A 288,358-nucleotide genomic window follows, 5' to 3' on the forward strand; every position below is an offset into this window, starting at 1 on the left:
CAATAAGTAATCCCAGCAGGAGAGCTAACAGTCAAGATTTCCTATCTGGTGGTGAAATGGAGAGAGTTAGGGATGTGAATCAGAGATGAAGTTCTGAGCTGAATCACCCCCAGTGAATATAAATGAGGCCTCCATCTGGGATTTTAGAGTATATTATTTCCTTCACTACCATGGGTTTACAGTTTAACTCATATCCAGCCAGATGTATTTAATTCATATCCAACTAGGTGACAGGCTAGTTTTTACTTCTATAATTATTAACAATGATATATACAGCCTAGAATTAATCCAACAGGAAGCTCTGGCATTTGAGTAGAGTTAGTAGTCCATGTGCATTACTGATGTATCCACAAATAATATACTACCATCAGCTTAAGGGCCAGAAAGCATTTTCAACACAAATTGTTATATATGTCTTTAAGAGTCTTTAATGTTTTAATTCTAGAGTGGAACGTAAGCATATTTGCCTATGCATGAATAATCTTCCCATTATAGCCTTTAGATACTGATTCTTCACACACGAAGACACCCCAATAGCCTAAAACAGGCATTCAATATGGAAATGTTTTTTAGCAGAAGTTCTGCCTACCCACCCAATTAATAACCAATTCACCCCAAAGTGAATCAGAAATAGACTTAGGAGGGAAGAATATTTTATCTGCCAAAGCAATGCAATGTGCTTTTGTTTACACCTTTTTGTTGATAGTTACCATGCAACACAAGAGGCCACAGCAGCCCCTGAGGAAATAAGATGAGATTAATCATATGTGATGAAATGCTGACACTATATTACATAATATTTCAGTGCTACCATAGATACACCCATTTTAGCTTCAGATGAATAAAACGTTTTGCTCCATATTTATAATGATAAGTAGTAAGACGTTTTAAAGGGATTCTATAAGAATGGTATCAAGGTTTTATTGGCAAAGGTCATTAAAAATTGTTATATACACAGCCATTCTACTCAACTTTGCTATCTTTGGTACAGATGGACTTCTGTGGTTTTAGGTCTTATTCATTCATTTATTCTTTAAAAAAAATTATTGATCTATGACAATGTAAACATACTTTGCACTGAATAGGATTTTGCCTAAGGTTTATCCTATACTAAGTCTATCTTATGATTACATTAATAAAGTTTCCCAGAGTTGAGGATGTTTCAGTGTTTCCAGGGTAAAAAATTTGGTAACAGGCCGGGTGCGGTGGCTCACACCTGTAATCCCAGCACTTTGGGAGGCAGATGCAGGCAGATCACGAGGTCAGGAGATTGAGACCATCCTGGCTAACACAGTGAAACCCCATCTCTACTAAAAACACAAAAAATTAGCCAGGCGTGGTGGCAGGCACCTGCAGTCCCATCTACTTGGGAGGCTGAGGCAGGAGAACAGCGTGAACCCAGGAGGTGGAGCTTGCAGTGAGCCAAGATCACACCACTGCACTCCATCCTGGGCAACAGAGCAAGACTCCAACTAAAAAAAAAAAAAAAAAAAAAAAAAAATTTGGTAACATATTTAAGGCACCCGTAGACAGAATATTTCATGTCACTGACGTATATTAATAAGTAATTACTTATTACAGAGAAAAATATAAGTTTCTAAAAAAGGTAAAGAAACAAATTATAAATCTATGTAGAAGTACACTGATATGTGATTTTCCTTCTTTAATGAACAAATACTTATTGAGATTCAACCAAATGCAGAGCACTATGTTAGAAGCCATGTGCAGGAGACGGGCAGTGTCAGGGAGGTTGGAGAATATAAATCGCAATCCTCCAAAATTCAAAAGGACTTAAAATCTAGAGGAGGAAAATATTAAAATGGAAGAAAGGTTAGCTCCTAATTTAAGGTAACATTATTTAATAAATAAGAATATGCACTTCAATCTAGGTTTCACCAGTTTAAGATGGTGGCCTACATTTAAATTATTTAAGATGTTTCCTAATCAAAATTAGGATAACAATGGTACCTTTTTCTCATGAGGTTTGAGGATTAAATGAGGAAATAATCTTAGCACAATGCTTGGACTTAGCATTCAGGAAATGTCTATTGTTATTTGATTCCAAATGAGTAATACATACAAGAGGAGAAGAACTTGGAAATGGAGTAGAGGTAGAGGTAGTACACAGCAGAACAAAAGAAACATCAAGCATGGGGAAGGACTTCAATGGGAGCTTGAAAGACAGGATATAAATAGGCAAAGATAAACAGGGTAGTACTACAGTCTGTTGGAGAGGAGTAACAGAGGACAGACACAAATGTCATGTTTGCTGAACCAATCTAAGTAGAATAGAAGGTGTGGGTTGCAGTTTACTAGGATGTAATATTGTAAACAAGAGTGGAGGCCAAATTGAGGCACTTTGAATAAAAAGGCTAAATGATCTGCACTTCACAGGTAATAGGGAGTAAATTGGTTGCTGGTTTTGCATATTAATCAAAAATATTCATGTTCAGAGACTGTCAAAGAAATATAAATAAATAGTCCTACTGATTTATAGAATCTAGTTTTTGGCACCATGCTTTCAAAAATAAAATCTAAGATATTAAGGGAAAGAATTGACCCTTTTAGAAACATGTTTAGATTTTATAAGCCATGCATCATAGTTATATATCTGCATCTTCATGTTCCATTTTCAGATAAATATATAGGCTCTTTGACTTTCAATGCAAAAGTTAATAGCTAATCTATTTTTAACTAGGATAGCAAGCATGCTTGGCCTACTGAGTTCTGTAAGTAGAGAAGAATAACACAACAGTAAACAGAAATTACTTTATGAGTCAACTGTGCATCTAGTCTTGAAGAAAATGTCTTCAGTGTTACATCACTCCAATTAATTCTTCAGATCTCATTAATTAGATAAGCATGCCAAATTAAGTTTCATAATACTTAGGCCGATTTTAGGGCATGCCAAAGATTCTTATGTATGTTATGACTTCTGAAATATTAAAAATTTTTAAATGGAATTTTCTAGATTTAAAATTATAAAATTCTTTAAAGTTTCAAAGTCAACACAGACTTATATGTACTTCATTTCAAATTTTAAAATAGTTTTGTCTGTGATTAAAAATATTTAACTGAAGTCAACCTGATGAATTAAATAGGACTCATAAGATTCAAATGTATGATAATAACATAAACTACACCTTAGGAGGGCATGGGAACTGAGGGATCCATATATTAATAGCGATGCCTACAGACAAACTGCTTTAACTGCTAGGGGAAAAAAATGAATTGCTGACTCTAAGAACCAGAAGAGTATTTGAGGAGAGACACTTTCCAGCAGAGTCCCCTCAAGTCAAATCATTCAGATGACCCAGTCATTCTACCAGTGATGTCAGCCATGCTTAAAGATAAAGAAACTTTTTCTTTCTTTTTTTTCTTTTTTTTTTTTTTTTTTTTTTGAGATGGTGTTTCACTCTGTCACCAGACTGGAGTGCAGTGGCACTATCTCGGCTCACTGCAACCTCTGCCTCCCGGGTTCAAGTGATTCTCCTGCCTCAGCCTCCTAAGTAGCTGGGACTACAGGTGCATGCCACCATGTCCAGCTAATTTTTGTATTTTTAGTACAGATGGGGTTTCTCCATGTTGGCCAGGATGGTCTCGATCTATTGACCTCGTGATCTGCCCATCTCGGCCTCCCAAAGTGCTGGGATTACCTGCGTAAGCCACCGCGCTTGGCCAATAAAGGAACTTTATCCCTATCCCCGATCAGGTATGACATAAAAGACAATCACCAATTAGGTGCTGACTCATGCACCTTAATAAACAGCTGAAAGATGTGTATAGGAAGGACCTCTCTTCCTATTCAGTTCAGTTCTGCAAACATATACTCAAAATCCAAGGGCAGTAAATAAAGCACTCCACGTGGTAGTAGCTGCAGACTTCAGCATGGCTGTCCAAACACAGTGACCTGCTGCAATCAACTGCAGCCTACCATGCCCGAGCCCCCCAACCAATGGGCTCCCTTGCAGCCCGAGCCTCCCCGACGGCCACTGCCCCCTGCTCCCTGGCACCTGGTCCCATCCACCGCCCAAGAGCTGAGGTGTGCAGGCACGTGGCAAGAGACTGGCGGGCAGCTCCGCCGCAGCCCTGGGGCGGGATGCACTAGGCAAAGCCAGCTGGGCTCCTGGTGGGGTGGGGTCTTGGAGAACTTTTCTGTCTACTGGAGGATTGTAAATGCACCAATCAGCACTCTGTCTAGCTCAAGGTTTGTAAATGCACCAATCAGCGCTCTGTGTCTAGGTCAAGATTTGTAAACACACCAATCAGTGCTCTGTGTCTAGCTAATCTAGTGGGGATTTGGAGACCTTTTATGTCTAGCTAGAGGATTGTAAATGCACCAATCAGCACTCTGTGTCTAGCTCAGGGATTGTAAACTCACCAATCAGCAGCCTGTCAAAACAGACCAATCAGCTCTCTGTAAAATGGGCCAATCAGCTCTCTGTAAAATGGGCCAATCAGCTCTCTGTAAAATGGACCAATCGGGAGGATGTGGGTGGGGCCAGATAAGGGAATAAAAGCAGGCTGCCTGAGCCAGGAGAGGCAACCCACTGGGGTCCTGTTCCATACTGTGGCAGATTTATTCTTTCACTTTTTGCATTAAATCTTGCTGTTGCTCACTCTTTGGGTTCGTGCCGCCTTTGTGAGCTGTAACAGTCACCACAAAGGTCTGCAGCTTCACTCCTGAAGCCAGCGAGACCATGAACCCACTGGGAGAGGCAAACGACTCTGGATGGGAGGAATGAACAGCTGCAGACTTGCTGCTTTTAATAGCTGTGACACCGCAAATGCAAAGGTCTGCAGCCTCACTCCTGAAGTCAGTGAGACCAAAAACCCACCAGAAGGAAGAAACTCCAGACACACCATCTTTAAGAACTGTAACACTCACCGTAAAGGTCCGCAGCTTTATTCTTGAAGTCAGTAAGACCAAGAACCCACCCATTCCGGACACACAACCATGAGAAAAGGATGGAGTTATGACTGATAGAAAAGGAATTGCTCATCTCTGCAAAGTAATTTTAGTTCATCTTTGTCTCGATGGTCATAATCTCAATAAATCTCTGGCAGGTATTATGCGTGAATAGATGGCACTACATGACAAAAGTTGAGTACCACTGATTGGCGAAGTAGGAAATACTCCATAATTCTCCTGTGTGCACAGCAACTACTGTTCCCAAAAGTCTCTCCACTGGCCCAGGAGTATGCTCTCTAATTCAGTAGCACAGAAATTTTGCAAGTGGTTTGACTGAATAGCTGTAACCTGGCAGGGGTCACCCCAGTATCCCTAGTCGTATGGTAGTTGAAACCATATAAAATACCGTTTGATTTTTAAATTTCAAGAATGTAATGACAATGTCTTATAATCCATTGTAACATTCAACACAATCTTTAATGTGGAATGTTTACTGAATAAAAAAATGAAAAATGAAAGACTGGGGAAGGTAGGACTTATTGGCAATAGTTAGACTAACTAAATTGTGAATTGTACACTGGGTTGGCATCAGGATCTTTTATGCGACTGAAATCTTCCAAAGTAGCTAATGGGTAAAAAGGAAATGTGCAATTGATTGAAGTTTGGAAGAGAGAGAGAACAGGCACTCCCAGCCCATCTCCTCCCATCTCATTTACTTCTACCAATTGTCCCTTGAGGGATCTCCTAAAACCTTCAGCATTTATCAGAGCACAGGTTAAACAAAACCACGCCAAACCAAATTCTATAACTACAAGAATAAAATTTACTTGGTTTATCACTGTAATTTTTTTTTTTTTTTTTTTTTTTTTTTTTGAGACGGAGTCTCGCTCTGTCACCCAGGCTGGAGTACAGTGGCGTGATCTTGGCTCACTGCAAGCTCCACCTCCCGGATGCACGCCATTCTCCTGCCTCAGCCTCCCAAGTAGCTGGGACTACAGGTGCCCGCCACCACGCCCAGCTAATTTTTTATGTTTTTAGTAGAGATGCGGTTTCACCATGTTCACCAGGATGGTCTCGATCTCCTGACCTCATGATCCGCCCACCTTGGCCTCCCAAAGTGCTGGCATTACAGGTGTGAGCCACTGGGCCCAGCGGTTTATCACTGTAATCTTAACACATAGGTACTAGCTTTTAGTAAGTGCTTAGTAAACATTTACAGAATGAATGAATGCAGGGTTATGACATTTAGAAAAACTATTCAAGGAAAAAGGGGCAAATTTATAGAAAGATTCAATAGTGAACAATTTATTCACCCCAAGATTCATATAAAATTGCCTTTAAAAACTACAAAGATATAAACAAAAATATTCTCAAAACGCATTTGTAGAAATTTTATTTTACTTTAGTAATATGATATTCATTGGGTTGTGAGTCTAAGTACGGAAAATAAATGATTCGTTTTTAGAAGCAGCTATTCTGTTGTGTTCACGTAGACTGAAAATCTGGGATGTATCTGCAAACTCATTTATGCTCATAGCTTGAGATTGAGCATGCATTATTTGTTCTTTTAGAGAGTTTCGTTTCTTTGATGACTGGCTACAGCAGTTTAAATGATTCTTTCCTCAAGTTCCTGATACTGCTTTGTTCCACCTTTACATTTCCCTTGTACTACTCAAAATTAATCTTCATGTTATAGGTTACAGGATGTTTTCCCCAACTCAGGGCATTGTACTTATGTTTCACTTAAATGTAGGTATTCTTGTTTCAAGGTTGCTAAAATGCAGAAACTTCCTAGAAGCTATTCAGTGGCGTTTCTTAATTAGAACAATATATACCGGTTCTTGTGGACAAAGAACTGTATAATGTTTGATGACTTAAATTTTATTGAATATATAAAGCAACTTATCAAAGGAGAAACAGTTTCTCACTGAAGACAGACAAATGTCTTTCACAGTGAGCTACCCAACCAAAAATCCTTTTTCAGCATAGGCTCTTGGATGTTTTCATTTACTTGATAATAGAATTTTATAAATAATGCAAAGTGGTTCCAAAAGTTTAATTGAATTTATGTATACAAAAGTTTACCGTATAGGACCAATATTGTTCATAATTTAACTTTGATAAAGTTTATTGAAAACATTAGGCCAGGTGCAGCAGCTCATGCTTGCAATCTCACTGCTTCATGAGGCTGAGGTAGGAGGATTGCTTGAGGCCAGGATTACAAGACCAGCCTGGGCAACATAGTGAGACTTCTCAGCAGACTATCGCAAGGACAAAGAACCAAACACCGCATGTTCTCACTCATAGGTGGGAATTGAACAATGAGACCACATGGACACGGGAAGGGGAACATCACACACCGGGACCTGTTGTGGGGTGGGGGGAGGGGGGAGGGATAGCATTTGGAGATATACCTAATGTTCAGTGACGGGTTACTGGGTGCAGCACACCTGGGTGCAGCACACCAACATGGCACATGTATACATATGTAACTAACCTGCACGTTGTGCACGTGTACTCTAAAACTTAAAGTATAATAAAAAAAAAAAGAAAAAAAAATTAGCCAGGCTTGGCAGCACATACCTGTAGTCCTAGCTATTTGGGAGGCTGACGTGGAAGATCCCAAGCCCAGGAGTTGGAGGTTATGTTAGCTAGGATTGCACGACTGCATTCCATCCTGGGTAGCAGAGCGAGACCATGTCACCCAAAAAAAAAAAAAGTTTAATACTTTTGAGGCCTAGTGGCAGGTAGAAAGAAATGAGTTCTATTAGAGAATATCTCATTTGTGACTCAAGGTTTCTTTTATAAGTCATATTAACTTTTACTTTGATTTCAGCAATTTCATGCAAGAGAACATGTAAACCATGGACTTAGGTCTATAGTCTGGTCATATGTTCCAAAAACATAAGGATATTCCTAGGATTGATGCACTCATTTCAAAAAGTAAAATTCTAGGAATTTAAAGATTCGTTTTCCTTTCTTCCTTCAAAGATGGGTATCTGAGAATTCAGACAGCTTCTAGTTCAAGAAATATACCTGCAAAACATTGAAGGTAATTGACACTCAAAACTTTCCATCATCTTTGAAACTGTGGCTTTGTTTTCATTGGAAACTGTTGAATTTTTCTAAAATCTTTTGTTCCATTGGAGGTAGAACATTCAAGTGATGAGAGAAAATTCAACTTTCTAGTAGCTCCTAGTCAATCCATACACCTAGTGTCAGCCTGAATACCTGCATTTCTTTGAACAAATTAGTTGTTTTTTTCTCTGTTGCTTAAAGTTCAGTATGCTCAGATCTTTGGTCACATTAATATGAAGTACTATTTAGGAACCACTCATATCCATCAAATTGGCTCTCTCAAAATCCTTTGACAAAAAAAAAGGACTTGATCTGAAAAAGGAGCTTAATGAATATCTTTAATAAGGAGATAAGAACAAAGAGATTTTCACACCTGATCAGTTTCTTCATCCACATTACTAATGTGGCTTGCAATGTTTACTGCATACATTCTGTTAATGCATAAGGCAATGGAAATTATGCACAAAAATAATTGTCCTTAGGTAAATGATTGAAATATTATTTTCTTTTCATTGTGAGTGTTCTATCTTTAGGAAATGAACTCAGTTTTTATTGCTTTCAAGGTGATGATTTTACTCATGGTTACAATGTTAGAAAGTTACATTTATAAAAAGTTTCAGGGCTACATACTTAAGATTTGAAATGTTTATTGTGTGTTAATTATAACTCAGTAAGAAAAAGAATATGTTCAAATCCTACAGCAGCCAGATCTTTGCAAAATTAATATGGGTCTCAGTTTTTACATATATAAAATAGCGATTATAATGCTACATGCATCTCTTGGTTACACAATTTATATAACCATAGGAGGAGATATTTTCTATACAATAAAAATTATGTTAACACTAAAGCAGCTCCATTGTCTGGGTATATACCCTGGGGTTCATTATCATGCGCCAGTAAAATTTAGGACACGGACACACACGAGGAGTTTAGGAGCAGAGGTTTAACAGGCAGAAGAGGAAGAGAAATAGCTCTCTCTATAGAAAGAGGGGTCTCCAAGTGGAAAGGACCAGCAGGTGGTGGATGCACCCGAATTTTATAGTCAGGTTTGAGGAAGTGGTGTCTGATTTACATAGGACTCACAGATTGGTTTGATGAGGTATGACGTTAACATAGCATGAGGAAGGCTGGCCACCCACCCTAATCTTATTATGCAAATGGGCTTTTCAGTTGATCTGCACCATCTTGTCTGCTTCTTACTGTATATGTAGCTGACAAAGAGAAGGGAAGATGGAGCCACCATCTTGAACATGTCTAGTCCTTAGTTTCTGCCTGGCATTCACCTGTGAAAGCTCCCAGCTTGCTTGTCTTGTGTCTGCAGCCCGACTTTACGGGCTGCTCTTTGTTAGAAAATGATTTTGAGCTGCTTTCATTAAAAAGGAAAGCCTTATCGAGGACTCCCATACCCTTACTATCTGCCTAAGTGATTTCTTCTTAACTCCTATATCAACACTAGGTACCACTGAACTTAAGAAAGTTTATATACATTTTTATTATTTTCAATTGCTTGGAAATCTCTGCATAGTTACCATCTTCTTCCTGCTTCCTTTGTCCTGGCTGTGGTAATGCGTATTGCTGCAAACCTCTTCAACACCTATTCAGCTAAGTAGAGCTTGGTCTGGCACCTGTAGTACTCTTGAGACTTGAGGCTGCTCTGCTGTGAGGCTGAGGCCAGAGTCTGAATGCTGGGCAGGCCACCAGGAACCGTTTTGTCTGCCTTTTCAGAAAACAAGCATTGACTTTCTGAGCCCACTTGAATTTCAATATAGACTTGTAATAGAAAACCCTTTTTGCCCAAGGGTTGTGTCCTAAATGGTACCTCAGGTCTTTTCATCTTGTATTCTCAAAAAAGAAAAAGAAGAAAACCTAAGTAAGTTGGAAGGCTCCCCTGGTGACAGAGCTTTAGCTTTCTCTTCTTCCTTTAATTTTGAAACTGGAAACTATTTTGAAAACAAGTTTGTGCTGAATGCTAATGATTATGTTTTACTCTAATATTAAGATTTGTAGTAACATTCTGATGACTAGTATTAATGACTTTCTTTTCTTAAAAAACAAGTCCTAATTCACTCTGCACAATTTAAAACAATGATTTACATGTAGTAGAACAAGTTTTAAAGAGACATATGCAATTATTTCTTCACAGAGTGTTAACATTTTAAACCTAGTCAGTTTGTAAGATAAGCCTCTCTCAAGTACTTTCTTTTGAGCAAGATAAATGCACCTTATAGAAAAACTTCTATAAAGTTTTCTATAAACTTTATAGAAAGCTTCTCCATTGGAAGCTTTAACAATATTTTCCAAATGGTTTTACTAATCATCAGTTTAATTTTATGGACTGGCCATTTATGGGACATTGCCAGACACCGTTAGAGTTTTCAGCAAATTACAGTGATTTCATCTTAAAGCTGAAGTCAGAGAGCCAATAATCTTTTTTCTTTTAATAGACTCTCTCTCTTCTGGAGAAGTTTTAGATGCATAGCAAAATTGAGTAGAAGGTACAGAGATTTCCCATATACACCCTGCCTCCACAGCCTCCCCCATCATTTGTTACAAGTGATGACGTACATTGACACATCATTATCACTCAGAGTCCATAGCTAACATTAGGGTTTATTCTTGGTGTTGTACATTCTATGAGTTTAAATACATGCATAATGACGTGTATCTACCTTTATAGCTTCATACAGAGTATTTTCACTGTCCTAAGAATTATCTGTGCTCTGCCTATTCTTTCCTGCCTCACCCCTAACCCTTAGCAATCACTGATCTTTTCACTGTCTCCATATATTTGCCTTTTCCAGAATGTTATGTTATAGTTGGAATCATACAGTGTGTAGCCTTTTCAGATTAGCTTCCTTCACTTAGTAATATGAATTTAAGTTTTCTCCATGTCTTTTCATGACTTGACAGTTCTTTTCGTTTTAGCACTGAATAATATTCCATTGTCTGGATGTACCATAGCTTATTTATCCATTCACCTACTGAAGGACATCTTGCTTGCTTCCAAGTTTTGGCAATTATGAAAAAAAGTACCATAAACACCCATGTGCAGGTTTTGGTGTGAACATACATTTTCAGCTTTTCTGGGGTAAATACCAAGGAGCACGATTGTGGATTTTATGGTAAGAGTATGTTTAGTTTTTGTAGGAAACTGTCAAACTTGTAATAGAAAATCCTTTTCCAAAGTGACTGTACCATTTTGCATTCCTAACAGCAATGAATAAGAGTTCCTGTTTCTCCACATCCTTGCCAGCATTTGATGTTGTCAGTGTTCTGGATTTCAGCCACTCTAACAGGTATGTAAAGGTATCTCATTGATGTTCTAATTTGAATTCTGTTGACATATGATGTGGAGCATCTTTTCACATGCTTATTTGCCATCTGTATATCTTCTTTGGTGAGGTATCTGTTAAGGTCTTTGGACCATTTGTTAGTTGGGTTGTTTGTTTTCTTATTGTTGAGTTTTAAGGGTTCTCTGTGTTTTGGATAATAGTCCTTTATCAGATATATGTTTTGCAAATATTTTCTCCCAGTCTGTGGCTTGTCTTTTCATTCCCTTGATATTGTCTTTCACAGAGAAGTGATTTTTCATTTTAATGAAGTTCAGCTTTATCAATTCTTTCTTTCATGGATCATGTCTTTGGTGTTGTAAATAAGAAGTCATCGCCATATCCAAGGTCATCTAGATTTTCTCCTACATTGTCTTCTAGGAGTTTATAGTTTTGCATTTTACATTTAGGTCTGTAATCCATTTTGATTTCATGTTTGTGTAAGGTCTGTGTCTAGACTCACTTGTTTAATGTGGCAGTCCAGTTATTTGTGCACCATTTGTTGAAAAGACTATCTTTGCTCCATTGTATTGCCTTTGCTCCTGTGTCAAAGATCAGTTGGCTTTATTTACGTAAGTCTATTTCTGGGATCTCCATTCTGTTGCATTGATCTATTTGCCTATTCTTTTGTCACTATCACACTGTCTTGATTATTGTATCTTTACAGTAAATCTTGAAGTCAGGTAGTGTCAGACTATTGAATGTCTTCTCCCTCAATATTGTGTTGTTATTCTGGGTCTTTTGCCTCTTTAAATAAACTTTAGAATAACTTGCTGGGATTATGATTTAAAGTGAACTGAATTTATGGATCAAAGTTAGGGAGAACTGACATGTTGATGGTATTAAGTCTTCCTATCCAAGAACATGGAATGGTGTTCCATTTATTTAGTTCCTCTTTGATTTTTTTCATCATATTTTTAGTTTTCCTCATATAGATTTTGTGCATTTTTTTGATTTAGCTATATACCTAAGTATTTTTTAGACGCTATTATAAATGATATTGCATTTTTATTTCAACCTCCACTTACTAATTGCTGGTAAGTAGGAAAGCAGTTGACTTTCATATATTAACATTGTATCCCACAATCTTGCTATAATCCCTTGTTAGTTCCACGAGGATTTTTGTTGATTCTTTTGAATTTTCCTCATAGACAATCATATCATCTTCAAACAAATACAGTTTTATATCTTCCTTCCCAGTAAGTATACTTTTATTTCCTTTTCTTACTTAATTTCATTAGTTAGGATTTCTAGTATGATGCTCAAAAGGAGTGTTAAGAGGGGACATCCTTATTTAGTTCCTGGTCTTAGTGGACAACCTTTTAGTTTCTCACTGTTAAGTATGATTTGAGTTGTAGAGTTTTTTGTAAATATTCTTTATGTATCAAATTGAGGAAGCTCCCCTCTATTTCTAATTTAACTGAAAGTTTTTATCATGAAAGGGTGTTGGATTTCATCAAGTGCTTTTTCAGCATCTATTGATATTATTATGCCATTTTTCTTCTTTGGCCTGCTGATGTGATGAATTACATAAATTGATTTTTAAATGTTAAGCCAGTGTTTCATACCTTGAATAAATCCCACTGGGTCATGGTATATAATTCTTTTTATACATTGTTGGATGTGACTTCTAATATTTTGTTGAACCAATGATTTTTCTGCATAAATATATTAGTTTCATCAAAGGGGAACTTTTAAGATAATTTAAATTCACTTATTTCCTAACATACAGCATATTCAAATATCTATTAAAAGCTATTTACATCATTTTTTATTTTCTCTTGGCTATTGATTTTTTGAATAGGAAATAATGAGTTATTCATGAATTAAAAATTAATATTAGTTAATATTTACTGAGTCCTTACTATGCCATGCACTATGCTAAACTAAATCATTTAATCCTTAGAAAAGCACTATAGGTATGCATTACTATCACTAGACCTGTTCTACAGATGAAGAAATTGAGGCTCAAAGAAGTTAAGTAACTCATCCAAGGTTATACAGATCCAGTCATTTGCATCCAGGCAGTATAGCTCCAGAGAGCCTACATTTAACTCTATGATTTACAGTTCAACAAAATCATCCACCACTCATTCACAACTCAGCAAGTTTCCTGACAGATAAATCAAATAACAAATTTGAACGGCACAAAGCATCCATGTGTTGCTTTTCATCTTTTCATCAGCATTTCAAATTATTTCCTGGGTGACCCTCATGTGCCAGGCACTGTTTTAGCAACTGCACAAACAGAGACTCAGACGTCTAAGATCCCTGTCCGAACTTCTTTCTAGTAGGATCAGGAAGTAGAATGGTCAGGAAAGATTTCTTTGAGGAAATAGCATTTGAGCTGAGAAAAAAATTGTCTTTGGAAGACTATTGGAAGAAACTAGCTATACAAAGAGCAGAGAGATTGGGATTTGTGCAAAGAAAATATAGTTATGAAATCCTCGTGACAGGAAAGCACTTAATTTGTACAAAGTACTGAAAGGACAAAAAAAGAAAAAAAGGTGATCTGTATGGCTAAAATCTAGTGAATAGACGTATATGTGGGACATGCTGAAGTTAGCAGGCAGAAAAGCAAGCTCAGACATGGCCATGTGGGCAAAGTACAGATTTTATTCTAAGCATGATGGGAAACCACTGGAGGGCAATAAACAAACAGGGTGACATGGACCACTCTGACCTGTCTGTGGCTTGTAACAGAGCCACAAGTAGAAGCAGAGAGATCAGTTAGGAGTTTATGGTAATCTAAGTGGAGTGGTTTGAGTTATGGTAACATAAGTGAGAATGAAAGGAAGGAACAGTTTTTGAGAAATATTTTGAGTGTATATTGACAGGTCTTTTGGCTAAAGCAACTGAATGAATGGTAGTAACATTTGCCGAAATTGAGGAGCTTCAGAAAGGAACTGGATGGGAGAGGAGGCAGGAAGGTTGGAGGATGGGGAGAACAGATGAAATAGTTCTGTTTGGAATGTGTTGAGTTGGAAACGTTTAATTCACATCCAAATAGAGATTATTTACATCAAGTATTTCTTAGTCTTTGACCTTGAAGACAAGGCCTGGTGCCCACTGCAATGCATGAGCTCAAACTATATTTCTAGCTCTAGTACAGATCAAATGTATACTTTAACACAAGTGGTAAAGTTGATAGAAATTTAGTCTTAGTAGAGCATAGCTGTTTCAAGACTTATAATTATTTGAAAGCTATTTAGATGATGTGGAAGGCTGAAATGTTTACATAAATTAAAAGAACTAATAATCTGTATGTTCTAATCACTACCTGGAGAGGGCCTTTAGAGCTGCCCAGCAACGATACTGTATTTTCCTAATTATTCACTCCCTACTCTCCTAACTGCTTTTCTCTTTTCAAATTTTTTTTTTTTTTTCCGAGACAGAGTCTTGCTCTGTCACCCAGGCTGGAGCACAGTGGTGCAATCTCAGCTCACTACAACCTCTGCCTCCTGGATTCAAGCAATTCTCGTGCCTCAGCCTCCCGAGTAGCTGGGATTACAGGCATGTGCCACCACGCCTGGCTACTTTTTGTATTTTTAGTAGAGATGAGGTTTGACCATGTTGGCCAGGCTGGTCTAGAACTCCTGACATCATGATCTGCCCGCCTCAGCATCCCAAAGTGCTGGGATTAAAGGCGTGAGCCACTGCACCCGCCCTCTTTTCAAATTTCTAACAGCTCTTTCTCACTCTTACTCTTAGATGATGACCTTACTTCCTGTTTCTCTTAAAAGAGAATGTCCCCCACCACAACAATCCACCTAACTCTGTCTGTGCCCATATTTCCTTCTTTCTCTCCAGTTAAAAATCTAGAAATGTCTCTATTCCTAGCAGAACTAAATTAGATCCCCCTCCTCTGTGGCTGCCCAAGGACTTTTCCCAGCATTTCTCCACTTCCTGTCCTCTATCACTGATCCTTCCTTTCATGCTGGATATGTATATCCTATCATACTAGAATTGTAGATCACAACATTAAAAGCATGCTCTCTGGAGCCATACTGCCTGGATGCAAAAACCTTTAAAATGTTTCATCCGCTCACCAATATTGCTATTTTTCACAGCCAAAAACAAAATAAAAAAGTTGCCTGCCCCTTTTACTGCCAGCTACAGCAACAATTCTTTGCTGCTTGTAGCAAACTCCTAAAATATATATTCAACATCTCCAGTTTTTTTTCCTTTTACCTCTCATTGTCCTAAATACACTCCAAATTTTGTCCCTACGACTTCTTTACAGATTCCTCCTTTGGTCCCCAATGTCTTATCCTCAGAATGCTTCTTTTCTACCTGCACTCAATCTCTTAGTGATGGCTTTGATTACTATCCATGTGCTGTCAACTCCCAAATATTTCTCTCTCTCCCAACCTCTTTCTAGACTTATCCAACTGCCTACTCAACCTCCTCATTTGGGTGTCTTACAGACATCTTACATCTAATATAGCCAACACTGAGCACCAACCCCAAACATTGATTCCCAGCCTCAAACCATTACCTCTATGAATGGCAACTTTATCCTTCCAGTTGCTCAAGTCAAAAAGCTGGCATCATTCTTGATATCTGTGTTTGTCTTACACACAACACTCAACCCATTCTTGTCTTCCTCTTATAGCTGAGGCCTAGAGAAGCTAACTGACTTGCCCATGATTCCTCAGCTAGCAAGTTACTGCCAAGATTCATTCCAGTGTTAAACTCCTCTCCAGTGCTAAAGTCTTTGCCAACTAGTGAACAACTCACCTTTAGTCTAGCTTGGACACTAACCTAAAAATGAGTCATCTAGCCAATCATAAAAATAGAAAAGAAATAGGTATAGTGTTTAAATATTCCAAAGAGTCTCTGAAGTGACTGAGTTGTAACTTTAAACTAATATATGGCCTATCATATATTACATTTGCACAGCTGGTAAAAGAAATGTGTTCTGCAATTTGTGAACACACTGACATAGGACAATTTATCAAAGATTTAGCAGGGGCTTCTTTTCCTTCCTGACTTCAGATAAAATTGCCAGGCACAAAGCCTTCTGTATCACATTGTCTAGACTTCAGATGAGCAGATTTCCCAAAGCTCTTACCAGAAGTGACTGTCAAAGATATCCTCTGATCTTTCTTACTCAGCCCGTCTCTTTTCACATGACTCCAAATTTGGCAATTGTCAGCAGATGTATGAAGTTGTGGGAAGACACCAATGACCCATCTCATCTTCCTTCCCTCTGCAATTCTCAAATGCAAGTAATATCAGCTTGTCTCAAAGATGTTATCTGTCCAAATAGTTTTGATTCTTTGCCCTCAGTGTTTTTGTTACACATATTTTACATGATGTCAGAACATAACATTTTCAGAAAAAAAACAGCCTAGGGAATCCACAAAGTTCACTGAGCATAAACATGGTTTACTAGCATCATACTAGGTCAGTTCCTTTAAAAGAGGCTACCTAGAATATTTAGTGGCCTCTCTAAAGTTTTTTTGCAGCATTTTGTTTTAAAATGCCAGGGTTTAGCTTCATGATCCTTTGGGCTTTTAAAGAATAGTTGCCTTCATCTTTTAAGGATGGCAGTGGTATATTGGGAGAATATATTTTGAGAACAGTCATTTTCCTGGCTCAGAATCCTTCTTATGTGGTGTTACAAAGATTGGTGATATTTTTGTTACAATTTTTAATAATTCTAACAATTTCTTCATTCCCTTACTAAAAGAATCTGCCATCTCCATTCCTTCCTCACCATGTTTCAAATTTGCTCATTCACCCTTAGAAACAATACTTCTCTGTTAAAGTCACATTGTGTGACAGTGAGATTTCAAGAGTTCTGGTTAGGCATTTTGTAGAATGGCCTTCATTTTGCATTTGCCTCACATTTTCTTATGATTACACTGAGGTTATGAATTTTTCCAAAGAACCCCACAAGGTGAAGCATTTTTCTCATTGCATCATGTCAGAGGACAGATGATATTAATGTGATTTATCTCTGGTGATTTTAACTTTGATCACTTGGTTAAGACTGTATCTGTCAGGCTTCGTTCTTATGTTTTTCCCATATTAAATAAAAATTGCAATGCTTACCTATGGTAGACAGTGCCTCCTGAGTATATTCTCTTTGATGATTTACATTCAGTTCTTATGAGTGCCTGTCTGTGGCTGTCAATCCTCTCCATGAGCTTGAATGCACGTGCCTCCTCCTCAAAGCTACATGTATGTTACTTCAACATTCCTTTAAGGGGAAAGAAAAAGTGGTTCTTTTACAAAGTCTGTGTGAATTGTCATCAATATTTGACACACATGCCTGCTCAGCAGCCTCAAGCTAGACAGCATGTATGTGGGAAGGAGCATGGCACATAGTTGGAAGTACTTTGTGTTGGCAAGTTACATTGATGCTACTGAAACTAAACATTGAGACCTAGACCAACAAGCCAAGAACCATCCCATGCAACTCCCAGTGCATATAGCTTCTGCATATTAATCAGTTGAGCATTTACAGCACCCCTAATTAGAAAGCTCTATCACTTTTTATAGCTAGTACTTGGCCAGGCGGTGGTGATGCTTAATGTTGTGAGGGATCTTGTAACCAAAGTGAAAAGTCCCAAATCAAGGGAGTCTCCCACTTTGGGCAAACCTTCTCAGAGACTAATGCATAAAGATATAGAAATCAATAAATTTCATGCCCAATGTTTAGGTTACTTAGTTAGCAATGCCTTAGAGGTTATCCTGCCTATCATTTCACCCTGTGAAGAAAATTACTACTCCTTAGTATTTTTTTCCACATAAAGAAGTTGATTTATGGTTTGATTTTTACATGTTGTCTGCAAATTAACATATGATCATGAGGATGGATGTGGTGGCTCATATCTGTAATACCAATACTTTGGGAGGCCAAAGCAGGCCAATCACTTGAGGCCAGGAGTTTGAGACCAGCCTGGCCAATGTGATGAATCCCTGTCTCTGCCAAAAAATACAAAAATTAGCGGGGTGTGGTGGTGTGTGCCTGTAGCCCCAGCTACTTGGGAGACTGAGATGGGAGAATCACTTGAACTTGGGAGGTGGAGCCTGCAGTGAGCTGAGATCGTGCCACTGCACTCCAGCTTGAGCAACAGAGTAAGACTCTATCTCAAAAGAAAAATTATGTATATAATCATAAGAACAGGCACAAAAAATCATATTTATAGATAACAATTATACTTCCATTTGACTTTTCATTTAGGAAATTTATCCTTGTGCTATTAGCATAAATGATAGTTTTTCTAATAAGAAGAAATTAATTTTTGAGGTTTATTATGATTATAAGAGGAATTCTTACCTTTTCTCTGTAGAATTGGAGATTCCAGCTGCTATTATGGAAGCATGGTTGCAGTGGGTTTCCAATGACTTATGGTTCAACACAGAAATGATATTGTTGTAATTGGTTTAGAGTTTCTCTTCTTGCAGAAGGTGCTGTCACTGCCATATGGTGCTGCTGTGAAAACAGGAAGATTAGATGCTGACTTTATTCACTGCAACAGTGATATCTCTTCTGATCAGATGGTAGCTTCTCAGAGTGTACAGGGAAAAGCAAAGTCTCAGCTCCCAGGGTTAGTCTCAGCTGTGTTTGTTCCAAGTCACTGTAGCTGTGGCCTCCCAATGTTACAGCTTTTTATTTTATATTTAAAGTCTCAGTCATTAATCCCAAAGCATGTACACAATGCTATAGTGGCTGAGTCAGACACATACAATGCTTAGAGCCATCCCCGCCCCAGGAGAGGCTGTCACCAGTTCAAACTCCTGAATTCCTCATCTCTCATTTCAGTGAAGAGAGATGTTCTAATGATGTTGAACATCAAAATAAAAAGTAGTTGGGGTCTTAAGCTCTGTGCAAATTTGAACTGACCTTTCTCTAATAGACTTTTTGTCCCACATTCTAAAGGATATGGTGTTGGGATGACTTTTATCAAAGTCTAAACTTTTTGTTACACCATGATATTAATTTAGACTTTCTATTCTATTTTCTAAATTACTTTTCTTTAGGAATTTTCCTTATTTTGCTGTATGTTATAAAATGAAATCTCCATAGTCATCAGTCTATAGATTAAGCAAAACTTTCTCCCCTTTTCTTCATTATCCTTAGACATTATGTTTACCATGTTCAGTTTAAAACACCATAAGCAAAACTACCTTAGTATATAATGGACTGAAGTGAAAAATATACTACAGAGAAATTCTCAAGGACCATCTCAGAAATTTATCTAAGGAAAAATGGAAAAGGAGATTGTAGGGGGAGGGGGATTGGGTTGTCATGTGTTTAAAGGTACAGAACAAAGAAGGTGAGAGGCAGCTAATGGTCCCTATATCGCCTCCAGCAGGGTCACGGAACAATGGCAGTTCTGCTGGAATTGTTCAGAGGAGGTTCTTTGCCTGGCCTTAAGTTTTAGTGTCAGCAGCACATGAAAACAAGCCTCGGCAGAGGAACAAATGACCAAGATGCTTCTAGTAAGGACCTTGATGAGGATGGAAGTGAAGACAAAAGGGAAGCTATGAGACTTGAAATATGATGCACCATTCCACAGTTTTGAATGTGGTCCTGTGGGAGAATAAAGACTGTTGTTTATTTACATTAATTTGACAGTCACAGATTATTTAAGAGTTCTGATTGCCTGCATGCAATCATGCATGCATTTGATAAACACACCCTGAGATATTTGGGCTAAGTCACCTTCTTAATCCAAGTTTGTGGTAAAAGTTTATCCTGTATTTTAGATATCCTTCATAACTGAGAAAGACTGATTATGGCAAGAGGTATTATTCGATGCAACTAATGATCAAGGAATTTAAGAAGAGTGTGCAGATAGAGATTCTTTACATTAACTTGTAGCAGTAGCTTTAAGGAATTCTTTAGCTTTAAAGTGACTTCTTTCACAAATAGGAAAGTAAAGGACAGCAGCCAGAGGTCTAAATGTCATTTGTTCATTTGAGAACAATATACAAAAAGTATCAGAAATCAGTTTCTTTGCATTAAGAAGTATATGTGATAAGGTGAAAGTTTCTTAGATTTGCATATTAAAAGCAATGGCACTCGGTGCCAAAAATGACTATGTATAAGGCAGAATCTTATCAACTACAATAAATAGAACAAAAAAAAAACATGTAAGCATAACTCCAGTTGGCATCAAAATCTACTAGGCTAAGTCTATAAGTGCAAATGTGTATGTTAATTGCTAATATGTCTCACTTAGCTGAATGCGCCAGTATGTTCGGAATCCAAGTCATTCAGCTCTGCACTACTTCAGTGAAGCTGAAGTGGTTGCAGTGGAAGCACACACTTAGGTCTCCCAGGACAACCAAAAACACATGCATTTGCCCATCATCTTGATGTTTTCCTAAAGAAATATAACCCCTATTTAAAACAGCCCTTAGGTCTAATGAAAATCTGTAATATATATATTCAGATATATGTAAGGCTACATTTTCCAGCCCAGCACCTTTTCCCAACATAAATCCCCAAAGATTTTAACTGCATTCCTTTTTCAGCACAGAAGAGTTATGTTCTTAATTACTGGCATTGGAACAGTGATTTTTCAGGAGGGAGTAGGGAGTGAGAAATTGGAAGGTGAAAGAAGGCATATTAGAATTACCAAGGGAGAATTTTCAAACTACCTCACATCCCCACTTCCTGACTTTGGGAGTCTGATGTGTGCCTCAGGAGTCTTGGGACCTAGGGGTGTGGAGAGGGGGATGCAGCTTGTTGGAGCCTCTGTGATCCAGTTCTGTTCCCACACCTTCCCTCATTTAGAAATCCTGAAGTGAAGGAAAACACACTTCTCTGAAATATTTTTTAAAGGTGGACTCCTGAGGGAACAAATAAAACAAAGTAATCAGCAGAACAGTCTCAATGTTCCTGACTGAGATTGAACCAAATGATCCTGAGCATTCTTCTTCACACCTTTGTTATCTTAGAAAAGAACAAGCTGTAACAACTTTCTCACTTGACTGTCACATTCTAGGTAACAATGTCTCAGAATGCTCAATGGTACTGGAGGGTTTATGCTGAATGCCTCTTACTGAGGTCTTCATCAAGTATTAATGCAAATAAAAATTTTAATATTATTATCTAAATATAATGCTCTAAATCTCACCCCCAGGGTTTCTCTTCTTCAGATAATTTTACTTATTCATTGAAATAAATTAAAACATGCCTATGGTACACTTTATAGTATCAACATTTGTCAAAAATATTTAATTAATTGTATTTTATTCAATTGTGTAATTTGACTCCCAAGCCTCAATATTGATTCAGCCTCCAAAATATTTTGAATTATACCTTTCCTCCAGAAACAATAGAGGAAGGAACTTAAGTTTCTATCAACACAGTGGAGAAAATGTGGTACATATACACAGTGGAGCACTATTCAGCCATAATAGCAGAATGAGATCCTGTCATCTGCAACAACATGGATGGAACTGGAGAACAATATGTTAAGTGAAATAAGCCAGGCACTGAAAGACAAAGTTCACATGTTCTCATTCATTTGTGGGAACTCAAAATGAAAACAATTTAACTCATGGAGATAGAGAGTAAAATGATGGTTACCAGAGGCTGGGAATGATAGTGAGGGATGGGGTGGAGGGAAAAAGTGGATGGTTAATGGGACAAAAATGTAGTTAGAGAGAATGAATAAGGTCTACTATTTAAAGGCTGAGCATGGTGGCTCACACTTGTGATTCCAGTGCTTTGGAAGGCCAAGGAGGGAGGATCGATTGAGATCAGGAGTTTGATACTTATGCCTAGGCAACATAGTAAGACACATATCTACAAAAGGAAATTTAAAAGTTAGCCAGGATTAGTGACATGTGCCTGTAGTTCCAGCTACTCAGGAGGCTGGGGCGGGAGGATTTTTTGAGCCCAGGAACTAGAGGCTGCAGTAAGCCATATTCATGCCACTGCACGCTAGCCTGAGTGACAGAGCAAGACCCTGTCTCTGAAAAAAATTAAAAATCAATCAATCAATCAATAAACCTAGTATTTGATAGCACAATACGGTGATTACAGTTGAAAGCAATTTATTGTACATTTTAAAATGCTAAAAGAATAAAACTAGGTTGTTCATAACACAAAAAAAGGATGAATGTTTGAGGTAATGGATACCCCATTAACCCTGATATGATGATTACACATTACATACCGCTATCAAAATAATTCGTGTACTTCATAAATATTTACACCTACTATGTATTCATAAAAATAATAATAATAATTTTTTATAAAGAAACAATAGAGCCCAGGCTGTTGTCTGGAGTGAATCATAGACATAGGATCTAGGGAAAGACCTAACTATAAATAAATAAATACATATACATAAATACTAATCTTTTTAGATATATAAAGAAATATGTAACATATAAATAGAGGCATCAATTTACATAAAATTACAATAGAAATGTTTATATATACAATAGTAGAGGGCTGTATGCCATTGTGTAATGATATTTGGCCATATACGAAAGAAGCAAAGAACACTATTCAATAAATAATGCAGGCACACATGCACACATGCACACACACACACACACACACACACACAAAAGATCTCTACCTTAAACCATACACAAAAGTAAATTCCAGGTAGATTTTAAAACTAAATATAAAAACCATCAAACTCTACAGACTTTAGAAGAAAATATTTAAAAATTCTTCGATAACTTCAAGGTAGAAAATATTTTCTTAAATAAGACCCAAAAATCTACAACTGTAAAATTTTCTTTTACATTCAATTACCTAAAATATCAAAAGTCAATGTTAAAATAATAAAATGATCAGGCTCAGAGTAGAAGAAATAATTTGCAACTCATATAACTGACAAAAACAGTACAGAATATATAAAGAACATCTTTATATGATAAAAATCAATATGAAAAAAGACAACACAAAGGATACAAAGTTTCACTTATGCAGCATGAATAAGTTCTGGAGATTTAATGTATAGTATGGTAACTATAGTTAACAATACTATATTGTGTACTTGAAATTTGCTAAGAAGGTAATCTTGTGTCTTCCTCACAAAAAAGGGAGTAACTCTGAAGTGATAGGTATGTTAATAAGCTTGATTGTGATGATCACTTCATAATGTATACTTAAAACATTAAGTTGTATACCTTAAATATATAGAAATATTTTTATCAATTATACCTAAATGAAGCTTTATAAAAAGACAAACAACAAAATGGAAAAATGAGAAAATGACCAGATCAGTCATACAAACAAAAACCTAAATTGATAATAAATGTATGAAAACATGTTCAACTTTGCTAATATTTATGGAAATAAATATTAAAGCTACAGTAACATACCATTTAAAACCCATAAGGTTAAGGGAAAAATTAAAAAGACTGATAATACGAAGTGCCTGTGAAAATGTAGAGAACTGGGAACTCTAACAAACTACTGATGGGAGCTTAAGTTGACACAAGCACTTTGGAAAAGTTTGGAAGTGTGTGAAAGATGTACTCACCATAATTAGGGGAGTCAGAGATCACCTCTAACCATCTTTAAGCTCTTACATGGGCCCTTCAGCTGAATCTATAAACCAAACTGACACCAGGCAGATTAACAAAACAAAAGCATACACATTTTATTAGTTTTGCATGTACATGGGGACTTCACAAAAGAGTAAAGTCCAAAGAAGTGGCCAAAAAAAGATGCTTCTATACTTTTTAGACAAATAATGATAAATTTTAGAAGAAATGACAGGACAAAGGAAATCTGGCTAGGGACAGTAACTATATTCAGGTTCACTGTAGGCCGCCAGTTCCCAGTCTCTGGCGATAAGGGCTATTTTCTAGCTCTGGTACTGGGAGGGTACTCCTCCCAGAGGAATCTTTATGGCTTGCTGCCTGCAGGAAGAGACAGGTCAGCTAGACCTTTCTGAAACTATCATTTCTCCAATGTTTTCAACTCAACGTAGTCAATATATTAACCCAGCATATTTCGGGATGGTATATCATTCAGTCCTTCACATACAACCACAAAATTCCATTCAATATGTATCTTAGAGCAGTGGTTCTAGGATATATGTGTGGCCTGAAGAACCCTAGAGGCTTCCTAAGACTCTTCTTTCAGGGAATCTACAAGATCAAAACTATTTTCATAATACTAAGATTGTTTTGCTTTTCCACATTCATTGCTTCACAGTGTACAATGAAGTTTTGCAGATGCTACCTGCTGTACACACACACACACACACACAGACACATACATACATGCTAAACACCATCTCTTAAGGGGAAGGAGGTGAAATGGCATCAGAAAGGGCCACATGGAACTGATTGTCTTGTAACCCTGAGTAGATGTAAAATGTTCATCATCAGCTTTACAAATTCTATTTTCTGGATCACATATTAAAGAGATAAAGTCTCCTACTGTGTATTTATATAAATAAACTATATTTACCAGCCTCACATTCTTATATTTAACCAACAATCCTGATAGTAATCATAAATTCTCCTATGATAGCCTTTGGCTTTTTGACGTGAGAAAAATGAAAGGACTTCCTCCACTGAGGAAAGGTACCCCAGTGGAGAGAAAAGCACAAAAGCCATGGATGAAAAGAGTCTAGATTTTTACAACCATGCCTAGTGCTCATCCACTGGCCCAAGCAATTTACATGACATCTGTGAACCTCCTCCATTCCTTATTTGTAAAATGGAGATAATATTTCTTAGATAGCATTATAAGTATGAGGGGTAACTAATGTGAAAGGATTTTTTTTTAATTAAGAAATGGCCTTTGGAGGTAGAAGATTTATTCATCTCTTTGGATTCCATGTTAGTCAACATAACGCTCCTTTCCATTCTCTCGTGACTCCCTTATAGTGGCCCAGGGAGGGTTCATAGTAGGAGTCATCCTTCTCAGGTGAAGGCAATAAAGGGTATATTGCCTAAAGAGAATTTTAAAACAATAATAAAACCAACTAAAAGTCCAAATGCTGTTTATTATTACCACAGGCTGCTGATTGTAAATATTGCCAATGCTGCCACTGCTCTTATACACCTTCTTCACTCTGTAGGACTCAGCAAAAATGCTGGCCTTTTTTTTTTTTTTTTCTTTTTTTGAGACAGTCTCACTCTGTTGCCCAGGCTGCAGGCTGGAATGCAATGGTGTGATCTCGGCTCACTGTGTTCAAGCAAGTCGCCTGCCTCAGCCTCCCGAGTAGCTGGGATTGCAGGTGCCCACCAACATGCCTCGCTCATTTTTGTATTTTTAGTAGAAACAGGGTTTCACCATGTTGACCAGGCTGGTCTCAAACTCCTGACCCCTGGTGATCCACCCACCTTGGCCTCCCAAAGTGCTGGGATTTAGGCGCGAGCCACGGCGCCCAGCCCTGGCCCTATTTAAATACAGCATCTTGCATATTCTGCATCTAACTCAGAAATGAAGAAAACACACAATAAAGCTAAAAATTCCATTGTTACATTCATGACCTCAAATCTTAAATGGACATTCAACACTGGTGGGCATTGCACTACACTTTTCTGGTATATTTGTTCCCCTACTATCCAAATTACTATTTCACACATTTTTCTTCCTTCTCAAATATATGACACTCCTGACTATCCCTCTCAGTATTTGCTAATGACCTCATACCTCATTAAGCAAGGAGAAAGAATGCAATGGGAACGCCCTCATTTTTCTACCATTAAATATATCTTTCCTACTAGTAAATTCTACCTTTCCTCCTCCTCTCCCAATAGATGAGGTATTCCTGCTCATAGATGATTGTCCCCTTGTGCTCTGGATCCCCTATGACTTTTTCAAGGACTTGATGTATATAATTACCGCCTATCTGTCAATTGGATTATTATACCTAATGGAAGAATGGATGGATAAATAGTTGAATGGATGGATGGATGGATGAATGAATGAATGGAGAAAGAGATGTTCCCTTGTTCACACCTCCTTTGCAGCTACAACCTAATTTCTCTGCTTCCTTTCCAAGAGAAACATCCAAAGTGATGTCTAAAGTCATACTCTCCATTTTCTCACTTCCTATTCTCTCCTCAATTTGATCTAACTGGACTTTGTCCCCACCATTCCACAGAAACTGTTCTAAGCAAGATCATCAACAATCTCCATCGTGTCCAATCCAATGTCACTTCTCCGCCCTTAAGCCCTCAGCAGCACACAGCTACTATAATACTCCCTTCCCTTTGAAGAATTTTCTTCTTTTGTAGCATCACATTGTTCTGGTGTTCTTGCCTAACTAATTGCTCTTTGTGAGTTCATTCTTCACATCTTTAGATACAACCTTTATATTCATTCTCAAAAATCTATATTTACAGCTCCAGCCTCTCCCTTGAATTCTCTGTCTAAAAATGGCATTCATTTCTATTTTAATATGTCCAAAACAGAATTGTTGCTTCCCTGCCATATATGTTCTTCCACCATCTTCCCTTCATCAGCAAATGACACAATAGCTTACCCAGTTGCTCAAGCTGGAAACCTAATGGTTACCTTTTTTCTCACACCCCAAATTAATCTCATCAGCAGCCCCAAAATATATCCTAGATCTAACCATTTCTTTCCATTCTTTATCATGGTAGTCTAAGCCATTATCATCTTTACCTTGGGCTGCTGAAATTTCCTTCTGTTTGCCCATCCATCATTCTTTTACCAAAAATTCTATATTCTACACAAAAGCAAGAATCAGTTTGCTTTCGTGTAGAATATAGAACTTCATAAGCAAGCTGACTTGCTTACAAAATGCAAATTAGATCATGTTGCTTCCCTGGTGAACATCCTCCCATTACTTTCCATTATAACTAGAATAAAATCCACAACCTTTACCATTGCCTAGAAGCCCTGCACTATCTGGCTCATCCCCACCTCTGTGATCTCATCTCCTTCTGCTCTAACCATTGCTCAACGCATTTTAGCAATATTGACCTTCTTTTTCTTTCCTGGATATCACCAGGACCCTTTTCCTTAGAGGGAGTTTACATCCCAGTTTCCCTGAGTGGTCCAGGTTTTTGCCTGTTGTTCTGATGTCCTATTCACTTTTGCATTTGCACTTGAGCATTTGTCTCAGACTCATCTTTTGTTTTAAAACTAAGGCTTATTAATTGTTGCATTAAAATAAGCCAAAATGGGTTTGGTAGATCTTCCCTTTGTACTTCCAGTGGCTACCCTGCTGTTGTCTAATAGTGTGTGAAACATGTGCAGCAAACTGAGTTCTCACTCTAACAAATTGACTAAATCTGAAAGGTGACTATCAATAAGCATTCTCTTTTTTCAGATGCTTTCAAAGGAAAAGTAACAATCAAGTTGGACTCTTCCTAAAGTAATGCACTGGGACAGAAGAGGGTAGGAAGAGCCAAGTGTTCCAGGTCTCTGAGGGTGGTCAGAGATGTAGTAAATTTCTTTACCTCTGGTATACTAGCCAGTGGGGCAAGATGTTGGAAAATATCCTGTGGATTACTGGGCTTACCTTGTCTGAATGTTGGAGTCTCCTTTAGCAGTGCTTTTAGGGTGAGATTGTGTTCCTGTTTGTAGAAATCTAGTAAGAAACATCTGGTTCTATCACAGACTGTGGCTAATGACTTTCTACCCTGATGCAGCCCTCTGAGGAACTACTGTGTGGATTGGCCACAGTCTCAGTGAAAGGACATTTGCTCTGGTCTGCCCAGACTCACCTAGGTTTCAGATGTAACACCAAGAGCAGCAACATTTGCAATAGCAACTCAGAATGATGCCATTCAGCCAATTCTCTCAATTTTCTGGAGATAGAAACTTGGGACAGTCTCATTAGACTAAGTAGATAACCCTGGGGGTCCAAAGGGATATCTGGTGATGGGGGAAAAAAGGAAAAAAAACAGGCTGCTGCAGATTGTGAGATAGAGATGGAGTCATATTCATTTTATATAAAATAATATAAGCATTTTTTTCTGAACTCTAGTCTGAGTCATTTCACTGATATTCAGATCTCCAAAACACATAATAAATCTGAACACATTCAATGCTAGTGAGAGAATTTCTACAAAGCACTCGATGCCCAGTAGATGCTGAGTAAACAGTAGCCAATTTCACTGAGTACCTAAGTGGTACCCAGTATAAAGAAAGTCCTAGAAGTTCACAAGAAGTTACAGACCCTGTTTCGTGCACTCTTGAAGTTGACATTCCACTTTGATTGTAACTTAAATACATATACATGTGAATAGCAACAAAAGCTGGAATGTGATTAAGTCTAAAAGTAAATATTCCAATAATAAATGCTGCAGGAATTAGAGAAAAAAAGGCATTATTTTGAGCTGGGTAATACCTTTTTTTATAAAAATTATTGAGCTCGTGATTGCAATAAGCTATACAAATCTCAATCATCAAAAAATTAATGTTAACAACATGTCTAAAAATAAGTATGTAAGCACTAAGAAGTTTAATGTCATCATCTATTCTTCTTTTCCTCTTAAGAATAAATAATTTACTGTTAGAAGTTCAATTAAAGAACATGCTGAGAAAGAGTAGGACCTTAGAAAAAAATAAGATGGCCATTCACTGAGGCCCACATTTATACGTACCTCAGAAAATTGCTCACTATCTGGGGTCGCTGGCACACATACCATGTAGGACCAGAAACTGGATCTCACCAATGTCTCAGAGTGATAAAACTCAGGAATGCTAAGTTATGCAAAACAAACCCATATGAAACGAATGCTAATGGATTACTTCACACAGATAAATGTAATTGTCAGTCGAATAGGGGCATTGGCCTAAATAGTACAGTCTTTTTTTGGACACATGCTTCATGGAAACAAAATTTTCAAAGAAGCTTGGTAAACCTAGGCTCAGAATGGGAAGCAGGTGCAGTTAATTTTATTATTTGGATGTTTGATAATAGCAGGTCTAATGGACTTATGGGTCCATCTCCTTAATAAGGAAGAAGACACGAAATAATGCCATAACTCATGTTGAACTCCTAGAATGTAGTATGGCTCACAGTAAGCATTCAATAAATATTTGTTGAAGGAATGAAAGTTCCCCTGAACACTGCTTGGATAGGTATTGCCAAAGTTTATCTTTTTAAAAAATTCTAATTTCCATTATTCTAATCAGGACATTTTTCATGATATATTAATACCTTCAATCCCTTATAGTCAAGACTCACTAATTTCAAAGCCAGTTGGTCTTTTTAAAGCAAAGTTTCTCAAACTTAGCACTATTGACATTTTCTACTAGATAATTTTTTGTTATGGCAGGCTGTCTTGTGCCTTGTAGAATGTTTAACTGCATCACTGGCCTCTATGCCCCAATGCCAGTAGCACATACATACCCTCTCCTGTGTCTCCTGTTAACATTTACCTTTGAAATGCATGATTGTATTTTGTTTCATGGTTTTGACATAGTTCACTTCAATAAGACTAAATGAAAATAGGATTGGCTTGGGGTGGGGTAGGGTAGAATAGAAGGAGGAATTTGAGAAGGAAAAACGAGTAAGAACATGTAAGTCAATCAAAAATATCTCCAGGCATTGCCTAATATCTTCTAGGGGCAAAATCCGGCTTGTTGAGAACCAGTTCTTTAAAGTGAAATCTCTGCTCTGATCTTTCAAGTACTAATTTCAGAACTTAACCATCAAAGACAAAGTCCATGAGTTACTACAGTCATCACCGTTGTTTCTCCCAAGCTCCACTTTAACCCTTATTGTCAATGTCACCAGACCATTATATAGATGCCATATTACCAGTAGTAGTCTCAAGGGAAAGAGAACATAAAACAATTAGGAAAAAATGTAAGTTCCTCACTTCCACTCACCCCCACTCAAATACCACCAAGAGTCCTTGGAGATACAGTGAAGGCAGGTAGTTATTTTGTGAGTGTGTCTTACCAGCACACTTGGTGAGCTTTCATCCAGTGGATAAGTAGCAGCAAAGGAAAGCAAGCAGAAATCAAATTTCAAAAAGAAGCAACATAAAGAATTTTGACTATATGGCCATTCCTTCATAACAAAGATTGATATGATCAATAAGTTTTCTTTAACACCCATCATGCTTCTCTTACATCACACTGTTCTCCCCCAAACCTCTTTTCCCATTTAGCCTTTTTTTTTTTTTTTGAAACAGAGTTTTGCTCTTTTGCCCAAGCTGGAGTGCAGTGGCCTGAACTCGGCTTACTGTGGCATCTGCTTCCCCATTCAAGCAATTCTTATGCCTCAGCCTCCCGAGTAGCTGGGATTACAGACATGCGTCACCATGCCCAGCTAATTTTTTCTATTTTTAGTAGAGATGGGGTTTCACTACGTTGGTCAGTCTTCTCTTGAACTCCTGACCTCAAGTGATCTGCCCACCTCGGCCTCCCAAAGTGCTAGGCTTCCAGGCGTGAGCCACCATGCCTGGCCCGTTTAGTCTTTTTGGTCTTATTGCAGTGAACTACATTTCTTTTCCTTTAGTCTTATTGCAGTGAACTATGTCAAACCCATGAAACAAAACACAATCATGCATTGCAAAGGTAAATGTTAACAGGAAACACTGTGCATTTTTCATAGAATTGGTCCTTCTGCCTGAGTCTTTGAGCTGCTTTCTAACTGTGAAAGTATTTAGAAACTCTTATCTGACATTGCAACTTTTATGATCATAAATTCATTTATTTCTTATTTTTGTTTTTTATTTTTCCGTAAGTTACTGGGGTACAGATGGTATTTGGTGACATGAGTAAGTTCTCTAGTGGTGATTTGTGAGATTTTGGTGCACCCATCACCCAAGCAGTATACACTGAACCATATATGTTGTCTTTTATCCCTCCCTCCCTCCCACCCTTCTCCCCAAGTCCCCAAAGTCCATCGTATCATTCTTAGGCCTTTGCATCCTCATAATTTAGCTCCCATATATCAGTAAGAACATACAATGTTTGGGTTTCCATTCCTGAGTTACTTCACTTAAAATAATAGTCTCCAATCTCACCCAGGTCGCTGCAAATGCCATTAATTCATTCCTTTTTATTGCTGAATAGTATTCCATCAAATATATATATATATATATATATATATATATATATATATAAACAAGTGGATAAAGAAACTGTGGTGTATATATATATGTGTGTGTATATATATATGTATATGTGTATATATATGTGTGTGTGTATATGTATATATGTGTATATATATACATATGTATATGTGTATATATATACATATGTATATGTGTATATATGTATATACATATATATACACATATATATATCAACAAGTGGATAAACTGTGGTGTGTATATATATGTGTGTGTGTATATATGTGTGTGTGTGTGTGTGTGTGTGTGTGTGTATATATATATACCACAGTTTCTTTATCCACTTGTTGATTGATGGGCATTTGGGTTGGTTCCACAATTTTGCAATTGTAAATTGTGCTGCTATAAACATGCGTGTGCAAGTATCTTTTTCAGAAAATGACTTCTTTTCCTCTGGGTAGATACCCAGTAGTGGGATTGCTAGATCAAACAGCAGTTCTCCTTGTAGGTCTTTAAGGAGTCTCCACACTGTTTTTCATAGTGGTTGTACTAGTTTACATTCCCACCAGCAGTATAGCATTCCCTGATGATCGCATCCACATCAACATCTACTGTTTTTTGATTTTTTGATCATGGCCATTCTTGTAGGAGTTAGGTGGTATCGCATCGTGGTTTTGATTTGCATTTCCCTGATCATTAGAGTTGTTGCGCATTTTTTCATATGTTTCTTGGCCATTTGTATGTCTTCTTTTGAGAATTGTCTATTCATGTCCTTAGCCCACTTTTTGATGGGATTGATTGTTTTTTTCCTTACTGATTTGTTTGCGTTTGTTGGGGATTCTGAATATTAGTCCTTTGTCAGATGTATAGATTGTGCAGATTTTCTCCCACTCTGTGGGCTGTCTGTTTACTCTGCAGGCTGTTCCTTGTGCGGTGCAAAAACTCTTTAGTTTAATTAAGTCCCAGCTATTTATCTTTGTTTTTATTGTATTTGCTTTTGGGTTCTTGGTCATGAAATCCTTGCCTAAGCCAATGTCTAGAAGGGTTTTTCCAACGTTTTCTTCTAGAATTTTTAATAGTTTCAGGTCTTAGCTTTAAGTCCTTAATCCATCTTGAGTTAAGATTTGTATAAGATGAGAGATGAGGATCCAGTTTCATTCTCCTACATGTGGCTAGCCAATTATCCCAGCCCCATTTGTTGAATAGGGTGTCCTTTCCCCACTTTATGTTTTTGTTTGCCTTGTCAAAGATCAGTTGGCTTAAGTATTTGGGCTTATTTCTGGGTTCTCTATTCTGTTCCATTGGTCTATGTGCCTATTTTTATACCAGTACCATGCTGTTTTGGTGACTATGGCTTTATAGTATAGTTTGAAATCCAGTAGTGTGATGCTCCAGATTTGTTCTTTTTGCTTAGTCTTGCTTTGGCTATGTGGACTCTTTTTTGGTTCCATAGGGATTTTAGGATTGTTTTTTCTAATTCTGTGAATAATGATGGTGGTATTTTGATGGGGATTGCATTAAAATGAATTTGTAGATTGCTTTTGGCAGTATAGTCATTTTCACAAGATTGATTCTATCCATCCATGAGCATGGGATATGTTTCTATTTGTTTGTGTCATCTATGATTTCTTTCAGCAGTGTTTTGTAGTTTTTCTTGTAGAGGTCTTTTACCTCCTTGGTTAGGTATATCTCTAAGTATTTTATTTTATTTTATTTTATTTTATTTTATTTTATTTTATTTTATTTTATTTTATTTTATTTTGCAGCTATTGTAAAAGGGGTTGAGTTCTTGATTTGATTCTCTGCTTGGTTGCTGTTGGTGTATAGAAGAGCTACTGGTTCATATACATTAATTTTGTATCTGGAAACTTTGCTGAATTCTTTTATCAGTTCTAGGAGCTTTTGGAGGAGTCTTTAGGGTTTTCTAGTATACAATCATATCATCAGCAAACAGTAACAGTTTGACTTCCTTTTTACTGATTTGGATGCCGTTTATTTCTTTCTCTTGTCTGATTGCTCTGACTAGGACTTGCAGTACAATGTTGAAGAGGAGTGGTGAGAGTAGGCATCCTTGTCTTGTTCCAGTTCTCAGAGGGAATCTTTCAACTTTTCCCCATTCAATATTATGTTGGCTGTGGGTTTGTCATAGATGGCTTTTATTACATTGAGGTATGTCCCTTGTATGCTGATTTTGCTGAGAGTTTTAATCATAAAGCGATGCTGGATTTTGTCAAATGCTTCTTCTGCATCTATTGAGATGATCATGTGAGTCTTGTTTTTAATTCTGTTTATGTGGTGTATCACATTTATTGACTTTCAAATGTTAAGCTATCCCTGCATCCCTGATATAAAACCCACTTGATCATGGTGGATTGTCTTTTTGATATGTTGTTGGATTCACTTAACTAGTATTTTGTTAAGGATTTTGGAATCTAAGTTCATCAAGGATATTGGTCTGTAGTTTTCTATTTTGGTTATGTCTTTCCCTGGTTTTGATATTAGGGTGATGCCGGCTTCATAGAATGAGTTAGGGATGGTTCCTCCTATCTCTATCTTGTGGAATAGTGTCAAAAGGATTGGTACTAATTCTTCTTTGAATGTCTGGTAGAATTCTGCTGTGAATCCATCTAACCCTGGACTTCTTTTGTTGGTAAATTTTAAATTACATTTTAAATTACATTTCAATCTCACTGCTTGTTATTGGTCTGTTCAGGGTATCTAATTCTTCCTGATTTAAGCTAGGAGGGTTGTATTTTTTCAGGAATTTATCCATCTCTTCGAGGTTTACTAGTTTATCTGCATAAACATGTTCATAGTAGCCTTGAATGATCTTTTGTATTTCAGTGGTGCCAGTTGTAATATCTCTTGTTTCATTTCTTAATGAGGTTATTTGAATTTTCTCTCTTCTTTTCTTGGTTAATCTTGCTAAGGGTCTATTAATTTTCTCTTTTCAAAGAACCAGCTTTTTGTTTCATTTCTCTTTTGTATTTTTTTGTTGTTGTTGTTTCCATTTCATTTAGTTCTGCTCTGATCTTGGTTATCTCCTTTATTCTGCTGGGTTTGGGTTTGGTTTGTTGTTTCCCTAGTTCCTTGAGGTGTGACCTTAGAATGTCAGTTTGTGCTCTTTCAGTCTTTTTGATGTAGGTCTTTAGGGCTAACTTTCCTCTTAGCACCACCTTTACTGTATCCTAGAGGTTTTGATACATTGTGTCATTATTGTCGTTCAGTTTGGAGAATTTTTAAATTTCCATCTTGATTTTGTTTTTGACCCAAGGATCATTCAGGAGCAGATTATTTAATGTCCATGTATTTGCATGGTTTTGAAGGTTCTTTTTGGAGTTGGTTGCCAGTTTTATTTCACTGTGGTCTGAGAAAGTGCTTGATATAATTTCAATTTTCTTAAATTTATTGGGGCTCATTTTATGGCCTATCATATGGTCTATCTAGGAGAAAGTTCCATGTGCTGTTGAATAGAATGTGTATTCTGCAGTTGTTGGATGAAATGTTCTGTATATATGTGTAAAGTTCATTCGTTTAAATCCATTGTTTCTTTGTTGGCTTTCAGACTTGACAACCCGTCTAGTGGAGCACTTAGGCTCCAATGTTAGTATTGAGATGTGAGGTACCGTTGCATTCATCGTGCTATCTATTGCCTGTGTACTTTGGTTTTTCTGTATTTTGTTTTTGCTTTTTAACATGTTTTTGTTTTATAGGTCCTGTGTAATTTATGCTTTAAAGAGGTTCTGTATTAATGTGTTTCCAAGATTTGTTTCAAGATTTAGAGCTCCTTACCAGTTCTTATAGTGGTGGCTCGGTAGTGGCAAATTATCTCAGCATTTGTTTGTCTGAAAAAGACTGTATCTTTCCTTCACATATGTTGCTTAGTTTTGCTGGATACAAAATTTTTGGCTAATAATTGTTTTGTTTGAGGAAGCTGAAGATAGAGCCCCAATCCCTTCTAGCTTGGAGGGTTTCTGCTGAGAAATCTGCCGTTAATCTGATAGGTTTTCCTTTATAGGTTGCCTGGTGTTTATGTCTCACAGCTCTGAAGATTCTCTCCTTCATCTTAACTTTAGATAACCTGATGACAATGTGCCTAGGTGATGATCTTTTTGCAATGAATTTCCCAGTTGTTGTTTGTGCTGCTTGTATTTGGATGTCTAGGTCTCTAGCAAGGCTGGGGAAGTTTTATTTGATTATTACCCCAAATATGTTTTCCAAACTTTTAGATTTATCTTCTTCCTCAGAAACACCGATTATTCTTAGGTTTGATCATTTAACATAATCCCAGACTTCTTGGAGGCTTTGTTCATATTTTCTTATTCTTTTTTCTTTGTCTTTGTTGGATTGGGTTAATTCAAAGACCTTGCCTTCAAGCTCTGAATTTATTTCTTCTATTGTTCAAGTCTATTGCTGAGACTTTCCAGGGCATTTTGCATTTCTATAAGTGTGTTCAGTGTATCCTGAAGTTTTGGTTGTTTTATTATTTAACCTATCTATTTCCTTGAATATTTCTTGTATCATATTTTGGATTTCCTTACATTGTGCTTCACCTTTCTCTGGTACCTCCCTGATTAGCTTAATAACTAACCTCCTGAATTATTTTTCAGGTAAATCAGGGATTTCTTCTTGGTTTGGATCCATTGCTGGCGAACTAGTTTGATTTTGTGGGGGTGTGGGGGTGTTAAAGAGCCTTGTTCTATTACCAGAGTTGGTAATAGAACTGGTTCCTTCTCATTTGGGTAGTCTCTGTCAAAGGGAAGGTCTAGGGTTGGAGGCTGTTGTTCAAATTCTTTCATCCCACAAGGTGTTCCCTTGATGTAGTATTCTCCCCCTTTTCCTATGGATGTGGCTTCCTGAGAGCCAAGCTGTAGTGATTGTTATCTCTCTTCTGGGTCTAGCCATCCAGCAAGTCTACGCACTCCAGGCTGGTACTGGGAAGGGATTGTCTGCACAGAGTCCTATGATGTGAACCATCTGTGGGTCTCTCAGCCATGGATACCAGCACCTTCAGTTTCGCCAGTGGGTGTGTGTGTTCAGAAGAGGATCTCCCTTTCCTACTTCCGCAGTTGGGGCATTCACAGTATTTGGGGTGTCTCCCAGGTCCTGCAAGAGCAGTCTGCTTCCTTCAGAGGATGTGTGGGTCCTCTCAGGATTGCTGGTTTGTTCTTGCAGTTGATCTGGAGCTAAAATTCATGATGTGAGCCTCTGCAGGCTGCTCTGTCTGTCCGAGTCAGAGCTGCAATCTCCATACCTTCATTTAAATTCAGAAGCTACACGTCTTCCAACTAGTCTCATCGTGCATAGACTTGACCCGCCCATTGAGTATGTTCCACACTCCGTACCTGGTGTACGAAATGTGTGGCATGTACACACATGGATTTTAGCAGGATACATGGCTAAGAAGCACTGCTAGTCCAGAATGTGAATCCATATGTGTAGTATGAATACAAAGTTAACTGGTAACAGTGAAAAAAAAGAGTTTTGAAAAGACAGGATTTTTGACTAATTGATCCTAAAAACAAATTTATGAAACAACTATAATATGAACAATATATATAACTTTTTGGAATTTAAAAAGGCTATTTATTCATATAATCACATTTTTAAAAAATAAAATATCACATATATTAAATACACGAGAAGACAGAAATTAATATTTATGGAACATCCAGCATATGCCTAGGCACCATCTGCAATAAAGATTATTTTATAGTTGAGGGAACATGGACCCAGACTAATTAAATTATTGCCTCAGATATCAAAGATAGTAAATAATACAATAAGGATGTAAACCTCATGTTTTTTCCCCAACCTTACAGAACCTCTCACTTAAACAAACTGCATGATTTTTTCTTTGATGTCATAAATACTGTTATGCCTAAATTGCTGATATAGCAAATACCGTTTTATTTAAAATATTTAAAAATACAATACAAACCTTAAAGGTAAATATTCTCAGTGTTTTTCAGCTGGTTAAATTACATTTTGTTAAACATAAGATTTTGATGGGCTTAACAAAAAGTAACGTGCAAGAGTGATAAAAGTTGAAAACTTAGCCAGAAATTCTATTTAATCTATGTTAGGATAATTTAGCTATATAAAGTTAAATAAATCAAATATATGACCAAAATTTAATATTTTGATAAAATAATGATAAATGAAATATTATGTATAAGATATTAATACAGTTGAGCCATGTTTAAGTCCTATTCAGTGGAATGACATGTTTTGTTGCATGTGTTTTGCTTGACAAAATGGCTACTTAAATCCCAAGCAAACTCTCTGCCTGTCAATTAGTCTCAGAAAGTCACAAGTAATTTCTGTTTTAAATTCAGACATGATATTTCCACAGCCTTTCTTTATATCTTAGAATTAAGTACAACTGCCTTCAGAGTCATTTTTTTCTTTATCCTCAATCTTTTCTTAATTTGTCCTCAAATGACCAGTCAGGAAAACCAGAAAGTTTAATGTGCCAAGAGTCACAAAAATGTCATTCCGATAAGCACTCATGGCAAGGACATGTATCTAAAAAAAGCCTTGATTTATTTCAGGAGCTTGTTAAAAGGGGTTCATAAGCTAAATTTTTCAGCCAATAAATTCGGTTTCAATATGAAATGGGTAATAGGATAACATTAGTCCAAATTTCAGGAATTTTCCACCTCAAATAATTGCCTATAATAAAACTACGAGTTATAATTATTGCCATAATCAACCATTCTACAGAAACCACTCTTTTCTGAATACATGATGTAAAGAAGAATAAAGAGAATGAGTCAGAAATGCAGAGACTCACATTTTTTTTATTATTGTTCTCTCCGTAGCACCCCACAAAAAAAAGTCCTGGAGCCTGAACTATGATTAAATGTAATATACTGCATGCCAATGATTTTGAGCATAAGATGCAATCAGTGTATGATAAGCTACCGATCACCCCAAGGGTGAGTCTTCTTCAGCTGGTGTTATTTTGTTTTGTTTTTAACTTTTTTAAAATTATTACTATTAAATGCTTAGGAAAAAGTATTATTTTTCCCAATAAGAGCAGTGTAAAAACTGTTCTGACCTATGTGATTTACCATAATTAATAAGCCAATTTTAACTAAGAAAAATTTAAAATAAAACCTATTGCTGAAGCAAGATGAGAAAATCTGACAAAATTCTAACAGCTGCCCTGGATAAAAGACACAACTAATTAGTCTGGGTAAATCCCCTTTTGTTAATTATTTTAATAATTACCTGATGATAAACACATAATTATTCTAATTAATTTCCCAACTGATTTTCCTAATGTGTCTACATTGTTTAATATTCTACAATTTCTTCACTTACAAAATAGATATGATATTGATCTTGCTGATACAGAGAAAAGAATTTAAAGCATGTATTCTGCAACTTTAATATGCAAAATAATTGAAAATTAACTTTCTTAAATAGTATATTAAGCACATGGTTGGTATTTAACAATTATTAGGTATCTTTCTTCTTTTCTTCATTATCGTCTTATTCTCCTTCTTTATTATGGGGAGTGGAAAAAGCACTGAACCAGGAGTTGAGGGAATTATTCCAGTGTTGGACTGTCACTGCTAGACATCAGAACAACCTCAGTATCCTCACCTTAAAAACAGAGTAATGCCATTTCCCTTTTCTACATCATATAGTTTTGTGACCGTGAATGAGAAAATGAATGTAAGAAAATTCTCAAGTCATAATATCCTATATAAAAGTAAGGTGTTATTAGCAGGACTTTAAAGTGAAAGCTAAAGAGATTATTTGGGCCTATTAATAATTTGTCACAGACTTTATCATTTATAAGTTTTAGATGACTTTCAGTTTGTAAGGGCTCCAAGTAGCTATTCATGTTTCTCTAACCCCATGAACATATATCACTCAAAAATCACCAAGAGCCTAATTCTTATTTCGTAAAAAGCCTGGGGACTTGAAAAAGATAAAAGTCTGACCTATGTTAATGCCTACACTCAATCATATAATATTGAACATACCAAAGATTTCTAAAATGTATTTCAGAACAGCAAAACCAGTTTTCAAAATAGCAAAACCAGTTTTCAAGTAGCACAATTAACATAGTCCTTGAGAGTGAGAGACGGACTGTGTGGAACAGTGGGTAGAATAATGATGTCTTCTGTTTATACTCATTCCTGTGAAGTCTTAGTGCCTACGTTCTTATCCCAGTTCTCTCAGTTACCAACAAAGAAGGTAAAGCTATGAGCAAATCTTCTATTTAGATAGCATATTTAAAAAACGTGGAAATTAAATAGGCCATGCCGGGAGCCTGTGTATTATTTGTTCCTTTTTTGAGAAGACATAAAATGAATGCCACAACCAAAGTATCTTTCCAAATGATTAAAGACAATTCCTTGAGAGTAAGTAGCCATGCATTATATAACCTTGCCATTAAACTAGTGGCAACTGATTGAACCAGAGATTTGGGCATTAACTTCAGAAGAGCTACTTGGAGGCTGACAGCAGCACAGGAATGTTCTGGAACCAGAGCTGTGTCAAACAGGGGTACTCTAGGCCAAATAGTAATGATCCAGCCTAAAAGAACCTTTCCTGAAAATTTGAATTTGAGATATAAAAAGGGAATTGATAGGGCATAAGGACAGTTTAACTTAGTATTTAAGAATGTGGTATGTGAAGTCTTAGTGCCTACATTCTAATCCCAGTTCTCTCAGTGACCAACAAAAAACCTTAAAGCAAGTGAGTGAACCTCTCTGGACTTCATTTTCCTCACCTGTAAAATTAGAAAAATAATAGCATAAGAGGTTGTCATTAAAAAAGGGCAATTGATAATTGTTTGGCACCTAAAATAAATCCACTAAAACAGAGTCCAGAAATTTTGAGCAAATGGTCAAAAGTATGATTATGACTTTATCTTAAAAATAAAATTAGAATTATAAAAATAAGTATTTTGAAATATTACTAATATTTAGATTATAGCTTTCAGTATATACCAAGTATTAGAATGAACAAAGTGTCAAGTCATGGAGTTAGGAGGACAAAACAAAATGCTAGGATAATACGGTTCACGTTGCATTTCGCATTTTTAAGAATATATTCCATGACTTCTAAAATTATTCCAAGACTTTACTACTCAAATCTTTCTTTTTTAGCATGTTTATTATGTTGTGATCCACGTCAATTTTATCTTCTCCAATTGTTAACTGGCCACATTCCCAAATTCTCATTTATCAATGGCTTTTCTGTTGACAACTTCATTAAATTCTACATCTTTTGCAAATTTTACTATTATGCTTTGAATTACATTTACATTGTATATGAGTGGTTTGTTAATCACCAAGACTAATAATAAGTGGGGAGGAGTTTTGGGTGGGAAATATATAGTCTTCTGTTCATTCATGAATATTTTCTTATGTGATGGCTTTGGGGCTCCCTGTGCACTCAATTTGGGGACTAAGGTAATGAATAATCAGAAAAGAAAGACACCCTATACCCTGTGAGTGTAAAAATGAGACTTTGTTTGGCACACAGTAAGCCTCTAATGGTTTCTTATTTGTATTTTTTAAAATAACGCAATAAGCAGAAGCCACTGGCAGAAACAAGGAGAGAAGAAAGGCGTAACGAATCAGTGATGGAACAGGAAGGAATCAACTGAGGGAAGCAAAGGGCTGCTGAGTCACAAGCATGACAGGCAACTAGAATCAGCCCGGGCTCCCCAGAGCTGCTGCTCATCCTGAACACTGCGGGCTTGCTCAGAATTTCCTGGCTGTCCTTTCAGACTTCGTGTGCATCGTGACAATACACCACTCTCACCTAACGGAATCTAAGGATGTCGCTACCCTGAAATAGCCAAATATTCCAGTTGAATCTATTTGTTAAAGCTTAGTCAACCAGATTTGTTTCTAAGGAGACACTGACAATAAAAATAAAAATGAAAAACAGAAAAACATTATTTTCCCTGCATAAAAGAGCCCTTTTCTTTTTAGATCTTCCTGAGTCTCAAAACTGTTCTCTTCCTTGAGTTTCAACAAATCCCAAAGGACTCTTTCTTCAACTTTCACATAAAAGAAAACAATTCCTTAATAATATATTAAGTGTATCATTAGCAATTTACAATTCACAAAGCATTGTATATCACATTTACAAACGGAGGGTTTAAATATAACAAACCCTGTAAATGGAATGTAGAAATGTTCATTTTTAATAAGATCCCTAGTTAACTAATCAATCCCTTATTTCACATTTTCCACTACTAAATGAGAATCCACTTCCAGTTTTACCTTTCTAGGAATATTTGTATGTCATCTAAAGTTGTGAGTGTTTGTTTGTTTGTTTGTTTATTTGTTTTGAGACAGGTTCTTGCTCTGTCGCCCAGGCTGAAGTCCTACAGCACTATTGCAGCTCACTGCGGCCTCGACCTCGTAGGCTCAAATGAACCTCCCACCTCAGCCCCCTGAGTAGCTGGGACTACAGGCACACACCACCACTCCTAGCTAATTTTTGTATTTTTGGAGACAGAGGGTTTCTTTATGTTGCCCAGGTTAGTTGTGTTTAAAAACTCTTTAGCCACACATACATGAAGAGTCTCTTGGTTTATTTCATAAATTACTAGTATCATCTATAAGCTTTTCATTCACTAATTCATTATTTTATTCAACAATTGTATATTGAGCAGACACTTACTATGTACCCAGTAATGCATTAGGGACTGGATCTCAGTAGCTTAACTTTCAGAGTCAAACTTTTGGAGACCATCATGACACAGCCAGGATAGCCATGAGGAGACCTGTTGATGGCAAACCAAGAGGAGCTTCCTAAGGAAACACTAAACGCATGTGACTAAATTCTACAGTAGAAAAATTACAGACTTGGAATTCAAATCCCAGCTCTGCCATTGACTTGCTTGCTATTGATTTGGGGCAGTGCCTTTGCCTCTCCAAACACCTATAAAATGGGAACAATAGCACCTATCTCATTGTGGCACCAGGGTAGGACATAATGGTAATATATGTGAAGCGTCTGGTCAGTCAACATCTAATAAGTGTTCAATAACAAACAACTGCTGTTCTTATGAAAGGGGGGTAGCCTTTTTTCTAAGGGAGGTTCTTGGAAACCCCAATATTATGTATTATTAACATTATTATTTTTAGATGGAAAAAACTTAAGCACAGAGAAGTTAAACCATTTATTCATGTAACAATTTTTTTAGCACTATGGGGGGTACTAATCTCTGCAAATACAGGATTCAGAGGACAGAGTTTGAACCCAGCGCATTCACTGTCTCACAGAGGAGACACAGGATAGTGCTAAGTGCCCCAGAAAGGGAAGAACAGGTTTGTGGGAAAACACAGAGAATGAGCTCATTCAGAATGCAGGGTAGAGTGGGTGACAAGGAGGCTCCCCAGAGGGAAAGTCCTAGTTGAGCTGGAAAGGAAGCATCCTGACCAAAGCCTGGCCTTGAAACCAAATCGCTGTCTCCAAGATCAGTGAACTTCCTACTATGCCAAAGCCTCTTTAATTAAATTCAATTAAATGTTTTCTTAGCACCCACTCTATGGAAAAGTCTGTCCTAGATGGAAACAAAGGTGAATCATTATAGTTCTTATCTCATGAAAGCAAAGGCAAATAAGACAGGCATTCAGATAACCAACTCAAAACATAAAGAGGCAAAAGAGAGTTTCATATTAAAAATCAGGTACTGGGCATCCTACTTCGGCTTTCACCTATTCTCAGACTTTCAGTCTAGATGCTACTGATTCCTCACAGCCCACATGATAACAGGTCACTAAATAGCCACAAAGGTGAGTTCCGCCACATCACTATCATCCATGCTAGTCTGGACAAAGCTGAATGGATATTATTCACCACCTTATCTGTGAATTGTAATACAATTTCTTTAATTTATGATTAACAGAAATTGAAAGGAGTTTCTTTTATCACTTGCAGGTGTGAAGAATTTTATATTTCACTGTAAACAATGTTTCTGCTTATTTTACAATGTTTACTGGTGAAATCTATTTGAACATATTTTATTTGAGGTGTCTACAAATTTATCTTTAGTTTTTTCTTTTTTTTTTTTTTTTTTTGAGGCAGGCTCTCACTCTGTCACTCAGGCTGGAGGTCAGTGGTGCAATCTCTGCTCACTGCAACCTCCGCCTCCTGGGTTCAAGTGATTCTCCCACCTCAGCCTTCCAAGTATCTAGGACTACAGGGGCACGCTGCCACGCCCATCTAATTTTTGTATTTTTTGGTAGAGATGGGGTTTCACCATATTGGCCAGGCTGATCTCAAACTCCTGACCACAAGTGATTCTCCTGCCTCAGCCTCCCAAAGTGCTAAGATTATAAGAATGAGGCCACCGTGCCCGGGCCTTTAGTTTTCTTTTGAAATGCTTTATTCCTCAGATTTGGGTATCAGTATTATGCTTGCTTCAAAAAATAATTGGGGAAACTTCCTCTCACTCTGTGCTTTGGAGCAATATAAGAATTATCTGGTTCTTAGAAATCCATTTGATCCAGCAATCCCATTACTAGGTATATACCCAAAGGATTACAAATAATTCTACTATAAAGACACATGCACACGTATGTTTATTGCAGCACTATTTACAATAGCAAAGACTTGGAACCAACGCAAATGTCCATCAATGATAGACTGGATAAAGAAAATATGGCAAATATACACCATGGAATGCTATGCAGCCATAAAAAAGGATGAGTGCCTGTCCTTTGCTGGGACGTGGATGAAGCTGGAAGCCATCATTCTCAGCAAACTAACACAGGAACAGAAAACCAAACACCACCTGTTGTCACTCATAAGTGGGAGTTGAACAGTGAGAACACATGGACACAGGGAAGGGAACAACACACACCAGGGCCTATCAGGGGGTTGGGGGCAAGTGGAGGGAGAGCATTAGGACAAATACCTAATGCACGTGGGGCTTAAAACCTAGATGACGGGTTGATAGGTGCAGCAAACCACCATGGCGCATGTATACCTATGTAACAAACCTACACGTTCTGCACATGTATCCCAGAACTTAAAGCAAAATTTAAAAATAATTTAAAATTTTTAAAAAAATCTGGTTATTAATGGCTTTATACAGTGCATCCAACAAAATCCACTGAACCCTGTTTTCTCTACTCTTTAACAGCCACACTCAGTGGTCAGCACAGACTCATCTTTAGAATCCTTCTTAATGCAGCACTCCTCAAAACCATTAAGTGACAAGCGTGGATTAGCTAATTTATTTTCAATCTTTCTGCTACATTATGAAATTAATTTGACTTGGATTATTTTCTGTATATGTCTTTGAACACATCCCATAGATTTTCATATATGATTATCCCACTTCTAATAATTTCTAAATAGTCTTTGACTTTTATTTTCTCCTCAACCTATTAGTTTTTTATTTAGTACACTATCCATATAAAGTAATATGTAAGGAAACATACGATATAGGTCACTAGTAAAGTTTCTAAAATAATTAAACCCTCACCTCTTGCCCTCAGTACATCCTTGTTTAAACCTCTGTTGCTCCAAAATGAAAACTCTTTCAGGATAAGTTGAGGAAATTACCCACTTACTTACTTCTCAAGAGGCTCCCTACTTACCTGCTATGCAAGTCTGATTAGTTTGGTTTCAGTGTGGTTCCCTGTGTTTCACACACTCCAGAAGTTCTACATTTCTTATATGTCAATGGTATAAAAAGTAGCCTTTTCTCTCTTTTCCAGTAGTCCTACAGCGGTTTTCTTTTTTTTACCATTTTTATTCTTTCAATGGACTGTAAGAGGGGTAGGCAGAGGAGGAGATGTAAGTACATAGGCTCCAGATAAAAACCTAAAAGCAGAAATCCACAATGTGTTTTTCTTTCGGAGTCCTTATCAACTGACTCGACTCTTAAGGTTTTCCTATTTGTTTTCCTCTTCTTGAACTTCGGTACATTGTCTAAACTGATAATTTTGCATGTTATATAACTGCTATAATAGATTTCAGCATTTGAATCCAAATAATGCAATAGTGCATTATTAGAAGTACGGAAATCCAGAGCTTAAGTGTAGTAAAAGTATGAAGAAAGTTGTTTTCTATAATTATGAAAGATTTAAAACCATTAGGGAATGTTCTGTCCTCTAAAATCTGTACTGTGTTAGGCCTCGGTCCATTTGCCTGACAGAAGCTATAAAGAGATAACTAACCTATTATATAATGGTTGAAAATGGAAACTCTTTAAAAGTCTCAGAAATAAGCTACTTTTATATTTGATTTTATTAATTATTAAATTAATTAAGATGTATAGCTTCATTCAAATATATATTACAAAAGATAGAAAAATGAGAATAAATAATAATGTCATCTGATTTTTTAATCCTGTGGAGTATTTTTAAATGTTGTTACTAGAGGAAAGATGAGATCATCCACATTTTAATAATGCTTAAATGAATAGCCTATATATCACTGCCTTGTCAATTTTCCCCTTGATTTGAACCTCTGTTAAGTAAACAAACAAAGTGTTCCATTTACAACAGGTAAGAACCATTCTTTAAAAAAAAAATAAGTTCTGTCTTAAATCTCAAATAGAAAGAAACTAATAAAAAAGAAAATTAACTTGTAAACAATGCAAAATTCAGTGTTAATATGGAAACCTTATAAAATTGCAAACAGAATTTAATTATGAAATCATGAACATATGAACCTCTGAACCAAGTAACACTGATACAGATAGCAGACTCCCTAGAAAAGTAATCATTCATTCATACTTCTGTAACCAAGTATCCTAATTTTTCTAAGAAAAAAAGAAACAGTATTTTTTAATTATTTTCTCTTCTTTCCTCTTTTCTCCATTTCTCCCTATCTCCCACTTTCCACTCAGCCTTTTAGAAATGAAAGGGTAACCTTTTACCTTCCCTTCACCAGATACTCCCTACAGGGCAAGTTGATCTAACGATGTGCTTAGAAGCTCCAGAACAGAACTCTCACCCACCAGTAGGTTGGTAATAGTCGATTTACAACCCAAAGTCCTGCTACAAAACTCTCTCTCACCTGGAGAGTTGGCCACCTTTACAACCTATTTCTGCCCATGAAGACACCAACTCGACTGCCCAGTAGATAAGGCACCAAGCTGGCAATGGAGTCCCCACCTGTTTACTACTACTCCTGTGTGCCATTCATGATAGACTCTCTTTAAAAGCACCCACTGTCACACGTGTCCATGTGAAGAGACCACCAAACAGGCTTTGTGTGAGCAATAAAGCTTTTTAATCACCTGGGCACAGGTGGGCTGAGTCCTAAAAGAAAGTCAGTGAAGGGAGATGGGGTGGGGCCATTTTATAGGATTTGGGTAGGTAGTGGAAAATTACAGTCAAAGGGAGTTGTTCTCTGGCTGGCAGGGGTGGGGGTCACAAGGTCCTCAGTGGGGGAGCTTTTAAGCCAGGATGAGCCAGGAGAAGAAATTTCACAAGGAACAGGTCATTTTCACTTCTTTTGTGATTCGTCAGTTACTTCAGGCCATCTGGATGTATACATGCAGGTCACAGGGGATATGATGGCTTAGCTTGGGCTCAGAGGCCTGACACCCACTTTCTGCTCCAAAGACAAAGCAGTACCCTTAAGGCAGGAAGCCTGTACTTCTTCCCTGAGCTAGCTTTGGAATAAAAAGTCACTTTGTTTATACCAGACCTCCCTCTTGTTAATTGGACTCTGCAAGCAGTGAGCAACTGAACTGAGTTTGTAACACTGTCATCCATCCATTCCCTCAGCAATGGCTGAGTATCCTCTGTGTATGTGCCAACATACAAAAATAAACACAATAACTAACAGTGTAGTCAGAGGTACTGACAAGACACTAGGCAATTGCAATTCATTACGGTAAATAAATTGATAGGTGCTGTGAGAATTGATAGGTGCTGTGAGAACATGTAGGAGAGGCATCTCACTCAGATGTGTTAGTGGAGGGAGGAAAAGTCTCCAGGAGAGAAAGTTTATTTAAGCAATACCTGAAGGAGTATGAATAATATAGAAGTTAGTCAGATGAAGAATGGGATGAATAAGAAAAAGGTCCAAGACAGAGGAACAGGAAGCATGGCATGTAGAAGGAACTAAAACAATTTAATAGGATAATAGCATAGAGATCAAGGCAGAGGCACTAAAAGATAAGGCTGGGAAGGCATTCAGGGGCCAGATATAAAGACTTTTGTAATTCAAATTAAGGAATTTAGAACTTAAGGGCAATGAAAAGCCATTAGTGGTTTTAAGAAGAAAAGGAACAATGATAAGTGTTTTAGTAAAATCATACTGACTGAAAAATACATAATTTAGAAAAAAAAGATGAAGATTAGAAGTCTTGCTTCAATTCATAACAGAGATAAGGACAGAATTAGAAAAGTGAAAATGGAAGTGGAGAGAAGGAGAAGTTCATATTTAAGAGTAAAATTCAGCCTGGACAACATAGTGAGACCCCATCTCTAAAACAATATTTTTTTTAAATTAGCCAGGTGTGGTGGCATGCACCTGAAGTCCCAGCTACTCCACAGGCTAAGGTGGGAGGATGGCTTGAGCCCAGGATTGCAGTGAGCAGTGATTGTGCCACTGCACTCCAGCCTGGGTGACAGAAGGAGACTCTGTCTCAAAAAATATTTTTTTAATTTAAAAAAAAATTGTAAAAAGAAATATAACTTTTTTTTACAAAGTTTTAAATTTGTATAATGGGCAGAAATAAGCAGGATAGATTCAATATGGGATTAGGAGAGGGTAGGATTCAAAGGTGACTACTCTCTCCCTCCCGTTTTTTGTCTCAGGTGTGGTACCATTCACTGAGACACAGAACAAAGGCAAAGAAACAGATTTAGGGGCAAGGATAGGAAATGCTAAATGCTGTGGGGTTTTTCTTTTGAACTGCCTTTTTGTCATCTAAGTGAATCAAGTTAGGACAGTGAGCTGTAAGGGTCTGAGATGAGCAGAGATCAGCACAAGGATTCGTCAGTATACAGATCACACCTGAATTTATGGGAGTGGATAGTAAATCTGCAGAACAAAAAGAGAAGACATCTAAGGAACTTCAACAGTTGAGCGACAAATAAGATTATATCTCAACATGAGATTTGGAGGGCACATCCAAACTATCACACACACCGTCTCATTGACAACAAATTGTAGGAATTTTAAAAATTCCACTTATTTCTACCTTCTTTTTTTTTTTTTTTTTTTTTTTTTTTTTTTTTTTTTTTTTTTTTTTTTTTTGGGGAAGATTGAAGGGAGACAACCTCTTCCCAAATAGAAAGAAATTTCTAGAAACATTTCCTGGCTTAGACATAAGAAACCTATGGAGAAAATTTTCCTGACCACCTTAAACTCACAGCTCTGCTAAGCCTTTAAATTCTCATAACCATCATCACTTATCCTCTTCTCTACCCTCCCCCAAAACACATATACTCACAAACACACTTCCTTATTTTCATGAACCTGTGTTCTTGACTGCTTCTCTCTTTCAAATCAAAGAGCAGTCTATTAAGGAGGTCTATTTATATGCTACATGGCAAAAAGAAACCCTAATATTTATTTTTTTTTAAAAAAGGGGGGATCAGAAGGATAGAAGTCATGTGGGAAAAACAAGTTATTAAAAAATGAAAAAATAAGAAAAAGTAAATAAATTAAAAAGGGGCTTCACAAAGCATAGACAACTTCCTCCAGACACTCTTTATGTTTTATCAGTCATCTGCCAGCCCAGGAAGGAATCATGGTGTTCCCCAAGAGGCAGGACAGCCAGGAGCTGTCCACCTCAGATATGGAAATGAGAAAATAAAAAACAAAATGTCATGTTGGCTGAAATTCTGGAGCTCTTAATTGCTGCTGGTATTTCAGGACAAGACGTAATGGCTTATCAGCTTTTGGCAAGGTAATAGGTTTTGGAAAGACTTGGTCCACCATTCCTTGCTATCTTGACATCAGTGTTGATTTATTCTTTCAGGAAAACTCTACAATCAATAAAAATAAAATAAAACATACTAGAAAAAGTATCTCAGCCCTTCCAAAGATGAAGTATTCACACCAGCTTGAACCCCACTGATTCAGGATATGGATTCTATTCACACATTTCCTCCTCTTTAAAGAAGAAACTGAGGCCTATAGCTATAAAGAGTTCCCTGGAATCCTGCAGTTATTCAGCACTAGGCCTTGCTGCATCAGCATCTTGGACACCTAAGTTGTGGCTTTGCCCATAGGACAGTATGTGCTGTGGAGGGTCACTCCTAACCTGGTCAACAGAGTGCAGTCATTTCAGAATACATGTGTAGCCATCTCTGGGTTGGCGTTTATTGTGATCTCATCTCTGTCAGCTCAAGTATCCCAGCTTTTCTTGACAGTGGCTGCTGAAGTGAGCCATATAAACAGAAGAAATTGGTGACTATATCAGCTCCTGTTCTATATCCTACTTTCAGAAAACCTACAGGCCCCCTGAGGATCATGACTTCATGAAAAGGCAATCAAATGAGACTTTGACATCTCACAGTCAGGGTGAACTTTTGAAAATGTAGATTGGATAACTGCTCCCCAGTGACTCTCTGGTGCATCTGCCGTTACCATGGGCAGAAAAGACCAGGCTTATAACACAGGTTATAAGACAAGGGTAAGAAATATGTGGGCCAGAGCCAAGGCTGGAGCTGCACTTGCCCATATCAGCTGACCTCAGCACACATGAGGGAGCTCAGCCAGACCTGCAGAGCCATACAGCCCAGCCCAGCCTGGCCTTGCCAAAACCAGTGGGCCCCACAAAGAGTTGCAACTTACTTCACCAATTTCACCTTTTAAAATGAAGGAAGAGCTGGGCACAGTGGCTCACATCTGTAATCCCAGCACTTTGGGAGACTGAGGCAGGAGGACCCTTGAGCTCAGGAGTTCAAGACTAGCCTAGGTGACATAGCAAGACCTTGTCTCTACTAAAACTCAAAAAATTTAGCCAGGCGTGGAGGCTTACACCTATGGTCACAGCTGCTCAGGAGGCTGAGGAGGGAGGATCACCTGACCATAGGAAGTTGAGGCTGAAGTGAGCCATGAACGTGCCACTGCACTCCAGCCTGGGTGACAGAGCCAGATGCTGTCTCCAAGAAAAAAAAAAAAAGAAGAAGAAGGTAGAAATAAATGGAATTTTAAAAATTCCTACCAATTTGTTGTCAATGAGATGGTGTGTGTGATATAGCTTGGATGTGCCCTCCAAATCTCCTATTGAAATATAATCCCCAGTGTTGGAGGTAGGGCCTGGTGGAAGGTATTTCGATCATGGGGGCAGATCTCTCATGGCTTGGTGCTGTCCTCACCATAGTGACTTAGTTCTTAGAAGATCCAATCGTTTAAAAATGTGTGGAACCTCCCCTCCCTCCCTCTCCCTCTTGTTCCTGTTTTGACCGCGTGACGTGCAAGCTCCCACTTTGCCTTCTGCTATAAGTAAAAGCTCCCAAGACATCACCATAAGCAGTCGCAGTACTATGCTTCCTGTACGGCCTGCAGAACCATGAGCCAATTAAACCTCTTATAAATTACCCTAGTCTCAGGTAATTATTTATAGCAATGCAAGAATGGCCTGATAAAGTGATTTTTAGAGAAAGGTTCTCACTCTGTTGCCCAGGCTAAAGTGCAGTGACACAATCATAGTTCACTGAGGTCTCAAACCCCTGGGCTCAAGCGATCCTTCCATCTCAGCCTCAGAATAGCTAGTACAATGGGAAAACATCACTGTGCCCAGCTAATTTTCATTTGTTTGTTTGTTTCTTTGTAGAGACAGTGTCTCGCTATGTTGCCCAGCCTGATCTAGAACTCCTGGGCTCAAGCAAGCCTCCCACCTTGGCCTTCCAAAGTACTGGGATTACAGGTGTGAGTTACCAAGCCTGGCCAAGACTGAGTTGTTAAATTCAGCTGAACAAAGCCTGGGTCCCCCACTTCCTAGGGATCAGCCCCTGTGAGGAAAGCTGCATCAGCATCTAATACCCTCAAAGATGATCATTCTGAAAAGAAATATCTTGAAGGGCTTCTGCATCATCAAACATTTCACCACATGCAAAAAGAGTTTGAAAAAATTGAGTTTTCCTGGCTCATAATTGGACAGTACAGTCTGGAGGTGTGAAAACTTTTTAAAATTCCAACTTATTTCTTCCTTTTTTTTTTGTTTGTTTGTTTGTTTGTTTTTTGAGACAGAGTCTCACTCTATTGCCCAGGCTGGAATGCAGTGGTGCGATCTTGGCTCACTGCAACCTCTGCCTCCCACGTTCAAACAATTCTCCTGCCTCAGCCTCCCAAGTAACTGGGTCTACAGGTGCATGCCACTATACCCGGCTAATTTTTTATTTTTAGTAGAGATGGGGTTTGACCATGTTGGCCAGGCTGGTCTTGAACTCTTGACCTCAGATGATCCGCCTGCCTTGTCCTCCCAAAGTGCTGGGATTACAGGCATGAGCCACTGCTCCCGGCCATTTCTTCCTTTGTTTTTAAAGGCATAATTGGTGAAGTAAGTTGAAATCCTTTGTAGGGTCCTCCATAATCTTTTCCCCACTTGTGTTCTGCCCTCTCTGTGAATAGTCAAGGCCAGCCAGACATGAAGAGGCTCTGAGAATAAGAAGTTTTTGGTGCTCTGTGGCTAAAATGATCCAGGGCCACAAAAAGAAAAGTTTATTTAAGAGAAAGAGAAGCCAGGTGCAGGGGTGCAAACCTCCTCCTAGTTACTCAGGAAGCTGAGGTGGGAGGATTGTTTGAGCCCAGTTTGAGGTTGTAGTATGCTATGATGGTACTTGGGAATAGCCATTGCACTCCAGCCTGGGCAACATAGCAAGACCCTGTCCCTAAAAAAAAAAAAAAAAAAAAAAAATAGAAGGAGAAGAATTAGCCAGTAATTTACTGTATTTATTCTTTCTCTCTCACCTCCACTGAAATCTACCAGGCACTGATTTGGTTCCAGGCAGAATACTCTCTGGTGCTCTATGATGGTCCACGAGACCTGACAAACTGAAGTGCCTCACAACAGCCTAGGGGATCACAGAGGGTCTGTTCATAGCCATGATGCTCAGTGTTGCAGTGGTTCTAGGGGACACTGTGCCCACCAGTGGCAGCCCTGCCAGAGGACTTTCAACCAGATCCTGATACCCATGGATTGCTGTGGAAGATGGTGTTACTTATAGTCATGGTCAGATTTTTAATAATTAAAGGCCTATCTTATGCAAGTAAAGACAAAGAACTAGCCACTGATATTTCTGTTCTTCTAGAGAAAATACTTTCAAATTTTTTACACATTTAACCTTATTCAAAAATAACATGAAGGCCTTGAATTAACTTTAATGGAATCCATGCTCAAAAACAAACTATCGGAAATGGAAAAACTGGAAGGCATTAAAAAAGAGCTGAAAATCTCCAACTCTTTGCTTGGACTTAGAATACATTCTTTTAGAAAAGGACTTAGCAAAGAGTGACCTGAACATTTAGAACAAGTTGAACCTGACATTACAAGAAATATCCAGAAGATTTATCAAGCAAAATAATAGACAATGCATTAAAGACACATTGAATTTCAAGTAGCTACAAGCAAACAGCCTTCAAAATATATCAGAAGACTGAAGAACAACTTCAGACAGCACTGAGGAGATGCTTCAGATGAAAATTCCTATATTATGAGAAGTATAAAACTGTCTTCACAAGAAACTAAGGAGGTTTGGAGTGCTCTGACTCTAACAGCAGCATAGGCGGCCCTCTGCCTATGCTTGGCGTTGATGTACATTGTTTCCATAAAAAGAACTGACTGCGTTAGAATGAAAGGAAGCTATCTGTGCAGACCTGTCTTTAGAACCTTTGAAGATAATAAAATAATATTTGATTCTATGGTGATATTCTCTAGATGAAGCTATGGTGAAAAATGTTTTGGAAAGGAAAAAAAAAAAAAAACAGACACCGTAGTAGCAGTTCCCAAAGTGGTGAAATCAGTACTAAGAGCAAGTCTGTAGATTCTAGCCTTGGGGGCCTTTCATAGTCCAGCCCTGCGGCCAGCCTCAATACAGATTCCACCAAGAGCTCAGAATAAAGCAACAATAATTCAAATACGTGTGCAGAATTTCAAATAAAATATGTTGGTGCCATTAAGACACTGAAACTCTCTGAGAGAAGATGTCTTAAAGGGCCACTAGACCTGATAAATTATATAGATGTTGCCCAGCAAGATGAAAAGTTGCCTCTTGTTCCTCTGGAGGAAAAATTTATAATGGGAGTTTCCAAATATAATACAAGTATCAACATCAGATCAGTATGATATTTTGTATAGGCATGTTCTATATTTAATCATCTGGATGGTGTGTTATGATGATGGTCTGGGGTGGAAAAACACTTATTGGCTCTGAAGAACACAGATGCAAGCAGTGATGAATACAGCCTGTGAGTTCATCAGTGCAACCAGCTGGAACAAACATAAGCAATTTGAAAAGTTCTATCTGCCACTTTCTATCTGTATTAACATCTGAGAAATGTTGAATCCTGCAAACCAAGTGAAAGTCAATTTATCTGAAAGTTCAGCTGTGTTCAAAACAGTTTTTTTAATATGCAATGTTGTACTATTATGGAAATATGAAGTGATCCCTTTTCTGGATTTTCTTAAGAAAATGCAATAAATAAAATATTGATCATTTGTTTTTAAAATAAGATGTTTTGTATTAAACAGTGGGAAAAAAAGAAGCTAAAGAGTGGATAGAAAGATGAGCAAACTTAGTAATCAGGAAAATAAAGTTTAAAAAAAGTAGTGCATATGGAATAAGTTTTAAATGATAAAGTCAGATCCACCATTTGCTAAAGATGACAGATCAGCCTGCTGTTGATGAAGAAGAAAACACGAACAGTGGAATCCTGAAATTAGATATAATGGATGCATCAGAGTATGGGTACTTGTAAAAATAAATCCAAAAGAATTCTGAAAAAATATGACTAATGTTGTGTAGTTAAATACAGCTCATCTAGGCTGGGCTAGGCCAAGTGGCTATCCTGGCTTCAGCTGGGCTTGTTTTCAAATTTATTTTAGAAACTCTTAACCAGATGTTCACTGTAAATTAACTGAAGGAGATAAAATAGTTGACGCACTGAAAAATTATAAGTCTCCAAGTAAGAAATCTTCACTACAATCAGAAATGGGGGGAAATGCAGTCAGAGAGGGAGAGACAAAAGCTCCAGTGGCAACTTTAAGTCCTTCCTACAGTGCACTGAGAAAAGAAATGTTTTCACCAAATATCTAACGTGGAGATAATTCACTCTGTAAAGATAGTGAAGAAGCCTACTAAAAAAGATTAAAAGATTAACACGTAAAGAGCTGTACATTTCCAAAACATTTTTGAGGAAGAACATAAATATTTGGGAAAGTAACTTCATTCAGAAAAATAACTCAAAATGGATCACCAGCCTAAATGTAAAATGCAAAACTATAAATTCCTAGAAGAGAATCGCCAAGGAGAAAATCTAGATGACCTTGGATATGAAAATGAATATCACATCAAGATCCAGTCCATGAAAGAAAGAATTGATAAACTGGACTTCATTAAAATTTTTTTTAAAAAATCTCTGTTCTGCAAAAGACAACATCAGTGTAGTGGAAAGAAAAGCCACAGATTGGGAGAAGATACTTGCAAAGGGGGTATCTGATTCTAAAAAACCTGTAATCCAAAATATACAAAGAATTCTTAAAACTCAACAATAAGAAAACAAACAATCCAACTAAAAATACCAGACATCTCACCCAAGATAATACATATGGCAAATAAGCATGTGAAAAGATACTCTACATCATATGTCATTAGAGAAATGCAAAATGAAACAACAATGAGATACCAATACACACCTGTTAAAATGGCCAAAATCCAGAACACTGACTACAGCAAATGCCAAAAAGGATATGCAACAACAGGAATTCCCATTTGTTGCTGGTGGGAATGCAACATGGTACAGTCACTTTGGAAGTGGTTGGTGGTTTCTCATGAAACTAATCATACTCTTAGCTTATGATTGAGCAATTATGCCCTTTAATCTCTGCCCAAAGGAGTTGAAAACTTGTGCCCACACAAAAACCTGCACATGAATGTTTATACCAGCATTATTCATATTTGTCAAAACTTGGAAGCAACCAAGATGTCCTTCAGTAGGTGAGTGGATAAACTGTGGTACATCCAGACAATGGAATATTATTCAGCACTAAAAAGAAATGAGCTATTAAGCCCTGAAAAGACATGGAGGAAACATAAATGCATATTACTAAATGAAAGAAGCCAATCTGAAAAGGCTACATATTGTATGATTCCAACTATAACACTCTGGAAAAGGCAAAACTATGGAGACAGAAAACAGAAAATTGGTGGTTGCTAGGGGTTATAGGGTTATTGGGGAGGGAGGGAGGAATGGGCAGAGCACAGAGAATTTTTAGGGCAGAGTGAAAATACTATGATGTTATAATGGTGGATACATGCCATTATAAATTTGTCTAAACCCACAGAATGTACAACACCAAGAACAAACCCTAATGTCAACTATGGACTCTGGGTGGTAATGATGTGTCAATATAAGTTTATGAGCTGTTGGATATTAGTAATGGGGAGGTTATGTATGTATGGGAGCAGAAGACATATGCGCTACCTCTGTACCTTCCTCTCAAATGTGCTGTAATCTGCTCTACAAAAATACTCTTTAAATTAAAAAGTAACCTTACATTGCTGATGTGCCCAGAGGAGCATTTGGAAGGGCCTGAGAGGACCACCAGGAAACTTCATAAACAAACAGATCCCCCAAAAAGAATGAGGGTCCTGCATAGGAGCAAGACAGAAAAATGGACAAAAGAGTCACCTAGAAGAAACTAGTCATACTACAAAGTTTAGCTCAAGGCCAGTCCTGAGAACTATGTACTATCATCTACCAAGCTGTCCAGGACATTTCCAGTATTGTTTTCTTTTAAATTCCTACAAAGGAAGAGTGCTATAACTACTTGTGCCTGAAAGATAAGTAGCTTAAGCATAAGAAAGCTAAACAATATGCCTGAGTTCTAAGTAAATTAGGGCAGAAACTAGGAACAAAAAGCAAATATCCCAATTATGGACAACCCCTCTAGCCATCCCACTCTCCTAAGGGTACTTCATGAAAAGAACTGCAAAATTATTCTGTCTTTTGAAACTGGGAACTTTTGAGGGGACTAGTGCCACATAGTAATTGTGTCAAGGCCTACAGACATCTCTTAAAAGCATTATTTTTTTTAATTAATTCTGTTGAGATTTTGGAATTTTTGTTTCAAAAATGTGTTTGGGAGAGAAATCCACAAGGTTTTAGGTTATTAGGAAGTAGTCCACGAATAAAAACCTGTGAAAACCAATGTCTAAAATGGATTAATGCTCTCTACACAGGAATAGTCATCAGTATAGTGAAAAAGAAATACTAATGTAAACGGATTCCTTATTTACTAGATGAAAAATGGCTTTCTTCAGACTTTTAAAAAAGACTTTGTGACTATTATCATATAGATATTTAAAATTTTATATTTTGTTAACTTAATATACCCAAATTTCAAAAAAGTAGTCAATAGGACACTTGACACTCCAATGGTTTGGCAAAATTCCAGGGACAGAAATTAAAATCTCAGTCAAAAAAAACACCAAAAAAGAAATTCCTAGCTTTAACTCATAGACAATATGCCAACTATGTAACCTATTTTATAAGAAAGTATTTATATCACCTATTCTCCCCTGGTATTCCATGCACAAAAAGAGTGTAGCAGCAGGAACACACAACAATTCCCTTACTCAGACCTCATACTTACAGTCCTTTACCTTACAGACCTAATAGCTACAACATTCTATCCAAGGTATTTCAATATACATTAGTATTTTTTTAGGAAAAAAAAAAAAAACTTCATGATGCTCCTGTTGTTGCTTTATGAAGGGCATCTAGATGTTTTTGTAAAGAGGGGGCTATTAAATTTAAGCAGGACCTGCCTGCATTGGAAGAATCACATACTCCATATCATATACTTGGCATATACTTGGTACAAATTTAAGACAGAACCATGGAATTACACTAACTGGAATTATCAATACAAGGATTGGTAAAATTATTAACTTAGCTATAATACATGTCAAGTATTAGGTTTAACCTGTGATTCATTTCTGACCAAAACACTCATTTTCTCTCAGCTTCTGGGTATGAAAATTACATTCTCAAAAATTAATCATAATTTTTAAATCTCAGATCATATCAGGGGTTAAGGAGTATAGTACAAAATCTCATGAGGTCATATTTTCATTCTGTTAAAAGAATATTTCACCAACTAAATAGGACAAAAAAATTTTTTAAAGACAGGCATTATACTTCTTTAAATATATTCAACAACTAGGGTAATAAAAGTTTTCATTTTTTCCAATTACTCATCACCATATAGCATGTAACTTCCTGATTTTTTCCTTTTTTTTTTTTAACTAACCCACCTATTTAACATTTCATAAGGTAAACGATAGGTTTACAGCTCTTAGAAATTTGGAAACTAAAATATCTTACTAACTGAAAAAAGCAAAGCACAGAATAATACATAGAATGATACTTTTGTGTTTTTAAAAGCAAGTATCTTGGTTCCTAAATTTCCTATTTTTATTTATTTATTTCTTTATTTTTAATTTATTTTTTTTTTTTAAGAGGCAGGGTCTCCCTCTGTCACCCAGGCTAGAGGGCCGTGGCACCATCATGGCTCACTGTAGCCTCAAAGTCCCTGGGCTCAAGCAATCCTCCCACTTCAACTGACTGAGTAGACGGGGCTACAGGTGCATGCCACCATGCGTAGGTAATTTTTTTTTAATATATTTTTGTACAGACGGGGTCTAGCTATGCTGCCAAAGCTGGTCTTGAACTCCTGGGCCCAAGCAAGCCTCCTTCCTTGGCCTTCCAAACTGCTGTGATTACAAGCGTGAGCCACAGCATCCAATGGCTTTCACATTTCTAAAGCTTAAGTAGGTGAGTTATTTTATATAAATATTTTTAGTTAATAGGAATAGGAATTAATAACTTTTATTAATAATGGTTAGCATAGAGTGGGAGCAGAAGGGAGAAGTATGACAGGGGAAATTTTTACTCTTCATAATTTAAGACACGCAAGATATATAATACAAGAATCTCAGATACATTATGCAAGAAACTTGTATTTTTTCTTTGCCTTCTTCTATAAACTTTTAAAAAAATATAGAAAGTTCATAAATTATCTGGAAAACCTCCACCACTAATCTGTTCAATCAATCTCTCCAGTAGAGGGCATGGTAGGTTCAACACAGAAAATGTATGGTTAGGTTATCAGCCACTCTCAAACTGAGGTTTTGTTGTGCAACTTTTACAACCCACTGCATTGTTTCTTCCTCTACCACAGGATGGAAAATATGTGTCATCTTTATGTGGAGCAATTCTGTTTACCTAAAAGCCAGTTGCAACAACAAAAAGGGAAGTCATCAAAGATTCCAGCTTTTGTTTTACCTATATATACGTAAATATATGTAATGCATATGTAAATATACATGTAATACATATTACATATATGCGTGAAATATATGATGTATATATTCATGTCACATATATTACATGTATATGTAAATATACATATATTGGCCTGTCTTTTAAAAGACATTAACATGGCAAGTTTTTGAGGAAAAGGTTTCTATAGCAGGTACTGCCTTAACTCTTAAAATTACATATAGATACAAAAATTACAAGTTGATTTATATCCAGATTTATTAACCAACCACATAATTTTCAGAGAAAAATTAATTTTCTGCCACCTAACATCAGTCACTGATCTGGAAGGGTTTATGAAAAAAGCAAAGAATTATATTAAACACAAAAACATCAAGAATAATCTATATTTAAACCAGTTGCTTATGCAGGTACATGTATATTCACTTTCATTAATATATTGAGATGATTAAACTTCCTTGGCTTGGAGATATCTGAAAAGTGTAATTAATTATTATTATTATTTTAAGAGACAGGGTCTCACTCTATCACTCAGGTTGGAGTGCAATGGCACAATCATAGCTCACTGTAACTTGAATGCTTGAACCTCGAACTTCTGAGCTCAAGCCTTCCACCTGCCTCAGCCTCCCAAAGTGCTGGGATTTCCAGCATGAACCACAATACCCAGCCTGAAAAGTTTAAATGTTAATCAGTTTCCTTATTTTTCCTACGTATTATCCAGTGAGCATTTATTAAATATCTATAATGAGCTTAATCTTCTACAAATTTGTGTATCTTGTGTATTTGTGTACCTACAAATTGAAACATCTTGATATTTAATAGTACCTACATATTTATAACCTAATTACGTCTGAGTTAATCCTCGTACGATTTTTTCCATCTTGAACAGCTATGATTTGAACATTTCCTTTTGCCACACATATGCAAATCAGTAATAAACTTCCGTACAGTACTTTAGAGCTTAGAAAAGACCTTTCATGTAAGAGTCACATAATATCCTATGAGGCTGGCAAGAAAATACATGTTACTCTTATTACAGATGAGAAACTGGGACTCAAAGAGGTGTGAAGCTAGTGTCCCAACAGTTACTTAGCATTTACTGGATAAGCCCAGGCTCTAACTGGGTCTCCTGACAGAAGTCCAGCTCTCTCTCTCTGCTGCCTCTTTGTCAGAACTCCTGGCCTGCCAGCGAATTTAACTGTCTATGAGTAAATTCTAACATCTAAGGTTCTAAGTATAAAATATATTGAGGTTTACAGTGGTGAGAAAAAGCAAGTGTCTGCGTATTACAGACAGCTGATAAATACGTATTGAGTCATCAGAAAGTGAAAATAGATGTAGGACTATTATGCAAAGCATAGGAGAGGAAGAGCATATGCTTAAGAAAAAATGGCATTCCTAGAGTTAACAAGCATGTTTCAAAGTATCTATTACTGAAATCTACACGATTTTCCTTTCCACAATAAAGTCCACAACTGTTGTCTTAAATAATAACTGCAGGTTTTGCCCTCCAAGTCAAACTTGGAGCTCCAACTACTGGCAGCTCACCGTAAGAATATATTAATTATTTCCAATTTCCTTTTAAGAAGTCGAATACAAAGTAGAGAGAATATCTGCAGCTTGGTTGCAAAGCCGCTTAAACATTTCACTGGCTAGTTCTGGTAATATTATCCGAAATCAACTCATTTTGTGGTTGAGGTAATCTATTTGTCTTTACCAATCAAGTCGTTTTAAAACCTTCAGGAGTAGAGATGATACTTGAAGAATTAACAAATAAAACTTAATCAAGGAAACTGTTAACTCATTCTCCCCCCTACTTTTTGCCAGTTATTAAATGTTCTGGTAAATCCTAACTCAACAAGAATGACTCATGAGGAAATCCTGACTCCTTGAACTCACTGATTCTGGTGCATTACAGCTATGAAATCTCTATGTCTGCAGCTTTCTCTCCCACCATAAGGAAATCTGTGATTTCTATTTTGGCAGGAGATGTGACCAAGGACTCCTGAGGAATGACCCTATAGACAGACCCAGCCACGTGCCTAGTAGTGATCAAAAATGCAAACCCAATTAAAGCACTGTCTTCTGATAAAGTCACTTTCTCTTGTTCAATCCCTAATGTTCATTCTCAAAGTGTTCCAAGACGCCCCAGCAAGCTGCAGAGCAGATCCCACCCTGCCCCTGGGCAATCAACGTTTCAGGTTACTCCTTCCTTAAGTTAAGTGGCAGAGAGAAACGGGCGAGGGTCTCCCCATTGCCTCAGTTCACAGACCAGGGGGTGTCGAATGAGTCCTACAGCAGGACAGCAAACAAGAAATGAGGCGCGGGGTCAGGGAACGCGCTCAAAAAAGGAAGAAAAATCCCACTCTTCATTCGAAATCAGGCCACTGCACTCCGGCCTCGTGGCGGGCGACCTCCTCCTGCCAGGGAATCGCCGCTCTGGCCTCGGGCTGGGGAGCCCGTCAGGGTGGGTGAGGGAGCGCCGGCGCCCCCGCCGGGCCGCCGCCAACTTCGGCTCCCTCCCTCCGTCGCAAAGCCCTCGAGCCCGCCCGGCCGCCACGCTTCAGCAAAAGGTCGTGCGCAGCGGCCCACACTGAAGACTCTCCATCTGCTCCCACACCTGCCCCAGCTGGCCGCTGCTATGTGGCCCGAGTGCGCAAGAAGCCGGGGCCGCAGACGTCAGCAGCGCCCCGGCTTCGAGACCCTTCGGCAGCAGCCGTGACTGCCGCCGGCGGGCGCTGACCCATCCCCGTGCCAGTCTGCAGCCGACCAATCCGCGTCCTCTTGAGGCGGGGCCGGAGCCGCGAGGCCCCGCCCCCAAGCCGAGGCCTCATAAATGCTGCGACGCACGCCCAGCCGCAAACAGCCGGGGCTCCAGCGGGAGAACGATAATGCAAAGTGCTATGTTCTTGGCTGTTCAACACGACTGCAGACCCATGGACAAGAGCGCAGGCAGTGGCCACAAGAGCGAGGAGAAGCGAGAAAAGATGAAACGGACCCTGTGAGTATGGCTTTCTTCCCTCTCCCGCCACCCCCTGCCCCACACTGCAAGCTGCAAACGCGGTACTTTCGGGCTCGCCTTTGACGTTAGGAAACTAGCCTGAGCCTATGCAGGGAAAAAAAATCGAAAAGGTCAATTTGTTAAGTAAGGTTAAATCTGGGTGATGCTCGGGTACAGTTTAAGAACCGAGGGAGACAGTTGATATGAGGGCGGTGGTTGATGCGCTAAGAAATTGCGGGTTGGCTTTTTGTCCTCCTGCATTCAAAATGACATCAGAATCCTGCGGCTGAAGCGCGTCCCCAGCATTCATACGTTGCATGATGAGTTCTCATCAGCTTACACAGCTACTGGAAGGTGATGCTCTTGCTGGTTCTGAATATACTCGTTTAAAATCCATTTTTGTTTTTTAATTATAGAGCAGATCTCACCCAGTCCGAATGTGGAACAAATAATTGTTATGCAGCGTCTGCTTAAAAGAAGTGTCGTAGGTGGGGAAGGAAGAGCGCAGGGGAATCAGTCACCCACCTCTTTGTACAGTCTCTGGCGTGGTCCAGAACCTCCTGCTCTAAAGAGAGAAGCGTGGGCCGGCTCCAGACAGTTCCATGTCTGTCCTTTTCATTAAAGTGCAAAACGTCTCGGAATTGTAATTAACCTTGCAAACAAACTGATGCCCTTTGTGAGCCAGAAATAGTGTCTGCCTTTTGAACTAAATTCATTAACAATTCTTTAAAATACCCTAGTGATTATAGGTAGCCCTGCCCTTAGTTGTAAAACTAGTAGATACGGTCAGATTAATGGACGAAACTGCTCAGTACATGAGGTTTAAATGTTAGGTGGATAAGACTTATTTGAAGAGTTCTTGCTTTGCCTTATGCGGTTTGTCTCTAGTTACTGGGTGACTTTATTTGGTAAAAATGCGTTCAGCTGCAGTAGCATATTCAAGTGTTGCTAGTTAGTAATTATCTTTTTAATTTTTTGTTTTAGTTTAAAAGATTGGAAGACCCGTTTGAGCTACTTCTTACAAAATTCCTCTACTCCTGGGAAGCCCAAAACCGGCAAAAAAAGCAAACAGCAAGCTTTCATCAAGTAAGTTGAGAATCCTGTGCTTGCAAATATCAATAGTTAGCTGCTGAACTGAAAAGGGGAACTCTGATGTGCGTAAGCTAACATACAGAACCTCTCTTGCAGGCCTTCTCCTGAGGAAGCACAGCTGTGGTCAGAAGCATTTGACGAGCTGCTAGCCAGCAAATGTAAGTTAACTCTTGAGCTTGAGCCATTGCTAACATCGCAAAAGCCTGGAAAGGCTGCGTCCACCTAACAAAAGAGCAGCTTGCCTGAGGGGGATTAGACTGCAGTCACTATAGGATAAAGCCTGTTTTTCTTTCCTTTATTTCCCAGGGTTTAACAAATAAATGCATATATTCTCTCCAGGTGGGGAAGAAAATCAGCCTAAACAAATTAAAGTGGCAGTTGCTTATAGTTAAGGTTGAGTCAGTTTTTCCATTGCATACAATGTTTTCAAGAGGCTTAGTTCCCAGAGAATTTATGGCTCCCCTATAAATATTTACTTTGCATTGACAGCAAAGTACTTATATTTTTGCAGCAGAGTGCCAACATAAGCCTTTTGCCTACTGGTATCTTAGTCTTTAAAAAGCTAAATTTTGAGAATTACAGGTTTGAGCGAAATCTAGAAAATTCATTTAGAAATAATTAAAATGTGAGGGATAGGAGAAACATAAGGAATCATTTGGTCTCTCAGTTCTTCACATTCTGCATGCTCTCTTTTCTCCCCCCTTCAGATGGTCTTGCTGCATTCAGGGCTTTTTTAAAGTCGGAATTCTGTGAAGAAAATATTGAATTCTGGCTGGCCTGTGAAGACTTCAAAAAAACCAAATCACCCCAAAAGCTGTCCTCAAAAGCAAGGAAAATATATACTGACTTCATAGAAAAGGAAGCTCCAAAAGAGGTAAGGAAACAAGTTCCTAATTTCAGCACAATCTGGACATCTTTAGCACAAAAGTGAAACAAAGTAATCAAGGACAAAGCGGGCTAGGAGGGGTAAAAAGTCCCTCCACGTTGTAGCTTTCAGTTATGTTAAAGTTCTCCTGTGACTTAGCTAGTAAAGCTAATCACACATAATTTTTATTTTTTGTTTTCAAATACTAAATTTTAATCTTTAACTCTGAATACCAAATAAACAACTTTTTTGTTTTATTTCAGATAAACATAGATTTTCAAACCAAAACTCTGATTGCCCAGAATATACAAGAAGCTACAAGTGGCTGCTTTACAACTGCCCAGAAAAGGGTATACAGCTTGATGGAGAACAACTCTTATCCTCGTTTCTTGGAGTCAGAATTCTACCAGGACTTGTGTAAAAAGCCACAAATCACCACAGAGCCTCATGCTACATGAAATGTAAAAGGGAGCCCAGAAATGGAGGACATTTCATTCTTTTTCCTGAGGGGAAGGACTGTGACCTGCCATAAAGACTGACCTTGAATTCAGCCTGGGTGTTCAGGAAACATCACTCAGAACTATTGATTCAAAGTTGGGTAGTGAATCAGGAAGCCAGTAACTGACTAGGAGAAGCTGGTATCAGAACAGCTTCCCTCACTGTGTACAGAACGCAAGAAGGGAATAGGTGGTCTGAACGTGGTGTCTCACTCTGAAAAGCAGGAATGTAAGATGATGAAAGAGACAATGTAATACTGTTGGTCCAAAAGCATTTAAAATCAATAGATCTGGGATTATGTGGCCTTAGGTAGCTGGTTGTACATCTTTCCCTAAATCGATCCATGTTACCACATAGTAGTTTTAGTTTAGGATTCAGTAACAGTGAAGTGTTTACTATGTGCAACGGTATTGAAGTTCTTATGACCACAGATCATCAGTACTGTTGTCTCATGTAATGCTAAAACTGAAATGGTCCGTGTTTGCATTGTTAAAAATGATGTGTGAAATAGAATGAGTGCTATGGTGTTGAAAACTGCAGTGTCCGTTATGAGTGCCAAAAATCTGTCTTGAAGGCAGCTACACTTTGAAGTGGTCTTTGAATACTTTTAATAAATTTATTTTGATAAATAATATTGAACACTTGGAGTCTAGATGTGATTTTATTTTTGATAACTGGAAATGTGGCAGATAAAGGGAAAACATCTTTATAGTAAAAGACATTTCAGTTTTTGTGCCTGCCCAGTGAGAATTGACAGTCTTCAGAACTGAGAAATGATAGTTGCAGACAGATAATTCTTTTTTTAAAACCTATAAGCATTATGCAGACCTAAGGAAGTCACATCCTTAGAACCACTGCATTTATGCTTTCTAATCTTAAAAAAAAATCAAGCTTGTTAATGAAACACTGATCTAAAGGATTCTGTATCTAAGTACCAGCTAAATATGAGAAGTAAATGTAATGGAGACAAGCACAAAAATTATTCACATAATTAAGCTTCTCAAATGAAGAAAGAAGCCAAATAAGGTCAATGTATGCCTGTCTTTATTTACTTTCCATTGGTTCCAAGCTCCCCCACAAGTACCAGCATGGGCTTCCAAGATACATACCTGAAATTGTTCCCTTCCATAATGTATCAATAGAAAATCTCAGAATTTTCCTGATTTTCATGCCTTCATTTGGCCAACAAAGAATCTGTTACTTTAGGTAATGATAAAGTCAAAAGAAGTGCGCTTTCGTTTCTTAGACTTAAATCCAGAAATGTGCTTTTTTCCACTTGAGAGAGGAAGCCCTTGAATCTGTTTTCAAACTGGCTAATTAAAAAGCACCCCTTCCTCAGCAGGCTGTTTTTTTCAATGTCCTTGATTATGGTCTTAATAAAAAAGGAGGAGGAACCCTGATTTTAGAGTTGGAAGAACTGACGCAAAGTAATCATTTCTCATAGCTTTGTGACCTTGGGTGTCCCCATTGTCTTCTCTGACTCTTCATTTTAGACCTTCCTGCCTTTCTGGTTTTATAAAGTAGTAAGGGACTTTAGAAATCATAAAGCACTAAGAACATTTTTTTTCTGATTTGCCAGAAGAAAAATTGACCTCCAGTAGTTTACTGTTTCCATTGTGATTGCACTAATTTTCACCTTAGCCAGAGTTTCTGGCACCAACAGACACAAGCTCTATTAGAGAGACTGCCTTGTCTACTGTATCACAGCAGCCAGAATAATACATAATAGGTGCTCCATAAATATTGATTGAATAAATGAATCCAAAGAGTCATTGAAACAAATATTTCTTTGGAGAATAAATGTGTCAGGTCTAGCATAATCCTTAATTTGGAAAGATTTTGACCAACAGAGGAACTCAGGAGTCATGCCATATATCATCCTATTTGTCACCAAGTCATTTATTTTACTTCAAACCTCTCTACAGCCTACTCTCTGTTACCACTCTGATCAAAGACACCACCATCTGATGCCTAGATTACTGCAATAGTCTCATCTCCTCTCACCCACTCTTCCCCCTCTCCCACACCAATGTGTTCCTGCCTTTTAACTCTAGGGATCCCTTCAAGACAAATCTGATCTTGTCTCCAGTTGCTTATAAACACCTTGACAGGTTTTGCAAACAATTAGGATAAAGACAGTATCTCTAATATGGCCTAACACCTGCATGGCTTGACCCCTCCTTTTGTTCCAACCTTGACTCTACCACATTTCTCCCAGCTCTTTCTGCTAAGCCACACTGTCCTACTTTCCTAGCAGGTGCCATGCCCACTGGCCTCACAGGACCTTAGCACCTAATAGTTCCTCTGCATGGAATTCAGTTTTAGCTCTTACTCATGCACATATCAATGCAATTGCCACTTCCTTAGGGAAGCTTCCCTGACCTCCTTACCTCGGTCAGATCCCCTTTTAGATGGTCTTATAGCACCAGGTTCTCTAATTTAGAGCACTTAATGGAGTTGTAAGTTCTCATTAATTTGTCTGATTATTTAATAATTCTATATCTTCCTCCACCAAATTGTAGGAACCACAATTTGAGGACCCTTGGCCTTTTTCCGCTCACCACTGAATCCCAACACCTAGCATAGTGCCTGCTGTACAATGGGAGCTGCATAAATAGTTGTTGAATGAATGGATGAGTATTAAAAGATCTTGCAAACAAATTTTGATGAAACAAGGATCTACCAATGCACAAGCAATTAAGGACAAGACTTTTTTTAAACCCCACTGGCTCAAATGTCTGAAAATATCTGTAGAACTTTTTTCTTTGGCAAAAATAAGTAACTACCTCTTAGTTGGCAAAGTCTCTATAACTTTTGACCTTTAATAAAAGAAGAGGCCAGATTATACTAACAAAAAACAGAAGTTTTTATTTTCAGGGCTGCTAAAAGCACAGACTATATTCAGGTAGTATTTTCCAATGTTCTGTAGTGTGGAACAAACTGAAATAGATTTAAGATTAGAAACCACATTCACCCACAAATAAATATTACTTAATGTTCCAGTTTCCCAGAGTTCACACACTTAGGATCCACAGTCCACTCATTTTGATATTTCATTGTTCATATATTTTCAGCCCAATGATATTTTAAAATATATTAATTTCATATGATCTTACTAAAAAAAATAGAAACTTATATGTTATCTGTCATGTGAGCACAGGGAGACAATAAATGAGTTTCAATAAAATTACCTATAGTGGTCACCCAAAATGTCATAGGAAGCAGATCTTTAGTAGATGTGTTTGTGTTGTGTTGTTGTTTAACCACAGTATTTGATCATGTATGGTAGTGATTCTCACCTTGTGGGGTTGGACAGTGAAGGGAAACAGTGATTGTGCATTTCTCTGTGTCTTGAGAGGTGTTATGCAAGGGAGTGCATTGTGTATTTGGACAGTATAGAGACTAGGAAGTGTCTGCCTGTGTCAGCCACTAGACTGTTTCTTTGTTTTCCTATGTTAGCTCAAAATTGCAGCTAAAGGACTTAACCTGACTTTACAGAGAACATCACCACTATTGAATGTAAGTGTTAACATGTATACACGTTCCCTGGGTCTGACTTTGATGCTTTTTGACAACTTTAGGAAGCCATTTTGGCCAATGGCAATAAGCACAAGTGTTTTATCTAATTTCTGACATCTTAGCTAAAGAGCAGCTTGGGGCTGCTTGAGGTAATGATAACACCTCAAAAGAGCTTCTCCTGTGGCCTAAAGGATAGAAAAAGGAATCACCAGGTGATAGCCTTAAATACTAGTGGTTGGGATATTATTCTGCAGGAATGTGACACCAATCTCAAGTAAAATTTATGGAAATGACTTGGGTATCAATATAAGGCTCGATTGGAGACAGGGCGATGAGTTAGCAGGCTGCAATAATAGCTCACATGAGAACCAGCCATGTGTCTGAACCAGGACAGTGTCACCAAATAATTCAGTGTAACTTAATAGTAAATTATACATCACCTACTCCATGCAGAACACTGATCTAAACTACATAGGGAATAAATATAAAGACCCATGAGACACATTCCCTATCCTCCAAGAAGTACCAATTAAGTAGCTGATGAAATAAATATACCAAATTAAAACAGAGTGTGAGCTATGATTGCTGATTAATTATGAAAATAAAAGTGCAGATACCTTTAGCTGGAATAAATCAAGAAACACAGTGAAGTGGCATTTTTGTTGGTATTTAATAAATGTGTTGAATTTCAGAGAGATAAAGGAGAGATTATTCAAGGTGGAGAAACAGTCTAAATCGAAGGAAAGGGGAAAAGTAGGATTACCTGTTGCATTGTGCTGTGATATTTTTGTAGGCAGATATTTTTAATGGGGATGTATATTTGAAAACTAGTCCATTGATTCGTTTTTTAACAAATATTAAAAGTAAATATATAGATAAATACTTATGAAGGACTTCTCTGGGCAAGACATGTCTATAAGAGTAGAAGACTAGAACCTCAAAATGCAACTAAAAGCTGCACTTAATTTTTCTTAAAAGTTGATTTTCATAAGATCATCATCACAGTTATTAAGCTTTATCAAATCTTTCTTCATGATTTCCCAGGCATCTTTCCCTTCCCTTACTACAGCCAAGTGCTTATTCACCGTGGTCATCCTCCTCTCACCTATCTCAATAGGCCTCAGATCCTGTATTCTGCTTCTCATCCCTTCCCTAGAATGCCATTTGAACGCTAACTTTCTCACACTACTCTTATGCTCAGAAAAGTACATAAATTCCCTGGTATCTCCCAAATCAAGGGAAATTCCTATGCCTAAGGCAAAAAAATTTCTACCATTTTTGTAAAATTTTGGCCCATCCAATCTTATTTCCCACTGTTGACATGAGACATTTGATACTGGTTTTTCTTATTGCCTCTGAGATATATTATTCTCCTACTATTAAATCAAAAATTTCCCTTTGCCCAAAACCCTCTCTCTCTTCCCTTAAGTTATACTCATTTTTTAAGGCTCAAAGTTTCACCTCCATAAAATATTTCCATGGGTGCATCAGTCGTATCTCCAATTAAGTGGTCACTAACCGGACCATTCCGACTTACTCCATTTTCAAAGTAACTAATAAAGTTCCATATTATTGATACTCGTTGCTCATTGATGATCTTATTAACTTACTGGTTGGTTGATTGACTCACAAACTCTTCAGTAAAAATCCATGCAGTGATATAAATGATTTCGTTTAAATATGCTAAACTGACTTGTAAAAAATAACAGTTTTTTCAGAAGTCTACATATTTTAATCTTGGCTCTACGTTTTTGCCTTGCAAATTTATAGTAAAACTGAACTATGTGGATCTTGGATGAGATCCTAATGTTAGATTTTCTCAAATCCCAAATTAATCTGATATTTGTATGGTTTTAAAAGTGCACTGACCTATAAGGAAGCTTCCTTTAGGAGTGATTCTGTGTGTTTATTAAGCTGGTGTATATCTTAGACATGTACAGACGTCACACCAAAATCAAAATAATGAAAAAGAAAAGTGGGCCAAAAGGAAGAGTGAGAAGAAACTATTTCCCTGCTGTCTATTTGGAGTGAAGAGGGAGTTGATTTTTTTTTTAATGCGTTTGCAACTTCCAGTCTTATAGGACTATTACCACCTCCAACCCAAATTACTCTCCCAGTCTTTAGCTTCAGAATGCAACCACAGGTAATCTACGAGTGCGTTTGAAACTGCACTGTTGAAAGAACTAAGAAAAGTATGCGGTTTACATGAGCTGTGGTATAGTCTGACAAAGACCAGATATAAAACTTTTGTTTGAAAAGCAGGTGGTACTTAGTAGATCTTTCCCTGCTTGCCGGGAAGCTTACAGTATTAAATCTCCACTTGGCACAAACCAACATATTCTCACATAGGGTAATTTTCTTGCAAAAGTGGCCACTGAGCATTGTGACATAAATGTCAGGACTTAAAGTTCTACTTCTTTCTAATTTCTTCTACTTCTGTTTTTCAGATGCCAGAGTTTGACAACTCCTATAACACTCTATAAAAGTTCTAGTAATATGATTAACATTTTAAGAGCAACGAATAATGCAACTATTTCAGAAATAATTGTAGTCATCACACATTTTCAGAAAAACCAGTTACCACTGAAAATGTTAATACTAATGAAGTGCTTCTGAACTTTGAGAGATTAGTTAGCCATAGAATGTAAAAAATAACTCAGAAAGAATATTGACCACAAAAGCAGTAAAGTAGTACTATACAATAAAAAATAAAGTAATATTTTATAATATTATGATATATTATATTATATATCATCATATATTATGATTAATAATTTATATATCATTTATATATCATCATATATGTGTTATGATGTATATTATAATAATACAATATAAGACTATATGCAGTCCAGTAGGGTGGCTCATGCCTGTAATCCCAGCACTTTGGGAGGCCAAGGTGGGTGGATCACCTGAGGTCAGGAAGTCGAGATCAGCCTGGCCAACATGGTGAAACCTCATCTCTACTAAAAATACAAAACAATTAGCCAGGCATGGTGGCACACGCCTGTGATTCCAGCTACTTGGGAGGTTGAGGCAGGAGAATGGCTTGAACCCAGGAGGCGGAGGTTGCAGTGAGCTGAGATGGCGCCACTGCACTCCAGCCTGGAGGACAGCGTGAGACACTGTCTCAAAAAAAAAAAAAATATATATATATATATATATATATGCCACATATGTAATGTCAAATATTATAATGAAATTTAAATAATTTAAAAGAAATAGGTGAAATTGATTTGAATAATATATTTTATGTAACCCATTATATTTATAATATTATCATTTCAACATGTAATCAATATGATAAATTATGAAAGAGATAGTTTAATTATTTTATTTGGTCTTCAAATTCTGGTGCATATTTTACACTTGCAGCCCATGCAGATCCATGTCAGACACATTTCATACTAAACAAGTTTTAGGCAAGGCAGTCCCCAGTCCTATATCTTTGATTTGATAAGCCCTCAATTATGATTGATATGATTTAAAAACCTAAGGTAGACCTCATGTTGGCATATTATTTTTGTGTTCTAACTACTTAAAATATAATACACATTTCTTTTTTGACTTGTGCAAAGGCAAACTGTTAACCACTTCCTCACTCAAAATGCATTCTAAAAAGTAAATATTCAAGATGGTACTGAATAAAAATATCTTAGGAGTAAGAGTTAAGTATTTTCTCACAGAAAGTTCCATTTTAGAAACAGTATAACTTAGTTTAGTTCTGCCTATTTGTCCTCCAATGATTATCTGTTCTTTCCCCCTACCACTCTGCTACCATTATCTAGGCCTTCTTTGTATCATACCACTATTACTTCATAGTCTTTTCCCTGTTCTCTTGGAATTAGAGTTTCCTCTGTCCAATTCACCCTGCATATGGAGCAAGACTATTTTTCATAAACACCAATTTTACCATATATTGTTTTCCATTCAAAAAGTTTTATTGCCTTCCTATTTCCAAAGTAGCATGCAAAGAGTACCAGATTAAAAGCCAACAGAATGAGATGCTGGTCATAATGCCATTAACTTTCTAGCTAACTTGGGAATCATCACCTCTTAGGACCTCAGCTATTTCACTGTAAGGGAGTTGATTGCATTACTAACGTCTCTTCCAGCTCTAAAATCTTGCTTGGCTTTGGATTATTTTCTGCATTCTATCCCTACCCTGACAATTTTAATTTTTTTTTCCTCAAACAATCTAACATAAAATTACCGCTTTATTCCATCTGCTTTCCTTCCTATTCCCATTAACAAAACTCCTATCATTTCACTCATATTGACTTTCTGTCTGGATAGGCCCCTACTCCATTTATTCTACCCATAACCTAATATTCCCCAAGACCCATCTCAGCTTTCCATGACACAAATTTCATTAATCTCTGCATCCAATCTTGCATTCAACAAATACTTGCTGAGTGCCTACTCTGTGCAAAGCACTGGGACACCATGCCAAATAAAAAAGAGAGGTTGCCTGCACCCGTGGAACTTATGTTCTGCTGGGGTCAATAGATAATGACCAAATGAGCAAATAAACAAATAAGATAATTCTAGAGTATGGCAAACGCTGATGAAGGAAATAAGCTATGCAGTGAGATAGGGAAGACACTGGCTGGTCTAGAAAGGCACATGTTTACCTGTGCAGAGGGTTGTCAAAGGTTGCGTGAGTTTGTGTTCACTGACTGATAAATTAAAGTAAAGCCTTCTTCTGCTTTGCAATAATAAATATTCTTTGAATGGAACAGACATAAAAGTTGTTTTAGCTAAACCATAATTTTCTATTAATTCCAAAATAATTTTATGTATAAAAAGAATAATCTTTTCAGCAACTCATTACACCCAGCATTATTAAAGCCCTAAAATATAAATAATCCTTGAGGAGGTATCTCTCAAATCACCAGGCCTACCAGGTCTACCCAAATATTTTGCTAATGTTATTATAATATACCAGGTTAATGTTTCTAGATAACCTTTATCCTTCTAATTGTTTTTTTAAACAGCGTATTTCCTTAGGTGCCATCTAACATTCTTCTCTTTGGTGCCCTGTCATGTCGCTGATGTCTTCATCCACTCTATCCTTCCAGCTAAAAACCTGCCACTATATAGGGACTTTTTCGAAAGCTGTAAACCTCGGCCATTCAAACTTACTGAGTTACTAAACTCCAGAGGTTCCCCTGAGAATTCCCCTCCATTAAATTAATGTGAAGGCAGTCTACCTATGGGGAGTCCATCACCATCTCTTATCTGGATTCTTTTTTTTTTCTTTAAATAGAAATTACTCTTTTTGAATTACCTGGATTCTTGACTACAACTTTTGCCTGAAACCTCTCCTGCCTCCAAACACCTGAGTCCATTTCATCCCACCAGAAGACTGGAGTGGAAAGAACGTGGAGCTGAAAGGCTGTCAAGACTTCTACTGTCATCTTGATTCCACCAGTTGAATTAGTTGCTCAGCCTTTGATACAATACTGAGCTTCTATCAGGACTGTTTTCTTACTTGTTAATTGAGGACAGAACAGGTTGATTATCCCTTACCCAAAATGCTTAGGACCAGAAGTGTTTTAGATTTTTGTATTTCTTTGGATTTTCAAATATTTGCATATGCATAATGAAATATATTGGGGAGGGGACACAAGTAAAACACGAAATTCATTTATGTTTCATATACACCTTATACTTATAGCCTAACTGTAACTGTATGCAATATTTTAATAAGTTTGCTCATAAAACAAAGTTTGTGTACATGCCATCAGAAAGCAAAGGTTTCACTAACTCAGCCACCCCTGTGGACAATCCATGGTTGTCTGGCATCACTATCATTCCTGACTCTGAATTTATCTGCTAGCAATAAGTAATCATTTTCTAATATTTATTCACACATCACTATGTAATAGTATAAAATATGACATATCATTATTAATGATGCACTCTAGGGAACTAAGTGAAAAATAATGAAAAAATAATGAACTCTAGGGAACTAAGCAGCGCAGTAGCATCACCCAGAATATCTGTATCAGCTGTTAACCGCAGCAACAAACAATGGCAAGCTTTTGGTCTCCACTCATGATGCTATGTTTGTATTAAAAGGTTACTGTGCACTGTATTTTATTTTTCTAGGTGAGAAGAAACATCAGAAGCAGTTGAAGGACCAGGAAGTGGGTCCTCTAGGGATGAGGAGGCACTCTGCGGGATGGCTTTTTAAAATGTTTCCTCCAGAGTCATCTGCTTCACTAACAACAGTTTTTATCTTAGACATCTCTCTTTGCTTTTGTAAACTGACGTGATTTGTTTTTTCTGTCACAAATGCATGCTGCTCTAGTCCTTCAATAAGCCCATCACACATGTTCACCATGTCATCTCTGGGCACTTTTCTGCAGTGTTAACAGCATCATCATTGTTGTGCACACGCATTGTGACAGCAACCCATCACATGAGGCCAGGTGTAGAATTTTTTACTTGTGGCATCATATCAGCACTCATAAGGTTTTGGATTTAGGAGTATTTTTTATTTCAGATTTTCAGATTATGGATCCTCACCCTAGATCACTATCAACCTTATAAACAGTTTTAAGAAATGTAAGAAATATTGCATAAGTTGTACTTAATCACTATGCTGGGCAGTTAGTAGACATCCAAATTTGTCTACTTAAAAATCTCATCAGAACATTTAATTTCTCCATCTAGGAAAACCTGTTCAGCACCACAAATAACGTACACAATCAACTCCAAACCTACTAGCAGGCTCTTCTCATTTTGGCTCTCAACTTCCTTTTCTAGCTTTCTTTCATAGTTTCTTAACGATCCTCCTCACCCTCCACTAACGCACTCTGGCCTGCCACCAAGCAGACATCTCACTATTCCTTGACAGCAACAGCTTCCCAGGCAGCTCCATACCTTTAGCCCTTTGCATGTGCTGTTTTCTTGCCTGAAATGCCCTTTTCTTCTCTGATTGATACTTTTGTTTTTCAAATCCTTGATAAAATTTGACTTCTGCAAAATTTCACAGATGAACCCTAGAGAATGAATACTTTCTTCTTCTGGTTGCCTGCATTGTTTTGTTCATACTTCCATGATAGCATTTTTATTGAAATAACATCTATCTCAAAACATTAGTGTTTTCTGTATTTACTTGTAGAGACATTTCCCTTGTCAATCAAATTGTTCCAGAGGAGGAAAAGGAACTCTATATCTTGGTCAGTGCCCACTTCGTTTGTTTGTTTGGTTGTTTTTTTTTGAGATGGAGTCTCACTCTGTCCCCCAGGTTGGAGTGCAGTGGCACGATCTCGGCTCACTGCAAGCTCTGCCTCCCGGGTTCATGCTATTCTCCTGCCTCAGCCTCCCGAGTAGCTGGGACTACAGGTGCCCGCTACCACGCCCGCCTAAGTTTTTGTATTTTTAGTATAGACGGCGTTTCACCGTGTTAGCCAGGATGGTCTCAATCTCCTGACCTCATGATCTGCCCGCCTCGGCCTCCCAAAGTGCTAGGATTACAGGCGTGAGCCACCGCACCCAGCCTGTTTGTTATTTTTTAACATTTAAAATATAGGCTCTAGGGAAGGAGTTCTGGACCTGTCCATAGACCTTTTAGTGGTCTCTGCCCTTGGATAAGAAAAAAATTACACATTCTTTTTTCTAACCCCTAATTAAATGTAGCATTTTCTTCCTTTGTGAGTCTAAGAAATAAGCCAGGCCAGGTGCAGTGGCTCACGCCTGTAATCCCAGCACTTTGGGAGGCCGAGGCGGGTGCATTACCTGAGGTCCAGAGTTCAAGACCAGCCTGACCAATATGGTGAAACCCCATCTCTAGTAAAACTCCAAAAAACAAAAAATAAAAAATAATTAGCCAGGCGTGGTAGTGCGCACCGGTAAACCCAGCTATTAGGGAGGCTGAGGCACAAGAATCCCTTGAACCCAGGCGGTGGAGGTTGCAGTGAGCCAAGATCACACCACTGCACTCCAGCCTGGGCAACAGAGCGAGACTCTATCTCAATGAAAGAAAGAAAGGAAGGAAGGAAGGAAGAAAAGAAAGGAGAAAAGAAAAGAAGGAAAGAGAGAGTGAGAGAAAGAAGCAGCAGTAGCAGTACATGTGACTACCACAAACAGAATTTTCAGATCTTTTCACATTACAATTGTTAAAGATTGTTATTTCCAACCTTCAATAGTAACTAGATCTGAAAATAAATCTTGTTTAAAGTGTTAATAAAGTACAAACAGTATATTGCTCTATCATAGTTTTTTAATTAAATGTTTTATTTTGAAATAATTGTAGATTCTCAGGCAGTTGCAAAAAAAAAAAAAAAAGATAGATCCTGCGTACTCGCTACTCACTTTTCCCAGGTGATAACATCTTGAAAAACTATAGTAAAATATCAGAACTAGGATCTTAATACTGATATGGTCAAGATATACAGAACATTTTCATCACCACAAGGATCCCATGTGTTGCACTTTTATAGCCTCACATACTTCCCTCCCATCCCATACCATCCTTAAACCCTGGCAACCACTAATCTCCTCTCCATTTCTACAATTTTGTCATTTCTCAGATGTTATTGATATGGAATCCTACAGTATGTAACATTTTGTGATGACCTTTCCACTCAGCACAACTCTCTGGAGATTCATTCAAGATGTTGCATGTATCAGTGGCTTGTTCCTTTTACTGCTGACTAGTATTCCATAGTGTGACTATACTACAGGTTGTTTAACCCATTGAAAAACATCTGGACTGCCTCAGTTTTGGCTATTACAAATTAAACTATTATAAACTTTCATGTACATGTTGCCGTGTCAACATAAGTTTCCACTTCTCTGGAATAACTGCCCGGGAGTACAATGGCTAGGTCATACACTAGTTGCATATTTAGTTTTATGAGAAAACCACCAAACTTTTTCAGAGTGGCTCTGTACCATTTTACATTCTCACCAGCAATGTATTTATGAGTGATCGAGGTTTTGCCCATCCTCAGAGCAGTTTGTGTTAATGGTGATATGTCTGTTCATATCTTTTGTCCATTTTCTAATTGGATTATTTATTTTACTGTTGAGACTTGAGTGTTTTTTATATTTTCTACATACAAGTCCTTCATCAGATATGTGGTTTGCATTTTCTGCCCAACCTATAGCTTGTTTCTTTATCCTTTTAACAGAGCAAAAGTTTTTAATTTCAGTGAACTCCAATTTATTAATTTTTCCTTGTATGAATCATGCTTCTAATGTCAAGCTTAAGAACTCTTTGTCTAGCCCTAGGTCCAAAATATTTTTGGATGTTTTCCTTTGTCTTTAGTTTTAGAAGTGTGATCATGAGGTGTCTTAATGTAGATTTCTGAGTTTATCCTTTTTGAGATTTACTTGCCTCCTTGAATATGTAGGTTTAGCTCTCTTGCCAACTTTGGAAGTTTTCAGCCATTAATTTTTTTGGTTCTTTTCCAGACCCACTCTCTTTTTCCTTTCCTTTCAGAAGTCTAGTGACAAAATTGTTAGGATTTTTTTTGCTGTAGTCTCAGAGGTCTCTGAGGCTTTGTATATTTTTTCAGTCTATTTTCTCTTTTTTTCAGATTGGGTAATTTCTACCTTATCTTCAATGTTACTAACTGCTTCCTCTGTTTCATCTATTCTGATGTTAGGTCCATTCATCAAGTATTTTTATGTAAGTTATTGTATTTTTCAGTTCCCATTTTCCCATTTGGTTGCTTATCTCTTCTACGTCTTTGTTGAGACTTCCTATTTCTTTGCTTACATTTTCTATTTTTTCATTTGTTTTAAGTATGTTTGTATTTGTTTATTAAAGTATTTTTATAATGGCTTCTTTGAAATCTTTGTCATATAATTCTAATATCTTTATCATGTCAGTGTTGGCATCTACTGATTGTCTTGTTTCATTCAACTTGATATTTTCTTTGTTCTTAATATGCCAAGTGATTTTCTATTAAAACTTGAAATTTTTGAGTATTTTATGATGAGACCTTGGATCATATTTAAACTTCTGTTTTAGCTGGCTTCATTTGATGCTACTTCAGCAGAAGGGGGATGCTGCCTTATTTTTTCAGGTGGGATATAAGTCCAGGTTTGTTTGGCCTTTATTGATACCCAATAGGAAGAGATTCTCCTTTTTACTTTTTGACAGGGGTGAGAATTTCAGCTTCCCAGCAGGTTGCCACTGATGGTCATGTGTCTTACAGCTTGACAAAGGTAGAAGATTATACTCCCCACTCAGCCTTTACTGGCTTAGGTGGAGGTGGACATTTATTGTTTAAAAGTATCTGTCTTGCTAGGCTTCCCCTTTCCTAGTTCTTTGGCTGAAGAAAAAAGACTTTTCTTCGGGGACTTTTTTTTCTGTTTTCCTGGGCTATTGTGGATTGCCAGTTTTTTGGCTCCAAGTCTGAGAAATATAAGGCAAAAAGACAGTCTAAGGAACTTACCACCATATCATTCATTGGGACCCAAAGTCTCCAACCAGTCCTTCTACCTCTCTACATTTTCTTGAGTTTTTAATATTTGTTTCATACATAATATGCAGGGTTTTTAGTTGAAATTAGTGGGAGAAATAAGGAAAGATATGTCTATTCCATCTTCCAAAAAGTAGAAGTCTTCTCTATTACCATTTTTAATAGTTTGATTACTATATTTCAGTATAACTGGTTTCCTTTGCAATCCCATAAATTTTGTTTATGCATTTACAAACAATTTTCTGAGAATCACCACATAGCCATCAAGGTCCATGGCATGGAACCACCATGAGCCATTTTAGAGAAAAATATTAAAAGCTTGAGACCAGAAAGAAGCAGCAAAGAATTATATTCCAAGATGAAGCAATGGGCACAACTCCCTTCTTTAGAGCACACGTTGGCTTTCTAACTTCCAGGTACCCTCTCTAACCCCCCGAGGGTCACATGGAGAAGAGTAACTAGAGCTAGATTGATGACTTGGAGAGGAGTAGGGAGCCATCTATTGTCTTATTGTCTTGCAAGGCTGTTGCCTTGGTGGCCCAAGCCTACAAACCATCCTCAAAACTCAGAGATCACCACCTGTCACCCCACTTGAGAAGTAAAGTTAACCATTCATCCATCACTTTGGGTATGGGCTTTCCATTCCCCAGGATAGCCCCTTCTTAATTTCCACTACATTGGAAATCCCCTTTCAATGGCCCAGAATATTCATAGGCATGCCTTCCACTCTGACAGGAGATACAGGTGTTTGTCATCCTGGTGGCAAGTGGTGAAGCAGCAGGGAAAACTCATACACCAGGACATGAGAGGGACTATTCACCCATTTTGCATTTAAATGTGTATCTACTCTTTCATTAGATGGTGAATTCCTCAGAGGAAATGAACTATGTTTCATTTTTTCCTTTTATTTTCAGTGTTTAGCAGAGTATAAAGCACATGGCAGATGCCTAATCAATGTTACTAAATGAACAAATAAGTCTATACTGCAGAAAAATGGTATATTTAGGATTTATCAAATACCTCATGTTTGCGTATTTCTATTTTAATTAAAAAAAGCATTCTTAGATTATTTAAAACAACTATTACTAGTTATTTCTTGGGCTGTAACATTTCTAGTATCTTCTTACTTATCTACTACTACTAATCTGAATTTGGACAACAAAATGTATGCACATTTTCTCTATTTCACAGACCATCTGGCACAGATGTCATGCATGTTGCTACCTCATAGATATGTTAATGAGTGACACAAAGTTTCCAGGTCCAGTCACAAAAATGCCATTTCCCTCCTCCACTTCCTTACCCACATTCAAAAGGCCAAGGTAAACACGTCCTGGGGCAACAGTCTGGAGAGTATAACCCTAGAAATAAAATGGATTCAGATAAATTCCAGAGTGATCTGCCAGTGACTAATGGTAATATCTTTAGTTAGCCAGAGTTCAAAAATACAAAAAGATAAAAATCTTGAGTGCAATCTCATAAATCTTTAACCCATGTAGCCCTACTCCATAGCAAAGTCTTCTTGAAAGCAAATAATGATTTAAAAAATTAACTTCTTATGTTAACTAGCTACCCAGATAAGTTCAAGAAATGGAATGAACATTATCCAGGAATTGAAAGGAAATGACTAAGAGTTAGGAAATGGTACCAGCATCAAGTATGACAACTTGTAAAGAAGGGTGACATTCCACACCTCCTATCTGGGTAGGGTTTACAGGACATCCTATGAACTGTCATAAAAGATAAATCTGGGTTTGTCTTACTAAAGCCAATGACAAAGACAGCTTGGCAGTGAAACTGACAGCTAATACTGTGAGTGAGGCCGCTGACGACAGTAATGAATGAATAACCTGTCCGGAACTCTTCATCAGTGAGATGAGAACCATGGAAGAGTTAATAGATCCAGTCAGGTTTCAGAGGGCACACCTTCTGCACAGCCCAGATAGATAAGAAAAGAGGATTTTTAAGGTAGATGATTTGATTTCTATGCTTAAATAAAAATAGATTTGTGGTTTGAATTACAATAAAACAAAAATGGAAGTAAACAAAGTTTTGATAAAATACAAAACACATTTTAGATATATTATAAGCACAGTGCATACAAAACACAGATATTTATAAAGTTAGTTGTCAATACAAGTCCATATTACTTGTTAAGAGGAAATTCTGTGGCACGTACAGTAAGTGCTGATATCAGGAATGCTTTGATAAAGAAGTTTGGGTATAGGCAGGTCACTCAACATACTTTTCTATAGAAGCTAGGCAGCATTATTTTAGATTTGAGGAGAAAGTATTGCTTTAAAAATTATGTATTAACTTCCAATAGAAAAATCAGTAATTAAGTCAAAGTGGAGTTAGGCATTTAAATAGGCATCAAGGCAAATTAGTATTGATAACTTCTTTTCAATTTTAAATAGAAAAATTATTTTAATTGGCTTTATAAATGTACTTATTTAAATACTGCAGCCAAGAATGCAGTTTTAAATGACCATCTGGCTAGCACTCCTTGAGGCAGTATCTCACGATGCTTCCTAAAGTTTCTGTGAATAATTTTTTTTAAAAAAGCAAAACAGCCACCCGAATCCAGCAGCACATCAAAAACCTATCCACCACAATCAAGTTGGCTTTATCCCTGGGTTGCAAGGCTGGTTCAACATACACAAATCAATAAATGTAATCCATCACATAAACAGAACCAATGACAAAAACCACATGATTATCTCAATAGATGCAGAAAAGGCCTTCGATAAAATTCAACACCACATCATGCTGAAAACTAGGTATTGATGGAATGTATCTCAAAATAATAAGAGCTATTTATGACAAATCCACAGCCAATATCTGAATGGGCAAAAACTGGAAGCATTCCCTTTGAAAACCAGCACAAGACAAGGATGCCCTCTCTCTCCACTCCTATTCAACATAGTATTGCAAGCTCCGGCCAGGTCACTCAGGAAAGAGAAAGAAATAAAGGGTTTTCAAATAGGAAGAAAGGAAGTCAAATTGTCTCTGTTTGCAGATGACATGATTGTATATTTAGAAAACCCCATTGTCTCAGCCCCAAATCTCTTTAAGCTGACAAGCAACTTCAGCAAAATCTCAGGATACAAAATCAGTGTGCAAAAATCACAAGCATTCCTATACACAAATAACAGACAAACAGAGAGCCAAATCATGAGTGAACTCCCATTCACAATTGCTACAAAGAGAATAAAATACCTAGGAATACAACTTACAAGGGATGTGAAGGACCTCTTCAAGGAGAACTACAAACCACTGCTCAAGGAAATAAGACAGGACACAAACAAATGGAAAAATATTCCATGCGCATGGATAGGAAGAATCAATATCATGAAAATGGCCATAATGCCCAAAGTAATGTATAGATTCAATGGTATCCCCATCATGCTACCATTGACTTTCTTCACAGAATTAAAAAAAACTACTTTAAATTTCATATGGAACCAAAAAAGAGCCCATATAGCCAAGACGATCCTAAGCAAAAAGAACAAAGCTGGAGGCATCATGCTACCTGACTTCAAACTACACTACAAGGCTATAGTAACCAAAAACAGCATGGTACTGGTACCAAAACAGATATATAGACCAATGGAACGGAACAGAGGCATCAGAAATAATGCCACACATCTACAACCATCTGATCTTTGACAAACCTGACCAAAACAAGCAATGGGGAAAGGATTCCCTATTTAATAAATAGTGTTGGGAAAACTGGTTAGCCATATGCAGAAAACTGAAACTGGATCCATTCCTTACACCTTATACAAAAATTAACTCAAGATTGATTAAAGACTTAAACGTAAGACCTAAAACCATAAAAACCCTAGAAGAAAACCTAGGCAACATCATTGAGGACATAGGCATGGGCAAAGACTTCATGACTAAAACACCAAAAGAAATGGCAACAATGGCCAAAATAGACAAATGGGATCTAATTAAACTAAAACCCTTCTGCACAGCAAAACAAACTATCATCAGAGTGAACAGGCAACGTATAGAATGGGAAAAAATTTTTGCAATCTACCCATCTGACAAAGGGCTAATATCCAGAATCCACAAGGAACTTAAACAAATTTACAAGAAAAAAACAAACAACCCCATCAAAAAGTGGGCAAAGGATATGAACAGACACTTCTCAAAACAAGACATTTATGTGGCCAACAACCATATGGAAAAAAGCTCATCATCATTGGTCATTAGAGAAATGCAAATCAAAACCACAGTGAGATACCATCTCATGCCAGTTAGAATGGCGATCATTAAAGAGTCAGGAAACAACAGATGCTGGAGAGGATGTGAAGAAATAGAAATGCTTTTACACTGTTGCTGGGAGTGTAAATTCGTTCAACCATTGTGGAAGACAGTGTGGCAATTCCTCAAGGATCTAGAACCAGAAATACCATTTGACCCAGCAATCCCATTACTGGGTATATACCCAAAGGATTTTAAATCATTCTACTATAAAGAAACATGCACATGTATGTTTATTTCAGTACTGTTCACAATAGCAAAGACTTGGAACCAATCCAAATGCCCATCAATAATAGACTGGAAAATGAAAATGTGGCACATATACCCCATGGAATACTATGTGGCCATAAAAAAGGATGAGTTCATGTCCTTTTCAGGGACATGGATGAAACTGGAAACCATCATTCTCAGCAAACTAACACAGGAACAGAAAACCAAACACCACGTGTTCTCACTCATAAGTGGGAGTTGAACAATGAGAATACATGGACACAGGGAGGGGAACATCACACGCTGGGCCTGTTGGGCAGTGGGGAGCTAGGGGAGGGATAGCATTAGGAGAAATACCTAATGTAGATGACAGGTTGATGGGTGCAGCAAACCACCATGGCATGTGTATACCTATGTAACAAACCTGCACGTTCTACACATGTATCCCAGAACTTAAAGTATAATAATAATAATAATAATAATAATGCAAAACACTAAAACCTATGATTGACAGGCAATTTATTACAAGCTTCTGAGAGGAAATTCTGCTATTCTAATGCCCCATGCAGCTGATTTAGGAATCACAGTCTTTTGATGATACATGGTTTATAACCTGAAAAAGAAGAAAACTGCCTGCAGAGAAGTAGAGATTTTCTTTGTGCCTGCCTTTCAGCACGGAAACCAGCGTACTGTTTTCTGAGGTTGCTAGGATACTATTCCCCAGTACTCCCCTCAGTTACCTCTCTCTACAGACACAGGCAGAGACTGCAACCCTTCTCACCCACACTCTTCCTTCTTCATGAAAAATCGAGAAAGAAGAAAAGGAAAGAAAGAGGAAGGAAGGAAGGGAGGGAGGGAAGGAGGGAGGGAGGGAGGGAGGGAGGAAGGGAGGGAGGGACGGAAGGAAGAAAATAATGCACTTGAGGAGCCTGGTAGAGAAGTACTGAGTCCTGGAAGGTAGAGCACATTGGAGGAGAGGGTAAAGGAGGTGGGCCGAGTCCTCACAGCAGGGCTTGGGGAGAATTAACTGCACTTCATGCATTCCACTGCTTCAGAGAGACAGAGGACTATGTAATAAGAATAGACATGGCCCTCCATACAGCAAGCCTGATTGGTATATATCTGAGAAGTAGCCTATATGAAAAACACGTAGGAGTTCAAGTTAGCATAAATTGACAGCTTTTTGTCATCCTCCAAAATCTGATGCAGTATCAGGCTGTGTTAACAGAGACTGGGTATTTAGGATTCAGGAAGTGATAGGCTCACTCTGCTGTGGACCTGTCATGGCTGAAGCATCTCTACAGTTCTGGATACCAGGCTGTGAAAAGATGTGGTCCTTGGGGTTCTTCCCAAAGCCCTCTTCTTTTCTCAGTCTGCCACTCCGCAGGACCATCTCATCCCTGTTGCCACATATCGTTATGAAGGGAGTTTCCTGTATGGAGACACCTGGTCAAGGGGGGAGGGGAGTTATTCACCACTGGAGTCCTAATGCAAGAGCAGGGCCAATCTTAGGGGAAAAAGGGATGTAGGGCAATTTCAAATTATTTGGTCCAGAGGGAGAGTCCTTTTCTAAACATTACAATTAATGTGCTTGCCAGCAGGCAGCCCTGCACCTCACCCACCCCCATGGTGCCAATTACCATTTATGTATTGATGTCCCCCTTGAGACCACACCTACAACCAACTGGACAGGAGAAGGTCGGCAGGAAGCTTCTGGGAAAGTTCTACCTTAATTGTAAAAGAACGACAGGAGATGTCTTTCTCTTTCTGCTAGATGTGAATAAGACAGTGAGTAATCCTGGTTGCTACAACCAGCCTCCTTGTTACCACAAGGAAAACCGACTTACAGATGACGCTGATGCTATGGGTCATGGAGCAGAGGTGAAAAGAACCTTTTTTCTTGATAACATCATTTAGCTGCTGAATCAACCAACCCTGAAGACCACCCTACATCTGAATCTCCTTTAATGTGAGCTAACAAATTTTTTAATTAGTCAAGCCAATTTAAGTTGAATTTTCAGTAACTTGACATCAAAAAACATCCTAACCAAAACATCATGTATTCTCTACCAGGAATCTGATTATGCAACGGCTTTGCACTGAACAATCCACATTTACTAAACAGGCCACTAAAGAGTCAGATTCATCATTTAGTCTTATTAGAAAGGTGTCCTAACTATGGACATAAGACCAGCAGGGTTCTTGTGTCCTAAATACAGACATAAGACCAGTAGGGTTCTTTTGTCCAGTTCAACTTATATATGGTGAATATAGTATAGTGCTAAAGAAGGGGTGTTAGAATCCCAGCTTTACCATTCACTAGCTATGTGACCCCAAGAAAGTGACTTAGGTTCTCTGGGCCTCATTTTCTTCCCCCGTCAATGGAGATCATCATAGTGCTTACCTCAGAGGGTCATTTTCAGGATCACATTAAATGATACACATGGATTAGTTAGGATGTATTTCAGCTATGAGTAGCAAACAAAATAAGTCATCAATATGATTTAAACAAGAGAGAAATTTCCTTTACTTTCACATTCAAGGATCCAAAGATCTTCATTCCAAGACAGGCATGGCCCTTCATATCAGGACCTACCTTACTGACTCATTCCAAAGATTCTCTCTTAGTACACAATGGTTCCTAGAGCTCCAGTTTTTCAGTCCCCATTCCAGGCAGGGGGGCAGAAGCAGAAAAGAAAGGCAAGTTTCTACTCTTTAAGAACATTCCCTGGAAGTCACATACACCACTTCTGCAGCTGTGACCAGATAAAAAATCAAGGGATTAAAAAAAAAAAAGGGCAACCTGCTCAGGTCCCCTTCCACACTGTGGAGGCTTTGTTTTTTCACTCTGCAATAAATCTTGCTGCTGTTCAAAAAAAAAAAAAAAAAATCAAGGGATTTGTTATGGAAGAAGGGGAGAAGGCATCCAACTTCTGCAGCAATCTGTGAAGTATGAGCACCTTGACGTGGAACAAAGCCAGCAGCGTTATCTGGCAGTTATTCTTACAAAAAACCTCCAATTCTCTTCCCCACAACAACAGGTCCTCTCCCCACCACCCAAACTCCCGCCCTCAGCCTCCCTTCCGTCAAAATCCCACCCTGTCTTGCAGGCCCGTGAGGGTCCATTTAAACTAACAGCTATTGCGATGTCACACTGTCCAGGCACAAAACACACAAAAATAAAATTATTTCTACTCTCAAGAATCTCACTGGAAAGTAAGAGACTGCCAAATTACTGCGTGTGAGGCTGTGCCTGGCTCATAAGAAATGCTCAGTGAGGGCCAGGCACAGCGGCTCACACCTGTAATCCCAGCACTTTGGGAGGCCGAGGCGGTCAGATCACAAGGTCAGGAGTTCAAGGCCAGCCTGGACAATATGGTGAAACTTTATCTCTACTAAAAATACAAAAATTAGCCATGGTGGTGCACATCTGTAATCCCAGCTACTCGGAAGGCTGAGGCAGGAGAATCGTTTGAACCTGGGAGGTGGAGGTTGCAGTGAGCCGAGATCGTACCACTGCACTCCAGCCTGGGTGACAGAGCAAGACTCCGTCTCAAAAAAAAAAAAAAAAAAAAAAAAGAAAAGAAAAAGAAATGCTCAATGAGTCTTTGCAATTATTAAATTATTCTTCTTCTGGTTAAGGACCTAGACTATAGGCTAGGAGGACCTGAGCTTAAACTCTTGCTCCATCACTTACTTGCTGTGTGACCTTGGGCTAACAACTAAACCCTTCTGTGCAGTAGCCCTATTTCCATGTCTTTGACAACTGTATTCAGCTCTCATTTAATGTATTATAAAAGAACACTACATCTTCGGATTCTTTTCTAAACTTGATTATTTCAGTCACAAGTCTTGTAGATCACAGCACTCTAAGAAGCTATTGTTTGGCCGGGCTCGGTGGCTCACACCCGTAATCTCAGCACTTTGGGAGGCTGAGGTAGGTGGATCACCTGAGGTCAGGAGTTCAAGACCAGCCTGGCTAACATGGCAAAACCCTGTCTCTACTAAAAATACAAACATTAGCTGGGCTTGGTGGTGTGCATCTGTAGTCCTAGCTACTTATGAGGCTGAGGCAGGAGAATCGCTTGAACCTGGAAGGCAGAGGATGCAGTGAGCCGAGATTGCACCACTGCATTCCAGCCTGGGTGACAGAGTGAGACTCCACCTCAAAAAAAAAAAAAAAAACTAAAAAAGTTATTGTCTGGAGTGTGACTTCTAAATGTCATTATGTAAAAAAATGTTGCTCAGACCTGCTTTTAACTAGTAATACTAAGAACATGTCTTGTCAAGTAGTTGAGGTGCTAATACACAGAAGGATACTGTAATAAAAGAACACACAGTCTAGAAAATAGTTAAAACATGTTTGTCCAAATTATCTTCCAAGGAGAGAAAAGTCAGCTAATATTTATGATCATGTGGCTTGGAAATCTAAAAATAGCTTTTTCATAAAAGGCCAGATGCCTAAAACATGAAATAGAGAAGCCAGTAAGCAGATAATTTAGGTTTGTTATTTTATTCACAGTTATCTGGTAATTTGAGTTAAACATAAATAAATATTTGGCTGGATGAGTTTGCAGTCAATTCATTGGTTTTATCATGAGAAGTTTAAAGAGAGATTGATGTCTCCAGTAAAAATATTCTTTGAGTTCATTATAATGAGAAAGGCAGAAAGAGGAAAAAGGAGAAAGAGAAGAAGGAAAAGGAGGAATGAAAGGGAGGAGAATTTTAACTTGTCTACATTTACAGGAAATATGAGAATTCTGACTCCTCCAGCAGAAAAATAAAAATGCAATGCTTGGTGCTAACAAAGAAACACATAATTCACTCTCATATTTTCTCAGATGCAACTGGCTAGCTAGGAAGACAAGCTCAATTATAGAATATCTGTACTTCCAGAGGGACAGTTTGATCTTAAGTTGTCAGAAAATTTTATCACTCCTTTTTACAACAAATACTTGTCTAAGTTAAAGACTATCATTTAACAATGTATGGAGACGTGGCCTGCTTCAGGAGAGGGAAGTTTACAACACGCCTCGCCAGAAGCTTTCCAATCCTTAATGAAAGCCTAAAAATCTAAAAATATTAGTCAAAAGTATTCACAAAAAAATAGTGTCCTAAAAACTAACGTTTCTAAGGTCACTCCAATTCCTGAGTACAGAACACTGTATTAGGATATCCCTGATCAAAAGAGCACATCTCATTCTCTCCCCTCATCTCTAACATTCTGTTCCTCATTTGTAATCGTGACCTGTCAAATGGAGTCTCACTGTGCTGTGTAAGTAAGAGCAACACTAGAAGACCAACATTTCACAAAGAGCAGCCCAGAGGTGATTAAATTTATAAACCCAGAGTCCATAAGCCAGAGGGATTTTAGGCCCCAAGATGTTAGAAAAAAAAAAATTATGTTGGTTATGATGCTTTTGATTAGAAATAAGAGTAAATCTGATTCAAATTTCTTAAACAAACAAACAAAAAGAAATAAAGGAAAAAATAGATGTACAGAAACAATGTTGACTTCCAGAAGTCCACCATGTCTGTTTCTCCATGTGCTCTCAGCTCCGCCCTCCTTCTGAGTCAGCTTTGTCCTCTTTCTAGCTTCCTTTCCAAAAGAAAGACCTGCAGGAGTTCCAGACCTAACGTCCTCATGCCACATTTTCTGTAAGAAATGAGAAAGTTTCTCCTAGTCACTCTTTCAAAAGAGAACGGGAGTATTTTTCCAAAATCTCTTACTTGACATCTTACCTCATCCAGTTAAGAAGAAAGGGAGGGAGACAGTCACAGGCCCACTCTTAAACCAATTACTATAAGTAAAGAGTAAGGGGCTTTGAAGATGGGCAATGAGGACCCTCCCTGGTCCTGAAGGTGAAGTCAGGCCTAAAATGGGTAAGAATGTTAAAGAAGTTTCCCAAAAGAAATAGCTGGATGCTGGTAGAAGAGGGGAAGGCAGGCGGGTGGAAGTCAAGGGAGAATTCTGAGGAGTAAGCAACAGATGCCCATTGCAAGTTATTTAGGATATTTTTTTTAATTGCAGAAACCATTTCTAATTAGCCTAAGCAGAAAATGGCACTTTATTATAAGGCTTCCCAAAAATCACTTAGGCTTAAGAGTATGAATGCTACCAGAAGGATCTGGAACCAGGGGTACAAAGGTCACCGAAACTTTCTCTCCATCCTTTGTTTCTCCTTCTCCATTGGTATACGGTCTCTTCTGTGTTTGAATTGGTCTCCTTTATCCTTAAATCCACATGGCAGTGTAAGACTTCTAAGGCTCCTGATTAGACAAATGTCCAGTTCTCAGAGAAAATGAATCTCATTCTGTGGGTCTTAGTAGTAGAATTCTATGAAAGAGATTCGAATTGAATTTGGATCTGGTGATTGTCCCTCATCATGAGGTAGAGTTATATTTTACAGAATGACTCCAAAAAGTTCACTTTTGTGACGTATGTATGGTGGGATGGACCATGGGGCAGTTCCCAGAGAAGGGATGGCTAAGAAGACCATGCAGTTTTCTACTCCTTACAACATGTTTTGCATGATATTTGTCACATGAAACATTTATAGCATAAATTTTCTTCTAAAATTGAAAATGTATATAAAAAGGAACAAAATATCAAATCCAGGACTTCAAAGAAAGAAGCAAGAGAAAGATTTCTTCCTCAGCACTTGGCCAAAACCCTCTGAGCATCTTTTTTGCTCCAGAAACACTTTGCCCAAGGCCAGTTAGCACATCTTACTGCATCATCACAGTTATTTCCATGCGTGTTCCCTGAGAGGACACCATTTTTTTTTTTTTTTTGAGACGGAGTCTCAAAAATTAGCTGGGCATGGTGGCCTACGCCTGTAGTCCCAGCTATTTGGGATGCTGAGACAGGAGAATTGCTTGAACCCAGGAGGCAGAGGTTGCAGTGAGCCAAGATCGTGCCACTGCACTCCAGTCTGGGTGACAGAGCAAGGCTCCATCTCAAAAAAAAAAAAAGAATAGAGGCAGACTTCAATAAGTATTTGTTAATGAATGAATGATGTTGACTTTAAGCATACATTACAAAAATGTTTCCCAACATTTTTCACATCATGGCACACTTATAAAATTCTATTATTTGGTCTGGACCATTGGGTGTACCCTGAGGCCATTCCCAATCTGAGGTGATTAGGAATGTGTGGCTCTGACAATCCTTGGAACTGGCTGCAGGTGTCAATATCTAGCACGTTTTTATATGGTAGTTAAGAGGAAGAATGGATAATGTAGGGCCCAAATTTTTCATCCTAAATGTCTCAACTCCTTTTAGACTGTAAGATTGTAGAGGACTTTTCTTTTTTTTTTTTGAGACAGAGTCTCACTCTGTCACACAGGCTGGAGTGCAGTGGTGCAATCTCAGCTCACTGCAACCTCTGCCTCTTGGGTTCACGCCATTCTCCTGCCTCAGCCTCCCGAGTAGCTGGGACTACAGGCGCCCGCTACCACGCCCGGCTAATTTTTTGTATTTTTAGTAGAGACGGGGTTTCACCGTGTTAGCCAGGATGGTCTCGATCTCCTGACCTCGTGATCCACCCGCCTTGGCCTCCCAAAGTGCTGGGATTACAGGCGTGAGCCACCGCGCCCGGCCTGGTATCTGCATTTCTTTGCCCAAGGACACATGTCGTTTGCCTGTGGAGCAAGCCCAAATTGGTCCAAAGGAATACTCCCGGGAGCAACTTCAACCTACGACTAATGGAAGTTCAGGTATAAATATACCCGTTGGATAGAAAACAAGTCTGGGGCTTGTTTTTTATACAGACTCCCCCAAGCCCTCCAGTGGGGTTTGATTCTAGTCATCCATAGTAGCTGGCTTGATAATGTCCTGCATTGTCCACTCTCCCTTTCCCATCTTCCTTAACTACCCTCCTATTGGCATTTCCTTTACTTACCAAAAGCACTACTTGCATTTGAATCTCAGGGTCTGCTTCAGTAGAACCTCAACTAAGACATCTTTTCTGCTATCTTGCCTGTGCACTGTGTATGTAACTTTACGACGTCAGTCATTTAAACTTGTAATTGTCCGTCTTCCAATGCCACTAAATGTCTTAAGATCAGGAATTGTATATAATTCTTCTTTGTTTCCCCACATCTAAAAAAAATGCTTGACAATATTAGGCACTCTACAAATGCCTATGGAATAAATGAGTGAATGTTTAAAGAATGAATTTAAAAAGGGAAGGAGGAGAGTAGAATAATAAAGTTAGATTATGGTAAGTCACCAAATACAAAAGTAATTTATGAGAAATATTTTCATTAAGTATAATTTATAAAAGCAAAATCCTACTTACGTTTCACATAATCCATTGGCATATAAAATATCTCTCATTCAGAAATATTTTTTCATTCTGAGATTAAGACAACCTCCTGTAGTGTTTGAGAATTCTGGTTTCAAAGTCTCATAGCTGTGTGATTTAGGTTAGTGTATCTCTAACTTTAATGTGCGTATGAATACCTAAGAATATTGTTATTTGCATATTCTGATTTTGTGGGTGTGGGGTGTAGGGTGCGGCTTGAGAATCTGCGTTTCTAACAAGTTCCCAGGTGATACGGATGCCGCTGGTTCATGGATAGCTAGGCTCTAGGGCAAAAGACACCTATCTCTGCACCTCTGTTTCCTTAACTTAAAAACAAAAGAATAATAACCATGTTTTGCTGGGTTGAGAAGATAAATGAAATAATACATGAAAAGCACTTTAAACAATATCTACCATCTAGAAAACACTCTTTATGTGTTATCTATTATTATTATAAAACTCATGCTGTATACCAATGCTTTTTATGAATATTAAAGTCCAGGGTTAAAAAATAACTGCAAGTATTTTTATTGTTTATTGAATAATTTGCATATTATTAGTATAATACTTATTGTTATGAGAAAAATACAAAAGTCACTGTTGATTAGAAAAAGGCAAACTCTGTAAAATATTTGAAGAGGTTTATTCTGAGGTATCTGTGAGGACCACAACCTGTGACACAGCCTGAAGAGGTCCTAGGAATATGTACCCAAGGTGGTCGGGTTTCAGGTTGATTTTATACATTTTAGGGAGACAGAAGTTACAGGTAAAGACATAAATTAATACCCCTAAGGTGGTATATATCTGTTTGGCCCAGAAAGGTGGGACATCTCAAAAGGGGGAAGAGAGAGAGGATTCCAGGTCATAAGTAGATTCAAAGATTTTCTGATAGGCAATGGATTAAAAGAGTTAAGCCTTTCCTAAATTGCTGAAGTCAGCAGAAAGAAATGCTTGAGGTTAAGATATGGGGGTTTGTGGAAGCCAAGGTTCTTGTTATGTAAATGAAGCCTCCAGGTAGAAGGCTTCAGAGAGAACAGATGGTAAGTATAGGTTATCAGACCTTAAAACATGTCAGACTCTTAGTTAAATCTCTCCTGGATCAGGGAAAATCCTAGTAAGGAAAGAGGATTCTCTACAGGATGTAAATTTTTCTCATAAAAGACAGCTTTGCAAGCCCACTCCAAAATATGCCAAAGACATATATTTTGTGTTAAAATACTTTGATGTCCTTTAGGGCCTGTTACGTCATGTGATACTAGAGTCAGGTTGGATTTGCTATCTTATTGCTGTAAAGAGTCGGTTCTGTCAGTCTTGGGATCTCTATTTTAATGTTAACGCTAGTCAGTTGTGTCTAAACTACAACAGGGAGAGGGTATAATGAGGCAAGACCTATCTCCTCCCTTTTACTCTCATGACTCGAACTAGTTTTTCAGGTGTTTTGTTTTGTTTTGTTTTGTTTGAGACGGAGTCTCGCTCTGTAGCCCAGGCTGGAGTGCAGTGGTGCGACCTCAGCGCACTGCAACCTCTACCTCCTGGGTCCCTTTTCAGGTTTTTTTTTTGGAATCCTGGAATCCCCTTGGCCAAGAGAGGGGTCCATTCAGTCCGTTGGGGGGCTTAGAAATTTACTTTTGGTTTACACCACCTATGTACAATTCAAATATACAGGTACATATAAATTGAATGTAAACAATAAATGATTTTCAGTAGCATAGGTATAAGTGCCAGTTCATGATTAGCTGTCAGGTGGGAAAAGACAGAAACGATGAGGTCCTGCCCAAGGCTATGGGTTTTGGCACAAGACAGGCTTAGAATCAAGCCCTATCACTCCTTAAGCAAGTCAATTAACCTTTATAAGCCTCGCTTTCTCACCTGTTGAGGAGGGAATACTTTCAGCACTCTGACCTGAAAAGAGACAATATATGTAAGACCTTAACCCAGTGCCTGACACAGAATAAGCATTCAATAAATATCAATTTGGGGCACTACTATTAAGTCAAAGACCCCTAGAATTCATTATATGTCTATCAGGCACAGATTCAAAACTATGGATTAGTTGTAAAAAGCATAGGGTTATAAATACCCCAAGACCTGAGCTGAACTAAATTCTGCATCTGGCTACCTCATGGCATGGAACTGGTAAGACATCAGAAGCAGGGATAATTTGGAAAAGGTTCAATCCAGGAAAATCAGTCCAAGGTAAGCAAGCAAGCAGAGTGAAGGAGAGCTCCCAGGGATGTGTTCCAAGCATGCACTGGGCATTGCTTCAGTACCAGCAGACTTTTAACATGATTTTCATCAGAACAGAACATGTGATACTGAATGTCATACTTTAGAAGTTAAGGGAGTGGGGGAGGGATAGCATTAGGATATACACCTAATGTAAATGACTAGTTAATGGGTGCAAGCACACCAACATGGCACATGTATACATATGTAATAAACCTGCACGTTGTGCACATGTGCCCTAGAACTTAAAGTATAATAAAATAAATTAATTAATTAAATAAATAAATAAAATAAGAAGTTATAGGAAACATTGAGTAGTTGATAATCTAGATTTATTCTGATCAGCAAGAACTATCTCACTGGGGATGTGAAAATTATAAAAATCCTAAGAGAGAAAAACAATACCACTTTAACCTTAAAAGCAAAAGATGGTCAACATGGATACAGTAAACGATGCTCTCCAGATGACATGAAAGTATATTTCAAAATTCCAGAGCAAAGATATACAATTCCCTAAAAGGATCACTAAAGGAGGAAGATGAGGCTCAGGAAAAAAATAAGTTGAGTGTTAATTCATATTAGCAAACATTTACTGAGAGTCCTCAAGATGGAGGTGGAGAAGCCTGTAAGGCACTGTAGAAAAAGCCCAAGATTTGAAATCAGACAGACAAGCATCTTCTTGCTTCTTTTTAAGATAACTTAAGTTTAGCAAATGACTTGACCTCTCTGCCTTGCCTACACCTCAATCTTATAAAAATGGCAATAACAAGAAAGCACAATTCTGAGTACTGCGAAAATATAGAGTATGTAAGACATGCAACTGCCCCTCATGTTGGGCAAATGAATGGGAATAAAATTGCCTGGAATATAGGATAGGATACGAAAATAAAATATTGAGGTTATAGATTGACTTCTATAGGAATATTAGGAAGGAAGATATTAATTCTGACTAAGGAAATCAAGTCTTTAAGAAAGAGATGGCATTTGAGTTTGGCCTTGAATTAGGGGTAGGAGTTCTCCCAGTGGAAGTAAGGGAGAGAGAAAAAGAGCTAGTAAGTTTAGGGCAAATATTCCAGGCAGTTTTAGCAAACACATAGAAGCATCAATATATGAAAGTGTTTAGGGACTAGTGAGAAATAAAAAGCATTTAAATGTTCAGGTAAGGATGCAGCAGCAAGAAGCAGAAAACAAGATTGGAAAGTAGGTCAGGATGAGAACATAAAAGACTTTCAACAGCATGATAGGGGCTTGGCATTCTCTGTATTATCAGCAACTTGCAGTTTTATAGGCCTTCATTTCCACATGCATTATCTTTCCTAACATGCACAAAACTTTGAAGTAGGTAGATGGGTTGCTTTTGTTCTCATTTTAATACAGTTAAGGAAATTGAGTCTGAGTGACTTTCTAAGTTAGCAAACAACAAGTATCAGAGTCGGACTAGAAACTAGACCTGCTGCCTATTTGACAGATGCTCTGTCCACACTGCCATGCTTTCTCCATAAGCACTTTGGAGCTACTAAAGTGCCTTATTACACAGGATTTTGAATGCCAGGCCAAAATGTTTGACTTACCTTGTTTTTTGGGCAGAGGACTTACATAAACAGAATGGAAATATCAAGTCTGGCAGCAGTCCGTAAGGATGCACCGGAAAGAAGAGATGCTAAGACTAAATGTAGAAGACTTAAGAACAATCCTGGCAACATGAAATCCAAAAAAATGTATTTGTAAAACTGTGCAATTGAGTTTCAAAATATGCACTTCACAAGCTCAGGTTGCATAAGAACCAGGTTAATAGTTAATGAGATATGGATCTGTGATTTAATTAAGATTAATGTAAGCATTAGTGTTAGGTAGATGCTAAAAACAAATGTCCTGTTGGCTGTGTTACCAGAAAATTCATGTTCAGAATAAGAAAGGTATGAGATCAACATGTTGCTTATATCACCCCCAGAAGTGTGTTCAGTTCCAGGAGTCAAAAACTTTAAGAAGGACACTCCTGAGAAACTGAAGGAGTATAAAACAAATCTACTAGAATGATGGTTGACAGCCAAAAAAAACTATGTGAGTTTTTGTTGGGGGGAAACTAGAAATTTTAACAGAACAAAAGCGAGTGGGGAGGGAGGTTGATTCAAAGGGCAAAACAGATTTTACAGGGCAGAATACAGACCAATTGTGGGATTGCATAGAATGTGGGACATTTACTGCCAAATTAAGAATCGTCTATAAAACACTAAGCTTGATGCTCCAAATGTATGTGCAATAGCTAAGGGGCTATGTTAAGCCATGTTGCTGTGAATTGCTATGGTGGGAAATAGATTTGCCAAGAGGTTTTTAAGGAGGTTTCTAAAAAATTTTGAGTCTATAATTTTATACACATTCACACAATGGTTATTATAAACTTTCAGCAAATTCAAAAGGAAAGGGTAATATAAATCATAGCCATTAAGAAAATAAAGTTGTAAATAAAGTTGTTGCCTTCTAAATAGCTTATCAGTGTTAAATTATTAAATGTACAGTAATGCAATATCAAAGACTCATTATTCAAAGCTTCTTGTTCCTCATAATTTACATTTGCTTTAAAAAAGAAATAGCCAAGAAATTGGACTTTTTAAAAAAGTTTTTTTGGAAATAAAACATTTTCTCTCACTCTCTGTTTAGTGCTATATTGCCTTTTTTAAAAAGTATAAAAGGGAAAAGTTTCTAGAAGTTGTTAAATTTTAAGTCACCCTGGTATTTTTACCAAAAAACTCTCACAGATCATTTTATTAATATACTTTTTTTAACTTGTTTTCTACTCATTTGCCTAATTTAATTCTCCTGTGATTTACTTCTTGTACTGTGATAAATTTGCCTATATAACAAAAGCTTATATATTAGTCATCAGTTTATGTACATGATAAAATCAATCTAATTTACTGTGCTGTTAATTTGAGCCTTTTATTAGCTAGTACATGTGCATTTACAAAATAAAATAACATCGTTCTCTAGCATCTAGATTAGGCTCTGAGGTATCTATTGAAATATGCTAAAAATAGACTTAGAGTATATTTTACTATGTTCTTATTTTCTGTAAATTGCTAATCCAAGTAGTACATAAATCATACTTTAAGCCCCACATCTCCTTTCTTAATAAAAATGCAAAACACATTTATTAAGCACAGAACACATAAAAATTTCTTTTCTATACATAAGATAAATGCAAAAAAATAAAATTTGTGGAAAGCTTTCAATGAGTTTATGATCTAGTTGAGGAAATAAGGTATTTGTGAAGACATAATTAGGACTACTACAAAATATTTTACCATGACAACTAAATGAATAATTACAACCTAAAAATTATTTTTTATAAAATCAGCTCATATTTTTCCATCTCCTTATGTCACCGATTCCTCTTTTGATCAAATAAATTCAAGAAAACAGTATGTAAATTGTAAATCTATATGTTGGCCAGCTAATACTGTTATAGGAAGTGTCTTGAGTAACAGTAAGAATTTCCATATGATTTCATTGCTTCTATTGTTAAACACCTTATACAATAGAGTAGGAATCCTGCTGAAACATGAAAAGGAATTTTTCGGTTGGCTGTGAATGACTGTGGTCAGTTCAGTTCTGTTGTTGTTGATATTTTATTCATTTATTTTTTGAGACAGGGTCTCACTCTGTTACCCAGGCTGGAGTGCAGTGGTGCAATCACGACTTATTGCAGCCTCGACCTCCTGGGCTAAAGCAATCCTCCTGCCTCAGCCTCCTGAGTAACTGGGACTACAGGTGTGCACCACCATGCCTGGCTAATTTTTCATTTGTTGTAGAGATGGAGTCTCACTATGTTGCCCAGACTGGTCTCAAACTACTGGACTCATGCAGTTCTCCTGCCTCAGCCTCCCAAAGTGCTGGAATTGCAGGCGTCTGGCTGTTCTTGTTGTTATTGTTTTAACAGGCACATTCTGTTCTAGTGTTATTTATATTAGAAGGATTTTGTTTTACTGCAGCTCCTCAAAGATTAATTTTATTTATTTTGTTTCATTTGCCAATAATGCATAGTTTAGAGGAGGATCAGACTCAACTCTTTAAAACAGAATAACTTCTATTGTAACACAATGCCCAATTGAAACAACAGCAATTAATGTATTTCTATATCAAATCTTGACATCTGAAAGATTTTCAAACAAATTTTCCTGCGGAATTAAAGAGCAAAGTAGGGGTTTCTTTTAATGTGATAAAAGTGTAGCTAGAGAAAAAAAATCATAAACTATTGAATATCAAAAAAAGTGGTCAACTTTTAACACTGACAAAGCTTCACACTGACAAGAATTTCTCTCATCCCCCAACTTCTTTCCAACTATTTTTATTTATTGTTAGAGTTGCATATTTTAACTTGTCCCCTTATTATCAGTCACTACCAGAAATTATAAATGCTGGCTCATTTTTTTAATAATAAATGCCACAATTCACATGCCCTAATAGCTGTTAAGAAGCAAGGATACAAACCAAGTAATTAGCTTTTAAAAGCCTTAAGTTTACTTTTTGTAAAAAGTAAATATTACCAATAAATATGAACAAACCACTTTTAGAATATGTTATATATATACCAGAAATTGGAGAAGTGTAAGGATAATAAAAGTCTTCAGCCTGTAGAGTAGATTATCTGCATCATGAAGTTCGGTCCAGAAGGTACCACTTTACAATGTGGTTAGTGATGAGCAAACCATCTGAAAAGTAATCCCTCAAAGGTAGCATGGTCTGGGATCAGTGTGAGGCATATAAAAATAAACGAGACACAGTTCTGTCCTTAGGAAGGTCACAGTCAACTTGGGAAGATAAGATACATGCATAAAAACTTCACTAGCAAAGCAGTGTATGATGTCGAAGTAAAGGGGGAAATCCGTGTAGACTAGGATGAGGGAACAAGGTATAATTTGAGCAGGAATTACAGGAAAAAAAGTGAGAAAATAGGTTAGAAAAAATATGAACTGGGTAAGAATCAAGGATGCACAAATTGGGGAGAATAAGTAGACATTTAGTCTTAAGTGGAGAATTTATTTAAGATTCAGTGGAAGATAAAGTTAGAAAAGTAGGTTAGGGTAAGATTTTAAAAGGCATTGAGTGTAAAGATGTCAAATTCTGCCCTTATCCAACCTTGTAAAACTGTATTTGAGGACAGGAGCTGTATCTTTTTTATTCTTGTAGTTTCCTGCTAGCTTAGCCTACTGCCTTTTCTTATAAGAAAATAGTGAGTAGGCACCCAGTGTGTGTGTGTGTGTGTGTAAAATTGAGTTAGCATCTATTGGAAATGCAAAACAATTAAAGGCTTTTAATAGTGACACAGCATGAGTAAACAATGTCTTAAGAAGATTTATCTACCTACACTAGATGATCAAGATGGGGGAAAGGCTGATGGTAAAGAGACCTCTTATGAATAGGAAAGTTAACCCTACTCTATATTTGTTTTATTAGAAGTATCACCTCTTATGGATTTATTTATTTATTTATTTATTATTTTGAGACGGAGTCTTGCTCTGTTGCCCAGGCTGGAGTGCAGTGGCGGAGTGCAGTGGCGCGATCTTGGCTCACTGCAGCCTCTGTCTCCCGGGTTCAAATGATTCTCCTCCTCAGCCTCCTGAGTAGCTGGATTACAGGTGCACACCACCACACCTGGCTAGTTTTTATATTTTTAGTAGAGATGGGGTTTCACTATGTTGGCCAGGCTGGTCTTGAACTCCTGACCTCAGGTGATCCTCCCACCTTGGCCTCCCAAAGTTCTGGGATTACAGGCATGAGCCACCGCAACTGGCCAATTTTTAAAGGCAATCTGGTAGTTAAGTTGGCATTCACAAAGATGCTCACATACTAATTAGCTCACCACATGACTATGTGGACACAAGTTGTACTAAATAAATGTCGTAATTATGATGTTTGTAATTATTATCAGCAGTAGCATCTAAGTTGCTACCAAACATTTCTAACACATTTAGAAAGTGTTAGGGCATGTATTCACTAGCTCTCAATTATAAGATTTTCCTGGAAGAAGAGAAGCAAAAACACTTTCAAGTTTCCTGTGGAAGACATGTTTTAAATTTTAAATTATTATTATTGATACATCACAAAATACTGAAACTTTTAAATAAGGTTTTGGTGGGAGTTTAGGCTTAATCTAATATGCAATATACATGAAAAACTGAGGGCAAACATGGCACTTCATGTCCAGACAGCTGGTTCATAAAAAGGAAAAATAAAGAAAAAGGAAGAAATGTTTGAAATTTAAGTTGGTTTTATCGTTGTTGATCATCATCACAATTGTACAAATAACTTTCATATATAGGCCCGGCTTTGGAATGAAAGTCACTAGGGAGGTTTTATATTTTATAGTGTTGTTCTGTTCCTAGGAGGATGCTGTGACCCCTCAATGGATATGCTAATCATCACATCAGAAGCACAACTAGCTTCAAATGGAAACCAGATTGCACTTGGTCACTGACGAAGCAGGAGATTAAACAAGCTACACTGTGTCTCTGGGAGAACAAAAAGCCAAAAGGCACATTTATCACCTCTGAATCACAGTAAGTCCTGCCTTCAAACAAGATTTTCTTCCCCATGCCCATTTTAAATAGTCAATTAGTAGGTGACAGGGAGGAGCCGAGAAAGGAGGGCCTGGGAATATTTAAAGTCCTGTAATGAGTCATCCCATAATAATATAAATGCATTGCAATGTGTAGAGTGATTTAAAGTTGAAACAAAATCTACCATAAATAAAGTTGGATTTTGGAAGTAGGTAGAGCTAGTTATATGCATAGAAGAAAGGAACAGTCACCTACTTAGGGGAATTTGAGAGACATCAAAAAATTCAACATTTTTCTATCTATAATACAAATCACTCTACCAAAGGGAGCATTTGTCATTTCTATCAGGTTACTGTTAATAAGCAAAAGCTTAACCTAAGTAGAAAAACTTAGAAGTCAGTAGAACATCAAAATATTTACTAATCCATTTACTGATTTGGCAAATATTTTTAATGCCTACCATTCTAGGGTCAAGGAGTAAAGAGGTGAATAGAATACAGTCCCTATTCTCATGGAATTTACTAGTGACCGTAAACAAATATATCATGTGTCAGTGGGTGATGGGTAAAATGAAGAAAAATAAACAGGTTAAGGATGATAATGATGGTGATGGGGGGAGTACAATTTCATACTGGATGGTTAAAGAAGGCCTCTCAGAAAGGAGACACTGGAGACTTGAAGAAGGTGAGGAATGAGCCATGTAAATATATCTGGCGAAAAAAAGATCCAGGCAGGGAACAACAATGCCAAACCCCTGGAGCAGGGCTACCCTTAGACTGTTCTATATATATAGGAAGCTGGCTGTTGTGATTGGAGTCAAGCAAGGGAAAGGGGTGGGAGAATAGGTTCATAAAGGTGCTGGGGCCAGAGAAGGGCAGAAAGATTCTATAGAACATTCAGGCCTTGTAAGTTATTTAGCTTTTGCTCTCAATGGAAACTGATTTGATGGTTTTGAGGAGAGTAATGAGGTGGCATTTTAAAAGGATTATTCTGGTAGCTGTATGGAAGATAGGAAGGGGAAGCCGGGAGACTAAAGAGACAGCTACTGCAGTAATCACATTCAGAGGTGATCCTGGCTCAGAGAAAGGAAAGTGCCCTTGAGGTGATAAGAAGTAGTTGTATTCATGATCTATTTTTCCAGATAGACCTGAAAGATTTGTTTATGGCCTAAGGCACATAGAATAATCAAAGATGAGCATAAGGTTTTTGGTTCAAGCAACTGAAAAACGATGGAGTCATCATACCAAGATGGGAAAACTGGGGAGGAGGTAAAACTGGGGGAGCAAGAGGAAGCTGGGATCAAGACTATGGATTTGAACATGTTACATTTGAGATGCCTAATAGATACCCAAATGAAAAAACCAAGTAGCCAGTTGTATGTATGGAGTTGCAGAGAGGTTGAAGGTGAAAGTATAAACTTGGGAATCGTCAGCTTTTAGAGGATATTTAAAGCTACGGCATTGGTTGAAGTTATGTAGAAACTAAAATAAAGAAGGTGAGAGTCTAATACTGAGACAAAATTTAGAAGTTGGAAACATGAGGAGGAACCAGCAAAGGCGAAACTAAGAAAAAGTAGGCAGAAGTTACGCACAAGAATAATCAGGAATGAATGGAACAGTGTCCTGAAAACCAAGTAAAAAACTTACCAAAAAAAAAAAAAAAAAAAGAGGAAGTAACTGTCAATGCTGCTGATCTGTCAGGTACATTAAGGATCCAGAATTTAACATTTGATTTGACAATTGTGTAAAGTCATTTACCACCTTGACAAAGGAAGTTTCTGTGGAGAGATATGAAGCTAGTATGATTGGAATAGCTTAAGGGAGAATTAGAGAGGAAAAACCAGAGACAGAGATTATGGACAACTCCTTTAAATAGTTTTATTGTAATAAAAAGAAGAGAAATGTGATGGTAATTGGAGAGAGATAGGATTCAAGGCAAGGATTGCTAAAATAAAATAAAAATTGTTTCAGCCAATTTATTTCTTGGTGGGGATCCAGGAAAGTGAGAGGAAGGAAAATGAAAAAAAGGCAGACAATTGCAGGAGCTTATGTCCTTTATTATGAGGGGTTGGGGCCCCGTGGACAATTTAAAATGATGATTGCTTTAAATAAGAGCCCTGAGAATAGTTCTTAATCATATTAATTGATTGGATCAGCAGCCTTTCTGAGTACTAATGATAATATGGTTTTATTGAGCACTCCCAGTGTACCAGGCACTGTCTTAATCACTTTATATATGCTTTGACTTGTCCTCAAAACAACTGTATGAATTAAATTGAGTCTACAACTTATTCCTTTATTTAATCATTGAACAAATAATTAATAAGAGCCTACTGGGTTCCAAGCATTGGATTGGCTGTTGGGGAATAAAAAGTGAACAGCAAAATTATTAGGTAAGAGTTGTGGAATGTTCATTATGTACCAAACCTTATACAAATAACTCTGTATTTATAGTCCAAATAACTCTGTATTTATAGTCTCATATACTTCTCACACCAACTCTAGGAGGTTTGTTTTATCGTTTTAAAGATTAGAAAACTGAGGTTTAGAAAAGTTAAATAGCTGGGCGCGGTGGCTCACACTTGTAATCTCAGCACTTTGAGAGGCTGAGGTGGGTGGATCACCTGAGGTCAGGAGTTCAAGACCAGCCTGGCCAACATGGTGAAACCCTGTCTCTACTAAAAATACAAAAAATTAGCTGGGCATGGTTGTGCATGCCTATAATCCCAGCTACTTGGGTGGCTGAGGCAGGAGAATTGCTTGAACCTGGGAGGCGGAGGTTGCAGTAACCCAAGATCGTGCCATTGCACTCCAGCCTGGACAACAAGAGTGAAACTTCATCTCAGAAAAAACAAAAAAAGAGAAAGAAAGAAAAGTTAAAAACACCAAGGGGAACACATCGATGATTCAAACTCTGGCTATGTGGTTCCACTCTGTTACTTGCACATTCCCTGCCTTCTACACAAGGTCATCCTTTCCATTTGCATTGTATAGAGAGGCAAAAATCATGTTAACAAAAAAAAGGAAAGAAAGAGAGAGAGAGAAGGAAAGGAATTGCAAAATGTGTCAAGTACAGAAAAATTCCAACTAGATGCAAATGCTGACAAGAATTTAGAGAAAAAAGACAGAGAGCATCTATTGGATTTGGCTACATAGAACTCACTAACAAACACGAAAAAGTTCTTTAGGAAGTAATAGTAGAATATGGATTGGAGAAAATTCTTCTAAATATGGTTTTCCTCCCTCCAGATAATTTCAAAAACAGTATTTTGGTTATTTTAGCTTATGCCCAACATTCACTATCAGGATACTGGCTAATCCTTGGCCATTATCACTCATCTCTCATTTTGCCCTTTCAGTTCCACCCACTCCTCATCATTCTCCTCAGCAATCCTGTCAAAAGTAATAGTAGAATATGGATTGGAGGGGGTGGAAGAGTACATGAGAGGTGGGGAGAGGAAGGATGTGATTATGAAAGGGAGCTGAGAAACGAGGAGAGACGTGTTTGCAAGTGAGGTCTTTTTCAACATAGGAGATATTAAGGCCTGTCTTCATGCTAATAGAAAAGACCCAGTAGAGAGGAGCAGTGTCTGTCGTAGAAAATATTGAAAGAACACTGTGCATTCCTAGAGAAAGCGAGAGAAAATAGGGTCTGTAACTCAAATGCAGAGAATAGCCATTAACACAAGAGGAACACTGCCTCTGTATTGTAAGGCAAAGAAGTAGAAAACAGGTGCACATGTGCATTGGTTTGTAAATTTGATAATGGGAAGGAAGACAAAGAAATTTGCTGATAAAAACAAAGCCAGAGTCTGAAGCCAGGTCTCTCTACAACAAAGCATCATGGCCACTGAATTGACAAAACAGCCTTAAAAACAATTTTCTCAGCCTGGCCAACATGGCGAAACCCCATATCTAGTAAAAATGCGAAAATTAGCAGGGCGTGGTGGCGCCTGCCTGTAATCTCAGCTACTCAGGAGGCTGAGGCAGGAGAATCGCTTGAACCTGGGAAGAGGTGGTTGCAATGAGCCAAGATCACGCCACTGCACTCCAGCCTGGATGACAGAATGAGACTCCATCTCAAACAAAACAAAACACAACTGTTCTCAGCTGCTGAGCAGTCTCTGCAGAAACTCATTATTTTCTGAGAGCAAAAATGGCCATAACTCTGCCTCAGCCTGGCTAGAGACATTTCTGCTTGTTCCTCCCTCTCAACAGGGTCACTGCTCAGATACTTCAGGAAAGAACAGAAAGAAGATAGCTTTCTTTATTCTGAGAAAAAGGGCAAGCAGGCAGATTCCTTCCCCACCATTTGTGGGAGAAGAACCTGTCCCACTTGGTTGAAATATTTGAAATATTTACCCTTACTGGACTTTAAGCTGTCAGTGAATGTTGCTCCTGTCAAATTTAGAAACGGTTTCAGAGAACCATTTATCTGAAATGCCAGTTGTTACAACGCTTTTCTCCTTTCCAGCCTCCCTCCACCTAACTTCCCCTCTTATTTCTCCACCTTATTCCTGACTGGTCCTCCCAGTCTTTACTAAAGCAAGATCAAAGCCTTTCTCTTCCGCCTACTCTCTTTCCTTCTCTTTGCCACCTATATTTTCTAATCTTTCTCTGTCAAGAAGTAGCATTCTTCCCATCCGAATCTTCAGGCTAAAATCCCATATTCCACATGGTAGTATTTGACATATGCCACATTTTGTTTTACAGAATGGTTTCTATGACGATCACAGAAAAGTCTTAAATTTAATTGTTTGAAAATCCATCTACATGTGGTTTTCCTCCCTCCAGACAACTTCAAAAACAGTATTTTGGTTATTTTAGCTTATGCCCAACATTCACTATCAGGATCCTGGCTTATCCTTGGCCATTATCATTCATCTCTCATTTTGCTCAGTCAATTCCACCCACTCCTCATCATTCTCCTCAGTAATCCTGTCAAAAAATCAATTTGCTGCTTCCTCTGCTATTAAAGTGGATTATCCAGTAATTATTTCCTTTTAAGGAAGAGAAATGAGGGTGGAAATAAGCTTGCCTCTGTTGATCCCTAACATAGGCATGACTGAATTTCTAGTGCAGGTACTGTACCACTTTAGATAATTTGCAGAGACTGCTGCACTTTAGTCAAGCCTTATTAAAATGGAAATCCTTGTTATAATTCAAGGGCACTTGCTGAATGGTACATTAACGTGTTCACTGAAAGCATTTGCTTTCAGGTAATATGTAATTACTAACATGACTATAATAAATGCTATTGAAGGGGAAGTCCTGTGTATGCCCAAGGCTAGGCCAGGGACAAAGAAATCCAGTAATCAGTAAGGATTATTAGCCCATAGGGAACTCAAAATTTTAAATAATAAAGCAATTTAGTTAGGGCTGTGGCTGCCATGGATTTAGTCCACCTAGGAGAAGAGAGGGTAAAGATATTATCAATATTTGGAAGTTATACCCTAAAACTTGAAATTCAGGACTGCCTCCTGAAAAAAATTAAACTGAAAATAACTCTGAGAGGTGGAAGTTGTTCCTAAAAATATCAGGCACTGTCCTGGGCAATGACTTGTAAATAGGAAGCTGAAATTGTCCTTGAATCAGAGTGCAGCTCTGGTTGGGATCTCTCAGTATTTAAACCTGTGGCATTGACAACCATATTAAGATATCTAAGGAAGAGAACAAAAAGAAAAGGAATAATACAGCTACCTGATCCTCATGCATTCTGTCACACTGTAACTCCAGAGATTGACCCAAAGGACTTCAAGAGTTCCATTTCTGGGTGTAAGTTCTTTGTAGAGAGCATTGATTCACACTAGTGACTGTTTTCACAGTTACATTTTGATAAAATTTCCAACTGACAGAAAAGCTGCAAGAATAGTACAAAGAATTCCTGTTTACTCTTAACCCAAATGTTAATGTTAATATTTTACATTTGCTTTATCATCTTTCTTTCTCAGTATATGTGTATAATTTTGTTTAACTATTTGATCGTAAGTTGAGACGTAATGCCCTTTTACTTCTAAATACTTCAGAGTATATTTCTTATCTAGCCATGTCACAATTATCAAAATCAAAAAATTAACATTGGTTCAATACTGTCACCTTTTTTCCACAGACTTTATTCAGATTTCACTAATGTCCCATTAATGTCCTTTATAATAATAACACAAATCCCAGCTCAAGCATTGATTCCATTGTCATGTCTCTTTAGCTTCCTTTTATCTGAAACTGTTCCTCAGTCCTTCATGGCAGTGACATTTAAATCATACACATCACTTGTTTTATGAATGACCCACAATTTGGATTTGTCAGATGTTTGTGATTAGGTTACCTTTAAGCATGTTTTGAAGAATATCGCAGAGTGATGTTCCTATCTTTCTAGTGCATCATATCAGGAGCTACTCATGTTGATTTGCCCTATTATTGGTGATGTCAACTTTAATCACTGTGTTAAGGTATTTTCTGCCAGGTTTCTCCACTGTAAAATTACTATTTTCTCCTTTGTAATTAATACAAATTTGATGGGGAGCTAATTTGATAATATGGAACTATCCTATTATTTCTCAAACTTTTACACATTAATGGTAGCATTTATCAGTGATTTCTGCCTGAGTTAATCACTATTATCATGGCTGCCAAATGGTCATTTCCCCCATTCCACTGTCATTTGTTGTCAGCTTTCTACTATAAGGAAAACCTTTCCCTCCTCTCCTTTGATTTTATTTACTTACATATCAGTATCAATTCATTCTATTGATCATAATTCATACATATAAATACAATGGATTATAATTTTGCTATCATTATTTATTTCAATGCTCAAATTTGAAACAGATTTAGCCATAACGCAGTGATTTTTTTGAAATTCAGATTTCCGACTTTTATTGAAAAGTCAGTGCTCTGGCAAAACTGGGGCAATAATGCTTTGGATCAGAGTGACTGAGAGAACCTCAAAGAGGCCTGACTTCTCCAGTTTCCAAATTCCCCTCCGGGTTGAATTTACCCATTTACATTACCTAAGCTAGATTGATGCCTCTTATTCTATATGACAGAGATACCCTTCATAAATTGATGGAAATTATTTTTATTTTGGCTTTAATCTCACCAAAGGAAATTTCTAATTATGATTCCTGTATAGATAACTACACGAAGAACATGAGCTGACTATGAAGGTTGTTAGCTTCTCCCTTCTCCTGCTGTTTTCTTACAGTAAATTATTAAATTGGTATTTTGATATCTACTTAAGTTTTGTTTGGATTTTAGCTATTGCTACTTAGTCTCTCAAGACCCTTTTAGACATGGACATCAACTAGAGTATGTCGTGGGCCTTCAAAGGAAAGGCCAAGTTCCATAGCAGCTAGTCAAGATACTACCTGGCCTTCTCTGCTTTAGTCAGAATCTTGTTAGACCACTGGCACACTTTTATCCTCAAATGTTTACAGAGACTGAAGAGTAAATTACAAAGCAAGAGTAGTTGTTTGAGGAGGGAGGATGTTTATATGGTGGGTTAACATTGATAGAAAAGATGGTACAAATGGAAGCTGGTGACTTGTTACCTTAAGCAAACAACTTGCTTAGGAAAGAGAAGAGAAAACAAGGACATTAGAGAAGAGAATCACAGAAGACTGACTAGAAACAGTGAAATGATCAGAAAGGTCTGATCAAAAAAGTGGAAGAGGAAAAAAAAAAAACACCTAAGGAGAGGGTAAGGTAAGTCCCAAGCAAACCACCTAGGTTTCTTATTGTGGTATAAGTTGTATCTAAATGGCTTATGGTTCAATGTTGTCTTTTCTTAATAGTCCAGTTTAGGGTAAGGAGGCTCTGAACTAATGATTAATGGGGATCTCCAGTAGAAAGTGTCATAATATAACATGTTGTTATAATTCTGGTGTGATTTAGTAGTTAATCTATTGAATCAAATTGTCTTTTTGGAAGTGTAAATGAATACAATTACAATTAAATCTATAATTTTTTTTTTTTTTTAGATGGAGTCTCACTCTGTCACCCAGGCTGCAGTGCAGTGGTGCCATCTGGGCTCACTGCAACCTCCGCCTCCCGGGTTCAAGCGATTCTCCCACCTCAACCTCCCCAGTAGCTGGGATTACAGGCGTGCGCCACCACGCCCGGCTAATTTTTGTATTTTAGTAGAGACGGGGTTTCACCATGTTGGCCAGGATGGTTTCTAACTCCCAAGCTCAAGTGATCCACCTGCCTCAGCCTCCCAAAGTGCTGGGATTACAGGCATGAGCAACCGCAACCAGCCTAAATCTATAATTTAATGCATACATAATGTCAAACTATTTTTCAAGATCATGGAAAATGTTGAAGATTTTTTTTTTTTTTTTTTTTTTTTTGAGACAGAGTGTTGCTCTGTGGCCCAGGCTGGAGTGCTATGGCACTATCTTGGCTCACTGCACCCTCTGCCTCCCAGGTTCAAGCAGTTCTCCTGTCTCAGCCTCTCCAGTAGCTAGGACTACAGGTGCATACCACCACACCTGGCTAATTTTTGTATTTTTAGTAGAGACGGGATTTCACCACATTGGTCTGGCTGGTCTCGAACTCCTGACCCCACGTGATCCACCCGCCTTGGCCTCCCAAAGTGCTGGGATTACAGGCGTGAGCCACCACTCCTGGCCAATAATTTTAAACTTTAAACTTAAATAATCTTTTATTGTTAAAGAAATAAGAAAGATTATAAACCTATGGAGCTATTAACTAGGATGTTAAAATTGACTTCTATATGTCTTGACCCTAAGATAATATTATTAATGTGGAATTTGTAGCTTGCATGAAATATTACTAACTCATAGCTTTCCTCCATACACATTTTACAGTTATGGTTGCTCTAAGTAGTCAAAGTTGTCATTCATAGGGTGGAATAGCATAGCAAAAAAGAGAAAACAGAAAAACTCAAATTAGAGTAACAAAATTTTTTAAAATTATGAAATGACACACCTAAACCTTCACTAATATCCTAAAGTGAATAGACTAAATTGACTTTAAAGAGAAACAATAATTACTCTTCAAAGGAATCAGTTGTGAAAAAGAGTAAAATGTGGAGGAGAAGCCCCAAAAACACTGTGAAAAGGCACTGCTATAAGAGTTTGGAGCTCAGAGTTGCTATCCCCAGTTCTACACATTGAAATCACCTGGGAACTCTCCCTCTCCCTCTCCCTCTCCCTCCCCCTCCCCCTCCCCCTCCCCCTCTCCCCACGGTCTCCCTCTCCCTCTCCCCACGGTCTCCCTCTGATGCCGAGCTGAAGCTGGACGGTACTGCTGCCTGATTCTCCTGCCTCAGCCTGCCGACTGCCTGCGATTGCAGGCGCGCCGCCACGCCTGACTGGTTTTCGTATTTTTTTGGTGGAGACGGGGTTTCGCTGTGTTGGCTGGGCTGGTCTCCAGCTCCTAACCGCGAGTGATCCGCCAGCCTCGGCATCCTGAGGTGCCGGGATTGCAGACGGAGTCTCATTCACTCCGTGCTCAATGGTGCCCAGGCTGGAGTGCAGTGGCGTGATCTCGGCTCGCTACAACCTTCACCTCCCAGCAGCCTGCCTTGGCCTCCCAAAGTGCCGAGATTGCAGCCTCTGCCCGGCCGCCACCCCATCTGGGAAGTGAGGAGCGTCTCTGCCCGGCCGCCCATCATCTGGGATGTGAGGAACCCCTCTGCCTGGCTGCCCAGTCTGGAAAGTGAGGAGCGTCTCTGCCCGGCCGCCATCCCATCTAGGAAGTGAGGAGCGCCTCTTCCCAGCCGCCATCCCATCTGGGAAGTGAGGAGCGTCTCTGCCCGGCCGCCCATCGTCTGAGATGTGGGGAGCACCTCTGCCCTGCCGCCCCGTCCGGGATGTGAGGAGCGTCTCTGCCCAGCCACCCCGTCTGAGAAGTGAGGAGACCCTCTGCCTGGCAACCGCCCCGTCTGAGAAGTGAGGAGCCCCTCCGCCCGGCAACCGCCCCGTCTGAGAAGTGAGGAGCCCCTCCGCCCAGCAGCCACCCCGTCTGGGAAGTGAGGAGCGTCTCTGCCCAGCAGCCACCTCGTCCGGCAGGGAGGTGGGGGGGTCAGCCCCCTGCCCGGCCAGCCACCCCGTCCGGGAGGGAGGTGGGGGGGTCAGCCCCCCGCCCGGCCAGCCACCCCGTCCGGGAGGGAGGTGGGGGGGTCAGCCCTCCGCCCGGCCAGCCACCCCGTCCGGGAGGGAGGTGGGGGGGTCAGCCCCCCGCCCGGCCAGCCTCCCAGTCCGGGAGGGAGGTGGGGGGATCAGCCCCCCGCCCGGCCAGCCGCCCCGTCCGGGAGGTGAGGGGCGCCTCTGCCCGGCCGCCCCTACTGGGAAGTGAGGAGCCCCTCTGCCCGGCCAGCCGCTCCGTCCAGGAGGGAGGTGGGGGGGTCAGCCCCCCGCCCGGCCAGCCGCCCCGTCCGGGAGGGAGGTGGGAGGGTCAGCCCCCCACCTGGCCAGCCGCCCCGTCCGCGAGGTGAGGGGCGCCTCTGCCCGGCCGCCCCTACTGGGAAGTGAGGAGCCCCTCTGCCCGGCCAGCCGCCCCATTCGGGAGGGAGGTGGGGGATCAGCCCCCCGCCCGGCCAGCCGCTCCGTCCGGGAGGGAGGTGGGGGGGTCAGCCCCCCGTCCGGCCAGCCGCCCGGTCCGGGAGGTGAGGGGAGCCTCTGCCCGGCCGCCCCTACTGGGAAGTGGGGAGCCCCTCTGCCCGGCCACCACCCCGTCTGGGAGGTGTACCCAACAGCTCATTGAGAACGGGCCATGATGACAATGGCGGTTTTGTGGAATGGAAAGGGGGGAAAGGTGGGGAAAGGATTGAGAGATTGGATGGTTGCCGTGTCTGTGTAGAGAGAGGTAGACGTGGGAGACTTTTCATTTTGTTCTGTACTAAGAAAAATTCTTCTGCCTTGGGATCCTGTTGATCTGTGACCTTACCCCCAACCCTGTGCTATCTGAAACATGCCCTGTATCCACTCAGGGTTGAATGGATTAAGGGCGGTGCAAGATGTGCTTTGTTAAACAGATGCTTGAAGGCAGCATGCTCCTTAAGAGTCATCACCACTCCCTAATCTCAAGTACCCAGGGACACAAACACTGCGGAAGGCCGCAGGGTCCTCTGCCTAGGAAAACCAGAGACCTTTGTTCACTTGTTTATCTGCTGACCTTCCCTCCACTATTGTCCTGTGACCCTGCCAAATCCCCCTCTGCGAGAAACACCCAAGAATGATCAATTAAAAAAAAAAAAAAAAGAAATCACCTGGGAACTTAAAAAAAAAAAAAAATTCCATGGCCTAGATTCCACCTCTGGGGAATCTAATCCAATCAATCTGGGGTGTGGTTGGGCCTCAGGCCTTTAAAAATCTCTTTGAAAGTCAAAGTCACTTAAACTCTTACTTTTAAAAGATTAAGAATATGAGGAAATTTCAGGTTGAACAACTGGTCACCAGGTTTGGTTTATTTATAAAATGAAGTTGTTGGACAAGATTAGTAAAGGAACTGAAAGAAAAATGTCTAAGCACTGAGCATTTTCTGGTTTTAACTTGTGGTTTTTCTCTTGAACTATTTTCCGTTATCATATTAGGGCATAGAAAAATGTATCATTAGTTATGATTTTCTAACATGGTAATTATTTTTCTGAATATTTTGTCAGTAAAGACAGTGAGGCAGAATCCAATCATTTATCAATGATCCAAGTGATCTTTAAACATTCATAAGCCACTCAAACATGTTCAATATTGCCTTGTATATATACTAAGTGATAAAATAACAAAGGTATCTGTAAACATTGAACTATGTCATTTCGTATCATAATTCCCTAGAGCCTGATACTAAATGTATTTTAAGCCTTTAAGCAATGTGACCCAAGACTGACAAGCAGTATGTACTTAATACATTTTTAATAAATGAATAAATAAAATAACAAATACTCTTAAAATTCAAAATTTTAAATGAATTTAGGACAAAAGTATAGTAGTACATTAAAAATGTTCCAAGTTGGCCGGGTGCAGTGGCTCACGCCTGTAATCCCAGCACTTTGGGATGCTGAAGCAGGCGGATCACTTGAGCTCAGAAGTTTGATACCAGCCTGGGCAATGTGGCAAAACCCTGTCTCTGCCAAAAATACAAAAAGAAAAAAAAAAGAAAAAAAATCAGCTGGGTGTGGTGGAATGTGCCTGTGGTCTCAGTTACTTGGGAGGCTGAGATGGGAGGATGGCTTGAGCCTGAGAGGTGGAAGTTGCAGTGAGCCAAGATTGTGCCACTGCACTCCAGCCTAGGTAACACAGTAAGACCCTATCTCGAAAAAAAAAAAAAAAAAGTTCCAAGTGGGTAGTATAATATCAAATAAATAATCCTGAAAATGATATACAGTTTATCTATTTAAAATATATAGAATAAAGATACAGTTAGAGTAAGATTATCCCTTTACCTGATTTTTATCAATTGTTGGTTATATAATTTACATTTTATTTTATTACATTCTTTCGGTACTTAAAAATAAAACATCCATCTGGTATTCTAACAGACTTTAAAACAAAGTACTATCTATTGCGTTATTGTTGAGGTGGAAAAATTAGGAATCAAAAACTGATTAATAGGTAATTTAAATCAGTGTATCAAGAAGTTGGGCTGCCTGCTAGAAATAAGAAACTGACATCTGTTTTTCAAGATATAAAGCAGAGAAGTAGCATTGTACATGTAATAGAATATGATTGATTAAGCACTGTTTTCTTCTTTAGAAAGTGAGTCTACAATCAACAAGGTAAAACAATTCATCAACACCTGCCAAAAGTAACAACTATGCCAACAACATGCTAACTGGAATTCCTTATCTTTACTTTTACTCATTAATTACATATATTTGGAGCTCTACTAGATAAGAAGCTGTACTTCAGCAAGCAGAACTATGATCCATTTACAGGGAGTGGTGTTGTGAGGAGAGCTGGACATTTAGGATCAAATATGAGAAATTAAACAGAAATGATGTGAAAGAAATCTCACCATATAGACTAGCTAAACTTTTTCAAATATAGAACTTAGCTTAGTATTAAATACATTGAAAAACTAGTAATGATCCTAGCTAGGGGCTTTGAAACTTTTCATCCAATCATTTCCCCAAGATTTCCCTTAGTCTTCCCAAGTCTCCAGTTTGCCACATAATACAAGTTTGGTGTTTGAATTCTCAGTGCCATAACTAAGCCGCTTCATGGAGAGGGTTCAAAAGTCAAATCTCCCCTTTCATAAAGCTCACAATGCTAGCCTGCTACTACTAAACTCTTTAAAAAAAAGAAAAACAAAAACAAAAACAAAAAACAAACTTTCCTGTAATAAATAATATTTATTATTATAAATATTTTTTAAAATAGGCAAAGGACCCAGGTTTTCCCCTTTCTCTGAACTCCCTGCATCCATCACTTCTCCTTGCCCTTGTAGCCTACAGGGTAAGAGAGATGATGGCTTCACCAGTTGCTCTTTAAAAAAACCTGATGCCTGTTACCTAAGAGGCCCTATGAGGTAGGAGACAGAATGGCTGGCTTTGGAACATGGAGATTAGGCTTGACTCTGACCTCTGCCTCTTGCTATCTTGCAGCTCATCCTCTTCATGTTTCTCTTCCTCCCAGGCAAAAAAAAAGTAGTATCATCCTTTCTACCAGGGTGCCATAGAGATTAAATAAGATAATATAAGCAGAGCACTTTAAATAAGATGCTCAATAAGTGGTAGTGATGATGAGTTATTTTAACTATTTAAACCTATGTTAATCTGTGTAAATACATTGCGGGAGAAAGGAAAGTGAAAGATGACACCATCCAAAACCCCAAAGGTAGGCCTGCTCAAAGAGCTCTGATTGCAGTTCATCTCCACCCAGTTAGGGTGGAGGCTATGTCTGTTTCCTCCCTACAATCTGAAACATGTCCAGCATATAACTGTTGAATTCATTAATTTGAAAACCAATGACCTAATGAAAAAGTAAAAAGTATCTTACAGAGAAACTATAAAAATTAAAGTCCCGGCCGGGCGCAGTGGCCCACGCCTGTAATCCCAGCACTTTGGAAGGCCAAGGTGGGCGGATCAGCTGAAGTCAGGAGTCTGGGATCAGCTGAAGTCAGGGGTCCAAGACCAGCTTGGCCAACATGGTGAAAACCCGTCTCTACTAAAAATACAAAAATTAGCCAGGCATGGTGGCAGACGCCTGTAATCTCAGCTAGTCAGGAGGCTGAGGCAGGAGAATCTCTTGAACCCGGGAGGCGGAGGTTGCAGTGAGCCGAGATGGCGCCATTACACTCCAGCCTGGGGAACAAGAGTGAGACTTCGTCTCAAAAAAAAAAAAAAAATTAAAGTCCCAGTCAGAAGTCTTATTGATATTTAAGCAAGTTATTTAGCTTCATTTGTCTTAGTTTATCTGCTAGCTGGAATTAATAATGTTTGCATCTGCTTATCTGAGAGAACAGTCAGGAGAAGAAATGCAAGCATACCTGCCATAATACAAATGGAAACTGACAAATTATAACGTATCTTACTTTCTTTCGATAGGGATATTATAAAGTAAAGTAGGTATAGTAATACTCACCTTTTATAGAGTTGCTTTGAGAATTAGAAATAATGCATGTAAAACCTTTGCACAATGACTGACATAAAATAGGAGACCAAGAAATTATAGGTATTATTTTTATCATTATTATTACTGAGAGACTTTGGAGTAATTTCTGTCTTCTGTAAAAGCGATATGACAGAACAGCTGTGCAAATAATGTACAAGTTCCTTGAAACTGATAGAAAACGTTCACGTCTCAAGCTTCAGGAGTCCACTGTGTTCTTGTTTGCTAAGTGAGAACACCGTGTACAATGGAAGTGAGTCAGTTCTGTCCAACCTTCCTTAGGATGTTATAAAATTTGGCATAATTTTAATTAGTAGTAGTCATTGCTCTTTAAGCTCACAACAATGTATTTCATCAGAACTGCATGACAAAATAAATAGGATGTTTATTTTTATCACCACACCTGTAGTCATCAATGATATAGCAGTCAGCCTAAGAAACTAAGAAACTCCCAAAGCAAACAATATAAATATGTCTTTATAGGCTTATCATTTGGCCAGTCTAAACATGTTACAAGTTTAAATGATCTTTTTAAAAGTTCCCTAGCTTTGCTATAGACATAAAGCATATTACACCTGTCTAACATGTTTTTATCATCATTAGTCTATTTTATCTTCATACTGACCATATGAGAGATTTAAGTAGATATTATGATCTCTATTCTACAAGCTGAAAAACTGAGATGCTATAACGTTAAGCAACTTCTGCAGGATCAGTGATTAAGACAGAACTATAATCCAGGTTTCTGGGTGTGGCTTCCTTCTACTGCATTTGGCTATTTTCAGGTATCTCCAATGCTCCAGGAAAATAAAATGCCTCTAAACAATCCACCATTTTTCAAAAGTGACTACAAATAATACATCCAGACAGATATAATACAAATTATTCTAGAGAATTGATCTAATCTTGCTATTAACAATATATAAAATGAGGCTGGGCATGGTGGCTCACGCCTGTAATCCCAGAACTTTGGGAGTCCGAGGCGAGTGTATCACCTGAGCTCATGAGTTCAAGACCAGCCTGGGCAACATGACAAATCCCTGTCTTTACAAAAAGTACAAAAAATTAGCCAGGTGTAATGGTGTGTGCCTGTAGTCCCAGCTGCTTAGGAGGCTGAAGCAGGAGAATCACTTGAGGCCAGAAGGCAGAGGTTGCAGTGAGCCAAGATCATGCCATTGCACTCCAGCCTGGGTGATAGAGTGAGACCCTGTCTCAAAAAAAAAAAAAAAAAAAAAAAAATATATATATATATATATATAGAGAGAGAGAGAGAGAGAGAGAGAGAGAGAGAGAGAGAAAATATATATAATATACATATTATATATATATATAAAATAACTTGACATCTCAGAAGAGAAACTTCATAAATGCTAAAGATAAGAACTAACCCATGGGAAAACTGACCCCATGTAAGTGTGAAGGCAACAGGAAGAGCTTCAGGCCAGAAATCTGGAAATCTGGATTCCAGGCTAATTCTGGCTCTAATTGTGTGTATGACTTTGGATAAATTCCTTATCTCTGTAGTGTTCCAGTTTTATCATCTATAAAAGAGTTGGTCTAAATGTAGAATTTAATTGGCAGAATGTTGAAATTCTCAAATCTGCAAATCAATAGTTGACTCCATGGTGGTATTCACTCCTTTAGTAATGATTTACTACCATAAACACTGATATGCATAAATATTAGCTAAAGCTAATAAAGTTTACAGTAGTGTTCTATATAGAAAAATATGTAAACTATTCTTGTGAATAAGCTGCAATAAAACATAGGGTTGCACCAGCAAGCATTTTAGAGCCTTCTGAAGGTTAGAATTAAAGAAATCTATTTATTGGGCTAACCAAAGTGTCCTTGTCACTGCAATTTTCTAATTTTAAGAATAAATAGGTTTTTTGTTTGTTTGTTTGTTTGTTTGTTTTTGAGACGGAGTCTCACTCTGTAGCCCAGGCTGGGAGTGCAGTGGTGCGATCTCGGCTCACTGCATGCTCTGCCTCCCAGGTTCACGCCATTCTCCTGCCTCAGCCTCCCGAGTAGCTGGAACTACAGGTGCCCGCCACCACGCCCTGCTAATTTTTTGTATTTTTAGTAGAGACGGGGTTTCACCGTGTTAGCCAGGATGGTCTCGATCTCGTGACCTCGTGATCCGCCCCCTCGGCCTCCCAAAGTGCTGGGATTACAGGCGTGGGCCACCGCGTCCGGCCGATTTTCATTTTCATGTTCAGTTCATCCTTTCGTTTCCAGACACTGAGGAGACGAAGACAAGCCAAGATCATCCTATGCCTGGAAGAGATCTCAGTTGTATGGAAATAATCAGCCAATATGACCACCCACTTCTGGAAGAGCATCTCTAAGACAGAGGGGGTACTGTGTCTCTTCACTTTCCATACATAGTTCTCAATGTGTATTTTTTTAATTGATTACTTTTTCCCCTTGAAGGATTTCCTAAAATCTATTTAATTTTACCTGACCTATGTCCCAGAAATTGTCTTTTTTCCTACTGTAATTGCCATTTAAAGTAATAAAAAATACTTGGGGAAAAAAGTTCATCTTTCTATAGCTTTATAAATATGGAGCAAATATATCTGTTCATTTGATGAATGTCCATTTAAACCAGCATTGAGAGAAATGAATTATCATATTCCACAAAAGATCATTGAAAAAAGACCATTAAATGAATAATAGTGGATCCTTAATGTTGCCCTAGAGGAAGAAGAATAATTTCAGATGGCAGGAAAATAACTTTTATCTTTTGTTAAACATTCAAACAATTATTTTACCAACACATACCATTGCAGATAACCTCAAAAAGAGTAAAACAAATTTTCAGAATGCTATACTCCTATACTAAGGAGTGTTCCAGAGGCAACTGTGGTGTCTTTTAATTCAAAATTGTTCAGAGTATAGGTTAGCCTCTCATATGGTGAGTATATAACCTAGGTTTTCTATGACCAGCCTAATATAAACACTTCTGTCCCATTCTATAAATAAGTGAACTTCGGCTTGTCAGACCATGATTTGGATATAATGTCATGATACCCACTGACCATATGGAAAATGCCTTCCCTTAGAAATACTCTAACCTCCTAGTACAGTAGCATAAAGAACTTATACCAAAATATTATACTAATAATTCTTAATGATATTTCAACTTTTTTAGGACTATGAAAATCAGAAATGGTATTTTTAATTTGCGCAGTTGTCTTCCTTTTGATGTTGGTTTGCTAGTCTCAAATGGCTTACAAATACGAAGTGAAGGTATCTCTATGCTATAGAATTTTACCAGGTGACTTTATACACTCCCCTGGTCTAAGCTACATCTCTGTGCAGATGACTCTTTAATCTATACTTTGTAGTCTACTTTTTCTTTGACCTGTCTTATGAACTCCAGACTTTTGTTTTCTCTTGCCTAACTCCAGACCTATATTTTCAGTTGACTTATCCAACTGACATCCTAAATTCAACAAAATCATATTCTAATCATCAGACATAGATCCTTCTGAGTTATTTCCTTCCATACACTGAGTAGTCCATTGGTCACCAAATTAAGAAAAATGTTCATAACCTTCACAGCCCTTCAAACCAAATTGTTATGCAGTCACCACAGGAAAGTGGTTCAACACATGGATTTTGATGTCAGACAGAGCTGGGCTTTAATCACCATTTTGCCACTGCTGGTGTGAGAGTAGACTCGTTATTCAGTCTCTCTAAATCTAAGTTTTGGACAGATAATGGGGATAAGAAAACTATCATTTAGGGCTGTGTGAGAATTTATTTATTATTATCATTATTATTATTATTATTATTATTTTGAGATGGAGTCTCGCTCTGTCACCTAGGCTGGAGTGCAGTGGCACAATCTCAGCTCACTGCAGCCTCTGCTTCCCAAGTTCAAGAGATTCTCCAGCTTCAGTCTCCCAATTAGCTGGGATTACAGGCATGCGCCATCATGCCTGGCTACTTTTTGTATTTTTAGTGGAGACAGTTTCACCATGTTGGCCAGGCTGGTCTCGAACTCCTGACCTCAAGTGCCTCGGCCTCCCAAAGTGCTGAGATTACAGGCATGAACCACTGCACCCGGCCCTGTTTGAGAATTTTTTTTTTTTTTTTTTTTTGAGATGAAGTCTCGCTCTTGTCCCCCAGACTGGAGTGCGATGGCACAATCTCAGCTCACTGCAACGTCTGCCTCCCGGGTGCAAGTGATTCTCCTGCCTCGGCCCCTGAGTAGCTGGGATTATAGGCGCCTGCCACCACCCCCAGCTAATTTTTGTATTGTTAGTAGAGACGGGGTTTTACCATGTTGGCCAGGCTGGTCTAGAACTCCTGACCTCAGGTGATCCACCCACCTCGGCCTCCCAAAGTGCTGGGATTACAGGCCTGAGCCACCGCACCCAGCCCTATATGAGAATTTAAAAAGGTAATCCATGCTGAGAAATTAGCATAGTACCCAGGGTGCTCAGAGTAAGATCATCATCATCTCTCTCTTGTAGACAACTATAGTAAATAACTTTGATAGTCTCACTGCTTTCTCTTTTCTTCTCTTAGTCCCTCCTACAATCCACACTATTCCACAGTGAAGATCTAACTACAGTACTCTCTTAATTAAAAGCTTCCTGGTTGCCAAGGGAAAATTATAACTGTGTACTGGGGGAATGAGGCTGCTCTCACTGCAATCCAATGATCAGCCCTGGCACCACTAATCATGGTGAAATCTTACATGTCTTATCTCTTGAAGTGAAAAACAGGAAGTACCCAATATTGCATGTGTTATATTAAAGAAAAAAATGTTTTACTAGAATCTACTCAGGCTTATAGGTCTAATTCACACTTGATATGAAATACAAAGAATGAAGTAAGAAGCTAAACAATACAAACAAACCAGAGAACCCAGAAGGTAAAACACGGGTATCTGCACTGGTCTATTTATAAAGTTAGTGACTGCCAAAAAATAAGCGGGAGGGAAGGAGCTAATCTAAGTTAAAACGGGTTCAAGGACCATAACAACAAATATAATAGTGGTCCTGGATTCGATCCTGATTTTGACAAAGCAACTATAAAGACATTTTGGGGACCGCTGAGATATTTTTAACATAGACTGAACAATAGACAATGTTAAAGAGTTGTCTATATTTAACAATTTGATAGTGTTATTTGTTTATATAGAAAAATGGTTTTTTTTAGAGATACAAACTAAATCATGGTAGGTAAAATTATGATATTGGCAACTTTAAAGTACTACAGAATTAAAAACAAAAAGTAAATTTTAAAAGCCTACAATTTGAGTACATTATCATCGTCCATAAAACAATGCCACTAAAATGGAAATATAATGTGAGCCATATATGCGATTTAAATGTTCTAGCAACCACATTTTAAAAAAATAAAAAATCTGAAATTAATTTAATAATGTATTTTCTTTAGCATATCTAAAATATGGGCATTTTAACATATAATCAATATAAAACATTATTAGTGAGATGGTCGACATTCTTTTCTTTCTACTAAATCTTTAAAATTCAATGTGTATTTTATACATACAGCACTTCTCAATTTAAAGTAGCCATATGTAGTTAGTGTCTTTGGCACTGGGCTGTAACCTGACCTCAGAGCATGTTTCCAACCCTATCTCTGGCTCTACACACTGCTTCAGCCATTCCCTGACTTGACCAGTTTATCCACACCCACGTGCTTTGACATAAACCACATCCCTCAGATAGATTTAGCCCTCTGCTTTTCTCAATCTGAAGAACTTCAACTCACCTGGCACTAAAGATGCTCCTTTTATTGCATCTCATCACGGCACCTGCCATTTTTCAAGTATTTGTTGCCTTCCGACTCTGGCTAAATAGTGAGTTCTGTAATAGAGAGACTGTCATAATCATCTCTGTACTCCTAGCCATTTTTGAGGAATAAACTAGTGAATGAATCAATAAACAAATGAAGCATGCTACTAAAACACAGATGTAAAAACGTAACATTTTAGGTTTTCCCTTTTTCTCCCTATCTGAGGTTCTTTGTTCCTTCCAGTTCTTCATAGTTTTATTCCTATCTTATATAACCAGAGAAACATAGAATACAAGTATGTTTTGAATTAGAAATACCAAAATTAAGACATCAAATTAAAAGCATTGGCTATAACAATGATCACTTACCGATGCTGAGGTGATTAAAGTGGCCACAAGAGTAAATAGTTTCTTGGAAAAAACGATATTTTTTCTCTTTTAATTTTGTTTTTACGTTTTAGAATACAAGAATAACTAGCAATTGGAGGTTTGAGAACCTGAGCAAGTGAATTAACTTAGGCCTTGGTATACTGAGGAGACCGTAGTGAACTAAAGAGGTTGAATTAAGGAATCATTACAATTTAGTTTAGCTTTAAATTTTTAAGGTTTCAGGATTTGTTTGTTTGTAACATATCCCCAAAGTAAACTGATTTATAACCATTTTGTGAGGATAGATACTTGTTTCAGGATGTGGTAAAATGCTAGTTTTTTTCCAAAGGAAAAGAATATAGAATTGGTTCATTTAGAAAAATAATTTACAAATTTAACTTCATGGTTTTACTAATTCTGTAAGCTTATAATGTTTTTTGACATTCTGGAGTTAACCCAGCAAAGTAGCTTTTCTTATGACTCTTCAAAGAAGATCTGGTGACTATTTGTGTTTAAATTTTAGATAACTAAACGTTGGCATTTCATTTTTTTTTTTTTGAAAGGAGTCTTGGTCTGTCGCCCAGGCTGGAGTGCACTGGTGTAATCTCAGATCACTGCAACCTCCACCTCCCGGGTTCAAGTGATTCTCGTGCCTCAGCCTCACAAGTAGCTGGGATTACAGGCGCCCACCATGACACCTGGCTGATTTTTGTATTTTTAATAGAGATGGGTTTTCATCATGTTGGCCAGGCTGGTCTCGAACTCCTGACCTCAGGTGATCCACCTGCCTCACCTCCCAAAGTGCTGGGATTACAGGCGTGAGCCACTGCTCCCCACCAAATGTTGGCATTTCTATACACATATGTAAAATATTTATGATTGCACTAAAAATTAATCATCATAATACTTTGCGGGCAGAGAGTGCAGGGACTGAGTGAAAACAATGTTGCTTTCAGGGCCAAAAGAAAGGCTTTCAATTAAGCCAGGTGGGCTTGGGCTTGGCTGTAGAACCCTCCCACACCAAACAACATTCTAGAATTATCTCTGCCTTTAAAAATATGCAACATTCTAGGTTGTCATCATCCCTTTCTCTGTCTAAGCCCACTCCCATTTTTTGGTTAAGACTTGCCACCCGCTATATCATGAAACACTTCTGTGGAGTAAGCATGGCACCATTCCTCTCCAAGATACATAGCTAAAGTCCAACATTGGGCTTCTAAGACAAGACAGCAAAGACTCCTCACATTTTTCCATTAGGCCTTTAAGAAACCAGGTATCCAGTAAACAATGAATTAACATATTCTTATGAAAGATAGGCAATTAAAGGAAACTGTAAAATAAGTATTCTGTTTGTTTTTAAAGATTTTGTTACAGCTTCTTCATTTTGATCATTCTTCTCAAAAGCAGCTGTTAGTTCCACAGCTTCTCTGCTCTGGTAAGGTGAGAAGGGTTCAGATAAAATCTTATTAACACTGGTATGACAGGCCTGCAGCACATTACAGTCTGTTCCGATAATATATGATATCTGTATTCATTAAGAATCTCTTGCGAAAAAAATCATATATATTTATTTTTTGAAAAGGCAGCTAGAGTCTGGAACAGTGTTTCTCAATGTGTGGTTTGAGGTCCACTTGCATAAGATTATTTGAGGAACTCAGTAAAAAGGCAGATTCCTAAACTCTATCCCAGACCTATTGTATCCAAATCCTTAGGATGGAGCCTGAGAATCCTGGTTTTTATCAATTTTTTAAAAAAATAAATTGCATACTCAAAGCTGACAAAAACAAATCAAAATAATTTCACATTTGTCCTTTGATTCAAATACTCATGCTGGGCCGTTGGCCCTGACCTTGACTTATTACTTGTAGTACAGTCACAACTGTCATCAGTAAACAGAAAAACAAAAGCGCTAACAAGATACCAGCTACTAAATAAAAAGATCTCATTTCCATGCTTTTATACATCAGCATTTAACTTTTTTTTCATCCTTGGGAGGTGTTGTTGCTAATAATCTTATAACAACCAGTTATGATCATTATAATGAAACATCTGAATTATTTTATTATGATGAATCCAGTTCCCGTAATGAATAAGCATGCTATAAAAGAAATGTTTGTATTTTATCCAGTTTCTATCAATAGACCACCAAATATCTGTATGTAACAACATAAATGTATTCATACATTTCTAGATATTTAGATATGTCTAATATTACACAAATGGCTGAAATGTGTGGATTCCTACAAAAAAGGTCCACTTTTATTATTTATTTGAATTTTTTCTTTGTAGTGACAGTCTTGTTTTGCTGCCCAGGCTGGTCTCAAACTCCTGGGCTCAAGGGATCCTTCTGCCTTGGCCTCCCAAAGTGCTGGGATTACAGGTGTGAGCCACTGCACCCACCTACTTTTCTTAATCGTTTTTTTAAGCCCTCTTACTATCAAAAAATATATCCAGAAAAATTTTTGTTGTATACAATCTATTATAGAACTGAGCTGTACAGATAATAAAATTAAATAGTTGTTTGCCTAAATTTGCTCTTATGAATAAAACTATTATTAAACAATTGGGAAATTATTATCTAAAAGGTTATTGTATTATTGTATTGTAATAATCTAAAATGTTATTGTAACAATTGGGAAATTATTATCTAAAAGGTTATGTTGATGTTCTTTCCAAAGAATTCTACCTTGGAACAATCTAGAGAAGGGATCTTTGTTGATATAATGTATCCTAACGCTTCTTTGAGTAGAAACTTTGTGACAGCGTAATTTTCTTTTAATTTAAGGACATTAAGCTTAAAATGATTCATGATACCCTTTGAAATAACTATATCAATCACAAATTTAAGATTTGCAATAAGTGAGTCTGAGAAGATCAAAATCGGTCTTCTTTTCTTTTATTAAATTATGTAATTTTTTTCCACAAGCAGTTATTGAGCACTTTCTCAATGATATATATGGCATGATGGAGGGGAGGTGATAGACAAAATTCCTGTGCTTAGGTGGTTCACATTCTCAGTGGAGATGAAAGACAATACAGATGATGGTAGCTATTAGAAACTAGAAAAACATACAAAAACTGTGCCCATCACTTCTCAGCCTTTCAGCTAAGATCAAGTGTAAAAACTGTGCCCAGCTTTAATCATTAATTGTAATTAATTTCATAACATCTTTTGGAAACTAAGGTGTTACACCTTCCCAATAATATTTACATTTTAATTCGCTTTGCTACATTATTATTAACTTTTTTGTTATTAGAGCATGCGTTGGCCAGATGTGGTGGCTTACTGTTGTAATTCCAGCACTTTGGGAGGCCAAGGCAGGAGGATTGCTTGAGCCCAGTTTGAGACCAGCCTGGGCAATGTAGTGAGGCCCCATCTCTACAAGAAATTTAAAAAGAAAAAGAAAAAATCTAGCCAGGTGTGGTGGTGCATATCTGTAGTCCTAGCTACTCAGAAGGCTAAGGTGGGAAGATCGCTTCAGTCTGGGAACTTGAGGCTGAAGTGAGCTTTGATTATGCCACTGCATTCCAGCCTGGGCAACAGAGTGAGACTTCATCCCAAAAGACAGAAGAAAAAAAAAAAAAAAAGAGAGAGAGTGTCTTAATTTGTATTATCTTAGAACCTTACCCTAAGACAAGATTAAAGTGCAAATAGTAATTTTGGAGATGATATGGTCTGGCTCTGTGTCCCCACCAAATCTCATGTTGAATTGTAATCCCCATTGTTGGAAGTGGGGCCTGGTGGGAGGTGATTGAATCATGGGGGTGGTTTAGCACCATCCCTCTAGTGCTGTCTCAGTACAGAGTTCTCATGAGATCTGATTATTTGAAAGTGTGTAGCATCTCCCTCTTTGCTCTCTTTCTGTCTCCTGCCAGCCATGTGAAGATGTGCCTACTTCTCCTTCACCTTCTGCCATGCTTATAAGTTGCCCGAGGTCTCCCCAGAAGCAGAAACCTATACAGCCCACAGAACCATAAGCCAATTAAACTGCTTTTCTTTATAAATTAGCCCGTCTCAGGTATGTTTTCATAGCAGTGGAGAACAAGCTAATACAGGAGGTAATACCAGAAATTGTAGAGCAGTGGAAGAGTGAGGGGTAGAGAAGTGATAGCAAATAAAGTGTGAATTATCAGACAATTCCCCACTGTGTGTAAATAGTGCATAATCCCTCTGAGGAACATGGGCACCAGTAGATGACACACCTCAAAATAAAGCAGGAGCTGGGGTATTTATTTATACACCAACTACCACCTACATGCTGCTCCTGAAGAAACATTCATTCTCTGACACTTTCAGCCTACCACACATTTCACATTGACTCAGATGACCAGACAATGCCTCAGACAAAGAAATACAGGAGCTGACAGTTGCAAGTTGGGCCGTTGTGCCCTGAAGTGAAGGATGAAAAATGAGCAGCAGCATTTCCTACAGAGAGTGAGCACAATTTTAAAACCGTTCGAAAGAGATATTTGTTTTAGTCATTCATCATCTTCCTTCAGACTACCCTTATATAACTTTTTGCATATAACCATCCTCATGTATTTTTTACAAACTTTAAGTCAAAATGTGTATACTATTTTATATTTTATGTGTCACATAATAATCTATCACCTATTTTTATATTTTCACTTTGAAGATCACACAGTATTCTTTACAGATCTACTTAGTATTCATTTCTTCTGATACTTATTGAGTGCCCAGGCTCTTATTGAGAGCTGTGCACAGGTGCTGAGAATGGGTATAGAAAGGAATTTGAAAATTTTGAAGAATCGATTGACCTATATACACATGTGTACCAAGTTCAATGCTAGAGATGTGTTCGGTTGAAAGAGATGAAAACCCAGAAGATGGTGGTTAACTGAAGGCCATCAGAGAAGGTCCCAAATAGGGGGACAGATGGACAAATATGAAGCAGTGAGGACATGCCAAGCCAGAGGAACACCCTGTGTGAAGGACGGAGGTGTGATGGTTCATTATTGTTAGTGTATTACAAACAAAGAGCATAAATCATTCATTTCACCATTCTCCTCATATTGGCTACTTTTTATTATTTTCCTCTCTTTGTTATTAGAGATAATATTTCAGTGAGCACCACTGTGCTTCTAGCTTTTTATTTCTCTTAGATTATTTTTAAAATGTGAACTTCAGAAACTGGAATTACCTGGTCAAAGGAAAGACTCTTTTGTCAGGATCTTACTTTATGTCTTAACTCTGCAGAATGAATAATGTGGGAATTTCAAGCACAGTGATCCACTGGGCTAAAGGTAGCAACTCCAGTGCAAGACAGAGCCTGCAGAGAATTTTCTTTCTTGCTTGCTCTTCTGCTTCAGTTCTTGGCCTTTTCCTTACAACTTTCTACAGTGAAGTTCAGCTGTAGGCTCACGTGCTTCCTGACTCTATTTGGGTGAAAGGTAGTAAATGGAAGAGAACAGCAGAGTTAAGATGACAAATCAACTTGAATTATAATAGGGCTGTATTTTAAATTGCTTCTTTTTCAAAGAAGAAAAAATTTTGTATCATCTGAATTGAAATAGCAACCAAAAAGCAAGTTGTTGCCTTATATAAAAGAAAACAATTTTAATAACTTTTAAGATTATTTCAATGATTTATATTTTCTATTTCTGAAGAATTTTAACAAATATTTTTATAAAACAAATTTCATGGTTTCTGTCTACTCATCACATCTTCAAATTAAAAGAAAAGTGACAAGAGAAAGAAAAAAGCCTTCTAAACACTTTTTCTATAGTTTTTACATAAATAATAGAAAACAGCATAGAGCAAATTACTTTTAAAATTATACAATAAGTCAGATAAAAATTTTTGTCAATATATAGAGATGTATATGAATTTGAAACAATATTCACCAAAATCATAGTGTAAATCTATCACTAAATTTTTTTTATGTCATTAAATTTTAACCAAGTCAAAAGCTAAAAAAAATGCGCTGCATTTATATATATACTTGTTTTGCTTCATTTTTTTTCAGAATTCAAGATGCAATGCTTGATTTGGTTTATTAGTCACATCAAAAAATAAAATTAAGTAAGTGATCCTGTTTCACACAATTCCTGGCTCTTATACTCAGTAGTTTTGCTATTTTCCTGTTTTCAACTTTTCTTGATGAGTTACATACTGGAAGTAATTATTGCTTCAGATGAAATTGCTTCAGACCATTTCCAAAATGACTTATGTAACATTCCTCACTTCTTTTGATTGAAAAAAAATCATTGTTTTCAAGGGTGTATAAGAAAAATGTAGCAGAAAATCTCTCCACATCAGTTTACCTAGTCTAGCATCCACCCAGGGTTGAAATTCAAATTGTCTTTTGGGTCATTCAGTCTCCACTCTAGCAAACTTATTTTTGAGAAGCCGTAGGAGATTTTAACTCATCTCTTCCTTGCTTGCTTCATTTAAACAAAATTTTTGAGACAGGGAATCTCCGTACCCACTCCTGGCTACTCAGAGCCACCCTGGCTGCAGCTTGTATCTTGTGCATCCCAAATCCATCAAAATGACTCAGTATGTGGTCCTCATAATTGGTGCCACCATCGGATAACTAGTCTTTGCTCAGAAATTAAAGGTTGGTAACGGCTCATTGTAATCAGGCAGCATATTAGAAAGAGCTGTGTGTCTGGAATCAGAAAATAGTTTCATAATCTTGCACCACCACTAGCCAAGTTATCCTGGCAAGTTATTTCAAGCCTTTCTGAACCTCCATTTTAACAGTGTAGCTCAACGTTATTGAGCACCTATCATGAGACACTAATCTAGGTACTTGGGATACAAAAGTAATTGAAAATGCCCTGGTCAATGCGCTTGAGTAGTTTATCAATATTGGATGAAACAGAAAAGTATTACAATATGATTTGTAAAGATATTTTTTGCAGGGAGAGAATGAAAATACAATTGTCTTCCAGAGTTCTTTGTTTCTCTCAAAAATATTAAGCTTTGGTAGCACCTCTCAGAAAAGGCAAGTTCCCCTCTTACTGGAACTTGAAAGTCTTTTGACTTTTTCTCATTAATTCTTCTTAGTCCTAGTTTAAAGATATTGTATGAAGTAGTTAGAAAAAAACATGCACATTAAGCATCCTTTAGGGATTTTGCTGCTGGTTTAGGAAAGATTTGCAAGCCCTATATTAAGTCCCTGCTGTGTTGGGTGTAGGTCAAAAGTTAAGTGGATAAGAATATCTAACCTAAGTATTGAAAGCGAATGAGGAATCATCTGACCCCCTCACTTATTTACAGGTAAGGAAATGGAGGTTGGAGAGGTCAAATGGCTCACCCAAAGCCACACAGCCAGTGAGTGGCTGAGTAGATGCAAAGCTGGATACTGACTTTTCCTCATTCTCTCATTCATTCCTTTAATGAACACTCATAGAGTATCTAATGCATACAAATTGTGCAAAACACTTCAGGGAATTTCTTCATGTATGAGACAGGCTCTCTGCTCTTCTCCTTCAATCTAATGCTGAATGTTAGCAGCTCTTTATGTCAGAGATGAAGAGATAGTTGGAAGATTGTCTATCTGAAGAGATGAGTTGAACAAAATTAAAAAGTCTGGATTAATGTGAAGTACACAAGGTGACATGAGTCCTCAGGGTAATACGATTAACGAGCCATCGCATATTGGTAGAATCTAATGAATATTCACGCTCTAATCAAAATAGTAGCTCGGTTGAGTGAGGATAAGTGACCTGAACTGTGCCTTTGATCTTAATCTTAGGGAAAAAGAAGACAGAAAAGCAGCAGCAGGGAAATAGCTTTCTAAACAAAGGATTAAGGAAAAGGCTTAGAAAATTAGCTGCTGTCAATTGACAAAAAATGGGAAGGAGGCTTATCTTGTGGGTCCTGTATTTCCTTGAGAGGTTATTTGGAGGTTCTAGCAGGGGAGTGCAGTTACTTGTATATCCTTGACCAAAGACCAGTCCTCTCTTGGAAATGGTCCTCCCCTTTGACCAAGCATGCAGCTTCAGAAGGGATGCACATGGAGCAACGAGGAAGGAAGGGGAGACTCACCTAGGTAGCCAGAGCAGCCAAATCAACCCTGACAATCAATGGCATGAAAGATTGTTGCAGCCAGATCGCCCTCACATGCAAGGTCCTCTATTTCCTTTACAGACCTTGACTGTAATGGAATTGTATTAGAATTCCAATTAAAATCAGCTCTCCTTTAGGGAAAAAAAGAGGTAGATGAGAAGAAAAAAATAATAATCTCTGTGAATACTTTATTATGGTGCATATTGAACTATTCCTGGATGTGTTTCAGTAGATTCCACTGTCAAGTACAGCCAGTGGGAGGGTCAGTAACAACTCACTTTTCAACACTAAGCAACTGGATTCCAACCAGAAATCCTAACTGAAAGATGTGTCCGTTGCTCCATGGATCTTTGACTATTAGAATCTCTTTAAGAACTTTCCCTCTGGTTGCAGGAGACAAAGAAGAGATAATCACAGCTATCCATTTCAGTACAAGACTGCTTGAGATGCTGTCATTTTCTTCAAATCCCAGAAACTGTCAATTTGTGAGTTGCTATTTTTCTACCTAAATCTTACTTTGAAACTAGGATTGGTCACTTCACGCTACATACTGCCCAGTTTCTTTATTTTTTAAAAATTTTATCTTTGATTCTTTTGTTTTTATTTTCTTATTGTGTGCCTTCAAGCAGATATAACCAGGACACACTGCCTGATTTCCTTATGATAAATGGTCACAATGAAAAGAACAAAGCACCCTGGCAAGAGTCTTGGTGAATACCAACCAGTGTGTTGGTTGTCCATACACCATGTCAAGTGGCTGCAGAATTCCCACAGTGTGTTCAGAGGGCTTGAAGGCAAGTACTCTGGGTACTGAGACTCTCCCAGGCCCTGGACAATTTTGCTGCTGAAAACTCATAGTGGACCATGAGTTGCAGAGAACTCATGTGGCATTTTCCCAGCCCTTGAAATAGGTTGGTTGCTCTCCAGCTGTGATGTCTCCGAACAGCTCATGGAACTAAACCAGACTTAAAGTCTGTTGTATACCATCTGTCACATGATAAAATAACCTAATGTAGAAGTAAGGGCCATAAGTGTGTTTTATCTTATATGAATTCCTGCTTTTCCAGTCACTGCCAGGCAGGATATTAATATACCTGTCTTCTTTTCTAAGGAAATTTGTACTTGAAGGGAAGAAATATGCACAATTTGGTTTCATATAAATATTCAAAGTTAATCCTTCCATAATGCAAATAGAAAGAGTGTGACAATATTAATCCCATTTCTAAAAAATTACCTTTGATGAATGCCTTTGAACCACTAGGGTTGTTTTGAGTCTCTTTGGGGAGAAAAAAAAAGTATGCCTAGAATAAAGCACATCAGGCTTCTTAGCTGCAACAAAATCATCCACAGTTGTAGGAATCTGTTGAGGTAGTTCAAGCCCAGGAACAGGTTTTCAGAAATGAGATGCAGGGTTTATAGTGTAGCCTATAAATTTCCAGTGCAGTTCTTGAAGATACACCAAATTCAGTGACTATATTTCGGCTCTAAATCATATAGAAACAGGCAGTGGCATGATTTCCACCTTATCTTCATCCAGATCTCCAATGAAAACAAGAATTGCAAGAGTACATATTATTTATTTGTTTTTTCGGGGGGTTGGAAGATCTTTGCTATTTCATTTTTTTATTTAAACTGGAGCTTGGGGAACCTCCTAGGAGTTCAGCTACCAGTCAAGCTTTGGGCTGAAGCAAGCTGAACTGAGCCCTCTTTCCTAATATGTTTAGTTCCTCAGACTAGACACATTCTGTGCACAAACAAACCATGAGAAAAGGGCACTAGTGGTTTACCACAAAGCAGATTGGGCCAATTACCATAATGCAAGTTTACTAGGCAAAGACCACAGAGGTGACTGACTCCTGCTTCTGTATGTGGCCCTTCTCACTACTTTATGACAAGATAACTATAAAGAATTTAGACTATTTTAGGGGCAGTCAGGCTAGTCTCATTGCCTTCTTCACTGTTCTAAACAATTCCAATGTGTGGATGAGACAGGAGCTTTCCTAGTCACCCAGTCTACTACAGGTATTCCTCATAGTAACTTCATTGTTTAATTCAACCTGGATCATGGAGGTAACATAATGCACTGGAGTCAGACAGTCTGAATTCAAATTCTGAACTCAACTCCTTACTCGCTGTGCAACTTTGATCAATATACTTAAAATTCTCAGAGCTTTCTCTTTTTCATCTGCAGTTCAATTCTGTTAAATCCAGTGCATTTTGAATCAGTAAGTACTTATGAGATACACAAACTGTGCTGGACAAAAAGCTACAAAGCTACAGAATCAGTATGGTCCAGGCTTGATGAGTTGGGGAGAGCCGCAGAAGCCATGTCAGGTGGCTCCAGAATTCCCATAGCATATTCAGAGGGCTCAAAAGCAAGCACTCTGGGTACTGGGACTCTTCAGGGCCCAGGACAGTTTTGCTGCTGAAAATCCACAGTGGACCATGAGTTGCAGAGAATTCACATGGCATTTTCCCAGTCCTTGAGAGAGCCCAGTTGCTCTCCAGCTGTGATGTCCCAGAACAGCCCACGGAACTAAACCAGACAGCCCAAGAGGAAACTTGCCAAGAGCTTCTGCCAAGTTTGGAAAAGCTCAGACCTAGACTCTCCTCTAGAAACCACAATGTCTTTCTCTTTTGAGAAGAAGAAATTAGTAAGGGGGCCTAAGGACAAGGGAACTTGGCAAGGAAGCAAAGGGCATCCATAGGAGGATCTCCCCTTTGGATGTACAGAAAATCCTCCTCCCAGGGGAAAAGAGAAGCACATCATACTGACAGGCAAGAGCCCTGGGATTGATTTCTCTGCCACTGGCCACTGTGGGAACCTCAGTCACTGTTTTCTCATTGGTCCAAAAGTAGGGTTAAACCAGATTACTGTTCAGGTTCCCGACATACCCTAAACTATGCTATGCCCAGCTTCCATCAACTCCCAGCAAATAATCATTCTAACACGTGTTCCTTCCAAATGAACATTGAGCAGGCCCCATATGTAGACTTGCTGAAGAGAAGATCATTGACAGCAGAATCATCATGAAGCCTGCCAGAAATGAACCCAGCTACACTCTAACACAAGAAAATCCAAAATTTTCTCCTCTGCTATGTTGTCTTGCTAAAACAGAACAAGAAATTCCATGGTCCAAATCTCTGGCAAGAGAAAAATGCCTTCCTTGAAATTAGCCCCCTCTCCTCTCCTAAGGCCTATCACAGGGACCTTGTAGCTTGCTTGGCTCTAGAGGAAGGGATCTGAAGACCTCTTGGGAAGTCTGTGAACCAAGTGCATCAGTGTGGGGCAAGGTTGAACCCCAGAGGCAAGGAATAAGAAAAACAGGTAAGAGCCAGACAGTTACCTGGGTCCTAGCTTGGCCTCTGTGGGCTTTTGGACAAATTACTTTGATTCTCTAAGTGTTGGTTGATTCTCCCTCCCCACCTCACAGGATTATTGGGCGGGTAACTATGATAGTCATTAGGGCTCTTTATGAGTATTCTGGTAACTATTTTCCTTGCAGCCATTTGGTAAAATTGTACTTTCCATCCCACCTCTCCCCAGCAAAAAATAAAGCATGGGCATGTGATTTGGTTTGCTCATGAAATGGGAAAAGCAGCTCGTGTCACTGCTGAGCAGAAGCTTTAGAGGCTGTGAACAGTTCTTTGTGACTCACCATGCTCTCTTTCTCTCTGTCTGGAGATTAGCAATGTTACAGATAGTGACTGTCACCCTGGGTCCCAGAGCACACAGCTGACCTCTGATGGTTATGTAGCATACTGTTGTTGCTTTTGACCACCAACACTGGGAATAATTGCAATAGCAGCATAATATAACCTATGCATTCTCAACAGGGGCAATATTGCCCCTCAAAAGAACAAAAATTTGTTCTTGAGTTGTGAAAAAATATATAATGGTCTATGGCTCTCCAAAAGACCATAGTACATAAACCAATGTAAGGTATACTTGTGGTATTAAAATGTCTTGGAGGGGAAGGGGGAGTTGGCATGGATTTAGAGAAAAAAAAAAGCCTAGAAAGACTCCTTAAGGATGCAAATAATGAAAAAAAAGAAAGATTGAGAAGCATTTAAGCCTGTCCTTACTTATAGAGTAGCATATAGATAAAGGACCTAGCATAGAGTAAGTTATTTCAGTTTACCTAGAAGAGATTCAGAGACAGTCACTATATTATTTACTGTATAATTTATTTCTTTCTCCTGTTTATTATCTTTCTCCCCAACTCATGAAGGTAGGGAGTTTTTCTATCTTGTTAGTTGCTGAATCCCTAGTGTCTAGGATAGCACTAGCACATAGCAAGTGCCCATTAAAACATTTGTTGAAGGAATAAATAAATCATTAAGAGAGAAATGACCCCAGTTCTCACTAAACTTCCAAACATAATGAGGTGTCAGTAACACGCTGATGCAGATAGAGCAGGCCATTGCTGAAGTACATGGGAGAAGGAATTAACCCAGATCTGGGAAGGCTCCTGGGAGGAAATGATATTTAAAGTATGACCTGAAAATGGAGAAGTTAGACAAACAAAAAGCAAAAATCAAGGGTTGGTGTGAAGTGAATGAAGTAAGAAGAAAAAAAAATATTTCAGGCCAAAGGAATAGTACAAAGATTGCAAACTGGCAGCTATTGAGTTGGAGTTGGATTTCATCAACAGAGATGTTTTATTTGGCCACAGGGTTGGCTCATGTTTAAAAATCAAAATTTACATTAAGAACATGTAATTCCAGCTTGTCTTTAAATACTTAAAAGATTAGAAAAAAATGGCTATATTTGAATAATACTCTAGCTCTCAGTTATACACTGCCTCCATTATGGACCTTGACACTGAAAGACATTGCCTTTTATAACTGTATATATTCCATTATTTACCTCAAAAAGAATTAGGACACCAACTGATTATATACCACAGCCATGTGCCTATCAACAGCAGGAAAATGAAAGATAGACTGATAGGGGCTACAAGTTTCAAGAAAAATATAGATAATGGATTGATGTTTGGAAGAGAGGAACATGCCTATGCAAAATTCTAACCTGCTTTATTCAATATTTTGAAGGCATTTGGGGTTGTTTTCCTTGGAACAGTCCAAATAAAGGCTGAAAGATGAAAGAGCTAGGGTACATTTAAGGAATTGAAAAAGTACTCTGGCTCACATATGTTTATTGCAGCACTATTTACAATAGCAAAGATTTGAAACCAAACCAAATGCCCATCCATGAGAGACTGGATAAAGAAAATGTAGCACATATACACCATGGAATACTATGCAGCCATAAAAAAGAATTAGTTCATGTCCTTTGCAGGAACATGGATGAAGCTGGAAGCCATCATTCTCAGCAAACTAACACAGGAACAGAAAACCAAACACCACGTGTTCTCACTCATAAGTGGGAGTTGAACAATGAGAACACAGGGGCACAGGAGGGGAACATCACACACCAGGACCTGTTGGGGGGTGGGGGGCAAGGGGAGGGAGAGCATTAAGACAAATATGTAATGCATGTGGGGCCTAAAACCTAGATGACGAGTTGATAGGAGCAGCAAACCACCATGGCACATGTATACCTGTGTAACAAACCTGCACATTCTGCACATGTATCCCAGAACTTAAAATGAAATAAAAATTTAAATATATATATTATTTATTTATTTATAATATATAAATAAATATATAAATATATAATATATATTAGTTGTATATTTTTATAAATAATATATATTATTTATATTATTTATATATTAAATTAAATTAAATTAAATTCATAGTAAATAATATAAATAATATATATTATTTATAAAAATATATAGATAAATGACTTATTAAAATCATTTCTATAAAATCATTAAAATATATTTAAAAAGAAAAAATTATATTTATAAATAATATATATTATTTATATATTTATATATTCATAATATGTAAATATAATATATTGTATATATTATGTATATAAATTCATATATAATTTATATATGAATATATTTATATATAAAATATGTATTTTATATGTAAAAGACATATATATAAAAGACATATGTATATATATAAAAGACATATATATATTTTAAAAAAAAGACTTTCTCGGAAAAACTCACCCTCCCTCCCTCATCCTTATTTGGAAGCCAATGGGTACTGTACGGTGTTAGGAGGGGACTTGAGGACCTATTGCCATTTTTGAATTTATAAAATGTATCTCTGAAAATCAGAAAAAAAAAAGAATGATACAATGGACTTTGGGGACTTGAGGGTAAGAGTAGGAGAGGGGCAAGGGTTAAAAGACAACAAAATATGGTGCAGTGTATACTGCTTGGGTGATGGGTGCAACAGGATCTCACAAATCACCGCTAAAGAACCTACTCATATAACCAAATACCACCTGTACCCCATTAACTTATGAAAAAATAAAATCAAAAAAAATAAAAATAAGTAAAGAAAGAAAGAAAATGTGGTCTGGCTAAAGCATAATGTGTGACACAGAGATGGAAGACGTAATAAACTCCAAATTTTGAAGGCCTTTGAATGCCATTTTAAAAAGTCTGAACTTAGTCCTAACAGCAATGAGGAGCCATTGAAGTGCTTAAAGCAAATGAGTGATGTACTCCTGTTTGTGTCAAGGAAAACAGCTCAGTCTGCCAGAGTATGAAGAGTAGACTGGGGGCTAGGTGCAGTGGCTCACGCCTGTAATCCCCATTTTGGGAGGCCAAGGCGGGCAGATCACGAGGTTAAGAGTTTGAGACCAGCCTGGCCAACATGGTGAAACCTCAACATGGTGAAACCTCATCTCTACTAAAAATACAAAAATTAGCCCAGCGTGGTGGCGCGTGCCTGTAATCCCAGCTACTTGGGAGGATGAGGCAGGAGAATCGCTTGAACCCAGGAGGCAGAGGTTGCAGTGAGCCAAGATAGCACCACTGCACTCCAGCCTGGGTGACAGAGCAAGACTCTGTCTCAAAACAAAAAAAAAAAAAAAAAGAAAAGAAAAAAAAGAGTGGACTGGTGTTAAATAAGACGAGACGCTGAGTGGCAAATTATAAGACAATTGCAGAAATTCAGGCAAAAGAGGATATTGATCCTAATGAATAAGGGGTGATAATAACAGAGAAATTCTAGAGGCATTCATTTTCTCCTTCATCATTAGTATTACCCTCATTTATTTACAGTTATGCCCACTAAGACTTACCCCTCAGATGCCTTTGCGATGCACTTCCTAAAACAGTTATGCCAGTCCTGGACTGTTGTCCTGAATATTATTTGTTAGGTTAAAATAAATAAATCTTTTTACCAATATGCATGCAATGCAATGCAATTATTGAGAGACAGAACTGACAGAATTTAGTAGATGTAGGATGGAGACTTACTTTGCAGAATTTTTGTAAGGATTTAGCAGAGGGGACCCCACCCTCCGGGCCACTGACCAGTACTGGTCCATAGCTGGTTAGGAACCCAGTCACATAGGATGAGGCAATTGGCAGGTGAGCAAGCATTACCGCCTGAGCTCTGCCTCCTGTCAGATCAGTGGCGGCACTAGATTCTCATAGGAGCATGAACCCTATTGTGAACTGTGCATGCGAGGGATCTAGGTTGCACACTCCTTATGCAAATCTAACTAATGCCAGATGATCTGAGGGGGAACAGTTTCATCCCAGAACCATCCCCCACCACCAACACATCCGTGGAAAAATTGTCTTCCACGAAACCAGTCCTTGGTGCCAAAAAGGTTGGGGACTGTTGATTTAGTGTATCGAGTACCTAACAATGTCCAAAATAGAAGTAAGCGATAGGTGTTAATTCCCTTCTTCTCTCTTCCTGTTCCTGATTAGGAGTAAGTATCCTAAGGTCAGAAACCACAAATTCTAGTTTTCTTTGAAAGCTATCTAAACTTAAACAGTATACACACAAAGAATTGGATACTTGGTTGTGGCTGATAGACTAGCAATTTTAATCAATGTTTAAACATGATTTAGACATAGGGAAAGCAATGTTGTAGCAAATGTTTTCAGACACACACATAAATTACAGATGGATTATTCAGGCTAATGCAGCTACAGAAGATAATTGTACCAGGTGGGCTTTATTCTGTGAGATATTTAGCTCTTCCAGCAATTTGATCAGTTTTGACTCAGAGTCACACTGAAAGCTGAAACAAATTTTATTTTTGAAGATTTTATTCTGATTAGATAACAAGTGGGTAATATCTGACCATTGAAGAGAAAGTACAAAGTAGAAAGCAAACACAGAGCACAGAGAAATAGCAAAATAATAAACTATATTACCTTCTCTCAATGCAGTTATGTATGCAGTTTTATGTAAAGAAGAATAAAGATTGCTTTTGTAAATTTGTCCTAATCTTCTTTCTGTCTGCTGAGGATAAAGTGTAATTAAAGCAAAAATCAACTAAAAGGTAGTTATAAATATGATCTCAACTCTGTTGCAAAAGCAACTGCTTATCTGTGTGCATATTAAAGAAATCCACGTAAAGAGAGGACTGGCAGGAAACGCACAGGAAGTGACCAGATATTCTCATGGAATGATATACTTTCGTGTGATTTGCTATGTTTCTAAATTTCCTGTGATGGCATGTATTACTTTTACAATCGGGAAAAAAAATCAACTTACTACGAAATTTTTATGCAGCATTCCTTTGATTTGACAAACAGAGTTGTTTATGGGTTTTTAGTCTTGGCAAATAATTAGAGTGGATCCCATCACTGTTGACATTTATCCCCTCTTCACAAGAATACACAGAAGGGGAGAAAATATTATATTTCCTATACAAAGTGTGGACAAAAGAATACAGTTAAGAGAACTAGAACAAAACCATAGAGTAGGAAAGCAGCCAACAATATTAGCTTTGCGAATTTATCTTAATAAACCAATGAATGCTTTGAGTTTGAACCTGTAAAATTATTTACTGTTTGCAAATCCATTGCTTACAATAAAACAGAATTATAATGTAAAAAAAATGTGATGAACAGGGTTTATGCACTGTCTTACTACACTAAGTGGCATATGAATGCTCTTCAGTAACTGCAGCAACCTAGTCAACTATAAGTAAAGCATACTCTGATGCCCTCAAACCAAAATTCATTCATCTTACTTGGATGAGCAATTCTGTTCAGTGAAGCTTGACCCCTTACTGTTAACTAATTATATTTTCCAAAGAAAAACACATTCACTGAAAAAAATAAGTCGTCCTCTGCAAAGAAATAAGATCTTCCAAGCACATCTGGTAAGATGTATTTTACTTTTATTTTCTTAATCTTTGGGTACAAAGATTTGACACATTATTTCAAAAGAATACAACTACTTATCCAGTGGGAATAAATTCAACAAACATTAATTGACGAGCAGAGTACTGGCTTTAAAGAAATAAACTAAGTAAATTTTTTTCCCTTGGGTAATAAAATAAGAATAAAAGAAGAGACATTGGGTTAAGAACCCTTAGGGCAAAATAAAAACGCAATTAGTTTCTCAAAAACTTGCTTTTGACGTCTCAAAAAAAGGCATGCTAGGGAAATGAGCTAAGAAAGCACATTGTTATTTGTACGTGATAGTGTGACATCCTTGCCGTGTTGAAGGTAAGACCATCTAAAGGTCAAGACAGTACACAGAGACTATAAAAACAAAATTGAAATAAAAAGCAGGATAATAAAATGAAAGGAAAAGTAGAAACTGCCAGAAAGAAGCAGAAGCAGCACAACTGTCAAGGAGACAGTGTAAATTCAGATGCCATCAAGCTTTACCACAAAGAGATAAAGAAAAAGGCCAATTTTGATGACAAATGACAAAGTGTAACATCCCAAGAGAAATGGGGAAGAGAGAGGTGATATGTCCTCCTGTGAACATTTGAATAGTTCTCAGATACACTTAGTTTGAGCAGAATTATGTGATTGCTGAATTCTTTCCTCTCTGCTTGGCAAAAATGATGGAAGTCTTGTCTCCAATTTTAACCCTATTTGCCTTTCTGCAACAATATGGTAGGTTGTTTACATGCGGGGTGGGGAAAGGGAAACTAAGAGTAAAAACCAACCATTTGTTACTTTGCAAAATGGAAATGTAACTCTGAAGATTAAGCAATCTTGACTGCTATCAAAATTAATTCCTGAACACTATGAAAAAGGAAAAAATGCATAGAAATTGATATTTTAAACATTAAATATTCAGCAGTTTCTCTTATTTGGCAAAATCTTTTTGAAGCAAAGCTGATCTCATTTTGGTTTAGATCACACCAAAGAATTTCCACCAAAAATGACTGAATTATTGCTATTTACAAAAATGGTTTTCATTCTGTGACATTTTTCTGTTTCAACCAAAATTGGTGTACTAAAAGTCATTTCTGGCACTGACCATTTAGAGTTAGTGCAGACTCCATAAGTTAAGGGCTTAATCCTTCACAAATCTTCTCTTACTTCAGATTCCAGCTGTACTTTGGCGGTCCCTAGGTCACCCACACTTCTGAGCAACTAGTGTTCCCATGACCCTCTTAGTGTTACTGGGGGTCCTTGCTCACAGAGCTCCCAAGATGGTGGCGAGCTGCTTCCAACATGGTGGCAGGCGCTTCCAAGGTGGTGGCAAGCCTCGTGTTCTCTGACTGGGGTTCTTGGCTTCACGGATTCCAAGGAATGGAATCTTGGGCCATGCGATGAGTGTTATAGCTCTATTAGAAGCTGTGGGTCATGAAAGAGAACCGTGGAACCCAGTGACTAGTGTTCAGCTCAATTAGGACAAACCCAGGCACTTAGCCGTGCAGGAACAATGGCAAGCCTTTAGCACGATCGGGAGTGGCAATGGGAGTCTCACTGGATCAGGAGCACAGCAGACACCCTGCTGGATCTGGAGGTATGGGAGTCAGCGGCAGGTCTGCGACAGTGGCAAACAGCAGTGGTGGATGGTGAGCAAAAGCTCAGCTCGAGCCATAACAAACATGGACCAGAAGAGTGCAGTTGCAAGATTTAATAGAGTGAAACAGAGTGAAAACAGAGCTCCCATACAAAGGGAGGGGACCCAAAGGGGGTTGCCGTTGCCGGCTCGAATGCCTGGGTTTATATCCCAATCCTTGTCCCTCCCGCTGTGCTCTCAGGCAATAGATGATTGACTATTTCTTTACCTCCTGTTTTTGCCTAATTAGCATTTTAGTGAGCTCTCTGATTGGTTGGGTGTGAGCTAAGTTGCAAGCCCCATGTTTAAAGGTGGATGTGGTCACCTTCCCAGCTAGGCTTAGATTCTTAGTCGGCCTAGGAAATCCAGCTAGTCCTGTCTCTCATTAGGTTCAATAATTTACTGGAACAACTCAGAACTCAGGAAAGTGTAATACTTAGGATTAGAGTTTTATTATATAGGATACATTCTGGATCAGCCAAATGAAAAGACACATGGGGAAGGTCTGAGAGGGTCCCTAGTGCACAATTTCTGTATCGTCTTCCTATCAAATCAAGTCATGGCACCTTCCCAGCACATCGATGTGTTCACCAACCAGGAAGCACCACTAAGCTTTGGTATTCAGTTTTTATTGAGGTTCCATTAGGTAGGCATACTTGATTAAATCATTAGCAACATGACTGAACTCAATCTCCACACCTTGTCCTCCCTGGAAGTCAGACTGGCTCAAAGTTTCAACCCTCCAATCACATGGTTGGTCCTTCTGGCGCCCAGCCCCTGTCCCAAAGCTATCGAATAGCCCACCGTGAGTCACCTCATTAGCATAAACTCAGGAACCATTCAGGAGGCTCAGGAATAACAAAAAGACTTCTATCTCTCAGGAAATTCCAAGGGTTTTAGAAGCTTCATGTCAGAAACCTGGGGCAAAGACCAGACAAATCCTCTATTACGTAGCAGACATTAAACCAAGAATGGCAAAATGACATAAAACCAACAAATATTTAAAAGACAAATAAGAATTCTGTGTTTGTTATTTATAGTACACATCTGAAGTATGAAAGTCATAAGTCTGGTGTAGATGACACAAAGATTTTGTGACTTGAATGTGTACCTCCAGGGTAAAAAAGCATTGATTCTATCCTAAGGAGGACTTACTTGGGCAAAAGACAAAGAGAAAACTGTTTTCTCTTCAGTACACTCTTTTTCTATTTCAATGCCCTCCCGTTTACCTAAATTTCCGTCTTGCTTATAGGTCCTTGTTAACTCTTTCTCCAAAGGTATTAAGTTCAATAAACATTTATTGAGCAACTTCAATGTACAACACACAATGTACAAAGGTCCCAGTCCTTACAAACCTGTCAGTCTAAACAAGATGACAATCATGTTGAAAATTAAGTGACATGACAAGGTAGAAACAAAATACTTTGCAGTGTTTGAAACATAAGCATTTAATGAGACAAATCATGGGGTGGCTAGAGGGAGGAAGCACTTCAAAAGAGTCTTGAAGAATGAGTAGGATCTCAGAACAGGATGAAAAGTCAAGAACTCTACCAAGCAGAGATGCAAAGACCCAGGAACTTGAAAACATGTTTGGTGAACCCACATGGCTGCAGTAAAAGGCATATGGCTAAGTATATTAGGATCTGAGGCTGAAGAGGCGATTGAGGCCTTATCATGGGGTGCTGTAAATTCTTTGCTTAGGAGTTTGAATGTTATTCTTCAGGCAATGGAAAGCCACTGGAAATTTTTGAAGAAGGATGCTTCATTGTGTCTCAAATTCTTCTTTAAGTCTCCAGGAACTCATAGACAAAAAATGAACCAATGAGGATATTATATAAATAATCCAGACAATAAATGACAAGGCGCTGTGGTACTGAACACAGAGCAAGAATACCAAAAAAGAGAACTAACAGAATTTAGTAATGGATTGTCGGAGCAGAAACAGGAGGAGTTGAGGATGATTTCCAAACATCCAGCCTGCCTGACTGAGAATGTGGTGTCACTGAAAGAAATGCAGAACCATCTTAGTCTATTCAGGCTGTTATAACAAAATACCGTAAACTGGGTGCCTTAAACAAGAAACATTTATTTTTTACAGTTTTGGAGGCTGGGAAATCCAAGATCAAGGTGCTGCCAATTTGGTTCCTGGTAAGGGCCTAATTTTGGGCCCCCAGATAGTCATCTTCTTGCTATGTCTTTACATGGAAGCTAGAAAGAGAAAGAGCCCTGGTCTCTTTTTATAAGAGCATTAATTCCATCCTGAGGACCCCACCCACATGACCTCATCTAAATCTTATTACCTGCCAAAGGCCTTGTCTTTGAATACCATCAAATGGTGGGTTAGCGCTTCAATATATGAATTTTAGAGAGACACAATTCAGTCAATAGCAGGAACCCAGAAGGAGAAGGATTGGAATGGAAGATGAAGGGCTTAGTTTGGACACATTGAGTTTGTGGTTTCTTCTGATTACTCAAGTGGCTATATCTAGCTGGTAGCTTGGAGATAAGGAGTAAACAATTTTAAAAGGAAATCAGAGTTCAAGTGTTACGCCTTCCTGGGTATATAAATTTTGGTAGACATTTCTTAGAACCGAAAACCTCATTACCCAAAGGATTAAATATCTAATGGGAGTGGCTACCTACACTGTCTACGTGGTATTATTTGAAAAAGATAAATTCATCCTTACTCATTAGAAAGAAAAGTGTGAGGGCTCAGGAGTCAAATTGTTTGGATTGAAATCCTTGCTGTTCTTATTACCATCTGCATGACATTACATAAGCTACTGAAACTCTTAGTGCCTTAATTTCTTCATGTGTAAAATGAGCATAGTAATAATACCTTTCTTACACAGTTGTTGGAAAAATTAAAAGAATTAATATGTGTAATGGATTGAGACAGTACATACTAGTTCCTCAACAAATGTTAACTATTGTTTCACAAAATTATGTTTCTGATACTCTCCTAAAATCTGAAATTCCACCATTATAATTTTTCCTTTGGTTCTAAGAAGATTTTCATCAAGTATTTTCTACCTAAATCCATAAATCTATCTCTGGTTTTATGAACTGAATCTGCTTTGATGTATTTATATATCTTTAAATATAGGCCAATTTTCCCAGAATAAATGAATCTTTGTGAGCATATTATGCTAAATAATTTAGAATTGAGAGGAAAGAATTCTAATTCATTAAAAAAAAAATTTACTACTTTTACCTTGAGAGTCATGTAGTAGATATCCTCCCTAAACAGAAGAGAAACATATTACAAGGCCTAATAGCAGCAATAAGTTTAGACATCTTGCTGGAGGTCATTGTACAGGGTGAGCAGAAATTCATTACCAAGTCCAAATGGCTTATGCTGAATCTGGTTAGGCCCAACCTTGACAATTGTTTGTCATTTGGTTCGTATACAATAACAAGTACCATTTCTTGAATAATTATTTTGGTCCAGAAATTTATACACGTTGTCTGTTGTAATCTTTCCATCTGCCCAATGAGACTATTATTATCATCGTCATTTTCCCAGATGAGGAAACCAAGGCTCTGAGAGCTCATTACTTGTCCCAAGTCACACTGTTGATAAGTAGCAGAACCAGGGTTTAAGCTCCCTGTGCCTGGCCTGACACCAAAATCCTTGCTTTTAACCACCAAACCTTCCTGCCTTTCCTTTTGAAGAAGCACCAGCAGACACTGTATTTATGAATTAAAAATAACTTTCAGTTATCCATGACAATGAGTTCAAGAGAATATTATAGAATTTTGGAGCTGAGATGGATTTTAGGGATCAGCCAGGTCAGAGCCCTCATTTTCACAATTATAGGGATCAGAAGTCTTCACTGAAGAGTAATTTAGAAAATATCCAGTACAATCCCTTTATTTTACAGATGAAGGAACTGGAATCTGTGATTTGTCCACAGTCACATTCTAGTCAATAGCACAGTTATATAACCATGGCCGATATTCTTTCCATTCTCTATCTAGTAATATTTCCATAACACACAAGTACTCCATCCCCTCTGGGCACAGTACTCCAGAGGCAGATTCCATTTGCCCTTGTGCTAGGTGGCCTAAAACCACATGGGGAAAGCAAAACTAAATTAAAACCTAGGTAGTCAACCAGGGCCCACACTGGCTTTGAAGCAATACAGATAACAACTAAATAAATAATCCTAATGTTACAGGATCTTTGGGGTGTTGCTTTTCTCACCGGAAACCTCTGCAGCCAGTGGCATCTTTGCCCAAGTTCATGTCCTGTGTCCAGGAAGAATGAGGTATGCAGACAAGTGGAGGGTGAGCAAGACAAAGAGGAGCTTTATTGAGTATTAGAACAGCTCAGAGGAGACCCACGGTGGGTAACTCCTCTCTGCAGGCAGGTCATTCTGTCCAGTGTTCAGCTCTCAGCAGAGAGGAGGCCCTGGATTTGGTGGCTCCTCTCTGCAGCTGGTAGTCCCAGTGCCTCTGCAGGTCTCTGAAGCTCTCAGCAGAGAAGGTAGTTCCTCTCTGCAGCTGATCATCCCAGCTCTTAGAAGAGAAGGTAGCTCCTCTCTGCAGCTGGTCATCCTGTGGTCTCCATCCTCTGCCCTGCTCTGGCTGAGACCAGGGCTTTTATGGGCCTCAGAGGGAAGGAAGTGCATGCCGATTGGTCCATAGGCAGCCATGGGCTGCTGGAAAAGGCACCACAAGTCCCCACTCTGGACAGTGGAATAGCAGCCCAACCCCCAGCCTTCAAGACCTCCCTGGCCTGAAGGTGGGGCCTTACTGGGACCACCCCCTCTGCCCAGGAATCTGTCTGCCTCCCACAGATGTTCATGACACCCAGGCTCCCCCTGTCTTTGCTGTGAGATCCCAGCAGGCACCCACAGGAGGGAGAAGTTAGGCAGTGGGAAGAGGCACTTCTGAGCATCCAAAGGCATTGGGGCCTTCCCGGGCTCCAAAGAGTGCAGAGATACCTGAGCCTGCAGCCATGTGGGCAGCTGTAGCTGCGCCCAGGTCAGGCTGCTTCCTGCTCCCTGGAGCAGGAAGCCCAGGTCTACAGCTATAGTTTGGGTGGCTGCAGCTGCACCCAGGAGGGCAGGAATCCTGCCTGTTCCCAGTCCCAAGAGCACAGGGAGGCTTGGCTATGCAGCCACAACTTGGGTGGCCACAGCCCCACCCAGGAGGGCAGGGTCTTCTGCCTGCTCTGTGGAGCAGGAGGCCCAGGTCTGCAGCCATGGTTTGGGCAACTGCAGTGGCACCCAGGGAGCTTGCTCCCCAAGTCAGAAAAGGTGGGTCTCCAGCTTGTTCCCGGCTCCTGTGGGCTCCATGGAGCCTGCTGTCCCTGTAGTGTCTCCCTGCTGCAGCCAGCCAGCAGCAGGCCGTCTGGAGCAGTTGCTGCCATCATTAATCTAAGAACTAGTAAAATTGTAATTAAAACATCAAGGGACCCCGAAGAGGTTTAAAACAGGTGAGATGGTAGGGCACAGTGGCTCATGCCTGTAATCCCAGCACTTTGGGAGGCTGAGGCGGGTGGATAACCTGAGGTTAGGAGTTCAAGGCCAGCCTGGCCACCATGGCGAAACCCCGTCTCTACAAAAAATTAGCCAGGCATGGTGGTGGGTGCCTGTAATCCCAGCTACTCAGGAGGATGAGGCAGGAGAATCTTTTGAACCCAGGAGGCGGAGGTTGCAGTGAGCCAAGATCGGGCCATCGCACTCCAGCCTGGACAACAACAGCGGAACTCTGTCTCGGAAAAAAAAAAAAAAAAAGAAAAAAAAACACCAGGAGAGATGTTGTCAGAACATCTCTCCTTCTAAAACAGTACACTTCAATTTCATTTAGCTTTTATTGCAGTATATAACACTCTGGATATAAATGATTCAGAATTCATTTTTAAATACCAGAACCAAAATATCACCTCCTCCCAAAATATTGATGGTTCAGTAACAAATAGCACTATTTACCATAATTCTAAAGCCCAGCATTGCCATCACCTCAAGCACCCTCAGCACAATTCCCAAGGTGTCCCTGACTTGGCCTCCAGCTCTCTCTTCAGCTTCAATTTTTATCACTCTTTTTTACTCTCATCACTCAGTGATATTGAGATACATATAATTCCTGGGTATGTCACACTATTCTTACTCATGCTATACCCTGTCTAGAATGCTCATTTCACATCCACCTCTTTATTCTCCTAATGCTACTCATCTTTCAAGGTCCACTTTGGACATCATCTCTTTGTAAAATCTTGCAGGGACATGTCTTCCAGGCTGGCCTGGAATGCCATCATAGGATATATTATACCACAAAGTCACCATTGGTTCATTTTTCTGCCTTAGGCCTTGAGATCTAGAACTCTGTTTCATTCTGCTTTCTCCCTCCAACACCTAATAGTATATGGCATGTGACTGCATGTAAAAAAACGAAAGTGTGTCCAACTGGTTAACTGACTTCTCAATACTCAAATAAACATTCATGAGTGATTAATATGTAAAACAACACCCTCAAATGTTCTGCTCCTCTCAAGTGTGCTGGCACTTGTTATTTAAAGATCTATTTAAAGGGCCGTGTCTAGACTGGCCAAAGAAGGTAAGAACAAAAAAGACTAAATGTAATTCCTCCCAAGAAACGTGATCTGTTTTAAAAACAGTCCTATGGACCAGTCCCAGGACAGCAAAGTAGAATAGAGCATCTTCTCATGAATCACCTCACTAAGATGATTACCTCTGAAGGGCACGGAAGGAAGTTTATTGGAAATGAAAACCCTGGAAAATGAGAAGCAGAAGAATTATGTAGACATGGCTAAACAAGCAAAGAATGCTGAATACTAAAGAGTTAATTTGAGTTTGGCATTAAAACATAGATAGTCCATGCTTCTGAAAGAATAAATGTGATCAAAGGGATTAAAAGAAAGATGATTTGGGCAGAAAAATCTTGAAGACATTAAATTAGAAATTTCATTTGTTCAGACTGTACCATATTTTCTTTGAGAATGTAAGTTCCTAACCCCATAACTGTTTTTATTGAACACCCACAGCAAATGAGGCTTTGTTCAGCTGTGTCTAACAAAACACCAGTGTAAATCATTCAGCAAGCATGGCCAAAGGATCATCATACCAGCAATTAATCGGGCTTTCCTTTCATTCTCCTTTCTAAGGGTTAAAATGTTGGAAGCATTATATCTAATAAATTTAAACCCGACATACATATGCTAGGTCCAGAAGAATCTATTATAAAACATAAAACATGCCCCAAATAAAACTGTTTGGCCCTTTGCAGTATTTTCTGAAGCATCTGCGAACACATGCAATCTAATAATAGGGTATAAAAAAACCAATTGTTATCAATCTTAAAAGAACACAAAGTCAACTGCTCTATAAGCTTGAACAGAAAAAAAGAGGTCGATTTATTGTACAAACTTTAATTTAGCAAAACCTCATTGCAGCCTCCTGCTCAATATCCAGTAAACTAAAAAAAAAAAAAAAAAGCATTACTTTTAATAAGAAGATGAATACCTTCAAAAAGGGCTATGTCAACAATCAAATAAAGACCTATATAAATGTAGTATTTGTTGGAGCTAACAGAAATATTGATAAAGGAACCTCTAATAAGAACTACAAAATTGAGAGCTAAGAGTTAGAATGCTTAAAAAAGCATAAGCATAAAAGAATGCTTATGATTTCTGATTTTGGGGGGATAATATAACAAGTCAAGAAATTCTGATTCACTTTAATATTTTTGAAAACTTTTTTGTGTGTCTGATAGCACTATCATTCAGGGTTTATTTCTTCACTCTAAAACCTAACATTTTGGAGCACCTACTATATGCCAGGAATTGGATGAATACAACCAAAGACATGCTCTCCAGGAGCTCAAACCCTAATAGTGAAACTGATATGTAAATAACTACAAAACTGAGGGACCATTTTGACGAAAAGGTGTTGGCCAAGAAAGAGATCATTTCTCCCCAATGGCATTCTGGAAGAGCCGATAACTAACGAATGACTTTAGATAGGAAAGAAGGGGATGGGCCCTCCTAAAAGTGGAAACAAATACTGTATATCACAACTAGATTATCAACTCATTGAGGGCAGAACCCATCTTTTACTTCTTTATATAATTTATATTGCATAGTATATTTTTAATGATGATATCATAGATAGTTCTGCCTTGCCAAGCTTAGGTGACTTGAAATTTGGAAAACTGGTGGCTTCAAATGAAAAAGAAATAAATGAGAAAGTAAGAAATTAAATGTTTACAAAGTTAAAAAGTCATTAATATGTCTTAATAAGAAAAAAAATCAGTCAGAAGTAACCACAGGGGTTGACGGAAATAATTTTGAACCCAAATAGATACTCTTTTTCCAATTTCACAGATTCATGTGCCTCATAACTCACAGTCATTAACTACTAGTGTGTCCGGAATTGGTTCCTTCCGGTGGGTTCTTGGTCTCTCTGACTTCAAGAACGAAGCCATGGACCCTCGTGGTGAGTGTTACAGTTCTTAAAGATGGTGTGTCCGGAGTTTGTTCCTTCAGATGTTCAGACGTGTCCACAGTTTCTTCCTTCCATTGGGTTCATGGGCTCGCTTGACTTCAGGAGTGAAGCCACAGACCTTCGCAGCAACTGTTACAGCTCTTAAAGGTGGCACGTCCTAAGTTGTTTGTTCTTCCCAGTGGGTTTGTGGTCTCGCTGACTTCAGGAGTGAAGCCGCAGACCCTCGCAGTGAGTGCCACAGCTCACAAAGGCAGCGCAGACCCAAAGAGTGAGCAGCAGCAAGATTTATTGTGAAGAGACAAAGAACTAAGTTTCCACAATGTGGGAACGGACCCGGCTTCCGGCTGCTGGCTCAGGTGGCCAGCTTTTATTCCCTTATTTGGCCCTGCCCACATCCTGCTGACTGGTCCATTTTACAGAGCACTGATTGGTCCATTTTATAGACTGCTGATTGGTCCGTTTTTACAGAGTGCTGATTGGTGTGTTTACAAACCTTTAACTAGACACAGAGTGCCGATTGGTGCATTTTTACTAGACACAGAGCGCCAATTGCTGCATTTTTACTGAGTGCTGATTGGTGCGTTTACAAACCTTTAGCTAGACACAGAGTGCTGATTGGTGTGTTTACAATCCTTTAGCTAGACAGAAAAGTTCTCCAAGTCCCCACCTGACCCAGAAGCCCAGCTGGCTTCACCTCTCACTAGTAACAGTCAAGCTCTGCGTTTTACAAACCCACAATATGAAAGGGAGTTCTTATGGTGAATACCAGAAGGTTTTGGCTTATATTTGGCTATAAGGAAAAGAAATATAGGGCTTAAAATAATTTTAACCTTAGGCCAATGGAGAGATTTAAGGCTTTACAATTAAAGAAAAAGAAAAAAAAAGAGAGAAAGAAAAAATGAAGTAAAAATAGAAGAAAAGGGGATAAGAAAAAGGAAAGAGGGAAGAGCAAGAAAAGAGTATTGTGGGAAATACTAAAAAGGCACAGATAGTCTGTCACTAGAATCCAGACTACCACAAAAATTCCAGATCAGAAAAATCTCTGCACAATATCACCACTAATCACTAAAGATTTAGGTAGTAATTGTACGTCAAAATGTATGGAAATTCATACAAAGTGCACCTTAGTCTTTAAGAAATAGAAATTTTCTCTTCTTTAACAAACATGGGAGTGCAGATGTACCTCTTCTACATACTGATTTCATTTCCACTGAATATATATCCAGAAGTTGGATTGTTGGGTCATATGGTAGTTCTATTTTTAATTTTTTGAGAAACCTCCATACTTTCATCATACTGGCTATAGGAATTTACATTCCCACCAACAATGTGTGAATTCCTCTTTCTCCATGTCCTCACCAGCATTTCTTATTTTTTATCTTTTTAATAATAGCCATTTTAACTAGGGTGAGGTAATGTTTTATGTGGTACTGATTTGTATTTCCCTGATGATGAGTGATGTTTATTCCTATGCTAATCACAATAGCCAAGATGTAGAATAAACCTAAGTATCCATCAACAAATGAATGGATATTTTAAAATTATATATACATATGTATATACACAATGGAATACTATTGAACCATGAAAAAGAATGAAATTCTGCATTTGCAACAATGTGGATGAACCTTGAGAACATTTTGTTAAATGAAATAAGCCAAGTACAGAAGCACAATACCATGTGATCTCACTCCTATGTGGAATCTTAAAAAGTTGATCTTATAGAAATAGAGGGTAGACTAGTGGTTACCAGAGGCTTGGAAGAGTGAAGGGGAGATGGGGAGAGGTTGGTCTACAGGTACAAAGTTATGGTTAGACAAGAGGAATAAGTTCTGGCATTCTAATACACAGTAGAGTGACAATAGTTAACAATAATGTATTATATACTTCAAAATAGCTAGAAGACAGGATTTTGAATGCACCCACCACAAAGAAATGACAAGTGTTTGAGGTGATGGATATGCTATTTGCCATGATTTGATCATTACACAATGTATACATATATGCAAACATCACACTATACCCCATAAATAGGTACAATTATTATGTGACAATTAAGAACAAAACTTTAAAATAATTGTTTTCTCCTGTTATTGATGATTTGAGGTGTATATTTGTTTTGACTTCCCAGTTTAAAATGTGTCAGCTTCCTCAAAATTCTCATCAGCTGCTTCTTCCAGTCAACAATTATAAACCTCTAGCACTCATTATAATCTCTAGCTTAGCAGATGCTGTTGTCCAGATAGCAGAAAGGAGCCAAGAGAGGTGCAGTCTCTGAGTCCCCTTGAAAGTTGAGAAAATGCTTAGGTTCTCCAATAATGGTGGAATAGCCCTTACTTTGGGAATTTTGGTGTAATTGACTGCAATATAATACCTATTAGATGAGGTGCAATTTTTAGCAACCAGTAATGTATAAGGATAATCAGTTTTTTAGGACAGTTTTATGAGGGACAAATCCTCAGTCCATGAAAGTGTGATATGATATAAAAATTGGAGGGCAGTGCCATTCAACAGCCAATCCATTTCTAATCTCTAAACAGGCTGTTTTCATTGGGTCCTCACTGCTGTGCAGAACAATCTAGCTCATCTTTTAAGTTGAGATTACCTATTTTTCTTTGTTTCTTAATAGTATTGAGAACAAATAAACCTTTTCACCATTTGTTTAAGTAACTATTCTGAAATATAACTCTTTCCTCTAGATCTGAATAAATCCAACCATCAGAAGAGCATCCTAATAACAGCAATAATTTATGGAAAATGATAAATATTGATATTGCTCTGACTCTTTTCTGTTTTCTCAATGAAGAGAATTATATTTTCCTAAAGATATAGTTGGCCTAAAATGTTTGCGTAGTAAAAATACTTTTAATTAAGTCATCCAGGTGATGAGAGTCAAAAAGGAAAAGAAAAGTCTACTCGTGGTCCCTGAAATATTCTCCATAGATCACCTTACCCAAAATAAATAGTTTGTAAATGTGATCATCTTGCTCCAGAGATTTTTATGCATGCAGTGCTTGAAGGTACACACATGTGAATGGAACACTCACCAGAGAGCCATCAGTGAAGTATTAAAATAATGTTTAGTGTTTGACAAATTAAAGATGCAATCATTTAAAATAGCATCTAGGCAGTTTTCATGTATCTGTTGCATTGCAGTGGGTATCTTAAATTTCCCAATTGTCACTTAATTCAATAAACAGTCCATCAAAAACTATTAAAAGTAGGTATTGATTTCTAGATACCATTCTAAAATGCTTTGCCAAGTCTCCATTATCTCAAAAGCATGTGAGAAGTTTATCTTTCTGTGCTCCCCAAACGATGTTCTCCTCATCAGTCCACTTGATAGCAACATAATGATCATTAAGTATATTTCATAGCTTGGTGACTATGCCATTGGAATTTCTTTAAGTTTCAAGGATAAATAGATAAGTCTACACAATAGATATGTTTAGATCTAACATCTCTACATCTTCTTTAGACAGCTGTGTTTAATTTCAGAGACAGTAACGTTTGTTTTTAGGCCCACATTTTCTCAGAGACATAAAGAACTAAGATAGGACTATACCATTTTTAAGGTCCCACTGACGTTTGAAATTAAGGCAGTGGCACCTTTGAAAAACATATAGTCCTATCTTCTCATCTAAAAGATGTAAAAACTGACTCAGACTGCTAAAGTGAGTTGCTTATGATCACAAGGACAGTTAGAGATAGACAAACCTCAAACATCTTATCAAATCCCTGGGCAAACCCTTTGATATTAAACTCAGAGACTATCATCAAATATCATTTCAATTGCTAAGGTAGGATCCAAACTAGTTCATCAGCAGGACACCTCTGAATTTCTTACACCACCTAGTGCATGCTATTACAAGCATCCACTTATTTCAGGAAGGTTTCTGGTAACAGACATCTCATTATTCTGCAACAAAAGCACTCATTAAATATTGGGCATAACCTAATAAGATCCTTTGCTGCTGCTCTCACTGAAGTTTTAAAGCAGAAGTTAAAAACAGACAATCATGGGCTGGAGTCAATCCTAGATGTATTTGTTTGGCAAACAGTAATTTAAGTATTTTTAATTTAAAATTTTTAATTTGAGAAATTATAACCAATAATCAAAACTTCTTTCCATAAAAAAATTATATCTGTCAACACTGGTACTGTAGTTCCACTTGGCAACAATCACTAAAACTGACTTGCTGCTCTGCCTTTAGACACGTGTTCCCTGCTTTACCAGGGTCTCCATCTCTTCTTATTGTCTTTTGTTCCAGCTGGTTTGTCCCGTTTCTGTACTTGCCTGGTTCCTATGACAGTTGAATTTACAATATAAGTTTCAGAGCCTTAGTTGACAATTATTTCCTAATGCTTTAAAAGATATAAAAGATTTGCCGGGCGTGGTGGCTCACACCTGTAATCCCAGCACTTTGGGAGACCAAGGCAGGCGGATCGCCTGAGGTCAGGAGTTCAAGATCAGTTTGGTCAACATGGTGAAGCCCTGTCTTTACTAAAAATACAAAAATTAGCCGGGCATGGTGGCACGCACCTGTAATCCCAGCTACTCGGGAGGCTGAGGCAGGAGAATCGCTTGAACCCGGGAGGCAGAGGTTGCAGTGACCCGAGATCGCACCACTGCACTCCAGCCTGGTGACAGAGCTAGGCTATGTCTCAAAAAAAAAAAAAAAAAAAAGATATAAAAGATTCAAAGGTATTTACAGGATGAAAATGTTTGAGGGAAAGTAAAGCACTAATGATACACCAGAAATGGTAATTCATTCTGGATTATTGTAAGCATATTTCATTTTCTTTCTTTCTTTTTTTTTTTTTTTTTTTAGACGGAGTCTAGCTCTGTCACCAGGCTGGAGTGCAGTGATGTGATCTCGGCTCACTGCAACCTCCGCCTGGTGGGTTCAAGTGATTCTCCTGCCTCAGCCCCCAAGTAGCTGGGATTATAGGTGTGTGCTACCACGCCCAGCTAATTTTTGTATTTTTAGTAGAGACGGGGTTTCACCATGTTGGCCAGGATGGTCTCCATTTCCTGACCTCGTCATCCACCCACCTTGGCCTCCCAAAGCATATTTCATTTTCTAAGTAAACCATTCACAAGCCCAGGGCTACTGTTAGTAATATAGTCAACTCTACCTGGGATAATAGGTGGATGTGATCATTTTTTAAAAATAGTCAAACATGGTATAGAATGATTTCATGTTAACTTATTTCTTTAATTTTACAATTCTACATTCTCCATCCAAAAATGTTTAAAAGAATGCCAAAAAAAAAAAAACCCTATGTTCAGGAGCAATGACTATCACATAATATGCTAACTGAAAAAGTGGCACAAAGTTTCTGCTTTGTAGTGTCCTCTATTACAATAGTACCCAACTTAGACACAGACACAGCTTAAGGCAAATGCTCGTCCTTCCCCTCCTTTGTCTTACAGTCGGCAAAGACCTAAATAAATGAAGATACATATTGTGTTCATAAATTGGAAAACTCTATACTTTTAAGATTAAAAATCAGATCTTTTCAAACGAATCTATACATCCAATGCAATCTCTGTCAAAAACCTAACAAGACTTTTTTTAAAAAACTAGAAAGCAACAAGCTGGAAAGACAAAATATTTAGAATAGCCAAAAAATTATTTTAAAAAGAGGAGAAAGCTGGAGGTACCACACTATTCGATTTCCAGACTTACTATAAAGCTACAATAATGAAGAGACTATGGCATTGGCAAAAATATGGGGATGTGGACTCTTGGAACAGAAATAGATCCACACATACATGGTCAATACATTTTCAAAAAGGTGCAAATGCAAGTCAATGGAAAAAAGATAGTCTTTTCGAAAAATTGTGTTGTAACAAATGAGATACTCACGTGCAAAAAAATAAAAATAAACTTTAAGCCAAACCTTCTGCTTTATACAAAAATTAACTCATAATGAATCAGAGACCTAAATGCAAAACAAATAACTAAAACTTCCAGAAGAAAATGTAGGAGAAAATATTTGGGTTAGACAAAGTTCTTAGATATGACACCAAAAGCTAAATCCATAAAAGTAAATTAATGAAGATTAGACTTCAAAACCAAAGATTAGACTTCAAAAGTTCTACTCTTTGAAAGACACTACTAAGAGAATGAAAATACAAGCCACATATTGGGAGAAAATATTTGCAAAACATGTACAGGGTCTGATAAAGGACTTGTATCTAGAATACATATATAAAGAAGTCTTAAAACAAAATAGCAAACAACCCAATTTTTTTAAATGGGCAAAAGATTTGGAAAGACATTTTCACTATGGAAAAAATATTGGAGTAGAGTGGGCCCTTAACCAATATGACTAGTGTCCTTACAAGAAGAGGAGAAGAGACAGACATAGAAGAAGAATGCCAGTTGGCAATGGAGACAGAGATTGGAGTCATGCAGCTGCAAGCCAAGGCATGCCAAGGATTGCCAGTGATAATAGAATCTAAGAGAAGGGCATGGGACAAATTCTCCACCACAGCTTTCAAAGAGAGCATGGCCCTTCCAACACCTCGATTTTGGGCTTCCAGCTTCCAGAACTGCAAGAAGATACATTTCTGTTGTTTTAAGCCACCCAGTTTGTTTTACTTTGTCACAGCAGTCCTAGGAAATGTGTGTGTGTGTGTGTGGTGTGTATAAATGTGTTATATATTTTCTAATATTATACAAATCTCATGCAAACAGATTCCCTACCTTTCCTCATATGACCAGTTCCATGTTTTATTTCAGACATTTCCTAAAGAACTGATATCACTTTATTACTTTTTGTGGTAAGAAACTCATGTGAAATATTAAATACTCACATTTTTATATTTTACTTCCTTTTAAAAGCTTTTATATAACCTACTGGAAGTGCATAATAATAACAGACTTCATAACTACCATTTATTAAGAAGTTTTTTTGTTCTGCATCATGTCTAATACTGTAAAGAATTTGGAGGTTATTATTTTAATTGTCCAGAGTAGGAAAGAGGTTTAAAAAGATGAAGTCTCCCACTAGGCTGTGAACTATTTTAAAGACTATATCTAATGCATCTGTGTAATCCCTGGAATGTGGTACCAGGTCTGGCTAACACTGTCTTGAGTATTGGACAAATTAATTAAATTTACCCCAAGTCACATAGTAAATGAACTGTGGAGCTGGAATTCAAATGAGGCCTGTCATATTACGGCTCCATTTAAATGCATCCAATACCATTTAGAATAAACCCAAACTCCTTACTTTGGCTAATAAAGCTCTCAGAATCAGGCACCTAGGGCTCATTTTACACCATCCCTTGCTTCTCCTGACCCTGCAGCCACACTTCTGTTCAGTTCCTCAACCTCGGCACTAACTGCTCCTCCTGCCGACAGCATCTTCCCTTGTTCTCACTCCTCCATCTTTGCATGGCTCTATCCTTCGAGTTATTTGGGTCTCACCTTAAATGCCATCTCCTTAGAAAGGTCTTCCTGATCACCCAGTGTAAAATAGCAACCCATTTACTCCCTATTACTTATAGTCTTGTTTTAATTTTGTTATATTTAACTTATCATATTCCATGTTTTGTTTCTTCAGTAGTATATTTACAGTCTTTTTCTTCTACTAAACATGCTAAGGTTCATATTTTTCACTTGCATCTTCTAGATTTAATACAAAAACAAACATTAAGAAAGCTGATTATTTTATTGTATACTTTAAGATAACAAACATATCATTTATCGTGTTCATTACTACATCTCCAGAAAATGGAAAGTCTCTGTCACATAGTGGGAACTCAGTTGATAGACTTTGAATAAATAATGAATGTTTCATTTCATGCTGTTTCCCTATGTCCATGCTTATTGCCCCAAATTCAAGAACTAAATTGTGACACAACCTGGTCCATCTGGCCTATCATACTAGATCTCTGAAATGTTCTAGCAACTCCAAGGGCTCTGGTACGTCTTTTATCCATACGGCCCTCTGTCTTCCTAATCTGGCAACAGCCTCCTAGTAACTAAAGCAAACTGTGGAAATTAACAGCTGCACCACTGACTTCAGGACCACACCAGGGGATTCCCCAGCAGGTGCCAAGTTTAAATATAGGCTACAGGGAATGTTCTATTGCCAGTGTGCAGTGGGATGCCAGACAGCTGTGGTACATCGGGATTTCACTGGGCCACGTGTCTCGTTAGTGTTTATATCACCAAGTCATAATTAAAAGGGTTTCTCTTTCTTAAGACCACTTCTACTTCTTTTATAATATTGGAAAATAAAGAAGTTTCTTGGCATTCTATATATGAATTTGTATGGAACTACTTTATTCCTCTGTCCTTATTGATTTACAAATTACCCAAATGTCTTATTTCAATCAAAAAACTTTATAACTTAAATTTGGCCTGTTTACTAATTTGCTAATTTCCTAGTCTTGCTAATAGCTCACAAAAGTTATTTCATTTGTTTGCAAAGCTTCACTCATGGAGATGCTGTTGACAAAAACCCATGCTTCCCATACTACTTGGTGAAATGCTTAGGAAATTGAAAGTAGAATTCAAAGATGCTTCTCTACTTAAATTGTGAATGTGTTTTTACCGTGTTAGTTCAGGTCTACCATTACTTGATAGTGAGTACGTCTTGCACTTTTCAATTTGATATTAACATGAAAATAAAAAGTCCATCTCAATTCAACAAACTAAATAGTCAATTTGGGCACTGAGGAATAAGCAATAGATACTTCAAGTCTCCTTGATAACGCATTAGTCTTTTTCAGACTCAGAACTGAAGATTGAACAGCAAATGGCACATGGACCTTGTATTTATGTAGCATTTTACAGTTTAAAAATAAAGCTTTATTATTCAGTGACTTTGGATGAATAACTTTCTATAAGATGAGGTGAAAAAAGCAGGATACAAAGTTGTATATTTATATTTTGGTGTTAAGAAAAAGAAAAAAATTGTTAGTGGTAATCTCGAAGTAGTGGAATAATACATTGCTTTTATTTTGTTCTTTATGCTTTTTGGTATCTTAAAAATTTCTACGGTGAATATGTACTATTTTACAAATTAAAAAACAATTTTAAAATGCCTTAACGTATTTCAGTAAGTGCTCAGTTATTCTGTAAGTGTAAATATCCTCATTGTACAAATGCAAAACTGTTTGAGAAGTAGAGATAGTGACTTACTCCAAAGTTTGAATACTCTTTATTACATTTGCCAACTTTTCACTGAATCCTGCCATCAGCCCCACACTGACATGCCAAGGAAATGAAGTGTGGTTATAAAAAAGTCTAAAGAAACAGAAGTGGGGGCGTATGTGTGTTTTGTTCATGATTTTGACAAATTGTAAGTGAGTCAGCGATGCATGCCCATCACAACCTTTTTGAGAAGATCAGTCATGTGAGGCATAAACTGTCGTACAGATCAGAACGCTCCCAATAGTTTGGTTTTGGTGATAATAACTGCAACCACTTGCTCAAAGTTAAAGGAAAGCAAAAGGAACACACGTCACTGGCTGCTAGCTTACCGACAGCAGCCTACTGTGATTCATTATTCTGGCAAACATATTAGAGATAGGAATGTTTTATTTAAAAGTTTTGTACAGTTTAGCAATGTTCAGCGGTTGTGTTTCACAGGACTTCACCAGGGATACATCATGTAGGTTTTACAAATGTATCCAAATCAATCATGAATGATTCTCTTAATTTAAGCATATAATATAAAATAATAAACTTCCTTATTTTGTTGTTATATTAAATCTGGGAGCTACAAGTGGAAAATATGAACATTAGCATGTTTATTTAATTGATTCAACTATTAAAATATCATAGTCCACTAATTGCAAAGCATTTCTAAGTACAAATACAATTCTGAAAGCAAATAATAAAATTCTTTCACACTATACTCCACATGGATTGAAAAAAATATATTATGCAATAGCTACTGGCTTTGAGGAAGGACAGTCTCTTTTTTTTTTTATTCTCTCCTCTCTTTGTCTCTTTCTGAGAAAAACATGAGTACATAATGACCTCAAAGCTTTGATCACTATGAAGTTTGGTAACTATGTTAACCTGTTCTGACTAAAATTTCCTGTATCAAATTTTTATAAAAGAATGTGTGTGTATGAGTGTATTGAGGGTCTGTTATGTCAATTTCATGTGAATCTTACTTTTTTTTACATTGCTGACCAGAAAGAAAATATTAATCCCAAAAACCTATCAAACATTTTAATTAAAATTGCCAAATATTACTAATCTTGTTCAGTCAGGCATTACCCACATAAGGTACTGTAATACTAATTCAAGGTACTTGATGCTACTTTGTGACTATTTTATTAGTATAATTAATTGTATATACAGTAATTGCTTGTTCTTACTATAAAAATAATCCATGCTTCTAAGAAATTCAAACAAGGCAGGACATAAAGTAGAAATTTAAAGTCCCATCCTGCCCAATTACACTTGCCATGGGTAAGAGTTTTATGCTCATCTTATATAGCAAACTTTCTGAGAGCACAGAGACAAATTTAGTCAAAGCTGGAGTTCTTTTTTTTTGAGACAGAATTTCACTCTTGTTGCCCAGGCTGGAGTGCAATGGTGAGACCTTGGCTCACCGCAACCTCCACCTCCCAGGTTCAAGCAATTCTCCTGCCTCGGCCTCCCAAGTAGCTGGGATTACAGGCATGTGCCACCACACCCGGCTAATTTTGTATTTTTAGAAGAGACGGGGTTTCTCCATGTTCAGCCTGATGGGTTCAGGCTGGTCTCGAACTCCCGACCTCAGGTGATCCGCCCACCTCAGCCTCCCAAAGTGCTAGGATTACAGGAGTGAGCCACCGTACCCGGCCATAGCCGGAGTTCTTACTGCTGCCTCTACTTCTGACTCAGCAAGTGACCCTGAGCATGTAAAGAACAGAACATTTGTTCGTCATAGTAATTCATTCATTCATTGTTTATTCATTCATTCAACAACTATCTATCTCCAAACTATCTACTGTTGCTGCAGTTTTATCCTTGGAGATTCATTTGGGAGCATATAAGTAATTTTGCTCTAGAAAATAATTTTTTAAATAATAACATCAGCAAAAACATTTATTTGATAATTACTACATACCCAGCACGAGGTTAAGCACTTTTCATTGGGTATTTTATTTAATAGTCACACCAACCCTATGGGATAGGGACTATTATTATGCCTATATTCTAACTGAGGAAATGGGGACCTATAGAGGTGGACTGACTTGCTCAAACCAAAGTCACTCTGCTAGTAAATCCAGTGTAACAACCCAGAGCCACCTCACTCCAAAGCCTGTCCTCCCAGCCACAGAGCTATATTGCTCCTCAATGTAAGTTTCCAGTGGATAGAGAATGAAGTATTATCAATTATTAATACGTGGTCACACAAGCCACATTTCAAGTGCTCAGTAGCCACTTGTGGCTGGTGAGTACCTTATTACACAGCCCGATATAGAACATTTCCATCATCTTAGAAATTTCTATTGGGCAACACTGGTCTAGATAAAAACCCACCGAGTAAGACAACATTGGGTTTACGTAGGTAATTAACCTGATGAAAGGAGAGAAATAGTGAAAGTAGACAATTTAAGAATAAGAAAAGGGATTTAACCATCTGTATTTATCGGAGAAGAAGAGTTCAGGAAATACTAAGTGAGTAAGAGACAGTAACTATGTAATATTATTGAATTGTTATTGAGAGAAAATTATTTGTAGCTGTGAATATGTTATTAGTTGTTATATATATAGAAGTTGGAAGTTAGATGAAGTCAGTAATATAAGTGAAAAAAACAATTTTCCAACTCCAGAAACCACCCCAGTGCATTAAGGAGACAAGGAAGACTAAGTTGATAGTTAGAAGATGAGATCCAAAGGCTGAGAATCCGGGAAGGAAAGCTCTCAGAAGAGGCAAGATTAGGAGATATACCTAATGCTAAATGACGAGTTAATGGGTGCAGCACACCAGCATGGCACATGTATACATATGTAACTAACCTGCACATTGTGCACATGTACCCTAAAACTTGAAGTATAATAATAATAAAATTTAAAAAATTTTAAAAAGTAGATGAATTAAAGCAAGCCCAATGATGTGATAATGGGACAGAGAAATGAAAGAAGGAAATCTGCTGTAAGGAAGCTGTGGAAATGAATGAGATTGTATTTGTTAAGTGAGCTTCCAGTACAGCGAGCTGCTGGTTACTTGGTTTGTTTCATATGTTATGAATACTGCAAATATGTTATAAAAAGAATTGCGGAGTGTAAAATTTATCTTATTCATTTTTGCACAGTTGCTATAATGAAATATCTCAGATTAATAAAACAGTTTCTGCCATCTAGGAATGTAAAATCTAGAGTGAGACAGGCAACTACAAAGACTCTCTTTCACTCAGCTCCTCTTGTCAGACATGAAGCTGTATTCTTCACACAAATATGTGCCATACTCACACTATCTCTGCCCAGTAGGCACAGAAACTCCCTGACTCACCAGTACGACATGTTCCTAGAGGCTGTTCTAAGTCCATTTATGCAAAAGTACAAAATGACTTTATTCAAGCTATCACTAACATCTTGCCACAAGTTACTTCTTTATTATTACTTAGATTTATTAACTTTCATAGGTGCTCATAAACAAATCTAGTATTAGAAACAGCATCAAGTGGAAGCAGTTGAAAGTGTAATAGAGGAACTTCTCTATTGTTGACCTATTTTACCAATGAGAATGTTGAGACTCAGAGTTTCAGTTGCCTAAGGTCAGGTGATTAACAAGTACAGAAGCTAGGGTGAAGCCCTGGGTTTGTGTGCCTACAGAGTTCCTCATGTGAACTGCGTCATGCAGCCTCTTATCAATTGCATCACAAGACAGAATGGATGAAGGAGGCAGAATTGTTCAGTGGAAAGAGCAGAAGTTTTATCCTCTATTTTAGGATGGGTTCCCCTAGAAGCAGACCCTGAGGAAAGGATATGTTCATGGATTATTTGGAAAGTGATTCCAGGAAGCACTGCTGGATGAGCTGAAGAAGTAAGACAGAAAGAAGATACCCATACAAGGTGTGTTAATGCAAATGTTAATTCTGTAACTGGGAATAAATCCTACTGGGACTTCTGGGAAATTGTGGAGACCAGTCATCAGAACTGTCCACACAAAAGAGGAAGCTGAGACACTTACACTCCAACTCCTTCCTTTGTTGGCTGAGGTCTACTCTCAAGGCCATAGCTCCAATCTTTCCTGGACTGCTCCAGGCATGGGCCAAAAGAAAGGCCCAGGTAGAGAGTCTCAGGTGCTTGAAGTCAGAACCCTTTGAAACAGAAAGGCTGGTGTGAGAACAGTGAATGCCAAGAGGATATAGGCAGGGCATGGACAGCATCTCTACAACCTTGGGCAGACCTCGATAAGCTTGAATTACACCTCTGCTGATATATGCTTTATGACTGGGCAAACAAGGATCCCAACAACCCCTAAACATTGTAGTTGGTGGTTATAACTGCTATGTCTCTTCATCTAGAATGATTCTCCATCTCTTTTTTTCTGTAAAATTGACCTGTGGCAGAAATTAGAGCAATATTCTGACAGGAGGTCCCATTTCATATTTTGGTCTGATTGTTTCTTCTTCAAGTTGTATTTTAACATGACCTTCTATTCTCCATATTCCCTGCAAACTTGTTCTTGGATCTAAAGACCTGACCAGATCCAGGCTAACTATTTTGGCAAGAATCCTTCATAGGAGGTGCTCTGTGCCTCACATTACATCACATAAAGAGGCTCACCACTTCAGGCCGTTCCATTATTAGCTATGCTCAGATTCATCAGTGGGGTAAGGTGGTTACAGCCAGCTCTCTCTGAGACTCAGATTCTTTATTTGCAATAATGTAAAAAAATAACCATACTGCTGGATTCCTATGACAAATAGTATAATCAAAGCACCTAATGCAATTCCTGAATTCAGTAAGGGCTACATTAATGACAAGTATACCTCATCTGGAATAAGTCCAATGGGAGAAGAGAAGTAACTACATTTGAATGTACCTTTGACATAAGGACATAATTTTAAACTGAGTTTAAGAACAGATGAGGAAGAATTGCTTTCTGGTATGAGTTATAAAGGAGAATAAAAATACAAAGTATTAAGCCCAAATAATGGCATGGATTGGAAAAGTTATAAAAGTCAAAGTGGGAAAGTTGTGATAAGGAGAGATTGTTGGAGGATTAGATAGCATATTAAGCAGATGGGATTTTATTCTGCAGATGATGGTGAGGTAGGAGGTGGGGCTCAAACTCTGGACCACATTGAAGACTGAAACAGGCAAGAGGTGAAAGTACCTCTCCACAAGACACGCCCACCACTGCCATGTCAGTTTACCATTGCCATGGCAACACCCGAAATTACCACCCCTTTCTATGACAATGACCTGGATGTTTCCACCCTTTTTTTAAAAATGTCTGCATAATCTACCCCTAAGCATGTAATTAAAAGTAGGTATAAATATGACTGCAGAACTGTTCCTGAGCTGCACACTACTTATGGGGCAGCCCTGTTCTGCACGGAGCAGTACCTCTGCTGCTGCTATACACTGCCACTTCAATAAAAGTTGCTGTTTAACATCACCAGTTCACCCTTGAATACTTTCCTGGGTGAAGCCAAGAACCGTCCCAGATTAAGTCCCAGTTTGGGGGCTTGCCTGCCCTGCATCCATGGAAAGTCATCAAAGGTGGAATTTTGTTTTGTCTTAGAAATCATTTGACTGTTTTTGTTTTTGTTGTTGTTGTTGTTGTTGTTTTTAGGAATAAAGGTGCCAGAGCATACACACCATGGAATACTATGCAGCCATAAAAAAGGATGAGTTCATGTCCTTTGTAGGGACATGGATGAAGCTGGAAACCATCATTCTCGGCAAACTATCGCAAGGACAAAAAACCAAACACCGCATGTTCTCACTCAGAGGTGGGAATTGAACAATGAGAACACTTGGACACAGGAAGGGGAACATCACACACCGGGGCCTGTCACGGGGTGCGGGGAGGGGGGAGGGATAGCATTAGGACATATACCTGATGTAAATGACGAGTTAATGGGTGCAGCACACCAACATGGCACATGTATACATATGTAACAAACCTGCACATTGTGCACATGTACCCTAAAACTTAAAAAAAAAAAAAAAAGGTGCCAGAGATCTTTGTTTTCTCTTTAAGATCCTCTCTCACCTTTCTCTAACTGGTTTCCTGCCCACAAGAACCTGCTCTGTATGCACCCCATCAACAGGCTTTTCTGTTCTCTGGATTCTGTGTGGTTTTGACCACTGGGGAGCCCCAGCAGTGTTGGAGAAGGGAGAGTGAGGTAAGGGCACTTCCCCTACAGCCTGCCTTGCAGGGTTACTTCAAGATAGTTCTTTCTCCCTACCCAAGAAAACAGTTCTGAAGGTGTGTTCTTCATGGGACCCTCTCATTCCAGATTATAGTAATGAGTCTTTTTCTTTCAGGCCAAGGAGTTTCCCTGTAAGTAGCCTGGGGAACTCCAAAATCATAGCTTAGGACTTCCTTATACCCTGTACAATACCTTTGTGCATAGTCCTTTTATTAACCTCTCCTTGAATTATCTTCATTTGAGTTGCCATACATTTCCTGCTACATTTATTAATAGTACAAAAATGACCTCAGGAAACAGATGCTCAAAAGAAGATGCTGGAATCAATTTGCTTATTTATTGTAGGACTTAGAGAAATGAAAGTTCAGATTATCCTACCAGGAGAGAATCCCTGTCCAACCATAGTGCTGGCAAAGGGAAAGGAGAACATAGAGATAGGATGTATGGTAGAAAAAGGAATTCTGCTTACCAAATTATGCTCTGTGTCCAGCTACAGATTTGGGGATAGTATCAGCTACTGTTGGTGTTATTTGTTTTTCCTTTTTTCCTCTGCTACCTTACGTGGAGAACTCAGTGATCATTAATGTTTTCATTTCAGGCACAGCTGCTACTCAACTGATGTTACCCTGTTATGATTTGGTAGCTGATGGAACTTCATGTGTCCCCTGTGATGGAGACACAAACTTTTCCTGCAACGAAAAGTAGATGCTGAGGGGCCAGGAGTGATGGTACCAGACGTCTTGTTTACCCCTCTGGATCCCAGGATGCTGTTCAGTGTGGAATACATCCGTCGGCTCCTTTGCCTCCTAGTCTGCAGTTGAGTTCCTGTAGAGTCCCAGCAGGAGGTCTGAGGGAGTGATGAGAATGAGGTGAGGCCAATTACTCCCCCGCTCCCACCTGGAAGTTCCCTCTGGCAGGCTGCGTCCCACATTCAAGTTATACAGTTCCTATAACAGAGGGTCTCTCCACAAGACGCTCTCTTCTCAGGTTCTTTTTGAGAGGTGAAGCCAGCTGGGCTTCTGGGTCTGGTGGGGACTTGGAGAACTTTTCTGTCTAGCTAAAGGATTATAAATGCACCAATCAGCACTCTGTGTCTAGCTAAAGGATTGTAAATGCACCAATCAGCACTCTGTAAAACAGACCAATCAGCACTCTGTAAAATGGACCAACTAGCAGGATGTGGGTGGGACCAAATAAGGGAATAAAAGCAGGCCACCCGAACCAGCAGCGGCAACCCACTGGGGTCCCCTTCCACGCTGTGGAAGCTTTGCTCTTTCACTCTTTGCAATAAATCTTGCTGCTGCTCACTCTTTGGGTCCACACTACCTTTATGAGCTGTAACACTCACCACGAAGGTCTGCAGCTTTACTCCTGAAGCCAGCAAGACCACGAACCCACTGGGAGGAATGAACAACTGCAGACGCTCCACCTTTAAGAGCTGTAACACTCACTGCAAAGGTATGCAGCTTCACTCTTAAAGCCAGCGAACCCACCGGGAGGAACGAACAACTCCCGACACGCTGCCTTTAAGAGCCTTAACATTCATTGCAAGGGTCTGCCGCTTCACTCCTGAAGTCAGCAAGACCACGAACCCACTGGAAGGAAGAAACTCCGGACACATCCGAATATCAGAAGGAACAAACTCCTGACACACCATCTTTAAGAACTGTAACACTCACCGCGAGGGTCTGCGGCTTCATTCTTGAAGTCAGCGAGACCAAGAACCCACCAATTCCTGACACATTTTGACAACTCACTTTCCACTTCATGCCTAAGGATGGGTAACAGCCTCACTATATTCCTTTTCCTTTTGCTCACCTGCACACACTGTATAAGTGGCCCCTTTACGAAACCCTCTTTGATTTATCCTATTTTTAATATTCCATCTTTTCACTACTGAGCCTTGCTTGAAGTAATAACTGTAGAATTCATGTGAAGGGTGTACTGGAGAATATGAGAATTTACAAGAAGGAGGACTGGTTTGGGGTCCTTTCTCTTTCAGCAAGTATTAACCGAGTACCTGCCCTGTGTCTTGTGCCAAGTAGCATTCTACAGCAGTGAAGAAGAGAGGCAGAGTCCTTGCCCTCAAGGAGTTATGGGAGGACAAATAATAAACAAGTGAACAAATAAATGAGGTAACTTTAGGTCATAACCTGAGCTTTTAAGGAGACACACAGCATGATGAGATGGACAGTAAATGAGTTGAATCTGTTTCAGATAGTTTGGTCCAAAAAGGCCCCACTGAGCAGATGACAGAAAAGACATTGAGAAGGTGGAATCCACAGTATTGATTATTGATTAAATGTAGAAAATAAAGGAGAAAAGAAGATAGAAGTTTATCCCAAGATTTCTGTCTGTGTAACTGCAAGAAAATGGCACCACCTATATTTAAAACAGATATGGAATAGGTTTATGTTTTCTGGCAGGGGTTGCAAATAAAATATCCCCTCTTTTTGTAAATAAAATGTTATTGAAATGCAGCCACACTCATTTGTTTACATATTGTCTGTGGTTACTTTCACTCTGCAACGGCAGAGTTGTGTAGTTTCAACATTATATGGCCAGATAAGTTGAAAATACTATCTGGGCCTTTATAGAAAAGTTTACTGAGTTCTTCTCTATGGCATGTTGACATAGCATCATAATTTATAGGAAACCGAGGAGGAGTCAATTTCTCTAGGAATTTTCTAGCAGATTGAGTAATGGTCTGTTTAACTAACGTTTTGTGCCCTTGAGTGGGAGGAAAATTCACACTCAAGCTTAATCAGTGAATGGGGAATGGGATAATTTCACTTTCTCATTTCTCAAATAAACTTGCCCTGAACTCTATTAGAGATAACCACACTTAATAATATTGTATATTTCAAAATTGTTGAAAGAATCGACTTTTAATGTTCTCACCACACACACAAAAAAATGGTGTTGGTGAGGTGATGTATACGTTGATTAGCTGGATCAAATCTTTCTATGATGCATACATAGATCAAAACATTCAGTTGTACCCCACAAATATACACAATTATTATTTTTCAACTAAAAATAAATTTTTAAAAATTTAAATATATATTCCAAAAAAAAAACAAGAAAGAAAGAAATTCACCTGTGCGTGATAAACAGGCAGAAAAGAAAGCTCCACCCACTGGCGCTGGGCCCAACTCCTCCTTGTGAATTCTGCATGACCAAGGAGCTTGCAGTTCTCAGTTTGCTGCATATTTCTCAGGTCCCCACCCCCTTGAACTGTTGATTCTAGCTGCTAAAAACACCTCATCCACCCAACAACATCTACATCAGAGAAGATGACTGAAATCAGAGAATCCTCCCCCACCACCCACTTTGCTGCCTCTGAAGAAGCCTCTACCACTGTCTGCACGTTAAGACTTGCTTGAGGCCTTCCACTCCCAGAGAAGGAGCCAAAATTATCCTAACATGGCTCTCAGTTGTAGGCAAATCTGTTGATCCACTATGTCATCTACAAAGTAATTTCTTGCAAAGTTGAATTAACGTTAGTCCCAAGGACAGCTGATGTTTGAAATGATGTATTTTATTTCAAAATAAGACTGTGTCCACAGATTATCCCTGCTCCTATTTTAAGATTGGAATCTAATAAACAGCACAGGCTGCTCTACCATCATTTGCTGCCTTACCATTTGTTTGTATCTATTTTTCTGTTACTATTTTTGGCTATGCTTTTAGCCACAGGATTGAGTCTGAAAGCAGGCAGATATGGACTCAAGAAAGATAAATCATGGCTTAAATTTGTTCTCAAAGGATGAAGACCAAAACAATGTTCTCCTATTTAAAGAGCACTCAGATCTGGCTAGTTAATTGCCAATTTTGAGCAACCTAAAAAACATGACAAATTTATAGGTGTCTAGTCATTAACGTTCATAGTATAAATAAACCCTCATTTGGATCATCTTAAATTCATAAATTTCAGAGCAAAATAGATGTAGAGTTCCGTGGTCAGGAAAAAGAATGCTGGACTTGGATATTAAATGATCTGGGCATGAATTTAAGCTTTGCCCTTTCCTCTGTTCAACTCCAGCCAAGTCACTTAATCTCTATAGCATGAAGTTTCCTATTTGGAAAAGGAAGGGATTGGATTGGTTCAACAAGGTATCTTCAAGTACTAAACATCTATGAGTCAACATCTGTTCTAGTTTAATTCCTCATTTTATAAATGCAGAAACTGACACACAAAGGTGAAATCTAAGGCAGCTAGTTAATGATTTAGCTGAGTTTGGGATCAGTCTTCTAATATTTTGTTTTAAATTAACTGTGAGTGTGTGTGTTTTCTGAAGAGCTCAACATCATAGAAATCCAGTACCCTTGGCCCTGGACCTGTCTCCATGTGCATTTCTGCATCCTTTCGTAATTAGAATTTCTGTTCTTGGGACAGAAGGAAATAGAGATCATACAGCGGCACCCTACTCTATTTACAGGCAAGAACTGGCAAGACATACCAACTGGAACATCAGAGCTGGGGGCACATCTCAGTTTCTAGAACATCTAAGAACCTGAACAATGGTGTGGCTTGTATTGACTTTCAGATCAAGTGATGTTTTCCCAATTTTCTTAGTAATGAATGATTTACAAAGAAAGCTAGTGATTAAACATTATTTGTGTGTTTTCTGTAATTAAAAATCATTTTCTTGGAGTCACTCAGAGCTTAGTATAATGATTTTATTGTGGCATTATTTTAATTTTACTGTGGAAATAAGGATTATACCAATTTCCTTAGACTCAAAAGCTGTGGAATGGAAAATTCTGCTTGTGGAAGCACATGTCTGTTGGATAATTCTAAAATAAAATTTTACTTTTAAATAGCACTGGTCTCTGTCACAGGAGGCATTTCGTCAAGAACACAACCACTTACTAAATTTTATTCTTCTGAAATGTAAACGTACTTTTGCAAATTTTATTCAATGGCAATGACAATCCTATAACCAAACAATATGAATCCAGTCTATTTATTCAGGATACTTTGTTTAGTACTGTGCATAATTAAAATGAAAATGTCACTGCCCTGCAAATAAATGAAATGTTCACTAGATGATGAATTAAATACATTGTGACACATTCATAAAATGGAAGACTATCCATTTAAAGACGTGTTTTGAGAAAAAAATGTTTAAAATAGATGAAAACATTCATTAGTATTTTTAAAAAGGTTACAGAACTATTTGCACCTTGTGATCCCATTTTGTATGTCTGTGTGTATACAATTCTAAAAATTGATTACTTTGGAAATATCAAGTCAATTTCAAGAAAAGTATTTTAATTTTTTTCTTTGATACGGAACAATTCATTCCTGTCATTCTCCCTACCCCACTTCACTGCCACCTACTTCCCCAAAGACACCATTTCCTTTGTCCTCATAAGAATTCATATGAATTTAAAACTGCATCATTCTCTTTCTTTTTACAATTAATGTTAAAAGCTTCGTAGTTCAATTACAGTAAGAAAATCTGGAGTCTAAAGTAGATTTGTCTCCCTGGTTTTTTTTTTTTCCAGTTAATGAGGAAGTGTGTTGGTCTGATGCTCTAAAATGAATCAATTTTGGAAATACTATAAATCATAGATATTGCAACTTCAAGGCCAATGTTACTTCCTTGTATAACTGGAAAAGAGGAAACCTACACACACATTGTCCCAATTCCTGGTCCTTGGGGGCTGTTTGTACTGAAGAACTGTTAATTGCCTTGTTTTGATTTACACAAAATGAGGTGGGGACACCCTTCCTTGCCTAGAAGAGCCATTGGCCTAGAGCAAGGAAAAGAAATGTTGAAGTTTTGACTTTTTTCTTTTCTTTTTTTTTTTTTTTGAGACTGTGCCCCTCTCTGTCACACAGGCGGGAGTGTGAGCTCAGGCAACTGCAGCCTCCACCTCTGGGGCTTAGGTGATCCTCCTACCTCAGCCTCCTAAGTAGCTGAGACTATAGGCACAAGCCACCATGCCCTGCTAATTTTTGTATTTTTTGTAGAGACGGAGTTTCTCCGTGTTGCCCAGGCTGGTCTTGAACTCCCAAGCTCACATGACCCACTCGCCTCAGCCTCCCAAAGTGCTGGGATTACAGGTATGAGCCAGCTTTGGCCTCTTTGAATAGCTACCAATAGAAGGCTTTGTGATGGGCCCTGGTTTTTTGGGGAGGTGGCCCAGGGAAGTGGAGTAGGATGGAGAGTGACCTTGAGCTTGTTAAAAGAAAAACTTCAGCCGAATTAAATTTGAAAGAGTTTAATTGAGCAATGAATGATTTGTGAATCGGGCAGCCCCCAGAATCACAGCAGATTCAGAGAGACTATGGTGCAGCCATGTGCTGGAAGAAAATTTATGGACAGCAAAAGGAAAGTGACGTAAGAAAACGGAAGTGAGGTACAGAGACAACTGAATTTGTTATGGATCAGCATTTGCCTTATTTGAACACGGTCTGAACAGTTGACTACATTGATTGGCCAAAACTCAGTGATTGGTATAGGTGTGGGCTATGGTCAGTTTATACCACCACTTGTTATAGTTCAGAATGAATGGAAAAACCTTCAGGCTGAACTTAAATATGTAAGGAGGCAGCTTCAGGCCAAACTTGATTTAACAAGCTGCTTAATAATGTGAGTCCCTGTACTGATACTGAAGTAGTTACATGGAGTGCCAGCCTCGCTCTGCTCACATCTACTTCATTGAGCTTATAAACCCATTGCCCAGCTGCTAGGAGTATTGGCTGCCAGCAGCTCACACCTATTCCCCTACTCCAAGCCTCTGCCCAGTAGGGTCGAGTGCGGGACCTTAGTCTCTGCCATCCTTCTACCAGAGCCCACAGCCCATGACTGTCATTGGCTACAAAAGTACAGCCATCATACCTCAAGAAGGACACCCTCTGGAGTGTGACTTTATGCTCTGGAGCCCAGCCCCCTCACCCACCCCATCTCCTGGATCAGGCCTGAGACAGATTTCATCTGAGCTCACATCCTTGCCTGGCTCCATGCCTCCCCTGCCCTACCTCCCTCAGTCTCTGAGAGGTTTTTCCTGAAGAGCTTATCCTCAATCACAGGTACTCCAGCCCCTGGCGCGGGCCCTCCTTCTAGGGAGCCCAATCTAAGACAGATATTTTTGGCTCAAGGAAATGATTTTATTTCCTGAGCAAGTATCTGTATTGTCCAGTATCTGAGAACTAATGTCTATCTTCGAGCATATGTGTGTCTGTGGGTGGCTCACTAGTTCACTGCTGATGGTCATGACAAATTGTCCTTCTGTCCTGGCCTTGGAATGCCAAAGGCCAGCCCAGAGGGCCCTGCAGAGTCCCACTGTCATGGTAGCCATCTAGAATGAATAACTCTGATCCCTGTGTCCTGCTGATCATCTACAGTAGGATAGCTCTGGGGGCAAGACTAGCTCTGTGTGAAGGCACTGAGAACTCTTAAAGGAGAAGGTGGGCAAAGATTCTGTGTATTGCGGAATATTTCTCAAACACAACGGACAATCTGAACTCCACTCTTGTTCAATAATTTCCCCTCCCTAAAAAGCACTTCTTCCTTCTTACAGCTTCTCTAATGGTACTCACCCTTCAAGACACTACTGTGCTCATGTTCTCCATCCTCTATGTCATCAGAAAGACTCTCTGCCACAGAAATCTCTCCTCTCTCCAACTTTATACAACTCTTGCTTGCCTATGCTATTCTTTTAGCACCTCTCATATATTATCATGCATTCTTCCTGTTATCTTCATGTTCACGTCCCTTCTCTTTAATCCTTTAAATGTACTCAAGGATAAGGACTATGCCTTACCCAGAATCTCCCTAAATATTATGCACATGACACATACTCAGTAAATATTTATTAATCATGTTGGCATGTATATTTGCTGCATTTAACTTGTTAAATGATACAGGATTTTGTGAGGAACTGCTTATTAAGATCTTTTCCTAGCCTAGGAGATTACCAAATGATTGCAGGGATTGACAAGGAGTTGGTGTTTTGTTGAAAGCAGAGATACACAATTCAAGTTCAAAGAGGGCTTGGTTTTTGCAGGTAGAGCCCTGCTCTGCCCTCAGGTACAAGAGAGGATGACCTGCTTTGACATCCTTTAGCCATAAGAGATGTAAGAGGGAACTCTATGCCCCCAAACAGGGATGTTGGGGAGGAGGAGGAAGGCAGTGTTTATAAGGAGAGGCTGTCTTCTTTTATTAACAGCTTTTTATGAATGCTTTGTCTCGAAAAATGTGAGCTTAATTCAAGGAAACTTGCTTCTGAAGTTTTGGGTAACTGAGAGACAGTGATAATGGTACTTTGTTACCCAGTTGGATATCCTCTGAGCCACCAGAATGGCCAGTCCACCCCAGTGGTACTAGTGAATAGGAGAAAATTAGCATGGCAGAGAGGAACTGAATCCTCCCCTGGAGGTACACAAGACAGTACTTGTCTGTGCCATCAGTCTCCAGAGTTGGGGCCACAGAGGATGGAATGGAGCCCTGGTCAAGCAAATTGTTCCTGCCTGCTTCAGATGAATCGTGCCTGAAACTACCAACTAGAGGCCTGTAGACAAGCAGCTAGAGCAACCACGATGAAAAACAGAAACCAAACAACATCTTCACCATCACAGACATGGGGCTATCCCACTGATGTGGGACAGTCGAGCCCAGAACTGGGGCTTAGCCCAGGAAAGTTCTTGGCTTCACACAGGAAAGAATTCAAGAGCTAGCCAGTGGTAGAAGAAACCAGTTTTATTGAGGCAACAGCGTTACAGCTTTGTGACTGCTCCAGCAGAGTAGGGCTACCCTCTAGGCAGAGTAGCAGGTCTGGGGATGTCATGCAGTCATTTTTATACGCACTTTTAATTCCATGCAAATTAAGGGGTAAGTGGGTTGTTTAGGAACTTATAGAAAAAAGGTAATTTCCAGGTCATTGCCATGGAAAGGGGTGGTAACTTCTGGGTGTTTTCATGGCAATGGTAAACTGACATGGTACTAGGGGGGCATATGTTATGGAGAAGTCCCTGTTTCAGCCAGTCTTCAATCTGGTCAGGAGTAAAGTCCCACCTCCTACCTCAACACCATGTTCACTAAAGTGATGTTGCCTTTCTCCACCCCTGACCCTGAAGGAGCTTACATAAGAGGAAGGAGAGCATGTTGAGTTGAATATGAGATTGGAATTTATAAGTGGATAAGATGTTTAAAGCATAATAACCAGGACCAGCTACATAATTTGCAGAGTCCAGTGCAAAATGAAAATGTAAACCCCCTTGTTTAAAAAGCAAGAAAAACATACCCTTAAAAGTACTGAAATGTACAATTTTTTCCTTTCATCCACATGGTCTCTCTCAACCTGTGATGGTGATTTCTTACTCACTGTTTAATGTCATGATCCCTCAAGCACAGGGATAATGAAGGGGCAGTGCTGACCTTCATAGGCTCCTGAACTAAATTGCAGGGTGCATGCTATCCTTGGGCATGACAGCTCCTGGGTTTCTCCTGCCAGGAGCTGCAGATTCCCAAGGGTATTGCAACCTCAACACCAGGACACACACACCCCCACTGAATTGCCTGCCAAACACACCTTGGCGCTGCTGGTGCTGCTAGTCCGGGGCAGGCACCTTTGCAGAGACGCTGTGGGGCCCATGCCGAACTCAACCTTTTTTCCTGCCACTGCACTCTTACTAAATTTTTTGCCTCAGGCAAATTACCTAGCCCTTTTGCACCCCATGGTACTCATCATACAAAATTGTTTGAGGATTAAGGAAAGCAAAGCACATACATTGGTCTTTACCCTCCTCCTCAAAAATCTAGGCAGACTCCTAGGCCACGATGTAAGGAACGCAGCATTCTATAATTGAGTGTAATTCAGTAATTTTCCTGAAGTACTGATTGCCTGACCCTAATAGATAGTTTTTCTGGGAATGCTGCCTGCTAAGATTTAGTCTCATCCCTCTTACATGGGAATATACTGTTTACCCATCAAGGAGGTTTTGGGTTGGGGCCCAGAAGTGCTGTGACTGGCCGGAGAAGGACCTTAAAAGGGCAGGAACAGAGAAGCCCAGGATATAGACAAAATCAGAATTCTAACCAATGAAACACTTTGATAATGCCCAGGAACACATAAGGCAAACCACTATTGTTTTGTAGATACATGTATGATGCACTTCAGAATATTAAAAAATCTGAGTGCAGTACAGAGTTGTTCTTATAGAAGGGTTTTCTCTTTTGCTTCATAGAGTATTCAATAGAAAATTTTATCTAAAGATCATAATGTATTCAAGCATTTACACCATAGACACTCAATAAATGAGAAAGAAATCAGAACGTTTTAATACATGTGTTTGAGTCACAAATAGTTATAAACAAAAAAGCAAAGTTAGTAAATCAATGCTTTTTTAAGAGTTTGAAGGAACTTTGTAAAGTAAATAGTTCAAGACTGTTATTCTACACATGTGGCTATTTAGGTTTAGTGAGGATAAGCAATTTGTCCAAACTAGGTAATGATAGTAGCAACTATATATTACTCCAAAGGATATAAGTCATTGCAGATTATTATTTGACATATAATTGTTAAATTTATACATACATTATATATATACAATTTATACATAAATTATGTATATATATTAGATTTGTGAATGTTTTATATTTTATATGTACATAGAATTCTTCACATTCCCTTTTATATTTGTTTTATATAATATATATAGCAAAGAAATAAACACTTTTCTACCTGTATATTTGTAAGAATATATATACAGTTAGCTCTCTGTATTCTTGGGTTTCACATGCATGAATTCAACCAAATGCAAATGGAAAACATTCAAAAAAGAAATTGCATCTGTACACATGCGGATTTTTTTCTTGACATTACCCCTAAACAATACAGTTTTGCATAGCATTTACATTGTATTAGGTATTATAAGTCATCTAGAGATGTTTTAAAGTGTACAGGAGGATGTTCATAGGTTATATGCAAATACTGTACTATTTAATATGAGGGATTTGAGCATCTAAGGATTTTGGTTTCCAAGAGTTACCAAAGGACAACTGTATACTACCTACATAATATATATATAATAATATATATATGCACCAGTTCATTAAGTACATATGAATTAATTTAACTCTTCATTCCCTACAGCACTTAGCAGAATACCTTGCACATATGGCATACTTGATCAACTTTAAGAAATTAGTAAATTCAAGTTCATCCTCTTTCATAGTCCATACCATGCCAGATTTACTGCTTCGAGGAGCACCAAAGAAGTAGCAGAGGGTTCCCCAGTCTCCACACAGACTCTATCCCACCTCCATATACTCTGATAAAGAAATGGAAATCTAGAGACACTGAATGGCATGGTCATTGTCACACAACATGGTAGGTATAGGACTGGAACTAAAAAAGCACAGATCTTCTACATTAGAAGCACATTCTATCATCTGGAACTTTTTACTTCAAAGGTAGTCTTAGTTATCTTTTCTTAGGAAACTACTGTCTTCCCCAACTAGAATGTAATCTTCTTGAGAACAGAGATAAAGTCTTTTTTCTTTTTGTACAGCTGCTCTCTCCACCCCAAAGTGCTTACATAACTTGCCCATGATATTAATTAATAAAGAGGTTATTGTGAGGCTTGAAGAGCATAATGGTTTTAAAACCTTCCATAAAAAGGTAGAGTCAAATTCTCTCCTTCAATACAAGTGGCCTTAGTGGCTTGCTTCTAATAAAATAAGGCAGCAGAAGCAATACTATGTGCCTTCTGAGGATAAGTTAGAAAAGGAGACATAGCTTTGGCCTGGCACTCTCTCTCAAGACACATGCTTTAGAAATTCTTTGCTGATGTGCAGGAAGTACAGCTACCCTGCAGCTATAATACCATCTAGAAAGACCACTTGCCATGCAGAGATAGAGACAGGCTCAAGGTTTCCCACAGCCCAGGCCTCAGCTGTTTGAGTCTTCCCTGTGTCACCAACTAGATATGAATGAAATAATGATTTCAGTCCCCAGTCTTTGAAACATTACCAGATGAAGCTGGTTGGAGTAGAGATGAGCCTTTCCCTTTGTGCCCTAAAATCCTAACCCAAAAACCAGAAGCACAATGTAGGGCTTTTTTATGCCACTGACTTTTCAGGATATTGTTGCACAGCATTAGATAACTACAACAGATGGTTAAACGACTTGCTCAGAATAGTAAATAACAATAAATAGTAACCAGTAACACTAGTAAATAACAATATTGACAATCAAATTTAGGTTTCTGTTCTCATCCCTGCATATAACATTTTTCTGAATGCTAAACAAAATTAAATTTTTTATTAAAACTGATTTGTTACTTTTACTAAAACTGTGTATGTCTTAGAAGGCATTGTGTTATCCACGGCCTAAAGACTCAGGTTCTGTTTTAATTCTCTCATTAATTATATATACATTTTTGAATTGCTTGCTGTGAGCTAGCCTTTGTGCTCAGCGCTTTACACATATTATCTTAGAACACATGCCTTAGTAACTCCTTGCCCATGTGTAAGAAAGACAAAAATTTAATTGAAAGGTTGACAACACTCTAGAGAGTTAACACTACTATTACACCCACTTACAAAAGAGGAAACTGAGGTATAGGGATGTTACGTTCTCTAAGGTCATGCATGAGAACTAGGAATTGAATCCAGTTCAATCCAGGAGAACTACAAAACAATGATGAAAGAAATTGTAGATGACATGAAGAAATGAAAAAACATCCCATGCTCTTGGATTAGAAGAATCAATATCATTAAAATGACCATACTACCCAAAGCAATCTACAGATTCAGTGCAATCTCTATCAAATCACCAATGTCATTTTTCACAGAATTAGAAAAAAAAATCCTAAAGTTCATATGGAACCAAAAAAGAACCTGGACAGCCAAAGCAATCCTAAGCAAAAAGAACAAATCTAGAGACATCGCATTACCTGACTTCAAATTATACTACAAGGCTCTAGTAACTGAAACAACATGGTACTAGTACAAAAACAGTCATAAAGGTCAACGGAACATAACAGAGGACCCAAAAATAAAGCCACCTACCTACAAGCAACTTATCCTCAACAAAGTCAACAAAAATAAACAGGAAAAAGATACCCTATTCAATAAATAATGCTGGGAAAATGGGTTAGTCATATGCAGGAGAATGAAACTGGACCCCTATCTCTCACTATATATAAAAATTAACTGAAAATGGAGTAAAGACTTAAACATAAGACCTGAAACTATTAAAATCCCAGAAGAAAACCTAAGGAAAATTATTCTGGACATTGGCCTAGGCAAAGAATTTATGATGAAGAAACCCAAAGCAAATGCAACAAAAACAAAAATAGACAAATGGGACAGTTAAACTAAAAGCTTCCGCACAGCAAAAGAAACAATTAGCAGAGTAAACAAACAACCTACAGAATGGGAGAAAATATTTGTAAATTATGCATCTGACAAAGGACTAATATCCAGAACTCACAAGGAGCTCAAATAATTTAGCAAGAAAAAAACAAGCCCATTAAAAATGAGACAAACAACACGAACAGACATTTCTCAAAAGAAGAAATACAAGCTGCCAATAAACATATGAAAAAATGTTCAACATCACTAATCATCAGAGAAATGAAAATTAAAACCACAATGAGATATCATCCTACACCAGTTGGAATGGCTATTATTATTAAAAAGTCAAAAAACAACAGATGCTGGTGTGGATGCAGAGAAAAGAAACACTTATACACTGTGGGTGGGAATGTAAATTAGTTCAACCTCTGTGAAAACAGTATGGAGGTTTTTCAATGAACTAAAAATAGAATTACTATTCTACCTGGCAATCCCACTACTGGGTATCTACCCAAAGGAAAATAAATCATTACATAAAAAGTACACCTGCACCCATATGTTCATCACAGCACTATTCACAGTAGCAAAGTCATGGAACCAACCTGTCAACAGTTGACTGGATAAAGAAGATATGCTAGATTTTTAAAAAAATAAAAAGGGGGGGGAGGTGGACAAGTTTTTTTTGCATTTTCAATATTCTATATACACCATGGAATATGATGCAGCCATAAAAAATAATGAAATCAGCCGGGTGTGGTGGCTCACGCCTCTAATCCCAGGACTGTGGGAGGCTGAGGCGGGCGGATCACGAGGTCAGGAGTTCGAGACCAGCCTGGTCAACATGGTGAAACCCCATTTATACTAAAAATACAAAAATTAGCTGGGTGTGGTGGCACACACCTGTAGTCCCAGCTACTCAGGAGGCTGAAGCAGAAGAATCACTTGAACCCGGGAGGCAGAGGTTGCAGTGAGCCAAGATCGAGCCACTGCACTCCAGCCTGGGCGACAGAGCTAGACTTTGTCTCAAAAAAAAAAAAATAATAATAATAAAAATAATAATAATGAAATCATGTCCTTTGCAGCAACTTGGATGGAGCTAGAGCCCATTATCCAAAGTGAACTAACTCAGAAACAGAAAACCAAATGCCACTCTTCTCACTTATAAGTAGAAGCTAAACTGTGGTATACATGGACACAAAGGTAGAAATAATAGACACTAGGACTCCAAAAGGGGGAGCATTGGAAGAGGGGAAGGGTTGACAAATAACCTATCAGGTACAATGTTCACTATTTGGGTAATAAGTGCACGAGAAGCCCAGTTCCCACCAGTGCACAACATACCTATGTTAACAATCATGCACATGTGTCTCCTGAATCTAAATTAAAATAAATTTTAAAATAAAATAAATATAGATGATCCTTGAATAACCCAGGGGTTAGAAATGCTGACCCCCTGCACTGTCAAAAATCTGCATATAACTTTTGGCTTCCCAAAAACTTAACTACTAATAACCTACTGTTGACCGGAAGCCTTACCGATAACATAAATGGTTGATTAACACATATTTAGTATGTTACATGTATTATATACTACATTACTACAATAAAGTAAGCTAGAGAAAGGAAAATGTCATTAAGAAAATCAAAAGAAATATATTTACTATTCATTAAGTGGAAGTGGATCATTATAAAGGTCTTCACTCGTCTTCATGTTGAGTAGGCTGAGGAGGAGAAAGAAGAAAAGGTGTTGGTCTTGCTGTCTCGGGGGTGGCAGAGGTGGAAGAAAATCCGCATGTAAGTGTATTCACTCAGTTCAAACCCATGTTGTTCAAGCATCAGCAGCTGTACTCTGCCGACAGCATAGGGCTCTCTGAGCAGGACCAATTAACAAGATAGGTGAAGTAATGCATTATAAATTATCTATAAATAGCTAGCACTTAAACTCAGCTAAATTTAGAATGGTTTCCAGAAGCCTTCCACATTAATAAATATTTAATCTTATTATTTCTAATCTATTTGTTCCAAAGCCCATTAAAACAAATTAATTTCAAAGATCTATGTGCTATGTTTAATGAATTTGGAGGAAAACGCTATTTCTTGAAGCAGATTAAAAAGCATTTTTAGTTTCTTATGAAGCCTTATTCAAACCCTCTGCAAGCAAGCAATAACCCAGAGCAGTAGTTTTCAAAATTTGATCTTTGGTGACCTAGGGGTTCTTCCCCAGAGCTGTTTTCTCTGTGTGTGTGTTTTACATCTTTTACAGGAAGAAATGGCAACATATGTGCATTTGTTCCCAGGAAGGAAGGTGATAGCATTTATTAGATTTTCAGAAGAACCCAAGACTCAGGAAACATCAAGAACTACTGTTCTAGAGTACAAATAGAAACAGAAGAGACATGAAATACCATCTTCTCTAATAATCCAACTGAAAATTAAACCTCCACAGCCTATGCTGGAGCACCTCCAGTGTGTGCTCTGTCTGGAATTCTCTCATTCTATCTCTGGGGGAAATCCTTTTCCCTGCAACTTTGTACAAGTCTTGATCTAAATTCTTCCACCTTCCTACAACATTTGGTCCAAATTTCACCACTTGGCATTTATCTCAAGTCTAAGCTCTTGTCCTCATTCTCATCCTTAAAACCTTTAAGGCAAGTATCAGCTCTCACCTCTTCACCATTCTTCCAACCTTCTCAAAAAATATCCTCATAAGAGTACAGTATACTCAGTGTATTGCCAAGTCTGCATCGAGAGGGCTATTACTGTCATTATCCTCTTGAAGGTTTTTTTAAAAAAACCTACCATTTAATTTACTTTAACAACTCTATTGATATGGACCTAGCAAATCTGGCATTTCCCCACACTCCTCACTACCTATATACCAAATAAATGACATAAGTTTAAAGAGCTTGAGAATTTAGAATCAGCAAAGACAGCTTTAATAAATAAGGAACTTACCATTTTATTCTCACATCCTCAAAAAATGAAATAGATAGAAGAGTAATTTGTAGAGTCAGATTCAGTTTGGAAATAGAAAAGCGAGGGCTCTCATAGGACCAGATAAAACAGAAGTTTCCGTAACTCATTTAGATATTTAGTTATTTTTTAAAAGGAATCTCCACCAGTACCCCTACACAGACGCATACGCAGTCTTCATAGATACACATTCACCTTAAAACCACCGCCTTAAACCATCCCTATTATAATAGAACACAATACTGAAGAACTTAAATTTATCAGCTTCTGTGAGTGGAGAGGATTGTTTCAGCTGGGAAATAAGGAACATGAGATTTACATACTTTATGAGCAATAAATAATAACAATATTGTGCCTGAAATAAATAAACTTTGGCAATAGTAATGATGTCTGCTAGGAAAAAAGTATTTTAATTGAAATTAATATACACTCAAGATTCCTTTTAATTATATCTTTAATCAAACTCTTCTAGGTTATTTTTCCTTCTTTGGTGAATTTTCTTTTTTCTTTTTTTGCTTCTCTTTTCATTGCCCTGGTATTATTAATACAAGAATTTGAGGAATACCTCAAGTACTTGACCACTTTTTGCTTTATGTAACGCTGCCCTGTGTTTCTTTTTTCCAAGGCAGAAAAGATACAGCCATGCTTCCCATTGACATTGTTTTACAAGTTGATTAAATTGCTTAGTTGGTCTTGCAGACAAAATCATCTTTCACCCTAGAAATCTCTGTGCCATTGTTCAGGGAGCAGAGAGCACTGAGGATACACAGTGTTCTGTGTCCTTAACTGCTTGGTGACTCCAGCAGGGAGGCTGCTGGCACCAGACACTCACAGCAGCTGCAAGTTTGCTACCATTTCTGACATAACTGGCCAATTCAGATGATATAGTTTTATATGTTTTTAATTTAATTTACTCTTGAATAATACACATGCCAAAAAATTTAAAAGATACAAAAGGACATAAGTGCTGTCCCAGCTACCCAGATTCCCTGTCTTAGAAGCAATGCTCTTGTGTTTCCCTGCAAGTACATTTTTGCCTATAAAAGCAAATACATATTTTTACACCAATAGTATACAGTTATATACACATTTTCTTGTACCTTACTTTTGTGTGTTAAACTATTGGATATCATACTATATCATGAAATAACAAAAGCAATAGAGGGTGGTATCCTCCTGGATATCCTGGGAAACCATGTGAAGAAAATGTTTCAAAGAGAGAAGTATGTGCTATGTGAAATGCTATCGTAAGATGAGAATTGAGAATGGACTACTGCATTTGGCAAAAAGGAAGTCACTTATGACTTTGACACGAATGATTGTTAGAGAATGCCAAGTGGGGGAGGCAATAGCTGATTGAAATGGATTCAAGATAGAATGGAGGAAAAGAAGGCATCACTCACCACAAATAATTTCCAAAGAACTTTGTTATAAAAGGGAATATAATAATGGGATTGCAAGTGGAGTCAAGAGAGGGGTATTTTTTAATACTGAACATATTATAAGATGTTGGTATGAAATTAAGAATGATCCATTTACAGCAGGAAAATTGAGTGATGGAATATGAGAACAAGACAATTACAAGAGCAATGTCCTTCAGCAGGTGATGAGATGGGATTCAGGGCAACGGAAGGGAGGTTGGCCTGAGACAGGCATGTAGACCCCTCATCCAGCGCAACAGGAAGGAGAGCAGAGTGTGTGGGCATAGACGCAGGCGCAAGGAAAATGGCAGATTTGGTAGTGAGGGCATGTGGAGTCATCCGCCATTCGTGTCTAAATTTTCACTCTAGAAAGCTGTAAGTGGGGGTAGGAGAACATGACAGGGGAGTGTTTACCTAGAGGAGGAATAGAACAAACTGACTGGGTTGCTGGAAACCTTGAAGGCCCAGTTGAAGAGGGTTCAGTTTGTGCTTGAGAATTTAAAGTGAGAGCAATCGGTATGTTTGTGTATTTTTGTCAGCCATGTGAATACATATATTTGGGTGAAATGTTAAATGTAACTGAGGAGTCTGGGGTTTCAGGGGATGCATGCAATAGGCAGTGCAGTAGAGAGAATAAGATGGCCCCCAGAATTCCACATTCCTTGGTAAACACATCTTCCCCTTAGTGTAGGCAGGGCCTGCGAATATGATGGCACATCACTCCCACGATTACGTTGTTATGTGGTAAAGAGATTTTACAGGTCTCTAATCAAAAGGAAATTATTCTGGGTGGGCCTGACCTAATCAAGCAAGCCTTCACAGAAACCTTAGACCTTCTCTGAGCTCAGAGACACTCTCCTGCTGGCCTTAGAGAAACAAACCAGTGTGAGTTCTACAGCTGTAAGCAAAGAATTCTGCCAACGATTGTGTGAGTTTAGGGGAAGACTCTGCATCTTGACTAGTGCCGCATTGTAAGACCAGAGGAGAAGACTTGGTAAACGTGTGCCTGGGCTTCTGACCCTTGGAAACGATGCAATCACAAATAGCTGTTGTTTTAATCTATTAAGTCTGTAATTATTTGTTACTGCAGCGTAGAAAATGAATACAGAGGGAGATAGAGGGAAAGGAGTGAAGGGTAGACAAAGACTGATTATAATGAAGGATTGCAGGAACTAATCTGAGTAAGGAGGGAAACGGGAATGTGAGGAAAGTATGGCACAGTGAAAGAAAAGCAGGAGGGATACATTTACTCTTCAAATATTTGTTGAGTGTCTAAAATGTGCCAGATTCCATGGTAAGAAGGGGATCTGAGGGAATTAGTAGTCTCTGCTTGCTAGATGAAGAAGTGGCTTCGTATGATATTGTGGCAATTCTTATGGACTTGAACAACAGGTTCCTCATGACTATGAAGATGTCCTGCCATCTACTGTGGTTTGGAACCACAAAAGATGGGGGTGGCGGGGAGTGGTTTCCCCAGAGAGGCAGATCCAATGCCGTGGCACTGGCCAAAATGTTAGCAGGTTTATTGGGCCTCCCTGGAGGGCCCTAGGCTCAGATCCTAAAGCCCAGCTATTGAATGTATGTTCCTACTCTGAGGACTGGTTTGTGTAAGCTCCCACAGAGAAAACATTTCTTGCCAAAGCCCTGAAGCAGGAGATAGGAGGGCACTTCCAAAAAATAAAATGCTGGAATACAGACGCCCAGGGGGAAAGAGGCATCAGATGGAGCTAGAAAGAAAATCAGGAGCCTCTGTAAGCAAATCGACTCTGTAAGCAAAAGGAAGAAGCTCTATCTATTATAATATCCGGGGATGGTAAGGCCAACTTAGAGCCACCGTAGACTAGGACAAGGAATGAATGGTGTTCCAAAACCCTTGACTAAAAAACTAGACTTCAAAGTGATTTTAAATGACAGCAAATCCTAAGAAATGCTTTCAAGTTGAAATGAATTATTAGCTCCATTGTGCACTTGTTTTTCCTTTTAGCCCAGCTATTCCCATATGTAGTTTTTAACACTGCAACTCTCTCCAGTGACCTTAAGGAACATCAGAATTTTGGAACAAAATTAAATTTAATTAAAATAGTTAAACTATTTCATTACAACTCTTATAAGAAAGAGCGGAGAGTGACTGATGACCAAAAAATCAAATAAACAGGCTGTCTTAAAATAGAAAGGTTAGCAATCATTTACTCAAATCTTTAGTTAATAAATGCATAATGAAGTTTCCAGTCTTTCCACTGCAATTGTTTATGTACTCTCATGTGGGATTTTATTGTCATTTAATTACATTGGAAAAGGCGCAAAGCAGGCAGGGTACTTTAGTAAACAGTCTTTTCTCTAGCTGCATCAAAGTATCATCATTTGCTATTGTCTTTCAAGAGCTATTCCTTACACAAGAAAAGAGCCAAGTTAGTGCTTGTTTTCTGTCTTTTGACCAGTCTCTACTGTCTATAGAACCCATGATTATAAGGGAACCACTAAGACCGAAACAGAGAGGATGCTAAAAGAAGGAAAAAAATTAACTGGGTTGCTTCAAGGTTGGTCTGCCCTAAAATGTTTCTGAACAATCAAAAGAGATCTGAATTCATTTATCAATAATAGCATTAAGTACAACAATCATTTGGAAGGTTTTCTAGGAGCTCTGACCATTTTTGTTTGTATATTATCTCTAGATAATGAAACAAGGCTGAGAGAGACTTTTTTTTGACAAAGATGATTCCATCCTCATTCTTAAGCATGTTCTTCATTCACTTAGCTTCCGGGACACTTGCCCTCTGAAGGTTTTATCCACCTCCTTGGCCTCTCCTTCTGAGCTCCTCTTTCCCTGCTTGACCCCTGCTGCTCCAGGGCCCAAACTTTCCACCTACACTCTGTGGCAGAGCAAAGTTCGCCAGTCCTGTAGCTGGAATACCAACTTCATACTGAAAAATGCCTCCAGCTCTGACTTCTCTAAGCTCCAATTCAAAGTGCCAAAATGATTTATTTTCCAGCTTTATTGGAGTATAATTGACAAATAAACATGGCATATATTTAATGCATACAATTTGATGTTTTGATAAACATTTTCATTGTAAAACGATTACCACAATCAAGCTAGTTAACATATCCATAGCTATATAATAATTATTTTTTGGCAGATCTCTCTTACTCTCTTAGCAAATCTCATGTGCACAATAGAGTACCGTTAACTATAGTCACCATGCTGTATTTTAGATCTCTAGAACTTATTCATCTCACGTACCTGAAACTTTGTACTCTTTGACCAATGTCTTCCCACTTCCCTCCCTTCCCAACCCCTGGTACCACCACTGTACTCTGTGCTTCTAGGAGTTTGACTATTATTTAGATTTCACATATAAGTGAGATCATGTAGTATTTGTCTTTCTGTGTCTGACTTACTTCACTTAACATAATGCCTTCCAAGCCCATCCATGTTGTTATACGTGGCAGGATTTCCTTCTTTTTTTAAGGCTGAATATATTTCATTATTCCACAATATACTACATTTTCTTTATCCAAACTTAATATGTGTGTAGTTTTCTATTGCTGCTGCAACAAATTACCACAAACATAGTGACTTAAAACAGCATTTGTCAGCAGAATTACATTCCTTCTGGAAGCTTCAGGGGCGAATTCTTTCAATGCCTTGCCTTTTCAGCTTCTGCAGCCGCCTTCATCCTTTGGCTTGTGGCTCCTTCCTCCATCTTCTATGTACATCATTCCAAACTCAGGTTCCAGTGTCCCATCTCCTTTATCAGATTCTGATTCCTCCTGTGTCCCTCTTATAAGGACCCTTTGATGACACTGAGCCCACCTGGATAATCCAGGATATTTTTGCATATCAAGGTCCTTAACTTAATCACATTTGTAATGTAAAGTCCCTTTTGCCACATAAGGCAACATACTCATGCATTCTAGGGATTTAGGATATGGACATCATAGTGGGAGAAGCACTATTTTGTTTTAAACTTGAGTATTTTTAACTCCATAGTGCAAATTCTATGGTTGGTGCTATCTTTTGAGCCTCAACATACCACCACTCATCTAGTCCTGGCAGAGCTGAGCTGGAGAATTCTGGGCCTGGAGTAGTTCCAAGACTCCAAGGAAGAAATCCCAGTGTTGTAACAATGATGATAGCCTTGATATTCTCTTATCAGATTCTCTTCTCCATCAAGGTATTTTTACAGTATGTTATAAGCAATCCCTATCACTCCACAAAAGAATTAATAGATACAGTCTGCTCTAAATGTGCAAATCATAACACATTCATAAAGATGGCACAAGGTTTGCTGAAGGGTATTACTCTTAGCACTCTGCACTATGTGAAATAATAATAATACTGAGAGTACCTAACATTTTGTGAGCACCGTTGTTTCCTAGATGTGTTCACGTGTTCATTATATCATTTAATTCTTAATATAATTACAAAGTATAGGTATTATCATTTTTGTTGATAAAGAAATTGATGTTTATAGGTGTTGAGTGAATTACCATATAGCTTCAAATGAAGAGAAGGGAGTCTAAGACTGTTCTAGCTGCCTCCAAAGCCAATATTCTTTTCTATAAGGCCAAATACCTTCCAGAGCAAAGGAGAAATTTCCTGCTGAACTCTTCATTCATCCCCAATAAATATAAGAACAAAATTAAAATGTAGGGCACTGGTGAATTGCTTTCTGGAATTTTTTTCTTGGGAACCTCAAAGGAGTGACAGTGACTTGTGTAGATTTTGCAAATTGCAATATCCCCTAGCTCTCATGTAGGTTATCATCGTGCTGGGAGCATGATAAATACTCAGTAAATACTTGGTGAAGGTTGTTGAATAAATTTAGGTGCAAATAAGCAAACTTTTTCAGATAACTGGTTATTTTTCATTTTTTCCATGAGGTCACAAGGGATTTAGTTGGGGAAAGAGAAGATAAGCCCAGAAAGTATACTAATAGTAGGATTCCTAAACAGAGCAGGGAAGGGACGCTCCTCATTGCAGAGCTCCACGCCCCATGGAAATGACAGCTTCTGAAGAAGTTGTAGGGTGGTAACCACCACCGCACAGATCTACCAAGTAAGGGTATGAAATCCTTTTGCCCTTACCAATTTAGTCGTTAAACCTCCTCCCTCACCACTCTTCATTTACTTACGCACAGGACTAACATATACTAAATCCCTACAATAAGCCAGTCTCAGTGCTGAATTCTAAGGATATAAAGATAATTAGGAATCAGTCCCTGCCCTAAAGAGGGTAAAAACACAATAATAGAAGAAAAATATAGAAAATAAATTCACTAAGGTATTATAGGGGCTACAACAAATTTTATCATTTATAGTGGGAAGCTCAAAATCAGAATGGTAAATTCTACCTGATTAGAGGTGAAAGTGAGGTCAGAAGAGGCTTCAGAGAAAAGGGGAGTTTAAGGAATGTTTAGGTTCTCTCAGGTTTGGGGGAAAGGGTAAGAGATAGGTGGAGAAACAGGGATGTGTCCAGATAGAGGGAATAACATGAGCAAAGGTGCAGAGATATTGAACTGTTGTGTTTTATAGAAACTGAAAACAGGTTGGTTTCATGGCTACTTTTCATTTTGAGAAAATGATCATTAGTCAAAAACATAGTTTGATTTAACACAACAAGTGCCTTCCACTTCTACAGTTTGCAATTGCTTTGGCCTTAGCTGCAGGTAACTCTGCTAAATTCCCCACGCTGTGTCTCCTTCTAGACAAGCACAGGGCAGGATTTCTACCTAAGAAGCTTCAGCTCTGCAGCTAGGTAAAGTCACCATTTTCTATGCCCAGCCAAGGAATGCATGAAGCTCCCTGCTCTCCCTCCCTTGTCTTCCTGCATCAGTCTTCATTTTCTTCCTCCTATTGTCTCCTCCACACCCCCACCTCCACTCCATCTCTTCAGTGGAACCTTGCAAGAAGCTAATGTGTACCTAGCTGCCTGTTCTCATGTGAGCCAATAGAACTAATCAAGGTACCAGTGGAAAAACAAGCAGAGATTTGATCCATCATTAAGCTAAACCAAAACACAGAGTCTCTAGGGATTTTGTGTGTGCGTGTGTGTGTCTTTCCTAGGTTCATAAATCTTAGAAATGAGAATAAGAGCAAAATAATTAAGGGATAAGTCTGAGTTCTTGAACCTTGAATACTTTCCCCCATCTTGTGTTTATTTTTGTACCCACCACTTAATCTACACGAAGAGAAGTCCACATTAAGGAAGTCCTTTATGAAAAAAATCACATCAACAGGTGATTAAAATTTTCTCTTGATATACTTTTACATAAGCATTGCGAGCTTATTGAGGGATAAGCATCTTGGAAATACAGTATTTCCAAGTCTAAATGTCAAACATAATTCAAAAATAGCCCACTGGAGTGTTTCCCCCAAACAAAGCAAATCCTCCTCCAAACCCAACATGTCATGGGTGTGCAAAGTTTAAAACAAGGGCAGAGGACTCTACAATAAATCCCAAAATATTGGCAGGCCTGTAAAATATTTATGATTGGCCACGTATTATGAGACTCTATTTCTAGTACATTCTTCCTAAACAACAGGACTTTCTGCATTTTCAAAGAGCTATCCTGGATAATCACCAAAAAGTAAATATCATGAGTAAAGATGTTCAAAATTAGTAGTATTAAAAACAGTGATATTTTAAAAAATACAAGATATTTGTATTTCACCACCATCCACGCTTAGAGTTTTCCTTTTTTTCATGTTTAACTCTCAAACTTCTATATATCTGTGAGAAGTATGGTTTCACTTCAGTGTAGACATCATCACTGTATCTTATAGTCAGAAGAGATTGTCAATATCATTTAATTCAACCTTTTCATTTCACACATGACCAATTGGGTAAATCGTAAGGAGCGCCTGCTAAGAGGTACTGTACCAGGGCTGTAGGAGAGATCTTGATGGGAAAAAAAGATGCATGATTCCTTAAATCATTTGGAAAAAAATTATTTCATTTCTGTGTTAAAGAAGGTTTATATCTACTTGAAGAGATTCAGTAATGTATACATATAGATTAAAGCAAAAAAGGATAACTGCAGAAAGGCTGATCCAAACCAAGTGCAATACATAGACTAAAGGAAGTCATTTTGCCTGGTGGAATGTTGGAAGGCTATCTCAGGTAATAGGATTTAGACTAGATTAAAAGGATCAATATATTTTCATTAAATAGCAGTGCAATAAACAGTTATTTTCCATAGATGGAATAGTGTTAGTAAAGATTCCTATATGATAAAGAATATGTGTGTCCCAGGAGTTCTAAAACCAGATTTGGTAGAAGCAACAGAAGGAATCATTAGGACTTCTTAATATTGAGAATTAAACAATAAGTTTGCTTCTGGCTACAAGAAGTAGAATCTCAATTTAACCAAATAAAGCCACTTAGTCCAGAGTTAGGTACTTCCAGACATATTTATTCAGTAGCTTCTTAAATTCATCAGGGAAATGCTTTTTCCACTTTAGCTCTACTCTGCCATCCTCACCATGTTAAGTTGAATCTCTCCTCATGTCACCAGGTGGCCTCTGCAGTCTGGCATCACTCCAGGTACCACAGCATCCTATGTAAGAAAAGAGACTGTTTCATCCCTGCATCTCCTTTTAATAATGAAGAGATTTTTTCCAGAAGCTCTCCAGCTGAGTTCTTATCAGCTAGACCTAGATCACATACTCATCCTTACACCAGTCTCTGATAAGACAAAAGTATTACCAAAACTGAGCAGTGTTTTACCTTCGAGGCACAGGAAGAGAAGTCAGGGCTTCGCTAACAAAGAAAAAGGGAGACTGGCTCTTGACTAGGCAACTCACAACGTTAAGGAACCACAGCTATTCCCTGAAGCCTGTTGGAGGAAAAGGTAAAGTAAAGGGCTTCTCTCCCTATTTAGAACAATGGCTCCTTTACAAAGGCTGGGAAGATGGTGGTTGGGAGTTCCTCTAGGCAACAACAGACCTTATTCAATAGATGATGGTTTGGGGTTTGGGCCATGGCACCTTCACATCCTACTCAAATCACTAGGTGGTCAGGTCCATAAGGAGGACAGGAGCAGAGAGAGGCCATAGTTCAAGGTCAAGATTTTTAGAGAAGTTTGTAAGTTCTTCTCTTCCTTCCTAGTGTTGGGCAGGTGAGCCTCATAACATCATTAGGCACCAATCTTAGGCACTCTGAGGGTAGGTCCTTCCCAATTGCATGTCTCTTGCCAGTCATATAATGCAATCCATATATTTAAAGAGTTTCTCAAATCAATTCAAATCTCAAATCAATTTATTGTTTTGTCAATTACTTTATTTCAGAACATGATGTCAGAATTCTTAATACCTCAGTAAAGGTAATGTTTTGGGTAAAGTAACTGTTGCATCCTGCGTCAAGGGCATATAATCTGGGCACCCAAGTCAATTTTCATAATCATATGTTGCTACATTGTCATTTTAGTAAGGAAATGATGATGATGTTTTGTGAAACCACATCTTTTTTTCAGCTACTGTTTTTTACTTTATGATAGGAGGGGAAAAACACAAAAACAGAATGAGTCACTCCATTGCCACCACTTCTCTATCATTTTCCTTCCTGTTTTCCTATTGGAGGTTGCAGTTAAGGTCACTTCTGGACTCATTAGAGTCTCAAATCAGGCTTAGATGAAAGCACTGAGGAGATGTTTTGTCCTTCATTTGACAAATATTTATTCTAGAACACTGTTCCAAAGAATTAAAAATCTAAATAAAATATAGCCATCCAGGCAGCTAGCAGAAAAATAATGAAATAAAAGTACATTTATTGGCATGGAAAGTTGTTCACAATAAAGGAAAATATATATCCATAAGCATTGTTCACTTTTCTGTGTGTATGTGTGAGTAGAGACTGTGTGTATGTATCTATCCAGATATTTTTTTTCATTATTCATGTATATACATAGATATATTGAGCGTGTAGTGTGCTATCTTAAACAAACAAAACACTTGCCTGTAGTTACTCTGTCTTCTAAGAGCTGGTGTAGGGGTGGTAGACAGTGATGTAGAAGGTGGTCAGAATCACAGCTTTCATGCCAGTGGGAGAATAAATCTCTATACTGCTTTCTTTTGCCTACACAAGCCAGTACAAAAGGAGTCTTGCCTAAGATTTTAATCATGTTAAAAGAAAGATTAAAATTTCAAAATTTAGGGTAAGTTTTGCCTAATACATTTTAACTTTAGAGCAATGCACATTTGCATAACAAAAATCTCAAAGAACATAGTTTCTATCTTTAAGGAGCTCTTTTAGAAAAACACAGAGGAAGAAGTCACTGCCTCTACCTGGAGGTACCCAGGTAGGCTCCCTCAAGGAGTTGGTCTTTAAATTGGGTTTTAAATGAAAAGTCCTCAGAAAATAAACAGCACATGTTAAAGCATAAAGGAGCCTGGCAATTCAGTAGGACTGGACCTCAGACAGGGGTGTATGGAGACCCACATATGGAAGGGAGTGTAAGTGGTAGCAAAAGGCTGTAACAGCAAATGGGGCCCAGATAATGAAAATGTAAGCCAGCCGGGCATGGTGGCTCACTCTTGTTAATCCCAGCACTTTGGGAAGCCAAGGCAAGAGGATTGCTTGAGTCAATGAGTTCAAGACTAACCTGGGCAACATAGTGACACCTCTGTCTCTACAAAAAAAATTTTTTTTAAATTAGCTGAGTGTAGTGGCACACACCTGTAGCCCTAGCTACTCAGGAGGCTGAGGCAGGAGGATCACTTTAGCCTGGGAGGTCAAAGCTGCAGTGAGCCGTGATCACACCACTGCACTCCAGCCTAGGCAACAGAGTAAGACCCCATCTCAAAAAAAAAAAAAAAAAAGACAGAAAGAAAAAGAAAAGAAAAAGTAATCATCTCCAAATGAGATTTCACCTTCAACATCATGAAGAGTCACTGAAGATTATATTTCCTTTAACAAAAAAGAACACATAATTTTAAAAGTGTTTTTATGTAAATTTTTGTAATCATAGAACAAAGGATATAGGGAACTAACTCTTTGTTCTTAACCTGAAGCTTTAGATCCTTTAGACTAATTCTCTTGGAGTAGAGCAGCACATCCAAAGTGGGGCTCCGGACTGGGATCAGCCAATAACACATTTCTCACCAGACCAGGGGGAAATAACAGACATAAGAACAATGTAGGGAATTTTGTATAAAACTAAATCTATTCTGTATTTTATTTTAATGTGTGTACATTTAAGGAGCACGAGCACAGTTTTGTTACATGGATAGACTGTGTAGTGGGCTTTTAGTATAACCATCACCTGAATAGTGTACATGGTTCCCTCCTCTCACCATCTACTCATCTCTCACCCCCTCTCACCCTCCCACTCTTCTGAGTCTTTATTCAGTATTTTGAAATTTATTTTTAATGTCTCTCATTAGCAAAACAAAAAGGAAATTGGCAATCCCATGTTGGTGTCCCCTAATGTATTTTTACTTTCTTGTTCATTAAAGCTGAAGTTCAGGGAACTACTGGACTACAGTTGTGTAGTTTCACTAGACGCTGAAACTAGCCAGAAAAAGGAAAATAAGCAGGGCAAAACACATAAAAACAAGCGAGCAATCAAAGAGTTAGAGGAAATTCCAGTGGTCTAGGAGAAAATGTGGAGGTGAAAAAGGAACTGAATTTAATAACAAATAAAGCATTAGTTTCCTGCAAAGTTGAAATAAATATTTTATTTTAAAAAAAGAGACATTGTACATTCTTCTTTTAAATTTTTCGTGCCAAATACCTAGTTTATACTTTGTATTTTTAGAAGAATCATTTGAGGCTTAAAATGCAAGGCGTGTGTATATATAAATGTCTTTCCTTTATGAGATACGTGTCTTCTGCACAGAGGGCTGTAAAAAATTATCTAAAATTTTTTTAATAATAAGAAAATTTTTGCCAAATAAATCTTTATTCTCATATTTTTTAAATGCTAAAGAACCTCTCTCAGTAGATTGTGTTGTCAATTCTAGCATGGAAGAATTAGAATCATGTTCTGGCTTGTGCAGTGCAGAGGAATTACAGGATATTTGCTGGGCGTTTCACCTTATAATTCACTTTTCCTCTGTGTGATCTTCTCTTTCTAATGTTGTTCTTTTCTTTCTCCTATAGTCAATTTACTTGCAAGCACCTACTCCTAGTTTGTTTCCTGAGTGGTTGTAGGTATCTGCCACAGGCTGATAAACTTCCCGAGGTCAGTTACCTCTTAGTCTTAGTCTTCTCTTAGTATCCCTGCAGAGAACCCAGGCCCATAGACTCATTTAAGCTTGTTTACTTACTTTGCCTTCCCTCAAAGAGCGATAAAGAAAATGACCTTAGCTCCATAATCCTCAACTCTGATTTATAGAACAAGGCATCCCATTAGTGGCTTTCATTTCCATCCTATCAGTCAATTGTGTTTTGGCAGGATACCTCAAAGTTAAACATCATAAAGCTAGATTTAATGTTAACTTATTGCTATGTAAATGGAAATATCCTTTTCATATTTCACTTTCTATTTGTGTTAGATCATAAAAAATTAAATCCATCTAGCTCTAGCATATAATAATGCATGTTTAGAGACAAGAATAGGAATCAGAAGGGTAGATTTGAAAATAAGTTTGAAAATGACAAAAAGATATTTAAATCAGACTTCATCTTTTAAAGAGCAAACATTTGTGCTTTATAAAATTCACTAAATTTATTTGTTTCCTTAAAATAATAAGAGGATAAAATTTGAAGCTCCATATGCAAGTTTTAAAAATGATAATTTTAAAATGTTAATTCTTTGTTAGCTAAGGAAGTATTTTGGATATATCTCTTCCACAATTTTATCTTCTTCTTTTCAATAATTATTTTTAACATAAATTTAGCTTATAATTTCATCATCAAAGCTTTAAGAAATCCATAAGTATTTTTAGCAACATTGTAAATCTCTCTTATTTCTATTCTGCTTTTTTCCATTCCATTTTTTATTATAGTTAAAAATAACTATAATACTAGCCCAGTGTGCATTCTTCCTCTTTGGGGTATATTTTAAGCAACTAACAATGAATCCAATTTGTCAATAGCTCAGAGCGCATATTAGACAGACAAATACATTAAGCACGGAAATTTGCATTGAAATAAACATACCATCACGACTTCTTAAATTAGGATTCACAGTAACTACCATTTAGTGAGTTCTTATCATGTAGCACACACAGTGCTAAAAATTCAATATGTATAAATACACACATACATATATACATACATATATAATCTTGTTTATTCTTTATAGTAACAGTATGAGGTAGGTACATTTAACGTTCCCATGTTACAGATAAGGGTACTGACACTTATTAAATGAAGATATTTGGTAAGAGGCAAAGCCAGAAATAAAATTCAGGTTCTGCCTGTCTAACTCTAAAATCTATAGACAATAACCTGCATAATTGCAAAGTGGGCAGACTGATAACCTTATAAAATCAGGATCACCCAAATTCAAAATGACACCCAACACTCTCTGACCCTTATTACATAATTTCTCTAGTGAGCAAACACTGTCATACTTTGCAAAGACAATTTCATACTTCCTCAATGTCTGTCTCATAGCAGCTGCTCAATAAAGATATGTTAAATAACAATAATAGCAAAGATTTAGATAATGCTATATACAAAGCACTTCTCTTTCTTTCCTATTTTTTTAAGTTTTAGATTCAGGAGGGACATGTACAGGTTTGTTACATGGATATATTGTGTGATGCTGAGCTTTGGGCTTCTATTGAACCTGTCACCCAAATAGTGAACACAGTACCCAATAGGTAGTTTTTCAACCCTTGACCCTCTCCCTCCCCTCTTTTAGTGTCCCCAGTGTCTGTTGTTCCCATCTTTGTGTCCGTGTGTACCCAATGTTTAGCTCCCACTTTTAAGTGGGAACATGCAGTATTTGACTTTTCTTACCTTTATACATTTTAACTCATTTAATTTTCTTAACAGCCCTATGAGGGTAGTTACTATTGCTAGTCTAATTTTGCAGATGAGGAAATGGAGGCACAAAGAAATTAGATAACTTCTTCTGGGTCATGTAAGTGGAAGAATTAGACTTCAAGCCCAAGCAGTCTTGTGCCCTAGTTCCACAGTCCATAGCCCAAACAAATAAATGAATGAAATAACCAGAATGATTTTTGCCAACATACATCAAATTATCACTGCCTTGAATCAAATCGTTCAGGGACTCCCCACTAGTATGTAGGATAAAAATGTGCAGTTCATAGTCCAGCCTGTAAGGCCCTATATGATCTACTACTTCATCTTTCACCTCACATTTTGTGCCCTTCACTCTCCTCGGTCTCATACAGCAGATATCATTCAGTACTTTCCTTCCAATCTGGGTCCTTCACACATGTTGTTTCTTCTCCCTAGAAGCTCATTCTTAAGACCTTCAACTGATTAACTTGAATTCATCATTCAAGACTCCACCTAAATATAACTTCTTGTGAGACAGTGTCTCTCATATGCCTATATAACCAAGGTATCTACTCTTGTTATATAATCTTGTAGTACTTAGTACAGTTTCAAAGGGTATGTGCCTGTCTATCTGTCTCTTCCTCCTTCATTACACTGTAAATTTGATGAGGGCAGAGACCATGACTTGTTCTAGTACATGTCCTGTACTAGGTACTTGACAGAAGCTTGTTGAAAGTGAGAATGAATAAACAGCTCAATCAAAAGCATTATTCAAAATGTATTGTCATAATATTGTGCGCGAATGTGTATGAATGCCAATTGCCAAATATATCTGCCAAGCACTAATTTAATAATCAAGAATATCCACCAGGTCTCTGAGGAGCTAAGATTGAATATGGTTATCAAGCCAAAGATATAATGAAAACGAAAGAGGATCGGCTTCCTCTTTTCTCTCATCATGTTAAATGCAGTAACTATAGTTTTATCTGCTACATGTGTGATAACAGCACATCCCCTCTTCATTGAGAAAGGCCTCCCCCTTACCTCAGTGTCCTGTCACAGGTACGAGCCAGGGACCATGTCAGGCCAGAGTTGTCCATGCTTCAAGCAACAATGATTCCTTAGAACATGAGCACAAGGCCCCACATGGGCCAGTCAGAATCCTCCATGTGACTATTAGATTAGTTCAAATTAGGAGCACTTCCTTCTTTGCCTTTGGAGTCACAATTCTAGGAAGATTTAAATTTAAGCTGCTTAATAGCCATCTTCCCAAGTCGTATGGAAGAAGCCTGTCTGTATCACCAGAAAAAGAGGCCCAATGTGCTAACACAAACAGAAATAAGCAGAGATGAAAAGCAGAGAGACATCTCTAATTCTCATTTAAGCTATTGTACTCCACTATATCTGAAGTCAGCTGTATTCCAGACTTTCCAGGTAGGTAGGCAAACAAGTATTTCTTTTTGATAAAGTTGTTTTGAGAAGATCTTTTTGTCACTTGCAGCCATGTGCCCTGATTCATACATCTTCCCAATCAAATCACAATTCCAATACTTGGAAACACAAAGCCTTGGAGGGGCCTGCGTCAAGATTTACAGAAAACTGAAAGATTATAGGCTTGGTTCAGACTTACAGGGAACTTACACACAGTGCATAAGAACAGAAAATCCTGTCATAATCACAAAAACCATACCAGGTCATACAAAAGCCTGGGAAAGTGGAATGTCCCTGAGGAAAGAAGCAAAAAGGAAGAAAAGTTACCCCTTCCACAAAAGTGTCCTTTTTTTCCACTGAGGGTTGCTACTATTACAGGTAGAGGCCCAGGAGAAATACTCATCATGTTTCCTGCATGTCCAAATGAGAATTCCCATCAAAGCAGGCCTCACTTCCTCTACAGAAGCTACAGGGGTTGCTGTTTGTTTCAACCTAAGTCTGGGTTATCACTATTTTAAACCTCAAGAACATATAATCCTGCCATCATCTGACTCTTTTGTAGATCTTGTAACATTTGAAATCTTACATCTGTTCCTGTGATGCAATTAACTTTAGAGTTAGACACCAAGTTTGTTATCCTTGTAATTCCACAGTGTTCCCCGGTGCCTTGGGAGAAGAGAGGCACAACACTACAGACAGAACGAAGAATTTAAAGGAGCAGCGAAATGAATGTTTTAACTCATAGCAGAACAAATGGTCTGAAAGTTAAGTAAAGGCTCATCTACAAGTGTGGATTTTTGAACATAGAATCCCTATCTGTGTTTTGATTTTTTTTTTTTTCCCAAGAGCTTGGTTTTCCAAAGAAAAAGAGATTTGGGTCATATTAATTGCCAACACTTAGAGAGCATTTACTATAAGGCAGGTGCTGCTTCTTATTTGAACTAATTTAGCCTTCTTAATGATTGTCCGATTGTCTTGAATTTACTGTTGAGAAATGTCAAAGAGGTTACACTGCTTGTTGAAATTCACACAGCTGTGTAACCACAGCTGTCTCTGCTGTTGCCTTTATCACTACCTTTCCCAGAATCACTTACTGCCTAACAATCTTGGGTATCTCCATCAGCTCTTTCTCCTCTTTTGTATATCAACAACTTTAAATTTTTATACAAAATATATTTAAAATCTTTTTTAGGGATTTCCATGAAATATCTGCCCTCCATTTAGCTATTTTGTGATACTTTCTGGGAGATTCTTCTCAACATTATCTTTCATTTACTTTATAGAATTTTTAAAATTTTTAATGAATATTTTCTATTTCCAGGATCTATTTTTTGGTCTCTGAATTCCCTTCTCAAGGCATCCTTAATTCCCGTGAGAATACTAATTAGAATTTATTTGGTGTTTCTCTCTTTTTTCTTCCATTTTCAGAACTCTTTATTTTTCAAAACTTTATACCAATTAAACAATCATTCCCCTTTCCCCTCTCCCTTCAGCCCTTGGCAATCAGCTTTCTAGTTCTTTTTCTATGAGTTTCACTATTCCAAGGACTACATATAAGTAAAACCATACACCATTTGTCCTTTTATGACTGGCTTATTTCATTTAACATGATATCCTCAAGGTTTCTCCATGTTGTAACTTGTGTCAGAATCTCCCTCCTTTTTTAAGGCCGAATAATATTCTATTATGGTAACTGTGTGTCCATAATAAAATGTTTATGTGCATTTTTCTAATAATCAGTGATGTTGGACATCTTCAATTTGCCATTTGGAAATCTGAGCTTATTTGTCATTTGTATATCTCTTCAGTGAAATTACTATACAAGTCTCTTTGTATAGTAATATATATCTCTTTGTATAGTATTGTATATCTCTTCAGTGAAATTACTATACAAGTCCTTTGTCATTTGTTTTTGAAAAGTTTTTCTGGGTACTGGTGATTTTTAGTTAGATGAGTAAGTTCTTCAGATTTCTAGGATTTCAGTGCACCCATCACCCGAGCAGTGTACACTATACCCAATATGTAGTATTTTATCCCCCACCTCCCTTCCAACCTTCCCCTTCGAGTCCCCAAAGTCCATTACATCATTCTTACAACTTTACATCTTCATAGCTTAGCACCCACTTATAAGTGAGAACATATCACATTTGGTTTTCCATTCCTGAGTCACTTCATTTAGAATAATGGCCTCCAGCTATATCCAAGTTGCTACACATTGTTTCTCTCTTGTTCTTTGCACTATATGTATTTCCTCGAGGACCAGAGATTTCTTTGTTTTCCACTTGTGTTCATGTTATCTCAAATCTCTAGCGATCCCTTAGCCTTTGTTCATATTTAAGGTTCTGCTAACATGAATGAAGTGTTTCAACTGGCTGATTTGCTTTAGGGAGATGACTGAGTAAACAAGTTATTATACCAGGGTTCTTAAATGACACCATTTAGAGGTCATTTGTTGGGGGGGGTGGGGGGACACTGTCCAATTTACTTAGAGAAGAAACTTCTGATCTTCTAACTGGGAATTAGAGGAAATTATGCCAGTATTATGTACATTGTAGTAATTGGCAATTCCATGTATAGACTTCCATCTCCATGTTTTGAACTTTTCTCTGCTGAACCTAACGTCTAAAAATATCTTCTGACCCTCACTGGGTTCTGCAAGAAAATCATTTTTCTTCTTACTCATATCTTTTCTGAGACCCTCTTGGCTGCAGCCTCCCTACTACATCTGTGAAAACGCCATTCACTTTCCATCTTCTAGAATCTTGTTGAACTCCCTCTTTTTCCTGACACCTCTTTCATTCTCGTCTGTGAAACTGTATGAATTTATTCTGTTGTAATCACTCTATTACAAGATCAAGAGGAAAGTGACAAATGCTGACTTTAACAGGAAGTCATCTCTCTCTCTCCACCAGCGGTCAGGATCCCACCCCACCTATTGCTGTGGGACTTCACTCTTGTCAGGACACTCCCACTCTCCTGTATCTCTGACCATTCTTTCTCTGATTGGCTTTTTCCCATATTCATCACATGCTCAGATCTTTATCAGCTAAAAATTAAAAAGAAATCTTAAAAAAAATTAAAACAGTGCTTAGACTATAGTAAACTCATCCATGGTGATCTCTTTCATCTCTCTATAGTCAAGAATCTTAAATGAATGGTCTGCATTTGTTTCTCCTTATTGTTCAGTGATTCTTTGCAATCTGGCCTTCATTACCACTCCACAGAAACTATCCTGATCATGTGATGCCTTTGTTACTAAAGCTGGTTGATACTTTTCCATATCTGCTCGAGCTCTCTGTAGCATTTGACATCAGTGGCCAAGCCCTCGTCCTTCCTCTGCCTTCCACAGATCATGACACCAAAGTTTCCTTCCTGGCTCTCTATTAGTTTCTTCTCAGTATTTTCCATGAATTCCACTTCCCCTGTCTATCCCTTAAATGTTACTATTTTTTAAGATTATGTACTAAGTTTTTTCTAGTCTCATTCTGAAAATTATTTACAAATTATCTCTTCTAATTCTATACCTATATTTATCAACTCAGTCTCAATGACTCGAAAATGATATCTTTAGTCCAAAGGTTTTTCTTTTATTCCAAATTTCTATACCCAATTACTTTCTGGGGGTGTGAACTACCATGGCCTATGAACACTCCAAAATCAACATCTTCCCTCACCTCCCAACCATCATCCATCCAGTTGTCTAAGCCAAATACTTGTGTATCTTCCTAGAATCCTAGCTTCCCCACTTACACATAATCATCAACTCTTTGGGGGATCTATTTAATTCTATGTGATATATCCCCAACTGATTCAATTTCATCCAATTTCAGTTAGGCAACAGACATAATTTGTCTCTGTGCCTCAAGTCTTATTCTCTAGAAGGCTTCCCTGAACCTCCACAAAACTAGTTTTCTCCTTATACATTCTTTTTTTTTTTTTTTTTTTTTTTTTTTTTTTTTTTTTTCCTGACAGAGTGAGACTCTGCAGTGCAGTGGCTGATCTCGGCTCACTGCAATCTTCGCCTCTCAAGTTCAAGCGATTCTCTTGCCTCAGCCTCCCGAGTAGCTGGGATTACAGACACCTGCCACCATGCCTGGCTAATTTTTGTGTTTTTAGTAGAGATGGGATTTCACCATGTTGGCCAGGCTGGTCTCCAACTCCTGGACTCAAGTGATCAGCTTGCCTAGGCCTCCCAAAATGTTGAAATTACAGGCATGAGACACTGCGCCTGGCCTCCTCATTATACATTCTTATTCAATGCTGTACTCCTCATTCATAGCAATCCTCCCAAGTATAAATAAATTACTTATTATATAAATGGTTGTCATTTGTCTCCCTCAAAAAATTAAGCTCCCTGAGGGAAAAGAACATTCATAATATTTAATATTTGTTAGATGAACAAATGGATCAATGCTTCTTAAATTTATTTTCTACACTGCCACTAACCTAATCTTTCTAAAACAAAAACAGAGTCATGTCACTTTACTGTAAAAAATCCTTCAATGGAAAAAAGAAAAAAAAAGGGAGGTCTACAGTGGATTCCCACTGCCTTAAGCTATTGATTTTATGTCTAAACTTCTTAGCATGAAAGACAAGGTTTTCTAAGACCTGGTCTACTTACCTCTACAGCTTTGTTTCTTTAGCTGACTGCTCAATATCACTGCTCTCCCTCAACTTAACTGCAAATAAATTCAATACTTCAGAAATAACAAAGGAGGAAAAACACTCTTTTAATATTTTATTATGCTCAAATAATTTAAAAATATATAAATAAAATGATTAAATAAAGCCCCAAACCTTTTTTCAAATAAGCACCCTAAATTATCTAAATCACCTAGGATGCTTGTTTTCCTAAGAACCAAGGAATATTTCAGGTGATTTAGTATAAAGTATAGCATGCCCAGACAAGATCCCATAACAGGAGTTACTTACCTGGTGCTGCTTATTTTGGATATCAGAATTTTAAAGGAAATGAGGTCCATTTGGTTTAGGCATCTATATATATATCAGTACGTAGAGGACTAAATGAGGGTTTAAAAGAATTTGTTGAATATAACTGAACCAACTCTAAAATGAAAAATATATAAGATGGAATGATGATTAAATGGAAATGCTTAACTCAGTAAATGATCAGTTTCTTATTTCTAATGGACCCAAGTCTGCAATTCAAAGTTGGGAAGAGGCAGACAGTATGACATGAAATACTCTGTGTATTATATCAATTACACCTCAAGAGAAGAATTTGACTTTGCAAATTACAGAACTAGTAAGAAAACATTTTTTTTCTTTCATACGGGTTTAGTCTGTCCTTAAAAGGGGGCTTTGGGGGTAGATATTGGATTCAACTGTTATTTGTCAGACAAGTGAAAGAATAAAGAGAAGTGTGTGACACAGTGGTGGAGAAGCCTTACCTGGGACCAATCTGAAGTGCCTGTTGTGTTCTGCAGTATCATAAGTCGCCAGGGTCTCTCTGTCTGGCATAGCCATTCTCATTCCCAAAGTGCTTCAGGGATTTGGATCAAATCCAAAGACTATTCTGCTTGTTCATTCTGAACAGATTAATTCAGATTTGGCTAAAGATACTGCTGAGAAAAGAAGCGTGAATCCTAAGGGAACATCAACTTTCATGACTAAAGATAGAATTACCTGAAAAGTACATGGGGAGCTATGGGCAGAGTTAGAAGTTTATATTCTTACAAAGAGATCTAAACTTAAAGGAACAAGGACTGGGGAGAACTATAACTGCCTATGACAGTCAGTTTCTTACATGGTTTTATTTTAAACTATGCAGAAAAATTACACAGAAATGGCTCTTTCGGCCAGGCACGGTGGCTCACGCCTGTAATCTTGGCACTTTGGGAGGCCGAAGTGGGTGTATCATTTGAGCTCAGGAGTTCGAGACCAGCCTGGGCAACATAGCGAAACCTTGTTTCTACAAAAAATACAAAAATTAGCCAGGTGTGGTGCACCTATAGTTCCAGCTATTTGGGAGGCTGAGGTGGGAGGATCTCTTGGGCCCGGGAGTTTGAGGCTCCTGCAAGCCAAGATACTGCCACTGCACTCCAGCCTGGGCAAGAGACCCTGTCTCAAAAGAAAAAGAAATAGCTTTTTTTTCTCACCCTACATTATAATTTTCATCAGCCACCTCCAACCAATCAGTAAAATCTAATATATCTGTGCAGTCTTCTGTGTAATTAATACGATAAACAAAGGGGCAGAGCAGTAAAGAGAAATGAGAATTGTCCCACATTTTCCCATTTTTGGTACTCATGAGAACAGAGATGCTACCTCTCAGGGGTTTCGGACTAGCAAGGAGGAAAAATTTTGCCCGTTAGTGGAGCTAGAGATGATGAAAAGAACTTGATTTAGAGAAAAATTGCTAGATAGACAACTTGAGATTGGATATATAATACCCTTCTATTTTACCCTAAAATGCCAGCCTAAAGACTTTTAAGGAGAAGCAAAAATTGACACCTTTGTTTTAACAGATGTATTGAATAAATTATAATGTAATATCCATTCCAGCTCTTATCAAGGTACTGGTCATCACAATTAAGTAGTTTGGATGAGGGCACTGACTTTGGGCTAAGAGAATCTTCTTTTTTTGCCTCAGCTGTTCTGTTTCTGTTAAGACACTGTCTGGGCTGAGATATTTAAATCTGGTTTCAAGGCTGAGTGTGGTGGATCATGCCTGTGATGCCAACACTTTGGGAGGTTGAGGTGGGTGGCTTGCTTCAGTCCTAGCCTGGGCAATGGAGACAAAACCCAAAAAATACAAAAAATTGTGTCTACAAAAAACTAGCCAGGCATGGTGACATGCACCTATAGTCCCAGCTACTTGGAAGGCTTAGAGGGGAGGATCAGCTGAGCCCAAGAAATGGAGGCTGCAGTAAGCCATGATTGCACCACTGCACTCTAGCCTGGACAACAGAGCAAGACCCTGTCTCAAAAAAAAAATCTTGCTTCAAGGTTCTATGCAGATGATTCTTTGCTTGTAAACCCTAGGAGCACCTATGTGATGCTTTGTGCTCCTCTCACTGGAATTACCTTATTCCTTATCTCTGTTCTCTTGAGTAATTGCCTCCTCTAACCAGGATTAGCATTCTTTGATCTGACTCCTTTGTTATCTTGTCTGTTGTGACAATGGGAAACATTTAAATGTTCTCTGGCCAGAAGAGACTGTTTCCGTCTGGAGACCAAAATGAAACTAGTCCTGGCATTTGAGTACTGTCATGATATGTCTTTCAAGCGGCAGTCCCTGTAGTGGATGCTGTGATGCGCTAAAGCTCTAAGGCATTCACTCCCCCAGCTCCCAGCAATGTTTTCTGCTTAAAGCTCACAGCTGAGTCCCTGCCTAGGAATTGCCCTCAGCTGAGGGAGTTTCCTGGCCCACGTTTATGTCCCTCTCTCCACCCTGGGTCAGCGTGCATTAAGTAACTGGTCAATGTAGAAGTACAAAGGCCTGGCCCCTTGCCTCAATTTAGGAACTTTAAAGGGCCACACCAGCTCCAGAGCTCCTATGGATGGGCTGAGATTTCAGTTGCAATTGCGTGGCAGATCAGCTTTTCCCTCTGCTTAATCCTGCCTTCCTCCCTTTCTTATAAGTCTGCATGTCTTTCATCTCAGAGTCTGTTCCATGGAACCCACTCTAATTACTAATTCCATTAAGGTTAATAAGCACATCATTTCCAGTATCTCCTGGGTTACATTAGATTTATTCAAGTGTGGAAACAAATTAATAATTGAGGATGGATTCTGCCATTAGGAAAGCATCGTCTAATTCATGATTATTTAAATTTTCTTCTAAATTATCAGTCATTTTACATTTAGCAATTTGTATTTCTTTTAATAACAAGTTTATAGTAAAAATATGAATTAGATGAAAAGAGCACACTACCTACTTTAAGTTTTATTCATTCTAATTATTTTATTTATTCTAATTTAGGGCAAAGTATTTTGGGATAATTTGTAAAAGCTTGTCCATGACTCACTTTTCTTTTTAGTTCTTTAGCTTTAGGTTTAGTGTTAAAAATGAAAACTATAAGAAATTTCAAGAGAACCTTCAAGTAGACCTACAATTTTGTCCGTCCAAAATCCCTTACTTTGGGTAAACTCCCTACCCCTACAACATAAGTTCCCAATGGAATGTCTGTCATAATGCTTCCCTAACCTAGGCATCAGCAGTGACCCAGGCTGGCCAATAAGAGTATGCCATCTCCTTGGCACAGTGATTGATCCAGGGTAAGTTTATGAACTAAACAGGGCTAATCAGATGGTTTCCTACAATTTACATATACTTCCCTGGGAAGGAAAAGGATACAGCCTTGAGCTTCCTGTAGCCACCTTTTCCAGTGTGTATCAAGAGCTTACCCACAGAAGGAAGCCAATATCCAGCAAGATGCGGAGCTGAAAGATGAAATCATCTGAGTGCCTGGTTACAGTCGGGCGTTCAGCCTGCCCTTTGGACATCCCATTTATATGAGCCAATAGATTCTATTTTACTTGACTAATGTAAGTTAGGACACTTAGAAAAAGACCTAACACAAGGTTTTATATCACCACCTTTGCACTTGATTCATTCCTCTGAGGACTCAATTTCCAGCATCTTTTTTCTAAGAATAAAGGCAAAAACCACTGTATTCCACACTCAACTGGACTTCCTCCAATCTTTTCCCCATACCCCTTTAGTTATTTTCCTTATGTAGCCATAACCCCTAATATTTCTAGTCAGCCAGTGCTTAAAATTCTTCATAAAGCATTATTTTATACTTTACAATTTCTCTGCTAGTATCATTTTGTGCTTTCTAACATAGACTAGTTTCTAGTTCAGAGATTTAAGTGATGCTGTGCTACATTTTCTTTGACTTAATAATTTGTCTGTGTGAAGACAAGCTTTTGGACTGTGAAACTGCAGCCAAAGTACATGGTTTCCCTGATGACAATTTTCTCAAACTGCTGACAAATTGCTTAGGGGAAAATAGCTCCTCTAGTGCTAAATTTGCAAACCTAAACCTATTGAGGTAGCAAATATCACATGCTTCATTAAAATAGTGAAGGGAAATCAGTCATAGGACAATTAATTGTGGAAACTTGCCATTCGAGTGTATAATAAATAAGCATCTTGAAGACTCTGTAAGACTGCCTTTTTATGCCCATTTAAATGTGTTCTAAGAATCACAGTGACAAAATTAGCTCATCAACGAATGATTTTTGCAGCTCTAGAGTAAAATTATTCTGCAAATGAGAAGCCCGTGACTTGGGTTATAAAGCTAGTTTAAGTTGATGTTCAACTCATCTGTTAACTGCTGACATTTTCACAGGTGTTCATGGGACATGAATGTGGAAGCTAAAATAGAACCCCAGCAGAATATACACAGTGGGTTTCTCCGGTAGTCACCGGGGAAGACTCATAGTTTATATAAAGCATGATTTGTACCTTATTTGCATAAGCATTCTCAGTTACAGAGCCATAGGATGTTAGAATCGGAAGCACATAATAGATTGTCTAGTGTAGTTCCTTGAAATTGTGGCTCAGAGAAATAAAAATGACTCAGCTAAGTTTTCACAGCTGGTGGATGACACAACCCAGAGCAGATCCCAGTTTCCTTGCAAGTGGTCTGGAGCTGCCTTCCTACTTCTCTCATAACTCATAGGTTTGCTCCAACCTCTAGCTGTCATTTGATGGAAAGAGCACTAGATCAGAGGACTTAGACTTAAGTCCTGACTATGACACTTTCTAGATTCATGATCTTGGTCAATATTGTAATCTTTCTGTGCTCCATTTTTCACATCTTCATCTTTTCCTCTATCTCACAGAGCTGTTAATAGAATTAAATGAAATGAAACAAAGCAATTCGCAAACTTTAAACTATTTTGCAGTCAGAAGTTATAATAATTATAATCAAATTGAAATAGTGATTAACTGTTTAGTAACTTTCTCAGTGTAGCACTGGACTAATTTTTCTGCAGGGATTTTTTTTCCCAGAAAAGAATTCTGGGAAGTGTTTTATACCAAAGGATAACAAAGTAACAAAGAGATTTCTGGAGGTTAAGTAAGTCAGGGTATTTTGCCTCTTACACAATGCTATGGTGAATTTTGGAGACTGTCATTTAGATGCCTTTGACTGTAAGTACCAGAAAGCCCTGACTCAAAATGCCTGAAACAACGGAGGTAGGGCCACTCCAGCGTGGTTTGTCAGGATTCCAACTCAGCTTCTTTGCAATTCTCTTGATTCTGTCCTTCTCCACATTTTGGCTTCTTCCTCAGCTGGTAGCATTTCTAGGTATCACATCCAGACAGAATGAAGTGGAGAAGCTGAAAAGGTCTGATTTTTCAGTGTTACCTACTTAAAAGTGGAGAAATTTTTCCAGAAGCCTTCATCCAACCCCTCCTCATATCTCTTTGGCCTAAAAAGGATACCATGGAACTAAGATAAATGGCTTAAAATAATCAGAATACATTTGCCTGAGTTGGGGATGGAGCCATTTCCTTAAACATAGGTGGTATGCTAAAGGGATGGGTACTTGAGCAAAATTAGTAGCAAGAGATTCACAGAGTTCTGATGTGGTGCTTTTCTCACTGTTCCATCTTTGTCACTAGTCTTCTTTCTACAGCAGTGAAATTACTCTACAAGTCAATTAATAATGAATTAATTAATAATCAATAAAATTAATACTCAATAAAAGTGATGACCCTGGTAGAGATAGAAGGAAAACTATTTATTAATACCAGTTTGGTGTCCAGCCAGCTTATCAATTCTAGAGCAATGGGGAGTACTTAGAAATTAAACCAACTTGAGGCTGGGAGCAGTGGCTCACGCATGTAATCCCAGCACTTTTGGAGGCCTAGGCGGGTGGATCACAAGGTCAGGAGTTCAAGACCAGCCTGGCCAAGATGGTGAAACCCCATCTCTACTAAAAATACCAAAAAAATTAGCCAGGCATGGTGGCGGGCACCTGTAATCCTCAGAGGAGGCCACTCAGGAGGCTGAGGCAGAGAATTGCTTGAACAGGGGAGGCAGAGATTGCAGTGAGCCGAGATCGCGCCACTGCACTCCAGCCTGAGCGACAGAATGAGACTCCGTCTCAAAAAAAAAAAAAAAAAAAAAAAAGAAATTAAACCAATTTGAGTTTTGTCAGCATTCTGTTTCTTTGTACTATATTATCTTGCTGATAGGCATGTTGGAAAACAGAAAAGCAAGTTATAAATCATTATGACAAATCTAATGGAGAAAGCAGATTTTCAGGAATCTAGAAAGAACAGTAGCCGCAGTTCAGAAGATTGAAGAAAACAGTTATCTGAGATAGAAAAAATGGCATCAGATAGACCCTATTGTGACATGGAAAATGCAACCGAACACATTAGAAGGTCAAGGAAAAAAAAAAAAAAAAAGAACAGGAAAATAAAAATCAAGGTTAGTAGAAAAGACCAGTTGGAGAAAGAAAGACATTCACATTGAAAACAATTTTAAAGAAACTGTAAATGTCAAAAGAAACACACTTGAGAGCCAGATGTGACCCTTGGTCTGTCAATCTATGGCTGTTAGTAGAAGAATGGAGGAGAATCATTTGAAGATATCTAATTTCTAATATACAAATGTAGAGACAGCTGCAGAAATCTGAAGTTTAATCATTATTCTAAAACATTTCTGTCCTTTATTTTAAAGAAGAAAAAATTAGTTTTCAACGTATTCAAAATCAATTCTGTTTGGCTGTATTTCGTGTATGGATTTTTTCATATATAATATCAAACAGAAGAAGTTTCCCTAAATTATTATGCCCAATAGTTTTATGTTTTCAAGACTAATTCTCAACAGAAATAAAATAGCTCATACTCCTTAATGGTAAGTTTTTTAAAATTCCCAGCATATTCAATTATCTTTCTCATTTCTACTCAAGTGGTATTGTAACTAATAGGAATTCAATATTTTTATTTCCTTGGTTAATGTGTCAAAGATGGCTGCTTTCCATCTCTTTTTTAAGCACTCTAAACTGTATATACCATCCATATGCTAACAAAGAGGCATGAGTGCTTTCCTATGCCATTTTACGGTGGATTTTGTTTTACAGTCATGGTGCTAATGGTCATTTTACCGTTTAGCTTTGCAATCTTATTTCTTCTCAAGCTATTCTCACCCCCAGCTTGAATTATCATAAAAAACAACTGAAGCCACTTTTTCAACGATGTCAGGAGACCAGAGAGATGATTGCATAACTGTCAACATTATTAAGTGCTCACAAATGCATTGAGACAGGACAAATGTACCTGAACCTATGTTGGGCTGGTAAAAATTCTTACCATTTTTGGTGGTGTGAACAGTTCACGCGCCTGCAATCTTAGCTCAATGCAAACATGAGCTGTAGCTTTGATTTGTTTCTATGGTTTCAAATCATCACAAATGACACCCGTGACGCAGCTTACTGTGATGTAATGCCTCCTGCTAAAACTCTGGTTGCAACACCCTCCTTGCCCATCTTCCTTTAAGTAATGCTATCACAAAACTAGCAATTCTGATTTTGTGAGTTTTTTAAATCACAATTTTGAAAAGATAGCCCCTTTAAGTGCTTGATATGTTTTTGACTATGGTGAAGAGAAAAAGAATTTGCATTGGGTTGATGGAATCTTTAAATGTTATAGAGAAGAAATGTGAGTTTTGAGTTTTAAGAATAAAGTACTGGGCCTCCTCTTATATTATGCGGCTGATTCTTTTGACTCAATATGTTACCACCACTGATATATAATGAGTTATCAATAAGCTTACTCCAATCTTCTGGTAAGATGGTATTCTGCCACGTAGAATACAACAGAGTATGTATTCTACGTGGCAGAATACCATTTACTTTGGTAACCATTTACTTTGGTCAGTTGAAAAAATTTAAATAGGATACCACACATGTTAAATAAATTAGGCTACACCTACAAAATTTAAAGAGCCACAACCAAGGTTAGATGTATTTGTTACAATGAGGGTAGCCAGAAAAAAAGGCATTTCTAAATTCTGGATCCACCACTTGTCCCCACAGTAAATTTGTGAGATATTTGTAGAGTGAAGACTCTGCAAAAAATATACACTTCATTCTACAGGGCTTTGACTAGAAACTCCTTAGGAGACTCCCACACCTACGTGGATTGAATAGTCTCCCCCAAAATTCATGTCCACCCAGGGCCTCATTCATGACCTTATTTGGAAATAAGGTCTTTGCAGATATAATTAGTTATGATGAGGTCATACTGGGGTAGGGAATGAGTAGGATACTAGGGCTAAATTCAGTCACTTAATGTTTTTATAAGAAGACAGACACAGAGACACACAAGGAAGGAGGCCATGTGACAACAAAGGCGGATATTGGAGAGATGAAGCTACAAGCTATTGACACCAATAATTGCCAGCAACCTGCAGAAGGAAGGAGAGAGGCAGGGAACAGATTCTCCTTCAGATACTCTAGAAGGAACCCACCTTGCCGACATCTTGAGTTCAGACTAATGGCCTCCAGATCAGTGAAAGAACAAGCTCCTGTTGTTTTAAACCACCCAGCCTGTGGTATGTTTTTACAATAGTCCTAGTAAACTGCTACACTTGGTGAGGCCTGAGGAGTGTACATGCTTTAAGGACTCCTCTGCCCATATTTCTAAGGCCTATACTAGAAATTGGCCCCCTTCCTCCTAGCCTATGTTCCTTTCTCCTAGGCAACATCTTACCTTTAGCCATCAAGGTCTTCCACTCCAACAAAGGAATGACCAACCCGAAGAAGAGTGTTTTCTTAGAGACTAGAGCACAGTCAGTCGAATAGCCCACCCCACATCCTTCCCATTGGATTCCACCTTGTCCCTAGTAGAGAAGTAGAGAATCCCTGCCAAGTCAGATGCTCTACCTCTCCCAAAGCCTTCTGGTGATATCAGCTACTTGGGGATTTAGAAAAAGGAGCAATTCAAAAAACAGTCCACATAAAAAAAAGAGTTTTAGGCCAGGCGTGGTGGCTCACACCTGCAATCCCAGCACTTTGGGAGGCCAAGGAGGGCAGATCATGAGGTCAGGAGTTCAAGACCATCCTTGCCAACATGGTGAAACCCCGTCTCTACTAAAAATACAAAAATTAGCCAGGCATGGCGGTGTGTGCCTGTAGTCCAAGCTACTCAGGAGGCTGAGGCAGGAGAATTCCTTGAACCAGGGAGGCAGAGGCTGCAGTGAGCCAAGATTATGCCACTGCACTCCAGCCTGTGCGACAGAGCAAGACTCCATCTCAAAAAAAAAAAAAAAGTTTTAAATTTGTTTTCCCCTCATTCCAAAATCTCTGAATCCTAATAATTGCAAAAAAGCCTCTTCTTCTCAAGTGGTATAATAAGGAGAAGAGTTGAGCTCTCTCAAGCGATTGGAGTAAGCCAAGAGGGTCTTCTTTGAGTTAATGATACACAAGCTCAATTGCAATGTAATTCAAAAAATACTAATACCTTCATTGTGCCAGGTTCTGTGCTAAGTAATGAGGAGTCAACAATGAGTAAGATATGAACTCTGACCTTACTCAGGGGTGAGACAAACAGACCAATAAAATCCACTACAATAATGGGTATGTTGGGGTAAGAGAAAATCACTTAAGCCTAACAGAAGACTTACCAAAAAATGTGATATTCTGGAACAGGATTTCTTAACCTCAGCTTTACTGACATTTTGGACTGGATAATTCTTGGTCGTTGGTGGCCGTTCTGTGCACTGTAGGATATTTAGCAGCATCCCTGCCAAAATGAGATTTGCATTTTAGAATAACTTTTGCTGCAGTATTGAGAATGTCCTGAAGTAGAGCAAGACTAAATACACAGAGATCAGTTTTAAATGTTTGCTACAGGCCGGGCATGGTGGCTCACACTATAATCCCAGCACTTTGGGAGGCCGAGGCAGGCAGATCACCTGAGGCCGGGCGTTCGAGGCCAGCCTGACCAGCATGGAGAAACCCTGTCTCTACTAAAAATACAAAATTAGCCAGGCATGGTGGGGCATGCCTGTAATCCCAGCTACTCAGGAGGCTGAGGCAGGAGAATCGCTTGAACCCGCGAGGCAGAGGTTACAGTGAGCTGAGATAGCTGCCATTGCACTCCAGCCTGGGCAACAAGAGCAAAACTCCATCTAAAAAAAAAAAAAAAAAAAAAAGTTTGCTACAATAATCTAGGCAAATCCTGTACTAACATATGGCAGCAGGACAAAGAGAAGTAGATGGACTGATGCAATGTTAAAGAGGTATTAGGAGGACAGGATCATGAAGGAGATGGAAGAATTGAATTTCACTCTGTAATTCTGGTTTGAGATCCTGGACTAATGGGAGTACCACTCATGGATATGAGAAAAGGTGAGAAATAAGAAGAAAGGTGAGAGACATAGGATAATATAAATTAGAGATATGTTGAGTGTAGCTGCTAGGATTGCATTCAAGTGAATGCAAGAAAATCTAATGTAGTGGTTAATTCTTATTTAGTCACACAGCAAAAACCTGGGAGTGTGCAATCCAGGCTGGATTCTGTATCTAAATAATGCCATCAGGTACCCAGTTCCTTTAGTTGTCCTGCTCTTCTTCCCTATAGTATATTCAGTCTCCATGGTCTCAAAACAACTACTGTACCTCCAGAGTTTTAGGAAGGAAAAAGAATAAGGAGAAGAGGTTACTCCCAAGTATGTTACATTTGCAAAATTTTTAGCATGGCCACCCTTAACTACAAATGTGTAATGGTTAATTTTATGTGTCAACTTGTCTAGGCTAAGGAATGCCCAGATAGCTGGTAAAACATTATTTCTGAGTGTGTCTGTGAGGGTGTTTCTGGAAGAAATTAGAATTTGAATTGGTAGACTGAGTAAAGAAAATCTGCTGACACAGGTGAAACATTATCCAAACTGTTGAGAACCTGAATATAATAAAAAGGTAAAGGAAAGGCTGGATGATCTCTAGAGGTCTTCTTGTGATCAGCACATCTGTGTTAGCTCTAAATCACATTCTTGTGCATTCTAAACCAGGCTTCATTTCTGTTACTCAAATTCCTAATTAGTAAAATATTTTAGAATAAATAAAAAATTTTAATTAAAAAATAGGACAAAACAGAGAATAATTCTAAGGAAATATATATAATTAAGTCAAAGGCACAGATTATCCTTAGACTGCTTAATTGATACCCAAATAGTTACTTGAATAATTAAGTTTTAATGATAGCAGTTACTGAATCTTCAAAATACAATTGAATAACTCAGTAAAATAATGGTGAACCCTATTGTTACAGATTTATACTACAAATTATCTTCAATGCATTTCTAAATTATGCTATCATGAAACTGCATATCCCTAGGGATAGCAAAGACAAAGCTAAACCAAATGTTGAAGACATTATTGTAATGAGTCAGGAGAAACCTGAACCTGGCCTGTGATGTCATTTGTTCTGCTCAACTGCAGTGACTTAAACAGTAAGGCTTATTTTATATTTATTATTATTAATCAAATAAATGGGAAAAATCAAGATAAATTAGTTGACTTTAGTCAATAAAAATCTATCAAATTTACAAAAAAGTAAAGCTCCTCTTTCTAAATATTATAAAGAAAATATCAACCTGAAATAGCACATTGCATTAAACTTCTCTAAATGCAAGTGCCATAATTAATTGTCCATTTCAAAATGTTTCAAGGTACCTCATGTTAGGACAAGCAGCATTATTAAAAGAGTAAATTAAGTGTGTGGCTTAAAATCTCTCCTGAGTTTTGAAACAGGGTTTCAAATTATTTCTAATTACTTAGAATTAGTTGGATTCATTCCATTTAATTCAATTTAACAAAATTTCTTGGTATATCCTATGCACAAAACACTGAAAAAAAATCTGAGAAGTCACAAAGATAAATAAGACATCAACTCTGTGCTTCTTTATCTATTTATGTTTTACTGATACATAATAATTGTACATATTTATGCAGTACATGTGATACAATGTGTAATCACCAAGAAAGAGTATTTAGGATACCCATCACTTCAGACATTTAACATTCCCTTGTGTTGAGAACATTCCAAATCTTTTCTAGATATTTTGAAATACATAATAAATTACTGATAAGCATTGTCATGCTACTATGCTATTGAACACTAGAACTTATTCTTTCTATCAAAATGTACTTTTTGTACCCATTACCTAACCTCTTCAGGAAATCAACATTATTTTAAATGAAGTAACACTTGTTGAACACCTTCTGTGTATCTTTCTTGCACTGCAATAAAACTTCATAACACTCTTTTTGACCTGTTTGACAGAGGAAGGAAACAAAACCCAGAGAGATGAAATGACTACCCAAGGGCATAGGGGTAGTTGTGGTAGGACTGAGATTTGAAACTAGCCTTGCTTTTCCTAAGTTCATTTTTTACTTTACTATACCACATTTAGCTGTAAGGAAAAATAAAAGAGAGAAATAGAATCAGCACTGGAAACTGAAAAGAACAGAAAAATAGATTAGGTCCAGAAGGCAAAATGCTGACCAGAACTTCCATTTGGCAAAGCCCCTGTGGAAAACAAGCAAAAGGAGCATCACTTAAAAAAAAAAAAAAAAAAAAAAGCCAACAGCAGGAATCCAGGTGGGAAAGGGAGGGGAGTGTGGAACAGAACATGTACCAACCTCAAGAATTCAGTGTGAGCCTTTAAGAGTGAGGCTTACAGGAGTAGGAAGAAAGAATTCTTTGTGAAATTGTATTTACAGAGAATGTGGTTTTTGAACTAGACTCCAAGGATTGGATAATTTTAGTAGGTGAAGAAAGGAGGAGAGGAAATTGGAGATGGGTCCCAGGAATCTACATTTTTAACAAACTCTTCCCAGTACTTCTAGTTGATGCTAAAATTTGAGAACTGTTTAGTCAGATATTTGGCAAGTATATCACTGTAATAAATAACTACACCTAATTTAATGGAAAAAAGATTATTAAAAGGGAAAGAGCTCATTAATTTTAGCTGTAAGATCAAATATTAACAATTTCAGAGGTGTATCTCCTTGATATGGTTTGACTGTGTCCCTGCCCAAATCTCATCTTGAATTGTATTTCCCATAATCCCCACATGTTATGAGAGGGACCTAGAGGAGGTAATTGAATCATGGAGGCAGTTACCCCCATGCTGTTATTCTCATGACAGTGAGTGAGTTCTCATGAAATCTGATGGTGTTATAAGGGGCTTTTCCCCCTTTTGCTGGGCACTTCTTGCTGCCAACATGTAAAGAAGAACATGTTTGCTTCCCCTTCCGCCATGATTGTAAGTTTTTTCTTTTTTTTGTTTGTTTGTTTGTTTGTTTGTTTGTTTTTTTGAGAGGGAGTCTCGCTTTTTTGCCCAGGCCAGACTGCAGTGGCGCGATCTCGGCTCACTGCAAGCTCCGCCTCCCGGGTTCACGCCATTCTCCTGCCTCAGCCTCCCGAGTAGCTGGGACTACAGAGGCCCACCACCACGCCCGGCTAATTTTTTGTATTTTTAGTAGAGACGGGGTTTCACCGTGTTAGCCAGGATGGTCTTGATCTCCTGACCTCGTGATCCGCCCACCTCGGCCTCCCAAAGTGCTGGGATTACAGGCGTGAGCCACCACGCCTGGCCGATTGTAAGTTTTTTGAGGCCGCCCCAGTCATGCTGAACTATGAGTCAATTAAACCTCTTTTCTTTATAAATTACTCATTCTCAGGTATGTCTTTATTAGCAGCATGAGAACAGACTAATACTCTCTTATATACAAATAATGTGCATTTTAGGTAGAACTGGGATTTTGATAGAAGTACTTTCAACTGGCACTGATGTCAGCAAGATGGCAGAATAGGAGTTTCCATTTATCCCCTCATGAAAACATCAATTTGGAAAACCATTCAAGGCCAGGTGTGGTGGCTCACGCCTATAATCCCAGCACTTTGGGAGGCTGAGGCAGCAGATCACTTGAGGTCAGGAGTTCAAGACCAGCCTGGCCAACATGGTGAAACCCCATCTCCACTAAAAATACAAAACTTAGCCAGGCATGGTGGTGCCCACCTGTAATCCCAGCTACTCTGGAGGCTGAGGCAGGAGAATCACTTGAACCTGGGAGGTGGAAATTGCAGTGAGCCAAGATCGTGCCACTGTACTCCAACCTAGGTGACAGAGCAAGACTCCATCTCAAAAAAAAAAAAGAAAAAGAAAAAGAAAAGAAAAACCATTAAAAATATATACACCTACTATGTACTCACAAAAATTAAAAATTAAAAAAAGAAAAACCATCCATGCACAAAATTATCTTCAAAAGAGCTAAGAAATCCAGGAAAGAGTTTATAGCACTTGGACGGAGCAGAGAAATAAGAGAAGATATATTGAGGAGGATAGAAAAAACGGTTTCACATTACCCATGTCACCCCTCCCACAAGCCCACACAGCACAGCTTGGAGAAAGCTCCCTTCGTATAGGGGAAAGACAGTAAAGGGAGCGCTTGATTTTGCCACAGATCCCCTCACTAGGCCCACCCCAATGCTATGATTTCAAATAAAAGCATAAGATTACACCATGAGGATCTAAGCCCAAAGGTAGCAGAAGAAAGGAAATAAAGATCACAACAGAAATAACTGAAATAGAGGCTAGAAAAACAATACAAAAGAACAATGAAACTATTGGTTTTTTTGAAAAGATAAACAAAATTGACCAATATATGAACAATTATATGCCAGCAACTTGCTTAACCTAAAAGAAATGCATATATTCTTACAAACATACAACCTGCCAAGACTGAATCATGAAGGAACAGAAAATGTAAATAGACTAATATTAAGTAAGGAGATTAAATAAGTAATCAAAAACCTCCCACCAAAGAAAAGTCCAGGACCCAGTGGCTTCACTGGTGAATTCTACCCAACACTTAAAAATGAATTAACGCCAATATTTCTCAAACTGCTCCAAAAATTGGAGAAGGGGGAACATTTCCAAACTCATTTTACAAGGCCAGCATTATCTTGATACCAAGGGCAAACAAGAACACTATAAGAAAAAAAAAATTATAGGCCAATATTCCTGATAACATAATTGCAAAAATCCTCAAGAAAATGCTAATAAACTGAATTCAATCACACACGTACCATGATCAAGTGGGATTTATCCCTGGGATGCAAAGATAGTTCTCCATAAGCATTTATTACATTTGCCAATAAATGTGATAAAACCGTATGAATGAAATGAAGGGAAAAGTTATATGATCATCTCAATAGAGGCAGAAAAAGCAGGTTTTTAAAAATAAAATCCAACATCATTTCATGATTTTAAAAAACACTTAAAAATTACGTATAGAAGGAATGTACCTCAACATAATAAAGGCCATATATGACAATCCCACAGATAACATCATGCATAATGGTTAAAAGCTACAAGCTTTTTCTCTAAGATCAGAAACAAGATATGGATGCCCACTCTCACCACATCTGTCCAATACAGCACTGGAAGTTCTAGACAGAGCAATGAGGCAGGAAACAGAAATAAGTTATTTAACTAAGAAAAGAAAAAGTAGAACTGTCTCTGTTTGCAGATGATATGTGTTAAAGCAAAATAAGCCTGAGGCCATTAGCCTGGAATTATTTCTGTACCTGGCACGATTATGCAAGCAATCCAAAATTTAACTTAGAGGCATTCCTTGTATCTGATTAATTTTGAATCAAGTTTCAGCCAATCATAAATGGCCAAGTAGCTGATTGGTTATATAATTTGGAGCCTCCAGTTAAACCATATCGAAATAAGGTAAATACCTAGCTGTGGCCAATCTAGTTTCTTTGTTTTCATGTTCAACCAATAAAAGCTCACTGCTCACACTTCTAGAGCAAGGCCCATGATCTCCTTTCAGTTTTGGTGCTTCCCACTTCATGAACTGTTCTTTGCCAAATAAATGTTGTTAAATTTTATTATGTCTCAAGTTTTTCTTTTCTTTTTTTCTTTTTTTTTTTTTTTTTGAGACAGAGTCTCACTCTGTTGCCCAGGCTGGAGTGCAATGGTACAATCTCGGCTCACTGCAACCTCCTGAGTAGCTGGGAATACAGACATGCATCACCATGCCCAGCTAATTTTGTATTTTTAGTAGAGATGAGGGAGGTTTCACCAGGTTGCCCAGACTGGTCTCTAACTCCTGACCTCAAGTGATCCACCTGCCTCAACCTCCCAAAGTACTGGGATTACAGGCATGAGACAGCACACCTGGCCTCAAGTTTTTCTTTTAATGCATAATTTTACATATGGAAAACCCTAAAGACTGTATGAAAACTATTAGAACTAATAAATGAATTCAGTAAAGTTAAAGTTAGGTGAAATTTCTGTACACTGAAAACCATAAAACACCAATAAAAGAAATTGAAGAAGACATAAACAAATGGAAAGATATCCTGTGGTTATGAATTAAAAGAATTAATATTTTTAAAATATCTATATGACCCAAAGTGATCTACAGATTCAATGCAATCCCTATTAAAATTTTAATGACATTTTTCACAGAAATGGAAAATGAGATTGCACACTTATCTCTCATCACATGTAAAAATCAACTCAAAATGGATTGAAGGCTGTAAGGTAACACCTGAAACTGTACAATTACTAGACAAAAACATAGGGGAAAAGCTTCTTGACACTGATCTAGTCCATGATTTTTTGGATATGACCCAAAATCACAGGCAATAAAAGCAAAAATAAACAAATGGGATTGCACCAAACTAAAAAGCTCTGCACAGCAAAGGAAATGGTCAACAGACTGAAGAGACACCTATGGAATAGGAGAAAATATTTGCAAACTGTTCATATATTCAGGGGTTAATATCCAAAATGATATAAGGAACTCAAACAATAGCAAGAAAACAAATAACCTCATTTTTTAAACGGGTTAAAGGATCTAACAGACATTTCTCAAAAGAAGACATACAAATGGCCAACAGGCATATTTTTTAAAAATGCTCAATATTACTACTCAAGGAAATGCAAATTAAAACCACAATAAGATATCACCTCATACTTGTTAGAATGGCTATTGTAAAAAAGACAAGCCGTAAGTATTGACAAAGATGTGGAGAAAAAGGGACTCTTGCACACTGTGGGTGGAAATGTAAATTGGCACAGCCATTATGTAAAACAAAATGGAAGTTTCCTTAAAATTAAAAATGGGGCTGGGTGTGGTGGCTCAAACTTGTAATCCTAGCACTTTGGAAGGCTGAGGCAGGAAGATCATTTGAGGTCAAGAGTTCGATACCAGCCTGGGCAACATGGTAACACCCTATCTTTAAAAAAAGAATTTTAGGCCTGGTGTGGGTGGCTCATGCCTATAATCCCAGCACTTTGGGAGGCCGAGGCGGGCAGATCACCTGAGGTCAGGAGTTCGAGACCAGCCTGGCCAACATGATGAAACCCCATCTCTACTAAAAATCCAAAAATTAGCTGGGCATGGTGGCGCATGCCTGTAATCCCAGCTACTTGGGAGGCTGAGGCAGGAGAATTACTTGAACCCAGGAGATGGAGGTTGTAGTGAGCCGAGATTGTGCCCCTGTACTCCAGCCTGAGCAACAGAGTGAGACTCCCTCTCAAAATGATAATAATAATAATAATTTTAAAATAACATTAAAATAAAATGACCATATAACCTAGCAATTCTACCTCTGGGTACACATCCACAGGAAATGAAATCAGTATGTTGAAGAGATATCTATATTCCCATATTCATCATAGCATTATTCACAATAGCCAAGATGTGGAATCAATCTAAGTGTCTATCAATTGATGAATGGAGAAATAAAATGCATGTGTGTGTGTGTATTGTGTGTATATATATGTGTGTGTGTGTATATATACCCCCATACATGTTATTATATATAAAATATTATTATAATGTAATATAATAATAAAATATTATTCTTTCCTACAAAAGAAGGAAATTCTGTCATTCACAACAACATAATTGAGCCTGGAGGACACTATGCTAAGTGAAATACACCAGGCACGGAAAGGCAAATACGGCATGATCTCACTCATATGTAGAATCTAAAAATGTTGAACTCCTAGAAGCAGAGAGTGCAATGGTGATTGTCAGGGACTAGGAAGATCTTGGTCAAAAGGCACAAAGTTTCAATATGCAAGATGGATAAGTCCTGGGGATATAATGTACAGTATTGTGACTGTATTTCATATTACTATATTGTATACTTGAAATTTACTAGGATCTTAAATGTTCTCATCTCAAAAAAAAAAGTAACTCTGAGGTGGCAGACACGTTAATTTAGCTTGATAGTGGCAATCGTTCCACAATGTAAGTGTATATTACAACATCAAGTTGTGAACCTTAAATATATACAATTTTTTGTCATTTGTGCCTCAATAAAGATTTTTAAAAAGTACTTTCAACTGCTTATTAACAAACATTTAATAATGTTTGTTATCCTACAAAACTGTATTAAGAGACTGACAAAAATGAATTAGACATTTTGTCTGTTATTAACTATGTCTCCATCTAATAAAGGAAAAAGACATTTATGTAACATTTGGCTTGCAGGGTAATACGTGCTAAAGATGTGGTTTATGCAAGGTATCATGTGGAACAGTGGAACTGGTGAACAGCTCTGCTTGGTTAGTAAAGGGGAAGGGACAGGATGTTGAAGACACACACAGGTTATGCCTTTAATGATGAGAAGGTATTTACCAGGCAAATAAAGGCAAGAATAAACTTCAAACCAACAGAGGGACTAAAAAAATAGGATAATTTTTAGAAACCAAAACCAACGGTCTTAGTCCTTTTGGGCTGCTATAACAAAATACCATAAACTGGGTAGCTTATAAACAAACAAAAAATATTTCTCACATTCTGGAGGCTAGAAAATCCAAGATCCAGGTTCTAGCAGATTCAGTGTCTAGTGAGAGTTCTCTTCCTCATAGATGGCACCTTCTTGCTGTGTCACATGGTCGAAGGGGCTAGCTAGCTCTCTTTGGTCTCTTCTATAAGAGCATAATCCCAGTCATGTGGGCTCCACTGTCATGATCTAGTCAATTCTCAAGGGCCCTGCCTCTTAATTCTATCACCTTGGGGATTAGGAATTCAACATATGAATTTTGGGCAGACACAAATATTCAAACCATAGCACCAACTTAAACCAACAGAAGGCAAGAAAAGAAAAACAAGTACGAAACAAATGAAATAAATAGAAAATGCAAAGTAAAACAGTAGATTTAAAACCAAACATATCAGCAATTACATTAAATATAAATGTACTAAATACTCCAGGTAAGAGTCGAATATTGACAGCCTCGATTTAAATTCCACTATGTGTTGTTTATAAGAGACATCCAAAATATAAGAACAAAAAGTGGGGAAAATATCTCATTCTAGTAGTAACTGAAATAATGTAATAACTGTTAAAAGCAAGATAAATACACTATTGAAGATAAAGAGGATTCCCTTATAACAAAAAAAGTTTTAACATACTGAAGATTAACATTCTAAATATAAATGTGTTTACCAATAAACAGATTACCAATGGCTTTAAAAGAATAAATACAACATAATTCTATTTATGTAGAGTTTTAATACAGACAAGATTATATTTTTAGAGATGCATACTTAGGTTGTAAAACTATATTTTTAAAAGTAAAAGAGGTATTATTACCACACACACTATAACAATGGTTACTTCTAGGAGCAAGGAATGGTGGTATAGCTAGTAAGGAATAGCCTGGAGTCTTCAGCAGGGCTGACAACACTGTTATCTTTCGGATGTGTTTCCACAGATGTTTCCTTTTATTGTTCATTACATTGTGCACTTATGCTTTGTGCACTTTTCTGGCATTTTTATATTTCATGATTTTTAAGTTTTAAAAAATTGTAGATGGAATTCTTCAGTACGTATCTGCATACATGCATAACAGCTTAAGAAGGAAAGCTTGTATTGGAGAAGGAGATATGGGTGTTGTCTTCTGCAGATAGCAGCAGAAGCCATGGGAATAAGTGAGACTGTGCATGGAGAACACACTGAGAGGAAGTGAGCTCTCCTGACAGAAGGTTCAGGAACACAAGCAGAAGCAGAAGAGGTGCAATTGCTAAGAAGGAGCAACTCAGAGGGTGCTGAAGAGCAAACTGAATGTTAATGTTTCAGAACAAAGGAGTAGAATGTTTCCAGAGAAGAAAATAATCAATATTGACAAATTCACCAGGGAGGCAAAGTAAGATAAGAAATGACAAGTAATTATGGACATGGCAATTAAAATGTCAATTAACTTAGTACAAGTAGTTTTAGTTTCTATCAAAACCATAACATATAAATCAATTTATTTTCAGATATTATTGACAGACTTTCACTGTCATAAAGAGTCATGAGTTTTATCACTTGAGTCATTTTACCTTGGATATAAATAACTGATTAGAGTGATTCACAGTTTGAAAAACCCAGCCCTTAACTATTTGAGATCCTGGTAAAGAAAGTGTTAGTATCCAGCTGTTTAACCACATAATGTGAAAGAGATTGCCAGTTTCCTCTCAATATTCACTGTCCCCAAAGTACTCCAATTGTTTAGTTACTTTGTCACCCAACCAAAAGAAAACGTTTCCTAGCCTCCACTGCAGTCAGGAGAAGTTGAATGACTAAATTCTGGCCACTGATATGTGGAGCAAAGATTGCTAACAATATGACTACATATATTATTGCTAATTATAAGATTATATAGATAGATCAGCCTCCTAAAAATTTTGCTTTGTTCCTATTCCTTCCTTTCCTTTTTATTGACTGAAAGTGGCAAGTGGCAAAAGCAGCAGCAACCTTGTAACCACCATGTTGCTAGAACCACCTTACTAGCTTAGCTCTTTGGATTGCTTCATGGAGCAAAGTCCTACCTAGGTGGCACTGTATTTTGAGCTCTTTTTATTAAGCATACTGACCAGTTTCCTAAATATTACATCTAAGTAACCATGTTGTGTGGCATTTCCAGGAAACTGCCTTAAAAGGGAGAGGACTCCTTCTTTTAATCTTCACTCCCTTTCCTCCTTCCTGGACTATGGTTTTTGTAAGCAGAGCTCCAACAATGCAGGTAGAACGCCCCAGGAAGTGACCCTGGGAATTGAAGCCATGTTTGGCAGAACAACGAGACAGAACAAACTTCAGCCTTTGATTCCATGGAACCAGCATACCTGCCCTGACCAACTTACCTCTGGAATCATTTTTCCTTTTTAAGCCACTACTGTCCATATTTTGTTACTTTCGGCCTAACCTAATCATTTCTGTGGCATATATAGTGATATGAAAATGAATGGAAAGATGGACAAAATGACATAGCATTGCTTCCCATGGCCAAGACACACAACAAAACTAACGTTATTAGATCCATTTAATAGGAAAATGAGACATAAGAACAAACATTTGTTAAGATTTTATATTTATCATTTAGACAGAGACTATAATCTTCACAGTAACCCTACAGGGTAGGCAACATCATCACTATTTTAAAGAAATTGAGACCTAGTAAGGGAGAGCAAGTTGCTTGGCATCACTCAGTGTGTAAATGACAGAATTTGAACTCACAGTTCTCATGAACAAAACCCATGCTCCATTCTATGCCTTATCTTATTTCCACAATGAAAAAAGAGGAACAGAAGGCAAATTAACTAGAACAAAAATTGCTTTTGCACAGATACAAATAACTCTGTTTCAATCAGAATAAAAGGTTTCCTGACTCACTCTAGATTCACAGGGCCTTGTTTTTCTTTTATAACCTCAAGTTACCACACTTTTAAGAAATAAATTATTTCGTAAGTTTATAAAATAGAACTGAATTGTGTAGTTCCCAGAAGAATTTCTTAGAGCAGTCTGTTCCCCTGAATCAAGGTGAAAAACAGACCCTGTTATGTGTAATGTACGCTTCTTATTTTTATCCTGGAATGAGTGCTTTTTTCAAATGTTGAAGGTTGGGACTAAAACACAACCACCTGGGCCACTAAAATAGGTCCTGCTGCCACTATTTCTGTTATTTCAGATTCTACTTGGAATTTCTCATTTTTCAATACTCTTGGAAGATCCTAAATGCTAACTTCGTTTATTACTTAGAAAGGAAAAGACTTGGGAGTGTTCTCTATAAGTTTCACAACTTGTCTGAATATTAAAACACGGCAATAAATTTATTAATGGTAATAAATTGCATCCTAATCTTTTCAGTGAAGTCATGCAAATTAGCACATGACTGTTTACTTGTGTAATAAAAAGTCATGGCTTTAAATGAGGACTTTGACTTTAAAGACATCTAATAAACTATGCCTTTTTTCATTGTCATTTAAATCCTTCCTCCATCATTGTTTTATTCATTCAACAAATGTTTTTTGAGCACCTACAATGAGAAGCAGTACCATGTAATGGTCAAGAGCACAAACTGCATTTCAAATCCTGGCTCCTCTTTCAGTTGGCTCTTTGACCTTGGTCAAGTCACTTAGCCTTTTTGACCCTCCATTTTCTCATCTGTAAATCAAGATAATAGTATTATACTTTCAAGAGCTATTGTGAGCACAAAATGAGTTAATATGAGGATTACATGTATACATAATAAATATATAATAAATGTTTATGAAAAATACATACCTACATACATATATACATACAATATACTGAGCTTTAAAGAGCTGGGATATAGCAATGATCTAAACACACATATTTTGTTCCCATGTAACATATATTCCAGGCAGACAGAGGCAGACAATAAACAAATAATTAGATAATAGCTCATGTGTGATAAATGTTCTAAGGAAGAATAAAGGAGATAAAAATAGAGAATGATGGTGGGGCACTATTTTTTTTACAGAATGGTTCAGAAAGGATGCTGTAGAATACAATATTTATGTAAAGATAAAAAAACACGAGGAAGCCAGCCATGCTGATGAAGGATTGGGCTTCTAGGTAATGGAAACAAATACAGAGGTCCCGAGGTAGGGGCGTGCTTGAAGCATATGAAGGACACTGAAGCCAATGTGTCTGGAGAAAAGTAAGCAAAATGAAGAATGGGAGGAGAGAAAGAGACAGGAATAGCAGGGTCTTACGGTCATAAAAGGCTTTGTAGCCAATGGTAAAGGCATTGGCTTTTACCCAAACTTGACTGAAAGGTCTAGCAGGATTTACAGCCATACCACCCTGAACGTGCCCAATCTTATCTGAAAGATCTTGCAGGACTTTGAGCAGAGGATGGATATTATTTAATACAGATTTGTAAAGGTTCCCTCCAGCTGCTCTGTAGGAAATAAATCATAACAGAGGGGCAAAGGTTGCTAAAAGGAGACCAAAGTGGTATATATTGCAATATCCAGGTAGATAGACCCTAGAAAAATACTTGCATATATGTACAAAAAGGTATGAACTTAGCTGTTCATTCTAGTATTGTAACAAGGAAAATTTAGAAACAACCCAGCTATCTGTCTATGAGGAAGTAGCTAAATAAATTGTGATATACTAAATGTCACATATTATCTATTAATAGCATATTAATAAATCAAATTCCATGACTTCAATAAGAGTAGGCAGTGGAGGTGATAAAAAAAATTTGGTGTAATCCTGGATATATTTCCAAAACGTAGCCCACAGAATTTGCCATTGGAGTGGTTGTGGGAAGTAAAAGAAATAAAGGAGTAAAGATGACTCCAGGATTTTCTGTCCTGAGCCAGCAAGGGTATAGTTGCTCTACTGAGTTTGTGAACATTAGGAGAGAAGCAGAGGATTCCTGGGGGAGTGGGAGGGGATGTGGTTAAAGAATTCAGCTTTGGACATGTTGAATTTGACATCAGAGAGTATGGATATAGGAGACTGAAGTTCAGAAGAGCAATCTGAGCAAGATGTCCATGTTTGAGACCCATGGTGTATTCATGGTATTGAAGGCCATGGGTTTGGATAAGATGAACCAATGCAGTGGTTCTCAAACCCAGCTGTGCACTAGATTTTTGATCAACTAAGTCAGAATCACAGGAGTGGGACCTAGACATTATATAATTTAAAATCCTTTGGGCTGAGAACCAATGACTTAAGCAAACAGTATAAAAAGAAAAGAAATGGAAAAAATTTGAAGAGAAAACGCCCAAAATAGAAAATACTATGGGTTGGCAGTGCATGGTGGCTCACCCCTCTAATCCCAGCACTTTGGAAGGCTGAAGGGGTCGGATTACATGAGGTCAGGAGTTCAAGACCAGACTGGCCAACATGATGAAACCCTGTCTCTACTAAAAATACAAAAATTAGCCTGGCATGCCTGTAATCCCAGCTACCAGGGAGGCTGAAGCAGGAGAATAGCCTGAAACCAGGAGGCGGAGGTTGCAGTGAGCCAAGATCACACCACAGCACTCCAGCCTGGGCAACAGAGTAAGTGAGACTTCGTCTCCAAAAAAAAAGAAAAGAAAAGAAGAAGGAAAATGCTATGGGTCAACAAATTTGAACAGTAAATTGTCAATACTAAAGTTGAAGATTCACATACTTTTGGCTCAAGAATTTACTTTTAGGTTTATAACCTTAGAGAAATGCTTGCATATATGCACAAAAAGATACAAATTTGGCTGTTCACTATGGTCTTGTATTAGGAAAATTTAGGTACAGTCCAAATATATGTCTATAAATAAACTGTGGTAACTTAAATACTATATATTATATATTAATAGCATATAAATGCAATATAATACCATATAGCAATTAAAAATGAATGAATTTGATCTATATGTATCAATATAGATTAATATTGAAATCACAGAATGAAGAAATCTAGCTAAAAAACATAGATATATTTAATATATATTACATAGTTTATATATAAAATATGTATTTTTATATATTTAACATATATTAAATTATATTTATATAATTTACATAATTATATTATATAAATATATTAAATATGCAATATTTAATATAGGTTTTAAATCTATGTATTTTATATATTTATATACATTTCATATTTTACAAATAAAATATATTTTTACATAGGGATATAGGCACTCAGAATTTTTTTCATTTGCTTTAGTTGGATTTTTTAGTTTAGTTTTTTTAGTCAGGTTTACTGAGATATAATTTACATACAGTAAAACTCACGTCTTTAATTGTACAGTGCAATGAGGTTTAAGAAATGGGTACAGTCATGTAACCATCACCATAAACAAATATAATAGTTTGATCACTCCAAATGTTTTCCTCGGGCTTCTGTGTAGTGAATCCCCTTACCCAACCCCAGCCCCTGAAAACCACTGATCTGATTATTTCTCTATTGTTTTTTTTTCCAGCATGTTATATAAATGGAATTATATAGTATGTAAGATTTTGTGTTTACTTCCTTTTTTAATTTTTATTTCAGTAGCTTTTGGGGTACACATGGTTTTTTTTTACATGGATGAATTATATAGCGGTGAATTGTGAGGTTTTAGTGCACCTGCCACCTGAGTAGTGTACATTGTACCTAATGTGTAGCTTTTTTATTCCTACCCCCATCACTCTCCCCCTTCTGAATCCTCAAAGTCCATTATGTCACTCTATGCCTTTGCATACTCATAGCTTATTTCCCACTCATAAGTGAGAACATACAGTTTTTGGTTTTTCCACTCCTGTGTTACTTCACTTAGGATAATGGCCTCATGCTTCATCGAAGTTGCTGCAAAAGACATTATTTCATTCCTTTTTATGGCTTGTGTTTACTTCTTTTACCTAGTAAATGTCTTTGAGATTTATCTGTATTGTCTCAATAATTTATTTCTTTTTATTACTGAGTAGTGTCCATTAAATGCTTGTAGCACAATTTGTTTATCTATTCACCAGTTAATGGACATTTGTGTTCTTTCAAATTTGGGGCCCTTATGAATAAAGCTGCTGTAAACATTCAAGCACCAGTTTCTCTTTTGACATATGTTTTCATTTCTCTTGGGTAAATATCTATTAACTTTATACCAAATATTTTTTTTTTTTTTTGCAAAGGATCTGTCATGTTCCACAGAATTCTTTGGGAATGAAGTAGTCTGACTTCTGACCTGGCAGGCACAAGGTCCAAAAGGAATCTCTCCATACATTATGAAAATAGATTTTAAATACCAAATGGGCATTGTCTTTGGGCTAAATATACAATATCCGTGACATATACCTACTACTATTTTCAAACATAACTATTATGCTGAACTAAAAGATACAAATTTATTTCAAAGCATTAATACATTCAGGGCAACTTTGCCATTATGTGTTTCCTAATCACTGGATGTGAAAAGCATAACCACTATCATATTTGAGTCTATGAATCTTTTTTACTTTATTAATATTAAAAAAGATAGGGAATAATGCCTAGAGCAGAAATGGGTTGCTTCAGGATCACCCAAGGTACTGGTTCTCAGCCTCCACCCCTGACCTACTGAAACGGAATCTAATATAAAGCAATTATAATAATAGCTACCTTCTATTGAGCACTTACTACTTCTAGCAAGGTGCTAATTGCTTTACATAATGCCCTTCATTCCATCCCCACAACAACCCAGTGAGTCAGGTGCTATTACTACTCCTGTGATTCAGGTGAGAACATTGATCCCTCTTGACTCAACGTCAAGTAATTTACCCATGGTTGCACAGTTTGTAAAAATCCTTATTTTTATTCATCTATCTCTGCCTTTAAAAAAAATCAGTAGTAAAACCATTACAATGATACAAGACTATGAGTAGAGCTGAGGAAATTACTTTTTAATCCTTAGATAAGGAATCAATTATGAGTAAAAAAAAATGAGTGAAAAATATCAGCTAAATAATGGAAATGAAAACAAAGAGCAAAATCTTCTTCCAATCTTTGTTTCCAAAATAAACTCAAAAGTGAGATTAGGAGGATGCAGCTGATATTGGGTCCACAGGCAAAAAGAAGCTATACAACTGTGTCCAGTGCAAGAGACCACCAATCAATGGGGAACGTGTTTCAACCTGACAACACTGCAGCAGTTATTTCTGTATTCTAACTTACGGAGGTTCCAAGAAAAGAGAGTTGAGAAAGATGGAAGAAGGAGAAGTTGATCAGGGAAGGGGAAACAAGAGAGCTGAGCTCTCAGGCACCATCTGCTCAGATTCCAGTCCAAAAGATCCTTGGGCATTGATGGAAGTGTCTGCTGCAGCACCCAGGACTAAGTGAACCACATTGCCCACAGTACCAAGGCAATCACCTTCTATTCTTTGATAAGCTTACTTCCACCCCAAAACCTGATCTTGCTTAACCAAATCCACTTATTCCAATCACTCATAGTTGCATAAGGAAAGAAGACTTACATTAGGCTTTGCTTAATGTAGTTCCTTTGTTATGAGTCATGGCACTAATTAAACCTAAGAATTTTTAAAATATGAATTCATGTAGTGTGAAGCAAGCCATTTCAAATGTTATTCTCAGGGATAGTTAATCATTTACATGTGAAGTCTACAGATGAAACAAATGACTTGAGTCGTTTAGAGGGAGTAATTGCAACAAAAGTGCCTCATCGTGATCAAAGTGATACCTCTTTTTAATCATTAGTATCCCTTGGTAAGACACTTAAGGATTCTCAACCCTCAGTTCTCTCATCTTAAAAATTAGTCCAGTTAATCTCTAAATAATTCTTTAATTTTAAAATTTATGAAATAACCAAAATATGAACAGTAGTCTTTAGGAACTGGGACAATTGAAAAACATATTTTATATTTTCTACAATTTTAAACTTTTTCTACTGGACAAATATTACTCTTCTAACAGGAAAATCTACCTTTATTTGAATCCATGGTAGTGATTCCGTGGCCAGAAAAATATCCCCCAGTCCAAGAATACATCTTGACATCATTGACTATTTTCCTAAAGTTTTGAAAATTCTAAGTGTATTTATACTTAAAAAAAAAACACTACAAAAACCAAATACTTGGTGCTGGCCTGATACTTCATTTTTTAGTTTATTCCATTGAGGCTTATTTGATCATTAGGATTCTTTGTCCATTTCCAGAGCCTCTTCCTTGGTACAAAAGCCTTCCGTGGACAAAGCCAGTGTGACCTGTCTACTCACCGATTACACTCACTGCCCTAATCCTCATGCATATAGGATTGTGGAGTTTCAGAAAGTCACATATTACATACAGACAATTCATTGATCTTAAACAAGAACTAAAAACAGTAGGAGTTTCGAAGATAGATTGGCCTGGGTAAAATTCTGATTTTGCCACTTTCTTGCTGTGTGACTTGGATAATCCACTGATTATCTTCATTTAGCTTCCAATTAGCTTCATTTCCACATGCGTAAAATGAGAATTACAGTACTGACCTCATATACTGTTGTAAGGAATACAATGAGATAAAACATATAAAATATTTATACAATGCCTGGGACATACACGCTCAACGTTCCCACTACACAATTCTTATGAAATCTTTCAACCTCCCATCAGAAAACAGAAGAGCTAGCTTCAGTTGCACCTATATGATGCCAAACACAGATGAAAATGAATAAAGTGATATAATTGCCAAAGTTTCTAAACATTTGTGTTACACAAAAAGGATCATTCAATTATGTTGTGTTGAGACAGGAGGTAGTGTTTTATCTTCTGCAGTAGCAAATGGAAGTTATTGACTCCTCTGAGATAATATAAAATCCAAAAATATTTAAGAAATAATAAAATAAACTTAGCTTAACATTTACCTACATAACTTTCGGAAACTGATATAAATGCACCTTTCTCTGTGCTCTCCATTCATACAGTATAGTTAAAAACTATTTTTCTCCTATCCTATAAGTCAAATAGAGATTTTAAAAATATTTAAAATGATAAAAATGAGACAATGTTGGAATACTACTGAATTCCTCAGAGATAGGCACAATACGCCTAAAACTGCACATGTTATGAACAATATTGATAACTACTGGGAGACTTTGGCAAACACTTAGCAGCTAGTGTGCTGCAAAAATACTCTCACTCTTCAAAAAATCTATTTTTTTCTCTCCAGCAACAAGAGGAATGCTCATGCACCCAACGGAGGTGGGTGCCAAATTGTTTCACCTTTGACATTCCCCTTCCCCAGTCTTTCACAAATTCTCACTCTCAGCCCTAAGGGAGTGTGTTTGGGCTTGGGAGTTGGGACAGGCTCTGGAGTTGTTGGCAAAGATAAAGAGTATTGAAACGAAGGCAAGTGAGATAAGAAGGGAAAGAAAAAGAAGAAAAAAATATATCATAGGACAGGTGAAGAAATACTCTCCACTTATCATTTTAAGTTAATTTAAAAAAGGGAAAGGGGAACCCAAAAATAGGTTCTGAGCTGCTTACTATGATGCAAATTAATCTCATTCACACCCCCTAATTCGCTGGGCACTTCCAAGATTCTCCTGAAAAAAATCAATATTTTTTTAAGTGTTTATGAATAAGGGGCTCATTGATTTTAAAATTTGACAGCATGTAGGAAAAGAAGACTGGTTAGCAGAATTTAAAATAGAAAGAATCAAAAGCCTAGGTTAGAGTTATATCCTTCAAGTTTAGACAAACTTAGCATCTAGCTTTATTTACATTTCAATGAATACTTGGGACACCTTTTATGATGAATTTACAGGGGTCCCCAACCTCCTGGGCCACAGACTGGTACCAGGGTCTGTGGCCTGTTAGCAACCGGGCAGCACAGCAAGAGGTGAGCAAGCATTACCTGCTGAATTCTACCTCCTGTCAGATCAGCAGCAGGCATTAGATTCTCATAGGAGCACGAACCCTATTGTGAACCGCGTATGCAAGAGATCTAGGTTGCATGCTCCTTGTGATAATCTAATGCCTGACGATCTGAAGTGGAGCTGAAGTGCTGATGCTAGCACTGGGAGCAGCTGCAAATACAGATTAACCTTAGCAGCGAGGTTTGGCTGCACAGAGACCATAATAAATCAACTGCTTTCAGGCTCATATCAAAACCCTATCAGTGAGTGGCAAGTGACAAATTAAGCTGCATCTGGTGGCAGGCTTTACAGTGACGAGTGAGTTGATGTATTTCAATTGTACAGCTGCATTTAATGTCAGGCTTTAAGTCAGAATCAGACGCATTTTATTCCGCTTATGGCCCGCCCATTATTTTATTTACCACTTCCATTCATGCCTCTTTCCCACACTGCACACTTGTCTCAGTCACAGTTTTGGTAAGCCCACGAGCTAACCCTAGCCACAGTGAGTAAAAAACAAATATCACTGGAGAGCTTCTTGGAAAAGGGGAAAAGACCCAGTGATGAGACAGCAGAAGACTCTAAGACTGCCAACAAAAAGTTGCATTTAAAAGAAGATACCGAGACTTAAATTACAGGTTCATTCCAACAGGTGATTCACATTCTCCAAGCTGGCTTTATATATGTGGTGACTGGCTACCCAAAGAAGCCATGAAACCTTCAAAACTTCTTCACCACATGCAGACCAAGCACCCTGCATTAAAAGACAAAACTTTTGCATCTTTCAAAAGAAAAATAATGTGAACATGAAGAACGGTAGCAATTATTGAAGGCCACCACTTCATCAAATGTGTCTGCACTGAGAGCATCATTCTCAGTGGCTAACGGCACTACTAAAGCAAAGAAATCCTTTACTATTGGTGAAGAGTTGATCCTGCCTGCTGCTAAGGACGTTTGCCATTAACTTTTAGGAGAGGCTGCAGTTCAAAAGGTGGCACATGTTCCTCTTTGGGCCAGCACCATATCTAGATGAACGATGAAACAGCAGAGGATATTGAGGCACCACAGTTAGAGAGGATTATTGAGTCACTGTGGTATGCAGTCCAAGTTGAGGAGTCTATCAGTGTTGACAACAAGGCAACAATGCTTGTTTTTGTGTGATGTATTTTTTTTCAGGAGCATGTGCAGGAGGATATTGTCATGCGCTTCCGTGTGAAGAGACCACCAAACAGGCTTTGTGTGAACAATAAAGGTTTTTAATCACCCGCTTGCAGGCAGGCTGAGTCTGAAAAGAGAGTCAGCGAAGGGAGATAGGGGTGGGGCCATTTTATAGGATTTGGGTAGGTAGTGGAAAATTACAGTCAAAGGGGTTTGTGTTGTCGCTTGGCTGCCTCTTCTCTATTATTGTACACTTTGAAGGCAAAGTTAATTAAGTCCTGTTGTGGGGTTTGAGGGCCGGAATCTAATTTTTGGAGTTTTATTTAATGTCAGGAGCGGATTGAGTAATAAAATGCATATTGAGAATAAGACGGCCTTCTGACCTTTTATGATCTAGGGCTGTAAAGCGTCTCAGGGTTGCTGCCAAACAAGCCATGAACTGGGCTGGGTTTTTATATTTGATGAAAAAGAGCCTAAACACTAACTGATTTGGGAGAGGTCAGCTAAAGAAAAAGGAGCATTAACCTTGACTATGCCTCTAGCTCCAACCACCTCTTTAAGAGGAAATTGTTGGGCAGGTCGGGGAGGGCTAGTCGCCGAACAAAACCATAAGCCAGACCAGGTGTGAGGAGGGCAGGTGATAGAAGGATTATAGGGTGGGAGAGCCGAGGCTGAGGAAGAATTAGAGCCTGATTCAGCCTGGTGGGGAGTGACCTGAGGAAGAGCAGTCTGGGGAGGAGGGGAGAGGTCAGATGGATCAGTAGAAAAGGGAGATTGAAAAGACTCATCAACGCTTTGGGGTTGGGACTGAGGGACAGGTGGGAGGGAAAGGAGGAGGATTTGGGACGAGTCTCATTGGGAACAGAGACTAGGGCATGACCGATGTGTCAAAGAATGCCTGGACATCAGGCACCTCAGACCATCTGCCCATTTTATGACAAGAATTATCTAGATCTTGTAGGATGGAGAAATTGAAAGTGCCGTTTTCTGGCTATTTGGAACAATTGTCGAGTTTGTATTGGGGTCAAGCGGCATTGCAGAAGAAAACAAGGCATTTAGGTTTTAGATCAGGTGTAAGATGACACAGGCTAAGGGAGAAGAAGGAGGAACGGAGGGTGGAAGGTTGCCCATAGTGAAGGAAGCAAGCCCAGAGAAAAGAGAGGGCAGCGACACGGAGAAGCGGGTGGTGAGCAGCCCTGGGCTGCAATGTGGGTGAGCTGCCAAAGTAAGCGTCCCGGCAATTGATTTGCCACCAAGGGAATGTGGGTGAATGACTAAGGCAGGCATCCCTGCAGTGATCAGACACCAATGGAGTGTGGGTGAATAATCAGGCGGGCGTCCCCGCATGATTAAACACCAAGGGAAGACTGTCTTCCTGAGTCCGTGACCGGCGCGGAGTTTTGGGTCCATGGATAAAATGTGTCTCCTTATCTCTATTAGAGAGGAAAAAGAACTGAAATTGGAAGGACAGGGAGATTGAAGGGTAGTGAGAGAGGGAGATTCAAGGATAGCGAGAGAGGCTGGAGAAGAGAGTGAAAAGAGGCCGCTTACCCAATTTAAAATTGGTGAGATGTTCCTTGGGCTGGTTGGTCTGAGGACCAGAGATCATAGGTGGATCTTTCTCACGGAGTAAAGGGCAGAAGGACAAGGGATTGATCTCCCAAGGGAGGTCCCCCGATCCGAGTCACAGCACCAAATGTCAGGCACGTCCATGTGAAGAGACCACCAAACAGGCTTTGTGTGAGCAATAAAGCTTTTTAATCACCTGGGTGCAGGCAGGCTGAGTCCGAAAAGACTCAGCAAAGGGAGATAGGGGTGGGGCCGTTTTATAGGATTTGGGTAGGTAGTGGAAAATTACAGTCAAAGGGGATTGTTCTCTGGCAGGCAGGGGCGGGGGTCACAAGGTGCTCAGTGCGGGAGCTTCTGAGCCAGGAGAAGGAATTTCACAAGGTAATGTCATCTGCTAAGGCAGGAACCTGCCATTTTCACTTCTTTTGTGATTCTTCAGTTGCTTCAGGCCATCTGTATGTATACATGCAGGCTTGGGCTCAGAGGCCTGACAGATATGTTGTGTTTACTTTTGTTGCCAACCAACACCACAGCTGCAGAACTATTCAAGTCTTTATATGATTACATATCAGGAAAACTGAATTGGGCGTTTTGTGTTGGTATATGCACAGACAGAGTGGCTGCCATGACTGGATGGCTTTCTGGTTTCACTACCCGGATCAAAGAGGTTGCTTCTAAATGTTAGTCTATACACTGCATCTTCCTATAGAAAAATTCTGGCTAGCTAAAAAATGTCACCTGACCTTAACCATGCTTTGCAGGATGTGATTAAAATTATCAACCACATTAAAGTACATGTCCTTAACTCACATCTTTTCACACAGCTCTGTGAGGAGATGGATGCAGAGCACAAGCATCTTTTCTTATACCCAGAAGTGAGATGGCTTTCTAAAGGTAGATCACTGAACAGAGTTTCTCAGTTAGGAGAGCCACTCCAGAGATTTCTTTTAGAAAAATGATCTCCATTGGCAGCACATTTCAGTGACCCAGAATGAATCACAAAACTTGCTTACTTGTGTGACACATTCAACCTGCTCAATGAACTCAATCTGCCAGTTCATGGGAGAACAACCACTGTGTTCAAGTCAGCAGATAAAGGGGCTGCATTCAAAGCCAAATTGGAATTATGGGGGCAACGAGTGAACATTGGGATTTTTGACATATTTCAAACATTAGCAGAGATTTTGAAAGAGACTGAGCCAGGGCCTTCTTTCTCCCACCTGGTTCGTGATCTCCTATCTCAGCTTTCAAAAGAGTTTGAGCATTACTTCCTAACCACAAAAGACCCCCGAAATGGAAAGGAATGGATCTGCAATCCATTTGTGAATAAGCCAGGTGAATCGACTTTGTCTGTGCTAGAAGAGGATCAACTGCTTGAGATCGCAAATGACTGTGGCCTTAGAAGTGTGTTTGAGACATTAAATCTCCATATGTTCTGGATTAAAGTCAAGATGGAATATCCTGGGATTGTCACAAAACCACTGAAAAGCCTACTTCCATTTCCAACCTCCTATCTTTGTGAAGCAGGGTTTTTTGAGTGACAGCAACCAAAATAAGATTCCAGAGTAGACGGTACATAGCAACATACTTTGGGTGTTACTGTCTCCCAACAGTGTCCCATCTGTCACCCCCAGATGGGACCATCTAGTTGCAGGACTATAAGCTCAAGGCTCCCACTGATTCTACTTTATGGTGAGTTGTATAATTATTTCATTATACATTACAATGTAATAATCATAAAAATAAAGTTCACAATAAATATAATGCCCTTGAATCATCCCTAAACCATCCCCCTACCCCATTCATGGAAAAGTTGTCTTCAGTGAAACTGATCCCTGGTGCCAAAAAGGTTGGAGACTGCTGACTTAGAACTTTCTCAAGTCCTTTAACCACCATCAAATTATTCACTTGTTGCTAGCAGGGCATAAGATTTTTTTACAGTTCCTTTTATTTGTTTGATCCAAGCACTGTAGTTTTCATCACCTCACTTTTTATAAAGGGTGAGGTGCTAGAATCCTATAGTATCTTAGAAGGTACAGGAGATACTGGATGGGAGATGCTATAATCTACATTCGTGATTAATGGTATCATTAGCACCAGTCTGCAAATGGAGACCAGACCGAGTCTTTAACGTTAGAGTTAACAGCCCGTAAACTGGGTACTCACTCAATGAATAACTGCAATAAAACATAAAGGGTAGAAAGAAGAAGATAAGCATTGATTATAATTTTAAGACATAAAGAGGCAGACATCTAATCAAATATAGATTACAAACAGCTGCACCAAGGAAAAGATCAAATTTCGGGGAAAGGAGGAACATGATCCTCTCTGGACTGAAAGATGGGAATAGGCTCAGATGTGTCAATGTGGGAGCTCGCAACGGGTCACCAGGTCACCCTAGCTCTGGGTTAACGGGAATCAGGGCCTGATCTTTAGATCCTGGAGCGATGAAACCTTTATGGCCCCCCCCCACCCCCACCCACCTTCAAAAACACCATATCGTATACGATGTGTAAAAAAAAAAATCCCATGATAATCCAATTTTCCATATAAATATTGTTTTTAATATTTTTCTCATTTTATGATGCTTGTTTTGACATAACTTAGCTTGCCTAATAGACACCTCTTCTATAAGGAGGACTTGGTCATATGCCCACAGTCAGGAAGCACTGTTAGACCCTCTGATTCTGAGGAAATTGAATACCATATATTCTCATCGACAGTGGGAATCTAATTAGAAATCGAAGATGAATTTAAGATTTGAGCTACAATTTCTGTGGCACTCACTCCCAAGGCTACTGGACCTTTTTGTTCACTTTTCAAATTGAAAATGGAAGCACGAGATGGTCTTGGGGATCTCTTCCTGAAGTTTTACACGGTCATGAATCTAAGAGCACATTTACAAAGGGCCATGGAAGGAGAAAGAAACGGGGTTCTAAATATGCTTCCCCTTCCCCTTCCCCTCAAAATAGCATTTTGGCCATAAGCTCACAGTTCTTCTCACCCTAGGGCACTCTCTGCCCCTTCACTCTTTCAGAGTTCTTACCCCAGGGCATAGGCATCCACACCCCAAGTTTATTGCAAATGAGAGTTTTAGTCATCTAGACACTTCTTCTAGATCAAGTCTGTGGGGCAGAAAATGAGAAAAGTCCCATATTGGAAGTCTGAATTCATATCCCCATAGAATCATTGTTATGCCGCTGGGTTGAGTTTTCTATTATTTCATTGTGTTAAGGATTAAATAAGCATTTGGGAACATAATTTCTATTTAGAAGATTAATTCCAAAGGAAGCTGTATTCTGAGTTCCAAACAGTGAAGCTAAGTCACAAAGAAAATTAACAAGTTCACTTTCAGTGAATATATATAGCACAGTTTTAAATTTGAATAATATATAGGAGAGGAGGGAACCTTAAAGTTTTAATATGGCCCTGCCAGGGTTAGGGTGGCAGCAATGGAAATGCAAAGAAGGTGATGATGAGTCATCGCAGAGGTAAACGAACTCCGCAAGACAGCCACAGAGTGTAGGAGGAGAAAGCAGAGGACGACTCAAAGATGACTACAACATTTAGTGTTTGGTGAGTATTACCAGAAAGGGAACAGGTAAGTCAGGAGGAAAGGCGTGAGCATATTTTGGGCCACAGTAGCTTTAAAAATATCTAGTTTAAAGTTATCTACTGAACTTTAAAAAGTTCAGTAGGTGGTCGGGCAGGAAACTGGGAGAGAAACCAGACCTTCAGAGTCATCTATATAGATGTGTGAGTTAAACCTGTATGAGAATGGAAGTGGCTAATAAAGAAAATAGAACATCACTAGAAAGGAAGCAATGTTATGCTCCTTAAATGTCATATAATTTTTTCTTATTTTCATCCTCACAGGATTAAAGCCTTGCTACTTCTCATTATGTGTATGGGAGAGGACTGAATATAGATAATTCAGTGAGGATGTGTGAATGGGAGGCAGAAAAGACAGCACAAGTGTAGAAAAACATTTCTTTTATCATTTTCCCAGTGGCTTGTATGAGAACCTGGATTCTTCCTGAATACAATTATGGGCAGTCTGTTTCCAGGTTCTATGGAAAATAGGTTAACATGTTTCTGAAGATGTCTCACTCCTGTGTGTGGGCAGAATGTGAGAGGATAACAGAGTGGTCCCAAGGACACTGTGGGAAGAACAGGTAGGCTGAAAGCCGTGATTCAGAAGACAACTAAGTCATCACTCAACTATGGCAGGAAGATGTCACCAAAAAGCCACAGATGAAGACATAAGTGAACCAGAGTCACCTTCAGTTGGGGTAAAACACAGGGTGGAGGAAAAAAATGGGGAAAATACATGGGGGTGTTACAATAGCCATGTTACCTGTTTCACAATTTTGTTGTGTCATTTTATGTGAAAACATTTTAGAAAGAAGTTTGAGGAGACTGGTTTAGGAGCTGTTAATCTGATGACCACATGAAGCCTGTCCTAATATCTTTTTAAATGTCTATAAGATGCAGAATAAGTGAAATATTCTATGAGAATAAAAGTAAGTTGATGTCAGAATCTTAGAGGGTTTGATTCCAATTATAAGTCTAATGAAGCTGAGCTGAGTGAAAATATTCTATCCTTATCTCCCAGTACACCCTGGCCACTTCCTGAAAAGGAGATGAACTGAATAAAAAAAAATGAGAAGTATTCATATTTTTATGTCCTTTGTCTATGATTCTGCTACCCAGGTTCAGTACCAACAGAAAGGCTAAAGTGCTTCTCTACCATTTGGAAATGAATCTGGATCCAATGAGCCCAAGCACTAATCTTCCCATTTGCCTCCCTCTACTCCCTCCCCACACCCATCAACCAATTGTGTTTATTTTCCCCATCTTTCTACAATCAGGCAATCCAGAAAATTAACCCAGAAATTAAGTTGACAGAAAACAGTGGGGAATAAGTAGTGGCAGCATGCTTTCGGAGAAGCGAAGCTCCATGAAACTAATGTCATTGTGAATATAAAAGAAATACCCTAGTTGAATGAGATCATGGAAATTACACTCTTTCCATCACATTATATCTCAAAATACCAAAGAAGCAGATAATACAAGTAGAAGAATACCAAAACAATGGTTGAAAAAAAATTACACCAAGATTTATTCAAATCTCTCCTCCAACCCCAACCTCCACTGAAATGGTTCGTTCTGAGGCTAACTTATATGTTAGGAAATTCATTTTTATAGGTATAAATCTAACTTTTTCTCCCCTCCAAATGAATAACAAACCACCATTTGTTGACTAATCCAATTTCCTATTAAATGGGATGCTTCCTTTATCATTTACTTTATTTCATATATATGTTGGTCAGGTTCTGAATTCTTCACTCTGTTTTCTGTTTTTCTTTCATTCAAACATTAATTGAGTTCCTAGTATGTGCCTCGTGCTGTTTCAGGTGCTTAGATACATCAGTGAACAAAAAGATCCCTGTCCTCATTCAAGCTTATATGATAGCAGGGGAAGACAAATAATACACAATAAGCATAATAGCTAAGTAATTTACCTGATATGTTAGAAAGTGATCATTGTTATGAAAGAAAAAGAAAAAAGATAATAAGAGCAAAGGAGGTTCTGGGAGCTGGGGAAATTACCATCTGAAATTGAGTGGTAAGCCTAGGCCTTATTAGCAAAGACTTGAAGGAGGTGAGAGAATTAACAAAGAAAATACCTGGAAAAATAGTATTCAGGAAGCAAACATATCAAGAGCAAATTTCTTAATTCTGAGTTATGCATAGTGAGTTTAAGGTATAGCAAGGAGTCCAGAGTAGTTGGAGTGAGAGGGTAAAGAAAAAGAACGATAATGATAGATAAAGCAGATTACGTGGGGTATTGTAGGCCATTGAGAGGATTTTGGCTTTATTCTGGTGAAATGGGTAATTGCTACAGTGTTTTAAGCTGTAGGAATATATAATCAGACTTACTTTTTCAATGTATCACTGTGGCTAATTATCTGAAAATAATTTTGTATGAGTACCAGGAGAGAAGTAGGGAGACCTATTAGAAAAAAATTGAAGTAATCAGGAAAGAGATGATGGTGGTACCTACCAATCAGCAATGTAGGCAGAGAGAAGTAATTCAGATCCCACGTATATTTTGAAAGTAAGGCTACCAGACTGTCTTAATGGATTGGATGTGGGGTATGAATAAGAAACTGTCTGAAATGACTCAAGGTTTCTTGGCTTGAGCAACTGGGATGAGCTGATAACCTGTAATTGCTCAGCTGCAATGGAAAAGGCTGCTGATACAGCAGGTCTTTGCGTGCGTGCGTGCGTGCGTGTGTGTGTGTGTGTGTGTGTGTATGAGAGAGAGAGAAAGCAGGGGTTTGTTGTTTAGGACATGTTGAGTTTGAGATGTCTATAAGACATTCAATTGGAATAATTCGTTGACAGTTGAATATATGAGTTGGAGTTGGAGAAAGGAATCTGAGCCAGAGATATAAATGTGGGGTTCACTGGCAAATAAATATTTAAAGCCATGGATAAACATAAGATCACCACAGTAGACAATGTAGATACAGCTGGGAAGAGGAAAAGGGCTCAACTGTGGAGCATTCCTACACTAAAAGCATGAGAAAAGGAAAACCCTGCAAAGGAGTGAGTGGCTAGTGGAGCAACAGAAAATTCTGGAAGCCATGTGAAGAAAACTTACCAAAGCAGTAGTGAGAGATGACAGCGTGCTGGCAGTCCTCACAGCCCTCACTCGCTCTCTGCGCCTCCTCTGCCTGGGCTCCCACTTTGGCGGCACTTGAGGAGCCCTTCAGCCCACCGCTGCACTGTGGCAGCCCCTTTCTGGGCTGGCCAAGGCCGGAGCCGGCTCCCTCAGCTTGCAGGGAGGTGTGGAGGGAGAGGCGCCAGCGGGAACCGGGGCTGTGTGTGGCGCTTGCGGCCAGCTGGAGTTCCGGGTGGGCGTGGGCTTGGCGGGCTCCGCACTCGGAGCAGCCGGCCGGCCCTGCCGGCCCCGGGCAATGAGGGACTTAGCACCCGGGCCAGCGGCTGTGGAGGGTGTACTGGGTCCCCCAGCAGTGCCAGCCCACTGGTGCTGCGCTCCATTTCTCACCGGGCCTTAGCTGCCTTCCCGCGGGGCCGGCCTCGGGACTGCAGCCCGCCATGCCTGAGCCTTCCCCCGCCTCCGTGGGCTCCTGTGCAGCCCAAGCCTCCCCGACAAGCGCCGCCCCTGCTCCACGGCACCCAGTCCCATCGACCACCCAAGGGCTGAGGAGTGCCAGCGCATGGCATGGGACTGTCAGGCAGCTCCACCCGCAGCCCTGGTGTGGGATCCACTGGGTGAAGCCAGCTGGGCTCCTGAGTCTGGTGGGAACGTGGAGAACATTTATGTCTAGCGCAGGGATTGTAAATACACCAATGGGCACGCTGTATCTAGCTCAAGGTTTGTAAACACACCAATCAGCACCCTGTGTCTAGCTCAGGGTTTGTGAGTGCACCCATTGGACACTCTGTATCTAGCTGCTCTGGTGGGGCCTTGGAGAACCTGTGTGTCCATACTCTGTATCTAACTAATCTGATGGGGACATGGAGAACCTTTGTATCTAGCTCAGGGATTCTAAACGCACCAATCAGCGCCCTGTCAAAACAGACCACTTGGCTCTACCAATCAGCAGGATGTGGGTGGGGCCAGATAAAAGAATAAAAGCAGGCTGCCCGAGCCAGCAGTGGCAACCCACTCAGGTCCCCTTCCACACTGTGGAAGTTTTGTTCTTTTGCTCTTTGCAATAAATCTTGCTACTGCTCACTCTTTGGGTCCACGCTGCTTTTATGAGCTGTAACACTCACCGCGAAGGTCTGCAGCTTCATTCCTGAGCCAGCGAGACCATGAACCCACCAGAAGGAAGAAACTCCGAACATATCCGAACATCAGAAGGAACAAACTCCAGACACGCCACCTTAAGAACTGTAACACTCACCGCGAGGGTCCGCGGCTTCATTCTTGAAGTCAGTGAGACCAAGAACCCACCAATTCCAGACACAGTAGGAGTGATCATATGGCAAATACTGATGATAGAGTCGAGTGAGATGAAAACAAAGATTGACCACCAAGGTTAGCATCATGAAGTTACCAGTGATCTTGAGAGCAGTTTCCACGCAGTGATGTCAAATACCTGTTGGCATGGTTTTAAGAGAAAAGGGAAGGAGAGAATTTGGAGACAGTGAATACAGACAATCCTCTTAAGGAGGTATGTTGCAGAGGGAAGCAAAAAAATTGAGTGGTATTTGTTGAGGGAAGTAGAGTCAAGATACTTTTGTGTGAAGTAATTGGAATGATCCAGTAGAAAGTGAAAAAATGATAATGAAGGAAAAAGAGGAAAGAATTGCTAGAATGTTCTCTTTGAGTAGACAAGTAGAGATAGCAAATAACGAACAAGCAGAGAAACTGGCTTTAGATAGGAATACGGTTAGTTCATCTGAGGTAACAGGTAGGAAGGCGGAGGGAGGTGCCAGTGCTTTTAAGTAAGTAGATGTTGTGGTGGGCATCCATGCAAGTTTTCTTCTGATTGCTTCCATTTTCTCAGTAAAGGAGAAAGCATGGTCATCAGCTGAGCATAAGAGACATGTTGGAGTTTCAGCAAAATGGAAAAAGTCTGAAATAATCATCCTGAAGGCAAAAGACAGATGGACTAAGGATGTAGAGGTTTACCTGACAGCATTAAGGGCCTACTTGAGATTCGTGATCATGAATTTCAAATGCGATCAAGAAACTTGGTTGAGTGTTTTCCTCTAGTCTCCACTTTAGGTGATCAGGTACAGGTTCAGAATAATAGAGAGCTGGACTTCACTAGAAAGTGGTAATAGTTCTGCCAAAAGAATGGTAAAAAGTGAGAGAAAGGCAAAAGAATTAAGGGTGTATGAAAAAGAAGGCTTACAATAATTGCCTACGAAATTTAGGGTGGGAAAAGAGAAAATAAAAATATCAGAGAGAAACAGTGAAAAAGTGGTGTGATCAGTGGAAATGAGAGTTCCAAAGGGGTCAAAAGATTGCTGGGATTACGAAGCTGGAAAGAGTGAGATGGGAGAAGGGAAGAGATGGTGTTTAGAGTGAGAGACATGAAATTCAGGTTATACAGAAGATCCAGTTATTGGTGATGATAAAAGTCATGAGGGCTCCTACAAGGAGCATCGCTGACTGAAGGAGAAGACGTCAAAGAACTGAGTAACCAGTTCTTTGTTATTGAAATCATCAAGAACTAGTGGCAAGAGTTGTGCTAGAATAAATTATACTATTTGAAGTTAAAAGTGTAAAGAAATAAGGAGTGTTAACAATGATGAATCACATAATCTGATTACATGAGACTCAAAATCAGCAAGTTTTAAAATCTTTTAATTTTTTTAATAGACAAATAATAATTATACATATTCACCTAGGTTGATTCCATATCTTGCCTATTGTGAATAGGGCTGCAATGAAACTGGGGATGCAGATGTCAGTTCAATACACTAATTTCCTTTCCTGTGGATAGATTCTCAGGAGTGGGATTGCTGGATCATATGGTAGTTCTAGTTGTATTTTTTTTAAGGAATCTCCATACTCTTCCCATAGTGGTTGTACTACTTTACATTCCCACCAACAGTGTATAAGAGTTCTCTTTTCTTCACATTCTCACCAGCACAAAATCAGTAAGTTTTTAAAAGGAAAAGAGGGAGAATGAGAGAAGCCACAGTGAGCAAAGAGGACAAGACCTGTCCAATTTCCAAGCTCAGTGGGAGGAAAAAACAGCCTGGATGGCTGGGCAATGTTGTCAGGGAAGAGTCATATTTTCATTAGAGCAAGGAGAAAGAAACATTTAAAAACTAGGTTGCAGACGCAGGAGATTTTACTAATAATGGGCCATAAATTACACTGTGGATGCTGTAGAAGAGTTGCCAGAGTAAAGGAGAGGTGGAGAAGGATACAAGGAGTCTAAGAGTAATTAGAATGAGGAGGATAAGAGATGAGCTGGGAGTCTGTGGTGTTTCATGGCACATAACTAGGTATAAAGAGCATAATGAGCTTAATTCTTCATTTGTCCATTCCACCTCATATCCACATTTGCCTTCCAACTGTCAGTTCTCCATTACAGAAAGTGTGATCTTATAAAACTCTGACCACATCATTCTGCTGCTCAAACCCCTTTAACGGCTTCTATTGATCTTAGTATAAAGACCAACATCATTGGTATAATTCACAAAAACCTGCATAGTCTGGCTACCTCTCCAACTCTATACATGCATTTGCTTTGTACATCCTGGTCATGTTGGCCTTTTTAATGTTTCTAAAGCACTAAACTTTCCCCTCTCACAGCCTTTCTATTCCCTTCTGCCTAGAATACCTTCCTCTACACACAACCCCCAGGTTTTGTCTATTTAACTCCCACTTGTCTTTCAGATCTCAACTCAAACTGTCCCCAAATAGGTCAGGTTCTCTTGTTGACAAGATCACAAAACCCTATTTTCATATACTTACACTGGCTTGTAATTATATGTTTGTGACTGTGACTCATGTATCTCAATCTCACCCAGTTTACTGAATGGTAAGCTCCGTGAAGACAAAAAACACGTCTGTTGTTTTTACCATTATATGTCCAGAAACTCACTAACCACCCGACACTTAGTATTGGGTAATAAATATTACTTGGTAATAAATATTTATTAAATGACCTGATCCACAGGACATTGTCCTCATCACTACAACCAGATAAATATCCTTATTCTTTTTTTTTTTTTTTCGTCAGTAGAGGTTTTACTACTTGACTCAAGTAAGGAGGCCATGGGGAGTATTCTCCAAAGCAGTGTCTCTCTGAGGCAAAGTGACAGGAGGGTTTTCTGAGGCCATGGAGAGGGGAGAGGGTGCGTCACCACATGTAGAGGAGGGAGTTTCAGTGGCACACATGCACTGAGCCGTTCTGCCAGTATAAGGTCTCATGAGATGGTCATGAGCTATAGCTCCTCCCTGAGTGGAGATTTTAGCATCGTCATGTCAGGGGCCTTTGAACAAGCACAACTCCCATCTTGAAGGGGGGCTGGGTAAAATGAGGCTGAGACCCACTGGGCTGAATTTCCAGGAGGTTAGGTATTTTAAGTCATAGGAGGTCCGCACAGATACAAGTCATAGAGACCTTGCTGATAAAACAGGTTGTGGTTAAAGAAGGCGGCCGAATCCCACCAAAACCAAGATGGTTTTGACAAGTGACATCTGGTTGATGCGAGTAACATCTGGTTGTCCTCACTGCTGATTATACACTAATTATAATACATTAGCATGCTAAAGGACACTCCCAGGACCACCATGACACTTTACAGATGCCATGGCAATGTCAGGAAGTTACCCTATATGGTCTAAAAAGGAGAGGAACCCTCAGTTCTGGGAATTCCTCCCCCTTCCTTGGAAAACTCATGAGTAATCCTCCCCTTGTTTACCATATAATCAAGAAATAACTATAAGTATCCAGGCTGGACATGGTGGCTCACACCTGTAATCCTAGAACTTTGGGAGGTCAAGGCAGGTGAATCACTTGAGGCCAGGATTTCAAGACCAGCTTAGGCAACATGGCGAAACCCCATCTCTACTAAAAATACAAAAATGTAGCTGGGCATGGTGGCACACTTGTAGTCCTACTTGGGAGGCTGAGGCAGGAGGATTGCTTGAACCCGGGAGGTGAAGGTTGCAGTGAGCTGAGATCGTGCCACTGCACTCCAGTCTAGGTGACAGAGTGAGACTTTATCTCAAAAAAAAAAAAAAAAAAAAACAAGGCCAGTGCCGTGGCTCATGCCTGTAATCCCAGCACTTTGAGAGGCTGAGGCAGGTGGATCACTTGAGGTCAGGCATTCGAGACCAGCCTAGCCAACATGGTGAAACCCTGTTTCTACTAAAAATACAAAAAATTAGCCAGGTGTGGTGGTGCATGCCTGTAATCTCAGCTACTCGGGAGGCTGAGGCTAGAGAATTGCTTGAACCTGGGAGGCAGAGGTAGTAGTGAGCCAAGATCATGCCACTGCACTCCAGCCTGGGTGACAGAGTGAGACTCCGTCTCAAACAAACAAACAAAGAGCTGGTTTAAAGAAAGAAGGTCACCGCATTCCACCCGGGATTTGGGGAAGAAGAGGCTGCCTAGCAGTAGGCTGTAAACTAGGCTGATTGCTCAAGTTGATTGGATTCCTGTAATCCCGGGAGACTCTACCTGTCTGCCTACAGAGATTTGAACTCGCTTAGATAAGCAGCTGGCTGCACCCACAGTTCACAAGGAAAACTCACATTCAGAAGGCAAAACACATTCCCAAGCTTGGGCTGAAATGGAGCCCCAGAGCAGATCCAGCCCCATTGCCAAGGCAGGGACGTGTAAGAATTTAACTCTGGGAAGTTAACATGCCCACCTCTCCCTCACAGTGTGGAAATACCCCCTCCTTCAAGACTTCAAGACTTTCATTTTCATCTGAAAGGGTCTCTCACCCACAGAGTCAACTTAAGGTTCTGACATATGAACACTGTCAAATTCATAAACCTTTCTCCAGGAGGCAATCCAAACAAGTCTTTGTCTAAGCACAAACTTCACAGACTTTATATATATATATTTTTTTAGAAACGGGGTCCTGCTCTGTCACCCAGGCTGGAGTGCAGTGGCAGGATCATAGTTCACTATAGTCTTGAATTCCTAGGCCCAAGCGATCCCCTGGCCCCAGCTTCCTGAGCAGCTGGGACCACAGGCACCCACCACCACACCACACCTGGCTAATTTGTTTGCATTCCTTCAGAGACAAGGGGTCTTGCCATGTTGCCCAGGCTGGGCTCAAACTCCCGGGCTCAAGTGATCCTCCCACCTCAGCTTCCCAAAGTGCTGGGATTACAGGTGTGAGCCACCACACCCAAGCCACAGATTTTCTTAAGGGATATGAAGACTGTTCTTCACGGTGCTGCATGTTATATATTCTGTAAAAAGACATGTAAAACACGTATCTAGTCCGGGCATGATGGCTCATGCCTGCAATCCCAGCATCTCTGGAAGCAGAGGCGCGCAGACCACATGAGGCCAGGAGTCTGAGACCAGCCCAACCAACATGGTGAAACCCCATCTCTACTAAAAATACAAAAATTAGCTGGGCATGGTGGTGCACACCTGTAATCTCAGCCACTTGGGAGGCCGAGGAAGGAGAATCACCTGAACTCAGGAGGCAGAAGTTTCAGTGAGCCAAGTTCATGCCACTGCACTCCAGCCTGGGGGACAAAGCGAGATTCCATCTCAAAAATAATAATAATAATAAATAGAGTAATTGTTAAAATTGAAAACGTTCCTGTATTTTCCAGACTACTAACATTTCCATCCAGTGTGCATTCTTCAATTTACATCGTCCATCTCCACAATACCCAGCCTTCTTATGTTGCCCAGGCTGGTCTCAAACTCCTGGGCTCAGGTGATCCCCCTGCCTCAGCCTCCAAAAGCACTGTCTGCGCCTGGCTAAATGAGTTTTTTTCATGTTGTCAAAGGCAATTTAAAAAAGTAAAGACTTTACCACATTGTTTAGAGTCAAAGGGTTTTTCTCTAGTGTGAGTCATTTCATGTCTCCTCAGGGAACTGCCACATCCGAAGGCCATACCACACCTTTTACAGTCATATGGCTTTTCTCAACTATGAGTTTTTTCATGTCTTCGAAAACAACTGGGATAATTGAAGGTTTTACCACGTTTATTACATTCATAAGGTCTCTCTCCAGCATGAGCTCTTTCATGTGCTTGAAGGGACATGGGACATCTAAGACTTGGTCACATTTTTGACGTTCATAGAGTTTTCCTCCACTATGGGTCCTTTCATGTCTGCGAAGGGAACTGGAACGACTGAGTTTCTTCCCACATTCCTGACATTGGTGGGATTTCTCCAGCGTGAGTTCTGATTTCATGTGTCTGAACGTAAGTTGTACCACATTCTTTACATTTGTGAGGTTTTTCTCCAGGATGACATGAATTTGAAATAAAGTGGGATAATCAAAAGGTTCTCCACAGTATTTACATTCATAGCGGTTTTCTCCAGTGTGCATTTTTCCATGTTTTCGAAAGTAACTGGAAATAGTAAAGGCTCTCATGATTTTCCTACATTTATAGGCCGTCTCTCCAGTGCGAGTTCTTTCATGAATTTGAAATAAATTGGGAGAATTAAGGGCTTTCCCGCACACCCTGCATTCATAAGGTTTCTTTTGAGTTGGTGTTACTGTGCGCCTTGGACCACTATTGGGGGAAATGGAGGCTTTCCCACATTGTTTCTGTTTACAGGGCTTCTCTCCCCATTCCCCATCACACTGGTAGCGTTTCTGTCTGGCGTGAGCTCTCATGTCCCTGTCCAGGAATGAATGACAGAGGAAGACTTTCCCACACACGCTGCATTTGCATGGTTTTACCCCAGTATGACTTTTCTTCTTCAGGTGACAATCAGGAATCTGGCTGAAGGGTTCACCATGTTGACTCCCTTCTTTATGTCCACAGAATCTCTCACCCAGACTTTGACAGAGGCCAGGTTCCTGAGGGTTTCCAGCATCACATCTCTGTAGAGATTCTTCTGGGAAGGACTCAGCAAAGCCCACTCCTCCTGGGTGAAGTTCATAGCCACATCTTCAAAGGCCACTGAGTCCATTTCCGGCTTCTGGGTGTCCTGGGTCCTCCCTGGGGCTGGAGCAGCCGGAGCAGGTTCCACGTGACAGAAGCTGTGGTATCTGGACACCAGGGGCCTCCCCAAGGAACTGAAACCCGGACCCGAGTGGGGCCCATGCCTAAATATCCTTATTCTTATGCCATCAATATCACTGCTCCTCCTTCTTATTGATAGGAAAATTGGATGGTAGAAAAGCATTAGAAATAAGATTTCAGCTTTCCTTAGACTCCAACATTTCTTAATATCAGAAACTATTACAAATGAATAACAAAAATATTAACATACCAAAAGAAAAATAAGTATATCACAGGTACTTCATTAAAAAAGAAATATAAGTGGCCACTAAACACACAAAAGATTAACTCCACTAGTAATCAAGGAACATAAAAACACAAAGAACACTACTACTGTAGAGATAACAACTACAAGTTATTTTTCTATTTTTCTTGAAATTCGTATTTCTGAAAAATAATTGTTAACCAGTAGTAAAGCTTGAAAATTTTTACACTGTAGAAATGAACAGAGAAGAAATTTCAGTGTCTAGTAATGCTGGCCCAGTAGCCGACTAAATCTCCTGCTTAAAACAACTTTTTAAAAATAAGATGAAATAAAGAACAAGGTACAAATAAGATAGTATGGAATTACCAGGCCACAGAGAAGAGAAAAGAACAACCAAGAGAATCAAGGGAATATGAAAGATGTGTTTGCATCTACCAAACTCTGAAATTTTAAACTTTCATTTTTACAACCTCTCAGGTCAAAAGGAATAGAAATCAAAGCTCTGTCTCTCACAAAATAACAGTCTGTTTGGAGACCCTCACTACAAAGAAAAAAAAAAAAACACTGGGACTCCAAAAGACTACATATTTAGGATTAGGGACAACAATACTTAAACCAGCCTTTCAACCATAGTCTTGTTGTCCAGGTTTTCATCACTTGTGTCAGCCAGGAAACCTCAGGTCTTCAACATAGATTAAGGGTATCCCAAACTTGCTGAGACTTCAGCTCCCTGGTATAAGGAACGTAAGTCTTCTTTGGAGGAAGGTACCTTTATCTTAGCCTCAAAATATTCCTACAAACAATTTCTCAAGACCATTAGATAAGAAGGTGCACATGCATACACACACACACGCACACGCTTGCACACACACACAAAGACAACTTGAGAAAACCACAAAAATAAAAAACAGATCCTTTAAGACTTTATTTTTATTTTTTGAGACAGGATCTCACTCGTGTTGCCCAGGCTCGAGTACAGTGATGCAATCTTGGCTCACTGCAACCTCCGCCTCCCAGGTTCAAGTAATTCTCCTGCCTCAGCCTCCCAAGTAGCTGGGACTACAGGTACACGCCACCATGCGTGGCTGATTTTTGTATTTTTAGTAGAGATGGGGTCTTGCCATGTTGGCCAAGGTGGTCTCAAACTCCTGGCTTCAAGTGATCCACCCACCTCTGCCTCCCAAAGTGCTGGGGCTACAGGCTTGAGCCACTGCGCCCGGACTGGATCCTTTAAGACTTTAGATAATGGAATTACCAGACTCATAATGTGGCAGCATAACCTTAGCATCAACACTCATGCAAAATAGTATGAAAAAGGCAAAATGAAGGCCAATATTACTCATGATCCAGTAGCAAAAATCCTAAAAAGAATTTGAGCAAATAAAATCTAACAATATAGAAAAATGCCTACTATAGCAGGAACAAATTAGGTTTATCCAAATAATGTGAAGTGAGTTTAACATTGGAATTGTCTGTGTTGAGATCAGAAATACTCAGGCATTTAATGGATAAGACTTCCTCTAGACAAACTTCAATATAACTATGACTGTATTATATCTTCACTTCTATAGTTGACCTTTCCTTTTTGAAAGCTCCTTCTTGAATTAGATATGTCATAAAATATTAATATCTTCAAATATGTTATAGCATAGATTGCAAAGTTGAGACTTTGGATCAAATTCAACTCACAGATTGTTTACTTTGGCCTTCAGTGTTTTAAAGAAATTGAACACAACATTTACAAATTGGAAAACTTCAATGAATCTAGATTTTTGGCTTCTCTCAAAAAACGAGACTATCTGACAAAACTGGGCTTTTCTTTTCACCTGGCAACAATCAACTACACCTGAGGAATGGCTGCCCCATCTAGCTAGAGTGTGTGTTCTCCTGTTTGCCATAGTCCCTGCCACTCCAGCCACGTGTCACTTGCCATTAACCTGTGTGTGTTCTTCCATCCCCCAATAGTAAACTCGAAAGAAAAACAAATCTTTATTGTTCTATCTCTCAGATGAGGGAAAACAGAAAATTGGACAAAGAGGTACCAACCTGTCAAGAAAAATGGGAAAAGTACACATATTTGTGAGAGAATATTACTTCCTATTTAGTTTGCTACTACCTGGTCACCTTTACCCCTTTATATTACCTGCTTGACCCTGTATGTAGAAGTTTGTAACTTCTAAGTTATAGTCACTTTCAAATTGCCTAGGAGTGGCCTACCTCTTTTTAGTGATTTTCTGTATTTATGCTGTATGTGTTAGGTGTTAACCTTTCAATTTAATTTTCAGAATGTAGTCTCATTTCCTTAATTCCCAAGTTCCAGGAAGCACTTTACTAGCCCCCAAACGCTGATAAAACTTCAAAGTAGCAGGGGGGTCTTTCCAAGACAGTGGATTGGAAGTTTTGTTAGCACATTTCACTTTCTTAGAAAGAGCAAAATAGTGTGTAGAGATTCACAGTGTGAATTTTTATTCAGAAAGGAACATAGGAGCACAACAGAAAAAAATGAAAAAAACTTCAAATACGTTGAAAGCAGCCCATGCCATTCTTGATCCTAATTCATAGGCAGCCTTGCAGAAATTTGCCAGGCAACTTAAGCTGTGGTCACAGGTTGGGAGAGAATCCCAACTGGGATCGGCAATCTAAAGTGAGGACAAACCCTCATGGCCAGAACTGAGAGTCAACTGGGTAATGGGCTCTTGCCGCAGGTGCAGGAACTGGGCATACCCTCACTTCGCAGGCCCAGACCAGCCAAGGTGTTGTCTGGGAGCCACTTTCTGTCCAGAGCAGAGAGTCTTGCAGCCTGGGGCAATTTTACAAACTGAGCACATACTGCTTGGGACTCAGATGACTTTTTCAGCTTCCTGCCAGCAGTGGGCTGTTGGTGGGAGACCCACCAGGTCAAGGCCTGAAAGCTACTGGGGTCCCACTACTGCCTGCTGGGCTGTGAAGCGTAGGCTCCACTCTCTCCTCATGAGGGCTCTTTTGTACAGCAGAGGTGATTCCACTCCTTCCTTGGAACACTGCCCCAGCAAACAGGAAACTGCCCTCAGACCCTCGTTGGGGCTGCTACTGTGCTCACCATTGGGAAACCTGAATGCAGACTTGCCTGACCCAGCTTTGCCTGCCTACCCACCTTGGTGGCAGAACATGGGACAGGGACCCCTAGGAGTTCCATGGCCCAGGTGATATGCTGGGACTTCTGAGTACTTCTCCTGGCTAACAAAGGTCAAACATAAATCCCACGGCCACTGTCACAGCTGTCTCTCTCCTGCAAGTGCAACCTACTGGCCAGGAGGTCAACCTGCACAGCCCATTATAACATCTACTGACACAATCACACAACCCTCAGGAAGAAGAAATCCTTTATGGACCTCAGCTACCACCATTGCCCACACCATCCTGGCTACTTAGGAGGCCTTGAGTCCCTTCAAGTACGTTACTACTACAGCTGGCATCTGAGAAAGCCACCACACTAAGGCCATTTATAACAAAGGAAATTTCACAGAACCTACACCACTCTCCGACTACCCCAATCAGGGCTGGTGTTTGCACCTGCCATTTGATGGACCTGAGAGCAAATGAGCCTCGTGCAGCTTCACCCAGCTTTGCCTAGCTCTGAGAGCAGAGCCTAGGCCATTGTGGAGTCCCACAATGTGGTCCATGGCCTGAGGCATCAAGAGAGCTTCTTTAGGTAAAAAAAGATCAAACACACACCCTACTGCTACCACTGCAGCTGACTCTTACCTGCCAATGCCACCTACTGGCCTGGAGGTCAAACTGCACAACCCAATACAAAAATCTGTTGACACCATGCACAGTGCTTGGGAATGTTGGGAATGAGAAAAGTTTCTCAAGACCTCCACCTTCCCATCTCTGCAGGTGGCCAAGAGTCTACTTACATGTCCAGTACACTGTTACTACAACTAGCATTTGAGAAAACCACCACACTGAGGCTATGTATAAGCAAGGAACTCATACAGAGTATTTGCCACCTGACAGCACTCACAAGCAAAAGAAACTATCATCAGAGTGAACAGGCAACCTACAGAATGGAAGAAAATTTTTGCAATCTACCCATCGGACAAAGGTCTAATATCCAGAATCAACAAGGAACTCAAACAAATTTACAAGAAAAAAACAACCCCATCAAAAAGTGGGCAAAGGATATGAACAGACAGTTCACAAAAGAAGACATTTATGCGGCCAACAAACATATGAAAAGAAGCTCAACATCACTAATCATTAGAGAAATGCAAATCAAAACCACAATGAGATACCAACTCATGCCAGTCAGAATGGCAATTATTAAAAAGTCAAGAAACAATAGATGCTGGCGAGAGTGTGGAGAAATAGAAATGTTTTTACACTGTTGGTGGGAAGGTAAATTAGTTCAACCATTGTGGAAGACAGTGTGGAGATTCCTCAAGGATCTGGAACCAGAAATACCATTTGACCCAGCTATTCCATTACTGGATATATACCCAAAGGAATATTAATCATTCTACTATAAAGACACATGCACACGTATGTTTATGGCAGCACTATTTACTATAGTGAAGATGTGGAACCAATCAAATCCCATCAATGATAAACTGGATAAAGAAAATGTGGTACATATACATATACATATACATATACGCCATGGAATACTATGCAGCCATATAAAGGAATGAGATCATGTCCCTTACAGGGACATGGATGAAACTGGAAACCATCATCCTTAGCAAACGAACACAGGAACAGAAAACCAAACACCACATGTTCTCACTCATAAGTGGGAGTTGAACAATGAGGACACATGGACGTAGGGAGGGGAACAACACACACTGGTGCCAGTAGAGGGTTGGGGGGCAAGGGGAGGGAGAGCACTCAGACAAATAGCTATGCATGCAGGGCTTAAAACCTAGATGATGGGCTGATAGGTACAGCAAACCACCATAGCACACATATACCTATGTAACAAACCTACACGTTCTGCACTTGCATCCTGGAACTTAAAGTAAAATAAATTAATAATAATAATAAGAGCCATCTATGACATACACACAGTCAACATCATACTGAATGGGGAAAAGCTAAAAGCATTCCTCCTAAGCACTGGCATGAGACAAAGATGCCCACTTTCACCACTTCTATTCAACATAGTACTGGAAGTTCTGGCCAGAGCAATCAGACAAGAGAAATAAATAAAAGACATCCAAATTGGAAAAGAAGTTGAATTATTTCTGTTTGCTGACAATATAGTCTTGAGCCTAGAAAACCCTAAAGACTCTTCCAAAAGATTCCTAGATTTGATAAATGAATCCAGAAGTTTCAGGATAAAAAAATCAACATAGAAAAATAGGTAGCATTTCTATACAACAATAATGATCAAACTAAGAAACAAATCAGTAACTAAATTCCATTTACAACAACTACTACAAAAAATCCATTTAACTAAAGAGGTGGAAGATGTACACAAGAACTATAAAACATCGAATTTATAGCTTCATTGTAATTCCTATCAAAATACCAATGTCCTTATTCACGGTTAGAAAAAACAATCCTAAAGTTCATTTCAAAAAAGAGCCCAAATAGCCAAAGCACTCTTAAGCAAAAAGAACAAAGTTGGAGGCATCATAGTACTTGACTTCAAATTATACTACAAGGCTGCAGTAACCAAAAAAAGCATGTTATTGATATAAAAATAGACACATAGATCAATACAACAGAATAGAGAACCCATAAATAAAGTCACATACCTACACACAACTGATCTTCAACAAAATCAACAGAAACTTAAACTGAAGGAGGGATACCCTAATTCAATAAATAGTTCTGAGAAAACTGGATAGCCATCTGCGAAACAATGAAACTAGATCCCTATCTCTCACTATATACAAAAATTAAGATGGAGTAAAGACTTAAATATATTACCTGAAACTATAAAAATTCTAGAAGAAACCCTAGAAAACTTCCTTTGGACATTGGCTTAGGTAAATGTAACAAAAACAAAAATAGACAAAAGGGACTTAATTAAACTAAAAAGCTGCTGCACAGCAAAAAAAAAAAAAAGAAAGAAAGAAAAAAGAAAATTATGAACAGAGAGAACACGCAACCTATGGGATGTGAGAAAATATTTGTAAACGATACAGCCAACAAAGGACTAATATCCAGAAGCTACAGGGAACTCAAACAAGAACAACAAAAAAAGCAAATAGCTGGGCACGGTGGCTCACGCCTGTAATCCCAGCACTTTGGGAGGCTGAGGCAGGCAGATCACCTGAGGTCGGGAGTTCGAGACCATTACGACTAAAATGGTGAAACCCCGTTTCTACTAAAAATACAAAAAATTAGCCAGGCGTTGTGGCACGCAACTGTAATCCCAGCTACTCAGGAGGCTGAGGCAGGAGAATCGCTTGAACCCGGGAGGCGGAAGTTGCAGTGAACCCAGATCTCGCCATTGCACTCCAGCTTGGGCAACAAGAGTGAAACTCTGTCTACAAAAAAAAAAAAAAAAAAAAAAAAAGCAAATAAAATCTCCCCATTAAAAACTGGGCAAATAATACGAACTGACATTTTCCAAAGGAAGACATGCAAATGTCCAACAAGCATATGAAAAGATGCACATCACTAATCATCAGAGAAATGCAAATTAAAACCACGATGAGATACCATCTCACACTAGTCGAGATGGTTATAACTAAAAATTCAAAAAATAACAGATGTTGGTGAGGATGCAGAGAAAAGGGAACACTTACATACTGTTGGTGGAAATGTAACTTAGTACAACCTCTACGAAAAACAGTATGGATATTTCTCAAAGAACTAAAAATAGAACTACCATTCAATCCAGCAATACCGCTACTGGGTATCTACACAAAAGAAATCATTACATCCAAAAGTTATCTGCATTTGTATGTTTATTGCAGCACTGTTCAAAATAGCGAAGATATGGAACTACCTTAAGTGTCCATCAATGGAGATGACTGGTTAAAGAAAATGTGCCATATATACACCATGGAATACTGCTTAGCCATAAAACAGAATGAAATGATGCCTTTTGCAGCAACATGGATGAAACTGGAGGCTATTATCTTAAGTGAAATAACTCAGAAACAGAAAGTAAAATACCACATGTTCTGAATTATAAGCGAGAGCTAAATAATGTGTATACATGGACCTAGACTGTAGAATAATAGACACTGGAGAACAGGAAAGTGGGAGGGATGAGAAATTACTTTCGGGGGACAATGTACACTATTCAGGTGATGGTTACACCAAAAGACCAGATTTTACCACTAAGCAAAATATCCATGTAACAAAACCCCACTTGTATTCCCAAATCTATTTTTTAAAAAGTTGAACCTAAACTGAAATCCAGTTAATACCTTTGTTCTTTTTTTCTTCCCTTATCTTTTCCCCAGAAATAAGCTGTTACTGAATCTGAAAAAAAAAAAAAACATAAACAGAATTTTTTTTTTGAGGCGGAGTCTCGCTCTGCCGCCAGGCTGGAGTGAAGTGGCACAATATCGGCTCCGCAACCTCCGCCTCTCGGGCACAAGCGATTCTCTTGCCTCAGCCTCCTGAGTAGCTGGGACTACAGGTACATGCCACCACACCCAGCTAATTTTTATATTTTTAGTAGAGACAGAGTTTCACCATGTTGGCCAGGATGGTCTCCATCTCTTGACCTCATGATCTGCCCGCCTCGGCCTCCCAAAGTGCTGGGATTACAGGTGTGAGACACCGTGCCGGGCCATGAACAGAAATTTTTATATTGTGTTCACAACATCTAATAGTAAGTTGGAGTCTCAAGTGGAAGTTGATCTTCATAAACTTATGTTCAAACTACAGGCATACCTCAGAGATATCACAAGTTCAGTTGCAGACTACCACAGTAAAGCAAATATCAGAATAAGGGGAATCACATAAATTTTTTTGGCTTTCCAGAGCATACAAAAGTTATGTTTACACTATACTGCAGTCTATTAAGTGTGCAATAGAATTATATCTAAAAAATTCACATACCTTAATTAACAAACACTTTATTGCTTAAAAAAGCGTTAGCAATCATCTGAGCCTTCAGTGAGTCAGAATCTTTTTGCTGGTGGAAGGTTTTGCATGGATGTTGATGGCTGCTGACTAATCAGTGTGAAGATCGATGAAGGTAGTAGTGGTCTGGTAATTTCTTAAAATAAGACAACAGTTAAGTTTGTCACATCAATTGACTCTTCCTTTCACAAAAGATTTCTCTGTAGCATGCAATGCTGTTTGCTAGTATTTTATCCACAGTAGAACTTCTTTCAAAACTGTAGTCCTCCTAAACCCTACTTCTACTTTATCAACTAAGTTTATGTAATATTCTAAATAATTTCTTGTCATTTCAACAATGTTCACAGCCTCTTTACCAGGAATAGATTCTATCTCAATAAACTGCTTTCTCTGCTCATCCATAAGATGCAACTCCTCATCCATTCAAGTTTTATCATAAGTGTGCAGTAAGTCACTCACATCTTCAGGATCCACTTTTAATTCTAGCTTTCTTGCTATTTCTTCCACATCTGCAGTTACTTCCAACTCAGAAGTCTTGAATCCTTCAATGTTATCCATGAGGGTTGGAATCAACTTCTTCCACACTCCTGTTAATGTTGACATTTTGGCCTTCTCCAATGAATCATGGATGTTCTTAATGGCAAATATAATGGTAAATCCTTCCCTTGAGGATTTTGATTTAATTTGCCCAGGTCCATCAAAGAAATCTCTTTCTATGGCAGCTATAACTTTATAAAATTTATTTCTTAAATTGTAAGACTTGAAAGTTGAAATTATTCCTTCATCCATTGGCTACAGAATTAGCTGTGTTAGTAGGCATGAAAAAAAATTAATATCCTCATACATCTCCATGAGAACTCTTGGGTGACCAAGTGCATTGTCAATGAGCAGGAATATTTTGAAAGGAATTTTTCTTTTTTCTGAGCAGTAGCCCAAAAGTGGGCTTAAGATATTCAATAAACCATGCTGTAGACAAATGTGTTCTGTTTTCTTCCATTTCTAGAGCACAGGCATATTAGATGTAACATAATTCTTAAGAACCCTAGGATTTTTCAGAATGGTAAATGAGCATTGGCTTCAACTTACAGTCACCAGTTGCATTCACCCTTAACAAGAAAAATAGTCTGTCCTTTGAAGCTTTGAAGCCAGGCATTGACTTCTCCTCTCTAGCTATGAAAGTCCTAGATGGCATCTTTTTCCAATATAAGGCTGTTTTCTGAATTCTGCCAGAGGTACAAAGAAGAAATAGTACTATTCTTACTGAAACTATTCCAAATAATTGAAAAGGAGGGACTCCTCCCTGACTCATTCTATGAGGCCAGCATCATCCTGAAACCAAAACCTGGCAGAGATACGAAAAAAAAAAAGAAAACTCCAAGCCAATACCCTTGATGAATATTGATGCAAAAATCCTCAATAAAATATTGACAAACCAAATCCAGCAGCACATCAAAAAGCTTATCCACTGCTATCTAGCAGGCTTTATCCCTAGGATGCAAGGTTGGTTCAACATACCAAATCAAATAAGTGTGATTCATCACATAAACAGAACTAAAGACAAAAACCATGTGATTATCTCAATAGATGCATAAAAGGCTTTCATTAAAATTCAACACCCCTTCATGTTAACTCTCAATAAACTAGATATTGAAGGAACATATCTAAAATAGTAAGCTATCTATAACAAACCCACAGCTAACATTGTATTAAATGGGCAAAAGCCAGAAATATTCCCCTTGAAAACCAATACAAGACAAGCACTCCCTCTTCACCATTTCTACTCAACATAGTATTGGAAGTCCTAGCCAGAGCAATCAGGCAAGAGAAAGAAAGAAAGCACATCAAAACAGGACGAGGAAGTCAAAACTATTTCTGTTTGTAGGTGACATGATTCTATATCTTGAAAACCCCATAGTCTCAGCCCAAAAATTCCTTCAGCTGACAAACAACTTGAGCAAAGTTTCAGGATACAAATCAATGTACAAAAATCACTAGCATTCCTATACACCAACAACAGGCAAACCAAGATCCAAATCAGAAAAGCAATAACATTCACAAGTGCCACAAGAAGAAGAAAATACCTAGGAATACAGCTAACTATGAAGGTGAAAGATCTGGCTAGCCACATGCAGAAAATTAAAGCTGGACCCCTTCCTTACACCATATACAAAATTCAACTCAAGATGGATTGAAGACTTAAATGAAAGAACCCAAAACTCTAGAAAACCCTAGAAGACAACCTAGGCAATACCAACTGGACATAGGAACTGGCAAAGACTTCATGACAATGATGCCAAAAGCAATCACAACTAAAGCAAAAATTCACAAATGGGATCTAATTAAACAAGAGCTTCTGCACAGCAAAAGAAACTATCAACAGAGTAGACAGACAACCTACAGAATGGGAGAAAATATTTTCAAACTATGCATCAGACAAAAGTCTAATATCCAGCATCTATAAGGAACTTAAACAAACTTACAAGAGAAAAACAGACAATCCCATTAAAAAGTGGGTAAAGGGCATGAACGGACACTTCTCAAAAGAAGAGATACGTGAGGCTAACAAAAGTATGAAACAAAGCTCAATATCATTGATCATTAGAGAAATGCAAATCAAAATCACAATGACATACCATCTCATGCTAGTCAGAATGGCTATTATTAAATAGTCAAAAAGTAACAGATGCTGGTGAGGTTGCAGCAAAAGGGGAACACTTAAACACTGTTGGTGAGAGTGTAAATTAGTTCAACCATTGTGGAAAGCATTTGCTCAAAGAGCTAAAAGCAGAACTACCATTCGACCCAGCAATACCCAGCAAAATATAAATAATTCTATCATAAAGACACGTGCACATGAATGGATCACTACAGTGCTATTCACAATAGTAAAGATACAGAACTGGCCTAAATGCCCATCGATGACTGATTGGATAGAGAAAATGTGGTACGTCTATACCATGGAATACTATGTAGCCATAAAAAAGAATGAGATCATGTCTTTTGCAGGAACATGTATGAAGCTGGAGGCTACTATCCTTTGCAAACTAATGCAGAAACAGAAAACCAAATACCGCATGTTCTCACTTACAAGTGGGAGCTAAATGGTAAGAACTTATGAACACAAAGGAGGAAACAACAAACACAGGGGTCTGCTTGAGGGTAAAGGGTGGGAGGATGAAAGCAGAGCAGAAGATATAACTATTGGGTACTGGGCTAAACCCTGGATGATGAAATAATCTGTAAAACAAGTCCCTGAGACACGAGTTTACCTGTGTAACCAACTTTCACATGCACCCCTGAAGCTAAACTGAAAGTTAAAAAAAAAAAAAAAAAAAAAAAGAATGCCGTAGCCGGTTTGATCTTCTATCCAGACCACTCACATTTTCTCCATATCAGTAATAGGACTGTTTCATTTTCTTATCATTCATGTGTCCATTGGAGTAGCACTTTTAATTTCTTTCAAGATCTTTTCCTTTGCATTCAGAACTTGGCTGTTTGGCACAAGAGGCCTAGCTTTCAGCCTATCTTGGCTTTTGACATGCCTTCGTTACTAAACTTAATCATTTCTGCTTTTGGTTTAAAGTGTACAATGTACAATGGTTATTAATTAGCCTAATTTCAATATTGTTGTGTCTCAGGGAATAGAGAGACCCAAGAAGAGGGAGAGAGACGTGTCAGTGGAGCAGTCAAAATACACACAACAGTAAAGTTTGCTGTCTTACATGGGCATGGTTCATGGCACCCCAAAACAATTACAATAGTAACATCAAAGATCACTGATTACTGATCTCCATAACAGATATAGTTGGCAAAAAGTTTGAAATAGTACAAGAATTACCAAAATGTGATATATGGACATGAAGTGAGCACATGCTATTGGGAAAATGGCACCTGTAGACTTGCCTATTGAAGGGTTGCCACAAATCTTCAGTTTGTGAACAACACAGTATCTATGAAGTACAATAAAGTGAAGCACAGTAAAACAAGGTATGCTCATAGATGAACATTATTACAGCATACGGGGACAAACTAGTCCTATTTTAGACTGTTTTGTCTAATACACTGGTAACAGTTACTAATACCTATTGTGTAGGGAAGTTATTCCCAGGGCACGTTATAATCCCCAGGTTAAAACCCAGCCCAAGGCTGTAGAATAGTTGAGAAAACATGATACAGAGCAAGATATGTCTTTTCACCCATGTAACCCAAATACATAGCATTGAGCATGACTCAGAGTAGATAATGTATACTTTTTGATTGAATGAATTAATGAATGAACAAGCAGATGTTCAGCCTATCTTCAATCTTGCCTCATCTATTATAATAAAAGGATTCATGTGGTATTTCTAATAGTTCTTCTCTCCTGATATTTACTGATGCTAAAATATGTAATTCGAAACTTTTAAAATGGTAATCCTATCACTAGGCTCCAGAATTGTCTACATTTATTTAAAGACATATCTAGAAAAGAGTTGATTTTCCTTTCTGTGAATACATTTGGAAAGAAGCTATAAAGATTGTGTGTACAGATGACTAGATACCAAGATGCAGATGCTCCATCAGAATAAGTATTGTTTACACTAGCTTATACTCTATATCATCTTGGAAGTTAGAATTAGCAAAAAGGATCACATCAAGACAATAGTATAAGTTACATTTATGAGCTTATGAAGTTGTTATTGGAGGGAAAATAGATTCCCAAAGTGTTGTCAAAATAGCTAAGGAAATATGACAAAACTTTTCCTAAACTTCAAATGTGTTCTTTAAAAAAGCTTTATAAGTCTGATTTCTTATGTTTGGATTCAACCATAACAGAAAAAGAGAGGTCTAGAAAAGAGACAGAGAGAGAGAGAGAGAGAGAGAGAGAGAGAGAGAGAGAGAGAGAGAGAAAGTCTAATACAATGAAGTTTTAATAGAGCAATATTTGTTTTAAGGTTTAGTTGTATAAACAGATGTGAAAGCCACCTGTTTGCTCTATAAGTGCTATTTGAAAATTACAACAAAGGAAAGGACAAAGTGCATTTCAGCAGATAACAGGATATAAGCAAAGATCACACAATAGTTAATAGACTAGCAGGACTAGAATCCCAGGTCCCCTAAGTCCAAATCCAGTAGTCTGTTCTCCAACTTACTACAACATAGGGTTACAATTTTAGAATAAAAGAATATGCACAAAGTCCACTGTCTTATCTGTGAAGTTGTGTTTACCAACCTCAATAAAATTGGCAAGAAAGTACAGTTCTTAGAATGGCCATAGAGGCTAGAGTGAGCAAGTTACTCATGGAAGATGTAATGAGGCTACTTAAGTTGGCACACCATTGTTTTTTATTACAAACATTAATTCAAGTAAATTTCTGCCTGAAATCTGAAGAGTAACTGCATCACCCAAGGTGTTCACTGTATAAGCAATGCAGCCACTCCAATAACTATCCTGTATGCCCTAAGAGAAAAACTTTTCACGTTGTACCAAGTGTGCAGAGCATTCTAAACAAGTAAGTTAGATATAGGCTATTTCAGGCATAAGATATTAGGAAAGGTCATATTGGCATTATTAGAATAGAAATACTGATTCCTCATACACTGATATTACATAGATTATAGGAAATAGTCCCCTCATCTAGAGACAGTCTGAAAAATTAGATTAAGCAGTCTCTCCAGATGTCACTAAAAGGCCAGATTAGAAAAAAATTAAAATCAAATAATTTTTTTTTTTTTTTGAGACAGAGTCTCACTCTGTTGCACAGGCTGGAGTGCAGTGGTGCAATCTCGGGTCACTGCAACCTCTGCCTCCTGGGTTCAAGCAGTTCTCTGCCTCAGCCTCCCGAGTAGCTGGACTACAGGCACATGCCACCACACCTGGCTAATTTTTGTATTTTTAGTAGAGGCGGGGTTTCACCATCTTGGCCAGGCTGGTCTTGAACTCCTGACCTAGTGATCCACCCGCCTCGGCCTCCCAAAGTGCTGGGATTACAGACGTGAATGACCACGCCTGGCCAAATCAAATAAATTTAAACTTAAATTATAACACATTTGAAAACACTTGTTGACACAAGAAAGGAAGCAGGGAAATGTCAACCAGAAAAGTGATAATTATGAAGTTTAAAATTTTGTCATTGTGTCTCTAGCAGTAGAAGCATGCAGTAACAATTTGATCAAGGAGGTGTGTATTGTGGCCAGCTTGATCCTCTATCCAGGCCACTCACATTTTCTCCATATCAGTAATAGGACTGTTTCATTTTCTTATCATTCATGTGTCCACTGGAGTAGCACTTTTAATTTCTTTCAAGATATTTTCCTTTACATTCAAAATTTGGCTGTTTGGCACAAGCGGCCTAGCTTTCAACCTATCTACAGGCAGATTTGGTTGGTGTCTAACACGGCAAACCATGTCACAGGCTATCATAGCAAGTATCTTTAAACAACAAATAATTTCCTTTGGTCCAGTTCTATAGTCAACTAACCTTCTGGCCTTAATTCGGTTTCCTTGGTAAGTTTATCTACCAGGGAGACAATGTGTCAATAAGCTGACAGAAATGTCTGGTCTGCTGGCAGTTATAATTGTAAAGTAAATTAATAGATTGTTTTTCAGGTGTACATTAGTCTCCTGCAAGTTTTATTAAGTTGGCTTAACTACCCAAAGTCCTTATCACCTTCAATGAGTATACTCAAATCATAAGCTGAAAGGGCAGATCCTGGACCTTGGTAACCTCACTTGGAGACAGCCTGGGAGGCCCAACCTGGATCGCTTGTTAGCCTCTAATCGAAATCCTAATTACCAGCCCTCAGGGAGCCACTGGATCTCAGAGCTCATAGTTACCACTTACTCTTGGCATTCCTTAATAACTCAGCAAAGGTCATCAATGTCTCCTACAAAGCTTCTAATAAATCCGGAGATAGTTTTTTCACATAAACACCTCCATTGTACAATTCTGTCCATAATGAAATTTTACCTCTAAGAATCATTTTTATGAGAAGAATCGTGGAAGTATATAAAGGATGTGTGCAGCTGAGCATCACAAGAAATTACCATAAAGAAGAAAGGAGAGCAGGGTGCTATGGCTGACACCTGTAATCACAACACTTTGGGAGGCTAAGGCGGGTGGATCACTTGAGGCCAGGAGTTTGAGACCAGCCTAGCTAACATGGTGAAACCCTGTCTCTACTACAAATACAAAAATTAGCCATGGAGGTGCGCACCTGTAATCCCAGCTACTCGGGAGGCTGAGGCAGGAGAATCACTTGAACCTGGGAGGCAGAGGTTGCAGTGAGCCAAGATTGTGCCACTGCACTCCAGCCTGGGTGACAGAGCGAGACTCTATCTCAAAAAAAAAAAAAAAAAAAAAAAAAAAGGGGAAGAAGAAGAAAGAAGGGAAGGATGAAGGATGGAAGTGTGGCGGGGGGAGGAAGGAATGGAGGGAGGGAGGAAGTGAAAGAGAGAAGCACGAGTTCAAGTTTGAATCCTAGATCTACTACTTACTGGCTGTATGAACTTGGGCAAGTTACTTATACTTTCATTTTCCTTAAAAATAAGTCACAGACATCCTTCCATATTAATACATAGACATTCATATTCTTTTCAATGACTGCCTAGTATTCCAATACACCATAACTAATGTACCCATTGTCTTTTGTTGTGCTTTAGTGTCCCTCATCTGAAAAATGGGGATAACGTGACTTATTTCATATCTGTGAAGGCTGGAGTTACTGTGCAAAAAAGTACTTAGGACGCCAGGCATGGTGGCTCACGCCTGTAATCCCAGCACTCTGGGAGGTCAAGGTGGGAGGATCATCTGAGGTTGGGAGTTAGAGACCACCCTGACCAGCATGGAGAAACCCCGTCTCTACTAAAAATACAAAATTAGCCAGGTGTGGTGGCACATGCCTGTAATCCCAGCTACTCGAGAGGCTGAGGCAGGAGAATCGCTTGAACCCAGGAGGCAGAGGTTGTGGTAAGCCGGGATGGCACCATTGCACTCCAGCCTGGGCAACAATAGAAAACTCTGTCTAAAAAAAAAGTACTTAGGACAATGTTTGGCACATTGTGAATAGTTTTCTATTTTATTCCTAATAACTTTTTCTAATTGATTGCATTTTCACATCTGGCTACTGAAATTGTAGAAGTCCTAAAACCAATTTTTTAAATTCAGAAAATAAAACACAATGCCTATTGATTATGGAGACAATAATTATTTCCATAAGCATAAAAATAACTGAGATTATCTGTCAAATTTTAATGTGCATAAATGTAATTTAATCAACTGGGCATCTTTTTAAAATGCAGATTCTGATTCCAATGTTCTGGGGTGGGACTTCAGATTCTGCATTTCTAACAAGTTCTGAGGTTATGCTCATTGCTGCTAGTCTGCAGATCACCCACTGAGTACTCAGAACACAGATGGTTTGATTCAAAGGGAAAAGGTATATAGAAGGAAAAAAGCAGATATCTTTTAAGTATTAAAATGAAGTTAATACTTACCTCATAAGATTGGTGTGAAGATAAAGTGAAATATATCTAAAATGTTAGAATAGCCATCAATGGGGAACACCCTACAATCATATTTTATAGCTTTATTGCAGGATTGCACAATAAATATATTACTCATATATAATATGTAATTTACAGAGGAACTGTGTATTATACATTTGTCTAATGATTGTAATACGCATATTGCATATTATGTATGACAAAATTTTATTTGTTGGCTTGCTGTCTCTTAAAGTTTTATGGTGTCTGTTGCCTTACAGAAATTTTTAATTTTTATACTGTCAAGTATTTCTCTTCTGGGTTCTTTTATGTTTTCTTTGGTGCTTAGGAAGCTTTTCCCTGTCCCTAAGTAATAAAATATTCTCCCAAATTTTTTCAAGTAATTTCATTGTTTTCATTTGTTTTGTTCTGAGATAGGGTCTCACTCTCTTATCCAGGATGGAGTACAGTGGCTGATCACAACTCACTGCATTCTCGAACTCCTGGCTCAAGGGACCTTCCAGCCTCAGTCTTTTGGGTAACTGGGACTATACGCACATATCACCTCCATACCCAGCTATTTTTTTTTTTTTAAGAGACAGGGTCTTGCCATCTTGCCCACACTAGGCTTGAACTTCTGAGCTTCTGCCTCAGCCTCCCAAAGTGCTAGGAGTACAGGTATAAGCCACCAGACCCAGCCTGTTTTAGTCTTAATGGTTATAATGGGAGGGCGGGGGACAGTTCAAAATGTTTTTTAAAAATACACCTACATGAGACTTTCCCCACTGGTTTTATGGTTTATTCAATATTATATTATCATTGCTACAAGAAAGAATCAAAGAAGCATATTACATAAAATATATGGATAAGCTAAAAAGTAAATAGAGCAGTAGTCCTAGGCATTTCCATATATCTTTTATTCAACCCATTTTCATATTGACACTCCAACATTAATAAACCATTTAACCATCAAACATGATTGCAAATTAATATTCTTAATTATTGCACATTGGTTCTGCCTATATGCCTATATGCAATCCACTTGTACAGTGTTAGTTCAGTACTAGAGAAGTTCTGCCTATATGCCTATATGCAATCCACTTGTACAGTGCTAGTTCAGTACTAGAGAAAAAATTATCTTCATTTAGGTCTCTACTTAAAGTACATCTCATTAATGGGATCTTCCATGACCATTCTATCAAACCTCAGCTCCTCCCACCCCTTTTCCCTATTTTTTTTACCATTCATACTACTATTTGAAAAGTTGTATTACATACTTATTATCTGTCTCACCATGAGAGCAGGGGCTTTTTCCTGTTATACTATCCTCTAGCATCTAGAACAACTCAGATGTACCTCATAAGATTGGCTGAATAAATCACTGAATAGTTTTCAAAAAGTTAATGTAATCAAGTCAAAAATAAAAAGTGCCCAGTATGCTAGAAGTGGTGAATCTTTACCATGTCAGTCATTGGATTTAGGCCAGTTAACAATATACTAAAGAACAAACTAAATAACATGCATGTTTGACTGATCTAGGAATTCATACTACTCTAAAAAACGCAGTATCATTCTAAAAATATAACTATCCAGTTTGTCTGTTTTAGGCATTTAGGCATAGAAGGTTTAACTTTTCTGCATTCCAGTGCACAGTCATTAAGTGTTACAGCAGGTTCCTCATTCCTTGAACACAACTACTGCAACATGTTCTAACATTAATAGTTCCAACAGTGAACTCCCTGACTGTTGCAAAAGTGAGCAGTTCCCTAGGTACACCAATACTGTATGTTTGGATGGGAGTAATCTCTGGAGACTTAAGCTTGAAACCGCTCCTCCAAACCTTCCAATGATTTTGTAAGAAACTATGTAGTTTCAAAACTCCCAATATAAATCTGCATTCCTCTTCAAATAGCTAGAGTGGTTTGTTTCCTGAAAATTTGTATATGATCAAGTTTAAAAATAATATAAACTTCATAGAACTATTTCAGACTATGGGGAGGGCAAGCAAGACTAACACACAAAAACATATGTGTACACATGAGGAAAAAGGATCACTAAATACATAAAATGTTAATGTGCTCATCCCTGTAAATAGAAATATGGTAATTTAAATTTTATTTTTACTTATCTGTTTTCTCTAAATGGTTTTTGAGGAGAATACATTAAAAGCCCTTTTTTTCCCTCAAATAAACAAAATCCTCCTACAGGATAAAAATATCTAAATGCATCTTGAAATGTTAACGTTACAGGCAACTAGGAGGATTAATTGAAAGTATTAATCTGCATGTAACACCATAATATACACACAAATATGTACCATGGTCCTAACTGGGGGAGCAAGTCCCCGTGGTTGTGATTCCCGAGCAAATATTTGTCTGTTTTAGTGGCACAGTCGAGCTGACTGCTGTTCGGAAAAGGGCAAGCTATCTTGGGAACTAAACATATAAGGTGAGAGTAGCCAGTGCCGCAGCTGTTGGCAAGGTTTTTGTTGATAATAACAGAAGTACATCCCTTAGAATTGGCTATTTTGAAGGCTTAAAATAGAATGGAAGCGACTTCACCTACCCAATAATTAAATAAAATTTTAGAAAAGACTAAATATGAAATGAGCAAGATTTTCTATAAAATATCATTTAAAAAAAACTTTCCAAATAGCATTTATCTATTTATGGGTTGCTCTTTATTCTTCCATTTTCTCTACCCTCTAGCTTCATGACTTAATTTCAAACCAGCAACATATAGCACCCAGACAAGTCACACTTCTTTATTCACAGACAGAAGTAATCATGAAGTATCACAAGGGATTTGCAATCACCAAAGAAGATGCAGATAAAATAAACCACTCTTAAGCTATGGAAATTCCTATTAAGGAATTTTATTAGATTAATAAGAAAAATCCTTATACCTATTAATATAGTCATTTTACAAGGATATTTTTCAAATGTCATTTGATATTACTTTTGTTAACACTTTCAATGACAATTCTGATGAGCTCTAATTTTGGATCTTTTATGGTTACTGCTTTCTGTGACCTAAGAAACCTTTGGCTAACCCCCCAAGTCACAAAAATATCATCTGTTTTCAGTTAAAAAGCTTCATACTTTTAAAATATTACATTTAGGTCTATGATTCATCTCAAAGTCATTTTTGTGAGGTAGGGGGTCATTGTTCACTTTTTTCTATATGGATATTCAGCTATTCTATTCTGGCTCCATTTGTTGAAAAGACTTTCCTTCTCTGTTGAATTGTTTTGCCACCTTTGTCGAAATCAAGTGATCATATAAACGTTGATCTGTTTTCAGGCTCTCTCTTCTGTTCCATTGCTTTATTTGTCAATCCTAGTGCCAGTATCACACTGTATTGATTACTAAATACAACTTACCACAATAATCCTCACATTGCTTAACAAAATTTAAGCCTCAATAGGAAAGAATATATAAATTAAGCTGAAATAAACGAATGAGATCAAGATGAGCCTTCCTTAAAAATCTATTTTTAAAAATTATATCATGGCTTTGAAAACACTCCATAATTATTACTGTATCAACAGCAAAACATATTTACCCACAAATAACTGAGAGACTACATATTTTCCATTACCTCCAACTGAAATTATGTATGAAAAATATTTCATTCGTTTTTCTATCAATTTCCTATCAGGTTTTTCTCCATTAGTTCTAAGTCATTTAATACCACAATTACTAAGCTTAAAAACAATCCTTAAAAATGTGCTGAAGCTGGAAGATGGGTACACATTCTCCCTAATAAAATAAATTATGCTAAATTGATTTTACAATAAATAATAAAATGTTAAAGTCATGTATCAACCTCAGAAATATTCTTGATAAAGAAAAAAGTAGGTTACTTCCTTTAAAAAAGAAAGCTTTATAAAGTCTTCTTTAAAGTCTGACTTGCAAAGGAAGATTAGAAGCAGAAGATTATTACAAAGCAACTCCCAAATCAATTTTTAAAAATCAATTGTGAGCAAATTACATATGGCTCTTGAAAACTGCAGGCTGTACGAAATTTATTCAAATTGGCATAGAAAGACCCCCATCACCACTACCATCTTTTTAAAAAAGCAGATAACATGAACTGTCAGACCTCCAGTTTTTTTATACACAGCTTACAAGCTTGAAACAATATTCCATTGAGAGTAACACCAACATTCTTTAAGATTTACAATTTCTTCTTAACCTGAAATTTTGCTTTGAAGCATAATACTCAGACCTTCCTGAAACAATTCTCTAATACATAAACAAATAACCCCAAACACTTGAAGAAAATTTACTAAAATAAAATTGAGATGTTTATTACTTTTCTACTGACAGCAGTGAAAATCACTGGAAATTATACTTTTGTCCTTTTTAAATGATTTACATTAAAATCATACTTTCTCAAATAACTGGTATAGCAGATAAAATTCAGTTTTAAAATCCTCAAAACACTTAGATATCAAAGATAGAAATACTGATTTTTTTTCCGTTAATGATGAGAAGAAATAAGACAACCAGTTTAATCAAGATCTGACAATTGCAAATTTTAAGTATTTAAATTACAGATAAGGAATATCGTTTGTGCATTTTCTAGCTTCATATGGTAGTTAGACAACCAGAAAACTAACAGTTGTCAGACTCAATGTCAAATAATGGAATTTGGGAAAGCATTCTTAATATCACTTTCATTTAATATGCACTACATGCACATGATGCAGGTAGGGAAGAAGTTTATGAATCCATGCATTAAAGACAAGACAGGCTGGCACTATTGCCAAACGTGCACTGAGCCAATTAGGATGTTGCTCTAAGTTCTTTATACATAATGGTTTCCATGAAAATATGTGCAGAAGCAGAAATGTGTACATATCTGAAAACATCTTCATTTGGTTTCCTGAGCTTTCTTTGCGTTCTGTTTTTCTTTTGCCTAAAAATTAAAAATAGTATGTTACAAAATTTTAAAAGTCAGTTTTAGACTATATTAGAATAAAATGTGCCTAAGAGGGTATTCTCAAGCTGAAAGGCTTGAAATACATTGTTTATAAGACTTCTAAAGCATTATGTTTTATAACTTGAGACTTATAACAAACTTTTCCTGGACAATTACATAGTTATTCTTTGCCCTAAGAAAGGATCATGTTTGGTTTGCAGTTCTTTCCTATCTGAAGGTGAAATGAATTATTATAATTGTAATAATTTAAAAATTCCATAAAGTCAAACTCATTCATGAGTATTCCAAAACAATATATATACACATATTTGCCCATTTCCTATTCACATGAGCATAAGAAAAATCTTACATTAGTTTCTGCAAATGTGAATAAATGAGTTTAACATAACAGTTTAAGTGACTTTAACATAATGTCACTAAAGGATTATGTATCCTTGGTGTCAACAAACTTTATTTATATGACCTAAAAAAAAATGTTTTTACATACTAGTTCAATAGATCTTCATTACAATTATATAGCTTGAACACAGTACTTGTTTTATTCTTTAGCAAATGAAAAAGCCAGAGCTTATAGATGTTATCAAGCTTGACCAAAGTCCCACAGCTAGTATACAGTAAGTCCTCAATACAGATCAAAGACATATGCTTTATAGCATTGCTTCTCAATGTATATACCAATGACTTAGAGACCCTGTTAAAATGCAGACTGATTTAGTAAAATGCCTGAGGTTCTGTATTTCTAACAAACTCTCAGATGATGCCAGTTCTGCTGGTGTTCAGAAGACATTTCTAAAAGCAAGATTTTAGAGTACTACAATGCAATATTTTTCCACTGTGCCACTTCAGAAGAGTCAATGAATTAGACTTCTACATTATACAACTTTTTTTAAAACGTCCTTAAATAAAAAATACAGCAATTAAAACAATTACAATCTCTTTTTGTAATGTATTAGGTAGTATAATTATTATTTAACAGTATGATAAAACAGTGCTGTGCCTTAGAATGAATAAGAGCAAATAGTCTGTGTGTCATATTAAAAATAATAAAGTTAATTGCCAACATCAACGTTTTTAGTTAACAAGCATAATTTGTAATTTGATATGTGTATCGCATCTCATACAAAGTTTTCTGTCCTCAAATAATAAATATAATTTGGTTTTAGGCATAATTTAAAATAAAAGTATGTGCTTCTTTCCTTATTGATCTGAGTATACTTAATAGAATATTGAGAAGGATTAACAAGAAATAAATTTACTGGTTTCTGATATAAACTTTACAACATAATTAAATGAGCAAACACATATAAGGCAGAGTGTCTATACATTTATTAAAATTAAAAATAATTATCACAATTAATTGAGCACTAATTTATACACTTTACAGATATGATCTCATTTAATCATCAAGAATGTGAAGTAGGTATGATTCCCAGTTTACAGATGAGAAAGAGGTTATAAGAAAGTAAATAGTGCCTAAAAGCTCCAGCTAATAAGTAACATATATATAAGATTTAAATTCAAAGCCTGTATTTTGGTCTGTTTTTGTTAAAAAATAAAAATAAAATCATATAAATAACATGGAAAAATATATACTGTTAAAAATACTTTCCTTCTATACAGTGTACCAATGATATTAAAAAGTACTGACTCAAATCAGATAATTCTGCATTAATAGATACTAATGTAGATATTGTTGTGATTAGCCTTAACTATTCTTCTACCTTATTTCTATTAAGAAATAGAAAAAGATCTGAAGCTTACTTATTACCAATTGAATCACAAAGTCATAGTAAAATGTGGACAAAATTCAATATTGTGAAGTTGTTTGGATTTCCCCATAGCAATGGAATTTATGATTTTACATCACGTTAAGTTATTGGTAGTTAAAAATTTAAGATAGACAATGATTCATAATTACATACAAATGTGTAGACAAAAATTTGTTAATCATAAATATACCTGAATAAATAGAAGTCTCACAAATGTAATCTTAAACTAGATAATTTTATTTTATATTTTAAGAAAGAGATTTGGTACATAATACAAGAAGTTTTATAACTATATATTTTTGGATTACCTCCTAGGCAGTTTTTAAATGTGGTGTGTATTCAACGAATTCATCGGTTAAAAAGTCTCACATAACAAAAACATTTATAGGTTCTAACCAAGTTCATTATAGCCATGCCGAGGGAGAATCACTTTTTATTTATTATTTTGCAAATAAAAAGATTTTAGGTCAAATACTTTTATGTCATCACAGATTATAGGCAACTGCCTCAGCTATTCAAAAATCTCATCCTGTAGAATCTCAGCATATAGTAGCACTGCATGGTGCAGCCATATCTTTCCTGTTTGTTTCCTTCTATTCCTTCTCACACCTTGTTCTTTTATCCTATTTTCCCTGAAAACAAAACACAGTAAGATCCACTATTCCAACTTATCTATTTCTGAATTCTATAGGTAATTTTTCTTAGAAGTATTACCATTAAGTAATTAACTATCACTGGTAAAGATTTTATATAATTATAAAATCTAATCTTTATTCTAACAGTTTTTCAACACGCTTTATTTTTTAAATTTGCATTTATCTGCAGAAAATGATATTTTAATATGGTATCTTTTTTTTCCAAAATAAGATGAACAAAAATATATTCTTGCAAAGGAAACGGATATAGTGCTACAGATTAAGCACTTAATTCCCACCACATATTTAAAACTTTATGGATGTGAAATTTTAAGTGGCTATAAAGCTATTTAGGAGCTACCCTGTGCTTGCTGGGGATCTTTAGCCTGACTTTATCCTGGCATTTATCAAAATAATACTATTTAGCACAATACCATAATTGTTCATTTATTCCTTTCCCAAATTGTACCATGAGTTGCTTAAGAGAAAATAATATGTCTCAGTTATGTATACATCCCTAGACCTTAACAGAGTGCCTGGAATATCCTCGCAGCTAGATAAATGTTTGATGAATAATTTAAAACATTTCAACAATTCCAATTAAATGAGTCTAAGCTCCTTCAGAACCTAGGAGAATAATAGTTATTGCATGTATATAAGAAATAAATCTATCTCAATATTGCTTCTGGAATATTAATAAAAGAACAGCTTAGAGAAATAAGCAACTAGAAGGTCAATAACTACTTTCCTTAAGAAAATGAAGGCAAACACAACAGAGTTGGTGTTCCACTAACATCAGGTATTTATATGCTGCCACCTTGTGTCCAAAAAATGTGAACTAAGGAATAATTATTCTAATGTTAAGCTGACAAGCTGTTGTTCTCTAACTATGCTCTCAAAAAAATCTGGGGATATAGTGTAATTAAAAATCAAACAACAGTGGTTCTTTTACTTACTAATTTGCACACACAAAAAATTCTGTTCACAGATCAATTTTAATGCAAAATTTATACATTTAATATTTATCTAAGGGTCCTAGTCCCTAGTAACATTTATCTAACTTAAAATCTGATGTATCACATATTTAGCACATTTTATAGTTATTTTAATATTTTTAACAGAAAAACATTTGATATGATTAATAACATCATATCTAGGTATTCTTGTTAACCAAGCAATTTTGAGAACCACAGGACCCTGTATTAATCTAAAACTTTAAAAACAGTTTCCCATCTTAGAATACACCCTGAGATGCATGAACAGAAAAACCTATAATGGAAAAGAGAAGATTTAGCAGTCTTCTGCAATAATTTTTACATTTAATGCTAAAAGTTGGGTCACATGTTTCAATCAATAAGGTAATATACACAAAAAACTTATTAGCTCACATCTCATATTATTTAGAATGTATAACATGAAACAGCTTGGTTGAAATCAATCTTTGCTTTGTAAACTTTAAAATTAATAAGGAAAATATACCTACCATGTATTCTCGTCTTTAAGTTAATGGTCCAAAATTTTATTTGCCTAGTAGTGTCTTCTCAAAGTGTTTCTCAAACTGTGGTACACAGACCAGTTGCATTAGAATCACTTGGGGAACTTATTAAAGAATCCTTCCCCTATATCAGAATATCTGGGGAGGGGCCAGGTAACATGTATTTTAAAGAGTATCCACTGATGTTCACTTTCAGAAACACTGATTTACAGTATGAACTTAAAAACAATTTAACTGCATTTTACTTATTCAACAAATATTTTATTGTTACTTATGAAAAAAATCATAGAAATCAGAATTCTTCACTAACTTATGCTAGTTTTCCCTCAGTGGAATGGATACTAAATTAGAAATAAGAAAACCTATTTCGTAGTACAGGCTATTTTTTTTTTAAACCCAACAATGTCCATTCTACTTTTAAATTCTGTTATATCAACTCAAATTTTTGCTAAATAGGAAAATATTATTTCAATTATCAGCATTAAAAATCTACTTTTGCTTAAAGGAAGTGTTTTAAATTTTATTTTAATACAGCATAACCTGAGGTCTTGACACTAAGAATCTGGAAGCCTAAAGCAGTGGGGTAATTCTTTATTTTTGTTTTACAGTCTCAATTGAACTAATTCTTACAGAGTAGAAAACAAGAGGCAAAAGCAAAAGAATAAAAACGTACAAGCTTCCAAAAATTTTACCTCTATTCAAGCAAAAAATAAAAAATACATTTTATGTTTTTGGAGACTCTAAACTTAATTTAAGTATCTACCAATAAAATACTTACCTTTTCTACTAGTGGTATTAACTGCTGGTGTTCTGCTAAAGTCTTTAACAATTCCATAATGAAAGGCAGATAATTATGCTTCCTTCTGATATTCTCAATCTGAAAATAAAACATCAATCCACACTAACTACATTTCTGCTAATTTTGATATTTTATTCTTTGCATCCAACTCAAAATAGAAATGGTATATCCATTCTCATAAGAAAATGATTTTAGAAATAATGAGATTCCATTCCCACTGAGAATAAAAATTAACACAATAAAACATGTGGAGGGAGTTTCTTGGGCAAGGGCCTCCTGCCCCTGACTTAGCAAATAATAGAGGCCTTTAAAAGTCCAATCTAACATTACTTATGAAAATGTCATTTATAAAAACAACTAAACATCTACAAGCTAAATTAACATTTGCTACTTCACCTGTGCAAATAATCAGGCAAAGTCTAATGAGACCAGCTTTATTTTGTGATCAAGCACAATCTTTCCTTCAGATTATTTTTTATCGAAAGGGGGTACACTGCAGGAAAAAATTTCTACTTCAGTGGAAAACTATGCACTGTCTAGATAACATCCTCTCAAGTTATGTGATTCTAGGCTTTTACTGCCACTGACCTATTATATATTCTGCCTGGTAGAAGTATAATTGATTGCCCTTCCATAGAAAGTTTCCATCTCTTATAAATTCATTTAAACTTCATATAAATTTGAGCTTCTCTGACTTCTCCTTTAACTAGAGTTCCTTCAGTTAATTAATTAAATTAAAGCTTAACATGTTTGTTTTATAGCAGTATGACAATCATTTTATCTTTTTTTAAACAAAGCATTCCCAAACAATAAAGCAGGACACCTTATGGAAGTTATGGAAACTTTGTGTTGTATTTTGGGCAGATATTAAAAGTTAGTTAATTACATAATAAACACATAAGTATATATAAAGATGGGTAATTTACTTTTTTTAATATCATGTGAAATGGAAAATAATTGGGAAAGCTATTATTTTTTCCTTCCCTATCTCCATGAACTTGTCCCTCCCTTTTTCCCGCCTGGAATACTCTAGAGCCTGCCTGCCTGCCCCTACCACTTTCACCTGAAGAAATCCTACTAGTTTAAGGCCCATTCATTTCACTTAACAATCACCTGTTGTCTGTTAAGTATGATGCAAAGTATCTGTTGTCTGTTAAGTATGATGCAAAACACTTTACTGACACTGTGGGGAGCAACAAAAAGGACAGTTCTTGCCTTACACTGAGGTTCAAATGAAAAATAATCCTTTACTACCATAACACATGACAAATGACATATACATTCCACATCCAAGCACTTTGGGAGGCTGAGACGGGCAGATCACTTGAGGTCAGGAGTTCAAGATCAGCATGGCCAACATGGCAAAACCCTGTCTCTACTAAAAACACAAAAAATTAGCCTAGCCAGGCATGGTGGTGCACACCTGTAATCCCAGCTACTTGAGAGGCTGAGGCAGGAGAATTGCTTGAACCTGGAAGGTGGAGGTTGCAGTGAGCCAAGATTGCACCACTGCACTCCAGCCTTGGCGACAGAGCGAGACTCTGTCCAAAAAAAAAAAAAAAAAAGGAATAATAACTACAGTGAACTGAAACACCAAATAGGTTAAAATTCTATTCCTAATAATATTTTACAAAAATAAAAATGAAAGACATCTCACTACTTATCTTTGTAGTGATAAGAGAATCAACAAATTATTTGAAATCTGGTAAATGATAGGAGGGAAAGCCATCAGATATTCAATGTACCTTCATCTTGAAATATACTGCTCTATATTAAAACATTAAAGGAACACATTTTTAAAAACATACCTTGTATCTTTTTAATTTCTGTACTTCTTCTTCAATAAGCATCTGATTTTTGGCAACTTCTGACTGAATAGCACTTAACATACTATTACCTTGATCTGTATCCATGGGTTCCTCCTTGGGGGAAGGAAAAGAAATAGCACACCCTAATAATTGAGGCTTACATTCAGAATATTTTAAAATGATAAACACAGTATGATTATTTTCAAATTTTTACTCTTCATATTGATAGCAGCATGCCCGCCTAACAGCAGCATTAAAGGATAAAAGCCCCAAAATAGTACCTTCCATATTTCTATGTTCTAATAATACGAATTTTCATCTAAAAACAACCTACGCTGTAATATACTCTATTGCCATATTCTCCTAATACACTATAAAATAAATTTTCTTAAATATACTCTTAAGAAAATGTGCTCAAAGGATTGTAAAATAAACTTTGTCTATTAATCTCTTCTCCAATGACATTTACTATAGAAAGGTAATCATAGACTAGTAAAGACTACATGTGACTCTAAATATACCCAGTTAACTCTTTGAGAATTAACTTGCTTAATTATATAATGAAGTCACAGAAAATAGTTAAAATAGTTCATTCCTAACACTTATTTAGCATTTACCATTTGTTAGTCATTAAGTGATTTACACATAATACTTCATTTACTCCTCATGACAATATTCTAAGGTAAATACTATTTATTATTTTTATGCTATATGAAGAAACTGAGGCACAAGGAAATATACTCAGATTCCTATATCCACTAAGTGCAAAGCCAGGAACCGAATCTAGGCAGCCTGAATCCAGTGTGTATTCGCTTAGCCACCATTCAGACCACTTGATTATATATATATTTAAAGTAAATACTTTTCCTGAGAGAATAACCAAGCTAGAACTTTGTACTTAGAAACATGGCCACGAACCTCTGCAAGTTGTCTTTGTAACTCTGCTATCTTCTGCTCATATATCATTTTTCTGTCAGACACAATGGCCATTAAATTAAATCGAATTTCACCTTCACTGTACCTAGAAGAAAATTATTTAAGTTTATAATGTAATAAAGAATTGTACAACTATTACCGTTAAGATAATCCATCGTGATTCCCCTCTTGATTTTCTAGTATAAACAAAAGTCTATCAATTGGCTAGCAATAAAAATGGACACTTTTAAAAAGCTTTCAGGTCAGGCACATAGGTGCCTCCCAGCTACTTGGGAGGCTCAGGAGCGGAGAGGATCCTTTGAGTTTAGAAGCTGGAGGCTGCAGTGAGCTATGATAGTGCACTATACTCCAGTCTGGGCAACAGAACAAGACCCTGTCTCTTAAAAAAAAAAACAAAAAAAAGCTTTCATATAGGAAAGACAACTGTAGAAAAACAAAATTGGCTAAATTCCATCAATCACAAATGTTTTTTAAATATTCTAAAATAATGTCATAAAACATTTGAAATAAAAAACATTTTCATCAATTTCCCTACCTTTATAAGAAATATGGCAACACATTAACTTAAGAGCTCAGAAAAAAACAAATGGAGACTCCATATTTCTTAAATTATTTAGACTGGCATCTTGATGGGTATTAACTATGCTCCGTATTATATAATTTTTTCCAAGTCATGATGAACTTTCTATTTTTAATTTATATATTTTAAATTTTATCTTATATGTAAATAAATATAACATATTTTATTAATATAATATATAATTATATCGTATAGTAAAATTTCTGAATGTTTGATTTTCACTACTCTGATATCAATGAAGCATCTCATAACAAGCTGGTTCATGGTAGCAACTGACATTAAAAGCATTATTCATAACACTATGTAAATGGCATTAAGATGAAAATATATAGAAAATATGAGCCCATTTTGCATTAGTTTATCTCTAAGAGTTTCTCATACACAGTTCTATTCACTGAAAACAAATGGCCCCAACATAACTATAGTAATTTGAACTATGTAAAAATGTCTTTAAAACACTGATTGTGGGACTTCCATGTCCCTATCCCTGCCAGTAAGTACAACTAAAAACCCTGGACATAATATGTTTTTTAAAAAGAGCAAGCAAGAACATTCTGAAAGGTAGAAAAAAAGCAGACAAGCTGGGGAACTCAGGAACCAAGAATGATACAATAGTGAATTTCCTGAGGTTTTTTTCTGCCTCATATATCCCAGAATTGGAGCTGAAGAAACCAGCAACCCAGAAATACCAACAGGCACAGACAAAAAAAAGCCCCAACAAAAGTCTGCTCTCTCTAGCCAAATAGAAAAGGTGCAGCCTCAGAAGACAGAAAACTTTTAGACAATAATCATTCCACTATAGCCAAACATGATTGAAAAATCTGTGACCTCACCCCTACTCAAAACCAGTAAAAGCAGAATAGAGAGCTGGACTTCCAGTCTTGTCTTCCAACCTTTAACAAGGTTCCTAGGTTGGTATTTAAAAAGGCTGGGTAGGGAATGGGGACTTTCATCCCTGCCATGTGGTAATGACAACACCCATTTGTGGTATCAAAGGACACAGAATGGGAAGCCAAAATTGTCACTGCCATCCAGTGGCAAAGTAGCCTCATCCACTTCAGTATGAGTGGAAAGCAATAGCAAGGCACTCCTACCCCTCTCAGCCAGAGTGGTATCAACAGAAACTCTGCTGGGGGCTAGAACACCCATCTCTGCCCAGCAATAACAAGGAGCCTTATTCCATTTCAGTTGTCACTGAAGGCCTAGTAGGGAAGCTGGACTTCTACTCCCACCTGGTGTAATGAGGTGGCACCCACAATTTACATTTACCCTGTCAGAGCCATGTCCATAAAAACCAGCTCACACAGAAATTTTAAATAAGATCCAAAGTCTTACTTTTATAGATATAGAGAAGATTATACTAAAATTTATATGGGAAGGCAGAGGAACTATAGTAGTTAAAACAATTTTGAAGAGAAGAATACAATGAAAGGCATCGGTCTACCTGATTTCAAGACTTAGAGTTACAGTAATCAACACAATGTAGTACTGGCAGAGGAACAGATAAATGGAACAATGGACAGACTAGTGAGCCCAGAAATAGACCCACACCAATATGCTCCATTTTTGCAAAGGTGCAGGAGGAATTCAGTGGAGGAAGGATAGCCTTTTGAACCACCGGTGCCTGAGTAATTGAATATGCATAGGCAAAAAAAAAAAAAAAAATGACCCGTGATCTAAATGTCATACCATATACAAAAATTAACTCAAAATACATCATAGACTTACATGTAAAACATTAAACTATAAACTTTTAAGAAAATTACACAGGAAAAAAATTTTGGTATCTACACCGAGACAAAGAATTCTTAGACTGAAAACAAAAACACAATTCATAGTGTCAAATATTGATAAACTGTACTTCATCAGGATTAAGACCTTTTGCTCTGTGAAAGACCATTTTGGGAGTACAAGTGGATGGGCTACAGACTGGGAGAGAATATTTGCAGGCAATGTGTTTGATGAAGGATTAGTATCTAAAATACGTAAAGAACTTCAGACTCAAGAGTCAAAAAACAATCCAATCAGAAAATGAGCTAAAGGCACGAAAAGATTTTCAACATCATTAGTCATCAGGGAAATGCAGATTAAAACCACAATGAAGTATCACTATACATCTATTAGAATGGTTAAACTAAAAATGGTGGTAACACCAAATGCTAAAAAGGATGCAGAGGAACTAGACCGTTCATATATTGCTGGTAGAAATATAAAATGGTACAGTCACTCTGGAAAAGAGTTTGGTAGTTTCTTAAAAAAAAAAAAAAATATCCATTTACCATGCAACCCAGCAATGCAACACATAGGCATTTATCCCAGAGAAATGAAAACTTGCAGTCACAAAAAATCTGCACAAAAACGTTTATTGTAGCTTTATTCTCAGTAGCCAAAAAATAGAAAACAATCCAGATGTCCTTCAATGGATGAAGAGGCAAAAAGCTGGTATATCCATACCACAGAATACCATCTATGAATAAAAAAATGAACTACTGATACACTTAAAAACTTGGAAGAATCTCCAAGAAATAAACTGAGTGAAAAAGCTAATGCGAAAAGGCTACATATTGTAAAATTCATATATAACATTCTTTAAATGACAAAAATTATAGAATTAGGGATTAAGAAGTAAAGGAAAGGGAAAGGCAGCAGGGAGAGAAGTGGTTGTGCCTAAAAAGAACAATACAAGGGATCTTTGTGGAGAGCAAATTTTGCTGTATCTTGACTACATCAATGCCAGTATCCTGGCTGTGATATTACACTATAGTTTTGCAAGATGTTGCCACTGAAAGATAAAAAATACACAAGATGTCTCTGTATTATTTCTTACAACTGAATATATATATAATTATCTGAAATTGAATATACAATTACCCCAAAATAAAGAGCTTAATATTAAAAATAAACCCTCAAAAATAAAACTCTACAAAATAACTGTCAATTATCCAACAGTACAAAATACCTAGCCGGGTGCAGTGGCTCATGCCTGTAATCCCAGCACTTCGGGAGGCCAAGGTGGGCAGATCACTTGAGGTCAGGAGTTTGAGACAAGCCTGGAGAACATGGTGAAACCCCACCTCTACTGAAAATACAAAAATTAGCCGGGTGTGGTGGCATGTGCCCATAATCCCAGCTACTCGGGAAGCTGAGACACGAGAATCGCTTGAACTCGGGAGGCAGAGGTTGCAGTGAGCCGAGATTGTGCCACTGCACTCCAGCCTGGGCGACCCAGTGAGACTCTGTCTCAAAAAATAAAAAAAAGAAAATAAAAAATTATCTAACTTAATGGAAATCTGCATGTTTAACTTCTCTAAAGACAAGATGACATACTACTACATGAAATTTAGAGATTTTCTGAAATAGACTTCTTAAATGCATTAACCCAATCAAAAGTAGATGTTTGGCTGGGCACAGTGGCTCACGCCTGTAATCCTACCACTTTGGGAGGTCGAGGCAGGCGGATGGCTTGAGCTCAGGAGTCTGAGACCAGCCTGGGCAACATGGTGAAAACCCGTCTCTACGAAAAATTAAAAAGAAAAAAAAAAGTAGATGTTCAATGCACACTGCTAAAATAACAATAAAATACAAGTTTAAAAAATACTTAAAAAACAGAATATTATGCCAATGAGATTAGCTGAGCATTTACTTTTGTATCCTTTTTTCTATGACAGGCCTTACTGCACTGATCCAATCATCTTGATTGCATGCACCTAGAAAGAAATTTTAAAACAGTTAACACAAATAAAAATAAGAACAATCAACTTTAAAATGCAAAAGTTTGGCCCAAAATATTTTTTTACAAATATTTTAATAAATTTAGAGCAGTAAAACTCTTTTTAGTATAATTATGTTGTTTCAATTCCATAAATAAATTTTTATAACACACATAGAAAAATAAATATTTTTAAATATAGAGGCAGCATGTAAATCTGCATTGGATAAACTATTGGTTCTACGCATGGGGCATGGCAAAAAGTACAAACAAAATGCACCCATGTTAATTTTTTTAAAATCTAAAAGTATAAAGTTTTATGAATAGCCTATAACATTAGATTCAACTAAAACAAGTTGTGTTGGACTTCAAACCTATTATTAAAAAAAGAAAAAGAAAATTTAATGAAGTCAAAATAAGGAGTTAAAATTATTTTGTGAACCTATTATTTCAGTAATCTTTCAGAGCCACAGATTGTACCTTCAACTTTGATAAGTGTTTATCATTTTTTGCTCAGCATTAGAGACGGGGTAGGATCAGAACAATCTATGTTTTTGCAGAAAGGATAACACATTAACGCACTATTTAAATAGAGAAATTTTAAGAAAAATATTTTCTTGATTGCAAAACAATAAATTATCCAATTCCAAATGAAAATACTTTAATACGGATGTTAAGAAATGCTTGCTATCCCTTACGAATGGGTTAAAAATGACAAGAGTAACTATTTACGTTCACTAAGGGTAGTTTTTAAATGTTAAATGGAAAATAAAATATAAATTATGTAACCTATAGGTTAAAAAATAATTTTACTTGGGAAAAACTCAAAGGCATCAACTGAACTATGGTAGTCAAGATGTCCTTCCTATATATTAATATAACACACTGAAGAGCTTAAGGCCTTCATTATATTATGTTACCTCATAGTCACTTTTACCTTGAAAATTTAAGCAGCACTGAATGAGGGTAAATACCCAACAGATTTTCCCCTGTCAAAAGTGAAATATCAGGAACAGGAACTGCATTACCTAAATCAATCGGTCCTTCTCTTAATCCATCTAATTCATACAGTCTCCCATTAACAGGAACATAACTGACAAAGTGAAAAGCATCTTCTTCTTTTGCTGATGTCTTCGTATCAAATTCAAACATTTGCTGTCTACAGTAAATAAAAAAATAGTGAAACTCAAAGAAGCAAAGAAAGAAACAGTATTTATTTAACATAAAGTCTCTTTACCTGGCGAAACTGTTGTGTACTTGTCGAATCACATCTGAATTGCTCAGTGCCAAGCCTTTCATCTAAAATAATTTTTTAAAGTAGCCTATTAATATACAAACTTTCACAAATATGACATTTTAGGAATAAGAAGATTGTACTCACAGCTGCATCAAAACTTTGTGAAAATTCTTTAAACTCTGATAATGTCTCGCCTAAATGGACATCCTGGTGGGTACAGTTCAGTAACACACTCACTATGGCTTGAGTAGCACAAGCATTATTAATTACCTATAAAATATAAAAGTGAAGATATCAATGTGTTTAAAAAAATAAAAAATGGTTTTTAACTGGTGACAATGGCCCCAAAACATGAACAGTTTTCAAATTATATTTTATGAAGTCTCAGCATAAACAGAATAAATATGTTTAATTTCTATCCTAATCTATTTTCAGAAATTTGCTGCACTTCTGGAGTTGAAAATTCTAGGAAACCAAATGAACTCAATGAACTCATAATATTACCAAAAACCAATCCAGTTAGGGTAACAAGATCAATCATCCTGATGGAAAACATAGCTGATTAAGCCAACAGAGCTTGTCCCCCTCTCCTATTCATTTCCTCCTAGACTCATTTCTACCTATTCAAATTCAATTAGTATTTTATAACCGAGCATAAGCTTCAATTCACCTGTGTGATTGTAGAGAAATTCTGAACCCAACTCACATTAGTTTCCACCCTCATTTAAATTCCCAAACAGGGTATACAATGTCCACATATTTTTTTTCACTCAATCATCTACAGTCTTTACATTGCTATCATCTAGCTATAATCATTTAACAAATTATCTGGACCTTACATTCTAGCCAAAGGAAAAAACATTTAGATAGCATTTACTATGTGCCAGTTACTTTTCTAGGCACTCTACATGCATTATTTCTTTTAATCCTCTCAACAACTTATGCAGAAGGATTACTATTATCATCTTCATTTTAAATTTGTAGAAGCTGAGGCACAAAGAGGTAAGTGCCCAAGGGCACACAGCTGATCTTGTTCTAGAATTTGTGTACATAGCCATCATGCTAGGCTATCTCTGTACATACACGTGGTCTCTCCAACAAGATTATAAACCACTTTATGAACAGCAGTTTCTTCCACACTGCCTAAGCACCTATGGTATTGAGATCATGAAGCTGGAAAGAACCTTAGATGATCAGTGTGAACACCAGCAAGGTTAATCACAGAGCTGAATAATTTTTTAAATTACAGCTTAGTCCTACTACAGTATTATGTTACTATATTGTAATTAGTCTTTCCAATAATGCTAATTAGCTTATGATTTTACATTTTAGTAAATTATCTATTTTTATCCTGCCTGATTTCAGAAGAAAAAAATTCAATTATTTTCCTTCTTTAATTCTTATAGTTCTCTATTTCTCATGTTGGTAGAGGTTTTTAAGATCTTATGAATATCTACCAGTTCCTGAACTGTTGACTGAAGTATATTTGAGAAATTCCTTAATAAGACTGCACTCTCCATTACAGAATAGTCTCGTACTCCTAATTCTCAATAACTATAACATCACCATGCTTCTACAATTCTTCTCTTTAAGCATTTTGTATTCAAAACTGTCTTAAAATTGATGAATTAGGAAAAAGTAGTGATAGATCCAGAATCCAATTAGCATTGCTGCTGACTTATACGAATATGTATTTTGATCCGAATCACAGTTCTTTAGTAAATTTGGATGCAAACTTTAATGATTAAAGAGGACTTTATAAATGTGGTTGACTAAAACACTGTAACACTTAGTACTCCCTTATCTTAGGTCTAAATTACCTAAGGTGAAATTATCTGAGGATAGCACAGTGGGAGGAGTAAAGTTAGGAGAAGTTAAAATTTATACTTATTAACACATTCTTTCAAAATCAAGACACCTTAAAGATTTAATATATACCCAATGCTAAACTAGGCAGTGAGGCTACGGCAGAAAAGATTATCAAACATTTCTATAATCTAAGGACTTCAAATTTGTAATCCATTATTTTAGGATTTTAAGAAGTAGAAAAAATTCTTGTGGTTACTTTCTTTTTTGATGTCAATAATAATTTACACTGTCCATGATATATTAGAACTCATTTTGTATGTGTCTGTGAGAAGAAAAGTTACAATGTACATGGGTATGAGAATATTGTCTTCAAGTTTTAAAATGAGTTTAGTGCCACCAAGTGGTTATGCTATACATAGTACAAAATTAACAAAAAACAAAAGAAAATTTAAAGGTGTACAGCCATTCATTCATTCATTCAAATAATACTTACTGAGCACCTACTACGTGCCAGACATTGTAATAAAGGCTGAACAGTGAATAAGAAAGATGTGGTCCTTGTCCTCCTAAATCTCACATAAAAATAATCTTATATATAGTCAAAGTTCTATTTGAAAGAACTGTAACTCACGTCACAAAAAATCTATTGCAGTATGAATTATTTAGGTAGTTCTCAACTTTAAAAATCTTTAGCTTACCTAAGTGTTCTACTTTAACTCTGGCTTTTAAGATAATTTAAAATAAAGCAGTAGAGTTCAATAATAGAAATGAGGCTAGAGCAGAGGGTCTCAAGTAGGACTGACCCAGAACCTTAAGAGTTTGGTTTGAATTCCTACGCCAGGGTATATAGTCTTTAGTTTATCAGGGCACTTCTACTCTCTACTTCTTACACACAATCCAATTCACACATTCATGATGACAACCTGATACTGAAGGCATTTGATTTTGTAATCCCCAGACTAGAGAATTTCTTTTCAAAGCTTATACAAAAGAAGAGTAGATGTCCAGAGGAATAATATAAAAATAGCTTAAAGTACTGCCTATATAAATTATAGTCAATCAAAAAACAAGCAATGGGGAAAGGATTCCCTATTTAATAAATGGTATTGGGAAAACTGGCTAGCCATATGCAGAAAACTGAAGCTGGACCCCTTCCTTACACCATATATAAAAATTAACTCAAGATGGATTAAAAATTTAAACGTAAGACCTAAAACTATAAAAACTCTAGAAGAAAACCTAGGCAATACCATTCAGGACATAGGTATGGGCAAAGACTTCATGACTAAAACACCAAAAGCAATTGCAACAAAAACCAAAATTGACAAATGGGATCCAGTTAAACTGAAGAGCTTCTGCACAGCAAAAGAAACTATCATCAGAGTGAACGGGCAACCTACAGAATGGAAGAAAATGTTTGCAATCTATCCATCTGACAAAGGCTAATACACAGAATATACAAGGAACTTAAACAAATGCAGAAGAAAAAAATAAACAACCCCATCAGAAAGTGGGCAAAGGATATGAACAGACACTTTTCAAAAGAAGACATTTATGTGGCCAACAAACATATGAAAGAAAGCTCATCATCACTGGTCATTAGTGAAATGCAAATCAAAACCACAACAAGATACCATCTCACGCCAGTTAGAATGGCGATCATTAAAAAGTCAGGAAACAACAGATGCTGGAGAGGATGTGGAGAAACAGGAAAGCTTTTACATTGTTGGTGGGAGTGTAAATTTGTTCAACCATTGTGGAAGACAGTGTGGCAATTCCTCAAGGATCTAGAACCAGAAATACCATTTGACCCAGCAATCCCATTACTGGGTATATACCCAAAGGATTTTAAATCATTCTACTATAAAGAAACATGCACATGTATGTTTATTGCAGTATTGTTCACAATAGCAAAGACTTGGAACCAACCCAAATGCTCGTCAATGATAGACTGGAAAAAGGAAATGTGGCACATATACACCATGGAATACTATGTGGCCATAAAAAAGGATGAGTTCATGTCCTTTGCAAGGACATGGATGAAACTGGAAACCATCATTCTCAGCAAACTAACACAGGAACAGAAAACCAAACACCACATGTTCTCACTCGTAAGCGGGAGTTCAACAATGAGAACGCATGGGCACAGGGAGGGGAACATCACACACCGGGGCTTGTCGGGGGGTTGCGGGCAAGGGGAGGGATAGCATTAGGAGAAATACCTAATGGAGACGATGGGTCGATCAGTGCAGTAAACGACCATGGCACGTGTATACCTATGTAACAAACCTGCACATTCTGCACATGTATCTTAAAGTATACAATATATATATATATTAAGTTAAAAAAATTATTGTCAATCTTCATTGAGTCACAGCTATAGCAATATAAATACATACAATTTTAAATTTTTTAATAGTCAAGGAAAAAGGTTGAGAATGTAACAGTAGCTTTCCCAAGAGAAAGTGATACTGAAAAAAAGTATAAATGTCCTGCTCATGAAGACTCTATAAAGAAAGATACACAGAAAAAAGGGATGAACACCAGAAAAACAAAATAGTAAAGGAAAAAATCATTTTATACTGGAGTATCAGAGAAAGTTTTTTCACAAATGTGAAATTTTAATAGGGGTTTGAAAGCTTGGTAGGAACTAGAGAATAGAGAAGGAAATTCACTTTAAAAAGTGAGAACAGTGTGAACAAAAGAACAAATTAAGATGTTTGATGTGCTTGTTGTTCAAGAGACAATGAGCATATTGGTCATTTGTACTAGTGTGGTTATAGTCATAGTGGGGTTATTCTTTACCTTGTTAAGTCACTGGCCTTGAGTAATTAGGAGTTTACCCAAAGAGTAAGACATTTTGAATATAGAAATAAAATAATCAAAACAGTGGTTCAGAAAGATTCAGTTTAAGTCAATTTACAGGAAGGACTGAAGGCGGCTAAAAGGAGAAATAAGATCAGCCAGGTTCCTACCCTAATAAAAGTATGAAATAATAAAGAGTGGTAGGTTAATATAATACATAAAACCACTATCACACAAACATGCAAGTGAGAAATCTAGGAATTAGAAATATAACTAAAAATAAAATAAGATTTAAAAGAATAAAAGAATATTAATAACAACCGTATGAAATGATTTTGAAAATTTAAGCTGAAATGAAGAAATCTTTTAAAAAAATACATCTTACCAGAACCAACTCAAGAAAAAATAAAGAGCCACAATAGTCCCTTAACTACTGAAATGAAGCAGTATTTTAAAATATTCTCGCAAAGAAAATACCAGGCCTACATGGATATACAGGTCAATTCTACAAAAATTTGAAGAAGTATATCACCTTAATTTTACACAAATTGTTCAAGGCACTAAAAATAAGAGAAAATTCCAACTCATTTCATGAAGCCAGAATAACCTTAATACTAAAACGAGTCAAAGCCATTACAGAAGAAGAAAAATTAAGACACATTTCATTCAAAAATTTAAATGCAAAAACCTAAACAAAATACTACTATATTTAACCCAATAGTGCATAAAAAGAGAATACACCCTGACCAAGTGGGCTTATCCCAGGTTTGGAAGAATGATTTAATATTAGAAAAATCCGAACATAATTAACTGCATTAACCTAGCAAAAGGAAGAAAATACAGAAGATCATCTCAATAGAGGCAGAAAAAGGATTTGAAAAAATTTAATATACTTTCATAATAAACACACTAATTAATAACAGAACATTAAAAATAAAAAAGCTGGAGTAAACATCATCCTAAATGGAGAAATGGTAAGAGGCATTCTCTTTTAAGTTGCAAGTGGTTTTATTGGAGGGTCTTAGCTAGGAACTAAGACAAGAAAAATAAATTAGAGTCAAAAGGATTATAAAGGAGGAAATAAAACTATCATTATTTATACCTGATATGGTCATTTTGATAAAAACACACCCACTCAAGAAAAAAAAACAAATTATTAGTGATAATAGAAAAGTTTAGCAGGATGGCTAAATATAATATTAATAGATGAAAGTGAACTGCCTGTCTTTATGCCAAAGGCAACAACCTAAAAAATAAAACTACCCAAAGAAAACTACTCCAAGTCATATAATAATCAAACTCTCAAAGGTTAAAGACAAAGAGAGGATCCTAAAGGCAGTAAGGGAAAACAAGCAAACAATATCTAAAGGTGCTTCAATTCATCTAGCAACGGGGTTCTCAACAGAAACCATACAGGCCAGGAGGGAGTGGGATGAAATTTTCAAATTCTAAAAGAAGAAAAAAAAAACACCATCCAAGAATACTCTCTCCAGCAAAGCTATCCGTCAAATATGAATGAGAAGTAAAGTCTTTCCCATACAAAAGCTGAGAGAAGTGGCCACAACGAGACTTGTTTTATGAGAAATGCTAAGGGCACTTCTTCAATCTGAACAGAAAAAAACACTAATGCGCAAAACCAAAACATTTTAAGGTCTAAAATCCACTGGTAAAAGTAAATACACAAAGAAACCCAGAATAATATTGTCACTATGGTATGCAGTCTGCTCATAACTCTGATATAAAGCCCAAAAGACAAATCTACCCCAAACAGCAATACCAATA

At 38.0% G+C, this 288,358-nt stretch overlaps 2 protein-coding genes, 4 long non-coding RNA genes and 3 pseudogenes across 46 annotated transcripts in view, besides 7 other annotated features; 3 read left to right on the forward strand and 6 right to left on the reverse strand.

Annotated features, from left to right (window-relative positions):
- Nucleotides 1-7,506: 7,506 nt before the first annotated feature.
- Nucleotides 7,507-45,098, reverse strand: LOC105371665 (uncharacterized). Of its 2 annotated transcripts, none has more exons than XR_922383.2 (5): nucleotides 44,874-45,098; nucleotides 18,614-18,769; nucleotides 17,383-17,530; nucleotides 16,397-16,534; nucleotides 7,507-7,589 (listed from the first exon to the last, which is right to left on the reverse strand). It is a non-coding gene; the product is annotated as an uncharacterized LOC105371665 (long non-coding RNA). The 2 variants fall into 2 exon arrangements; XR_001738349.1 differs by lacking the exon at nucleotides 44,874-45,098 and adding an exon at nucleotides 20,944-21,078.
- On the forward strand, nucleotides 53,147-53,748 carry LOC100130137 (integrin subunit beta 1 binding protein 1 pseudogene; annotated as a pseudogene).
- Nucleotides 60,065-60,154: a silencer, noted in NCBI's record as "silent region_1652". NCBI's record gives its function as "represses an Ori minimal core promoter by ATAC-STARR-seq in GM12878 lymphoblastoid cells {active_cell/tissue: GM12878}" and the evidence as "EXISTENCE:reporter gene assay evidence [ECO:0000049][PMID:35858748]".
- Nucleotides 61,091-61,300: a silencer, noted in NCBI's record as "silent region_1653". NCBI's record gives its function as "represses an Ori minimal core promoter by ATAC-STARR-seq in GM12878 lymphoblastoid cells {active_cell/tissue: GM12878}" and the evidence as "EXISTENCE:reporter gene assay evidence [ECO:0000049][PMID:35858748]".
- Nucleotides 61,614-64,850, forward strand: RGS2 (regulator of G protein signaling 2). The gene is made up of 5 exons (NM_002923.4): nucleotides 61,614-61,756; nucleotides 62,741-62,842; nucleotides 62,945-63,006; nucleotides 63,556-63,722; nucleotides 63,977-64,850. The coding sequence occupies exons 1-5, from the start codon at nucleotides 61,647-61,649 to the stop codon at nucleotides 64,169-64,171; spliced, it is 636 nt and encodes a 211-aa protein (NP_002914.1). The 5' UTR covers nucleotides 61,614-61,646; the 3' UTR covers nucleotides 64,172-64,850.
- Nucleotides 61,631-61,850: an enhancer, noted in NCBI's record as "active region_2264". NCBI's record gives its function as "activates an Ori minimal core promoter by ATAC-STARR-seq in GM12878 lymphoblastoid cells {active_cell/tissue: GM12878}" and the evidence as "EXISTENCE:reporter gene assay evidence [ECO:0000049][PMID:35858748]".
- Nucleotides 62,808-62,867: a silencer, noted in NCBI's record as "silent region_1654". NCBI's record gives its function as "represses an Ori minimal core promoter by ATAC-STARR-seq in GM12878 lymphoblastoid cells {active_cell/tissue: GM12878}" and the evidence as "EXISTENCE:reporter gene assay evidence [ECO:0000049][PMID:35858748]".
- Nucleotides 79,157-80,356: an enhancer, noted in NCBI's record as "BRD4-independent group 4 enhancer chr1:192795712-192796911 (GRCh37/hg19 assembly coordinates)". NCBI's record gives its function as "activates an origin of replication core promoter dependent on BRD2, P300/CBP, MED14 and CDK7 cofactors, and independent of BRD4, by STARR-seq in HCT116 cells {active_cell/tissue: HCT116}" and the evidence as "EXISTENCE:reporter gene assay evidence [ECO:0000049][PMID:35650434]".
- Nucleotides 84,423-116,641, forward strand: LOC105371668 (uncharacterized). Its single transcript, XR_922387.3, has 3 exons — nucleotides 84,423-84,626; nucleotides 99,576-99,749; nucleotides 116,557-116,641. It is a non-coding gene; the product is annotated as an uncharacterized LOC105371668 (long non-coding RNA).
- LOC105371667 (uncharacterized) lies at nucleotides 87,700-105,601 on the reverse strand. Its single transcript, XR_922386.2, has 3 exons — nucleotides 105,449-105,601; nucleotides 90,562-90,761; nucleotides 87,700-88,994 (listed from the first exon to the last, which is right to left on the reverse strand). It is a non-coding gene; the product is annotated as an uncharacterized LOC105371667 (long non-coding RNA).
- On the reverse strand, nucleotides 128,261-128,560 carry RN7SKP126 (RN7SK pseudogene 126; annotated as a pseudogene).
- Nucleotides 139,949-140,482: an enhancer, noted in NCBI's record as "OCT4-NANOG hESC enhancer chr1:192856504-192857037 (GRCh37/hg19 assembly coordinates)". NCBI's record gives its function as "activates a minimal SCP1, AML or CMV promoter by ChIP-STARR-seq in naive H9 embryonic stem cells {active_cell/tissue: H9 hESC(naive)}" and the evidence as "EXISTENCE:reporter gene assay evidence [ECO:0000049][PMID:30033119]".
- On the reverse strand, nucleotides 188,319-200,832 carry RGS2-AS1 (RSG2 antisense RNA 1). The gene is made up of 3 exons (NR_126003.1): nucleotides 200,678-200,832; nucleotides 189,876-189,995; nucleotides 188,319-188,478 (listed from the first exon to the last, which is right to left on the reverse strand). It is a non-coding gene; the product is annotated as an RSG2 antisense RNA 1 (long non-coding RNA).
- On the reverse strand, nucleotides 245,998-247,375 carry ZNF101P2 (zinc finger protein 101 pseudogene 2; annotated as a pseudogene).
- Nucleotides 263,231-263,396: a silencer, noted in NCBI's record as "fragment chr1:192979786-192979951 (GRCh37/hg19 assembly coordinates)". NCBI's record gives its function as "represses an EF-1alpha promoter that drives an FKBP-Casp9 reporter gene in an ReSE screen in phorbol 12-myristate 13-acetate-treated (for megakaryocytic differentiation) K562 erythroleukemia cells {active_cell/tissue: K562(+PMA)}" and the evidence as "EXISTENCE:reporter gene assay evidence [ECO:0000049][PMID:32094911]".
- UCHL5 (ubiquitin C-terminal hydrolase L5) overlaps nucleotides 264,829-288,358 on the reverse strand; it is a 47,823-nt gene continuing 24,293 nt past the window's right edge. For 6 of the 40 annotated variants that reach the window (XM_006711370.5, XM_017001438.2, XM_011509607.3 and 3 more), the window contains 9 exons: nucleotides 282,107-282,232; nucleotides 281,963-282,024; nucleotides 281,754-281,884; nucleotides 280,660-280,723; nucleotides 280,450-280,530; nucleotides 276,419-276,521; nucleotides 275,501-275,614; nucleotides 273,672-273,770; nucleotides 264,829-268,970 (listed from right to left, as the gene is read on the reverse strand). In XM_006711370.5, the coding sequence (XP_006711433.3) occupies nucleotides 268,926-268,970; nucleotides 273,672-273,770; nucleotides 275,501-275,614; nucleotides 276,419-276,521; nucleotides 280,450-280,530; nucleotides 280,660-280,723; nucleotides 281,754-281,884; nucleotides 281,963-282,024; nucleotides 282,107-282,232 (825 nt within the window). In that variant the 3' untranslated portion in view covers nucleotides 264,829-268,925. Of the gene's footprint in view, nucleotides 268,971-270,298; nucleotides 271,396-272,374; nucleotides 273,032-273,671; nucleotides 273,771-275,500; nucleotides 275,615-276,418; nucleotides 276,522-280,449; nucleotides 280,531-280,659; nucleotides 280,724-281,753; nucleotides 281,885-281,962; nucleotides 282,025-282,106; nucleotides 282,233-288,358 lie in introns of those variants that run through there. The other 34 variants (NM_001350844.2, NM_001350850.2, NM_001350847.2 and 31 more) reach the window with 17 other exon arrangements.

The sequence above is a fragment of the Homo sapiens genome, chromosome 1 (assembly GCF_000001405.40).
Source record: "Homo sapiens chromosome 1, GRCh38.p14 Primary Assembly".
NCBI classification, from domain to species: domain Eukaryota; kingdom Metazoa; phylum Chordata; class Mammalia; order Primates; family Hominidae; genus Homo; species Homo sapiens.

Bases quoted from the DNA above. Each gene is read 5' to 3' on its own strand.
- RGS2 (NM_002923.4), top strand. From the start codon at position 61,647: ATGCAAAGTGCTATGTTCTTGGCTGTTCAACACGACTGCAGACCCATG. The intron at 62,843-62,944 runs GTAAGTTGAGAA...CCTCTCTTGCAG, and splicing joins AAACAGCAAGCTTTCATCAA to GCCTTCTCCTGAGGAAGCAC. The intron at 63,723-63,976 runs GTAAGGAAACAA...GTTTTATTTCAG, and splicing joins AAAAGGAAGCTCCAAAAGAG to ATAAACATAGATTTTCAAAC.